This window comes from Pseudorca crassidens, chromosome 12 (assembly GCF_039906515.1).
Source record: "Pseudorca crassidens isolate mPseCra1 chromosome 12, mPseCra1.hap1, whole genome shotgun sequence".
Taxonomy (NCBI): Eukaryota; Metazoa; Chordata; class Mammalia; order Artiodactyla; family Delphinidae; genus Pseudorca; species Pseudorca crassidens.
The window spans coordinates 47135168-47423525 of record NC_090307.1 but is presented as its reverse complement, the minus strand read 5'-3'; the positions used below and the strand labels follow the sequence as shown (position 1 = coordinate 47423525).

Sequence of the window (288358 nt, the reverse complement as noted above, 5' to 3'; positions counted from 1 at the left end):
TTTTTTTTTTTCTTCCTCCTTTTGTATTGGACTTAGTCGCTGTCTGTCCTCTATGACACATCAGGATATGACTAGCTGGTACCACTCACAGTGGAAGCAATTTAATCTTTGTTACAAAAGTACCCTGTTTCTCAGAAGTCACATAAACATCTTAGGAAGAATGGTTGATTAAATTGTTTTGGCCAGCAGTTATACTTATCTGACCACATACTCTCTTTGTGTGGGATTTGGAATTTTTTTCCCTTTCACTTTGGAGGGTATAATCAGGCTCAATTTCTCCCTGTATGTGCATGCTTTGTTCTTTGAGCATTTTCCACTGAAAAAGTGAATTTCAGTTGTTCTGGACTTATCTTTCAGTAGGAAAACCTAGTTATTATTCAGCATTTTAAGAAGCAGAGATAATACCTTAGCTTTAAACTTCCAGTTGGGGCTTTGTCTTCTGGCCAGTGGGGAAAAAAAAAAGATTATATTTCATAAACGGCATTTCACCTCCTTGTAGACAGCATTTCTTCCATCAAGTAGAGACTGTATACATACTAATGCTGGGTGAATGATCTGGTAAGAGATTCGTAAGAACCAGCTGAAAAATGATGTACTCTCCTGCTAACAGCCTCGTCGAATTTACCTTACGTAACTGGAGAAAAAACTGACTACTGATGTTCTTTAGGACTGGGTTTAAAGATGATTAAGGGGATTGCAGTGACAATTCCCTTAATGTGTGTTCTACAAATACAAGTCAGGGATAGAATGAGAGGCATACAAAATACTTCATTTGTTGGGAAAATGAAAGGTTAAAGTGGGGAGAAAAATAAAAGAACCTTACATTATTATGAAGATTTGTGAAAATAGGTGTATTTTAGTAGATCCATGTGAATGGATAACTTGGAAAAAATTATCCTTCTCTGATTAAGCTCTAAATCCTTATATGTTTTTCTAGCTATTTTGAATACAATTTCATAGAATTCATAAATTAGATTTATGTACTAGTGTTTAGAGATTGTTCAGCAAAATATAATAGTATTTAAAAAATACATATGCAAAACTTGAACACTGAAGTGAAGATGCTGACTTATTTAAAAACCAAAGCTAAAAAAACCTGAAAAAGATATTATTTGAAAATGGAGAACATTTCAAACAGTTTTACAATATTAAAATTACTCTAGTAAAGGGAATAAAACTTTGTATAAAAATAAGAAAATAATGCATCATTATGAAAAATTTCTGAGTTTTCTTGTTGGTTGATCTCACAGGAAAGATTTTAAGAAAAATATATGATAAAATTTTGGAATAGAGATAATGAAAATGGGTCTTTGAAGGAAATGTTTGATTTATAACTGATATGCTGCTCATTTAAAATGATTTAAATATTTATGAAAATATTTGCCAATGATGCTACTGACAAGGGACTAATTTCCAAAATATACAAACAGCTTATACAGCTCAATATCAAAAAAAACAAACAACCCAATCAAAAAATGGGCAGAAGACCTAAATAGACATTTCTCCTATGAAGACATTTAGATGGCTAACAGGCACATGGAAAGATGCTCCACATAGCTAATTAGAAGATAAATGCAAATCAAAACTACAATGAGGTATCACCTCACACCAGTCAGAATGGCCATCATTAAAAAGTCTACAAATAATAAATGCTGGAGAGGGTGTGGAGAAAAAGGAACCCTCCTACACTGTTGGTGGGAATGTAAACTGGTACAGCCAGTACGGAGAACAGTATGGAGGTTCCTTAAAAAATTAAAAATAGAGATACCATATGATTCAGAAATCCTACTCCTGGGCATATACCCAGAGATAACCATAATTCGAAAAGGTACATGAACCCCAATATTCATTTCAGCACTATTTACAATAGCCAGGACTTGGAAGCAACCTAAATGTCCATCAACAGATGAACGGATAAAGAAGACGTGGTACATATATACAATGGAATATTACTCAGCCATAAAAATGAATGAAATAATGCCATTTGCAGCAACATGAATGGACCTAGAGATTATCATATTAAGTGCAGTAAGTCAGACAGAGAAAGACAAATATCACTTATATGTGGAATAAAAAAAATGATACAAATGAACTTATTTACAAAACAGAAATAGACTTGCAGACATAGAAAACAAACCTGGTTACCAAAGGGGATAGTGGGGTGGAGGGGGAGATAAATTAGGAGTTTGGGATTAACAGGTACACACTACTATGTATAAAATAGATAAACAACAAGGACCTACTGTACAGCACAGGGAACTCTACTCAGTACTCTGTAATGGCATACATGGGAAAAGAATCTGAAAAGAATATACATATATTCATTTTTTAAACATAGTTCTTTATAAATCCTGCTCTCTCACATGTCTTTCTGTACTGGATTAGTATTTGTTTTAATCCTGTACATTCACGGGGCACCAGTCATTTTGAGTAAATAAGTTTTAGGTAATGTTCTTTTGAAAACTAAAGAATACTATAGCTTTTTATTAACTTAGCTAAAAATTAGCTATAATTTATTAATTTTGTTAGCTATAGCTTATGTAGCTAATTTATAAGTCCCATGAGACAGCAATATCATTTTTTCATTAGTAATACTCTTAGACAAAGTCATGTTTTCTGTAATAGTAAATGAAACAGAACTGATGTCTAGCTTGCTGTAATAAACTAGAAATTTAAAAGAAGTTTTGAAACCTATACGAGAAAGAGAAGAATAAAACACTTAACAACCTTACCCTTATTCTCTCCCAAATACCAACTTACTGATTTGGGTTCTGCCACTTTGTTTTTGGAAAATCTACTGAAAGTTCAGACACAAAGCTACGAGGAATATTAAAAATACTGGGACAATGATTTTCTCTTCTCTGATTAAATATATATAGTATATAATCAGGTATAGATTTACATGGATGGTGTCACTGAATGTGTAGTAAAGAATTTTTCACCATAACCAAATTAGCAAAGTCAATTACTAGGGGCTATGATATAAATTTAGCTTATTATAGAGTAAACTACTAATAACACTCATTAGATTGGGAATTTTTAGACAATATATGAAATTGTGTTTTCACTAATCTGATGTAAATGATAAATATTTTTTATCTAACACTGAGTCTTTATCTAAGGCAGTTATCATTTTCATTATCATTTATATTCAGATTCTTTAAAGACCATCCCTATTTGTTAATTAAACTTTTTATTTTGAGGTAATTATAGATTCACAACCATCTGTGTGAAATAAGACAAATATTTCATGTATCCTTTATCAAGTTACCTCCAATGGTAATATCTTGCAAAACTTTAGTACAATATCATAAGCAGATATTGACATTGGTGCAGTCAAGATACACGTTTCCATCACTACAACAATCCCTCTTGTTGCCCTTTCATAGCCACAATTACCCCCTAGTCTTAAACACTGGCAATCACTAATCTGTTCTGCATCTCTATAAATCATCATTTCCAAAATGTTAATGGAATCCTACAGTGTGAGATACTTTTGGGAATGGCTTTTTTCACTCAGCATAATTTGTTACAGATTTATCAAGGTTGTTGCATTAACATAAGTTTTCATTTTTCTGGGATAAATGCCCAGCATTGTAATTGCTGGCTCATACAATAGTTGAATGCCTAATTTTTAAGCCACTGCCAAACTGTTTTTAGAGTGACTGTACCATTTTCCATCACCACCAGTAATGTATGAGCGGTACACTTTCTCTGTTCTCACCAGCGTTTGGTGTTGCTCATCTTAACCATTTGGATAGGTGTGTAGTCATGTCTCATTGTGGTTTTAATTTGCATTTCTCTAATGGCTAATGATGTTAAACATCTTTTCATGTGCTTACTTGCCATCCGTATATCCTCTTTAGTGGCATGTCGCTTCATGTTTTTTGTCCTTTATCTAATTGGATTATTTATTTGATTTTATTATTTATTCATTTATTTATTTGTCTGCTCCGTGCAGCTTGTGGGATCTTAGTTCTCCGACCAAGGCTTGAACCCGGGCCCTCGGCAGCAAGAGTGCAGAGTCCTAACCAATGGACCGCCAGGGAATTCCCTGGATTATCTTTTTAATGTTGAGTTTTGAGAATTCTTTATATATTCTAAATACTAGTCCTATGTTGGTTATGTGGTTTGCAGATATTTTCTCCCACTCTGTAGCTTTTGTCCTTTCATCGCCTTTACAGGGTGTTTTGTGGAACAAAAGGTTTTAATTTTTGTGAAGTCCAATTTATCATTTTTTCCTTTTATGGATCATGCTTTTGGTGTCAAGTTTGAGAATTCTTAGCCTAGCCCTAGATCTCAATCATTTTCCCCTATATTCTCTCTAGAAATTTTACAGCCTTATGAGTTACATCTTGAGTTAATTTTCATATGAGGTAAAGGTTGATTTTTTTTGTTTGTTTCTGTTTTTGTTTCTTAAGGAAATTCAATGTCTCAATACCATTTATTGAAAAGGTTATCCTTCCTCCATTGAATTAATTTTTTACTTTTGTTAAAAATAAATTGGGCATATTTCTGTGTCTTAAATCTGAGTTGTATTTTCTGTTCTATAGGTTTGTGTCTATCCCTCACCAATACCACGTAGTCTTGAATACTGCAGTTCCATAATAAGTTTTGAAATTAGGTAGGTTCCTCCCTGTATTATTCTTTCTCAAAATTGTTTTAGCTATCCTAGTTCATTTGCCTTTCCACATACATTTTAGAATAATCTTATCTATATCTACAAAAAGTATTGCTTGGATTTTGGTAGGAGTTTTGTGAAAATTTCCATTTATGGAGAATTGGCATCTTTACTGTGTTAGTGCCTAATCCTTGAAAACACAGTGTCTCTCTCCATTTATTTAGTTAATCTTTAATTTATTTCATCAATATTTTGCAGCAATTTTTAGCATACAAGTCCTGTATGTGTTTTGTTGGATCAACATTTATTTCTCTCTTTTTTTAAAGAAAGTATAAATGGCATCATATTTTAATTTTGGGGTTCCCATGTTTATTACTAGTATATAGACAACAAAATAGATTTTTATATTGATCTTATACCCTGCAACATTTCTGATAACAGTTATTAGCTCTAAGAATTTTTTTCTTAGGTTTCTTAGAAATTCCTACATAGAAAATCATGTTATATGAAATAAGGAATTCTGATCCATACTTCTTTCATTTACTTTTCTTGACTTTGCAAAATTGTCCATTATTATATTGAATAAGATTAGTGAGAGTAAACATCCTTGCAGTATTCTCATTCTTAGAGGAAAAGCATTCAGTCTTTCTTCCTTTAACATTTGGTAGTCTTCTCCATTGAAACCATCTCGGCTTGGTTGTTTCTTTTTTCTGGAGGTTTTAATTTATTAATTCAATTTCTTTAATAGTTACTGATCTATTCAAATCATCTATTTTATATTGGCTGGGTTTTTGTTTGTGTTTTCAATAAATAGATCTGTTTTGCCAAAGAATGTGTGTAGCATTGTTCAGCATATTGCCTTATTTCCTTATTGATGTCTGCAAAGGCTAGAAATGATGTGCCCTGTTTCCTGATGTTGGTAATAGTTTGATATCTTCCTTTGAGATCTTTTTGGTTCTTGGGGCCCAAACCCAGACTGAGAGGGGTTAGAGTGCCTCGTTGCTGCTCCCCACATGGCCTCCACTGACACCCTTGGGGGTGTAGCCCTATTACCACTGGCCAGTAGTGAATGTCTTACTCTCCACTATTAGAGGGCACCACATATAATGAAAAAATGAAACAATAATGGAACATGAACAACAATCTATCAGAAAAGAATGCATTAAGATAACAAAACATAAAGAAGATGTGGTACATATATACAATGGAATATTACTCAGCCATAAAAAGGAACAAAACTGGGTCATTTGTAGAGACATGGATGGATCTACAGACTGTCATACAGAGTGAAGTAAGTCAGAAAGAGAAAAACAAATATCGTATATTAACGCATATATGTGGAACCTAGAAAAATGGTACAGATGAACTGGTTTGCAGGGCAGAAATAGAGACATAGATGTAGAGAACAAACATATGGACACCAAGGGGGGAAAGTGGCAGGGGGGTGGTGGTGATGTGATGAATTGGGAGATTGGGATTGACATATATATACACTAATACATATAAAATGGATAACTAATAAGAACCTGCTGTATAAAAAAATAAATAAAATTAAATTAAAACATTTAAAAATATATAACACAGTTTTAAAAATAAAAATCTTATTCTAGTGGAGGATTCAACTGGACACTACACGAAACTCATTAGATTTGAAGATATACTTAAGAAAATTTAGAGCAAAGAGGAAATGGATTTAAAAAAACTTTAAAAAAAATGAACAACAAGAAAAAAAAAAACCCAAGAGGCAAAATGGGAAATGGGTTATACATTTAATATAATTTCCATGGAGGAGGGGGATGTTAAAGTATATGGGAAAGAAGCAATAATTAACAAAAAAAATAATCACAATTTAAAAGTTTAAAGATTTTAAGAAAAACTTGAAGTATTTGACATTAATTTAGATTTCACAAACTACTAAGCAAAAATAATTTTAAAAATTGGTAAAAGTTCTGAACTTTAAAATTATCAAAAAATACTTTAAGAAAAGAAAAATATAGGACACAAGAGAAAAGAAGAGAATTAAGTTACCATTAATTATAGACAGTATGATTTTCTATTTAGAAACTTCAAGAGAATTAAGTCTAAAAATACTTCAATTAATGATGGTTCAGTAAAAAGGCCAGTCTCAAAATACTTTAAAAATTATATATTATTCAGATAATAATGATAAAAATTGATTAGCTCTTACTGTATTGAGGACTTTTCAAAATACTTTACATGGACATCTCACAGCAGCATTATGAGGTTGTTATTATTCTCACTTTGTAGATGAGAAAAGTGAGGCATAAAGAAAATAAATTGACCTTTCCAAGGTCATACACCTGGTAAGTGGTACATAAACAGTAAATAAAAATGTTTTCTCCTAGAAACAAGATAAAAATCCACCAGGATTCTGACTCTTGTTAACATAAAAATATGTTTTATTGGGAAGATGGTATTAATCACAGAAATTAGGAATTGAGAGGAGGCACAAAACTCACTCATCATGACACAAGGGACTTGGCTCCCTAGGGAATGTCTTCAGATGCGTCCAGTTTTGCCCCATGAGTTTCATTCACAAAGTCTGTAGGGGCAGTGGATGGGTCTAGCTTGGGTCACATGCCTACTTCTGGGCTGGTGGTTGGGAGGGGGAAGAAGGGTGGAAGTCCGTTGATTTAAAGGCTCATTGCAAATACATAGAGTTGGAGGAGCAGAGCTCCTCAAGGGAAAGGATACGAGGACACAAACATCACATGTACATTTGAGACCTGGTCTCTTGGGAGGACGCAGCAGCAGGCAGTGTAAATTCACTCCTACAATAACGAAGGTATTGATTTCTTGCTGGAACCTGAACATATTATCTGCTTTAAAGATTACTTGAGGGCACAATGAAGGGTCTTATGTTGGTAACTTTATATCTAGGATTCATTTTAAGTGGATTTTACACTTTCTATCTTGAGTCAAATCAAAGAGATGACCCTGAATAGAAGTATACTCCAGAGAATTTGGGGGATCCAAATATTGTTTTTCACTCGGTCAAACAGGGACTTTCAAAGGTACACTTCTTAAAATACCATCGGTCATGGCACAGAAATTTAAGTCATGAAAAGAGTTGCATGTTAAATTAGTGTTAAATTAGTGCCATCTGTTTTAATAGTGTTGGCATGCCTTTTATTTGAATTACTTTGATGTTTATAATGCCTTAACAAAGACCTTGAATTTAACAATAAGCCTCTGAAGTAAATGTTTTGTGTAAATCAGGATTTCTCAACCTTGGCACAATTCATGTTTTGGGATGGATATTCTTTGCTCAGTGTACAGAGTCTGTCCTGTGCATTGTGGGATGTAAACTAGAATCCCCGGCCTCTACTCATTAAATTCTAGTAGTACCCTTCCAGTTGTGACAATAAAAATAATATCTGCAGACATTGTCAGATGTCCCAGGTGTGTGTGGCTGGGGGCAGGGGAGGAGCTGCACAGAAGGTCCCTGGTTGAGAACAAGTATTATAGACAAAAGAGGGAATCCTGGACAACGGAATTACCAGAACACAATGCAGAGTATCGCCAGATAAGTTAAAAGGATGAAGTTCTACCCACCTAAAAAGGGCTAACCTCACTGTTCTGTAAGAACTTGACCTGCACACATTTTGATTGGCATACCATCCTAGGAAGTGAATTTCAACTGCAGGTGCACAATTAGAATCATCTGTGGAATCTAAAAAAAAAAAAAAAAAATTACTGAAGCCTAAGCCACAATCTAGAAAAATTATATCAGAAATTTTGGTGGTGGACCCAGACATTTTTATTTTTGAGGCATTCCCCATGGGATTCTAAATAAATAACAATCTAAAATGTACTAATCTAAAGTAATTGTCCTTAAACATCCACCAGAATCAAGCCCCGGAAGATGTGCAGGGGTTTACCACACCTGGATTCCTGTCTGATTATTCACATGGCCACAGGAATTGTATGGTAGACAGAAGGTGCAGGGGATGAAGTGCTTCAGGGCACTGCTCCAGTGTTTACAGCACCTGGAATCTATATCCCAACTGGATGATTATTCAAACAAACTGAATAAAGGAAATTTACAGATTAACCAAGGTATTCTTTGATGAACAGGTAGTTAAAATTTTGATATAATTCTATATGGGTCCAGGCATTGTGCCAACTTACTAGAAAGCTAGTTAATCCACTTTTAGCATCAGAGAAGACTTCCTTGGACGATTTTCAGTCAATTGTTAGTATACAGTGCTACACTAACTGTCCTGGATTGATCAGCAGGCCTGATTCATTGCCCATCTGTATCTATCCTATAGATCTAACCCCAACAGGTACTTTGAATCCTTTCTGATCATAGTAGGACTTAATCAAGAGAACATAGAAACTTTAGACCAACATACAAGGGACTTAAAATCAGTCAAAAACATTGAGACTGGGGATGTTCGGCATCAGGTTCCTCAGAAGCAGGGTTTTCCACGTGATTCTTATTCCAGTGATTTATTTATTAGGGGCTACTCTTAGGAGAGAGGAGTTGCGGAAAGCATGACACAGCAGAGGAAAAATAACAGGCAAGAATGTGGTCTCAGCAGGAGACTAGCTTTAGTCTCATCCTATAAGGGACACTTTAGAGACCAAATTATAAGGCAGAGATAGACCCATCTTGAGGCAAGGGTGACCAACTTTTGGACTTGCGGGAGAGGGAAAGTCTCCTGAGATTCTGTTTGGCTGGGTGCCGTTCTCTGGAGGAGTGTCTGACTTGCTGTCAGCCAACATGCACAGCAGCTAAGGGACCAGTGCACCCACTGATAAGGGGCCGATCACCAACAGCATTCACTATAGTGTATACCACAATTACTTCTTTTGATAGTTTCAGATGCAGTATTGTATTTTAAGCATAATTGAATCAGGGAATGTAAACTGGCAAAATAATGTTAAGATATCTGCATTTTTCAACACTTTAGTCATTTGTAATCAAAACTTCCCTGTTATTTTCAGGGAGACTTTGAGATATAACCAGTCAATGCTGACGGTATATGGCTTATGAACATAAGATCACCTACTTCAAAAATAAAAGGTAAACTTTTATGTGGCTAATTCTTTGTTTTACTGAGAAACAAAAATCAAAAAATAAACAAATATTTCATAGAGCTTATGAGTTCATTTATTCAACAAATATTTATTGAGACAGATCTCATGGAGTGTTCATTCTAGTTGAGAAATAAAGGAGTAAACAAATACAACAAATAAAAAGATAATAGTTTGGGTTGTAACAAGTGTTATAAGAAAAAATAAAACAGGTAGGGGTATGGACACTAGTGGAGATGGGAACGAATGGATGCTATTTTAGATCAGATGCCAAGGAAGGTCTCTCTGAGAAGTTGACAACTAAGCCACGAGCTGAACGTAGTGAGGGAGAAAGCACTTCAGATGCAGAATTTCCTAGCCTAAAACTGTTAAAAACATGTAATGCAAAATACTTTAATAAATTCAGTGGCGGTTTTCCATCAGCAAAGCTTAAGGCATGGACAAATATTTTTGTAAATCTGGTGTTATAGCACCAATAGCCGCCCATCACTGGCAGTCACTAATGACAAGATGTCTCTGAGCTGTACAAAGGAGTGAGGACACCAACACAGATCTGCTGTTTGATTTGAAAAGGTTTATGAATCTATTGTAAGAAGCCAACAACAGTATGCGGTAGGGAATTAATGCATGCTTAATAAAATAAAGTCCCTTATTTCACTGTAAATTTGTAGGTGTAATTTTATTATAATTTAATGTTTGTAAAACTTAACTTTTTCTAAAAAATTTAGGAACAGAAAAGGGCCTATTGGTTCTAATCTGCTCACTTAGAAGGCCATTACAGGTTTGACCTTAGGAAAACAGAAAACAACATAACTACATTTTATGATTATCAAAGGGACGAAGGATGAAGTCAAACAAAACTGTTCACAGTATCTCATAAAGTGAATAACATTTTGGATTAAATTGTGAGCAGTGAACTGAATATCAATTTAATTTATTAAATTTTAACAATTTACAGTGCTTTTCCACTTATTGCCTTATTGACTGTTACAGCTCTTAGAGCATCCTGATGGAAAAAGAGGTTTTAGAATCTACTTATACACATCTTCAATATGAATAGCCTCAACTAGTTTAAAAAAGTTCAGCCACCTCTTAGGGAAAACTAGATTTTTATGTAAAAATCTGAATGATTTTTGTTTCTTTAGTCATTATTACACCTGCTGAAGACAAATCTAAAAATATGCCACATGCAAAAGAATAAGTTGCATATGGCAATGTTAAAGGATTGTTGGAAACTTTGGCTTTTTACTAAGCAACATAGTTTTGTTTTATTTCAAGAGTAATATTAGAATAGCCTAATCATTAATGAAAGCTCAAGTCATTTCTACTACAATTTCCTTTGTCAAAATTTTAGATTCTTTTTATCCGTACTAATTTATTTCTCAGTATGATAATGCCCTTGGGAATAAATGGAAATATTTAGTTTCTAATAATATCACTTTTGTGAGTCAATTATTTAGAATGTTATGAACAGATGGTTTAATGAGAGAATTGAATCGAATAGACTCATGCTAGTCCTATATCACTGACAATATATTGCTTCACAGATCTAAAGACTCCTGGCATTTTGACTTATGAACTAGAAATTACAGGCTGCTGAAGTAGTTATCTTATATTTGGAAGAGCCCAGATTGTGTGTGCTGCTGATGGTATGTGTGTCTCTCTTCAAGTTTTACTTCAGACACATCTGTGTTAAAATAGAATAAACAGAAATTGTGACACGTGAATTATTTTCAGAATCTAAAATATTCCTCTAGACATAAGCAAAATTTACTCATTCAAAAGTATTTTAAACTAATTATTCCAGAATAGATATTTCCACATTCAATGTTAATTATACCTTTATAAATGGCATTTTTAAAGTATTGGAATGAATAACTTTAGGACCTTGGTAAGAAACGCATCTCATGTTCACATCCTCAAGTCAAATATATGTGTCTACAAATACAAAACCTTCTCTAAGTCAGAGATGTTATCAATGAGGATTCTATTCTACTTATTAGAAGCATGAATCTGCCCCCCAAAAAGAATTTGTTGACAATTTTAACACTAGAAATAAGCAGTTAAAAGATGTACTTAAAAATCTTGAAAACAATAACAATTGATTCTTGGGTTATTAATTCTAGATATGTATGTTCTATTTCTCCCAAAATGTTCACATTCCTTAAATGTGGTATTGGTTATATAACATGAATTAGAATCCATTAAACCCATATGTGTGATTGGTAAGTATACATCATGGTATTTAGTAAATATTTGTAAATCAATTAATGAGATTCCCCAAAGCAGATTACAGGATATATTATATTGTGCAGAAAACATAAGCACATTTTTTGAGTCACTAAAGCATAATAAGGTTTTACTTTTCTTCCAAGTGGTGAAAATGGGAAACACTGATACTCACCTTTATTTTTTAAAGATGTTTTTGATGTGGACCATTTTTAAAGTCTTTATTGAATTTGTTACAATATTGCTTCTGTTTTATGTTTGGTTTTTTGGCTGTGAGGCATGTGGGAATCTTAGCTCCCTGACCAGGGATCGAACCCGCACCCCCTGCATTGGAAGGTGAAGTCTTAACCACTGTACTGCCAGGGAAGTCCCAGATACTCACCTTTAAAAGATATGGAAGTTTTAAAGATTTGTGGGCAGTTTTTATAAAATTAAGCCTATGACTTTATAGTTAATTTTAAATTATAGAGATTCAATCTGAATCTACTTAATACTTGAATATCTAAGTACTCAACACTGTGTCAGGTTATATGGATCTTTTTATGGGAAGAAAAATCCAAGTTTACTTAAGCAAAGATGTTCTGTAAGAGATACGTATTATTATATTATTGTAACATTATAAAAAGTAATATATATTATTTTATTATGCTCTATAACATATATATATTTATAACTTATATAATATACATTGTGTATTATATTATTATATTATAACGTATTATAAGGGGACCTCAGGAAAGTTTAGTTTAGCATCTAAATTGAGTGAAATATGACTGACATGAGCAGCAGGTAGAAGAAGGATAAGTGTTTGGGGAGAAGAGAGAATCATGTATCTAACATTCTGAGGATTCTGTATTCTTCAGTGTTTCTGAAAGAGAATATATAAAACCTGGAAATTTTCAGAAATACTAAGTGAATTATATTACGCACATTTTGAGTTTATTTTTGTATATGATTCAAGATAGTGGTCCAGATTTTTTATGCATGTAGCTGTCCAGTTTTCCCAGTACAGTTTATTAAGAAACTATATTTTTTCCCAGTATATGTTCCTACCTCTGTTATCGTAAATTAATTAACCATATGTGCATGGTTTTATTTTGGGGTTCTCTATTCTATTCTATTAATCTATGTATCTGTTTCTGTGTCAGTACCATACTGTTTTGATTACTATAGCTTTGTAGCACAGTGTGAAGTCAGGGAGTGTGATATTTCCATTTTTGTTCTTTCTCAAGGTTGCTTTAACTATTTGGGGTCTTTTGTAGTTTCATACCCAACAAAATAAAAACTCAGTCACTGAACAGACTATTCAGAGGTTAATTAATAGCAGCATCTCAGACCAGGTCTACAGCTTCACTCCATTTAGGATCACATAAGCAGTCATAAGAGATAGAGTAGCTTGCTCTTTTTCTAAGTAATTAGATGATATTCTCATATGCACTTTGTCGGGGAGCTAGATCTGCCCACTTTGAGAGGGCGGTGGGTTCAGCTGAGGCTGCCTGCTGGCTGTGGTGGGCTAGGAGCTGCTACTGACAGGAGCCAGAAGGGCCTGGTCCACAGGGGAATGCCACGGTGGAGTGAGCCCTGTTGGCAAAGTAGACAGTGAGTGTCAGAAATGAAACCCTCCAGCAGTGGGTCAGCTCTGTAGATGGAGAATTAAAAAAAAAAAAAAAATGGAGCCCACCAGTGTCAGTCCCTGGAGAATGCTTCAACAGATTCCCTACCCATTCAGCACTCATCCTAAAATTAGTCAATGAATCTCCTTCATGAATGACTCAGGCCCTTTGAATACTGCTGCTTCTGCAATGGGATTCAGAGAGAGTGAGTTTGTGTGCAACCCCTTTAAGAGCAGAGTCTTGGTTTCCTGCAGCTTTCCAGCTCTTCGGAATGAAAGACCCACTGGTTTTCAAAGCCAGATATTAAGGGAGCTCTTCCCCTTGGTGTAAGTCCCCAGAGCTTCAATGCCCGATGCAGGGCTCCAACTCCATTCTTAAAGAGGACTGCTGTTTTTGTGATATTTCCTCACACGTGTGAAGCACCATGCCAGGAGGGTGGGGTCTGCTCCATCTTCCAATGTCAATTTTTTTTTTTTTCTCATTATATCCTTAGTTATAAAAGAGCTGCTCTGGGGCTTCCCTGGTGGCGCAGTGGTTGAGAGTCCGCCTGCCGATGCAGGGGACACGGGTTCGTGCCCCGGTCCGGGAAGATCCCACATGCTGCAGAGCGGCTGGGCCTGTGAGCCATGGCCGCTGAGCCTGTGCGTCCGGAGCCTGTGCTCCGCAACGGGAGAGGCCACAACAGTGAGAGGCCCGCGTACCGCAAAAAAAAATAAAAATAAAAAATAAATAAAAGAGCTGTTCTGCTAGTCTTCAGGTAGTTCTCAGAGAAGGTTGTTCTATATTGTTGTAGTTTGGGGGTGTTTGTGGGAGGAGGTGAACTCAGGATCTTCCTACTCCACCATCTTGATCATGCCTTCCTTAATCATTGTTTAAAATGTGCAAAGCCATGAGTTATTTGAGCAAAGAATGATCACAGTACCCAATATTCGGTTAGAAAATTGAGGTTAAAATATTTTAAATATGGTAAATAGTGCTGCTGGGTTGATTGATAATTCTTCAAAAGTATCACCATGAAAACCTATTGATACGTAAAAGCTAAGTTGGTTAGGCTTAAGGGTGAAGGCTCCCTTAATAGCGTCTTTATAGTGTTTCAGAAGTGAGAACCCTGAGGAGGGTATTTATCATGATTATGGACTCGGCTGGATACTTTTATGGGGCTTAGGACCTGGGCTGGGTGATTTGCAAGATGGAATACTGGTTGGGATTCGCAGAGTTTGTGATATAGTAGCTTTGGACTGGTGGGCAGAGAGAGAAAAGGGTTTTCAAGTGTGTACTGATGCGTGAGCTATGTTAGTACTTCACTCTCATAGCTTCCAAAGCAAGTATTTCTTGGAGAAAGTAGCTAGATAATTTTTACCTGATTCCTGTGTTGTTTAGATTGTTTAGCACAAAATCAGGAGTGGATGCTTTGTCCCAGAATGGATCAGCATGGGACCAGGTAAGTATGGTGGTTTCAGTTCTTAGCTGAACCCCGATTTTTTTTTTTTCTTTCTAAAAAATCACCTTTGCAGGGAAGTTGCAAGTTATTTAGCTATTTATTATTTAGTTCATTTAATAAGAAAGGAAACAAGAGCCTAAGCCTCTTACCATTTATATGAAAACATAATGCCTACACAATTGAATAATGGAATTTTCTATTTCTACAAGCTATACTGAAATTTCATATTTCTATACATTGATTTTTTAAAACAATCTCTTTTTTTCTTAAATGTCTTGACTTCCAGAAAACCTACGTGTGAAGGAATAACATTTTCAATAATAAAGAAGATAATCTTGAGAACTCTGGGAGTTGTCAATTAACTTTGGTTTTCTGCTTTTGACCAGGTATGATCCTGCCTCAAGAATGACTTCCTGTAAATAAGGAATATAAAGATTTCAAGTTTCTTTGCCTCAGACTCTCAGCTTTAGAAAATTACCCAGAGGCTGCCCTGGAGCTGAAACTGCTGTCCCACGAACACCCTTTCCCTTCCTTTACTTAACACAAAACAAATCAGCACTAGGTACTCAAAGCTGATAAGCAAACTGGATCAACTCTAGTTGCCTTCCAACTCTAGTTGCCTTCCAACTCTTGTGGAAGCAGCTTCCCTTGGGATTCGGATACTTGTGTTACTCTAGGTGAGCAATTGTTGATATTAGGCTGGGTTACAAGAACTTTAAAAACAAAGAATTTAGGAAATTGAAGCTGATATTAATCTGGTAAGAGTGCTAAAACTTTTTACTTGATCTTATTTTGTCACTATTTTTCATGGACTGCACCATTTAATTGTATTTTTTCTTTTTTGCATATTTTCAGTAGTGTTGCTGATTTTTAGGTTTTGCTCTAAATCCTTTAATCAGAAATAACTTTTTGATAGTTTTATGCCCTGTCTATTCTAGTTTTAATCTGTTCTAATGGTTAGAAGAGACAATTGACATTCATTTTTAAAATGTGACTGCAAGTGTACTGCAATGCAATAAAACCACAGTAGGAGTCAGTTAATCTGAGCTCTAGTCTTGGTTCTCAAAGCATATAATTGTATAAATATAGGAAAGCCCTATGGGTCTAAAGTCTTTATTTGAACAAATGAAGGTATTGAGCTATTTTATTAATAAAACTTTCCCATGTCTCTGAAGGCTTAATTTAGTTTTAATTATAAAATATCCATAGTAAATTAGATTGCATGTGGAAAGGGATGTTAAGGAAACAGGTTCAAACACGATGTTTTTAGTGTATTGTTGGTTATAGGGTGTGGAATGGATTTACAGGTAACATATGAAAGTGAAATCAAAGGTCAAATTAAAATTAAATTTAAAAATCAAATTAAAGATTTAATAGACATCTAAATATTTACAAGAACACTTTTGAGAAAAAGCTTTAGTTTGTAAAACAGATGTAACTTTGAGCAAATTTAACATAGAGGAAAAAAGTAATGTTCCTAAATTGAAATCTGGGTATTTTTTAATGTCTTTTTTCTTGTCCTTCTGCTGACAATGTTGAATGTTACCTGAGCCTCATGCTCTGGAAAACTATCATGGTTAAGAGATCCTTCTAAGTTTTTGTTGTTGAAAATCCCCCTTTTGTACTATGGGAAATAGCTTACCTCAAAGAACCCTCCTTCTACACGATTTGGATAAGACCTGCTGTCCACACTTTCTCATGACTCCTGTAAGAGTCCCAGATGACTCCCTTGCTTCCCTGTAACAAGGCCAAACACAGACCTTTCCCCTTTTTGCCTGAACCTACAGAAAAAGCCAGACATAATGACTCTCCGACTTCCCATTCCTTGTTTCATGAACGATTAGCAGAGATTAGAAATGTTTTTCCCTCTTGAAACTAGCTAGACACAGGGATAAACATTTCCTTTTTAGGTAACTGAGCGAGATTTCCCTGATTGTGTAACGATCACCCCTGTAATCAGCCCACTTTTGTTTTAAACATCTTTATTGGAGTATAATTGCTTTACAGTTCCTGCTTTATAACAAAGTGAATCAGCTATATGTATACATACATCCCCATATCTCCTCCTTCTTGCGTCTCCCTCCCACCCTCCCTGTTCCACCCCTCTAGGTGGTCACAAAGCACTGAGCTGATCTCCCTGTGCTATGCAGCTGCTTCCCACTAGCTATCTATTTTACATTTGGTAGTGTACATATGTCCATGCCACTCTCTCCCTTTGTCCCAGCTTACCCTTCCCCCTCCCCGTGTCCTCAAGTCCATTCTCTACGTCTGTGTCTTTATTCCTGTCCTGCCCCTAGGTTCTTCAGAACCATTTTTTTTTCTAGATTCCATATATATGTGTTGGCATATGGTATTTGTTTTCCTCTTTCTGACTTACTTCACTCTGTATGACAGACTCTAGGTCCATCTACCTCATTGCAAATAACTTTCGTTTCTTTTTATGGCTGAGTAATATTCCATTGTATATACGAATCACTCTACTTTTAACTTGTCTTCTCTCCCTCTAAAAGTCTAAGGCAAAACTGTGCTGTTCAGACCCTGATGTTTGGATCTCCCTGTTGCAATAGCCTGAATAAAATCAATGTCCTTTCTTGTTTGGTCCCTGCCTTTGACCTTGCTTTCCTTTCTTCTTCCTCTTCTCTCTCCATTTCCCTTTATCCTTTCTCTTTACTTTTCACATGATCAGCAGGGTTTCTCAGGTTTTATCAAGGTGAAGCTTGAAACACCGAGAGGACACTTCCCTTGCCTTGCTAAATAGTAAGAATGATGAGTAGCAGATGGTCATGTGTATACCAAAATGAGAAAAGAAAAGATTAATTGCATACTAAAAAGATAATGCTTCTGAGCTGAATAGCATTTTAAGGAATACATAGCACTCAGTTATGATAGAAGAGTTAAATTTGGATTCATCATTAGGAAAACTTGGATTTGAGATTCCTGATTATAAGTCCCTCCAAATAACTGAGATTCAAAGTTGTCAACTTAAATAAAAAATATAATGTGAATGCGTGTGAGTGTGATACATATGTATTTCTGACTGTTAGGTCCCTCAGATTAAAGAGGCCAAAATAGTGCAACTTAATTAAAAGCTGTGTGTGTGTGTATGTGTTTGTGTGTATGAATTTTAATTTGTTTCCACTGAATTTGAAATATATAATTCCTCTTCTATCGGTCTATATGTGTGTGTGTGCAGAATGTACACAGTCATATATATATATATATATATATATATATATATATATATATATATATATATTACTCCGTTATCAAGTTGAGGGGCAAATCAATATATTAAAAATTTTAAGATGGTTTCAGTTTTAAAGAAGTTTCTCTAGAATTATTGTTTTATAGTCCTTTAGTCTATAAAAGAATCCATTGAAAAAGAAATGCTGATTCAAATAGTTACTAGAATTCGTGTTAGTTTTTATAAATTTATCCTTGTGCTACAGCTCTCCTGTATTTTTACCTCAAAAAGATTTACAGATAGGCAAATCTCAAAAGCGTTCATTTGGATTGGAAGCAGAAGACGTAAACATTTCTATACTTCTCATATTATAAAGGAATCCCGTGCCTTCTCCTCATGCAGGCACATTACTCAAGTGATGAGGTTCACAGTACTCCACAGCACGCTTTCTTGGATCAACACCAGAGCCTCAATTCCAACACATCTCAGAGTGTATTTTTGATGAATAAATTACCAAACTAATGAGACGCACTAAGAGGTTAAGGATTGATCAAGTACTTAATCTTTTTAATGAAGGACACAGCATGAGACACATTCCTCCAAATAGATACAATAAACAATCTTCTAAAACCTAATTAGAATAAAAATAGAAAGGTGCGAGGTCTTAGAATTTGCTTACCACATAACAGCATTTTCTGCAACAGTGGAAAAACTTTAAGTTATCAACGTTATTTATATTTGAATCAGGTGAGTCCCAGCAGTTTACCAAGATAAAATAATGGTATTTTAATATAGAATTTTAATATATCTTGATGGCATCTGAGTCTATAAAAAGTGCTTCAGAATATGGCTTTGGCTTTTTTACAGAACTTGCCAGACCTTGAGAAGATTCAGCAAACTTTTTTGGAAAACTTCTAAGAACACACTTACTGTGTGTATCTATGATGCGATTGTGATCTGGATTTAACTTTTTGGGTATCAAATTTTGGGGGTATAATTTAGGATTTAATTAAGTTTTTGAGTTCTTATTTACTTTAGTTCAGATATTAAAAATAGCTTATATAACTTTAGTAAGAGATTTAGTGAAAACTGCCAGTAACAAATCAAAAAATTTTCATGAGAAATTGTTATTTATTCTTGTCATTAATTTATATCATAAAAAAATGATAAGAACAAGGGAACGGGTGGCACATTGATCCAAGCAACCCACCTGGATTTAAAAATATAGCAAAAAGAGGTGGCACTTAGGAAGACTGAATCTAAATAAAGGCCTGGGCTTCCCTGGTGGCGCAGTGGTTGAGAGTCCGCCTGCCGATGCAGGAGACACGGGTTCGTGCCCAGGTCCGGGAAGATCCCACATGCAGCGGAGCGGCTGCTCCCGTGAGCCATGGCTGCTGAGCCTTGCGCGTCCGGAGCCTGTGCTCCGCAACTGGAGAGGCCACAACAGTGAGAGGCCCGCGTAGCGCAAAAAAATAAATAAATTTAAAAAATAATAATAAAATAAAAAATAAATAAAGGCCTAACATTTGAGTTGGTGACGTACACGCTATATAATGCTTCTCTTTTCAAGTAGTTGAAATGTAACAGATTAATTATTATTTATCATTATTGTTGAGTGATTATAACATAATACTTTTATACAGTATGCCCTGGAATAATATACTCTTTCAATCTCTAAACCTCACACCATCTGCTTGAGCTGAATGTTTAGAGGGTATTGCTTACTGCATGCATAAATACCCTCATGCTTGTTTCCATTGAATAGTATTTGCCTGTTTGTGACTAGGATTCTTTTATTCTAACCCAAGAGGCTTTCAGGCCCAGTGAACTATCACTGGTGTTTTAAGCAATTAGTTTCCTTAGAAACCTGAAAGAATTTAGAGAATTCGTAAACCTTTCTAAGGTGTTCAATTATCCTTCCCATATTACTCTACAAATTAAAAAACAAATTTGCTTCTTTATAATTTACAGTTTTGTTACGAAATTTTCAGTTGTCTCTGAAAAAGTTCATTGCACACATTTTATGGGAAACATGGAGTGTGTTTTCTTTTCTCAAAATACATGACTCTCCATATTTATTGCTTTGTGGATTTTTATGAATACAAAACTTAGCAATTTTTATTTCCTATTTTTCCTTTTAGAACTTTAGGTAGTAAAACTTGGTCATAAGTACGCTAAATTATTAAAACCATAAATTTAGTGTGATTTCCTTTTAAAGACTTGCAATGTTAATTTAGCAAAAATTTTTGGAAATATTTGGCTTTTGCTTTTTTCTCTCTTCCCTGTTCCTGAAAATGGCACAGATCACAAGTACACAGTTCTATGAATCTTCACATAGTGAATGCACTCCTATAACCATATCAGAAAATAGATTACCAGGACCTTAGAAAGCCCTGTCAGGGTTGCTCCCTGTCACAGTCCTCCTCCAAGGGTGATCTCCATCATGACAACAGATATCAGAGAAGTCTGCCTGATTTTAAACTATAAAAGCAAAATCATAGCACATGCCCTCTGTTGTGTCTCCAGCTCAACCATTTGTTTTTTAATTTGTCCGTGAGTTTGCAAATAAATGTTAATGCTATCTTTTGATAGTCAACAGTCAAAAATAGTAGTTGAACTGTTTAGGGAAAAAATGTTCTTACAGGTGTTGTACAAACATCTGTTCTTCATTATTACATATTATTCCATCTCATGCAGGATCTTCTATCCTAATTTAACAAAGTCTAGCTGAAAGTAAATGATGTATAATCGGAGAATAATCTAACCTCAACAAAATGCAACAAGGCTTCTCTTTCCCTGGCTTTCATTTTCAGGGTGCAAACTGTATCTTAGAGACTGCACAGAATAGAGTTTCTCTCCTGAAGTGAATAATAAGGCATACTGCATATGTGGGGCAGAAAATAAAAGAATTTCATATACGTGACTTTTGAATTGTAGAAGGAAAGTTAAATAGACTATATGTTATGCTAATTCCAGATTAGTATTTATTCATTCTCTTCCTTTTCTAACTTGCATTTTGAATGGATATCAATTTTATTTCTACTGCTGGACTGTGTCTCTGTGGGGAGACATCTGTGTTTGATTTATTTCTTTATTTCTCAAACTTAAAGTAACTTTCTAAGCCAAAGTAGGTGCTTGTTAAGTGTGGTCTAAATTAATAAAATGCCAACCTTTCCATTTTTCCAAATCAAGCAATAATATGTAGTCAGAATCTCTATTTTTGCATTTATTCTGTAAAATGATGCCATTAATATTGGTTTTTATCTTGAGTGCATTAAAAGTCTATCATTTCTGAGTACAGAAATAGTTTTTGTTCTATGTAATATAAGTACCCATGTTATTCTCTTTAGAGTAAGTAAACATTTTCAAAATATTCTTGAATTTTCAAACAATAACTAAAGCTAAAATGCTTTTCCAAAACCCATGAACTTTCCTTTTCCAATAGGAAAAAGTCTAAGAGAAAGTGGTAATTCTACCTTAATCTCTAAATCAATACATAATCATTGCCCCAAATTACTGGATTCCAATGGATTGATAGGTATTACTCTTGAATGCATCAACGGCTACCAACATTTGCAATGGAAACGATCAGCGACAGGTCAGTGGGCTAGAAAAATGTATTAAAAGGAGAAAAAGAAGATAATCAGCTAAATAATTCCTCCTCATGAGACAAAATGATGAGATATATTAAATTCAACCCTCAGGCATCATATTGCTAACCCTCAGAAAGTCAATATAACAAAGTAAACATATTTTCTAGTATTTTGGGGGGGAGTTCAGTCTACAAAATAAAAATAAGTTAGAGAAGAAAATAAAAGGAGTTATCTTTCTGTTTCTTCTACTCATAGTTGGTTTGAAACCGTTCCACAAGGCAGACATACATTTCATTAGTAGAACTGGACTTAAGTGACTCAGTAGTTTTTGTCCCACAAGAAGAATCTATTTTTTTCTTAAATTGCAGTATAGTTGCTTTACAATGTTGTGTTAGTTTCTACCGTACAATGAAGTGAATCAGCTATATGTATACATATATCCCCTCCCTCTTGGACCTCCCTTCCGCTCTCCTCCCCCCCATCGCCCCCATCTATGTCATCACAGGGCACTGAGCTAAGCTCCCTGTGGTATACAACAGGTTCAAACTAGCTATCTATTTTACACATGGTAGTGTATATACATCAGTCCTAATCTGCCAGTTCATCCCACCCTCCCCTATTTTAATTCCTAGACTAGTGTTTTTCTATGAGTATCATCTTGTTTAGATGTATTTAACGTCTTCCAAGCATTAGGGACCTAGAAAAGGATATCATGTGCAAATCTTTCCCTTTCAGCCCAGGAAGTTATTAGTTAAAATCATCCAGGAAATATGGTAGAGATTAATCTCCTGGTCTAATCATCCTTCTAAATGGCAGCCATGCTTGCGCTGTGCAGCAAAGCAGAGGAAGAAGCAGAGAAATCGGAGAAGCCAGCAAGCAGATGGCTTAATTGTCAAGTCCATCCTATCCATCACTGGGCCATGTGCTATTTTGGCAGTTGCAGTAAATGTTATTTCTGGGAACAGCATGAACTGCTGCTAAAGCCAGCTAATACACTTCAGTGGTAGCACCATTGGCCAGCAACATTAAATGCCACAGCCTGGGATAATAAGAATTTTATATTACACATAGTAGTGATATTAAATATTTAATACCACACACAGTGATATAGATGACTTTCCTTCTTACTCCATCCTAAAAAGCAGGGAAACTCCAAGGTAATCCTCACACTTTCAAAATGTAAGATACACTTGTGGGTTTGTTAAACATTAACTGTAACATTTACACACATATAAATTCCATCGGTACTTTTTATTTTTACCTTGAGAGCTTTAAGTCATTTCTATTTTTCCAGGATGATGAAAACTTATAACAGAGGACTATATTTTGTCATAATGATAACATAAAAATATTTATGGTACAAACCAATCTACACAAAACAATGCATAATAATCAGGCTGAAATGAAAGCTTCATTTCTGTCAATAATTGGATTGATATGAATAACAGTAAGCCAGTGTATTAAAGAGAAGAATATTATATCACATAAAAATTTATATTTAAAAGGTTTGTGGTGTTACACATGAAAAAAGGGAGAGAGAGGAAGGGGAAGGGAAGCGATATTTTAAGGATACTACTTTCAAGTTCAGCTTTGCAAAGTAGTTAATAGAAACACATTTGTAAAAAAAAAAGTAAGAATTACATATATAATTACTGCCTACATATATTCAAATATTATTAATACAAGAGCTAGTCATTTTATTGGCAGGAAGGGAGAAAATAAAATGTCTGTATTTAGTATAAGATGATATATAAACTGTTGCATCTATTTATTTGGCAAACATCATATTTGCTTTCCTTGAAATAACAAGAACTTCACGTCTACATGTTCAGATAGTCATCATGCAAAGAAAGCCCATTCTAATCAAAATTACAATGAAATACCATAAAAAGGGAGCTTTTGAATTTGTAATTTTTTTAATTTTGAAAAACATCCCCCCAAATTCTATTTCTGAAATATTAAGTCATACCTGAAATCTATTTGTATATGATTCAAATATTTGCATCTGTATATTTTTGTAGTTTTTAAAAAGTAGCACTTAAAAAAATGGCTTTTGCAGATAGTCTCTTTTTGTTCCTATAAAACAGTAAGTCAATCCAAAAATTATGACCATCTTATTGAGGGAGAACAAGAAATTAATTAATTTAAGGTTCCACATGGGAACTTGGAGGTGGGGGGAGTGTGAAAGGAGATGCCATTAGCAATTGTCAACTGTCTGTTAGGCATCTTTATGTTATTAAACCCAAGATCCTTAAGTTCTCTGGCTAATGGGGTCTAACTTCCCTTTGCTCTCCGGATGGGAATCAGGGATCACACCTAGCAGAGCCTGGTCTTCTGCTAGACCTCTCAGAAGCAGCCCCTGAGGCAAGGATTCAGCTGCAAGTGATTTGTTAAGTTTCCCCAGGAGAAAGCAGAAGCAGAGAGGGAAGAAGCAGACAAACAGCTGTGTGATTTCACTGGAAACCTAGACTCAGCCCAAGCCCTTAAGGACCTCTGTAGTATAACAACACGCTGGGATTGTCCAGACTAGAGGCAGAGGAGACAAGATTCTGTGCTTCTCATGCTAGTCAGTCATTGTTAGAGATCCTGGCTGGGCTGGGGGCATAAATTGCCCGCGCTTCTGGCACTTCCAGCTCTCCGTGATGGTGAGTGCCGGGCCTCTGGGAGCAGCGGGTACAAGCAGTCAGCTGGAAAGAGCACTGAAGCTGGGAAGTGGTTGTGGGAATTGTCCACCAGTCCCAGGTGGACAAGTTGTCACCTACAACTCCATCTTGCATGAGAACAGAAGGTCCAGCTCTTCTTCAGTTATTTCTGAAGAATCCCAACAAGGCTCTATCTTTTCTTTGCTGTTGCTTATTTCCTGTCCCTTCAAGGAGACTCCTTTGGTTCTGTCAGTCTGCTCCCCTGACCATCTGGGAGCTGCTCCTCCAAGCTGTAACCTTGCTTCCCTGGTCAGCTCTGCCCCGAGGGTCAGGCCTTTCTCTTTCATCACAATAACACAAAGTTGTGCAGTGAATAGACTTAAGTAAATCTTTAAGATAACATGATAGAACTACAAAGCAGAAAAGGAAAACTTAACTGGCCCCTAAGTGCTACGGTTCTGCCAGTCCTTAGAGTGACCCCTCAGCTTTCTCCCTGTTCTGCAAATCTGAGCGGCCCCTTGGCCCCAAATAACATAAGAATCTTCCTCTTCCTGGGCACATTCCACAAACTCTTTTTAAGGCACTAGAAGAAGCTAACAAAAAAATATTATAATTATTTTTTCAAAGGAAAAGAAAAATCATCTTACCTCTTATTAAATAGAATTCTTACAGTCCAGTCTCACATATATACAGGTGGGCCACCTTCTGTATGCATATTTTCTAAAAGAACAGTAGATAGGTCCTGGCCTTACCTCTGCACCTCTAAATGTTCACATGAAAGGCCTACCCAAGGCAGATTTCAGCTTAGACCCTAGAGTGCAGAAACTGTTGCCTTTTAAAAATCAGCACTATTTAACCACTGCCCCATCTGTATATCGCACCTAGTCCACATGTCATTGCATATAAATTATTTTACAGAAGAGGAACTTAAGTCATAAAACTTCAAGTGACTTTTAGAAGTCACATAGTTGGGCTTCCCTGGTGGCACAGTGGTTGGGAGTCCGCCTGCCGATGTAGGGGACACGGGTTCGTGTCCCGGTCCAGGAAGATCCCACGTGCCGCGGAGCGGCTGGGCCTGTGAGCCATGGCTGCTGAGCCTGCGTGTCCGGAGCCTGTGCCCCGCAACGGGAGAGGCCACAACAGTGAGAGGCCCGCGTACCGCAAAAAAAAAAAAAAAAAAAAGTCACATAGTTACTACATGGCAGAACTAGGATCTCACCTTGGATCTCTGATTCCAAATATACAGGTTTTTTTGTATTATTTCACTCTTTTATGAAAATAGCTTGAGAACAAGAATACAATCCAGGAATCGAAAACTCACATATGAGACTTTGCTGCAGAAGAGAACAATGTAAAGAAGCAGGCAGGCCCCACAGAAACCATCTTTGAGAGAATGGGGTGGTAAAGATGGCTGGCTTTTTTGGGAAGCATTGGTGAAGATTCTAACATTCAGTTCCAAGCATCAATTCTGTAAGCAATAGCCTCATTTCCAAATTACTAACTTGGGGATAAAATTCATCCTTGCCTCTGTGGGTGGTTAGAAAGATTAAATGAGATAATGCATATACAGTGCTTAGAAGTGAGCATGACACAGTATAAATCCTCAATATAAATTAAATTTTATGGAGATAATGGCGATGATGATGATGATAGGGTCATTCTTCTGAAATTCTTCAATTAATTCCCAGATTTTTCAAGATAGAGGTCAAACTCCATGGCTCATGCCACAAAGGCCTGCATTAACAGGGTTTTGCCTCCTTTCCTTCCAAAGTTTTCCTTCCCCCACACCATATAAAAGGATTTGGATGAGTTAAATCCACATACTTCCAGTTTCTGAATATACAATATATTCAGAATTCTCACTACCCTCATGCATACTATCTTTCTCCCAGAATTGCTGTATTCTTGGCTATAGAATTTACTTGTCTTTCAAAGGGAAGTATCTCTGGGAAGCTTTTTTGACCCAATTTGAATTGTTACTCTCTCCTCTCTGATCTCATGGTGTGATATCTATTTCTGTAACTCACCATTTAAAAAGTCATTTGGACTTAAGGATTTTTCTCCCCAATACTCTTCTTGAGAGTATGAATCTGTCTTATTGGAATGGTCCCCCTCCTACTCCCTTAATCTCAGAAAACATTATTAAATCAAAACAATTTAATCAAAGATTTTTGGTAGAATAAATAGGGAGACCCTGAATCAAAATGGCTAAATTGATGACAGCTGCATTCACTCCCTCCCAAAAGTATAAATATAAAAACCTATTATTTATTTTTTAAACATGTGCAAATCTTCCCTTATAGAAACAAACACAAAATGAAGTCATTAACCCATCCCCACATAGTCCTGCTCTTTCCCTCCCTTGCCCATGAGCTGCCTATACTCATTATGTCTACTTCTTCATCTCTTCCTTTACCTTCAAAACATTTCAGTCTGGATTCACTATCATTCCCATCACACCACCAGACAGTTCTCACCAAGGTCACTGATAATCTTTATGTCATTCAATCTAATGAGCGTTTTCCATTTCTCTACTTGCTAGACTTTTCAACTACATTTAAAAAATGTTAAAACATTCTCTTCCCTTTGTCTCTATGCCCCAACACTCCCCTGGTGTTCCTCTCACCTATCTGTACCCTCTTTTCCAAGCTCAGCCTCTTCTATCGCCTTTAAATCTTAGATTTCTTCATGGCATGATCTAAGACCTATATCTCTTGTTGTTTGATAGCCAAAAAAATTTCTTCTAAGACTATGGCTTTGATGTTTTAGATATTGGTGACACCCAGAGCCTAGAACAATGTCTGACATTCAGTAAACAGTCAATTCTATTTGTTCAATGTATGATTGAGTAAATGAGCAAAGCACCAGAAAGTGAGAATGAGTTCCATTTTTGTGGTGTACTAGACCTTAAGATGAGCAGGAAAGCCCAACAAGGCTTTGTACAATAGTGGAGGACCACTGTAACTATATTATATGACTAGAGTCTCTGATATGAGATTAGACTTTGTAGTCTCTGAAAAATATTTATCTATAAGAGGTATGTTATTTAATATCTCATCCCTTCAGGAAGCTCTGCTCATAGTTTGAAGCCCATGCTCCCCTTACAACCTACAAGTCTGGGCAGAATTGACCATATATACCTGTTCAACTTAAGTCCTGAATTCAACTTCAGGCCTAAGCTCAGGAAAGAAACAAAAAGAAAGGCTTCCTGTTGTTGGGAGGAGGTTGATCTTCCCCAGAGAAGCAGTAGGGCTTATGGAACACAAAGGCTCATAGACAGGTATGGCATTTTGTCTGGAATATGGTCAATGTGCAAACATGAGAAGGAAGGATTAGGAACAAAAAGGAACAAGGACACCTTGTTATAATGTCTGTTGTTTACTTTGACACATAGACACGATGGTATCCTTTGGCCTAACTAGCTCATACTTTAACTCTAAGGGCAGTGAATTGTCCTATATGGGAAAGTACACTTCAGGGGTCTTCACTGGCAAAATATCAGAAAGGCCACACTCCAAAAGTATACTGTATATAAGTACTATATAAATATTGTATATACTATGTGCAATATTATATATCAAAGAGACCGGACACATGCAGGAGATCAAATCTTCTGATTTCCCTAGAAATAATCAGAATCTATCATTTGTTGAGGAAACAGAGGTGGGTATGGGTATACCTAGGTTGCATGACCTTATCATTTAAAACACATCTAAGACCTAGAACACAGCCTGAAGCCTAGTAAGTACAGGACAAATGTTTTCAGATGAGGAAATTAATACATTTAGCCTTTAGTTTTTAAATGTCAGTATTATTTCTTTTGTGAATTACAACATAGAAGGGAGTTTTCATCAGTAGTTGACTCAGTCCTCAGAGCCTGGTATTCTGGTAAGTGCTTAAGTCTATTTCCTGGATGAATGAATGCTTACTGGGAAAAAAAAATCAATGAATGAATAAATAAAAATTGCCCCTAGATTCTAAATATTAAAGTGCATCATGATGGGACAAGAAAATTACATTCTGTATGAACATATGAAACATATTCTTTAAGAAGCACATTTTGTTTCTATTGCTAGATAAGTAAGATAATAATAAAATAATGCATCTCAAAACTTCCATATATATTACAGTAATGTTGCACAAATTAATATTAGAATAGATTATAAAATATAGGAAAATAGGTACTATCACATTTCTAAAGTAAAGGTAAGAGAGAAAAGGAGTTGTTACCTCTTGAAAAGGCTCATTTTATTATTAGTGGTTCCTTAGCATGGAGACTCATGTAAGAGTATTTTCACAGTGTTGTTTTGATCTTGTACTGTTAAAGGCTTTTACCAATAAAGCCCTTAACAATTTCTTGAACAACAGAAGAGGTAATGCATTTAAGAAGTGAAGAGTTAGTGATGTCATGATGTCATCTAGAGATAGTAAGTGAATATTGTAAATCATTTCTGAGCCCTATACTCCTTGGGTCATCAAATGGAGGTGATATTTTAGAAGTCTAGAAACATGATTATCATTCAGCTGTTGAAAGTTGTTTAACGTAATGGAATTCACACAAACTAATCTCACAGGAGACTCACATATAAAACAATACCAATGAATAGTTTACATTACTACACAGATTTGCCACATATCAAAGAATTTAGAAAAGTTGAATTTGTAACTATGGAGTTTTTTGGTATATATGAAATCAGAACAAAGAAAGTAGAACTTTTAGAGTTTTTTTTTCTACCTAGAATGAATTACCCACTGCTATAACAGAGCATGTAGCTCCAGTGACTATAAAGTTCTTGTCTGCCAGGTGTGGCAGGAAGGAGTAGAAGGATTATTAATGAATGGAGATAAGTATATATTTTCAGTTCTTATAGAAGATTGAAAAGGGAATGAGCTTAAATTACATGCACTGGTTATATCCTTGTAATTGATTAAGTAGTCATACTTTAACTGGCTTAAGTTCCTACGTAGAAATTTAGGAAACATATACTAAGCAGAGAGTTTATAAAGGTGTCTCTTATCTTGAAAAACTCAGGGAGCACTATATAATTTCATTCTCACTCTAATGTGAAGACTCATTCTTGGACTTATATAGTGTTTGCCCCTTTGGCTCTGACATGGTTATAATCACCTTAGGTTACAATTCCAATTACTCCTCTCTACAGAGATAATTTACCTGGAAACTTTGTCCCTAAATGCTTCCATTAAGTTGATTCATATATACAAGTACACTGATTCTCTAACTTTAGTGAATATAAAAATCATCCAGAATGTGTAGTAAAGTTTCCAATTCCCCAAAGAAACTCCATACTTTCTCATTCTAAAGGTCTCTCTGAAACTCAGGAATCTGCACATTTAAACAAATACCTCAAATGACTTTTAGGTGAGTAGTCCAGGAACCAGGATTTGTGAAAAACCCTCATGTAGTGGTTTCATTGTATCCCAGAGTGTCCATCTGTCCCACTTTCCTTCGATGTTGGGTGGGCTGGTGTTTGTTCCCATCCAGAGGACTGACTGCGTTATCCTGGAGCTAACCATCTAGCCTGAAAGTCAGCTGGTGCCCACTGGTAGACTCACATGTTCCAACAGGGACGCCATCTATATTGATCAGTGCTGCTCTGATGTAATGAGTACTTACAGTACTTCCATATTACCTCTGCTAACAGCAGCTCTTGGTTGCTTTATTCGTTGAAGGAGAATCCTTTCTGACTTGTTTCTGAAATAACCTTGTCTTTTTCCTTTCTCTGAGGAAATATTTCTACTCAGATTTCCAACAAACAAGGCTAATGTTTTTCCAACTCAATAACCAAGATACAGTGTTGCTGTGATTTCTTTTTTTTTTTAAACATCTTTATTGGAGTATAATTGCGTTACATTGGTGTGTTAGTTTCTGCTTTATGACAAAGTGAATCAGCTATACATATACATATATCCCCATATCTCCTCCCTCTTGCGTCTTCCTCAGACCCTCCCTATCCCAGTCCTCTAGGTGGTCACAAAGCACTGAGCTGATCTCCCTGTGCTATGCAGCTGCTTCCCACGAGCTATCTATTTTACATTTGGTAGTGTATATATGTCCATGCCACTCTCTCACTTCGTCCAAGCTTACCCTTCCCCCTCCCCGTGTCCTCAAGTCCATTCTCTACGTCTGCGTCTTTCTTCCTGTCTGCCCCTAGGTTCTTCAGAACCACTTTTTTTTTTTTTTAGATTCCATATATATGTGTTAGCATACGGTATTTGTTTTTCTCTTTCTGACTTACTTCACTCTGTAGGACAGACTCTAGGTCCATCCACCTCACTACAAATAACTGAATTTCGTTTCTTTGTATGGCTGAGTAATATTCCATTGTATATATGTGCCACAACTTTATCAGTTCATCTGTCGATTGACAATTAGGTTGCTTCCATGTCCTGGCTATTGTAAATAGAGCTGCAATGAACATTGTGGTACATGACTCTTTCTGAATTATAGTTTTCTCAGGGTATATGCCCAGTAGTGGGATTGCTGGGTTGTATGGTAGTTCTAGTTTTAGTTTTTTAAGGAAGTTTCATACTGTTCTCCATAGTGGCTGTATCAATCTACATTCCCACCAACATTGCAAGAGTGTTCCCTTTTCTCCACAGCATCTCCAGCATTTATTGTAGGTAGATATTTTGGATGATGGCCATTCTGACTGGTATAAGGTGATACCTCATTGTAGTTTTGATTTGCATTTCTCTAATGATTAGTGATGTTGAGCATACTTTCACGTGTTTGTTGGCAATCTGTATATCGTCTCTGGAGAAACGTCTGTGTAGGTCTTCTGCCCATTTTAGGATTGGGTTGTTTGTTTTCTTGATATTGAGCTGCATGAGCTGCTCGTGCATTTTGGATATGAATCCTTTGTCAGTTGCTTCATTTGCAAATGTTTTCTCCCATTCTGAGGGTTGTCTTTTCATCTTCTTTACGTTTTCCTTTGCTGTGCAAAAACTTGTAAGTTTTATTAGGTCCCATTTGTTTATTTTTGTTTTTATTTCCATTTCTCTAGGAGGTGGGTCAAAAAATATATTGCTATGATTTATATCATAGAGTGTTCTGCCTATGTTTTCCTCTAAGAGGTTTATACTGCCTGGCCTTAAATTTAGGTCTTTAATTCATTTTGAGTTTATTTTTGTGTATGGTGTTAGGGAGTGTTCTAATATCATTCTTTAACATGTAGCTGTCCAGTTTTCCCAGCACCACTTATTGAAGAGGATGTGCTTTCTCCATTGTATATTCTTGCCTCCTTAATCAAAGATATGGTGACCATATGAGCGTGGGTTAATCTCTGGACTTTTTATCCTGTTCCACTGTTCTATACTTTTGCATCTATGTTCATCAGTGATATTGGCCTGTAGTTTTCTTTCTTTGTGACATCTTTGTCTACTTTTGGTATCAAGGTGATGGTGGCCTCATAGAATGAGTATGGGACTGTTCTTCCCTCTGCTATATTTTGGAAGAGTTTGAGAAGGATAGGTGTTAGCTCTTCTTTAAACGTTTGATAGAATTCACCTGTGAAGCCATCTGGTCCTGGGCTTTGTTTGTTGGAAGATTTTTTTTTTTTTTGAAGATTTTTAATCACAGTCTCAATTTCAGTGCTTGTGATTGGTCAGTTTATATTTTCTATTTCTTCCTGCTTCAGGCTTTGAAGGTTGTGCTTTTTTAAGAATTTGTCCATTTCTTCCAGTTTGTCCATTTTATTGGCATATAGTTGCTGGTAGTAATCTCTCATGATCCTTTGTATTTCTGCAGTGTCAGTTGTTACTTCTCCTTTTTCATTTCTAATTCTGTTGATCTGAGTCTTCTCCCTTTTTTTCTTGATGAGTCTGGCTAATGGTTTATCAATTTTGTTTATCTTCTCAAAGAACCAGCTTTTCATTTTATTGATCTTTGCTATTGTTTCCTTCATTTCTTTTTCATTTATTTCTGATCTGATTTTTATGATTTCTTTCCTTCTGCTAACTTTGCATATTTTTTGTTCTTCTTTCTCTAATTGCTTAGGTGTGAGGTTATGTTGTTTATTTGAGATGTTTCTTGTTCCTTGAGGTAGGATTGTATTGCTCTTAACTTTCCTCTTAGAATTGCTTTTGCTGCATCCCATAGTTTTGGGATCATCGTGTTTTCATTGTCATTTGTTTCTAGGTATTTTTTGATTTCCTCTTTGATTTTTTCAGTGATCTCTTGGTTATTTAGTAGTGTATTATTTACCTCCATGTGTCTGTATTTTTTACAGGTTTTTTCCTGTAATTGATATCTAGTCTTATAGCGTTGTGGTCCAAAAAGATACTTGATACGATTTCAGTTTTCTTAAATTTACCAAGGCTTGATTTGTGACCCAGGAAATGATCTACCCTGGAGAATGTTCCATGAGCACTTGAAAAGAAAGTGTATTCTGTTGCTTTTGGATGGAATGTCCTACAAATATCAATTAAGTCCATCTTTTTAATGTATCATTTAAAGCTTGTGTTTCCTTATTTATTTTCATTTTGGATGATCTGTCCATTGCTGAAAGTGGGGTGTTAAAGTCCCCTACTACAACTGTGTTACTGTCAATTTCCCCTTTTATGGCTGTTAGCATTTGTCTTATGTATTGAGGTGCTCCTATGTTGGGTGCATAAATATTTACAATTGTTATATCTTCTGCTTGGATCGATCCCTTGATCATTATGTATTGTCCTTCTTTGTCTCTTGTAATAGTCTTTATTTTAAAGTCTATTCTGTATGATATGAGAATTGTTACTCCAGCTTACTGTTGATCTCCATTTGTATGGTATATCTATTTCCATCCCCTCATTTTCAGTCTGTACGTATCCCTAGGTCTGAAGTGGGTGTTTTGTAGGCAGAATATATACAGGTCTTGTTTTGTATCCATTCAGCCTTTCTATGTCTTTTGGTTGGAGGATTTAATCCATTTACATTTAAGGTAGATATCGATATGTATGTTCCTATTAACATTTTCTTATTTGTTTTGGGTTTGTTATTGTAGGTCTTTTCCTTCTCTTGTTTTTTTTCCCTAGAGAAGTTCCTATATCATTTGTTGTAAAGCTGGTTTGGTGGTGCTGAATTCCCTTAGCTTTTGCTTGTCTGTAAAGATTTTAATTTCTCTGTCAAATCTGAATGAGATCCTTGCTGGGTAGAGTAATCTTGGTTGTAGGTTTTCCACTTTCATCACTTTAAATATGTCCTGTCACACACTTCTGGCTTGCAGAGTTTCTGCTGAAAGATCAGCTGTTTACCTTATGGGGATTCCCTTGTATGTGATTTGTTGCTTTTCCCTTGCTGCTTTTCATATTTTTTCTTTATATTCATTTTTTGATAGTTTGATTAATATGTGTCTTGCTGTGTTTCTCCTTGGAGTTGTCCTGTATGGGACTCTGTGCTTCCTGGACTTGACTATTTCCTTTCCCATATTAGGGAAGTTTTCAACTATAATCTCTTCAAATATTTTCTAGTCTCTTTCTTTTTCTCTTCTTCTTCTGCGACCCCTATAATTCGAATGTTGATGCGTTTAATGTTGTCCCAGAGGTCTCTGAGACTGTCCTCAATTCTTTTCATTCTTTTTTCTTTATTCTGCTCTGCAGTAGTTATTTCCACTCTTTTACCTTCCAGGTCACTTATCCATTCTTCTGCCTCAGTTATTCTGCTATTGATTCCTTCTAGAGAATTTTAAATTTCATTTATTGTGTTGTTCATCATTGTTTGTTTGCTCTTTAGTTCTTCTAGGGCCTTGCTAAATGTTTCTTCTGTTTTCTCCATTCTATTTCCAAGATTTTTGATCATCCTTAATATCATTACTCTGAATTCTTTTTCAGGTAGACTGCCTATTTCCTCTTCATTTGTTTGGTTTGACGGACTTTTACCTTGCTCCTTCATCTGCTATGTGTTTCTCTGTCTTCTCATTTTTTTAACTTGCTGTGTTTGGGATCTCCTTTTCACCAGCTTCAGGTTCCTAGTTCCCGTTGTTTTTGGTGTCTTCCCCCAGTGATAAGGTTGGTTCAGCGGGTTGTGTAGGGTTCCTGGTGGAAGGGACTGGTGCCTGTGTTCTGGTGGATGAGGCTGGATATTGTCTTTCTGGTGGGCAGGACCATGTCCGGTGGTGTGTTTTGGGGTGTTTGTGAAGTTATTATGATTTTAGGCAGCCTCTCTGCTAATGGTTGGGATTGTGTTCCTGCCTTGCTAGTTGTATGGCATAGGGTGTCCAGCCCTGTAGCTTTCTGGTCATTGAGTGGAGCTGGGTCTTAGTGTTGCAATGGAGATCTCTTGAGAGCTTTCGCCATTTGAAATTACATGGAGCTGGGAGGTCTCTGGTGGTCCAATGTCCTGAACCTGGTTCTCCCACCTCAGAGGCACAGGCCTGGCACCAGGCCCGAGCACCAAGACCCTGTCAGTCACATTGCTCAGAAGAAAAAGGAGAAAAAAGACAATCACTTCAATAAGTGGTGCTGGCAAAACTGGACAGCTACATGTATAAGAATGAAATTAAAACACTCCCTAACACTGTACACAAAAATAAACTCAAAATGGAATAGAGATTTAAATGTAAGACCGGACACTATAAAACTCTTAGAGGAAAACATAGGAAGAACACTCTTTGTCATAAATCAAAAAAAAAAGATATTTTTTGATCCGCCTACTAGAGTAATGGAAATAAAAACAAACAAATGGGACCTAATGAAACTTCAAAGCTTTTGCACAGCAAAGTAAACTACAAACAAGATGAAATGACAACCCTCAAAACGGCAGAAAATATTTGCAAACGAATCAACGGACAAAGGATTAATCTCCAAAATATATAAACAGCTCATGCAGCTCAATATTAAAAAAACAAACAACCCAAACTAAAAATGGGCAGAAGACTTTAATAGACATTTCTCCGAAGAAGACTCACAGATGGCCAAGACGCACATGAAAAGCTGCTCAACATCACTAATTATTAGAGAAATGCAAATCAAAACTACAATGAGGTATCACCTCATACCAGTTAGAATGGGCATCATCAGAAAATCTACAAACAACAAATGCTAGAGAGGGTGTGGAGAAAATAGAACCTTCTTGCACTGTTGGTGGGAATGTAAATTGATACAATCAGTATGGAGAACAGTATGGAGGTTTCTTAAAATGCTAAAAATAGAATTACCATATGACCCAGCAATCCCACTACTGGGTATATACCCAGAGAAAACCATAATTCAAAAAGACACATGCACCCCAATGTTTGTTGCAGCACTATTCACAATAGCCAGGACATGGAAGCAACCTAAATGCCCATTGACAGATGAATGGCTAAAGAAGATGTGGTAGGTATATACAATGGAATATTACTCAACCGTAAAAAGGAAGAAAATTGGGTCATTTGTAGAGATGTGGATGGATCAAGACTGTCATACAGAGTGAAGTAAGTCAGAAAGAGAAAAACAAATATCATATATTAATGCATATATATGGAACCTAGAATAATTGTACAGATGAACTGGTTTGCAGGGCAGAAATTGAGACACAGATGTAGAGACCAAATGTATGGACACCAAGGGGGGAAAGTGGTGGGGTGGGGGCGGGGATTGGTGGTGTGATGAATTGGGGGATCGGGATTGACATATATACACTAATACGTATAAAATGGATAACTAATAAGAACCTGCTGTATAAAAAAATAAATAAAATAAAATTCAAACACAAAAAAAGAACGAAAGAAAAATAAATTAAATTTAAAAAGTTATTAAAATAAAAAATAATAAAAATTATTCAAAATAAAAAACTTAAAATATAATTAAAAGAAACAAAGCCAAGAAAAAAACCGGACAGACAGAGCCCTAGGACAAATGGTGAAAGCAAAGCTATACAGACAAAATCACACAAAAAAGCATACACATACACACTCACAAAAAGAGAAAAAGGAAAAAAATATATATGTCTATATATAAAAAAATGGAAAAGAGAAATCAAATCAATAAACCAATCTACCAATGATAATAAGCTCTAAATACTAAACTAAGATAAACATAAAAGCAAAAACAAATTAGATGCAGAAAGCACCCCCAAGTCTACATTGCTCCCAAAGTCCACCACCTCAATTTTTGGATGAATCGTTGTCTCTTCAGGTATTCCACAGATGCAGGGTATATCGAGTTGATTGTGGAGATTTAATCAGCTGCTCCTGAGGCTGCTGGAAGAGATTTCCCTTTTTCTTCTTTGTTCGCACAGCTCCTGGGGTTCAGCTTTGGATCTGGCCCCGCCTATGCATGTAGGTCACCTGAGGGCATCTATTCTTCCCTCAGACAGGATGGTGTTAAAGGAGCAGCTGATTAGGGGGCTCTGACTCACTCAGGCTGGGGCGGGCGGGGGCGGGTACGGAATGCGGGGCAAGCCTGCGGTGGCAGAGGCCGGCGTGACGTTGCAACAGTCTGAGGCGCGCCGTGTGTTCTCCTGGGGAAGTTGTCCCTGGGTCATGGGAACCTGGCAGTGGCAGGCTGCACAGGCTCCCGGGAGGGGAGGTGTGCTTGCACACAGGTTTCTTGGTGCCTGCAGGATCAGCCTTAGCATCTCATGCCCGTCTCTGGTGTCCACGTTGATAGCCTCGGCTCACACCTGTCTCTGGAGCTTGTTTAGTTGGTGCTCTGAATCCCCTCTCCTTGTGCACCCCGAAACAATGGTCTCTTGCCTCTTAGGCAGTCCCAGACTTTTTCCCAGACTCCCTCCTGGCTAACGATGGCACACTAGCCCCCTTCAGGCTGTGTTCATGCAGCCAATCCCAGTCCTCTCCCTGGGATCTGACCTCTGAAGCCCCCACCCGCCCTTGTGGGTGAGCAGACAAGCCTCTCAGGCTGGTGAGTGTTGATTGGCACTGATCCTCTGTGTGGGAATCTCTCTGCTTTGCCCTCTGTGCGCCTGTTGCTGCACTCTCCTCCATGGCTCCGAAGCTTCCCCCCTGCCACCCCACCGTCTCCACCAGTGGAGGGGCTTCCTGGTGTGTGGAATCTTTTCCTCCTTCACAGCTCCCTCCCAGAGATGCAGGTTCCATCCCTATTCTTTTGTCTCTATTTTTTCTTTTGCCCTACACAGGTACGTGGGGAGTTTCTTGCCTTTTGGGAAGTCTGATGTCTTCTGCCAGCATTCAGTAGGTGTTCTATAGGAGTTATTCCACATGTAGATGTATTTCTGATGTATTTGTGAGGAGGAAGGTGATCTCCACGTCTTACTCCTCTGTCATCTTGATGGTCTCCCCATGATTTCTCTAAAGGTAGGATTGACCTATCCATACATCTATGGCAATCAAATAACCTGGTTTATTTCAAAGGTCTCATGGTTATTTTTGGCATATTATGCAACCTTGAAACAAAAATTTCTCTACAATTAACATGGGTTGCATACAGAATATATGTGTGTGTGTGTGTGTACATATATATATATAATCTAGAATTTATTAAGAATTTTCCTAAATATGAGAAGTGAAAAGCCAGTAAGTAGTATTAGGAGAGGCAGTAGATTGCTTTGTTTTCTCAGGTCTTGTATTATAGATTTTAAAATTCATTTACTTCTCTGGCATTGTGACACTGCAGCTGGGTGAGGGTGAGGCATGGTAGGAGTACATGGGCTATCAAGACTCCATCCAGCCTAGTGAATCTATTATTTGTTTGTTTTCTATGTTCAGATGTGGCAGTGATGGGTGCTATTTCTGCACAGTATGATGCCTGTAGCCAGCACTGGCACCACATTTTTTAGTGAGCGAGGTGTAGCCCTTTATTTTTCACATCTTGGCTGCCAGTCTATTTAATATAGACTTTGAAAGTAATATATTTAGCTAATAAGTGTTTAATCATTTTTTATAAATACGGTTTTAGAAAGCTGTGCTTGGAAAAGTCTGATTTAGACTATCAATTATGTGTATTTAACCTGATTTCAACAGTCTATTGTGTTTTGTTTTATAATATCTGTTTCTTAAGACATAATGCTCTGTTCTTCTTCCCTTGCCTTTTAGACATTAGCCTTTAAATTATTACTTTAACTTATTCCATCTGCTAACTTGAAATAATTAATTTTATGATATATTTGGAAGTAGGTGTATATCCAAACACTAATGAGACATATTTATCTCTATATTTTGTTGTTTTAAATTCTATCTAATTAACAAAGGGGCACAATGTAGGGCTATATAGTGAGCACTCATATATTTGTATACTTTTTTCCTGGAGGCATATTACATTTTGAAAAAAGAACTATTAAAAAGGTGAAAAACAAAAACAAAACAAAACAAAAACCTACAACATTTTTAATGCACTTAAAAAAAATCAAACAATTAATAGTGCAAAAGATATAAACATAATAAAATTAAAACTTTTTTCAAGAAAAACATTTTTTTTCTGGAAGCTTCCTCCTTCCTTTATCTGCTATTTTAACAATCCTTTGGAGCACTGCAGTTTGTCTCTCCTCATTGGTTTGAAGCTGACAGCAATATTTGAACTCTTCCTTCAATGTGCTCTACACTTTTTCCCTTTTCGTATATTCATCACCATGATTTTGAAGTCTAGGTGTTGAAACTGTTTTGAGACATAACTGGATAAGTCTCTTAAAATTTCTCTGAAGGCTGTGTTGTTCTGATGTGGCTGATGGTGAACCTGGACTAATTGATATAATGATATCTGTGCCTGGCAGTAAATGGTGACTTTTTTAAAGATTCTAAATGTTCTTCAGAGTAAATTGTGCTCCAGAGTTTTCTGATTTTATAGAGTCAGAGTGGGTGTTTCTGTTTCTCTTTTATAATTTCATTCTCTCAGATGCTGATTTAAGTCTCAAAGCTGTAAAAGCAATGAAGACAAAAATCTTGCTATTTACCTAGTGATCACTTTGTGTTTCGCAATCTGAAGCACATAGATGTTGGTAACAATAGGAATAGGGGAATGAAAAGAACTGAGGACAGTCTCAGAGACCTCTGGAACAAAATTAAATGCACCAACATTCGAATTATAGGGGTCCCAGAAGAAGAAGAGAAAAAGAAAAGGACTGAGAAAATATTTGAAGAGATTATAGTTGAAAACTTCCCTAATATGGGGAAGGAAATAGTTAATCAAGTCCAGGAAGCACAGAGAGTCCCATACAGGATAAATCCAAGAAGAAACATGCCAAGACACACATTAATCAAACTATCAAAAATTAAATACAAAAAAACATATTAAAAGCAACAAGGGAAAAACAAGAAATAACACACTAGGGAATCCCCATAAGGTTAACAGCTGATCTTTCAGCAGAAACTCTGCAAGCCAGAAGGGAATGGCAGGACATATTTAAAGTGATGGGGAAAATCCTACAACCAAAAAAACCTACCCAGCAAGAATGTCGTTCAGATTTGATGGAGAAATTAAAACCTTTACAGACAAGCAAAAGCTGAAAGAGTTCGGCACCACCAAACCAGTTTTACAACAAATGCTAAAGGAACTTCTCTAGGCAAGAAACACAAGAGAAGGAAAAGACCTACAATAACAAACCCAAAACAATTAAGAAAATGGGAATAGGAACATACATATTCATAATTACCTTAAATGTAAATCGACTAAAGGCTCCCACCAAAAGACACAGACTGGCTGAATGGATACAAAAACAAGACCCGTTTATATGCGGTCTACAAGAGACCCACTTCAGACCTAGGGAAACATAAAGACTAAAAGTGAGGGGATGGAAAAAGATATTCCATGCAAATGGAAATCAAAAAAGCTGGAGTAGCAATCTTCATATCAGACAAAACAGACTTTAAAATAAAGACTATTACAAGAGACAAAGGACACTACATAATGATCAAGGGATCGATCCAAGAAGAAGATATAACAATTGTAAATATTTATGCACCCAACATAGGAGCACCTCAATACATAAGGCAAATACTAACAGCCATAAAAGGGGAAATTGACAGTAACACAATCATAGAAGGGGAATTTAACACCCCACTTTCACCAATGGACAGGTCATCCAAAATGAAAATAAACAAGGAAACACAACCTTTAAATGATACATTAAACAAGATGGACTTAATTGATATTTATAGGACATTCATCTAAAAACAACAGAATACATATTCTTCTCAAGTGCTCATGGAACATTCTCCAGGATAGATCATATCTTGGGTCAGAAATCAAACCTTGGTAAATTTAAGAAAATTGAAATCATATCAAGTATCTTTTTGGACCACAACACTATGAGACTAGATATCAATTACAGGAAAAGATATGTAAAAAATACAAACACATGGAGGCTAAATAATACACTACTTAATAACCAAGTGATCACTGAAGAAATCAAAGAGGAAATCAAAAAATACCTAGAAACAAATGACAATGGAGACATGACGACCCAAAACATATGGGATGCAGCAAAAGCAGTTCTAAGAGGCAAGTTTATAGCAATACAATTCTACCTTAAGCAACAGGAAATATCTCAAATAAACAACCTAATCTTGCACCTAAAGCAATTAGAGAAAGAAGAACAAAAAATCCCCAGAGTTAGCAGAAAGAAAGAAATCATAAAGATCAGACCAGAAATAAATGAAAAAGAAATGAAGGAAATGATAGCAAAGATCAATAAAACTAAAAACTGGTTCTTTGAGAAGATAAACAAAATTGATAAACCATTAGCCAGACTAATCAAGAAAAAAAGGGAAAAGATTCAAATCAATAGAATTAGAAATGAAAAAGGAGAAGTAACAACTGACACTGCAGAAATACAAAGGATCATGAGAGATTACTACAAGCAACTCTATGCCAATAAAATGGACAAATTGGAAGAAATGGACAAATTCTTAGAAAAGCACAACCTTCCAAGACTGAACCAGGAAGAAATAGAAAATATGAACAGACCAATCACAAGCACTGAAACTGAAGCTGTGATTAAAAATCTTCCAACAAACAAAAGCCCAGGACCTAATGGGTTCACAAGCAAATTCTATCAAACATTTAGACAAGAGCTAACACCTATCCTTCTCAAACTCTTCGAAAATATAGCAGAGGGAGGAACACTCCTAAACTCATTCTATGAGGCCACCATCACCCTAATACCAAAACCAGACAAAGATGTCACAAAGAAAGAAAACTACAAGCCAATACCACTGATGAACATAGATGCAAAAATCCTCAACAAAATACTAGCAAACAGAATCCAACAGCACATTAAAAGGATCATACACCATGTTCAAGGGGGGTTTATTCGAGGAATGCAAGCATTCTTCAATATATGCAAATCAATCAACATGATACACCATATTAACAAATTGAAGGAGAAAAACCATATGATCATCTCAATCGATGCAGTGAAAGCTTTCGAGAAAATTCAACACCCATTTATGATAAAAACCCTGCAGAAAGTAGGCATAGAGGGAACTTTCCTCAACATAATAAAGGCCATATATGACAAACCCACAACCATCATCATCCTCAATGGTGAAAAACTGAAACCATTTCCACTAAGATTAGGAAAAAGACAAGGTTGCCCACTCTCACCACTATCATTCAACATACTTTTGGAAGTTTTAGCCACAGCAATCAGAGAAGAAAAAGGAATCCAAATTGGAAAAGAAGAAGTAAAACTGTTACTGTTTGGAGATGACATGATACTCTATATAGAGAATCCTAAAGATGCTACCAGAAAACTACTAGAACTAATCAATGAATTTGGTAAATTAGCAGCATACAAAATTAATGAACAGAAATCTCTGGCATTCCTATATACTAATGATGAAAAATTTGAAAGTGAAATTAAGAAAACACCCCCATTTACCATTGCAACAAAAAGAATAAAATATCTAGGAATAAACCTACCTGAGGAGACAAAAGATCTGTATGCAGAAAAGTATAAGAGATTGATGAAAGAAATTATAGATAATACAAATAGATGGAGAGATATACCATGTTCTTGGATTGGAAGAATCAACATTGTGAAAATGACTAGAGTACCCAAAGCAATCTACACAGATTTAATGCAATCCCTATCAAACTACCACTGGCATTTTTCACAGAACTAAAACAAAAAATTTTCACAATTTGTATGGAAACACAAAAGACCCCGAATAGCCAAAGCAATCTTGAGAACGAAAAATGGAGCTGGAGGAATCATGCTCCTGACTTCTGACTATACTACAAGGCTACAGTAATCAAGACAGTATGGTACTGGCACAAAAACAGAAATATAGATCAATGGAACAGGATAGAAAGCCCAGAGATAAACCCACACATATATGGTCATGTTATCTTTGATAAAGGAGGCAAGAAGATACAGTGGAGAAAAGACAGCCTCTTCAATAAGTGGTGCTGGGAAAACTGGACAGGTAGATGTAAAAGTATGAAATTAGAACACTCCCTAACACCATACACAAAAATAAATTCAAAATGGATTAAAGACCTAAATGTAAGGTCAGACACTATCAAACTCTTAGAAGAAAACACAGGCAGAACACTGTATGGCATAAATCACAGCAAGATCCTTTTTGACCCACCTCCTAGAGAAATGGAAATAAAAACAAAAATAACCAAATGGGACCTAATGAAACTTCAAAGCTTTTGCACAGCAAAGGAAACCATAAACAAGACGAAAAGACAACCCTCAGAATGGGAGAAAATATTTGCAAATGAAGCAACTACAAAGCATTAATCTCCAAAATTTACAAGCAGCTCATGCAGCTCAATAACAAAAAAACAAACAACCCAATCCAAACATGGGCAGAAGACCTAAACAGACATTTCTCCAAAGAAGATATACAGATTTCCAACAAACACATGAAAGAATGCTCAACATCATTAATCATTAGAGAAATGCAAATCAAAACTACAATGAGATATCATCTCACACTGGTCAGAATGGTCATCATCAAAAAATCTAAAAACAATAAATGTTGGAGAGGGTGTGGAGAAAAGGGAACACTCTTGCACTGTTGGTGGGAATGTAAATTGATACAGCCACTATGGAGAACAGTATGGAGGTTCCTTAAAAAAGTACAAATAGAATTACCATACGACCCAGCAATCCCACTACTTGGCATATACCCTGTGAAAACCATAATTCAAAAAGAGTCATGTACCAAAATGTTCGTTGCAGCTCTATTTACAATAGCCAGGACATGGAAGCAACCTAAGTGTCCATCAACAGATGAATGGATAAAGAAGATGTGGCACATATATACAATGGAATATTACTCAGCCATAAAAAGAAATGAAATTGAGTTATTTGTAGTGAGGTGGATGAACCTAGAGTCTGTCATACAGAATGAAGTAAGTCAGAAAGAGAAAAACAAATTCCGTACGTTAACACATATATATGGAATCTAAAAACAAAAAAAGAAAGGTCATGAAGAACTTAGGGGCAAGACGGGAATAAAGACGGAGACCTACTAGAGAATGGACTTGAGGATATGGGGAGGGGGAAGGGTAAGTTGTGACAAAGTGAGAGAGTGGCATGGACATATATACACTACCAAACGTAAAATAGATAGGTAGTGGGAAGCAGCCGCATAGCAGAGGGAGATCAGCTTGGTGCTTTGTGACCACCTAGAGGGGTGGGATTGGGAGAGTGGGAGGGAGGGAGACGCAAGAGGGAAGAGATATGGGAACATATGTATATGTATAACTGATTCACTTTGTTATAAAGCAGAAACTAACACACCATTGTAAAGCAGTTACACTCCAATAAAGGTGTTAAAAAAAATAGAAATAAGCGAAAGAGATGTGCCCTATTTTTTCCTTTTCATGATCGTTTCCTGTGAACACATAGAAGGGATATTGTTCAAAAGGCAAGGTATGTTGCTCGTCACGTGAAAACTTAGCTAAACAAATTTGTTGGTTGCCAGAACTCTCTGTTTCTGTCTCTGTATATCTTTCTCTCTCTCATTTTCTCAAGTTGAATAGATGATAGGGAGCCTTTCTGGGGCAGAGGATCTTTGAAAGGGTTTTTGTAATATGTGCAAAATAAAAATCAATCAATCGAATGATAAGAAAACATTTTGTCACAATTAAATTGCCAGCCCTACTTCCTTCTTAGTGGTACCTACACTGATGTTATGTAATGGACAGCAGCTTGTATTTAATCAAATCAGCCGTGATGTGCTGAAGTCAGCTCCTCCCAGCTTGTGAAGCAGTGTGAGCATCTCTTCCCAACTCCATGCTCAGTCATGTCAAGTTGGTAACTTGAAGTTAGCCATGGTGGGAGTTTTAACACCACATAAATCAGCAAACATTAAAAATCGGCGCCCCCTCCCTGAGAGCTGGTTGTTAAATTGTTACCAGAACACCACTGATTTTATCTCTGAGTTACAAATTTTACTCTGGAAAAAACATTGTCTGTATGTGATTGGCCATATAATATACAAACTTGTAAAATTAAAACTTTTCAGAAATTTACACATATCATTATTTATTGGCATGAACCAGTCACTAGTAAGTGAGAAAAGACTAACACAGATTTATTTTAACCTTATTTGAGTTGATACTAAAATCATAGATAAAACTTTAATTAATTTCTCTCTCCTTATTGAACATTAAGCTTAAAGATTTTTAAAGAATGTTTTTAAGTAACCAAACACAGTTGAGTTTATCTGTTCATATAAAGAAGACCTACAATGAATTCTTTGGACCTTCCAACCTTATAGCAATTGGACATTCTTAGACTTCTTTAAAACATTTTCCAGATTTAGGTGGTAGTTAAAAGACTTTTTTTTTTTTTTTTTTTTTTTGCGGTACACGGGCCTCTCACTGTTGTGGCCTCTCCCGTTGCGGAGCACAGGCTCCGGACGTGCAGGCTCAGCGGCCATGGCTCACGGGCCCAGCCACTCCACGGCATGTGGGATCTTCCCGGACCAGGTCACGAACCTGTGTCCCCTGCATCGGCAGGCGGACTCTCAACCACTGCGCCACCAGGGAAAACCCAAGCAGCAAGTTTTTTTAGCTAATATTTTCTCTTTGACTATTATTACACCATGACCTTAGAAAGACCCGTTTCTTTTTCTTTTGAGCTCTAGCAATGAAGAAGCAATTCTCTGTTTATGGTATAAAAGAAACAACGTCCTCTAGAGAACAGTAGGTGAGGGACTATAATTTTTTTGTAGACTCCAGTACAGATGAATTATTAAGATGGAAGCTTTTATTATGGTATTTATACCTCTAACTGAAAGAGCAAGTAGAAATTAAATAATAAAAAAGTTATATACCTAAATCACTCCCTAACTCCGCATAGTGCTTTAAAATTTTTGTCTAGGTTAAGTGGATATCCTTGGAAGAGTTATCACTCATTTCCTCTTCATGTCTTCAGGTTTTTACTGTTCATCTATTTTAATTACTCAGTGATTTAATCTAATATATCTCCAGTGCTTAGGATAATGTCTCATGCATAATAGGAGCTCAAAATATATTGGTTAAGAGTATGAATATATATATATATATGTGTGTCTATCTAGCTAACTGGCTAGCTAACTAGCTAGCTGATCTACCTTAATAAATTGATGACAGTATTCAGATATATGATAGGAGGAGAGTTCCTAGAAATTAAAGGCCTTTAATCAGGACTAAATTAACCTCTGTCCCTGCTCAAGTTCAACTTTAATTTGCTTTCTTTCACTACGGGTCATTTCCAATCCTATTTCTTGAATCCTTTCCTTCTTCCTTTTGCTGTTTTATTCACTAGCTTCTTAAATTATATTTGTATTAATGCTGCCTTTTTCAAAGGAATTGCTGAATCATACAGGCATGTGAAATATTGACCCCAGTTCCTAACCTTCCTACATATTAAAATGTACTACTGCATTACAGGTCACAAAAATGATTGGTGAGTAGAAGCTGTTGTGTAGTTACATTTCTATGTGTCAAAAGATAAATACAGCACATAGTGCCAGAAAGCAGGAAAATATAATCAAGAATTTCATCCACTGCCATTACCATTCAAGTGGAAAACCATTTCTGAAATGTCTAAAATGCTACACTGGCTCTATCATTGATAAATAATAAATGAACACTTTCTTTCTCCAAATTGTTTACAAATCAACATTTTATAAAGTATAAATAGTACTTCCATAAATTACACATGGATATTTATTAAAATAACTAACAAATATTAAATTTCTAATTTTTAAGGGTGTATTTCTTTAGCCTATTGATTTAAATGATACTTGTAGAAAGGTTTTATTCTGTTTTAGTTAGTTTGTTAAGGTAAGATTATTCACTTTTTATATTTTAGGTGAGAAATAATGATTACTCGTGGTATACATTAGGAAAAATTATCTTCAAATGAGTAAGATAAAACATTTAACTATGTTGAAACTACAATATAATTAAGAATATGAAAACCTTATGTTAAAATAATTTGTTTAGGAAGAAAAATATTGAATGTTTAAAAAAAGAAATGATTTAAAATGTATAAAATATACCCATTGATAACGTAAGTTTTTGTAAGCAGACTCTAGTCTCTGCAAAAGAAAGTTATTATATAGAGACATTTATTAATTTGAAAGGCAAGTAGAATGAGATTTAAATTTAATTAATTACATATTATTAACAAATGTAGCAAGCTCAAAGTTCATGTAGCCTTCCAGTATAAGATTATGGAAACAATAAACATAATGGAAACAATAAACATAATAACAAACATAATGAAATATATAATGTCCATCTTACTTCTTTTTCTAGGGGTAAACTGAGCTTGGAGCTCCTTGACTAATTAGGAAATTCCACATCTGAGTGGGCACTAGAAAGTGGTTTTTAATGTGAGAACTGAACACATTTACTCCCTCCCTTCATTCTGTTTAAATTATATTGACCCAAGAGAGAAAGATGTAATTCGATTAGATTTTGACTATTTTTTTAAATATTCATTCTCAAATTATGTGGTTATTACCTGTGGAAAATATTAAGTGTTTACATCTGTTTTAGTACTTTGGAGATTAAACCTGAAGTTATTCTTCAGAGAATAGTCGTCAAGAGGCTTTAGAGGATTTTTTTTTTCTCTTAAATTTCTAACTCTTCACTAAGGAACTATTGGAAGACAGATTCTGAGACCATTTTTAAAACTCTGAGATAATTAGCAGAAATGCAAAGAAATAACCATAATTCAGCAATTGTTTTTGATCTGCTGTGATAAAGTTCATGGTGTATATTTTGAACATTTCTGTTTTGGGGTGTGGGGAGTGTAAGTGCGGCTATTCATCTCTTGATTAAATGAATGTAAGAAAAAAATAGAAAAGTTAGCTTAACTCAATGATGTTTGTTTACTCAAAACTGCAATATAATATATTGATTTATATGCAAAGTCTTTCCCTCACACACTAGATGATATTGCTTATATTCAAAATTCATAAACTCCTAGGGAGCTTTAAAACTTTGATATTCTGCTAACCTGAATAGACACTTTTCCCCCTTGACAGCCAGTTCTTCTGAGAGAGAAGGTCACATTTGCCCAATAAGGCTAATTTTCGTTTGTAAAAACCCATCTCAAAAAGTTCTTAAGATATAATTTTAAGCAGCAGCAAAAAACATTCGCCGGTAATGTTGAAGGACCCCTCTTTCTCTTTTAATCACCGAAATCAGCAGCCCTATTATAAAAAGGAATAGACCCTGGGGTGATTATGTTCAGAGTACTGGAAAAAAGAAAATGATTACTTTTTATCTTGCCCAAAATATGAATTCTAAATATAAAAGTAATCAGAGAGGGGCAGCTGGTTCCAACATTCTGAACTAACTACAAAATTAGTACAAATAAATTTGTCTTAAGATTTGTGCTTTGCTTACACGCAAATGAGAGGAGGACTTTTGCATTGAATCTGACCTATCTGTCCCTAGAGAAAGCAATCTTTCCATTTCTCAACAGCCTCCGTATAACTCTATCACTAAACATTGGTTTCAGGTTTCCAAATTTAATTATTTCTATTTTAATTATTTCAGAAACGTATGAACTCTATAAAGCTTAAACAATGATCAACTATGACAAGATATTGAGTCAAATCAAGTCCAATTAATTAGATCTAGAATACAATACACATAACAACCAAAAAAGATTCTTATTGTCTAGCTAATGATTGCTAGTTTAGGTCAACCTAGGAAAGAAAAAAAAGTGCACCACAAAAATCGGTTAATATGTTGAATATCAAACAAAATATTATAAGGTAGTCAGAATAGGTAAAGAGCATACACTTAGAAATCAAGAAAATCAAGTTTTAAATTCAAACCATTTCTCCTACTTATGAGGTGATTTTTGAAATGTTTCTTATTTTTTCAAAAGCTCACTTTCTTCATCTGTGAAATAGGATAATGTTGAATGTTTAATTTGCTAAAACTTATAGAAATGGCTTGGCTTATAAGAGTTACTCAGAAAAATAATTCTTATTATAAATTTTAAGATGAACTGTTTCAAATAAAGTACCATAGCTACAACTTTACAAAGATTTTATCATCGATTTAAGCTAGCAAATAATTCACATTCTTATTTGAGGGATACAAATAATAGCTACCTTTTATACCTTTAAATCTTTCCTTGGAATTGCAGAATATATATGCATACAGGTGTGTGTGCAAACATATACACGTACACACATGCATATTTCTTTCATAATGCAATTGTTCTTACAGTAACTTCAAGCAAAGACACATAACGACTTTATAGCAATTTTATAATGCTGTTTTGATAATTCAGAAATTATTCCTAATGAGAAAATGTGTTTAGATTCAAATCTAAAACATATCTGCTTCTCAATCAAATCACAAAATGACATTCTTGATGTTCATTTTTCCCATATTTTCTTTGACTTTTAAAAATTTCTGTAGGGGAAAATGTCAGCATTTTTCATCGTTACTTCCACATCACAATCTGAAAGATCTTATTGCTCCATCTACATTTTAACAAACCAATTTTAAAAAAAGGATGTATGCCTTTATAATAGATATTACTGTTTTTTCCACTTGTTTTTGGTGACTTTGCTGCTTACTTTTACTGCACATATGTTTAGATCTGGCTCACAGATGTATTTTGGTCAAAACAATTGATGTGTGTCTCTGCATTTATGTTTATATATATATAAATGTACAAATAAATAAATATTTGTAAACTGCTCTTAGGGCAGACAGTCTCCAGTTCACCACAGACCCTGCCACTCTCTATTGCCTTATTCTGAACTGCTTCACATTTTATCATCCAAGAAGACAGATGAGTTTTGACTGCATCTTAAGTGATCTCCAGAGCGATAGGGCCTTTTAATAAATTACTGCCATTGCCTAGTCGAGACACACTGGTTTTAGCGTTCTCAACAATCTTCCTGCTAGTTTTCACTGCTGAACTTATGGCTAAAATTTACGGCATTTATTTTTAAAACAATTCGGATTAAATACATGGGCTAATAGAGATCTTGGGTTCTATGCAACAGATGGCTAAATCTATGTAAAATATTCAGAAGGCTTTTATTGTTATATTACATTTGTCAGACAGATAGCAAAACAGTTAACTGTTCCTACTAATGCACTTTCAGAAGAGAAACTATGACATGTCCACATTTTTATGTGTATCTCATATAAAATGAACCGAATTCATTAATTTTTGCACTAACAATTTTACATGAATTTACCCTTTGTGAAAATGTGCCATTGTATTGTTTCCTTGCAAGGGTACATTCAATCAGTTCTAGTTATTTTTAAAATGACAGGCAGATAGCATTAGTTATTGCCCAGCCAAGTGTGGGCTTGTACTCAGTCCCTTTCCAAGAATAACTCTTCTAAGGGTCAGCAGATTTTTAAATATTTATTTTTAAATTTGGGTTTCTCTTAAATAGTAATTACAATACATTATATGATATCCTCTGAGTTCTAAGTGTGTAAGGAAAGAAAAGAATATATATATGCAAATATAAAATACAGGCATATATGTACATGTACATATTTTGTATATATGTATAGAATTAATGCATGTATAAATATGTATGAGTATATATACATATAGATGTGTGTATATCTATATCATTAGATTGGATGTAGTTATTATATCTAATGACTTGTAGAAGCATGGTCATTTGTCTGAAAAGTCTAGGAGGGTAGGTTGGAGGGGTTGGCATTAGATCTGCCAAGAGATTGCGGGAATTGAAACAGATGCTGACAGTACCGTTTCAAACAAGAGGACACAGGAATGAAGTCTAATTTTTAGGAAGTCTGCCCAATGTAAAAGAAAATATTAACTATGTAAGTCTAATGGAAAAACAGGGATTTTACATAGCATCAAAAATCTAGGTTGTGTTATCAGTTATTGCCTTCCAGGTAAACAGGCCCAAGAAGAAATCTGTACAAGGATAACAAGACTAAAGCTTAGGCTTTGATATAACATCTTAGTCCCTAGAGAGAGTGTTTGGCAACAAGGCAGGTTTTAGTCCTTGTCAGAGGTGAGGTAGAGAATGGGAAGCAAGTTGGCGGTTATTGAGAGCTTAGTACCATGTAAGTTGTGTTGGATGAAGATAATCAAGACAGCATTTCAAACACGGATTGAGAGAAAGCCCCAGCGAATGAGAGATGAGATCCTCAGGTCTGGAGAGCCAGGAGGAGGCCCCTGGGAGCACTGTGCTTAAAAAACACACAGAAGATGCTCCTGGCCAGCCAAGGAAGGAAGATGAGGGAATGCCAAGCCCTTGCCATGAGATATTTATGTACTGCAGCCCCTTCTTGACTTAGTCAGAAATAGTTCAGAAACTGAGTCCAAACTGACCTACAAGTAGAGTGTCCAATGGAGCCTAGCTCTGGGAGAGTTGGATACAGTAATATAATACTTGCAGCTAATATTTAGTATCTAATTTTAGTATCTAAAACAATAAAGTTTATACTAGGAATACTAGGACTGTGCTACACCCTGGTTTTAGATGGGCCCATAGATTTTCATTGCTAAGCTGCCCTGCTTGACTCAAGGACTTCCATGTTCAATAAGCACACTTCACGTATAGGCTCTATGGCTTAAAATATTTTTATACTATATGTAGTCACCAGCAAAGTGGACCTCCTTTCAATCTTTTCCTTCAATATTAGCCTTTGAGAGAAATAAAAGAATTACTAGTCCTTTTTGGCTTAGCTTATTCACTAAATTTGTAACTAGACAATTTTTTTTAAAGTCTTATTGTTGCTCATCGGAATTGTACAGTGTTTCATTTATAAAATAGGTTAAATGCAAATTGTGGGCTGATTTGCAGAATCAAGCTGCCACATACAAGAATGGTTCCTTTGGGAGGAATTCATATCAGATTCCAAACAAATAATTCAAACCTAAATATTAAAAAAATCAACTTATTTGCAGCTTCAAAGTTTCTTACATTTGGTTGTTTTGAAATGCAGCACACCTGCATGACTCAAATTACTAATACCATACTTGTGATTTCATCTGATGTTTACTGCTGAGTTTACAAATACTATCTGTTCTGTGGAAAGCATTTATAACTCTGGTATTGGTAAAGTGAAATACTATCACCTTAGATGCTTTTGTTGCTCAATCATGCTTTAGTTGACTTCACATATTGCATTTCAGAAAACAAGGTTTGCCCTGCAAAATACCAGAATTTCCATAATAACTAAGAATCATAACATACCTTGAAGAAGAATGTATTTGAAAAATAACTTGCCAGTCAATTGAAAGCTTTACATGTAAATGGAAAAGGAGAGAGGAAAGAAATAAATAGCATTAAATTCAAAACAAAAGACATATTGGAAAAATATGTATTTGACTAAAAATTTAAAGAAGGGCTGTAATGGAAAAGGAGACTAATAGTTTTCAGTAGAATATAGTAGAGAGAAGACTGCTAAGAAGTCTGAATACTGTTTAAAAAATCCAAGCAAGTAGAAGCAAGTAGAGAGAATTCCAGTGAGGGTGAAATGAATATGAATGTGGGAGCAAGTTACAAACTAATAGGCTAGAAGCAAGAACATGCATGCTGCTTCCCTAATAGAGAAGGAGCAGAGATAAGATATGACACTGATTGAGGAAATCCACTCTTCAGATATCTGCAGGAGTTCCATTTTTTGGAAACCAGATAATATGAAAATTTTTTTGCTTGTCAATTTTATCTCTCACAAGCAATGAGAAAATACATATGTACTGTCGGTGTTCAGATTGGAGAAGAGAAGATTCAGAGGTCCCATGATGGCTGTCTTTAAATAAAGGAAGATGTGTCAGGTGAGAAAGGGATTATTTAGCCTACTATGCAATTCCAGAGACTATAACTAGGACTAATACACAGAAATTCAAGGGGAGTTAAATTTAATTCAAAAACTGCATGAGTTTTAATTAATTTATTCATTATTAATGAGTAGTATAAGCTCATGGAATAGGGTTTTCAGTGAGGAAGTCATGGGTCTCTTTGTGATCTGCAAGTTCAAATAGGTCATCTCTGAGCCTATAGGACATTAACTTTTATTAGAATGGAAGAAAATACTGATAACTTATTTGAGAAGAGTTAGGGTCACAGAGGAGTTGACAGGAGTCAGGAGAAAACCAATATAAGTTGGTACTTGAGAAGATTATGTAGAACTCTCAGTGAGAGAAAAAAAAAGATAATTGTCAATATTGGTTGCTTGAACTCAATAAAGGAAGTGGAGTGAACACCTGGAACTTTAGCTAATGAGGTACTGTTAATTTAAAGAAGGCACTTTCAATACAATACTGAGAAGAGGGGTAGCATACAGTGAGGTTTCTCTGCCCGTTTCCAACCTTTATTGGGGTGGTAGGACCCACCTATGTAAGAATGAGAATTTGAAATGGTAGAGATTAAATGATCTGACTTTAAGCACAAATAAATCAATCTCTGTGAGACTTTGGCAAGGCATTTTCTGGAAATCCTATTCAAGTGGTTGTAACTTATCCTTAACAGATATGCCCTCTAGAGATATGCCGACTCCATTCCTTAAAACCAGTTAATGAGAGCTATAAGAATACTTTGCAATAATCTATTATTTAAAGTTAGTAACTATAGCAACTCTATGGTTTTTTTTTTTTTTTTCTCCTCTGGCAGAAACAGGATTGTTCATGATTCACTGGTCATTTTTATTTTTTTGGCTTCAATGTTACTTGAAAGAAATGTTTTACTATTTTGTTCTTTAATCTGATAAAGGTTATCCACATAAAATACAGTAAACACAATATTTTATAGTGAAATGCTGGAAGTATTCCCTTTAAAGTTTTTTGAACAAGAAAAGTTACTGTTATTACAACTTTTTTACAATTTGGGGTGTTCAGTGCAGATAGACAAAGAAAAAAATTATATGCAGTTTGGAAACAAAAAGTCAACAAACAAAAACCTGCCAATAGTTGCAAATCACATCCCTGTGAATGAAGGCAATTTGATAGAACATAAGTAATAAATTACTTGTTAACTTATTAATAATTTATCAAGTTATTAAGACTGTTGAATTTAAGTATAACAGTTAAAAAATGAAAGTATTATATATACATTTACATGAATGTTTAAAATATTAAAAAAATAAACCCCATTTTAAATTATAAAAATGAAAGCTGTCTAGGAATTTATCATACAAATTCCTATGCAAAATTTCTTTGAAAATTATTTTTAATCTGATTAAAAATTTTAGAAACTAAATGAGGGATATTTCATAGCTTGAAATATTCAATAATCAAAAATATAAAATCTCTCAAAATTGATCTATAGATGAAATGCAATTCTAATCAAAATCCATTTGTGTGTGTGTGTGTTTACACTGATTATTTTAGCCTAAAGTTTATACATAGTGAAAAGAACCAAGAGTAACTAAGGTAATTTTAAAGAACACATTGGGAAGACTTGCCCTACCAGGTATGAATTTTTATGATAAAGCTCTAGTAACCAAGAGAGTGTGATATTGGTGCAGAAATACACAAACAAATGGAGCATAAATCAGACCTCAGAGATAGACACACAAACACACACACATACACACACATTTTAGATAAGTGGGTCAATGTGGAAAAAAGACTGTTTATCCTGTTGTGCTGGAATGAGTGATTATCTCTATGTAATAAAGAAGAAGGTGATTAAATTTCTTCTTTATACCATACAGAAATAGAAACTCCATGTGGTTAAAAATCTAAATATGAAAGGAAAATGTATACAATTTTAAGAGACAATATAGGAGAACACTGTCACGACCTCACAAAATGAAATTTTTTTTAACTGGTAAACAAGAAATCAAAAAGACAAAAATTGCTAAATTCAACTTCTTTAAAGAATTTCTGTGTATTAAAATATACAATAAAAGCAATGTAAAGACATTCCACATTTGCAACACATATAAAGCATTTTCAGGGTATATAAAGAACTTCTATGAATCTATACATGAAAAAATAAAAAATCTAATAGTAATATGGTAAGCATTTTGTACAGGCAGTTTGTATTAGAGACTGTCCAGTTGGGCCACAAGTATGTGAGGTATTATTCAGGGAAATGCAGACATAATTATTTTCTTATACATACTTTTTTTTCATAAAGAGAATGTGAATGATACATTTTCTGAATCAATACATGTTTGAAATTGCCCCATTTCTTCTAGAATTTAATTTTGTAGATAACTAGTCTTCAAGTATTTTTTCTTCATGGATAACCCAATTCTTTAACATGGATGATTATATAATAATTCTTCTTACACTTATAATTTAGAAATGTTACAAGGTGATGACTTATTTGCCAGATACTTAGTGAATTATTTTATGAAAAGATTTGTGTCTTATACTTGGACATTAAAAGAAATATATTCTTCTCTGATTATTTCTTCTTTTTTCTATTCTTTCCATATGGATTCCTATATATAAGATTTCCCAAATTAGCCCTCCCCATCTCTTTCTTTTTTTTTCTTGTTAACTTCTATGTCTTTGCCTTATATTATTCCTCGGAGTTCGGAGAATTTCCTAGGATTCTCTTTTAGTTCAATAATTTGCTTTTCTGCCTTATTCAATGTATTATTCACTGCTTTAAAAAAAAAAGCCTTGCAATCATGATTTGCATTTGCAAGAACTCCCTCATTTTGATATTACTCCATTTTCATAAAAGCCTGCTTTAGATTTACCAATGCAACATGCTTTCTAATTTTCTGCAAAAGAATCCTCTTCTTGTAATGACTATTTTTACAAAGCATCGTTTGCTCTCAATTCTCATTTTGTCCTATTCTTTTTGATGCTAAGTGCTTTTATTTCTGGATTTTTTCCCCTTTTCTTCTTACACTTTTATAGAGAGACCTACACGTATTAGCTCTAGTAGAGAGTTGGGACCTTAAACAATATTGTTATTACTGATCAATTCATTTAGTTTTAAGGACAAGTATAAGTATTTAGATACATTGTAAAATCTCTTTTTTAATGTTAAACATTAAATTTGCTGGAAAATGTTTGGCTTTTGGCAGAGAGAAATAGTTTTGGAGCAGAGAGTTTTTCCTTTTTAGAAACAATCTCTTTAAGTGTACATTGGCAGCGCAAAGACAGATAAAATAGTGTTCCTCTCTCTAGGAGGCAACGTGGAATCTACGAATCTCCATGTTCTCCTCAGCTCCACCCAACAAGCTGTTTCTGTGAATCTCTTCCCTGACTCCTACAAATTAGGTGTGACTCGGTGGCTCACATAGGGTCAAATTTACTAGTATGCCCTGTTCTTCAGCCTTCTAAATGTCAGTCTCCACTTTAATAAATAAAATTCTTGTAATTGTAATTTTATCTGTGTGATTGGTTAAGCTTAGCAAGGTTAGAGGATACAAGATCAATAAATGAAAAGAACTGTATTTCTATATACTAGAAATGAATAAAATCAGAAGTTGAAATAAAAAATAATGCTTACTTCATCAATACATACAATAAAATTGGAACAATGCAGAGATGATTAGCATGGCCCCTGCACAAGGATGACATGTGAATTCCTGAAGCATCTTTATTTGTAAGGGCAAATACTCTGATTCCATTTATATGAGGTACCTAGAGGAGTCAAATCTATAGAGACAGAAGGTAAAATGGTGGTTTCTCGGGGCTGGAGGGAGGGAGAAGTTATTGTTTAATGGATACAGATTTTCAGTTTGGGAAGATAAAAAACATTCTATAGTTGGAGTGGTGATGGTTGCACCACAATGTGAATGTACTTTAATGACACTGACTTGCACACTTAAAAATGCTTAAAATGGTAAATTTTATGTTATGTATATTTTGTCACAATAAATAATATAAATAATACCCATGTACATTAGCATTAAGAAATATGAACTACTTGGGGATAAATAGCTAAACAACTTTGAAAAGAGAAATGTAAACTCCTAATTTCAAGACTTACTGTAAACCTTCAGTAATTAAGACATTGTGTCCAGATAGCCAAATAGATCAAAGAAATAGAATAGAGTTCAGAAATAGATCACCACACATATGGCCAACTGATTTTCAACAAATGTGCAAAGATAATTCAGTGAAGAAAGCATAGTCGTTTTAATTAGTAGTGTCGCAAAAACTTGTATATTCATGTGCAAAAATATGAGCCATACCTCTCAAGATAAACAAGAATAACTCAAAATGGATCACAGATATAAATGTAAAAACTAAAAGTATGAAATTTATAGAAGAAAATGTAAGATCTTTATGACTTAGAATTAGTCCAGAGTTTCTCCACTTTCTCACTACTGAAATGTATAATTCTTTGTGGGGAGGGAGAGGGGAGCTCTCCAGTGCATCATAGGATATTTAGTACCATCCTTGGGCTCTACCCAGTAAATGCCAGTAGTGTCTCACCTTACCCACCTCCTATTGTGACAATCAAGTTTCTCCAAACATTGCAAAATGTCCTGTGGGTAGAACATTGACCTTGGTTGAGAACCACTGGTTTAGACAAAGGTTTCTTAGCTATAACACCAAAAGCAGAATCAATGAAAAAAACTAATTGATGAATAGGACTTTATCATAATTAAGGATTTCTGTTCTTCCAAAGACACTTTTCAGAGAATAAGAAGACAAACTACAGACAGAGGAAATATATTCAAATGATAATATCTGACAAAGGACTTTCATCCAGGATATATAGAGAACGCTTAAAACTCAATAAGATAACAAAAAGTAAAATTAATAAACAGCAGAAGATTTGAGCATATACTTTATGAAATAAGATGTATAAATGGCAAGTGAGCACATAGAAAGATGCTGAATAGTACATCACTAGATACAGGCAAATTAAGATCACAGTGATATACCACTATACACTTACTGTAATGTCTAAAATTAAACAGACTGATGATACTGAGTATTTGCAAGGTTGTAGGACAATTAGAACTCTCACATTTTCCTCCTGTAAAAGGTTACAATTATTTTGGAAAATAGTTTGGCAGTTTCTTAGAATATTAAATATACACCTACTGTTACCTATTTCACTCTATTCAAGAGACATGAAAGTAAATGTCCATATAAAACTTATACACAAAACAGCTTTTTAAAAATAACCTAAAACTGGAAAGTACCCAAATGATCATCAACATGTGAGTAAATATTTGTGGTATATCCACACAATGAAATAATATACAGTAATAAACAGGAAGGGACTATTGATACACACATAAACATGGATGAGTCTCTAAACAATTATGCTGAGTGAAAGAAGCCAAACACAAAAGATTATCTACCATATGATTCTATTTTTACAAAATTTGAGAAAATCCATATTAATCAATAGTATCAGAAAGAAGAATCACAGGCAGAAGGGCTGGGAGGAATATATTATAAAGGGGTAAAAGGAAACTTTTGGGGGTAATGGATAGGTTAATTAAATTGATTGTGGCAATGATTTTATGGGTGTATACATATGTACATTTTATTATATGTCAATTATACCTCAATAAAGCTATGAAAAGACAAGGAAAAAGAGTCTGATTATTGAATAAGATATGTAAGTAAGGCTTAAATAAAGGCTAGCACTTTATCGAACATTTCCAATGAGCATTATTATATTAAATGTTTGAAATACCCTAACTCAAATAGCCTGTTTTACTTTGTTTAAACTATCATTTCTCAAATGCTTTGTATATTGGGATCATTTACCAACATTTTTTCTTTTCACATACTACCTACAATTAGCCTCAAGTACCAGCATTTCACAGATCCTGCTTTAGGAAATACTGGTCTTGAACTGTAAGCAACACAACAATGTCTGTGTTTAGTATTAAAATGTAGGAGTGAATAATGGGAGGATTTTGAATCTGGTGAGAAAAATCTGGAGGTAAGTAGGTATAATAACATACATTCCTATTGAAACTTCATTAATAAATCCTTGCCCTTTCCATGTAAGACCGAAGACTTTTCTAAGACTTCCTTGTTTACAATAAAACACCAAAATGTGTTTTTATTTATTGTGTTTACACTTGTAAAGTTTTCATTGTATTGTATTTCACTTGTTTTTTAATTTGTTGTTTTCCTCCTGGAAGGGTCATTAGTTGGAAGTGTGGTTAACATCGTGCCTTATGCTAGGTTCCCTAGACTCACACCCTAAGATGAAGAATCAGCTACATGTTATTTACTAAGAAAGTACTCCCAGAAGAAACCCACATGGGAGAGGGGAAAGTACAAAGTCCCAGCCTCAGCTTGATTCCTCAGAGAAACTCTGGGGTGTACATCAAGCCCCAGAATTTGTCCCAAATTCAGTCAAGGGAGCTGGAATTTCACAATTCCATACCAGTCAGTCATCGGCAAAGGGCTATAGTGGAGGGACATAAATTTCCAGTTACCTTTTTCCTCCCTGTGCTTGTGGGCAAAGCATCTTTGGCAGCCCAAGGACATTCCTACAAAGAAAGTTGAAGGTGTAGGCTGAAGAAAGCAAAGCAACCAGAAGTTGAATAGATAGGAATCCAGTCTGGGCACTAATACACATGGTTTTTGCGAATTACATGGGGCCATTCAAGATTCAGTGGGGTAGAGGACCTTCAAGATGGTGGAGGAGTAAGACGTGGAGATCACTTTCCTCCCCACAAATACATCAAAAATACATCTACATGTGGAACAACTCCTACAGAACACCTACTGAACGCTGGAAGAAGACCTCAGACTTTCCAAAAGGAAAGAAATTCCCCACATACCTAGGCAGGGCAAAAGAAAAAAGGAAAAACAGAGACAAAAGAATAGGGATGGGACCTGCATCTCTGGGAGGGAGCTGTGAAAGAGGAAGAGTTTCCACACATTAGGAAGCCCCTTCACTGGTGGGGATGGGGTTGGGCAGGGGAAAGCTTCTGAGTCATCGAGGAGAGCCCAGCAACAGGGATGCAGAGGGCAAAGCGGAGAGATTCCCACACAGAGGATAAGTGCCAATCAGCACTCACCAGCCTGAGAGGCTTGATAGATCACCCGTGGCGGCGGGTGGGGTCTGAGAGCTGAGGCTCGGGCTTCAGAGATCAGACCCCAGGGAGAGGACTGGGGTTGGCTGTGTGAACACAGCCTGAAGGGGGCTAGTGCACCACAGCTAGCTTGGAGGGAGTCCAGGAAAAAGTCTGGAACTGCCTAAGAGGCAAGTGACCATTGTTTTGGGGTGCATGAGGAGAGGGGGTTCAGAGCACCGCCTAAACGAGCTCCAGAGACGGGTGTGAGCCGCGGCTATCAGCTCGGACACCAGAGACAGGCATGAAACGCTAATGCTGCTACTGCAGCCACCAAGAAGCCTGTGTGCAAGCACAGGTCACTATCCACACCTCCCCTCCCAGGAGCTTGTGCAGCCCACAACTGCCAGGGTCCCGTGATCCAGGGAAAACTTCCCCAGGAGAACACACAGCACGACTCAGGCTGTTGCAACGTTACGCTGGCCTCTGTCGCTGCAGGCTCGCCCCGCATTCCATACCCCTTCCTTCCACTGGCCTGAGTGAGCCAGAGCCCCCTAAAAAGCTACTCCTTTAACCCCACTCTGCCTGAGCAAAGAACAGATGCCCTCAGGAAACCTAAACACAGAGGCTGGGCCAAATCCAAAGCTGAACCCCAGGAGCTGTGCGAACATAGAAGAGAAAGGGAAATCTCTTCCAGCAGCCTCAGGAGCAGTGGATTAATTCTCCACAATCAACTTGATGTACTCTGCATCTGTAGAATACCTGAATAGACAATGCACCATCCCAAAGTTGAGGTGGTGGACTTTGGGAGCAACTGTAGACTTGGGGTATGCTGTATGCGACTGACAAGTTTCTGATTTATATGTTTATCTTAGTTTAGTATTTAGAGCTTATTATCATTGGTAGATTTGTTTAATGATTTTGTTGCTCTCTACATTTAAAAAATATATATATATACATTTTTTCCCCCATTTTCTCTTTTTCTCAGTGTGTATGTGTATGCTTCTTTGCATGATTTTGTCTGTATAGCTTTGCTTTTACCACTTGTCCTAGGGTTCTGTCTGTCTGGGGTTTTTTTGTATAGTTTTTAGGGCTTATTATCATTGGTGGATTTGCTTATTGGTTTGGTTGCTCTCTTCCTTTTTTAAAATTATTTTTTATATTTATATTTTAATAATAATATTAATTTTAATAATTTTATTCATTTTATTTTCTTTCTCTCTTTCTTCCTTCCTTCCTTCTTTTCTTTCCTTCCTTCCTTCCTTCCTTCCTCCCTCCCTCCCTCCCTCCCTCCCTCCCTTCCTTCCTTCTTTCTTTCTTTCTTTCTTTCTCCTTCTTATTCTGAGCCATGTGGCTGACAGGGTCTTGGTGCCTCCATCAGGTGTCAGGCCCGGGTGTCTGAGGTAGCAGACCTGAGTTCAGGACATTGGTCCACCAGAGACCTCCTGGCTCCTCATTACATCAGTCAGCAAGAGATCTCCCAGAGATCTCCATCTCAATGCTAAGACTCAGCTCCACTCAACAACCAGCAAGCTCCAGTGCTGGACACTGCAAGCCAAACAACTAGCAAGACAGGAACACAACACAACCCAATAGCAGAAAGGCTGCCTAAAATCATAACTTCACAGACACCCCAAAACACACCACCAGACGTGGTCCTGCCCACCAGAAAGACAAGATCCAGCCACATCAATCAGAACACAGACACCTGTCCCCTCCAACAGGAAGCCTATATAACCCACTGAAATAACCTTACCCACTGGGGGCAGACACCAAAAACAATGGGAACTATGAAACCTACAGCCTGTGAAAAGGAGACCCCAAACACAGTAAGTTAAGTAAAATGAGAAGACACAGAAACACACAGCAGACGAAGGAGCAAGTTAAAAACCCATCAGATGAAACAAATGAAGAGGAAATAGGCAGTCTACCTGAAAAAGAATTCAGAGTAATGAGAGTAAAGATGATCCAAAATCTTGGAAATAGAATGGAGAAAATACAAGAAATGTTTAACAAGGACTTTGAAGAACTAACAAGCAAACAAACAATGATGAACAACACAGTAAATGAAACTAAAAATTCTCTAGAAAGAATCAATAGCAGAATAACTGAGGCAGAAGAAAGGATAAGTGACCTGGAAGATAAAATAGTGGAAATAACTACCACAGACCAGAATAAAGAAAAAAGAATGAAAAGAATTGAGGACAGTCTCAGAGACCTCTGGGCCAACATTAAATGCACCAACATTCGAATTATAGGGGTCCCAGAAGAAGAAGAGAAAAAGAAAGGGACTGAGAAAATATTTCAAGAGATTATAGTTGAAAACTTTGCTATTATGGGAAACGAAATAATCAATAAAGTCCAGGTAGCACAGAGAGTCTGGTACAGGATAAATCTAAGGAGAAACATGCCAAGACATATTAATCAAACTATCAAAAATTAAATACAAAGAAAAAATATTAAAAGCAGCAAGGGAAAAGCAACTAATAACATACAATGGAATCCCCATAAAGTTAACAGCTGATCTTTCAGCAGAAACACTGCAAGCCAGAAGGGTGTGGCAGACATATTTAAAGTGATGAAAGGGAAAAACCTACAACCAAGATTACTCTACACAGGAAGGATCTCATTCAGATGTGATAGAGAAATTAAAACCTTTACAGACAAGCAAAAGCTAAGAGAATTCAGCACCACCAAACCAGCTTTACAACAAATGCTAAAGGAACTTCTCTAGGCAGGAAACACAAGAGAAAGAAAAGACCTGCAAAAACAAACCCAAAAGAATTAAGAAAATGGTAATAGGAACATACATATCAATAATTACCTTAAATGTAAATGGTTTAAATGCTCCAACCAAAACATAGACTTGGCTGAATGAATACAAAAACAAGAGCTGTATATATGCTGCCTACAAGAGACCCACTTCAGACCTAGGGAAACGTACAGATTGAACGTGGTGGGATGGAAAAAGGTATTCCATGCAAATGGAAATCAAAAGAAAGCTGGAGTAACAATACTCATATCAGACAGAATAGCCTTTAAAATAAAGACTATTACAAAAGATAAAGAAGGACACTACATAATGATCAAGGGATCAATGCAAGAAGAAGATATAACAATTGTAAATATTTATGCACCCAACATAGGAGCACCTCAATACATAAGGCAACTGCTAACAGCCATAAAAGGGGAAATTGACAGTAACACAATCATAGTAGGGGACTTTAACACCTCACTTTCACCAATGGACAGATCATCCCGAATGAAAATAAATAAGGAAACACAAGCTTTAAATGACACATTAAACAAGATGGACTTTTTTATATTTATAGGACATTCCATCCAAAAACAACAGAATACACGATCTTCTCAAGTGCTCATGGAACATTCTCCAGGATAGATCTTATCTTGGGTCACAAAACAAGCCTTGATAAATTAAGAAAATTGAAGTCATCTCAACATCTCAAGTATTTTTTTCTGACCACAACACTACAGGATGAGATATCAATTACAGGAAAAAAACTGTAAAAAATGCAACTACATGGAGGCTAATCAATACACTATTAAACAACAAAGAGATCACTGAGGAAATCAAAAAATACCTAGAAACAAATGACAATGAAAACATGATGACCCAAAACCTATGGGATGCAGCAAAAGCAGTTGTAGGAGGGAAGTTTATAGCAATACAATCCTACTTCAAGAAACAAGAGAAATCTCAAATAAACAACCTAACCTTACACCGAAAGAAATTAGAGAAAGGAGGACAAAAAAATGCAAAGATAGCAGAAGGAAAGAAATCATAAAGATCAGATCAGAAATAAATGAAAAAGAAATGAAGGAAACAATAGCCAAGATCAATAGAAATAAAAGCTGGTTCTTTGAGAAGATAAACAAAATTGATAAACCATTAGCCAGACTCACCAAGAAAAAAAGGGAAAAGACTCAAATCAACAGAAGTAGAAATGAAAAAGGAAAAGTAACAACTGACACTGCAGAAATATAAAGGATCATAAGAGATTACTACAAACAACTATATGCCAATAAAATGGACAACCTGGTAGAAATGGAAAAATTCTTAGAAAACCACAACCTTCTGAGAGTGAAACAGGAAGAAATAAAAAATATAAACAGATCAATCACAAGAACTGAAATTGAGACTGTGATTAAAAATCTTCCAACAAACAAAAGCCCAGGATCAGACAGCTTCACAGTGAATTCTATGAAACATTTAGAGAAGACCTAACACCTATCCTTCTCAAATTCATTCAAAATATAGTAGAGAAAGGAACACTCCCAAATTCATTCTATGAGGCCACCATCACCCTGATACCAAAACCAGACAAAGATGTCACAAAAAAAGAAAACTACAGGCCAATAACACTGAGGAACATAGATGCAAAAATCCTCAACAAAACACTAGCAAACAGAATCTAAGAGCACATTAAAAGGATCATACACTGTGATCAAGTGGGATTTATCCCAGGGATGCAATAAGTCTTCAATATACTCAAATCAATCAATGTGATAAACCATATTAACAAATTGAAGAAGAAAAACCATATGATCATCTCAATAGATACAGAAAAAGCTTTTGACAAAATTCCACACCCATTCATGATAAAAACCCTCCAGAAAGTAGGCATAGAGGGAACTTACCTCAACATAATGAGGGCCATATATGACAAACCCACAGCCAACGTAATTCTCAATGGTGAAAAACTGAAACCATGTCCACTAAGATCAGGAACAAGACAAGGTTGCCCACTCTCACCACTCTTATTCAACATACTTTTGGAAGTTTTAGCCACAGCAGTCAGAGAAGAAAGAGAAATAAAAGGAATCCAAATTGGAAAAGAAGAAGTAAAGCTGTCACCGTTTGCAGATGACATGATACTATACATAGAGAGTCCTGAAGATGTTACCAGAAAACTACTAGAGTTAACCAATGGATTTGGTAAAGTAGAAGGATACAAATTAATGCACAGAAATCTCTTGCATTCCTATACACTAATGATGAAAAATATGAAAGAGAACTTAAGGAAATGCTCCCATTTACCACTGCAACAAAAAAATAAAACACCTAGGAATATACCTACCTAAGGAGACAAAAGACCTGTATGCAGAAGCTATAAGACACTGAAGAAAGAAACTAAAGGTGATAGAAATAGATGGAGAGATATACCACGTTCTTGGATTGGAAGAATCAACATTGTGAAAATGACTCTACTACACAAAGCAATCTACAGATTCAATGCAATCCCTATCAAACTACCAATGGCATTTTTCACAGAAGTAGAACAAAAAATTTTCACAATTTGTATGGAAACACAAAAGACCCTGAATAGCAAAAGCAATATTGAGAAAGAAAAACAGAGCTGGAGGTATCAGGCTCCCAGACCTCAGACTATACTAAAAAAGCTACAGTAATCAAGACAGTATGGTACTGGCACAAAAACATAAATATAGTTCAATGGAACAGGATAGAAAGCCCAGAGATAAACCCACGCACATATGGTCACCTTATCTTTGATAAAGGAGGCAAGAATATACAATGGAGAAAAGACAGCCTCTTCAATAAGTGGTTGTGTGAAAACTGGACAGTACATGTAAAAGAACAAAATTATAACACTTCCTAACACCATAAACGAAAATAAACTCAAAATAGATTAAACACCTAAATGTCAGGCCAGACACTATCAAACTCTTAGAGGAAAACATACGCAGAACACTGTATGACATAAATCAGAGCAAGATCCTTTTTGACCCACCTCCTAGAGAAATGGAAATAAAAACAAAAATAAACAAATGGGACCTAATGAAACTTCAAAGCTTTTGCACAACAAAGGAAACCATAAACAAGACGAAAAGACAACCCTCAGAATGGGAGAAAATATTTGCAAAAGAAGCAACTGACAAAGGATTAATCTCCATAATACACAAGCAGCTCAATATCAAAAAAACAAACAACCCAATCCAAAAATGGGCAGAAGACCGAAACAGACATTTCTCCTATGATGATATACAGACTGCCAACAAAAAACATGAAAGGATGCTCAACTTCACTAATCATTAGAGAAATGCAAATCAAAACTGCAATGAGGTATCACCTTATACCAGTCTGAATGGCCATCATCAAAAAATCTACAAACAATAAATGCTGGAGAGGGTGTGGAGAAAAGGGAACACTCTTGCACTGTTAGTGGGAATGTAAATTGATAGAGCCACTATGGAGAACAGTATCGAGGTTCCTTAAAAAACTAAAAATAGAGCTACCATACGACCTAGCAATCCCACTACTGCACATATACACTGAGAATACCCTAATTCAAAAAGAGTCATGTACCACAATATTCATTGCAGCACTATTTACAATAGCCAGGACATGGAAGCAACCTAAGTGTCCATTGATAGATGAATGGATAAAGAAGATGTGGCACTTATATACAGTGGAATATTACTCAGCCATAAAAAATGAAATTGAGTTATTTGTAGTGAGGTGGATGGACCTAGAGTCTGTCATGCAGAGTGAAGTAAGTCAGAAAAATAAAAACAAATACTGTATGCTATCACATATATATGGAAAAGAAAAAAAAGTTCTGAAGAACCTAGGGGCAGGACAGGAATAAAGATGCAGACGTAGAGAATGGACTTGAGGATAAGGGGAGGGGGAAAGGTAAGCTGGGATGAAGTAAGAGAGTGGCATGGACATATATACACTACCAAATGTATATTAGATAGTATGGTACTGGCACAAAAACATAAATATAGATCAATGGAACAGGATCGAAGTGGGAAGCAGCCACATAGCACAGGGAGATCAGCTCAGGGCTTTGTTACCACCTAGAGGGGTGGGATAGGCAAGGTGGGAGGGAGATGCAAGAGGGAGGGGATATGGGGATATATATATATATATATATATATATATATATATATATATATATAGCTGATTCACTCTGTGATACAGCAGAAACTAACACACCATTGCAAAGCAATTATACTCCAGTAAAAATGTTAAAATAAAAAAAAGATTCAATGGGGTACCAGGGACATTTCATGTTAGAATTGCCTTAAAATTAAGTACAAAAAGCATTCATTGGGGTTTTTTTGCCAAGCATACCCCATGTATTTACAACATACATCAAGGTTTTATGTTTTTCTATGCGTTCCTGATAGAAGAATTAAAAAAGAAAAGAAAGAAAAATTTTAAAAAAAGAGAAAAGAAAATCTGTTTTTCTATTTAGAACAAGCAAATTCTAAGTGGAATTTATATGTATATAAATGTTATATATACTGCCAAACCTTTGCAATTTATGCATATTTTCTTACTTGTTTATTATATGTAATGGTTGAGTTAACAATTTGTTCATATTAGCATAACTTCATGTTCCTTTAAAGTAGAGTAGATCTGAACTTCCATTATTGAGAACTTTTTGCAATTGGTTGTTTTTGGAAGGCTTCCTATATGGAAGAGGATGAACCGAGGAATTTGTTTGAAAACGCTTAGATTCTTTAAAGCACTATTTTTTCAGATTATGATCCCAGTGTCACCGACATCAAAATTGCTTGGGGAATTGTTGAAACCTCCATGAGTCCTAGCCTAGAATTCTTGATTCAAATTTCTGATGGAAAGATCCTGAATATGTCTTTTTCAAAAGATCCCAGGATGATCTCTATACACACTTAAGAGTGAGAACCTCCGGTGTAAATGTTATATTCAGGTGTTACTGTTTTTTAGAAATGGGAGCTCCTGGAAAGAGATTTGCTGAAGGTACAAGAGTTCAGAAGTAAAGCTCTGACCTACTACTTCTCATCTTGTGTTTTGTGGTAGCTGCCTAGATATTTTCCTATGTTTAGCACTGCTTCTGTTCCAACCTGACAAACCGCTCTTCTTAAGCCATAACTGTAAACATGCTTTAATATTTTCCTTAAATCCTGATCCCCATGCTTATGAAATCTAGGTCAAATGCCTTAACATGGCCCTCAAGGACTTTCAAATATGGATCCCACATGTATATTCAGTTTATCTTTCAATGCATTCCTTGGAATTCACCCAAGATTATCTGCTCACACCCACTCAGAGGATGAAGAAAATCAACACAATGTAAAAGTGAAAAGATAAGCTTCTGTTATAACATTGTTGATGATACTCCCTACCAATTTAGCAGTGGCTTGTGGTTACTGACAATACTTTGAATACAAAGATGTCTTCATAATCAAATCTCCTTTCCAGCAGAATACTGGGAGACCTCCCCTCTCCCTACCCCTGTGTCTTACCCTTATGTCCTCACCTCCAGGGATTAGGCAAAGGTGTTTTATTAGATGTCTTCCTTCCATGTTCTGCCCAATTATGAAGGAATTATAGTTGGTTCAAAAGGCTCTCTAAACTAAGATATCAACCAAAAGTAAAAAGTTAGAGTTAGCAGGAAAATCATTGTGAAATTTCACCATTGTGAAAATTTCCCACTAAAAGTCTACACTAGTACTAATTAAATGAGCAACCACTGATTGTTATGTGCCCGGTTGAGACATTTGCCAATTGAGGCTTTTGCAGAGGAAGGTAGGCAGCACTGTACTGTCACTTTTATTTATTTTTGGTTATTGTGACAAATTTTTGAAACACTAAACTTTGAAGCAGTAAGTCCCCTTCATATGAACCTTCAAGTTGAGAACTTTTAAAGAAGAGAAGCTACATTCCATCAGTTTCAGGCGTGAGTGAAATTGCAGCTTGTCCATCTCCTACTGTGACAATCCTTCATCTCTACCATCTCCCACCTCCTCTCTCTCCTCTAGTCAGTAACTCTTCTTGCCTGTTCACTCGATGCCAGCCCCTGTATGCCAGCTGTTGTACTGTACTACTCTACTTTTCAAGGTTCTGTACTGTAAGAGTAAAAATGTTTTCTTTATTTTTTGTGTTTGTTTTTTATTCATTATTTATGTGAGAAGTACTATAAACCTCTTACAGTACAGTACTATAAAGCTGCTTGTGTTAGTTGGGTACCTAGGCTAACTCTGCCAGACTTACGAACAAATTGGTCTTACGAACGCGCTCTCAGAACGGAACTCGTTTGTATGTAGGGGACTCACTGTATCTTGTTACCTCTACCAAAAAATTAGCCCCCAGGCTATATTTGAAGATGAGGTGGAAATAGCTTTATATCTATAAGGGTAAATCAGGCCACATTCCTCCTGATTTGTCAGGGGACTCATGATTAGAATCTGTGGACTGTGTTGAGCTGATAATGGTTTAACAGAAAAAATCTGAAGGAACCAGCAGATTGCCTAAGAACTAGAAAACAAGTCTTTCTTCCTCTTTTTTTTTTCTCATCCTTTTACAGGGTGCTGAAGCCAAACACTAAATGAAAACACATTCACTATCTGTTGAATGTGTTTTAAATTAACTATTTTAGATTAGATTTGCAATCAATTCACTTCTAAGGATTTCAAGGTTAATGTGCTTTCAAAGCAATTGGGATTGTCTCTGATAGAGTAAATTTGCTATCAATGTGAAACCCTGAGAAAGTTGATGTAATAATGTAAATCCTGAGACTTGTCATTGACTACTGCCAGAATCATCATCATTGGCTGTTTTGGGATTAGTCCAGGGAAAGGCAAAGATTAAAGAAATTTAGTTTTTGTTTTAACTTTAGTTCCCTAATATGGTAAGATTCTTCTGAGCAGGAAGGTCCATAAAACAGCTTGATGCTAAGTGTCCAAATGTAAGATGTAATAGAAAGGTAATAAAAAATGTCTAAGTTTTCTAATCCTTCTTTCATCTCTTTAGTCATTTCAAATATACATATTGTGCAATCTTTTTTAGAATGTCCTATATGAAATTGCTGGGAAACTAAACCTATACACTCTTACGTATGTTGCCTCTCACTTTGGATATTTTTCTTGTGTGATTTTAACTTTTTCCTTTTGGGTTAATTTTTAGCTTCATTAGATTTGTTTTGTTTTGTTTTGTTACAGAGTGATTTTTTTTTTTTATTCTTGTCATAATCCAGGGTTTTCACTGACCTGGAATCTGTTTAAAATGTAAGTTACCATTTCAGGATTTTAGTTCCATGCCCTTGTATAAATTTGGAACTTATTCCTGGGTCTGGCATAAGTTCAGTTTTGTTAAATTTCTTTTCCCCACATGGAGTCTGGGGCAGAGATAAGTTCCTAGAGAGAGTGAATGGAATTATTATTCTTTTTTTGTTATTTTAGGGATGGAATCTCTTTCTTGGATCTCAGCTTTAAACTTCTCTTATCGTGCTCAGATCAAAATTTACATATTCCCTTCCCAAATGGGAATCTCAGATTCTTAAAGAGTCTTTCAGCCTATATCTAGGTCTAATATGATCTTTACAAAACATGATGATCATCTTACTACACAGGTTTAAACCTGTGTTTAAACAGTTTTAACAAGCTTCCTGTTACTCCTCAGATAAAGCTAAACATTCTCAAGTTTGTTTAAGAGTTCTTGCTAGGTCTTGCTACTAATACTTCTCCCTTCTTCCCGATCCTTTAACTTCACCTTCACCTTCACGTTCTGTATTCCTCCTATACTGCCTTCTTTTAGTTTCTTGAATATGTCATGTTCTCTCTTGCTTCTTGGTCTTTAAATAGCTGTTACTACTTCATAGATCATTCCTTTTTCCTTCCGTTCTTAGATTGCTCTTGACTCCTTCTCAATCTTTAGCTTTCCTTCCTCCTTTCTTCCTTCCTTTCCTTCCTTTCTTTCTTCCTTTCTCTTTCTTTCTTTTTTTTTTTTTTTTTGCCGTACGCGGGCCTCTCACTGCTGTGGCCTCTCCCGTTGCGGAGCACAGGCTCCGGACGCGCAGGCCCAGCGGCCACGGCTCACGAGCCCAGCCGCTCCGCGGCATGTGGGATCTTCCCGGACCGGGGCACGAACCCGTGTCCCCTGCATTGGCAGGCGGACTCTCAGCCACTGCGCCACCAGGGAAGCCCGGAAAAAGACTTTCTTAGCGTAGGTACTACAGATTTAATCTTTTGGTTCTTTATAATCACGTGCACTAAGACAAGAGTTGCATGAAACAATGTGGGCTTTTCTGCATACTTCTGGTCTTGAATAGAAGGGAAAGAATCAGGAATTCACATTATTATAAATCATTTTCTTCCACTGAGTAATACTGGGAGGGTTTTTCATTGTTTAAACTATTTACACTGCAAATATCTGAAAAAGTGGCTTATATCATTTCAGTTGTACAGCTTGAGCCATTAGGATAAGAACCATTTTGACTTGGGGGTGGTAACCACCCTGGGTGCTCAGGATACATTTTAAGGCTTATCAGGAAGCTTATATTTGCTGCATCTCCTGGCATGTGTGAAAGTGGGTGGGGTACAGTAGAGGCTCCCCAAATCATCAGATGGTTTTCAGGGCCACACGTACCTACTATGTCTCTCTTCTTATGATGCAGCAGAGCTATTCCCAGTCCTGTTTCTATCACCAGCACTCCCAGACTGTCTTACTACATTTATAGTCACATGATGTGAGTCTCCTAATTAATATTTGGATAAATCTATTGCTCAGGGGAATAAGCTTATGAGGATAGAAATAAATGCAGTTTTGCTAACTTTGCACAATGTTTTGTGTCATCCTCTTCCATCTGCGCCTTGTAAAGTTAATGTAAGGACATTCTCAGCTGTTGTTACCATTGGTTTCTCCCTTGCCCATCTTCTCTTCAAGTAGGATGGATTTTACTTTGGAAATAGAATCCATCCTGTCAATATTAACCATTCTCTACTTTTTCTCCTTTTGCCTTACAAATGATCAATTCCTTAACGAGTCTCAACATACCACCAGAAACTTACCTAAGAATTGACAGAGCCAGAACTCTTCCTATAGTCTAGACTTCTTTTTCTTTTTTTGGTTTGTTTGTTTTTAACTAACACATTTTCCTTCCTTTAGCAAAAAGACATGTAAGTACACTTTGGTAGGTCAAGATTTAGTTCTAAGTTCAAGTCCTAAAAAATACATAGCTTCATCTCCAAAATTTAATGAACTTTCGAATGCTGCTAGTGAATGGTTGACAAGAAGACACTGAAAATTGGGATTTTTTTCTCAGATTAAATTGTCTGGAAACTATTGTACCCTCTTCATTCAGTGATCCCATTCCAGACTAAATCTATTGATTTGTCAGTAAAGTAGGTAATATTTGGCCTTGGGTCATCTTGCAATAAGTAAGGACAGATATTTTGGTAGGAAATTAATAAATGACGTGCTTACAGAAAGAACTTAGGCTTCCTGTGATGACCTTGTAGGTTGTCTGACGCTTAACTTATAAAGCACATTCAACTTTTTTGGAGAAAGCTTTCTCCATTCATGTTAAATGAAGAGCTGGGGACTTGAGAAAAATAGAGCTTCTCTAGATCCTACATCCTGAGCAATCCTTTGAGAATTTTGGAGGTTAGCCAAGGCACAGAGCTTAAATCCACAGATCCTTGAAGACAGTCCAATTAATAGTCCTTGTGTTTAAATTTTGCTTTGGAACTATTTTCAATTTCCCATTTTACCATGGAATACAATTATTTGTGCATTATTATACTGGGAACTCCTCAAGGGCAAGTTTTTAAAAATTAGTAGTATTATGCAGACTGTCTTCTAGTACACTATTTTTCAGCTTATAGTTTTGAGTTGAAATAGATTGAAGCTGGAAACTGTTAAAAGAATAAGATTTCATAATGAATTGCTCAAGTGGGAAAGAGAAAACCTACCTTTCTTGAATGGTTTATGTTTTTGTTGTTTGCATTAAATAAAGGCATATCTGACAAATCTGGGTTATTTTTCACTCTTCATTGCCAATAGGTGTTGACAAAGTGAATCGACTAACAGCTAAGGTAGATGCTACTAGCAGCACACTCAAAACTCTGGGGAAGTTCAAACTTATATTGGAGTATAATTGCTTTACACTGTTGTGTTAGTTTCTGCTGTACAACAAAGTCAATCAGCTACATGTATACATATATCCCCATATGCCCTCCCTCTTGAGCCTCCCTCCCACCTTCCCTATCCCACCCCTCTAGGTCATCACAAAGCATCCAGCTCATCTCCTTGTGCTATGCAGCAGCTTCCCACTAGCTATCCATTTTACATTTGGTAGTGTATATCTGTCAATGCTACTGTCTCACTTCCTCCCAGCTTCCCCTCCCCTCACTGGGTCCTCAAGTCTGTTCTCTAAGTCTGCATCTTTATTCCTGCCCTGCCACTAGGTTCATCAGTACCGTTTCCCACAGTTCTTGGTATGACTTTGAACTGTACTGTATCTACACTGATCAGTTTAGATTATTCCTCATTAATAAACTACTCAGTTTGTTCTTTTAAGTAACTGAATAAAAATTAAATATTCTTGCACTTTTTATTTTGCACTCTTTCTTGAATTCTAAATGGCCTTTTTGAGAAAAGCAGTTGAATAAAACTCTTTCGAAAGGTCCATGGTTCCTGTTTGTTTGTTTTTTTTTTTCTCCTTCTTCTACCTTAAAAAGCAGACTAACTGCGCCATTTTATTTGTGTCAAGTAGTTTGTGCTTCCCATTTCCATTTTTCTTCAGCTACTAATGCTATCTCACAGCAATGCTGTTCAGTCTGCCCAAGGGAGCCAAGTGTCAGTTTTTCCAGATGGCAAGCTGCCAGTCTACAGTACACTGTTGAAAGTCACTGAGGGAATTCATTTCATTGCAAAACCAAAGAGCATCATTTCATGCATACCTTGTGTACACGATCAGCTCACAACAGCTGATGAAGTAGCCAAGAAAAAGAGACAGATGGAGAGACAGACAGACAGGCAGACGAGAACACAGAAAGAGAGATTGACAGAGAGAGATGCTGTTTTAGTAAATTTAGTTCTTTTTCTAGGCTACTATACAGTGACATATTTTATTTTGCCAACAGAAAGTTTTTGGACATTACTGCCAGTTTACATGAATTTCTCTCCTAATAGTGGAACAAAATTCTCAATTTGCCCTAATTAAAATACTAGTTTTGGGGAATGAGTTTTTCCCCTTCACATTTAAACTGAACATTAAAAAAAGTTAAATCACTTTAAATGATCTTTAAATTGCGTTCTCTCTATCAGAACTGTTAACTCTTTTTGCCTGAGGAGAAAACCCTCAATGTATGAATATAATATCACAGTGGAGTGGAAAGTGGTTTTTCTTTTAATAATTATTTTGGCTATTACAGAGTTTGTATTTAAATGGGAAGCATTAGGAGTTCTACCAATGAGGAATGCTGAATGAAAAATATTACTTTTTAATAGCTATATAAATGGAAACCTGAAGCATGGGGGACTGTATGACCTAAAATATTTCAGGAGTTGAACAGATATATCTACAGGTAGAAAGTTTAAATGTAAAGGGCTATAAGTCAAAGGACAAAGCAAAATATACTACTTAGATTATGAAGCCGAGAGACAGGGATTCTAGTTCTAAGTCCACTAGTTACCAGGGGTCTTGGGCAGCCTCTCTGGGTTTGATCTGTAAAAGAAGCAGTTTGTTTAGGTTCTTTAAATGTCTCCCTTCTCTCAGGGGATATTTGGTTAAACTACAAGTCAAATACTCTTCTCAGCAAGGGTTACTCTGTGATAGTTTTGTTATTATAATGCATCTTCATTTTATGATAACAATTTTTTTTATAGAGGCGGAATTCAGAAATGTAATATTTTTCTGATGGTTTGATTTCTTAATATAAAACATTGATGATTCCTAGAGTCTGTGTATATTGAATAAGCACAGTGAGGTGCGAACATCTGAGAGCTCACACTAAAATTTTGTCCTTACATTTTTTCAGCAACTTCAAATGTCTTTAATCAAATAATTAATGAATTTTATTTATCTAAGAATTAAAGGAATAAATAATTATACTGCATAGAAGTTATTTTAATTCACAATTAAAGTACAGTTTTCTTTGTTATAATGGGGAATGGCAGAAACTAGATTTTTTTTAGATAACCTAAAATTAGATTATATTTTTAAACACATTCTAAATATATTCTAAAAATAAACTTTTATTTGTTGTATATGGTACCTTCTACCATGATAAAATTTAAATTACAATTTTGAATCTTCCTTAAGTTACTGTAATATCTCAACTTTTAATAGGAGATAAGAGCTTTAAGGCAGGATAAATAGAAAAAAAAAACACTGCAAAAAATGTTCTGAATTTTAAAAACCCTTCTAGATAGTTTCTAAAAATTTTGCTAATTTCCCCATTCCTTTATTTTTTAATTTTTTTTGCGGTATGCGGGCCTCCCACTGTTGTGGCCTCTCCCGTTGTGGAGCACAGGCTCCGGACGCACAGGCTCAGCGGCCACAGCTCACGGGCCCAGCCGCTCTGCGGCATGTGGGATCTTCCCAGACCAGGGCACGAACCCGTGTCCCCTGCATCGGCAGGCAGACTCTCAACCACTGTGCCACCAGGGAAGCCCTTCCCATTCCTTTATCAAAGACTGAATGCCAGTTCAAGTGCTATGAAATTCAAAGAAAAGCAATCATTTGCCCTGCTTTTCATAAGCTTAAAGTCTCAAAAAGTAATGTAGTATGTGGCATCCACAAATGCATAGCATTATCATACAGAGCCAGATATATACATTTAAAAAAAATTATGTCTAAATGAGAATTAATTTCATATTCTAATTATAGAATTTTTAGGTGTGGAATCTCTGGTCAGTAATCAGGGCACAAGTTTTTAAGGAAAAGTCAACTATTTTTCTGATAAGAGAAGCTGAGAGGAATTGACATTTGTTATTAATTTGAAAGATGAACATAGATAGCTTTATATGTGAGGTCTCTATGGCTTACATACTTGAAATAGCTTTCCTAAGATTCAGGTGCGATGTCACGAGGGCTGTCTCAAGAATCCTGAATCTAGCAGTGGAGCTCACTACACTATTTCCCAGTGAGGCCAGACTTCGTGCAATTGGGTGGGTTTGGTTCAATTAGTTCAATTCTTCACTGCTTTTGTCTTTGGTAATGTGAATACAGTGGCTGGCGCATGGTAAGAATTTGTTTAAAAGTGTTTGGGTTGAGAGGAGAAGTCAATGAAGCAACTTTTAGGCAAGAATTTATATTGGAATGTTTTATAAAACCGAGGACGAAACATGAAAATAGGAGAGCGGGAGTGGTAAGGGGTTCTGTGAGACTGAGTCCTCCTAGAGCAGTCCAGTGCCTTTCTTTCTCAATGTCTGGCTGCAGTTTGTCCAGATTTCCTCAGTACTGCTCCAGGCAGGTAAAAAAGGTAGGAAGATTTCCAGAGAGCCATACTTCTCCAAGACCTTTTATACACGTTTTAATTAGCATAATAATAAGTGCTTTGCGTGTAATTAATATAATGATCAGTGTTCATTGTAACAGGAACTGAGCTCAGGACCCCTTCTCAATCCAAGTGGATGCAACTTTTACCCTTTGAAATAAAAGGAAAAAAGCCTGAGAGTTTGACATTTTTTCAGATCAAACTACTAATAAGTGGCAGGTCTGGGATTTGACCACAAACCTTTGCCCCCAACAACTACAGGAGTCTTAAACTAGTCTTAAACTACAGAGTTTAAACTAGTCTTAAACTACAGAGTTTATGCTCTGCATAAATTAGTTTTATTGGTTGTAAATAGACAGAAAAAGGGGAAAACGATTCTGCTCTAAGTTTGAAAAACATGTTGGATCCAAGAAACTTACTGGTTTCTTTACTAAGATTTCTTGAGATTTTAATTTGGTATGCATTACTTTGCTAAAAGGATGGCAGAGCAATGTATGTTGCATTTTGTAAACTTGCTTGACCACGTAGTTTTTCGAATTCATTTGTTTGTTTGTTTTTCTAGGTTATCTTCTGTTTACTTTCTTCTCTCTGGTACATGTCTCAGCCTTACATCAGAGCCAGCCCCAAACCATTCTCTGTTCTGGTAAAACCTATACCAGGTAATTGAGAGAATTTTCTTCAAAAATAATTTCATATAGCACTGTAATATTTTGGTTGCTATTGCCTTATTTTGAAAGGCAACTGAAGAAGTCAAAATCTACTGCTTTTTTTCCTGGACATTTCCTTATAAAATTTTCATTATCTATTAGCTAAAATCATGTGTCACTTGATTTTCACTTTGGACCTTTTAAGAAATCTTTTTCAATTCAATAACTGCTTCTTGATGGTAGTAATGATACTTCATTTACTTTGATGTTCCTCTATGCAAATGGTAGAATCTCAATAAATATTTTCAGAATGTGACTTCTGTTTATTCCCTCTCTGATTCAGCATCCCTGTGAACACTTATGTATAGGCTATGTTTATTTCTATCCTTTCCATAATTAAGATTATTTACCAAGTCTTCATATATGAGGTTTTATTTTATCAGAGGTCTTCTCAAAGAGGACTTTCTAATGGTCCCAGGTCTCATATAATTCTTCAGCTGGCAAAGAAAAAGATCTGGAATTTATTTGCCCTTAGAAAAGTATACTTCATAGCTCTATTTTTTCTGATTGTAACAGATAACAATTTGAGATATCACAGCATCTGTTCACACTAGGTAGTCTAGGGGAGAGGAGATTACTGTTATCCAGTTTGGATATGACAGGCCCTGATGCTGGGAATGGAAAAGAAATATCAGCTTCAAGCAGTGGTGAAAATAGGGTGGTGTGGTCACACTGGTCACAAACACAGAAGGAGAGAACACAGGGCCAGAAATATTTGCTCTGGGTGCCTTCTGATAATTCGTCTCATTCTTTCTGCAGTGACGGCTGTTAGACTCCATTGCAAAGAGTGGACCTCCTTCATTTTGACCTTATCTTTTCATCTGGAGACCTCTGACACTTGCACATTTTTGTACTGATTAGCCTTGTGTTGACACATGTCTAACCTGTTACCTGCACAGGGTCATTTTTCCTTGAGTCCTTGAGAAATTATTTCTATTTCCACCCTGCTCTAAACTCCAGTCCGGACTAAGATTTTTTCTTAAGATTCTTAACCAGTCAAGGATTTAACAGATCTCATCATACGGATTCATCAGTTTCTGGCTCTCTGTATTTACTGGCTTAAGCTAAATTGACAAAATTTTCATTTTCTCTAATTTTTTTCTCTCAGTTCTATGTCTAGTTTTCTTATTTGTATAGTGCCTGAAAAAGTTCTAACCACTTCTGTCTATCCTGGTGGGACCAGCTATATTTATGAGGGTCAAGTGGTAAATAGATGTCCATGAACTAAAACTCATACAGTGATATGTCCCAAATCTATATCTTTTGAGAACAGTTTTGCTGCTGTTATTGTTGTTTCTTCATAGCCATGTTTTATCATCCAAGGTGGCTGAGTAAGGTTGAGAATGATGTATGACAATATTCATTAAGGAAAATAAATTAACTATGATAGTAGAGGAAGGAAACTGATTTGCTTATATGGTTGATAACAAAGAATGTGCTTGTTTTACTTTTGCTTTATGGCTCATAAACTGGTTCTAAAAGTAATTTTAGAAGAGGAGCTTTCAAAAGGTGGCATCATCAGAATAACCCATGGCCAGAGTTTCAGAGTCGTTATTTAGGGATATTTATTTGCATATGTAAGGCCTGTCCAAGAGTAAACAAATTACTAAAGACAAGCCCGGTAAAATAGTAAATTACCAGAGATCTCACCATGTGAGTGGGAGCTACTTACTCACATGCAATGGAGACATTCACCAGACTCCGGCCAGAAGTTGCAGTTTTAGCCATTCTAATGCTCTAGCTCTGCTATGTTTGCCTGGACAGGTAGTGTGGTGAAAAAAACGCCGGAAGTGGAAACCTCAGCTGAGAGAAAGCACTGTTTTCTCGACTCTCGGGGCTGCTCTCATTGTTACTGCTAATTCCAACTGGGCTCCTGCTGCCCTGGCAAAGGGATCTGATATTTTTCTTACTCTCAATTTGGGGAAATATTTTAGAATTTGCCTTAGTGCAGAAAGCTCAAGTTATAACTGGTTTCATGCCTACAAAATGAGAAGTTGTCAATACACGGTTGTTGAATTGAATTGATTTGAATAGAACACCATGGGATGCAATTAGTATTATGACAGGGAAGAGGAGATTTGTGGTAATTATTCAACATTTGTGGATCACCTACTATATATTAGTATGCTGTGAAAGAGAGAGCAAAGCTAACAACATCTGTGACCTCCCAAAACTTCCAATCTTGCAGTAGATGAGAGTGAGAAATGCTGCCTTTCTTCCAAAATGCACGGCTATAATGAATGACAGCAGAGCAAACTATCACCCTGCCCCAGACAACATAATAGACAAGTTTCAAAGCATGTTTCAAGCCAAGGCTGTTCTTAGCGAATTAGACCAATTATACCTCCCTGGCAGGGTTGTCATGTGTATAAATTCTTACCTATCACTTAGCATAATGCTTGGCATCTACTAAAAGCTCAACAATGGGCCATCTTGCCAACCAGGGTGGGGGCTTCCTGGCCCTTTGCTAGTACCAACGCTTCCTTATGAACACGAATTTGGAAAACAATCTTGGAAACCATTGTAGAATAAGTCTACTACTTCAGGAAATTCATGTAAGTTATAACTTATGAGGCAGTGGAACTAAGCATTGGGTATTTTCTAGGTCTTTAAAGGTTACATTTTCTTCATGTGGTTATTTCATAATAGAGAATTCAAGAAGCACCACTTCAAAATCCCAAATGAGAAAGAAAATATAATTGAATAGCATCTTTGGTATAAAAGAGGGAGGTGGGGAATTTCAGGTAAGGAAGTGGGAACAAAATAGCATCCAACTTTTTCTGTCAAAGTCAAAGTCAAAAACATCTTGTAGCCCCCCTCTCTGAGCATAAGGAACAGAATCAAATGTCTGTTCAGACCATGGGAAGAGTCCGGAAATTAAAGAAGAAACCTCTGCATCTAAGAACTATATAACTAGCTTGGGAAAATATGGTAATTATGTAGTGTTTTCTTGAATAAAAGTAGAAGCATTTGACTAAAAAACTTCTTCATTGATTTCAGTCTTTTAGAATTTTAAACTGTTTACTCACTGTTTTAAAAAATAACCTGTTGGGCTTCCCTGGTGGCGCAGTGGTTTAGAGTCCGCCTGCCGATGCAGGGGACACGGGTTCGTGCCCCGGTCCGGGAAGATCCCACATGCCGCGGAGCGGCTGGGCCCGTGAGCCATGGCCACTGAGCCTGCGCGTCCGGAGCCTGTGCTCCGCAACGGGAGAGGCCACAACAGTGAGAGGCCCGCGTACCGCAGAAAAAAAAAAAAAAAAAGAAAACCTGTTTTTTGTTTTATATCTTTTCATTGAGCTTGGGGAGGACAACTGATTCTCCATGGATCAGATTTTCCTTGAGTAAAGTAACAATATTATATATTTTTCTGTCTTCCTCTTCCCATTTCAACCACCACTTTGTAGGTAAGCAATTTCTTCAGGCTTGTAACCGAGCAGGACGCTATGGGGCCTTCCCAGGATGGACACCCCCTCGCCCCCACGTCCTCTGCTTGCCTCTTGTTCATAGAAGAGCATTAGGCTCGCAAGCTTCCCCTGAGTCATAAAAGCCTGGCTCAAGAATTAATGACTGAAAGAATGTGAATATATAACAGCAACAAAAAATAGCAGTTGGGCCAGGAGAACTCAGTAACAATTTAAACAACAGATCAGTCAGTTAGCAGTCACAGAATCTTTAGTTCTTCCCTGAAGGAAATAGATAACAGTGTCTGATGCACATTCCTGAGTTATTTTGCAGATACTAAAACCGGCACCAGAGGGAAAAAGCTAACTGCTTGTAGCCATGCCATAAGCTGCTCCATCTTGAGCAGTACTCAATGTATGGCTTGCACGATTCCAGGAACTGGTCTCAAGAAAATGGGAACAAATCCATTAAAACAAGCAAGATGGGAATTCCCTCGTGGTCCAATGATTAGGACTCCACGCTTTCACTGCCAGGGGCCTGAGTTCGATCTCTGGTCAGGGAACTAAGATCCTGCAAGCCTCTCAGCATGGCAAAAAAAACCCCAAAACAAAAAACTAGATGGATGATGCTGACCAGACCACCACACAAACAGTTTCAAGATGACTGTTGGAGCTGACTGTGCTGTTCTAAACATAGCCCCTGCCTGCACACCCCTGAAACTTCCCAGTTTTTTCCGATAAAATCCTTTTCCCTCTAACCGGCAACTGGGAGATGATTTTGGGGACACTAGTCCACCCTCTTTCCAGGGTCTCTTGTCTCTTGAAGATTGACTTTTGTGTCATAGATCTGATATTGCCCTCTCTACTTGTTGCTACATTTTCCCGCTGAAGGTCACCACCCTCCCCCTCCCCTGCTTTCAGGTATAGCTCTGATCTTATTGAAACATTCACAAAATTGCATTGTATCAGCCAGCCTCAGAGAGATGTTACACATTCATCTCTACTTCCCGATATTCTCACCTTTGTGTAGTTTCCTCCCAGATTGTACCAGTTTGTGTGATCAATGGAATATGGCAGAAGTGATGGTATATCATTACCTAGTTTTGATTCTAGAGACTATTGCTTCTATCTTGATTCTGTGTGTGTGTGTTCACTTGCTCTAAGGGAGGTGAGCTGTCATATATAAGGTCACTCAAGTGGCCTGTAGAGAGGACCACATGGCAAAGAATGGTGTCTTCTGGCCAACAGCCAGCAAATAATGGAAGCTTATCAACAACAATTTGAGGAAACTTGGAGGCTAATTCTCCAGCCTTAGTTGAGTCTTAAGACAATAAAAGCCTTTGCCTACAGTTTGACTGTACCCTTGTGAGAGGAGGTGAGCCAGAATCATCCAACTAAGCTGTTCCTGAATTCCTGACTCTCAGAAACTCTGTCAGATAATAAATGTTTGTTGCTATAAACTATAAAATAAAAATTATTTTAGCGTAATTTGTTAGATAGCAGTAGAGAACTAATACAAGCACAATGTGTACACATAGTATGACCTCATCAATCTGCCTTCCCTCTTCTTAGAGCCTTGAGTTAAAAGATACTTCCTACATCTTGGATTCAGTACTCCAGAGTTGACACTTGGGGTTTCACAAAACTGAGTGGTCACATTCTCTTCCTTTCATGTTTGCCCAAAATGTAGGGCTGAGCTTCTGCTTTCATCTCCATCTCAGAAGAAAAAATTCTGAATTATGTGGTTCCACACTACCCTCCAAAGCTGGGCCTCACACTTAAACAGCCTGCTTGATAGAGGGTTGGAGTGTTTGGGGAGAGCAGGGTATAGCTGTACAACCGAGTTAGCCTGTATCATTTGGGTCTGAAGCTATTTTTTTCCTCCCTTCCTATCTCTGCAAAGACTAATATTCCACAGATATAGTTGATTCTTATTTATGTTCTATAAAGTCACTGTAAAAACTGAATTAGCAAATACTGAACCATTGCTCCTAGGTCAAACAGAGGGCTAGGTTTCTGCAAGTTTCTGATCACATTCTCATTAACTGATCAATATATAACCTTGTTTTATGTGTGTTTCTGTTTAAGAATACTTTATTTGATATATACTATTGATTCATTAACATTGAACTCACAAGCAACACTGTAATTCAAGCTGGATAAAGCTCATCCAACATGTATTTTCCTTGTAAGGCACATCACAGCTTTCTTGCACTTATGAACACTAGTTAGCCCTTCAGCACTGCACTTGGGGGCTATATTAAACAGTGAAATCACCAACAAAAAAGCACAAATATGCAAAAGTGGCACTAAACAGACTGTGAAAAGGGCACTTGTTTATAGTATGAGAGCTGAAACAAGAAGGTAGAGTATTGCCTCATTCAACCTCAGCCAGGAATGAGCACATTGGGCAACTCAAATTTTTCACCACTCTGCACATGACCACAAATGACTGCAAAACTGCCTTGAGCATTGGTTTTGAGGTTAAAAATACATTTTACCAAGTAGGCAAATTTACAAATATCAAATCCACAAAAAATGAAGATCAACGATTTATTGCATTCCTCATATATTCCTAGTGGTAAATGTGTCAAGAGTCCTTGTCATAAAAGTACTTCCTGGATGGTCATGGATAAGAAAAATTGGAAGAGTCAACGTCTGCTCTACTGCACTGGCCCTTCCACACTTTCCATTAACCTGAATACCTACCGTCATACAGTGTCAAACTGATTTTGATGGTTGGGTATCAACAATTTTGAAGTTGGAACAGATGGGTCCCTTTACCCAGTGAGGCCGAACAGCCTGGATGCTCTGTTTTCTCAGATTCCTGCACCTGGATCTGATTACTGATAACCACCTTTCCCTGCCCAGCAGTTTCTCTTAGGTTTTCACACACTCCCCATTCCCAGTATCTGATGTCAATAGTCCTGGGGATGATATAACAATATAGATCTTTACTAAACTGTTTGCTTTTTTCACCCATCAAAATCTTTTCTGTTCCCCCGTCTCCATATCAACCTGGAAAATTATAAACAAATAAGATCAGACTTGCTTGATCATAAAATCACCCAGAGATGTTATTTGAAAAAAACAGATTTCTCCCAAAATATAGATCAGAATTTCTAGGGAAAGGTCCTGAAAATATATAGTCTTACCAAGTGTTCTATGATGGTTTTTATGATTAGACATGTTCTGGGCCTTAGTAGTTCTCCAAAAACTTCAAGAACTTGGAAAAGGATAAATAAAAGAAAATAATATACCTGACTCAAGATTTTCCTTAGGTCCATTTGGACCCAGATTTTTAATTGAAATGAATTATCAGGAAGTCTCAGCCTTTTCACATAAGTAATAGTTAAAATTATAACAATGGAATTATAATGGATACATTAGTTGGAGGTATGCCTTATGGTCCTGGCTTCCTACTAAGGAGGTGGCAATAATTTTTGTAAAATATTTAATATATCAAATTTGAGAGTCATTGATTCTACTGCTTTCTTGATCTTACCAGAAGGCATCAAAAGAAAGTTTTTATCAACTACATCAAAACTGCTACCCGGCCAATAGTAATTGTAAGACACCAAGACACAATTAGTGTTAGATGAATTTCCATTGTAGCTATACTAAAATGTAAAACAAACATCAAAAATGGTAGCAAACAATTGATGAATTCAGATTATGTTATTATATTATTATATTACATTGATTTATTTAATATAAATTGTAATTGCCCCAATCATACTAAAGACCATATTCCAACTAGGAGAGTCTTGAATACTTAGAAAATGGTACTCCATTTGTATAGGCTTATATGTTTGTTTGTTTGTTTTAAGCTCTAAAAAAATTACTCTTTTCTTAAAACTACATCATATTATTTACTTCTTGACAATATCTACTTTCCTTCATATCCATTGCCTGCCTCTGGTTGAATTTCGATTATTTATTTAAACTCTAACATTCGTTTAAACTCTAACATCCTCTTGTAATGGTTTGAAGTTTTACTGTTGCAGTTACTCCTGCGAAGCAGAGTGTAGAAAGGTGCTGTGTTAATAGCTCCATTTTTACTTGTTCTTAGTGTCCAGCCTTTCATGGATCACTTTCCTTTAGTTTGTTTGTGATAATTAGTCTAAATTAGAGGTTCTCAAACACCAGTGAATATCTAAAATTTTTTTGGAGCTTCTTAAAAACACAGCTGCTACAGACATTATCTTAGAGTCTCTGAGTCAGATTCTGAATGGGATCTAGTCATGAGAAGCCCAGGGTGCTTAATCAGGAGAATCCAGGGTGAGCTTTGGCACTTGTAGACTTATTCGTGTTCGTAAAAAGGGCATCTGCACACAAATTTTGTTTCCCCTGGTTGCGTCAACTTTAAATTTGGCTTCTTGAGAGACCTAACCCTGCCAGTCAAATTTTTACTCCTAATATCTAAATGTGCACATTGACATTAATTCATATTTTATTTGCTCCATTTTGGTAACATTAAATCACACAGAATTTCCAGTGAATGGATCTAATTTATGCATCCTGTTAGAACGATAGGTGTGAATTAGTTATAAATCACTTATAGATTAAGTGGATGTATTTTAATTTTTTCTGAGATAAATGCTTTTTTTTGAGATAAATGCTTTAAACAAAAGATTACATTAATAAGAGAATTCTAGATTGTGAACTAGACTGTTAAAGTTATACTTTTATCTTGATTAGAGTTTTTGGATCTGTCAAATCAGATCCAGAAATTGTCTCTGTGCCTGGTTAATCTATTATCACTTTCAGAGACCACATCCTTTAAGAAGTCTACCTCAATTTGGTATTATAATTCTCCTCTCCTCACGGTAATTTAATCTTTCCTTTAAAAATTAATACCAAGCAATACAAGAATCAAAATCTTATGTATGAATGAAAATAACTTCATAGTCTTTTTTTCCATTAAAAGAATTGCTAAAAAAATTGAATGCAAAAAATATATTCACATGTCTCAAAAGTTTACATAGCATAAATTGGATGCTTAATGTGATTGCCATTAAAACAAATCAATAATGAAACCCCTTAAACACTGAAGCAATCAAACACAGCTGAAAAACATTCATTGGAAATCATGATATATTTTATAAATCAGAGATGGCAAATCGATAACAAGGTTGAAGGTGCACCTGTGGTGATCGGTCTTGGCTGCATTTTCCTGACAGGTGGCCACATAATATTCATTGGGAAGAAGATTATATCGGATAGATGGGATAAGCTGATGTCTGGGCCATTCACTGCTTATAGCCACAATAAAGATTGAGACTTAATGGATTAGTCCTCTTATGTGTACATAATTACATAAACAAACAAGAAATACTCTAGTGAGAATAGCGGCATTGTTAAATTAAATGGTTAGTATATGTTGGATTATATGAAACTGAAAATACAAAGCTGTGCTATCAATCATAGAATCCTGGAAGCTAAAATTACCTTAGAGACCTTAATTCAACCTCTGATTTTACAGATGTGGAAACAAAGATGCAGAGCAGATAAATCATTTGTTCAAGCCAAAACAACAGGTAAAATCTAAATCTAGAAATCATACAATATTCTTCCGTTTCTGATGTATATACGTAACATCTAGGAATTAAACACGCACAGTTAATATTTCTATTGCAAAAGACATTTTATGAGTTGGTTTTCTGGAATTTGATTCTGTCTTACTAGAAATAGAATTTAACATTTGCAAGCTAGGTCTCCAGAGAAGTCCATAAAGGTTTTCATGCCAAAGCCCATCTTTCCTTCTGCAACAGAAAGAGGACTGGAAAAAACTTTTTGATTCATGGAACTTAAGGAAGAAAAAGTTGAAGTCTGAAATGTTTTATTATAAATTTAAATGGTCCCAATGAATAAAATTTCTAATATGTTTTCTAGGTTGACATTCTAAGTATGTGTCTATACTTTTCCACTACCCCAAAATTTCAAATTCAGTGAGTATGAGACAGGGACTGGAATTCTGTTTTAAGGAATACCAGGTGACCTGACTATATGTTGGTTTTATGAACAATTGGTCCCCAAAATATATATTTCATCCTTAGCACGGTCTATAGATTCCTTCATGCTCTTAAAAAGAAATGTCCTTTAGGGCTTCCCTGATGGCGCAGTGGTTGAGAGTCCTCCTGCCAATGCAGGGGACGCGGGTTCGTGCCCCGGTCCGGGAAGATTCCACATGCCACGGAGCGGCTGGGCCCGTGAGCCATGGCCGCTGAGCCTGCACATCCGGAGCCTGTGCTCCGCAACGGAAGAGGCCACAACAGTGAGCGGCCCGCGTACTGCAAAAAAACCCCAAAAACCAAAAAACGGAATGTCCTTTATTATTTCTGTTACAATCCAGATAAGCTAGTTTCCTTGATTTTCAAACCAATATAATGATTCATTGCCATCTCTTAATACATGCTGTAAATTATCAGGGAGAATTTTTACACTTTCAGTGTTTCCATTCACAAACTCTAATTAGTGTTTAATCAGGCCCAACCCTAATTCTCATCGACTCTATGTATCAGTACCCCATAGTTTCACAACCACCCCAGAGCCAGTGGCTTGAAACAACCATTTATTTAGCTCATGATTCTGTGGGTTAGCAGTTTGGGCTGGCCTCAGCTGGATTGTTTTTCTGTTGGTCTCAACGAAGATCACTTATGTAAATACAGTCACCTGCCAGTCAGTTGAAAGGCTTTGCTGCTGGGGATTGGCTGGCTGTAGGTTTTTTTTTTTTGTTTTTGCAGTACGCCGGCCTCTCACTGTTGTGGCCTCTCCCGTTGACGCGCAGGCTCAGTGGCCATGGCTCACGGGTCGGCAGGCGGACTCTCAACCACTGCGTCACCAGGGAAGCCCTGTAGGTTGTTTTGACAACAGTGACTGGACCACATGTTGCCCATCAAACAGCAAGCCAGCCAGGGCTTTGTCATATGGCGGTAGTGGCAAATATCCAAAGAGCCTAAGTAGCGGGAAAACCTCATTGTGCAACAGCTTTTAGGTCTCTGCTTGCACCATGATGCTAATGTTCTATTGGCCCATAAAAGTGACATGGCCAGCCCAGATTCAAACGTTCAATTAATAGGCTCTATTTCTTGCTAGGAAGACCTGTAAAATCACATCACAAGAGTATAGATGCAGGGATGAGAAGAATCTGCCATCAGTTTTACAGTCTATCATATGTTGATACTGCTCATGACTGCCTGAATAGAATGTCAGAAAATAATTTGATCAAAGTCTCACACCTAGTCAGTTTTAGAGAAGGATTCACGCAAGACATGTTTGATTCCAAGGTTATTGAATCCATCTTATGAAAGATCTTAAATACATCTTATACCTCTTCCTTCTTTCATCTCTATTGAATTATCTGAAGTCAAGCCATATCACCTCTGACCTGGATATAATCTCCTTCTAATTGATTTCCTGTTTCCAACTTCCTATCTGCAATATCTTTTCCATGAAGTAATTTAAGTGATATTTTAAAATGCAAATCAAATTATACTATTTCCTTAACTAAAACCTTCCAATGGCTTGTCACCTCATATTAGAAAACAAAAATCCAAACTTATCTTCATTTATAAGACCCTAAAATACCTTCCACTTTGCTTTGCTCCCCATACATACATCATTCTATCCTGTCCAGGATCCTTGAGCAACACTGCCCTGTTCATTGTTTCTCCGATACATTGAGTTTTTTCTCCTTAAAAGCCTTTGATTTGTTGTCCCTGGAGACAGGACTTCTGAAAGGAAGATTCTTCCCTCTTGGACTACTTGGCTCTCTGTCATGTAGACTCATTGACAATGTCAGCTTCACAGAAAAAATATATATATATGTTGATTGTTTTCTGTAAGGTAGCCATGATTTTCCCTGGGTCCTTCCTAAAGGCAATTTATTACATTAATATTGGGGTGGAAGCTGGTGCATGGTGTCAATATAAAACTCATCAGTATTTGAAATTATCTTGCATGTTCATTTACTTTTATAAGATCTATTTCCTTATTACCCTTGTAAACCAAATGACAGTAGAGAACTTGTCTATCATAATCACTGCTACATTCTTAATGAAGGACTGGTGCTTGAAAAACTATTTGTTGAATTAAGAAATGACATGCTTCAGATCTTGGAAAAAGCCACGAAAAATAACACAGGGCTCTTTCCATATCCTGGACAGCTTTTGGTGATGAGCAGAAGCCCAACTATTCCAAAGCTCATCCTCCTAAGGGTTTCTTCTTTGATGAGAGTCCCTACACAATTGTTGAACATTATGCTAAAAGGATTAAAGCATTCCTCTTCAGGGTATGTAGGCTAGGTATGGCTTCAGGGATGTCCGTGTGACCAAAAGGAAAACAATGGTCTTCATTTAAAATTAATTTTCTCTAACATCTAAATGACTGATGTTATATCCCTATCAAGTATGACAAAGGGGAAATGATAAAGGTTGAAGAAAACTAAAGACCTGAATGATGGGGAGAAGTAAATACTGAGAGGAGAAACATAAGAGGATTGTGGATTTAGTGACACAGAAGACAAATTTCATTGACTTGATCAACCCTATTTTCTTTTAACTTGGTAGAGACAAAACTATAAGCTAACTCTGGAGTATTTTTGTCAGTCCTGACTGAAAATACAGGCAGCTGTGTTTTAGATGATTTATGAATATTTTTAACACAGATTGTGTAAAGGATTTCAGTCTCAGGAATAAAGTATACTTGACAGCAGAGTTATAACTAGGAGGACTGGTAAGAACATTTATGGAGATTAAAGAATGTGTCCTAGATTTACAAGAGTGTATACCAAATCATTCAGTCATAATCACCTTAGAGAATGGGTAGAGAAAAGAAAACAACTTGTTAAACTGCAAAGTATGCTATCTTCTCTCAGTGTTGCTTATCGGGTATTCTTTTAATGTTGTGTGGGCATTGTAACAAAACGGCATTCTTGAGACTGTTTACATAAGAATATTGACATTTCCAGAAGATTTGTGACATATCAAAATGTCTACAAAGAGTTTATCTTAGACTCTGATTAGAAGGAGCTTATATTTTGCTTAACTGAATTCTCACGTGAGTAATGCAGAATGCTTTATATACCTATTATATACTATTTGTAGATGTATGCATATAATATTTATATTTCAGTGTTTTTAGTTTTGAATGTTTCGTTTTTATTGGAATGGTAATAGCCTGCTCCTAGACGCATTCAAATTTTTGTATATCACTCAACTTGGTAATTAAGGTTGTTTTTTTAAAATTGTTGTAGCTGTTCTGTTTTTATGTATTCAGACTCCTGAACATTGCAGTTATTGGAACATAAATATACACTCAAGTAGATAGGGGATATTTAAGAATCAACATTATTTACTCACTTATTCAATAAAGCTGTGTTTATTGAACACCTATTATGTGGGGGGACTAGGCAAGTGACTGTGGAAAATACAAGATAAGAAGACAAATATCTTTTTAAAAAGTAATTCAAATCATTTTTTGGTATAGATAATACACATTCACAAATCAGTAAAGCATAAAAAATGAAAAGACTGTGTATGATTAAATTGCACACTTTAAATGGGTGAATTTTATGGTATATGAATTGTTCTCAGTAAATCTGTTTAAAAATAATACGTGCATTTTTAAAACATTTTTATTGGAGTATAATTGCTTTACAGTGGTGTGTTAGTTTCTGCTTTATAACAAAGTGAATCAGCTATACATATACATATATCCCATATCTCCTCCCTCTTACATCACCCTCCTACCCTCCATATCTCACCCCTCTAGGTGGTCACAAAGCACTGAGCTGATCTCCCTGTGCTATGCGGCTGCTTCCCACTAGCTATCTATTTTACATTTGGTAGTGTATATATGTCCATGCCACTATCTATCTCACTTTGTCTCAGCTTACCCTTCCCCCTCCCTGTGTCCTCACATATACCCAGAGAAAACCATAGTTCAAAAAGACACATACACACCAATGTTCATTGCAGCACTATTTACAATAGCCAGGTCAATGGAAGCAACCTAAATGTCCATCGACAGACAAATGGATAAAGAAGATGTGGTATTTTTATACAATGGAATATTACTCAGCCATAAAAGGGAATAGAATTGGGTCATTTGTAGAGACGTGGATGGACCTAGAGACTGTCATACAGAGTGAAGTAAGTCAGAAAGACAAAGACAAATATTGTATATTAACGCATATATGTGGAATCTAGAAAAATGGTACAGGTGAACCAGTTTGCAAAGCAGAAACAGAGACACAGATGTAGAGAACAAACTTATGGACGCCAAGGGGCGCAAGTGGGTGTGGGGGAGCGATGGTGGTGGGATGAATTAGGAGATTGGGATTGACATATATACACTAATACGTATAAAATGGGTAGCTAATAAGAACCTGCTGTATAAAAAATAAATAAAATTCAAAAAACAAAACAAAAAATACTATGTGCAAACTGATATTTACAGAAATATAAGTGATCAAAATGGATTCTTTGAAGGCTGATATTGGCTGGTAGACATAGGCACAACTATAGTGTTCTTTAACGTTGACATCTATTCTGCTTGGGTTGGCCTCTGTTCTGATTGGTTAGTGAAGAGGACTCACCAATTATTAAGCATTTGATCATCACCCTACTTCCAAGTAGAGGGGTTGGAGTAGAAAAATATTCTTGAAAGAGGGACAAAATATGGAAAAAGAGATACGACACCAAGGAAAATCCAAATGGAAGAAATTCAAAAGCAGTAGCCTACTGGGACAAATGCTTAGGACAGAGATTCTCAGAGCATGGGAAAGGAACCACCTTGTATCAGAATATTGGAGAGGCTTATAAAAAATGCCAATTTCCTAGCTTCACCTCAAATCTAGGAAATCTGATTTCCTGTGGGTAAACTAAGCAAGTTTCCTTTTAATAAGCACCCCCAAATAATTTTTAAGGATTGAAATGAAAAGTTTAAGAGCTATGAGTTTAGAGGATGTATTTACTACACAGCAGAGTTTGAATGATGAAATTATTGAAACAGAAGAATATCTATGAAAACTAGACAGAGAAGTTAGTTTCAACTTTGTAGATGGTGATGAAATGGTTTACAGAGAGAGCTGGAGAAGCTGAGATTACTAGACTTTTGCTTAATTTAGTTAAATCATTTGGAATTTCCTAATCATCAGGAAATTGTTTGAAAATTAAATAGCTTTATATAAAAAAGATTGATGTGTACTTCTTTCTGGTTTCTCATGAGGATAAAGAGAACTGGAAATTGCATCACTTCCACATTTCACATGAAAAACAGTTGGACAGACTGCAACTTCATGAATTATTTTGGGCCTATCAGAGAGTTGGGTGTCACAGTGCAGTATAATAACCTGAAGTCTAAGGAAATACAGGCACCTGCAGAGAGTGAAAGGATGCTAGCACTTGGGGCACGTAAAGCCAAACAGCAGTAAGAAGAAGTAAGCTAGAATATTTAACAAACTGGTGGAGGCCAAGTGTAGGGGGGTGAAACAGAGTGGAACCTTGGGGGCTGCAGACCTAAGTGGAGTTCATATTCTTTTGCTGGATTCTTTTTCTCCATGAACCCCAATTGCCTAGATTTGTGATAATGTGTCTCTTCTTGTGAAGACCTGAGGGAGGGGAAAAGTAACTGCTATGGGAGGGTTGTGAAAAGCTACCCAAATCTTCTCCCCAGTCTTTTTCATGGAACAAAATCAATCTGGATCAAGGAAGGCTATCAAACGCCATCACATTTAGTTCATTTGTGAAAACCCATTGCAGCTGTGTGAAGGTAACAGGGGAAAAAAACCACAACACAACAACTCATCTTGGGGGTAAAGGGGAGGGAAAGGCAGGATACATTCTCAGAACAGAAATACAGCTAAGAGACGGTTAGAGGAACTGGAAGATCACAGTCGTGACAAGTAGGGACATACTTCCTACTTAATACTGATGCTTAATCAACACAACAAGAATTCCCCCTACCCCAACCCAACCACCATCACAGCCTAACAAGCATCAAGTAACAAATAACAGTGAATACTCCCAGAAGAGTTCAAGAGCACGAAAGCCTTAAAGGGAACATTTAAAGCTAAAGGTAGAACAAATATTAAGAAAAACCTTAATATTTTTTGCAAACCTCCTCCCACTTTAAACAAATGGTGGTGCTAGAGGAATATGAAGAGGCTGGTGCTAGGAGGTTGACTGTAGCAGCAAGAAACCACAAACCCAGACCATGTCTACATTAAGTCAAATTCCCATGCTAAAGGCCTAGCAGATGTCAAACTATACGTATTTCCAGGCATGCTAAAACAAACAAACAAAACAAAAAACTTTTATCTTTGTCTCTATTATTTTGTACTGGAAGCGTTTATTTCATCCAAAAATTACTAGATATAGAAAAGAGAAGAAAAATATGACACACTGCTAAGAGATGAACCAATCAACAAAAGTCAATTCAGATATGACACAGATGTTGGAAATATTTGGCAGGAAACTTAACATCACTAAATTTAATATATTAAACTCTCCAGCAAAATAGAGGTTAACATGAATAATAGATGGATTAACTGAGTACAGGGAAGAAAACTATAAGAAAGAATCAAATAGAAATGTGAGACATTTGTTAAAAAATGAACAAAATTAAGACTATGTTCTATGAACTCATAAATTGACACCATACAGCTGAATAAATAATCAGTGAACTTGAAGACAGAAACGTTAAATAAAAATAAAATCATAAAGAGAAATATAAGTAAACAAACAAAACAAAGCAGGGAATCCAAGAGCAGTGGGTCAGTATCAGTCTAATACATATAACTGGTAACCAAGAAAGAGGAGAGAAAGAGAGAGAGAGAGAACAAGAAAAAAGAAATATTAGAAGAAAAACTGGTTAAGAGTTTTCTATAATTTATGACAGATATCAAAAATGTGCTCTCATCAATCCCATCAACATTCTACTGGAAGTCCTAACCAGTGAAATTAGGCAAGGAAAAACATCAATGCATAATTCTTTACAGAACTAGAACAAATCATCTCACAATTTGTATGGAGACACAAAAGACCCCGAATAGCCAAAGCAGTTTTGAGGGAAGAAAACGGAGCTGGAGGAATCAGACTCCCTGACTTCAGACTATACTACAAAACTACAGTAATCAAGACAATGTGGTACTGGCACACAAAAAGAAACATAGATCAATGGAACAAGATAGAAAGCCCAGAGAAAAACCCATGCACCTATGGTCAACTAATCTATGACAAAGGAGGCAAAGATATACACTGGAGAAAAGACAGTCTCTTCAATAAGTGGTGTGAGGAAAAATGGACAGCTACATGTAAAAGAATGAAATTAGAACACTCCCTAACACCGTACACAAAAATAACCTCAAAATGGATTCGAGACCTAAATGTAAGACTGGACACTATAAAACTCTTAGAGGAAAACATAGGAAGAACACTCTTTGACATAAATCACAGCAAGATCTTTTTTGATCCACCTCCTAGAGTAATGGAACTAAAAACAAAAATAAACAAATGGGACCTAATGAAACTTAAAAGCTTTTGCACAGCAAAGGAAACCATAAACAAGATGAAAAGACAACCCTCAGAATGGGAGAAAATATTTGCAAACGAATCAACAGATAAAGGATTAATATCCAAAATATATAAACAGCTCATGCAGCTCAATATTAAGAAAACAAACCACCCAATCCAAAAATGGGCAGAAGACCTAAATAGACATTTCACCAAAGACATACAGATGGCCAAGAAGCACATGAAAAGCTGCTCAACATCACTAATGATTAGAGAAATGCAAATCAAAACTACAATGAGGTATCACCTCACACCAGTTAGAATGGGCATCATCAGAAAATGTACAAACAACAAATGCTGGAGAGGAGAAAAGGGAACCCTCTTGCACTGTTGGTGGGAATGTAAATTGATACAGCCAGTATGGAGAACAGTATGGAGGTTCCTTTAAAAATTAAAAATAGAATTACCATATGATCCAGCAATCCCACTACTAGGCATATACCCAGAGAAAACCATAATTCAAAAAGACACATGCACCTCAATGTTCATTGCAGCACTATTTACAATAGCCAGGTCATGGAAGCAACCTAAATGCCCACCGACAGACGAATGGATAATGAAGTTGTGGTACATATATACAATGGAATATTACTCAGCCATAAAAAGGAATGAAATTGGGTCATTTGTAGAAACGTGGATGGATCTAGAGTCTGTCATACTGAGTGAAGTAAGTCATAAAGAGAAAAACAAATATCGTATATTAATGCATGTATGTGGAACCTAGAAAAATGGTACAGATGAACCGGTTTGCAGGGCAGAAGTTGAGACACAGATTAGAGAACAAACATATGGACACCAAGGGGGGAAAACCACAGTGGGGTGGGGATGGTGATGTGCTGAATTGGGAAATTGGGACTGACATGTATACACTGATGTGTATAAAATTGATGATTAATAAGAACCTGCAGTATAAAAAAACAAACAAAAAAACCAAGTAATACTAAACTTTCTTTGGGTTATTTGTATGGAAATATGTTAATATAAATGTTTCAGACATTACATGAAATTTCTAAAAACCTTATATGTTCTGGTATAATGTTATAAGTCATAATTCTAGTTATTACTTTAAAATGTATGTCTCAGAAATAACTAAATTTCCTTGTCAATTGCATTATTATGAACTTTCATCAAATCTTTAACCATGGTCATTTTTAAGTCTTTTGTCATTTACAGACAGTTCTCGGTGTACTCTGATGCTTTTGCAAAAATGTTGCTATAAAAGGGTTTCATCTTCAAGGAATTCAAGGAAAAGACTGACAAGTACAGGTTTCTGGTAACTGACTATACTGCTGAACTGAATGAATAAGCATTTTCAGAACTCTAATGAAAAACTGATGAATTCATAAAAGTGCTAACAAAAGATCAAGATGAAAAAAATTAATTACATGGGACTGAGTGAACTGATGAGGATGATTATAATTTTTGTGACTTTCTGTTTGAATGAAAAAAAAAAAATCCCACAAGGACTCAGAGGCAAAAAATATACAAATCAATTTTCACTGCAAAGTAAAGGAGCTGTTACAGTGGAGGATTACTGGACTGAATGTCAATATTATGACATAGTATGAGTGTGTTTCGTGTTTGGTAATTGCAATCATTGTTGCTTTTGTTGTGGTCATCCATTTACAATGCTTGGTGTCAGTTTATTTATCTCTTGTAAAAATAAAATACAGTGTGTGTGTGAGAGTTGTGAAAAAAAATGAAATCAAGTTACATAAATGTAAAAAAAATGCATACAGAAAGTAAGAAAACAACCTTTTTTGGCAGACAACATGATTGACATTTGTAGAAAATCCCAATGTATAAGAAAGCCCCAATAAATAATTAATGAGTTTAGCAAGGTTGTAGGATATAAGGTCATAGGATACAAAGTCAACACACCAAAATCAATTTTGGAAAATAGTATTTTGGCTAGATACTGTATGGATAAAGACATAAATACTGTAACAGACAAATACTGTACTCCCTACTTAATAAATCTGTTTTAGCAATTCCAAAATTATTTTATATTTGTAAAAGGATTGAAAAAATAAGTAAACATATCATTGATATTGAGAGCCAAGTTTGTCATTGTCAGAGAAATAAGTTACAAATAAGGGAATCTTGAAGACTACAATAAACCCCGTGGTGTTCATTGGAGGTTTAACTGGAGGTATTAGTACTAATTCATTCTTTAAATATGTAAATATGTACATGGACAGAATACATATAGATAAAGAAGTAAATTGTAGTGCTGTACGGTGAGAAAGACAAGTAGAAATGACACCTCAGTAACAATGAAATGGTGCCCAGGTCTTGTTTTTAGATATCATTTTCCAATAGAAGAAACTAGGGGTCCTTAGAGAAGTCATTATTTCCAAGAAAAACAAAAGAGGAGCCTGCGGCTTCTTGCATTCTACAAAAGGAAGAGAGAATACTCTTTAAATGATGGGAACATATTGAAAAGGCGTAGGAACCAGCCTGAAAGGCACTGCCAATGGCTAAAGCTTTGATAATTTTAGCACCAAACTAAATAACGATATTATTGGATTATAAGTATAGAATAGTTATAATGAATGAATATCTATGCGTCGATAGTAATATGAATAAATAATTTAATAGATTAAATGGGAGAAGGGGCAGCTATTTCTTACAGAAGAATTCCAGTTAATAAATGTAAAAGGAATGAGATAAAAACAAAATCACCATTAGAGAATCACAGTAATAATTGTTGCAGGCATGATATATTGATGAATGCTAAATTTTGTGGATGAAAAACTTAATTAGAAACAGTATATTTGCATAGTCTAAAAGTATCTTCCTCCAAATAATTATTTATTTCAAAGGGAAACATGTTAACTTTACAGTGGAGAAACCTGGAAAACACCTTCTTAACCATTTGATCAAGGTTAACCTCACCATTGATAAGACATAGTTACATCACATAGCCCTTGATGATGCAATAAGAAGGGACTATCACTTCTGTGCTATTGTTGCCTATGTACAAACTGAATCAAATCATAAGGCAAATCAAAAAAACCCTATTTGAGGGACATTCTATAAAAATATTGATCGATAATCTTCAAAAGTGTCAAGGTCATGAAAGTCCAGGGAAGACAGAGGAACTGTCACAGATTGGAGAAAAGTTAGGAGACATGAAACCAAATGCAATGCAAACTAAATGCATAGGGTGCTGTAAAAACATATCAAAAGATATTAGTGGAAAAACTGGTGAAATAAAAATAAAATCTGTAGTTTAGTTAATAGTATTGTACTAATGTCACTTCCTTAGTTTGACACTCAGATTATGTAGTGGAAGCTATGTGAAGCATATGTAAGCGTTTTCTGTCTAATGTTTTTCAGCTTTTCTTTAAAATTATTTGAAAATAAAATGGTAAAGAAAGAAATCTAACAACACTGAAAGCAGATATTGTATGTTAAAGTGGTAATTATTATCTTACAAATAAAAGCATAAAATCAAACATAACCCAAAAAATGTGTAAAAAGCCACAGATTGAGAAAGTTGACTCTTTCTACATGTTCTTATCAGTGTGAGTATGTGTGTATATATGTGTATGTATGAAAGTCTGGTTTGTGTATATATGTTTGTGTGCATGTCAATTCTTGTGTGGTTGCTAATGACTCAGCTCAGAATTGAAAAAAATAGGAAGCCAGATTTACAACTAGAATAAGAGATTTGACACCAGCAGGATGTGCTTCTATCTTTTATTTCTGATTCATTCTGGGAAATGGTGAGATTTTAACAAATCAGCCAACATCACATCTATGCAAAGATGGCCTCTGATAGAACTTGACTCACACCACTTTAGAGCCATGTGATTAGAGTGGGAGAGGAACAATTCCCCAAAAGAAAGATGCAGTTTCCAGAAGAAGGATAGCATATGGGACGGACAAAATAGTTCATATCTTCACACTTAAACAAGATGTATTTTTCATACAGTACTCAAGAAAAATAAAAATAGAGGCAATGAAATAGCACAGAGCAATTTGAAGGATAATTTTTGTGACAGTTTAATAAGAGCATTTTATAAGTAATAAAACAAAAATGAAATTTAGTGTCACACCAAGTACTATCTGAAAGGAATATTGTTTTAAAAAAATAAATATTGCTTCACAATGTTCATGGAACAATATAGCTTGTTGAAATACTGATTTTAGTAACTATTTCTATATGATTCTTAGTTTCTAAGAATAGTTTCTAAGTAACTATTTCTAAATAGTTACTTAGAAATAGTAACTATTTCTATAAACAGATTCTTCATTCAAGTGCAAAAATTAAAGCATACTGAAACTAGCAAGTTATGATGGCAAGATTGCAGGATACAAGGTTAATATATCAAAATCAATTGCTTTCCGATATTTCTGCAATGAACAAATAGAATCTAAAATTTAAAATATAATTCCATTTACATTAGCACTCCAAAAAAATAAAATAGGTGTAAATCTAACAAAACATGTAAAGCCCTGTGAGGAAAACTACAAAATTCTGATGAATGAAATCAAAGAACTAAATAAATGGAGGCCTATTCCATGTTTGTGATAGGAAGATGATTGTCAAGATGCCAGTTCTTCCCAACTTGACCTATAGATTCAATGCAATCCCAATAAAAACCCCAGCAAGTTATTTTATGGATATTGACAAATTGAATCTAAGACTTATTCAGAGAGGCAAAAGACCTGGAAAAATCACCACAATATTGAAAGAGAAGAACAAATTTGGAGGACTGACACTACCTGAGTTCAAGACTTACTCTAAAACTATAGTAATCAAGACAGTGTGCCATTGGTTAAAGAACAGACAAATAGATCATTGGAATAGACCCACATAGAGCCCAGAAATAGACCCACATAAATATAGTCTACTGATATTTGACAAGGGTCAAAGCCAATTCAATGAAGTAAAAATAATCTTTTCAACAAATGGTTCTGAAAAAACTGGATATCCACATGCAAAAAAAAAAAAAAAAAAAAAATCCAGACACAGACCTTACACCCTTTACAAAAACCAACTCAAAATGGGTCATAGACCTAAAAGTAAAATGCAAAACTATAAAACTCCTAGAAGATAACATAAGAAAACCTAGATGCCCTTGGGTATGAGGATGACTTTTCAGATACAACACTGAAATATGATCCATGTAAGAAATAATGGATTAGCTAGACTTCATTAAAATTAAAAACTTATGCTCTGTGGAAGACATTGTCAAGAGAATGGAAATACAAGCCACAGACTGGTAGAAAATATTTGCAAAAGACACATCTGATAAAAGACTGGTATTTAAAATAGATGAAGAACTCTTAAAGCTCAACAGAAAGAAAGCAAACTCAATCAATGCGTCAAAGACCTCAACAGACTTCTCGCCAAAGATGTACATATTGCAAATAAGCAGATGAAAAGATGCTCCACATGATATGTCATCAGGGAAATGCAAAGTGAAACAACAATGAGATACCATTACTCACCACTTAGAAGGTCAACATGTAAAACAATGACAGCATCAAATGCTGGTTATTATGTTAAACAACAGGAACTCTCATTCATTGCTGGTAGGGATGCAAAATGCACTTTGGAAGACAGTTTGGCAGTTTCTTTCAAAACCAAACACACTCTAATCATGAAATTCAGAAATCACACTCCTTGGTACTTACACAAAGAAGTTCAACACATATGTCCACATAAAAAACTGCCCATGGGTGTTCATTATAGTTGCTTTATTTATAACTGCCCAAACTTGGAATCACCCAAGATGTCCTTCAGTAGGTGAATGTACAAGTGAACTGTGATACATACTATCAATGGAATATTATTCAGCATTAAAAAGAAGTAAGTGGGTTTCCCTGGTGGCACGGTGGTTGAGAGTCCGCCTGCCGATGCAGGGGACACGGGTTCGTGCCCCGGTCCGGGAAGATCCCACATGCCGAGGAGCGGCTGGACCCGTGAGCCATGGCCGCTGAGCCTGCGCGTCCGGAGCCTGTGCTCCGCAACGGGAGAGGCCACAACAGTGAGAGGCCCGCGTACCGCAAAAAAAAAAAAAAGTAAGTCGTTAAGCCGTGAAAAAACATGGAGGAATCTTAAATGCATTATTTTTAAGTGAAAGAAGACAACCTGAAGAGGCTCCATACTGTATGATTCCAACTATATGACATTCTGGAAAAGGGAACTATGGAGACAGTAAAAAGACCAGTGTTTGGGGGAAGGGAGGAATAGGCAGAGCACAGAGGATTTATAGGGAAGTGAAAATATTTTGTGTGATTCTCTAATGTGGATACATGTCACTATACATTTGTCCAAAACCAAAGAATGTACAACACCAAGAGTGAGCCCTAAAGCAAACTATGGACCTCGGATGATAATGATGAGTCAATGTAGCTTCATCCATTGTAACAAATGTAACACTCTGTTGGCTGAAGTTGATAATGGGGGTGCGGGGCATGGAAAGGGTGGCTATGCCTGTGTAGGGGCAGGGTGTAAATGGGAAGTCTCTGTTCTTTCCTCTCAACTTTGCAGTGAACCTAAAAACTGTCTAAAAAATAAAGTCTTAAAAAATTAAAGCAACATCAAAAATACCTACTTGCTGAAGTAAAATGCAAGCACAAGATTTGTCCTTATTTTAAAGCAATAATTTGTCCTTGTAGTTAATTATTCTTAACCCAAGATTGCAATACTGTACCTATTATGGTATTTTCTTTTTTATCTCCTGGATACATTTGGATAAGGATATGATGCTATTCTTATATCAGAGATTATTGTTAACCTCTCCCCTAATGTTTTCCTCTTTCAGAAACTTTGGGTTTTTCTTTTGAACTTGTTTTCTAAATTTTTTAAGATTTGTCCTGATAACTCAATGTTATTCTGATGTAAATAAAATAAAACCATCACAACAAATAAGAAAACTAAAGGAAAAGAAAAAAATTTCCAAATTTAATTTTTCTCTACCAATTACAAGCAGTGTGATCCTGAACACATTGATACTTGACCCTCAATTTTCTCAAATTTTAATTGGTAATAAGAAGGTCTGCTCTACTAATTTATTTTTATTCATGTTCATATCAAATGAGGCAATATAATATGAAAAGGGCAAACAATATAAAGAAAAAAACACATATTAATACCTTGTACAAGGCATCAAGCAAAATCCTTTTAAGCTCTCAAGCTGCAGCAGGAGGCGTTTGGTGGTAAAAGAGAAAAACTATTCCTGAAAAAAAAAGATTTCTGAATAGAGCGGGAGAACCTTACATGTAAAATTTATCCTAGAAAAGCACCTCCACTCCCACCTCCCATGGAAAGACAGAGGTTATATGTTTCAGTCAGCAATCCATCAGGACAGCTGCAGAAAGTAATTTACAGAAATGTTGTAGCAGTCATTTATTTATTGATTTTTTTAAAGCTTAAGCAAAGACCGTTCAAATATTTAGGTAACTCAGAATATCAGCTGTAGCCTAGCCTTCTCTGTTTAACCTTGTTCCAACTTGTGTGGTAACCTGGTCTCTTCTGCTTTTCAGTATGTCATGTATTTGTGGATTGTGGTGAATATTTTGCAGGGGAAACACATTGAGGAGGAGGTTGTAGGTGGAGATAGTGTCGGTGGTAATATTGCATATCTCCTACAAGATATTTCTTTTTTATACCACATGCAATACACACACACACTTTTTTTTTCTCTCTTTCAAGTTCAACCTGTAGGCCATATAGCCAAGAAGTGGTGTTTTCTTCCCTAAATCTTCTCTCCATCAACTGTTGAACGATGCTCCTGTATTCTACCTTTGTTTCACATATCCCTTTCGAAATATGAAATTTCTCTCCCCCACACCTTGAAGATTAGTTTCTGTTTTCCTTTGGAAAATGGGGTTCTCTCTTCAACCACTGCCACTTGACTCTTGCATTTATCTTGCATAGATATCAATCTCAAAAACAGAAGTTTTCTCCCATTAAGAGAATTATTTTACCAAGTGCTAAGAATATAAATTTTGTTCCCTAAATTATTATTATTATTATTTTGGCGGTACGCGGGCCTCTCACTGTTGTGGCCTCTCCCGTTGCGGAGCACAGGCTCCAGATGCGCAGGCTCAGTGGCCATGGCTCAGGGGCCCAGCCGCTCCGCGGCATGTGGGATCTTCCCGGACCGGGGCATGAACCCGCGTCCCCTGCCTTAGCAGGCGGACTCTCAACCACTGCGCCACCAGGGAAACCCTGTTCCCTAAATTATTACATTAACCATTTAATATATTGGCTTTTGACTACCCCACACCCTCCCAGCGTTCTCTTGGATGTTTGTAAGGAGTAGCTAGTCATTTGCTCCCTGTCTTCACTTCCAAATAACAAAGTTTATTAAACAATAGCCATAGTTCTCTTTCTAGCTAAAATAGGGTTCTGTTTTTGTTATATATGCATAATTGTCTGTTTTCAGAATTTTACCAACATTTTAGAAAGCAACTCCACAGACGCCTCTTATAAAGCAGGCAATGTGTGGGCCATGCTTCCTTTTCGTTGAACTGTTGGTTCACTGGGTTTCTGCTTTAGTGTGGCTGGTAACCAGTACAAAGCCTATATATACTTGTATATCACTACTAGTTTATTTATTTATCTCCAGTTAGGATCAGACGTGTTTCCTTGGGTTCAGACTTATTTTGGTTAGATTTACCTAAAGATGATTTTGCTTAGCATTTGACATTTTAACCTCTGCTCCTTTATCTCCTTTGAAATCCCATCCTCCCTTCATTTCACCTTGATGTAATTTGTTATTGTACGTTTTTTTTCAAAATTTACATGCAGTAAAATTCACTTTTTTTGGAATATAGTTCTACTATGAGTTCTTACATGTAAATAGATTTTTGTAACATCTGGCACATAGAGAATACAGAATAATTCCATTATACCAATGAATTCCTTCATGTTGTCCCTTTATATTCAGACCCTGCTCCACCACAACCCCTGGCAAACTCTGATCTGCTCTTTGTTCCTGTATTTTGAAACTGAATTTTTTCACTTAGTGTAATGTGTTTGAGTTACATGCATGTGTGAGCTGGGTGAATCAATAGTCCTTTTTCGTTTTAATGTTGAATAATATTCCATTTTGTGGATGTGTCCCAGTACATCCATATATCTATTGAAGGACACTTGGATTGTTTCCAGTGAATGCTTTTATATTGTTCTTAAATCTATGCTTGTCTAAATTTGGCATCTACCTTTCTGCTTTGGTTCTATGACCCACACTATTCTTGTATACCTGCCAGTATACTCTGAATAGTCATTCTCTAATTTGGGGATTCTTAGTACTAACTATTCTCATTTCCAATCTATCACTGCTCACAGTTTTACTATAAAGAGTTTTCATTGTTCTTCATCACTGCAGTTTGATTTTCTTTAATATACTCAGTGAAATAGGACTCATTAGTTACTTAATTTTTAAAAGTGTAATATGATTAAATTAACAAAGGCATGTGGCTAAGCTAATATTATTGTGCTAAGTCCCTTCTAACCTCTGTCCCCGGAGTCAGGATTATTAGCGTCTTAATTTTTTTCTTCTGATGTCTCAGAATTCTTATGTATTATGTTTCTACAGCTTTTTAAAATTGACTTGATATGATATTTCATATTAATTTCTTGTTTTAATAGGCAAAGATTTACCTTATGCCAACCTCTAACTTTCCTCCCCCATTCTAACAAGATAGGGTTGCCATACCTCACAAATAAAAATACAAAATGCCCAATTCAATTAAAATTCCTATAAACAAAGAATAGTATCTTCAAAAAAGTATGTCTCAAGTATTACATGTGCTATACACTGAATGTGTCTCCCCAAAATTCATGCCTTAGAATCTAATCTCCAATGTGAGGGTATTTGGAGGTGGGAGGTGATTAGGTCACAAAGGTGGAGACTTCATGAATGGGACTAGTGTCCTTATAAAAGAAGCCCAAGAATGCTTCACACCCCTTTCTGCTATGAGTGAACACTGTGAGAAGATGGCCATCTGTGGACCAAAAATCAGGCTCTCACCAGACACTCAATTTGCTGGCACTATGATTTTGAACTTCCTAGCCTCCAGAACTGTGAGAAATAAATTTCTGCTGTTTATAACCCACCATTCTATGATATTCTGTAATAATAACCCAAACAGCCTAAGATAACATGTACTTATACTAAAAAAATTATGCTTATCTGAAAATCCAATTTAACTAAGCAATCCGTATTTCATCTGGCAAACAAATCGCAACAGTTATGGTGCATTTTTTTTTTACTCTGTTGGTTACCTTTTATAACTATCTTTAATTCTTGTGCCAGCAAAAAAGTACATTTTATCCCCCATTTTGTAAGACGCATCCATTTGTACTTCTTTCCTTTAACTGTATTCCTGTTCTTGTTCATATATTTGTAATTTCTAGGTAGGTAGCATTCACATAAACAATGTTTACATTTTTAAAATTATTTTAAAAATGTTCACTACAAAGCCAAGTCATAAATGATGAGTACATTGGTCTTCATAAAATTTTTGTGGTTCCCCACTCTGAATATTTTCTATGGCTATTTTTCCCCTTGCTTTACTCTTCTAGTTTTATATGTCCTCAAATTTTGCAGACTGACTTCTTGGGATACTTCAGAACTGCAGTCATCCTGGGGATTGATCGCATTTAACGTTTTCCTGGACTCAAACCACTTTTTTTGTCTGGATCCTCATTCTTAGTTTATTTGTTTGTTTTGTCAGAGCAAAAGAGCTGCATTTTCAAGTAACTGTCTAAAGGATGTGTTGGAGGTGGTTTTTTTGAGATCTTACATGTTTGAAAATAGCTGAATTCTTTCTTCATACATGATTGATAGTTTGGGTATGAATAGAATTCTAAGGCAAAAAATAATTTCCCTTGGGAACATGGAGGGAATTGCTCTCTTGTCTTCCGGCATTCAGCATGGCTGCTGAGAGTTATGCTGTTCTGGTCTTATCTCCATGTCTGCATCTCCCCTTTCATTTTTCCAGGCCCAATTTATAAAATCTCTTCATATTTACAATTCTGAAACTTCCCTATGTTGTAAGTGTGTGCATAATTTCCCCACTCATGCTGGGTGGGCTCTTTCGATCTAGAGCAACATGTCTTGTTTTGGAGAATTTTCTTTTTACATATTTCTTTATTATTTACTCCAGTTTCTCTGGACTTTCTGAAGCACTTATTAGTTGCATATTGGGGATACAGAATTGTTTCTTCATGTTCCTTACTTTTTTCACAACTTTTAAATTTCTTTTTCTTTGTTTTCAGCTCTTTTGGGAAAACTTACCAAACTTTATTCTTGAATATTTCTATTGATTTTCCCCAACATTTTATTATAAAAATTTTCCAACATGAAGCACTTCAAAGAAATTTGTAGTGAAACCTGTTTACCCAGTACCTAAATTCTATTTATTGAATTTTAAAATTTTGATATTTATTGCATATATTTGTTTTAAAAACAAAGACAAAAATCATTGTCTTCTAATTGTTTCTTTTACAGTGTATCTTGTTTTAAGGATGTACAATTTTTTCACTCACATATCTTTTTAGGAGTAATTTTATCTGTTTATCTTTGTTTCTTTTACTTAAAAGAATCCCCCAAATATCTTATGTGTCTTGTCTTGTTAATTCACATTTACTATTGTGTGGAAAAAATAGTAACTTGGTGGGGCTTGTGAACAGGCAGGCTTTGCTCTTTTGGGTGTTTGAGCAGTGGGTGATCTTTACTTGTGAAGTCCTAAATACCAGATTGAGTGGCCCATTCACATTCCAGAGAAAACTCTTTATTATTTCCCTGTTTTAATAGGTGATAGACTTCTGCAGTGTTCTACACACAAGCTGAAGAATATGTATGAGAGTGTAGGTAAGTGTAGCTGTGTCTGTGTAAGAGGGAATGTGTATGGTTCTGGATGGGTTAGTTGTCTTTCACAGAATAGTCTAACCTTTCCTTTTCTCTGTCCATTGGATTTGCAAAACTGGAGCCTTTAGTATCAAGCAGAGTCACATTTGCTAATCACTCTTAGCTAGGTCTTACTAAATTTTGGACTACTTCCGCAGGCTTCTTCAGGTATTTTTCCCCTCTTTCTCTCTCTCTCCTAGTTTCTCTGTCATCATATTTATGCCTTTATATCCATCCCTTCACTACAAGTTTAGTGGGATTTATCTAGGGAGTGGGAGTAAATGTATGTGAATAATTATTATTTCCGGAATCAGTTACCCTCTCACAATCTCCTCAATAATGCAATTCTGGTCTATCTCTGTATCTGAGCACTCTGAGATCTGCTCTGCATTCTAGCTGTGAGTTGCATTTTAGAACCTGTTCAGGATTTTTGTAACAAAGTAAAAAATGAACAAATAAAACTATTTGCAAGTTAAATGTTTTGAACAAAATATATTTTTCCCAGACATGCAAAATTCCTATGTTGTATAACTGAGGCTTTTGCCTGGAAATAGTAACCTTGGGTTTTATACTTTTTGTCATGCCTTTGTAGAAGTCTTAAATATTCATTTCCAGAAGACATGTCAGGGATGTAAAGGCCAGAATTTCCTTGGTTCAAACCTTAATTATGCTATCTGCTGTCTCAGTGACTTGGGAAAATTATTTAATTTCTATAAAGATCACTTCCTAAACTTACTAACTGAAGAGTTACTTAGGACAGTAATTTGCACTTAACAGGTGATAGTAAATGACTGTGAAAACTTTACAATACACTATCCTACACATGAAACTTTGTAGACTACTTCACTTTGAATCTAGACACTTTAGAATTATTGCACATCAATCACATTACTAATTCATCTCAAAGTTGTCAAGATATAAAAGAAGAAACCAAACGCCTGGTTCTAGAGCAACTTACAGTAAGGCTAAGACCAGCCAACATATTGTGACTTGAGCAAGTATCATAGAATCCAGGGCTCCTGAATGGAGATAGTTATCTGTCTCATGGGGCTGTCTTTGGAATTAAATATAAAACACATAAAGAACTTAGAAATGTGCCTGGCAGAGAGAATTCCTCAAATGTGCATTATTGTTAAAATAGCTATTTTTATATTATTACTATTTGATTTCTGTTTGTATGTATTTTTCTAAGAATTTCACATGTATCATCTCTTCCTTCATATTATTATTCTCATTTTATAGATGAAGACATGAGACTCAGAGAAGTTAAGTAATTTGTTCAAGGTGGCGCACCCAATAGGTTGAGTACTCAAGATTGGAGCCTAATATTCAATCACCAAAGCAAACTATTTTGAACAATAAAAGTGTGATGATCATGTAACAAAAAAAATATTGCAGATTGGGGTTGGTAAAGAAGAGCTTTTTAGCGTTTTCAGGCAGCTTCTCTATAGTCCCTTGATAGGTTTCATACCGATACAGAAAGGAGAAAAAGGAAGATTGCCGCGTAGGGTTAGTGACACAAAGTTAGCCATTATGTTACATGAATTCATCTACTTGGAGATACAACCTTGAATTTATTTTTTTAATTTATATTTTTTATTTATTTTATTTTTGGCTGTGCTGGGTCTTCGTTGCTGTGTGCAGGCTTTTTCTCTGTTTGCGACGAGTGGGGGCTACTCTTCATTGCGGGGCGCGGGCTTCTTATTGCAGTGGCTTCTTTTGTCCTGGAGCACAGGCACTAGACATGGGCACTTCAGCAGTTGTGGCTTGAGGGCTCTAGAGCGCAGGCTCAGTAGTTGTGGCGCACGGGCTTAGTTGCTCCACGCCATGTGGGATCTCCCTGGACCAGGCTCGAACCTGTGTCTCCTGCATTGGCAGGCAGATTCTTAACCACTGCACCACCAGCGAAGCCCACAAGCTTGCATTTTTTAAAGGAAAGAAAGTGTTAATTCCTGGCAAAGAGGACTTTAGATATTAGTAACAAGAATACTTTGAAAGTAAATTGAAACTAAATGATGAACGTTAAACATTATTCTTCTTTTAGAGTTTTTAGGAATTGTGAAAAAGGGCTGCAAATACTGATAAAACATAAATTTTGTGAAATCAGCAATCTCACAAAAGGTTCCTTACTGCATTTTAACAGTTATATATAAAAACACAAAGAACGCTGCAATCATTTCAGAATAGCCTACATCTCCTTATCTTATGAGTGTTTCAGTTATGTTTTTTCAAGGTACTTGTAATTTCCCTCTTCCCCTCTGTATTTAGATATTTAATCTAAAAATCCACATGTTGTCCATTTTCTCAGTATAGTTAAATGCAAATTCATCACCATCCTCTGGTTTGATTTAGGGGAGCGAATTTAATTCTGCACTGCAAATAAAGATACTTTGAATATGTAATAGGAATGCTACTTCTCTTTCCTCAATCCTCATTCTACACATTTAAGTTATTCACAGCTGCTATTCCCATAACACTTAAAGAGATTATATCCGTTGCCAACATCTATAAATTATTAACATCAAAATTAGTGGTTCCCTGGCACACAATTTCAGCCTTCCACAGAAAGAGGAAAACTTGGGCAGGGTTAAATAGATTAAGAATTCAATTGGGAGCATGGTCACTAGAAATTTAATTTTGTTTATAAGTGCTTTCCCTTTCTTTCCTTACAGGTTCTTGTTCACAAGACTGTTGCAGAGAACACAGTTTTTGTGGAGATTCTGAAAATTCAAGTATGAGATAACTGAGTAACAATCATTCTATCCAATCTTTTCTTCACAGTTTTAAGAAATGAGGCAGTACAGCCATTTCTCAGTTAACAACATGGCACAATTATTATAGTTTATTCAGCCAGGACTTACAGACTAGATTCATAAAACAAGAATTTATTGAATTCAAAGAAAAGGATGATAAATTGAGAAATGTCTAAGTAGAAATTAAAAATTATTACTTTCTCAGAATTCAGAGAGTAGTACGCAATATCCAGTTAACAACGTTAGGAATTAAAGCTATGTAACTGATTAGATGGATGTCTTACTATTGTGGATACAACTTGGGCAGTTTAAAATAAATATTGTAATAATTGATCTTTCTGAAAGTGCAAGTGCTAAGTGACGCTTGATATATCATATCAACTTCCTGCCTCTGGCACTGATAGACGGTCCTTACATTTCTACTATTAAGAAGATGGCCAAGCCTTCCATTACATGTATTGCAGTGCTGTGAATAAACCTCAATGAAAATGAGTGGGAAACTCTACTCCTGCCATTTTTATATTAGCCTAGACCCAAACCATCTCTGCCATGCCTGCTGACAATCGAAGGTATCACTGCAGATTAATGAGACTCGAATTACACTGTCATAGTAAAGGAATGGGGAGAGGGAATATCTTGCTCCTCTTTTTCACAGGAGCTGCCTGGTTACCTCTGTAAGTATGAAGCAGCTTCTGAAAAATTATTAATAGCTCTACTGACATTCTGATTAAAGGTAATTTTTTTAGCAGGCTTGGGTGTCATTCAGTAGAGATTTTATTGGCTCTCGACCAGCAATTTCAAAGAAATACTTCAATTAGTAATGTAATAATATGTCTGTAGTCAGGGTGTTTATGGAAATTATGCCTCAGCTCAGCTCTGAATTTCCTCACAGATAAGAGTTTGTCTGTTTGTTTGGAACAGGGTCATTGTGACTCTTCAGGCTATAAGAGTAAAAAAATAACATTACATGCTTAAGTAAATCAGAGTGCATTGGCAAGATATACTCCTGTTGGTGCCCAGAGTTACTACAAGCCAGCTTTTAATTTTCTGGTGTCTTCTAGTGGACTTTTGTCTTTTGTTTGGTTCAAAATTTTAAAATGCATTACTCTTTGAGTTTCTGCCCTTTTAAAATTTTGTAATAATAAGTATTTATCTGTTCCTATCATGAAAGTGAGTCATCGACTGATAAAGCTTACAGATAGATATTTGATTAGAAAAACCATCCAGAGTTTTGGATACAGAAAGTCAAACTGAGATTCTATGAGAAATATAATCCCTAATTTCATTGTTTTCTGGAAAACAATACTGGTAATTAATTTAAGATTCTGCATATTAATTTGACTTTCATACCCTCTGTGCTCTACCTTATTAATAACAACTTCCCTAATGTGAGAAGGTGTTACATGAGTTTACATCCAATCTAATAAAGCACTGGGATAAAGGGACTTGGGTTGAATGGTATGAAAGTATCCCTACAATGGAACATCATTTATTTATTTCACTTATTCATTCAGTGGTTGATAGGGCATTTGGGAAATTTCAAGTTTGTGGTTGCTATAGATGGTACTGCTTTGAACATTTTAGGACATGCTTTTATGATAAACACGTGCACATATTTCTGACTGATATATTACCAGGAGTGGAGGGTTTGTGAACTGTACACATTCAGCTTTAGTAGACACTGTCTAAAAGTTCCCCAGAGTGGTTGTACTAGTATAGACTCATACCAGCAATGTTTGGGAATTCTGGTTCTTCTATATTTTCACCAACATCTGATATTTTTTGTCTTTTAGCCATTCTAGTAAGTGTGGAATCGTATTTCTGTCGTTTTAGTTTGTATTTCTCTGTGGTCTAGCACCTTATATAGATTTATTAGCCATTGGGTATCTTATTTAGTAGTGTCTTTCGTCTCTTGTTTTCCTTTTTTCTGTGTTGTCTTTTTTTATTGATTTATACTTCTACAAATATTCTGGATATAAAGTTTTGATGGATAGGTATATTATTTTCTTCCTGTTGGTGGTTTTCCTAGTCTCTCTTTTAATTCTTTCTCTTGATAAACAGAAATCCTCAAATTTAATATACCAGAGGTGGATAAGAAATAATTAACAGCAGATATAGAACTCATTCTCTCTCTACTAGCAACTACCCAGAAGAACAATGGTTACAATAAAATTACGTTGTGAACAAGTTAATGACCTTATATCAAAGCCTTCATGTTAGTATCATTCACTAGCAGAAAGATAAAGGTAAGTCCTATTCACAAAATGATTTTTAGTAGGCTATATCTGATCTCTCTGCACAATGAAAATAAACCTGGGAATTATGAATTTATGGTGCATTGTTGACTGGATACTTAGGACACAGGTAAAATGTGTAACTAACAGTGGATAACATGAAGAGAATCTAAAACCAAAATGATTTCCCACTGTGTAAGTAATGCTTCTGCATACATTGCAGAAGGGAAGGACGCTTTGGAGACTGTCTCAGACATCTCTAAGTAAATAAATTAAATTAAAACTACTAAATTTTCTTGGAAAAACTTATTATACCAATGGGTATTTGTTTCCCATATATATATTTTGGAATTTCCTCCTTGCTTTTTATGAATTCCTTGTCACTGTAGGGACACTGGGTCAATGTTTAATTGATATATCTAGGACATGGAATTCTTCCTGTAACAAACAGACTCACTGGAAAAAAAATTTTTTTTTAAATGTAATTTGAGATGATGTTTATTGTATAGATGGCTTTAAATGCAATAGGTGTTCAGGAAACAAAATATGCAACAGGACCAGAAAATTGGAAAAGGTTACAAGGAAAAAATGGACTTCATCCACTGTGTATTTGGGGACCTAAAGCTAATTAGATAGGGTGGGTTGGAATATGAACAGTTTAAAAAGCTAGGCAGGGGAGTTGACCTTTGTGAATATAATTTGTTTTGGTGCTTTCAATCATCAGGGCTTATCCAAAATCATAACAGAATGACAGTTACTCTGTCTTTTCTTCTTTCTTTCTTTTTTGAAAAATAATAAAGAGGAGAAAGGATTTGGAAATCTTATTAAGAGTAAAATAATTTATACTAACTCTCCCAATGTCTGAAACATGACCTAAAATTTTATGCCTTTAAAATTGACTTTATGGATAAGGTTTGTCTTAATTTGGGAAAATAACTTTGAAAAGAGTACATTGCATGTTATGTTATTTAAGCCTCATATATTTCATTTACCGAGGATATTAACTGTGAATCATAATGCTATGATTCTATAAAGTATTTTCTATCACAAATACATATACAAAAATATTACCAATGCACTTTGCTAGCAATTTGGTAAGACACAAAGCATGAACGTAGAGAAAACTGAGAAATAAATGTTCACTTTTTCTCATACTGTGCCCCCCCCCTTAATATCATTTGATTCAGTGGAGTTTTCTGATGAGAAATGAATTGACCACAATTAATGGTTAAGCCAGTGGTGGATGTCTAAACTAGAGAAATTCTGTATAATTTTTTAAAAGGGAAATTATTTTACATAAAAAACATATAGTTATGAAATTTAATACTTTGTTAAGATAATTTTTAAAAACTACTTTCAAGTCCACATGGGTCACCTCATTTTGTACAGAGGTTAAATGCAAGAATGCCTATAGGCATAGTCAGTATTTTCTGACTGTATTAAAAAGTATTTTGTGATACATATTTATTTTTTTTAAAGTACTTTGATAAAGGCCTAGAATTCTGTATCACAAACATATAAGACATTATCTTAGCCTGGGAGATATTTTAGGTGGGAGTAGCTAATTGCCTGCCTCTGTCATAAAGGAACCCTAATATTGTTCCTGAAGAACACTTATGTGCAAAACTGTAACCCAGCGAGTCCGCCAGGATGAATTAGCCACAAAATGCACCCTCTGATAATTAAATCTTCGAGTAGAATTGCTTACTATTATCAATTTTAATGCAGAAGAATGTGTACCAAATGTTGATTTTTCATTTCAGTTTATTGATTATGAGCTATGTTTTCTGATATTAAAGAAAAAGTTTAGCTGTCTTTAAAACTATTTACCAAATTATAAAATGTGTTATTAATTATATGTAAATAATACAACACATGCATAAGGAAAAATATTCAGGCAGTGCAGAGGTGATTCTCTCCTTTTCTCCAAGTTTGGACTAATTTCACAGAGATCTTGACTTCTAAGTATTTCAAATGTTATTTCTTTTGCGGGTCACTATTGTAACAATAAAAATAACATTCCCTTACCTTTATTTGCTGAGGAATTCACTTGACTTATATTACCTTCCTGCTTCCTTCTCTACCACCACCTGATTTTGATAGGTATATAATTTAAAACCATTCTTTGTTACCTTTATAACTTTAGATGCTATGCTTGACTCTGTATTTCTAATCACAGTTATGACTCCATATTATGTAAATGGGTAAACTGGTAGGCCCACATTCCCTCCCCCCACTTCTTCTTTTTGTCAGTTCTGCCATTGCTATTATAGGGTCACAATATTAAACATTTGCACTCTAATCCCTAAATCAAGTGTTCTATGTTTTGCCAATAGGATGAGTTCTGAGAAGTAAAAACCAATAAAAAGGCTTTTAATGTTTATGGTTATACTACTATCATTTACTGCAAATTTTTCATTTTATCATTTGAATACATCATCGCTTAAGTATCTTTTAATTCACAATCACAACATAAATCCTTTACCTTATCGTATGGGGACTTTTTATAACAGCAGGAATGAAACAAAACACTTAATATTTGAGGGCTGAACTCTAGTTAAGACAGAGTTTTGTTCATACTTAACATAAATAAAATTTACTTTGGAAATTGAACTCTATATAATGAAGAAAGGCTGGGACCATGTTTTTCAAAAGATGTGTTAGCAGTTGAGAAGGAACAACCTGCTGCCTTAAGGTGTGTATTTACACTTCCTGGAAATGAAAAAAACCAGATTGTTGTTTGCTGAGATAGGAACTTGAATAGGGTAAAGAAGGGTCTACTTTTGTGTGTCTGTGTGCATCTGTGTTTCAGGGGGTAGGCGGGGTGTTCGTAGGCATATTTAAAAACAACGTTGGCCAGGGATTAGCCTCTTTGTCAATGAGTAGATGGTGGGGACATAAGAATTATTGATTGCTGAGAAGTTTTTATAGCTAATAAGCTATATAAAATTTCCATTAAATAAATCAAAGGGAAGACTTTGTAGAGTATATGTCAAACTTTGCAAAGCATTTTATCCAATTGTAACCTTTTCAGTAGTGATATTTGAAAATGTCAGATGAATTGAAGGAGATGTGAAACTGTAGATACCTAACAAACACTCTATCAGAGCTATATCAGTTTACATCCAAACTTCAAGCAAAATAAAGCATTCCTGTGTGGTTTGTCTGCCAACACATAGACATTACAATACTGTTTTGTTTGTGTGCGTGCTTTTGTGTGTGTGTGTGTGTGTGTGTGTGTGTGATTTTAAAAAGACATTATTTGATAAAATTTAAAAGCTAGGATAGCTAAATATAAGAACAAATGGTATTACAATATTCATATGTTTAGAAGATATAATCACACAGTAGATACAGTATAGAAACAGACAAAAAAAGCAAGGTGCATATTTTCTTTGTATTTACCTACAATTATGTTTCTTACTTTTCACAGTTATATTTCTTATAATTATGAATTATGTCTCAATGAGAGTTTGTATTATATTAAAGAGAACAATGAAATTAATAAGTTGCATTTATCTAAAATGTGTGAACAGGTAATGGAAGTCAGAATTATTTATTTACCTTATTTACTTATATATTTTCTTATTTATTCCCAGATTCCTCCAAGAGGAATTAAGCTGTTACAGGGTATCATTTACTTGAAATACCAATTAGGGATAAATTTTACACATACTTCAAGGGACGTTTGCTATAATATTAATTGATAATTTTCTTAGGCTTCGTACTGTGAAACTTGAAGTAAAGATTTTTATAACCAATCATTAGACCTGAAGTTATTAAGAGATAGAACCCAGGCAATCATAATCAAAGGGAGTGTTCAATAGAATTATACAGAACCTGTAATGGTATGGAGCGTGAGTTACACAACCGCAGAGTATTCTGTGATATTCTGCATATCACAGAATATGAGTGATCAGAAGCAACAACACCACACTTGCAGTTGACCAGGCTGCAGTTAGCCATATTTCTGACTGTTTTGACTTTCTTCTCTAAGACAGCACTAAAATATCTATATCAAGGAGGGCTGGTGATTTATATTTTCTCAAAGTCAACGGTTAGTTGTCTGTTGGTCACCACTTCCTCTGAATCCTTAATTTTCTAGGATAGTGTACACTACCTTAGTCTGCAGCTCAATACCAGTCTGTCTCCATCCCTGGTTCCTGAGTCCTCTAAATGTTGCAGTGACCCAAAGTCCTTCCTCTTTCTTCTTCTCTGTCTATTCTGTCTTAGAAGCACTCATTTAAATCCCATTAAATCCTATCTAATAGGGATAGCATTTTACATGCTAATGAACCTCAGATCTATGCCTTTGCCTCTTATCTGTCATCTTGGAACAAACCATGATCATCTCTAAACTGAAACTCTTCAAACTGCTCTCTTTGGCTCTTTTGCTCCTCTATAATACATGCTCCACAAACCAACCAGATTGATATTTCTAAAGCTTTAAATAATTATTGCTCCCCTTCTAAAACCCTGTTATTCCTTTTGCAATGAGAATAAAATATATCTATCACAGATCAAATGTCTCCTTCAGAAAGACATACACCATTCACCGACCTGTACATACCATACCAACACATAGAGGTAAATAAGCATGTGTAAATACTTTCTGAACTGTAAATGACCATTATCATATTGGCAATGGTAACAGTACTAATGATGATGAAGATAGTGATGAAACAATATCCCAGTTAGACTTTTTGACCGGGGAACACTACCAAGCTAATCTGACTAAACAATAGAACTCACCAGCTAAACTAATCTCACTAAACAATAGGATGCACTAGCTTCTACCCAGCAAGTAAATAACACCATATTCTTTCAACACTCGGCTTGTGTCTATCAGAGATAATGTGCCTAAAAATTCCAGAGTCTATTAAGTACTGCATAACAGGTTTATAAATTTTAAATGCATGTGGGTTTATCACCAAGATATGATATATCAGGTGATTTTGGAAACTTCACTTAAATATGCAAAAAAGATATTCATTTCCTCTTTGCCATTCTCCCAGGCCCCTTTGTCCAGGATCTCATTCAGGTTGATTGCCAGAGGTAAATCCTTCTTGCCCAGATGTGTCCCCGTATTCCTTCCCTGTCACAGAGTCCTTTACCTTAGTTTTTTTTTATTATTATTATTTTTTATTTAAATGATGGCAAACTAATCTGAAATTTAATTATTATTGATTTAACAGAAGTTAAAATCTTAATTTGAGTTCCCATCCAGTTATGTGTTATGTACCTCTTAGAGGTACCATATCTAAATCACAGTAATGTTTCAAATAATAGGGAAATTTGGCAGTTCCCTCTGAGCAGGTACAGACTGGGCTTTGGGTCTCTTTTCACTGTAATACAGCTCCCATCCTAGGGGGTCCTGCCATGATTGTAATAACCCCATTTAACTCGGCAACATAAAATATGGTGTATGAAATCAGATATAGCTGGTTTTGAACTCAAGGCTCTTACACTTCATTGTTTGAAAAAAATAACTTTATTTGATATACTTTTATTTATATGAAAATTTTATATCCTTTCTGAATTTCTGTCTTTTTGTTTATGAAATGGGAATGATGCAATCTTCATCATTGAATTCCAGTTATGGGAATTGTGATATTTTATGTGCCTACTCTAAGAACAGGCACTGCAAATTGCTATAGTATTATTCCTGGGGAGTTATTGACCAAAGTAGATTACTGGGCTTTACCTCAATCTTGAACTATACTTAGTTCTAGGCATTATTGAAAATGCATCTGGGTTTACCATGATAGGCTTGTCTATCTATCAGAAAATACCCCTACCTCATAAGATACAAGTGAAATGAGAGAAATTCCTTGAGAAGTGATGAGTGTCCCAGCTTAATTCTTTCAATTCTATTCCATTCTATTTTTCTATTCCTAGCATAGTTGGTTTTTCTGACTTTTTCCTAAATTTTAATTGCTGTTATGATTTGGGCATCACTCTGCCCCCTTGTACTTTCTTAGAAAGTTAATACATGTACTTATGTGCATATACATACATAATGCATGCACACACACATACATAGAGATACAGATATAGACACTAATAATTTTTTCTTTGGAACATTTATTGTGAAAAAAAATTTTTTTTAAAAAGTGTAAAAAAGGGTATGGCATATCCTATAAAGGCTTCAGGAGATTTTTAAAATGCTGAAGTAAATGAAGTTGAATTTGAGCTTGAAAGCCTATGTTCCTTTTCCTTATCTCAGTCTTGTTTCATTTGTCTACCTAAAGGTCTCATAGCTTCAGTCATAAACAGATTCTAGACTTTGGTGATGGTCAGGTCCTACTATTATAATTCCACATTGCAGGATTTCACACTAGTTAGACTCCTGTTACTGAACAGATGAAGCTCTCACAAGATACTTTCTATACTCACAGCCCATTTAATATCAACATTTTCCTGGTTAGAAGATTACCATCTTTTCCATTTCACTTGAATGGCCTTCTGTGCTTGTGTATGTAGTTTGGCTGAATTTGATGACCATATAATATACTTATTTCTGTGAAAAACTTTAGACCTAAAAAATTTGAAAGAATAATCCCTTATACATTTGTCTTTCTCTCACCTATTTAAGAAATAAGTAAATAAATATTAAGTAATCACTATGATTAATTTGGTATTCTTATATTTTAGCAAATATTACATTTTATGGCATATATGTTTTATCCCTAAAGTACATATTATATTTATTTTATTGATGTCTACAGTGTTTTGCAAATTGCTTATTTTTGAGAATAATTCACTTTGGAACATATAATTCACATACATCCATCTCACAGCTACTGAATACTAAACTAAATACTAAATATAGATTTATTTAGTATTTATAAATACTAAATAAGTTATTTATTAGCTAAATTATTTATTTAGCTAATAAATACTATACATATACTATATATAGATGTATATATATCTGCTTTTTACTTTATGGAAATTCAGGTTATTGCTAACTTTTCTTTATTACAAGCATTTCTGTGTATATATCTCCTTGTGTACTTGTATGTGATTGCCTCTCTAGAGAAAACCACTAAGTCTTAAGAGTATGGACATCTTCAATTTTTCTATATATTGTCAAATTACCCTTCAAATTGGTTGTACCCATGTAAATTCCCACCAGTGGGTTATAAAATATATATATATTTGCTATGTATCCTTGTCAAAACATGCTATTTTCAGACTAAATGTTACCAGTTTCTGAATGTGAAATTTTTTTCTTATTGCAGTTTTAACTTACATTCCTTTTATTTCTACTGAGGTTAGACATTTTTAAACACTAGTCATATTTCCTCTCCTTTGAATTGCCTGTTGCTATATTTTGTCCATTTTGTAGGAATTTTATTTCCCTTCCTTTTTTCCTTCCTTCCTTCCTTTTTTCCTTCTTTCCTTTTTAAAAAAATTTTCCTACCAGATTTACCACAGTTTATTTCATATTCAGCATACTAGTTTTTTGCCTATCTTATGCCTTACCAGTGCTTCTCCCAGTCATTCGGTTGCCTTTTTATGTGTGCATATGTGTGTGTGTGTCTGTGTGTGTGTGTGTGTGTGTGTGTGTGATTTTATACAAATACTTTTACAAAGTATATTTCATGGTTTGTACTTTATGTGTCTTTTTGAAGAAGTTCACCCTGATCCAGGTGTCATAAATATATTCTGCTTAAATCAGAATTTTAAAGTTTTGATTTTCAGATTAAAGCCTTTGCATCGGACTTGATTTTTTTCTATGTTAAGTGACATTTTTTCAGTACCTTTAATTCAATATGCCATTGTTTCACCCCTCTCAGCAAAGCCACTCATTTAAAATAATGAATTTCTATACACTGATGGATACATTACTAAATGTTTTGCTATTAGATTCTATTCAATTCTATTCTATTCTTGTCTATCTTACCCCATTATATGCTATCCTTATCTATCCTAACTGATCTTATCCAATCTTGCCCTATTCATCATCTGCCCTATCCTATCCTATCCTATCCTACTCATCTCATTGGAGGGGCCAGTTCAACACTGTCTGAATTATTTCTAAATTATATATCTTTATATATAGTATATTTATAAGATATCTCATATCTTTATAATAATTAAAACCTCATCTGTTGTTTTCATCTATCAGAATCATCTTTGCTATTCTTGGTCTCTTTTTTTCCATAAACATGTTTTTAACCACCTTACTTAAAATACTGTATTCCTTAAAACTAGATTTAAAATTAATTAGAAAAGAAGCAGCATCCTTTAATATTTTGAGACTTACTATTTATAAACTCTTCATTTATATCTCTTTAATTAATTCTTCATTAAAGGCTTTCAGTACAAATTTTATGTATTTTCTCTAGAGTTTTCACCCACATTTGTTATGGTTATGTGAATCCTTTATATTGGGCTACAATTAAAATTATGTTTTAAAAATTGCATTTCTAATAGAAATGATTTCTAGAAATAACATACAGAAATCTTATTGTACAATCTTAATCTTATTAATCCCCATAATGTGTCTCTAGAGTTTATTAGATGTTCTATGTAATTGTACCACAGTCATTCTTTATTTCCAAACTTTTGTATTATTTTCTTTTCTTAGTTGATTATTACTTCCAGTATACATATTAGATATAAACCATGATGATTATGATTTTTGCTTACTTTCATACTTTAAAGGGTGGATTATGATTTTTACCACAAAGTGGTAAATACTATCACATAGTTGCTCTGTGGTTTTTTTGTTTGGTTTGGTTATTTTAGGTACCTTACATTAGATTAAGAAAGGTCCATCATTTTCTTATTTATTTTTCCTATTCATTTGTTATGTATTGGTGTCGAGTTTTAATAAAATTCCTGGGATAAACCTAACTTTGGCTTTTTTGTTTTAATTCCTTAATAAATTTAATTTGAGAATATCTTGGCTGGGCACCTTACCTCTACATTCAAAAATGTTTTTCAAATTTTTCCATTTTATCCTGTCCTCTCTTGGTTTCCAGAACAATGCTACTCAAAGTGTGATATATGAACTGGTGTTGGTTTTGTGATGCTGGTTTTGAACTGTTTTTTATTGGATCACAATGAAATAAGGACCTTGAGCCAGAATATAAACTAACTACATCACTAAGGATGACAATTTTAGTTCACCTGATATTTTTTGATGCAAAACTTTCTCAGTGAAGGAAGCAACACATTAATTTACATTCCAGTGCAGCAAACTCCTTAGCTCATTGCTGATCAATAGCAAACAGCTGACTGGCTACTTTGAGTAACACTATTCTAAAGTATACTAGCTGAGAAATGGGTTACGTAACAACTTTTTCCTACTTCCCATAAGAATTTTTTAAAGTAATTAGCAGTTTCTTGAAGGTTTAGTGATTAAATTTAAAATCAGTTTTTGAGGGTTGATTTGTAAGCGTGTATGTTTGCTGGAGATAGATTTTAAACTTCAGATGGAACATTCTAATAGTTATTATTATACTAAAATTTTTTCTTGCGTTAGTGCTGTTAAATTACCCTTTCTTGAAAATTTTCCAAATCATTTGAATTTTACATTCATTTGAACAAACATATTCATTGTTTTTTCATACCATTTTTAATCTTTTCTATATACCTTGCATTGCCTCCTCTTTCTAGACACAAAGATGTTCAATACCAACATTTTTTTTTTCTTTTCTTTATTAGTAGTTTTTATATAGAATCTACTTTTGGTTTGTTCTAATTTTTTTCTATTTAATTAACTTCTATTGTTATCTTATTTTCATTTTTCTTCTTTATTTCAACTTACCCTCTTCTTTTTCATTTCTTAAGTTGATCGTTTAAGTATTTAATTTTAAACATTTTGATTTCTAATGTGCATTTGACCCATACTTTTTTTTCATATGGCACCTAACATTTTACATACATATTTAACAAAATGTAGAGTAAATCAATACCTATGACCTCAAACAAAACTATACAATAATGGTAAAGCACTGAAAACATTTTATCCCCTTAATTTCTACATTTTATTGTTGCCCAGTCTTTTAGATTTCTTTTATATTTACTTCCAAATTAATTACCCTTGCTGTTATTTTTAAATCAATACTTTATATGTTTAGCTACTTTTTACTAATTTCCTTGATGATTATTCTTCTTTGTACCACTTTTTAATCCTTCTAAATTCAATTTCCTTTCTACTAAAAGATATGGTTAAGATTTATTTGAGATTTGGATTTTTCTCTTTGAAAGTCTTTTATTCAGCTTTTTTCTATAATAATGCCTTAGCTATGTATAAATGTATAGGTTGTCACTTACTGTTTTCTCATAGTTGGAAAGGTATTATTTCACTCTCTTCTAAAAATGACTGCTCAGAAGCCTGTTATTAGTCCTTGTTATCTTTCCTTTCTCTCTGACTGTTTAAGATCTCCCTGTTACCTTGTTTATAGTTTTAGGACCATGTCTTGAGGGGTAAGTAGGTTTTTCTCTTTGTCTTTGTTTCTTATCCTTTGGAATCTTGGCCGTTCCTCCCCAAATAGAACTATTCTAATGACTTATAGCGTCAGTTACACACTTAAAGTATGTTTAGTCTATGTTTTTCAGCTTATTTTGGTGTTTTTATTCAGAGTATTTTCAGGATATCTGATCTGTGTTATGGCAAGGAACTAAAGTTCCCATCACTAAATTTAGAAATTGTTTTTTTATAAAACATATATAAATTATAATGTAACAACAACAATTAAGGAAAGGTCATGCTCTACAAGTTAAAATAGAAGAGAAACAATGAATAGTTTTATAATCAAGCACATATAACTTCTCCAAAAAGGCAGTATCTTCAGTGGAACATTAAACACTGCAGAATGGCAATTTAGCAGTGGAGTTTCATCTTCATTTTGTGATGAATAAATAGAAACATATTTGCTTCTATCTTTTGCCACAAAGGGAAAACTATTGAATGGAATATGGCTATAGCGTGATCTTTAGTTATTAAAACTCTGCCATTAAGCTGAAAGAGAAAGCAAAATACCTCTCTCCAGATAGAGTTCCCTGAAGCTTCTCCAGAGCAGCAATCGTGGAAATTGGAAAAGGGAACAAAAACCTGTCACTACTATCTACCACTTAGCTGTCCAAAGATATTCTTAAGCCTTTTATCTATTATTCATTACCATAAAAATCAATGGATAAATATTTAAGCATGTTTCAAATATTTTTCTTCCTAACAAAAATGTGCTATTTTTTTCTTAACTTGACAATTACCTTTCTGATGGCATTTAGTGAACATTATGTCTTTATAGATTTCCTGTACTGAGACATCATGCTGATTCACAGAACTGGAGAATTGGTACCACACCAGGATGTGTCAGCCTCTGAGATTTGAGCAGACACAGCATTCTTAACAAGCCATATCAAGGAATTTTATTCAGTGTAAAATCCCTTTTATTGTTTCTTTCTATATATGACTCTTCTGAAGAACTTACACCTAGGGCTGAAAGGGAGCAGTCTGGATGAAATAGACATATTTGATCAGTACATTTTGGAAATTTTATGTCATAACATGTTTAGAATAATTTTAAATATATGTGAAAACTCTTTAACGTGTAAACTGACACATCTTAACAAAAATGATATAATATTATGTTGAATTATCAAAAGTGAGTTAATCGAGATTTGATTTTGTAAGTATTTCGTATTAAAAATGTAGTATTATTTGTGTAAAGGGTACAAAATTAAGAGTGCAGTTTGAATTTGAGCAGCAAAATTAAGGAATTAAGAAGAATTAGGAGAGAGAAAGGTGCCTAGAGTGGTATAAGGAAACTAAATCATTATCTCTCATGGTTGAATGTCAATGAAAAGTGTCAACAGAAAATATCTAAATTGTATCAGTACCAAATGTGTATGAATACGAAGTACCAGTACAAGCTTGATACTGAGGATTTGGAAAGAAACATAGGGAAATTTGACAAATGAAAAAATAAGTGTGATTGACTCTAAAAAGAACCACAGTTAAGGCAGCTGCCAGATTAATGCTTTTCATTAAATCTTCTTCTGGATGTGATGGTTTTCCTTTCCTTTTTTTAAAAACCATGTTTATGCATCACTATGGAAAATCATCAGTGGCGATTTATCAGTTGAGAATATCTACTTCAGTGTTCTGCCTAGTATACAAAAGTGAGCCTTTGTAAACTTGAGGTTTTTGAGAAAGAAATTAAGTAGGACTTTGTTAGTCAAGTTACCATTTTTGTTTATTTTCAGTATTTACCTGAATAAAGATGTGGGTTGTTTTTTTTCCCTTGGGTGGGGGAGATGAATAATTAATTCTGTGTTAAAGCATATGATACATAAAGAGTTACTAATCTTTTTAAAATAGAGTTCTTTCAGCGATGTTCTTTACCCAGTTTTATCTATTCTGGATATCAAAAACTTTACTGCAATACACATTGGTAGATTTCATTCAATCTATTTACCTACATAGAATAATAAATGCAGGTCTTTTTAAACTCAAAACTTCTATATATATTTGTTTGTAAACATATACATATATATAAGTATGCATGTAAATATAAACACACACACATATACATGCATTTCTATTTATTTTTATATTTTGTTCCATGATGACTCAAAGCAGAAATATAGAATTTCTGTAAAGTCATACCATATGCTTCCAATATGAAAATCCTTCAGTTTATTGATTCTTTTTCTTTATGATTTTCCTCTGGGTATCCAATGACACCCTTGTCCCATATAAACTGGGGCCTAAATTATCACTTTTAAATAATGTTGCAAAATATATTTTTCACTTTGAGACGACTATGCATTTGGTCGCATATTAAACACTTAGGTTAAAACTAGGTGAGTATGATGAAGTTTCCAGATAATGATTGCTGTATATCAAACTACCCTAAAATTAAGTGGCTTAAAATAACAATGATTTTACTACAGTTCATCAAGAATTAGGGGAGAATTCAGCGGGGTAATTCTTCCATTTTTTATGGTGGCAGGGTCCAAGTTAGCTAAACTCACAAGTCTAGTTACTGGTGGAAACAGCTAGAAGGCTGAACTGAGAGCTCACATCGTGGACCTATGGGTGGCCTCTCCAGGACGGTGGTCTAAGGTAGCTAGACTTCTTACATGGTTGTTGGTTTCGCCCAGAGCATGTATAATAACATTGTCAGAGTGACAGCTGAAAGGCTTCTTGCTTTGAAAGTCCCACAGCATCATTTCTGTCATGTTTTTTTTGTCAGGCAAGCTAATAAGTTCAGCCTTGATTCAAAGGGAGGTGAAGTTTTCCTCTACCTCTTAACAGAAAGAGCAGCAAAGAATTTGTAGCCATCTTTAATCTACTACTACAGTAACATTACAAAATTAATTTTTCATACCTATTCTACAGAGGAATCCTGGTCAGTGTGCATCTAAGTCATAAAAATCTTAGGACCAGAGCTTCTAAACTTTTGAATCTTAAAATACAAAAATCAAATAGACCAACTATTCCTAAGTCATCTCCCCACCCCGTTTCAGCTTTTCAACGTGTATATCTGTTAACATCATGTTCTTATTAAACTTGAAAATGTAAGGCTGTGAATGTGTATTTCACACTTTTATTTTTATTCTGACATTCTAAACATTTTCCTACAGAAAGTTTAAGAATTGATCTTAAAAGTATTTTTTAAAAAGTGAATCCAAAATAAATGACTATGAAAGATGCTGAAGCACTGAATTTTTTCTACCTGTCCTACCAAGACTTTAGCCCCAAACTGTTCCTATTTACCCCATCTGACAAACCCAAAATGACCAAGAAAGAGCTCAACTGGAAGTGCAGGCTTGCTCCCTGCATTCCATCCTGTGGCAAATATCTATTTGCTGAGCATTTTCACAGCGAACAGCACATGGAGCTAGGTACTTTTCCATGCATAATGTCATGTAATCTTCACAATTCTTATCTTCTATTTTGACATCAAGACTAAGTGTGAATTTAGTCGTAGGATTATGTAAATAAGATAAAATTTATATCTGGAAACAATAGCAGAGATATTCTTTCTCAGCATTCTCATTTTACAGACATGGAAACAAAGGATGGAGAGTAGGGGGCATTGGAACATCACAGCATGTAACCATTTTCTGTAATAGAACATTATTAGTGCCCTAAAGTAAAAATTATTTATATTAATTATTGTATTAATTATGTATTGCAGCACAACAAGCTATTCAGAATTTAGCAGCTTAAGACAGCACATGTGTATTAGTTCACAGATTCTGTGGATGAGGAATCTGGGCACAGCTTGTACGGGTCCTAAGGTTCAGGGTCTCCTACAAGGATGCAGCCAAGATTTTGGCCTGCCACAGTCATTTCAAGGTTCAATTCAGATAGACCGATTTAGCTCCAAGCTCTCTCAGTGGCTGTTGATAGGACTCAGTGTCTCTCAGGCTGTTGGACTAAGCATGAATTTCTTGACGGCTATTGCTGGAAGCTGCTCTCACTTCCTTGCCATTGGGTTTCTCCATAGAACAGCTCAAAACACCACAGATGACTTTATCAGAACAGCAAGAGAGAGCTCTGACAAGACAGAAGTCACAGTCTTTTATAATCCGAAGTGGCATCACATCACTTTTGCAGAATTTTATTCATTGGAAGGAAGTCACTAGGTCCAATCCACACTCAAGGCGAAGTTACTCAAGGGTATAAACACCCTGGGGCAGGGACCATGGGGAGCTATTTTAAAGCTGTCCACCACAATTATGTACATATTTAAAAATTTTAGTTTATTTTTTCTAAGGAAAATACATTGTCAACTTATTCAAGCTTAAGCTCAAATTCTTGTCAGCCATTTAGACTTATTTCAATTATGCTCTATCAAATATTTTAATAGATAGATGTAAAGCATTTTTGTTTTTGTTTTTTGTCATTCTTTACTTCAAAAACACCAAAGCTAACTGAAAAAAAATAAAGCTTCTGCGTTACGATCAGCTTAAAAAAATTGCAAAACCACCTGGAAAATATTTAGTTTATTCTAAATCAGATACAATGGAAACCATACCGTGCATTCTAAATTTGCTTGCATACATGTCTCAGAATACATAGCAGCTCTTTAGATTTATCAAGTGGTATTTAGGGAGTGAACAGGAAAACGTGTAAATACAGTTCTAGAGCAGGGTACACACATGAAGATTTAACTAAATTGAAGCAAATGAAAGGCAAATTCTATAATGATTGTTTCATTTACTAAAATTAGCATGAGTGAGGTTTAAAACATAACTTGAAATTTTTAGTAATTATTTGAAAGAAAGAAATGTTTGCTTTTTTTGGGACTTCCCTGGTGGTCCAGTGGTAAAGAATTCGCCTTCCAATGCAGGGGACGTGGGTTCGATCCCTGGTCGGGTAACTAAGATCCCACATGCCACAGGGCAACTAAGCCTGTGTGTCACAACTACTGAGCTTGTGGGCCGCAATGAGAGAGCCCGCATGCTGCAAACTACAGAGCCCACGCGCCCTGGAGCCCGTGCACCACAACTAGAGAGAGAAAACCCGCACGCCGCAACTAGAGAAAAGCCCCCACTCTGCAACAAAAGATCCCGCATGCCGCATCTAAGACCCGATGCAGACAAAAAAAAAAAAAAGAGAAACGTTTGCTTCTCTTAATACCATTTTATTAATTCCATGAGATAAACTGACAATAGTATATTGCACAGATTGGAAATTCTCTGGTTTCTCTAAGTATAGGTGATGGTTTTTGTAAAACAATTGACATGGTTGGCTGTCCTAGTAGCATTTTAAATGACATTTAATTTACTATGTTTTCTACCACTTTCATTTTATTTTTCAAAAATAAATTCTATGGTATTCTTTAATGACCACGTAGAAGATATTAGGATGCATAAAGCCTGATGGAAATTTTCAAAATTCAAATAATATGGAATATATTGTGTATACTTAATACTTTAAACATCTGAGTGGATTACACATGTATAAATCTCATGTACTTTATAAAAAGTTGAATATTTTATATAAAGTGTGATTTTTTTTTTTTTACTTTCTCTTTATTGACCTCATTTTCATTGACATTCATTCTTGGATTTCAGGGAGTGGCCTCCTTTCTGAAAAGTAGTCCTACATTTTCACACATCCCAGTGAAAGAATAGCTCTTCAAAGGATTCAACTGCTGATGAAACTGTGGTGATTGGGAATGGAAAGATTATATGGAGGAAAACAAAAATGCCAAGGGTCTACATGTAAACTCATTAGCTGATAAGAACATTGACATAAATCTTCTAAAGATGCTGTCTTTTATTACATGAGTCGATTATATTTCATAGTACATTGAACAGATAAATGCTGGGAAAAATTGTCTGTATTTAATCCTGTCTGTAATAAATAACAAGTAGGGTCTTTCTCTTGTTTAGAAACCCTGGGCTTTTATTATGTTTTTGTTAAGGTAAATGCTAAAACATTTTATTCGTGCATGACACTATCCCTAGTTAGAACCTATTTCTAGCTCAATGCAAATTAAGCATTTTAAAAACGCTTACATGTATTTTTTAAGTGCATTTATAAAAAACTTAATTCAAATCAAAATATCTGATTACTGCTCAAAGGATTCTATATGAACAGTCAAATGGGCTTATTTGTATCAATATTAGTCTAATTTCACTAATTTACAAAGTAGTAGTATTTAAATCTTTGTTTTCTTCTTATATATATGTTGGTACTATGATCTATACCACCAGCCTGCCATACAAATACGGCAATGTAACTTTGATTTCTCCAATTAACTGCTGTTGTCACAACTTCTCCAAGTGATTAAAAAATCCTATACTTCCATCTTCAAGTCTCCTTCCTGATCCATTAACTTACTTCCTGTCATATATTGATACTAAATGTTTGTATGTGCAACCCCTACCCTGCCACAAATTATTATGTTGAATCCCTGACACCTAATGTGACTGTATTTGGAGACAGGACTTTTATGGAGGTAATTAGGAGATTTATAAGAAGAAATTCTAGAGAGGTCACTGTTTGTCTCTGCCATGTGAGGACACAATGAGAAAGTGGCCGTCTGCAAGCCAGGAACAGAGCCCTCATAAGGAACAAAATTGGCTGCACCTTGATCTTGCTTTTAGCCTTTGGAACTGTGAGAAAATAAACTGTGAGTATGTGGTTGTTTAAGTCACTAAATATGGTATTTTGTTATGGCAGCCCAATCTGACAAGAGAGTCCCTATCATATCACTTAGCCTACAGGGGCGTCCCCAACTTCCAACATGTGGAGCAAGAAGTAGACAGGAGGATCAATTTCTTTTGCCTTTCCTCTTTGCTGCAAATTCTTCAGTGTAAGACAGCTACTTGTCCACTGCTGTCATAATAAACTGTTGACAGTGTCCCAAAGGTCACAGTGATGGTGGTTCACACTTAAACCCCAAGGGATAGCTCTTGTGTTTTGGAGTCACATATTCAGACATTTTTCTTAATCTTTATGATGTCCTGGGCGTCAGAGACAGGAAGGATTATTGAGGAAGGAATTAACACTCTTCAAAGAACAATGTGGTCTTGGTAGTATTGTTCCCAGATCCTAGTCCAGATACTCTCCCTTCCCTTATACTTAGTTCTTCATTGTATTTTCTCTGTGACAGTCATGAAAAGAATATAAAGCTTGACTTTTACTAAAAATAGAACTTGTAAGTATTTGCAATGACATAGATGACCTGTAACAAATGCTCAGATACTTTTTGAAATATATGATAGATATGTGTATAAATATATATGCATGTATATATGTATATATAGGTATAGAAAGAGAGAGGGTTAGAATATATATAAATTTTTTGAATAACCACTTATCATAGAATGGCTGGATATTTTGGGAGGTAAGGAAAAATATCATGACAGTCATTTAAATGTATTCGCTTCATACGTAGACTATTACGGAAGAATTTTATGGGTGTAGGTCTACCAAATTACTTAGGGAATGCATTTCAGAGAATCATCAATGAAGAAGTAAAACTATCAGGGAGATGAAATGTACTAAAGCAAAGAGCACAATAATTATTTCTTGAATGAAGTTGAATTTGACTTATACTATTCTGGGACTATCATATCACTACTAAGTTAGATAATATTTAATAGTGTGTTTGAAGAGCTAGGACTTAAATTTCAATTTTGGTCTCTCTGGCCTAGACTAAAACATAAATGTCAATCAGAAGATGAAGTGAGAAAATGATGTGGAAATACATATGTCAAATGATATCAGGGAGCCCAGAACTGCCACTGTGAGGAATTTGAATAAGCTGAGCCAGACATCTGAAGATTGAATGACCCTAGAAATCATATCCATATAAAAAGAAATCTTTCATTGAATTTGCATTTGATTTTAGAGGGTGAGTGAATTTTTACACAGACTATCTGCAATGCAGCTCTGCTTGTGGACTTTGGAGTCTTACAGATCTTTATAAAGATCCAACTTCTACCATTTCTAATTGTGGAATTTACCATCTACTCACTAAAATTTATTTGTAACCCCAAAATGAACACTCACAAGTGATTTCCTGGTCATTCACAAACAGTGCAGAACAGCAAAAAAATGAGGGTTGCCTGACACACATGTTCCCAGTTAAGGTCGAACGAGGTGATACTCTGCCTTCTGGTGTCAGCTCTCAAACTGCAAACAAGTGTCCTCTTTGTGGTAAATTTAGTTTTTCACATTTTGGTGTCTTTTGTGGGTGGTTTTGCTGTTTAATCTGGTTCTCAACTACAGTGTTCAAGTACTGTCTAGTGATCCTAAGTGCAAGAAAGCTGCCACGTGCCTTACAGAGAATATGCGTGTGATAGATAAGCTTCATTCAGGCTTGAGTTATAGTGGTATGTGTACATTCAGTGTTAAAAAACCAAGAGTAAAAAAGATACCTAAAGAAGGTATCTTCAAGAAGAAACACACATAAAACATGGATCAGTTGATGAAATGTGACCAGAGGCTTGCAGAATTCCCCTGTGTTTCTCCTAGTAATAAGCGCTCAGTATTTGCTAATTCAGTGTTTGCGTTGACTTTACACAACATAACTACTGTGAATGAGAATCAACTGTATATACATAGAAAACAAAACTTGAGGCAGCCTTCTATTTTTGCTTTCACAAGAACAATGATATGTATGAGAACTAGATTTCAAATTCAATGATGCTGCTTATCAGATGTTTCATTTTCGGAAGTTATCTCTTTCAGCTGTATTTCCATTATATTTTAAGAGAGGCAAATAATATCTCTTAAGTTTTGGGGGATGTGCTCAAGGTACTAAAATATATATATATATAAATCATTCTAGAACACCATATCTATGTCCTTTGGACCTTTGAGCAAGTAGAGAATCTTTATTCTTCAAAGATTGACCATGTGATGTTTCTATTGATTCTAAAGAATTCAAAACTAAATGGGAATATTTTCTAACTAAAAGACAAATAAAATTCAGTTTCCTCAAAAAGAGAAGGGAGGTACTAGTCCTGTGCAACCAACATAAGCCTAAGAACAAGAAATTTCAAAGAAACATAGACTCCCAGATGAATCTGATGCCCTTTTCCTTTCCTCTCTGGGATTGTGAAATCTAGCTCTTAGCTGATTAACTAAAATGAAAATATTTCCAAACTCCTTTTCCTTAAGTGAAAGAGAAGAAAAAATGGCTCAATTAAATCATAAAGGAAAACAAATAATAAGAATCTGACTTGTGTAAATCTGACAGGGGCAATTTACTCCCCTGTCATCTGGTTGGCTGTTGTAATCTTGCCAAGATTCTCTTTTTTTGCAGCTGCTGGGTCTGGTTTTCCTATCATTCACAAATACAGTCAGATAACAGCTAGAGAATAGGCAGAGCTCTTGGCAACGAGATAATGTGCCTGAGAATGGTTCACAAAAGAATGGCTATAGTTCAGGAAACTTACAAATGTGGTAGTAAGAGAATACTGAATAGATATGTGTCACTTTATGGAGGTCTAATTGACAGGATATACTAACTACTTATCTGTGAGAAATGATGAAAATATAGGGTGAGTGAATTTTCTGATATGGAGACCTAGATGGGTGGTACCAATGGAAACAAGAAAAGAGCTATAGGAGGCCGATCAGAGTTAGGGAGAATAAACGTAAGTCGGGCTATCTTTTATCTGCTTCCAGAAACTCCTTTTCTAGATCTTCAAATATTAAATTTGGTTTTATTAAATACTTATGACATCAGTGTATACTTGATATTATAAGTATCACAGTATTTGAGATTTGTGGCATCATAACTGTATAGATTATAAAATCGACAACTTTCCCAATTCTGAAATTGAATGTTTCAAAATATGATTTTATACAATGTTACTTAAGAAAGTTTTATAACCGTTGAAATAATGAAAAGCTTTACTACAAGAAATCTAGAAGTGTCCTTGGAAATGATCTAAGCAAGTACACTTGTTTTATAGCTGAGAAAACCAAGACACAAAGATTCAGGTGACATGCCCAAGACTGGACAGTTATTTGGTAGTAGAATTATATAATTTAAACTCTGATGAAGATTTTAAGTTAAAGTAAACTTACTAATATGTTCTTAATGTGGATTTAAGAAGAAAGTAGGGGCTTATGATACATCAAGAACATCATGACCCAATTTTGTTCCTTTTATGGCTGAGTAATATTCCATTGTTTATATGTACCACATCTTCTTCATCCATTCCTCTGTTGATGGATATTTAGGTTGCTTCCATGTCCTGGCTATTGTAAATAGTGCTGTAATGAACATTGGGGTTCATGTGTCTTTTTGAATTATGGTTTTTCTCTGGGTATATGCCCAGTAGTGGGATTGTTGGGTCATATGGTAGTTCTATTTTTAGTTTTTTAAGGAACCTCCTACTGTTCTCCATAGTGGCTATATCAATTTACATTCCCACCAACAGTGCAAGAGGGTTCCCTTTTCTCCACACCCTCTCCAGCATTTATTGTTTCTAGATTTTTTGATGATGGCCATTCTGACTGGTGTGAGGTAATATTTCATTGTGGTTTTGATTTGCATTTCTCTAATGATTAGTGATACTGAGAATCTTTTCATGTGTTTTCTGGCCATCTGTTTGTCTTCTTTGGAGAAATGTCTATTTAGGTCTTAGGTCATTTGTAGAGATATGGATGGACCTAGAGACTGTCATACAGAGTGAAGTAAGTCAGAAAGAGAAAAACAAATATCGTATATTAATGCATGTATGTGGAATCTAGAAAAATGGTATAGATGATCTTATCTGCAAAGCAGAAATAAAGACACAGATGTAGAGAACAAATGTATGGACAAGGGGGAAGGTGGGGTGGGATGTATTGGGAGATTTGAATTGACATATTTACACTATTGATAGATAGATAGTATGTTTAAAATACATAACTAATGAGAACCTGCTGTAAGCTCAGGGAACTCTACTCAATACTCTGTGGTGACCTAAATGGGAAGGAAATCCAAAAAAGAGGGGATATATGTATACATATAGCACTTTGCTGTACAGTAGAAACTAACACAACATTGTTAAACAACTATACTCTAATAAAAATTAATAAAAAAAAATTAATTAAAAAAAAGGAATGACCAGATATTTCCCATGGAGCATACTTTTTATATTCAACACGTTTGATAAAATATTTCCATTGCTTACACAGCTCTAAATGTAACTTTGCATGTTTGTTCGTATCATTGTTTGATATTATCAGATTCCAATGGGCCTAAAATTTGTCTCTTTAATTAATTTAGACAACACAGCACTGTTGCATGGTCTAAATTATAGAGGACTTGATGTTGACAATGATGGACATTACAGAAATAAGATGTAAGTTAGCTACACAATTTTAAAAAATTGTGGAAAAAATGTTGATTATAAACATTCTGTGTCATTTGATTGGACATCTGCTAAAGTGAGATGACTTTGCAACTGATCAGTGTGAAATAGATGATTCTTTTTCTCTTGTCAACGTGATGAATCTACTTCTACAGTACTCTTTTTTTTTTTCATGATAGACTGTTAATTCACATCCTGTAAATTTATGAAGACTATTCCACAGACAGTCATCTGGATTAACTTCTGTTAATTACCACTGAAATATTGGGCTTTCTGCATAAACTGTGAAATGATCCTTTAGAGAATAGGCTGAAAATGACTTTGAAGCCTCTGCTGCTGCTGAACCCTTTGGTTCTGTGGTGCAACATTTAGCCCCTCTGTAATTTAATTTCCTACTTTGAAATGTCACTCGCCAAATACCAGTTCGACTTCCCTTACTCTACATCCAAAAGTCCTATCATAAATGTCACATATGATAAAGAAATGGATTACGTGGATTTGAGAGTGGGAATTTCTCAGGAATGAATTCCCAGAGATACAATATTATTTTCACTCCATGAAAATGTTCACGTGGTTTGCACAATGATTCTATTTCCATAATGTGCACCTAAACCCATGGATTTCTATATTATTTCAATGTGGTTACGTGTGATTCAGGTTAGCCTTCATGTAAGCTGAGAATCCTATATTTAACTCTAGTTCAGTTGAAATTTGGCATAAGTCATATCCTATTTTTGACTATTGGCATAAACTACTGGAAAAATTATTGTTTCATTTTTCTATAAAAATTGATTGACTTTCTAAATCTTTCCAGTGCTCTTATTTCTTTTGGAAGTAAAGAACACTAAAGTAAGACCTATTCAGAGGTCAACCGCTATTCTTCAAAGAGTGACTTTAAGTTATTTAAACCTCCAAGGACTCTGAAATAGACTTTAGTATAAATATTTCAGTGGTGCAATTTTCCATCAATAAAAGGATACACTCGTACTAAATCAAACCAAAAAAAAAAAAAAAAAGAAAAGTGGAAAGCTTAGCATTTTGCTGAGCTTGTAGGTATTTCAGTCATGTTGCTGAATACATGCCATTCCAAAAAAATATCCCTTGATCTAGTTTTCTACAATTTTCGTATGGTTTGAGTCTATCTTCTCTTTTAGCGATGAGGTAGCAGTATAAAGAATGATTTGTATGTATGAAACGCTTTGTAAATCTCAAGAGTATACTTGAATTATGTTCTAATTTCAAGTAATTGTTTTTTAAGTGTATATATAGCTACATAAAAATATCTAAAAATTGGAACAATCTCCTTATTTTTTTCTTGATTAGCCCTTAAACTCTATATATTGGTAAGCTTTTTTTTGCTATACGCGGGCCTCTCACTGTTGTGGCCTCTCCCGTTGTGGAGCACAGGCTCCGGACGCACAGGCTCAGCGGCCATGGCCCACGGGCCCAGCCGCTCCGCGGCATGTGGGATCCTCCCGGACCGGGGCACGAACCCGCGTCCCCTGCATCGGCAGGCGGACCCCCAACCACTGCGCCACCAGGGAAGCCCTACTTGTAAGCTTTTATGTCTACAGTATCTTACATTGCTCTTTTGGTGATGGTATAGGTAAAGCTAGAAACAATTTATCATGTCTTCTGACTTCAAAATGTTGACCTCTTAGTGTAGCACTTGTTATTGGTTTGGTTCTACATTTCCAATAAACATCAAGTACAATGCATTATGTAAGGATAAAAATCTATTCAGCAGATTTTCTGTTTCAAAGAGACCTAGAAGGTAAAGATATATATCTCACCCACTGATTCTCATCTTGGACTGCAGGACTAGCATACCCTGGAAAAAAGTTGTTGCAACTGCTTTTCAAAGTCAGTGAACAATTAATCCAGTTGATACAACATGACATTAGAAGAGTAAGTAAATTGCATTTGCCAAAATCTCATAACACTCAGCTATGGTTATCTTGACTACCACCTTTATTTTTGTCCTAAAAGTCCCCACTTAAAATATAAATTCCAATGAAATCTTCTGGATTTGGAATCTGATTTTGAATAAGGAATAATTACTCCAAATACCTGTGTGAACTAAGAGAAATATCCTATTCATTTTCCTTACTTGAGAAATGGCGATAATGCAGTCCCTCACTTGATTCTATTTTTAGATCAAATAAACAAATAATTTGAAAGTATTTTCGAAACTGTCAAATACTACCTAAATATTCAATACAAGTGTTGTTATTATCATTAAAAAAACTTTCCCCACCAAATAAATCATGAAAAAACACTATGGCATTTGCTTTTTTATAGGATATTAATGAGGCTGCACTGAATGTTGATTTATTTGGCTTACAATGAATAGTTTGTGTTTCTTCCCTAATTTTTCCCAATAGATAATCTGTGGTTAGTATCTCTTGTGTTTGCATCAAAGGTTTTAAATCGGGATGCAAAACTTATGGTTGAACTTGAGTAATAGGACTCAAGGAAATTGAGAGGTACACTGCAATGGAAGGAATTATGATGGTGTGAGGATGGCCACAGACTGCAATAAGAGTGAAAGAAGAGGCCTGACATTATCTTGGTGAGGCCTCAGCGGACCTAAATATAATGGGCTTCCCAGAGTTTTTAGGTATTTGGTGCAATTTGGCAATTTTGGTTCTGGCCAGTGCTAGCTTTCAGCGAGGAGATGTGGTGAGTCCCATGTAACTTCTGGCATTTTTTTTGCTGCACCACACAGCATGTGGGATCTTAGTTCCCCAACCAGGGATAGAACCAGGGCCCCCTGCTGCACTGGAAGCGCAGAGTCTTAACCACTGGACACCGCCAAGGAAGTCCTGGCGTTTACTTTTAAAGATGAGGATGGAGTAGGTGTGAATATTGGGGCTTGGGTTTTAATACTAGTCAGTGTTATTGGTTTGATTCTACAGTGGGGATGAGAAAGTTGAATTCAGAAAGAAACATTTGGCTTTATTACCATATATATCAAGGAGTATATGTGAATATGTCTTATCCTTTTCCAGGCTAGTAGTCTCAAAAAAGTGTATGCTACATTTTCTGTATTTTTGTGATTTTTTATCACTTCATAATTTACTGTTGCAATTCAAACATTTTAAATTTTAAACATATATATATACACTCACACACATATATAAGAACACATATTTTTCCTCCCTTTCCCCATATGCCATCTCCTTCTCTTTACTCCTTTCCCTTTCTCTACACTATTTTTGTGATTTGAATGTCCTGATACTGCCTGGAGAGGAAGAACTAAGCCAAGGCAGTGCATCCTGAAAAGTAATGGTGGTTATCCATTCCTGCCTCTTTAAGCATCCAGTTTCAACCACTAGGATTTCGTTCAACCTTCTAACTGAGACTAAACTATGAATAAAGATAATGTTATTTTTATGTTCTCTGGGCCATACAGAGTCTCTATTCCAGGGGCTCTTAAATCTTTAGATGCGCAAAATTCACCTGTGATGTTTAAAATTGGCACCTGCCCAGACTCAACCGCTTTTGATTCTTATTCAGCAGATCTGGGATGGAACCTAAAAAGTTGCATTTCTAACAAACACCCAAAATGACGGGATGCAAGAATCCTGTGGGTTACATTTTTGTAACAATGTAAACTCTGAAAACGTTTACAATTTTTATTTCATACAGTAAAAAACAAAAAACAGATGTTGAGAAGCAGGGAAATAGCTCTACAAGACAGTTTACCAACGTGCACAGAACTGCTATGACTCGTTCTAATTATACGTGTTCTCCTTTAATTTGCCCATACATTCCTTTTAATTATAAAAATAACTTTTTCCAAACATTTTCCCGCATCAGATGTTATTAGCTTTTTCCCTAAGGTCTAAGAGTACTAAGATTTGTTTGCAATGTCCCTTTGCATCTCTAGCAGTTTGACACAACTACTGATGCTGCGAGATCTCTACCTGGAATTTGCCACCCCAGATTCCTAGGCCTCCTACATAGAACAGAATCACTGCCTGACATTTGAGTAACTTTTTTTTTTTTTTTTTTTTTATTGGTACGTGGGCCTCTCACCGCTGTGGCCTCTCCTGTTGCGGAGCACAGGCTCCGGACGCGCAGGCTCAGCGGCCATGGCTCACGGGCCCAGCCGCTCCGCGGCATGTGGGATCTTCCCAGACCGGGGCACGAACCCGTGTCCCCTGCATCGGCAGGCGGACTCTCAACCACTGCGCCACCAGGGAAGCCCTTGAGTAACTTTTTAAACATCTAAATAAACTTGCTTTTATTGCTGTTGTAATTCTATCTGTGTCACTCTGGTAAGATTTTATGGTATCATGCAATTCTAAAATATCAAATTTTGTTAAGTTCAAAAGTCTTTAAAGGATTGCCACTTCTATTTCACTAAAGTGCAAGTAGCCTGTACAAGAGTAGACATTAGATCCGGGGGCGAGAATCACCTGATTAAGAGCATTCAGAAATCAAAGGTGGGGGTGATTTTTGAAAGAACTTACAAATTAAAAAAACAAAGGCCATCTGCTCTACTATACATATACCAGATAAGGAATGTTATTTTTAATTTTATACTTGTAGCATTTTGATCTCTAAAGTGTGAGTTTTATTAATCAAATACTGCAAGCTAAAATATAAAATTTGAAAATGTTCACCAGTGAATTGTTAATTTGTTGTTTCACATTTTTTTTTGTTAGGGATTTTTAATAGCCTCTTAACATATTAAGTTTTCTGTGTATATGCCAGATGTGAATATACCAGATTCCCAAATTATACATCATAGTTTTCAATGTTGCTGGTCAAAGGGCATGAACACTGAAGCCAAATGTGTCTCAGTCATTCTCTGCTATAAATGCATGTTCTGTTAAAACGGTGACTTTTTCGTTCACTCACTAGATGGATAACCTCAGGTAAGCTACTTAAACTCTTTGCCTCAGTTTCCTCATCTTTAAAAGTGGTATGATATTAGAACCTAATTCATAGGGCATTGTATGGATGATAACATGTTTGTTTATTTAAAGCAGTTAGGACAGAGCTTGGCATGTGGTAAACCCATATGGTAAATAGCTAACTGTAGCTATTATTATTAGTATCACTTGGGACAGGGGATTCCAAGTAGTACTTGTGGAGAAGGTAGTGAAAAATATTCTACCTATCCCAGAATATGATAAATATTGCTGACGATTATTGCTGGACATTTCAGAAATATTCTCAGGTATCTTGTTTTAGTTTTCCTGAAAGAAGATTCTTCCATTTTTTGTGGGATTTCCTGCATAACTAGTAGCTTAGAAAATTTATTCTAAATAATGAGACAGATAAATTACTTAGCCAAATGTCTTAGTCAATGTGGGCTGACTAAGTATCATAGATAGGATGGCTTTTAAAAACAGAAATTTATTTCTCATAGTTCTGGAGGCTGGAAGTCTGAGGTGAGGGAGCCAGCATGGTCTGGTTAAGGTGAGGGCCGTCTTCCGGATTGCAGATGGTCATGTTCTCTTGTATCCTCACAAGGCAGAAGGGACAAGAAAGAAATCTCAGGGGGCTCTTTTATAAGGCCAATAATTCCATTCATGAGGGTTCTACCCTCATGACCTAATTACCTCCCAAAGGCCTACCTCCTAATACTATCTCATTGAGGATTAGGATTTCAACAGATGAATTAGCAGGGGGAGGGGGTGTAAAAACCTTCTGTCCATAACATAAAGTTATCAACTAATTATTTTTTTTTTCTTTTCTCTTTTGTTATTTCTATCTATCTGACAATTGTCTTTGAATTCCAGGATGCTGAATGGGGACTAACTTTCACACTTATTCATACATATTAAATTATAGATAAAGTATGAAATCTCAATAACAGATTCTGTGCCCCATATCTAAGGGAAATATTTTCAAATACCACTTTGCTTACTAATAGAAAAATATAAAATTCAAAAATACCAAACAACATAAAAACAAACTTAAGAAGCTTTAGATAAAATTCATATTAATAGCCTTATTATTAGCTAAATTCTAGAATAAAATTATTTTTAGTGAGCAATGCATAATTTTTAATTTCTAGATTTACAGTGGTATCTAAAAGAATATATAAAAATTTTTGGCATAACTATTAAATAAATTTTAAGGACTGGTATACTTTTGGCAAAAAGTCTGTTGATATTTCTTTCATTGCTTGAAGGAAGTTATTAAAAATGCACAAGGTAATCTCATACTGCTGCAACAGTTGGCAAATAACTCAGCAACAACTGTACATACAAAACTGAATCCACTTGGGTTTGAAAGAACTTCCCATGTAGTCTGCACCTTGCCCACTTCAAAGACTGAAATAGGACAGGAAATCCAGTGAGATTTACTGAAGAGTCTAAAACAAAAGCCATGAAAGTGAATGAATAACAAAAACTTATAAATAACTAGCTTTATTGTTTGTGATTCTTGTATCAATATATTCCTGATACAAGTTTTTTGCCTCTCCTACACTTTACTTGTCTTTCCTTAAAAATAAGAAATACAGATTTGATTTGTCTTTCCCTAATGATTACTGATGGTAAGCATCTTTTCATGTGCTATTAACTATCTGTATGTCTTCTCTGGAAAAATACCTATTCTGGTTCTCTGTCCATTTTTTAATTGGATTGTTTTTTTGATATTGAGTTGTATGCATTCTTTATATGTTTTAGAATTAATCTTTTATTGTATGTATCATTGGCAAATATCTTCTCCCTTTCAGTAGGTTGCTTTTTGTTTTGTTGGTAGTTTCCTTAGCTGTGCAAAAGCTTTTTAGTTTGATGTAGCCCTATTTGTTTATTTTTGCTTTTGTTGACCTTGCCTGAGGAGACAGAGCTAAAAAGATGTTGCTAAGACTGATGTCAAAGAGCATACTGCCTATGTTTTCATCTAGGAGCTTTATGGTTTCAGTTCTTACACTTAAGTCTTTAACTCATTTTGAATTTATTTTTGTACATGGTGTGAGGAAATGGTTTAGTTTCATTTTTTTACATGTAGCTGTCCAGTTTTCCCAGCAAAACTTATTAAAGAGACTGTCTTTTCTCCATTATATATCATTGACTCATTTGTCATATATTAACTGATCATATGTGCATGGGTTTATTTCTGGGCTCTCTATTCTGTGCCATTGGTCTAAGTGTTTTTGTGCCAGTACCATACTGTTTTGATTACTATAGCTTTGTAATATAGTTTGAAGTCAGAGCACATGATACTTCATGCCTGTCAGAATGGCTATCATCAAAAAGACGAGAAATAACAAGTGTTGGTAAGGATGTGGAGAAAAGGCAACCCAGGTACACTGTTGGTGGGAATGTTAATTGGTATAGCCACTATAAAAAACAGTATGGAATTTCCTCAAAAAATTAAAAATAAAACTAACATGTGACCCAGCAATTCCACCTCTGTATTTATCAGCAGAAACCAAAATACTAATTCAAAAAGTTATATGCACTCCAATGTTCACTGTAGCATTATTTACAATATCCAAGATAAGGAAACAACCTAAGTGTCCACTGATAGATAAATAGACAAACAAATTGTGATATACATAAACAATGGAATATCAGCCATAAAAAAGAATGTAAACTTGCCACTTGGACAACATGCATAGACCTAAAGGATATTATGCTATGTGAAATAAGTCAGACAGAGAAAGACAAATACTGTATGTTTTCATTTACACATGAAATCTAAAATATAAAGCAAAGACCAAATATAATAAAACAGAAAGAGACTCAAAGATATAGAGCACAAAGTAATGGTTACTTGGGTAAAGGGGAGAAGGGCGAAAGGCGAGTCAAAACAGGTGAAGGGGATAAGAGGTACAACTACTATTATACAATAATAAGTCACAAGAATGTACTACACAGCATAGAAAATATAGTCAATAATATGTTGATAACTTCGTATGATGCATAATGTATAAAAATATCAAATCACTATCTTGTACACCTGAAACTCATATAATATTGTATGCTAATGATTCTTCAATAAGAATAAAGAATATCACTATTTCCCTCAAACAGCTAGTATCTCAAGCATTACTCATAGTGTGTAGTATTTTTTTGACTAAAAACAAAATTTCCAAGTGCAAAATATATAAACTGGCAAAACATAGACATATAATTATACTTATTTTAAATACTTCCCTATTAAAATAGACCCACTCATACTTTCACATAACCATGGAAAATGTCAGCCACTTAAATCTACGTTGCCCCATAGTTAGTCCAAAAACAATGCAGAAAAACAAGACGACCAAAGAAAATTACACAAAAATAATGTGTTCAAAAGATAGAAATTTTCAAAATTACAAATTACCTTCTAGAATCAAGGAAAAAACCTACCACATCCCAGCAGGTGATCTCCACACTCCAGCCACAGCCTTAGCCATGAGCAAGAGCACACACAACCTTAACCATGGTTCGAGATGCACATGATCAGTGATGGGACAAAGCAATACCAGATGCCTCCTAATGTGATGTAATGAGAAGGACACAATACACATGCTGGATTCTTGCAAAAACTATACAACCTGCATCTAACAATATGGACTAATTAGTCAAATTCAAAATTTGAGACATTCTCGAAGGTAACTGGTCTGAACTTTTCAATAATATAATGCAATGTTAAGTCTGACAGATATGAAAATTAAAGGTAATGTGTCATCAGAGACTGGATCCTGGAATAGGAAAGGACATTAGTGGCACAATTGGCAAAATCTGAATAAGGTCCATAGATTAGATAATACTGCATTATCAATGTTATTTTCCTCCTTTTGATAATTGTATTGTGGCTATGTAAAGGAATGTTCTGTTTTAATAAATACACTGAATTTATAAATACACTGAAGTAGGGAGTTCCCTGGCGGTCCAGTGGTTAAGACTTTGCCTTCCAATGCAGTGGGTGCGGGTTTGATCCATGGTCGGGGAGCTAAGATCCCACTTGCCTCGTGGCTAAACAACCAAAACATAAAACGGAAGCAATACTGTAACAAATTCAATAAAGACTTTAAAAATGGTCCACATCAAAAAAATCTTTAAAAAAATATGCTGAAGTATTTAGAGGTAAAAGGTATTTAAATGTAAAATTTGAGTCTTGCAAAAATATAAAAACTATACACACACACAGATAAATGGACACACAGATAAAGAAAAGGGGACAGATAGAGATTGAAAAGAAAATGATGAATCATGTGTAAAAACATGTTAACATTCATGGAATGTGCATGAAATGTATATGAGAATTCTTTGCACTATTTTTATGCTCCTTTGTACTTTTTACTGAAGTAGTCTGAGATTATTTCAAAAGAAAAGTTAAAAACATATATCCCCAAACTCTTGATGAGTTCAGCCTTCACTGAAAGCATACAGATTCTGATCATGAAAGGTTGTGATATATTAGTTGTAAAGCATGTTTCCTATTTGTTTCCCTCTTTTACTACCCCGTCGTGATACAAAGCTTTATGTATCTCATTACATAATCATTAGACAATTATCATTTTTAAAAAATTGGCCAAACTAATAGTATAAACTAGAGCGAATCTGAAACTAGAGCTAATCTGAAACAAATAGTACAAACTAGAGCTAATCTGAAACTTGTCATAACCGTTACACATTCCATAGCCTGAAATAAGAAAAACTAGTATCTTCAACAATACTGAATTGTCAGAGGACAAAAAAATACTTTAATTAATTGCACTATTTTAGAGATAAACTTGAGAAATTGGGATCAAAGGATAGGCGAGAGGAGGTGGCTTCTAGTCCATCCAGGGGAGGCAACGTCTTTACAGATGATAGACATTGCATGCAAACAAAGGCTGCATTCGCAGGGGTGCTGCATGCAGGCATACAGTGCTTGTAATTGAGGATGATTATGGTTAATGACTCCAGTAATGTACACTTTCAAGTCGGCAGGACAATGTAATTTATATCAAACCTATTCAGTATCTCTTCAGGCATTTTGCCTGGTTTAATCTTAGTCCGGCTCTGGCTGCAGAGGGATGCTCTGGAAACTTCACAGCTGGCTCATATTAAAATGTTCATGGTCTCCCCCACCCCCCAATGCCTCCAGTATATTCAGAAGTAAATAAAGCTATTTGAGTCTTGATATCAGCTGGATGGCTCAGAGCTTGTCATAGTTTAATGTGACAGGACCAAGATCTTTAGTCCTAAAAACACTAGGTTTTAGTGTGCAGAAAGGAAACAAAACATGTCTGTGAAATTCACTGATGAGGTGTTAACCAACAACAGCTACACTTTTTGGTAAAAGGAAGCTGTTTTACATTTCAATACACTGTGAAACACAACATTCTGCGAGGGTTTTCAAAAGATAAAAATAATCAGTTAATACAAAATATGACCAGTCTCCATTTCTCCAAATACCAGGAGTAAATCCCTAGCAAGCAAAACTGTTTATGGAATCAATTCAGGAATAGATCCTAGTTAGAAGCTAGACTATTCATTTAAATCCAGTGCCAGATAAATCTCTAAAACAAGAACTATTTTTTAACTATGAAATTAAGCATAAACATGTCTTCTTTCTTTTAGTTTTTTGTTCGCTTTTTGGCTTACTGTCATTTTAGAGAGGGGTAAGGAGAAGTTTCTATATACTTGAACTTGTAATTTTCAGATTCTGATTACAAATACCAAAGCATGACAGAGTGTGTACACAAATGAGACGGAAAAATATATGAGGGGCCTAAGGCTCAAGACAATTACAGTTCTGAAAAAAAAAATGTTATTGTGTTACACGCCTCAGTTTTGTAAGTAGAGTTCTTCTTTCTATGCAAGCAAATGCAAATCACTACATTTGATCGGTTCCAGAAGCAACATTTTCAGTCTTAAACAATGATATCCATCAATGACAACAATAGGATGGGCTTGGAAAGTAAGGTTAAAACATCCTTGTCCTGGTCTCAGTGCTAGGTAAATGGCACAGAGAATGATTGGTATGTGAAAGGAACAATAAGGTTTGGATGGCAAAGTGGATATAAGCTTCAGGAAAATACAAATAACTCAGCTGATTATGGGACTGGGACATTTTTCATATACACAAGTATCTTAACAATTTATTTTATTTTATTTTTTAAACATCTTTCTTAGAGTATAATTGCTTCACAATGGTGTGATAGTTTCTGCTTTATAACAAAGTGAATAAGCTCTACATATACATATATCCCCATATGTCCTCCCTCTTGAGTCTCCCTCACACCCTCCCTATCCCACCCCTCTAGGTGGTCACAAAGCACCGAGCTCATCTCCCTGTGCTATGTGTCTGCTTCCCACTAGCTATCTATTTTACATTTGGTAGTGTATATATGTCCATGCCACTCTCTCACTTCGTCACAGCTTACCCTTCCCGCTCCCTGTTTTGGGGTGTCTGTGAGCTTATTATGATTTTAGGCAGCGTCTCTGCTAATGGGTGGGATTGTGTCCCTGTCTTGCTAGTTGTTTGACATAGGGTGTCTGGCATTGTCGCTTGCTGGTCGTTGAGTGGAGCTGGGTCTTAGTGTTGAGATGGAAATCTCTGGGAGAGCTTTTGCTGTTTGATATTATGTGGAGCTGGGAGGTCTCTGGTGGATTAATGTCCTGAACTCAGCTCTCCCACCTCAGAGGCACAGGCCTGAAACCCGGCCAGAGCACCCAGACCCTGTCAGTCAGTCACATGGCTCAGAAGACAAGGGAGAAAAAAGAAAGAAAGAATGAATGAATGATACACAAAAAAATAAAATTATTAAAATAAAATATTTTAAAAATTATTAAAAATAAAAAAATTTAAAAGCAATGAAAAAAGAAAGAAAGAAGAAAGCAACCAAACCAGAAAAGAAATCCACCAATGATAACAAGCACTAAAAACTATATTAAAAAAAAAAAGCAGCCAGAACCCTAGGACAAATGGTAAAAGCAAAGCTATTCAGAGAAAATCACACAAAGAAGCATATATATACACACTCACAAAAAGAGAAAAACATATATATATATATATATATATAAAGAAAAGGAACATAGCAACCAAATCAATAAACAAATCTACTAATGATAATAAAGTCCAAATACTAAACTAAGATAAACTTAAAATCAGAAACAAATTAGATACAGATAGCAAACCCCAAGTCTACAGTTGCTCCCAAAGTCCACCACCTCAATTTTGGGATGATTTATTGTCTATTCAGGTATTCCAGAGATACAGGGTACATCAAGTTGTTTGTGGAGATTTAATCCATTACTCCTGAGGCTGCTGGGAGAGATTTCCCTTTCTCTTCTTTGTTCACATAGCTCCTGGGGTTCAGCTTTGGATTTGGCCCCGCCTCTGTGTGTAGGTTGCCTGAGGGCATCTGTTCTTTGATCAGACAGAACGGGGTTAAAGGAGCAGCTGATTAGGGAGCTCTGGCTCTCTCAGGCTGGGAAGAAGGAGGGGTATGGAATGCAGGGAGAGTCTGCGGTGTCAGAGGCCGGTGTGACGTTGCAACAGCCTGGGGCATGCCGTGTGTTCTCCCAGGGAAGTTGTCCCTGGATCACAGGACCCTGGAAGTGGCGGGCTGCACAGGCTCCCAGGAGGGGAGGTGTGGAGAGTGACCTGTGCTTGCACACAGGCTTCTTGGTGGCTGCAGCAGCAGCCTTAGCGTTTCATGCCCATCTCTGGGATCCGACATGATAGCTGCGGCTCGTGCCCGTCTCTCGAGCTCGTTTAGGTGGTGCTCTAAATGCCCTCTCCTCGTGCACCCCGAAACAATGGTCCCTTGCCTCTTAGGCAGTTCCAGACTTTTTACCGGACTCCCTCCTGGGTAGCTGTGGTGCACTAGTCCCCTCAGGCTGTGTTCATGCAGCCAACCCCAGTCCTCTCCCTGGGATCTGAACTCTGAATCCCAAGTCTCAGCTCCCAGCCTGCACCCACTTTGGTGGGTGAGCAGACAAGCCTCTCAGGCAAGTGAGTGCTGGTTGGCACCGATCCTCTGTGCAGGAATCTCTGCACTTTGCCCTCTGCGTCCCTGTTGCAGCGCTCTCCTCCGTGGTTCCGAAGATTCCCCACCACCACCCCCCATCTCCACCAGTGAAGGGGCTTCTTAGTGTGTGGGAACTTTTCCTCCTTCACGGCTCCCTCCCAGTAGTGCAGGTCTCATCCTTATTCTTCTGTCTCTGTTTTTTCTTTTTTCTTTTGCCCTACCCAGGTACATGGGGAGTTTCTTGCCTTTTGGGAAGTCTGAGGTCTTCTGATGGCGTTCAATAGGTGTTCTGTAGGAGTTGTTCCATATGTTGATGTATTTCTGATGTATTTGTTGGGAGGAAGGTGATGTCCACGTCTTACTCATGCACCATCTGATTTTATTTTTAAAATGCTTATAAATCAAACTGGTTTGCTCTCACATCTATACTGATATGTTATAAAGTTTAAATTTTATGACCTATACCTCACATCAGAGTGTAGATATGTTGTTCAGTTTCTGTCATAAATAACACTGGATATGAAAGTGCAGTGGTTCGTATGATTATAGTAAATGGCATGAGCTAAATTGACTATAAATGACCTCCTGTTGTCCAGCATGGAAATGCTGTCATTTCTTACATGAGAAGTAATTTTAAAAAATCATTTGGTAAGAAGACTCAGGATTTAGCAGTGTTACCAACTGAGTAAAAGAAATCTCCAATACAAGCAGATAAAATATTAACATGGATGTTTTTCAGTGTTTTTCCTGTATCACATTCTTAAGAAAATTATTTTAAAGAGTAAAAGGACAGCTATTATAATGCACTGTAAAATACCTAATTGTTGGTCTGAGAGTAACACAATTCATTTACGTGATCTATGAGAGATCAAACCCTTAGAAACATTCAGAGAAAGTATGGCTATAATTCCCCTAGTTTCTTTTCTAACAACTTCCTAATCTCCTTCCAGCATTAGGTGGCCATTCCATCTTGATTTATCTTTTGGGTGTTGGTAGTCTATACTCTGGGTAAGCTCAAATACTTACCCAGAATGCTAAAGACTACGTATCCCAGGCTCTCTTGCAGCTAGGGTTCTGCATATCACCAGGGATTTCCTGGCAGATGCATCAATATACGAATTGGAAGTGAAATTTCTTTCTGACAAACATGGTCATGGAGGCATTTCATTTTTCTTTCCATCAGCATTGTGGAGTTTATACAAACACTAGCAGTAGTTTTCATTAGGAATAACAGACATGTAAAGTCTTTGACAATCTTCAGGATCAAAAATAATTGTAATAGGTCAGAGGAGAGTAGCCACTCCTTGATCTTTTCATGATATATGGCATACCAGTCCCTTGAAATAAGTAAACTGAAAGGTTAACTACATTAATAACAGTCCTAAGAGTGGACTTTTTGTTGATGTGTGGGGCTGAAGAGGCCAGCCCACATCTGTCAAGCTTCCAAGTGATACTAACAGGATGAAAGGCCAGGCTGGCTAACTGAAACGTCTCTTTCCCAAATTTGGTACTGGTACTATTTTCTCCCCCATTTACAGCATGTCATGTTTTATATGATGTGTTGGTGACACACAATGATAGTAAATAAAGCAACAAACACTTAACAGTAAGACTTACTTAGGAATGTCCAATCTGCTATTGGGAAGACTATAAAAATATCACCATTTTTTTTTCTTTCCCAGATGTTTTAGTCTAGAGGAGAAGAAGAAAGGTTTTAAACCATCTATAATTCCTTGGATATTTGCTTGCTATTACTTCTTCAGATAGCACTCTATTGAGATAATCTCATGAAATATAGAATAAGACTAAATTGCAAGACCATTTTTCTCTTAGATAATTCTTTTTCCCTAGTCTCAGCTGGTAACCTTTTACTGCTTGACACCACACACAGGGCATTCTGCAAAAAGGCACTTTTTAATTGACACTTTGAGGCCCTCATTCAGTATATTGCTTGAATGGCTAGGGAAGGGTAGAAAGCGGTTCTTTTAAAAAATAAGTTCATTTGTGGAAAAGAGTATGGCTTGGTCTCAGATTTAATTTACCCATGACATATTTATACTTTGAAATATATACTTTTTAAAGTTATGCATTCATATCAAATACATACAGTAAAAGTATTTTTTAAATATATATATACAGCTTTTTAACAATAGATTCCTCCACCTCCCCTGACTAAATCAGAATCAGTAATGAATTTTATACAGCAAGGACACTGTTGGTGGTAGTTTGTTTTTTTTCAATATTAAGGAGTTTTGTCAACTTTGGAATCTAAGGATACCTAGGAGGATCTGAATTAAGAACCAAATTTTAAGCTCTGCATATGGAACTGTTAGAAACATTACCTTTTTAAAAAATTTTTTTCCAAGAAAAAATGTACATATATTTTTTAAACCATCTTCGACATAAACTTTATGGGTAGCAATAAGTGAATCAGAAAAATATGGACTGTGTTTTCACTTACACAAGAAAGGCTGGTAGCTTAGTATCTGAAATGGTTGATGAAATGTTTTTTCCAATGTCAAGACTGATATAAGAAAAGTGACAAAAACTCTGGAATTCAAAATAGTTGCTGCTGAGGTGTGTTAGAGAAACAGAATCAACAGGGTATGTGTGTATGTGTAGTGTATGTGGGTAAATATGTACACACATTTGAGATATATGGAGAGGGAAATGGAGAGAGAGAGAGAGGCTTTAAAGAACTGGCTCACATGATCAGGATTGTTGGAACTTGCAAGTCCAAAATCTGCAGGACAGCCTGGTAGGTTGGAGATACAAAGAAGAGTTGACGTTACAGCTCAAGTCCAAAGGCAGCGTGGCTGCACAATTCCCTCTTTCTTGGGAGACCTCTGTCTTCTTCTCTGAAGGCCTTCAACTGATTGGATGAGGTTCATCCACACTCTGAAGAATAATCTGCTTTACTCAAAGACTACTGATTTAAATGTTAATCTAATTTAAGAATCACCATCACGATAATATCTAGACTGCTTTTTGACCACATATTTGGGTAACGTGGCCTAACCAAACTGACACATGAAATTAACCACCACATGTGACATTAGCAGTCTATGATCATCAAGAATTGGAATCATTTTACCCATCTCTTCAAAGTGCATATCACTATCTATCAAATTTGGAGTAACATGAATACCCCTCCATTTACTTTCCTAAATACTCTTAAAAATTGTATCACTTTAATTTCCTTTTATTTCCAGTACCTTCTCCCTCACATCTTCTTCATTTTTTGTCAGCTCTTACACTCACAACACACCGATGCATGCTGATTTTCTTGATTTAATTACTTTTCACAAGAGAGAAAAGATACAAGCCCATGACCCATTTAAAGATTTTGAATCTGTTGTACCAGTTCACTTCTACTCAGTGGCATGCACCTTAAGCTCCTGTTTCCAGCCTCTTTCAGGTAATTTTTATGTACATTCCTGTGTGTGTATGTGTGTGTGTGTGTGTGTGTGTGTGTTCTCTCCAAATGAAATGTAATGTAATGCTTCTAAAGTAGAAGACAAAATTTTTAGAGCTCTAGGAATGTAAAGTAATAATTACATATGTGAATATCAAAACATTACAGAGGTAACTATTAGTCTTCCAAAGACAACTGTAGGCAGAGGTAAAAACTCAGGAACCAGGATATAAGGCTCAAAATAGTTACATGTTATAGTCATCCAAATGACAGCTCCTATGTAAAATAACATAGATTGCTCTTTGTATCACTAATGTATGTCACTGTCTGAAACGAGATGCTGTGCTGGAAAGGACCTGTAGAGGTTATCCAGTGAATCCTAGGGCTTCCATTCTGTACTATGTCTACTGATGATGTGCCCCTTAAAACAAATATTTAGGAAGATATTAGCTTTCATATTTTAGGACAGTGTAATATGTTGCTTATTGAGTCTTAGAAAATGCTTTATAATGTCTGAACAGAATTCTCCTGTTGTATCAAATAACAGTCTTCTGCCTAAAAGTATTGCATATGGAAACCAATAGCACTATATCTTTTATTAATTATGTTACATTTTTCAGACTACTGTTTCAAATGTTTTTACAAGGCCACTAAAGCCTCACAGCAAAATGAATATGTGGTTGTCAAGGTACATTCCTGCAAGGAGCCAGAGGGGCAACCAGGTAACCCTAGCCAGATGTTTTGTGATGATACGTGACATCATCTAAACCATACATCTTCCCTTTCTTTGTGCTTTGCTCATTTGCTAGTCATCGCCTGACATTTATTACCTTTTTCTCCCTCACTTATCTATATTTAGTCCAAAGCCCTCTTGAGCAGGTCTTCTAGGCTCTAGTAAAAATAATTTTTCCTGTTCTCATGAGATGAACTCTGCCTCTGGCTATGAGCTCATATTTTTGACATGTAATTCCATTATCCAGGAATCAAGATCCTGCTTATTGATACCATCTGCACAGTCCATTGTTCATATCTTAGCTCTTTCTTTCTCAGGTCCTATCTCAGTGTGATGACAGCACCATCTGTGCTCCCAAGTCTTTTGTCTTCTGACCCAAGAAGGTATGGTCCTTTAAGTGTTTTCCATCTAGACATGGGTCAGTAGGAGTGTTAGGTGGATAGCAACATGGATGTGTCCTTGAGCAATATGACACACACCCTGACCAGCAATGACCCACATTCAGTTTTTTCAGTAACTCTAGATGTGAAATCACCAAACTTCTCTAGTTTCCTTTTCCAAGGCCCAAGTTGTTCTGATGTGCTTTGTTCCCTGGAATTCTTTATGGAAATTGTGGAAAATTATGTGCTGGTTCTTCTAGGATCTGGAGTCCAGTCTTTTAAAGCATAGGTCTACCTAAGCCAATATCTTTCAAATTGTTTCCTGCTTCCTCACTTTTCCCCCACATATGGGCATATGTCCTATGCAGTGTGTGATGTGTGGAATAGTATATTGAACTGGAATCCAGGTACCCTGATTTTTAGCTCTTACAATGGAAATAACTTTGTAGTATTGGATGCACATCAAAGTCCGTAGCACTCTATTTTCTCATCTGAAAAATTCATGTAATGAGGTGATAATTGTATAGCATCAGAGTGTCAGCTGACCTTTATGTAGGAATTTACCTTTTCTCTTTTGTGTAAGTAAGATAAGAAATGGCATTTTGGAAAATGTTCACTAAGTTTTAAAAAGAAAACAAAGTGTTTATGGGGTACTTTGTCTTTAAAAAAAAAGACAGCACTTCATTATGATGTTAAACTAAATTGTATGTTCTCCATAAATACTATAGAAGTTATAATAATGTTATCCATTAAAAACCTTGCAAGAGCTACTATGTGGGTGTAGCTCTTGGGTGATATTTAAAGATCACTCTTCAGAAGCAAAAATGTAGAATGAGCTACTGAGCTATCAACAGCCTGCATTGGTGACAAACATAATTGTACATAAATGTTTAATATTATACACAGACTGAGTATTTGATGAGTACATGCCATTAAATCCAAGTTTATTTATCACTGCTGTTCTGTGCAAGGATTTCATGTAAATTAAGTATTTCCCTTGGATGAGCTTCCCATTGCAAATATATTTCACTTATAAAAAGTCTTATTAATTTAACAGGCTCATGGTTTTACCATTTTCCTCAGTAAGGAAATTTACCATTTTTTCATTATTATAACATGTTAACTCAGAAATTTTCATAAGAAGGATTTGAAATGGTGGCACTCTTTCCAGGGACATTTTGCTTTACACAGCACAGCCTTGCTTTCTGGAAGAATTGTATAGTAGAAATGCAGCAGCATTTCGATGCCACACTTTGCCTAGGATATAATTTGCTTTGTTTTCTTTTATCACATACTTTTTGAATACCTAATACATTCCAGGCACTGTGATAGGCAATAGAAATATGTAGACAAAAAGATCCAATCACTATACTTAAGGGACTCACTGTTTAGTCTGGGAAACAGGTCTGCCAGGGCAAGATGGTAAACAGAGTATCTGCACTCACCTTTTCTCTTTGCAGGTCCCAACATGCAATTAAATGAAGGTAAAGAAGAAATAAATTCATAACTAAGAGAATGGGGAGACATCAGTGAAAGGCAGATTTCAACAAACTTCTGGTAGACAAAAAGAGATGGATGGTTGAGTGACTAATCAAAGAACAGAAAGACACAATCTAGAACGCTTGTAGAGGGAGTTGTAACTGATGAAAACCAGACTTTTCTGATAGAAACTCCAAAGGGACTGCAGACTAAGTGATGTCAGATGCTTTGATGGGTGGGAGGAAGAAATAGATGTAAAAACAAGATGATTAATGGGGGACATATATGGCAGAAGTAAACTACCCACACCTCTTCCCACAATTCCTTATGCGGGATGCTTTACTCCAGGGCACAAATACAAATTTTAAAAAAGCCGTCTGCAGAAAATAAAGGTAATTAGTTAAACCAATAGAGACCCAGAGTGAAATCTTTCTTATCTGGTCGTATATGAGTCCCCCAGTACAGGAGTCACTCACATGAATTCTCACTATAAAGCATTTCCTATTGAATTCAAAGTCTCTCAATTCAATATTCCTAGTCCCTTATTATTAAGTGTGAATTGGCCACCATGACTCACCAGAAGATTATGAAAACACTCCAACATGAAAAAGAATGAAGATATACTAAGTAAATACTAAAGTGATGAAATACGATTAATTTAGAGAACGAAAATGAGTTTTAAAAATCTCATGAGCATCCTCAGGTGAATTTGAGAAAGTTCTGCATGTACAAACTAACAGAATGCTAAAAATAATAATAATAATAATGAGAATGAAGAAAAGAATCTTGGAAATTAAGTCATTATTGGAATATATGTTCAATAGGAAGGTTGGAAGATAAATATGAAGTAATTTCTCATTTGATATAACTACAATACAAACAAAAGGAATATACAAGAGAAAAGAAATGATCAGTTCATGATGCCTAACGTTTGACTAATAACAGTTTTTGGTAAAGAGGATGAAGAGAGCAGTGGTAAAACGATCAAAGATAAAGTACCAAAAAGTCCTTCAAAGCTAATGGGAGAAGCAAATCTAATTCTAATTTAAGAAGATTTTCCAAGCACTGTCCCTTAACATACCTAGGTACATTACTGTGAAACATAAGAAAAACAAAGATCAAAGATCCTAAAATCAGGTATAAGTGACAGCTAGACAGTCATTACCTTAGCATCCTAGATGAAAATGGAGACATGCTTTCATAGTTCTGAGGGGAAACGATTTTCAATGTAGGTTTATATACACCACAAAGTTTCACTGAAATATGAGGAATAAATAAAATAATAATAAATAAAATAATAAAATATTCTAAAACCTGAAGGGATTCAGAGAGTATACTTGGCAAAAAAATCTTTCTTAGGAAATTAATTAAAGATATATTTCAGCAAGATAGTAAACTAAGAGATAGGAAGATGTGAGATTCAGGAAATAATAAGTATAAGAAAACAAGGTAGGGAAGTTTCAATTTTAACATTGTAGTAGCCTAAAGTCTAGTTTAGATGAGAAGGAAATATATATAATGTAAGAATATATATATCAGAAATATTAATATCCAAATATTCACATATATTCTCTTTATATAACCCAGTGACCATTACAGGGGAACAGGAGAGGAGAAAATGTAATTAACCAGTATTTGGTCCTACTCTGAACTCCAATTTATGTTTGCATTGTTCTTTTTAAAATAACCTATAGACAAATTATAAAAGACTTCATTTTGCTTTAAGAGAAGTGAGTGAATAAAGATGAGTTGGAGGGAAGGGGGCACCTGTGTCTTCATCTTAGAAAGTGGGTGTCAAGATATGATAATTAAGACTGATAGAACATGGTTATTTGAATTTGCACATGAGATGAGTGGAGGAAGGAACTGAGAATTATGGAATAACTCTTTGACAAATAAGAGCAAAAGTTTAAACTCCCTTTTTTAAAAAAACTGTTTACAATTCTGGGGGTATTTATCAGGCTAATTAAATCCAGAAATATTTTTAAATGATTGCTTCTGGGTAGGGGAACTGGGCATGAGGGATACTGAGGGAATATTAACGTTAACTTTATTGCACACTTTTTGGTAGTGTCTGATCTTTCAAACTTTTATGTGATACTTTGATAAAATAAATTAAGAGAAGTAATTGCAATATGAAAAGTGCTAGAGTACTGACATCTATACAAGTCAATATGGAAAGAGTGATGGTTAATTCCAACTACTCTCCCTCTGTATCCATTTTAATAAACCATTTAAAATGCAAGGTCATGGATTTGAGTTTTTAGGTTCGGAGAGGCTAATGTACTTGCTCAGATGCATTGTGTCTAGGTATACATTTACACGTTGATCAATGAAAGTTAATAAGGTTCAATGTTCATTTACTCCTCTTGTGGGACTGTCTCTGTTTATTCTACTATCTATTAATTATTATCGATTATCTATCATTGATTAACTCTTGTGTGATTTTAATTTCTCTCTGGCTTTAATTTTCCTTCTCCTAATAATTGTCTTCCATTTGATTACTCTCAATGATTTTACACAGAAAGATAACATTATTTTCCTGGATAAAATTAAGGAAAGATTCAGATCTTAATGCAATGCTCTGATCCTGCATACCATTTCAAACATGCTGGTCCATGCTCTGCCCAAATGTTCCTAAGATAATATTCTACTATTTTATTGCTCAAGTGTACTACTGCATTGTGAGTAATTAAGCTCTGCAGGAGCACTTTTTATAGGGGAACTGAAAACAGGATCTTCAAATATTATTTCTCTGACTACCAAATGTAGCAAGCGATACTTAGTCACACCTTGGCAACCCACCTCTTAAACACTTTGTCTATATGTGTAATACCGGCCTTCTATCGATATTGTAAGCACTAATAACAACTTATAGGAATCATGTATTTTATAATTGGTTAAGTTGACAGTCATAGATGTAAGCTTTATTTCTGTGTCATGGTAAGCTAAAATTTAAAGATGGAGAGGTCCCTATAGAATACCTGCATATAATGGCTTCTTCTAGGGCTTGGCCTGGGTCTGGTGTCTAAGACAATTACTTGCTATGTCTGTTTTAAAATGATCATTAATTATACTATCTAATGCTATGTGTTTTAAATTTAGGGCACTTGTTTTTTATGATTCATTATAAGCTGGTAAAACCCTGCAAAAGAGATCTAATTTGAAATACGGTTTATTTTTAGATTCGAAGGCATGAGAATAAAGATGTTGTAAGATCGTTGGCAGATTTGGCATCCTCACTGGTGAAATGTGTTTTTATTTCTATATAATTACAAAAATATGTAATTTATCCTTTCAAGCAGAGACTACAGCTAGAGATTGGAGTGTAGCCAAAGTGTTGAACATCTTGCAGAGGGAGTTAAGGGTAATCCAAAAATTATACACTGTCAACTCTCACCTCTGCACCTGGAAAACTAGTTTAAAAGATCTGGGAAGGTGGAACACAAATCGTCTGGGTGAGCAAAATTTGTTAGGAATAAATCAGCCTGGGCTTTGCAAATGTAAATCATTCCCTCTTTGCCTTGAAAGGATACTTTATGATGCTTAACAGAGAGTAAATAAAGAAGGGTTGCCAGATGTACTCAGTTTAGATTTTCAATGCCTCTTAAGAGAGATATTTTTATCCTAAGTATCACCTGACAGTGAGAATCTGTCTGCATTTAGAGAACACACAAGAAGCCTTCTTGCCATCTGGCCAATCTAAGGTCCAGCTTTACCAAAGCCCACCCCCAGACAAATACATTTCTTGTTGCAGGTCGATTCTCAAGAACCTATAAATTCTTCACAATGGAGGGATGAGAGGGAAAGTTCTGTCAGTGATTAAAAACTGGATAGAGGACAAAAAGGCAGGATTCTGAATAATGTCTCGCTGCTATCAGGAAAGAACTGTCTGCTTATTGGAAGAGAGTCATGCATTTAATTCATTATTTAGAATAGGAAAAAGTGAGCTGATTGCGTTGAACTTCTGAGGACAAACACTTAGAGGAAGTGAAGAATCCTGAGAAAGCAGTGGAAAAGAAGTTCAGGCACGCACACACACACAAATTCTTGTCTAAGGAATAAAAAAATTTTTTGAGAATTATTTCCTTTCTTTAACCAATTTATGATCTAATTAAGAAGATACTACACATAAAATGGTAATTAGCCTTATATTCAAAGGCTGGAGGCAAATGATTGACACAGGAAGTGTAAGCAGATTGCAAAGCAATGAATAAACACTGGTGTTTTAGGTGGTCTGTGAGGGTATCATGGAGCAGATGTGATTTGATCCTAAAAAGGGGTGTGAGTCAGTAACTGGAGTAGACTTTTGGCCAAGGTAGAAAATGGGAGCAAAGAAGACGGAAAGTTTTATTTGTTTTGTGCAGCATTTAACTGCCCATTTAGTGAGTGAAGAAGTACTGGGATAAGCTAAATGTGTCCACTGATGACTGTTGAACAGAGGAACGGCCATGATCAAAGCAATCTTTTGAATATATTTACTATATGTGATACAATACATAAAGAATGGGTCACATCTGTGGGTGAGAGACCAGAGATGCTATGGATTTGGAGTTGGACAGGTTTTCAACCCTGACTCTATTGCCTAAAGTCAAGTTTTTTCTAAGTTAATTTATATGAATATTAAATATGAATCAAATGCAAATACAATGAGGTCTTTTTGAGGAGAGGGCACTAGACAAGCTGGGTCAACCTACACTTTTATGAAAAAATAAACAAGGAAGAACAACAAGAAAACTTACAGAGAAAAGCACAGAAGAAAATCCTGCCCTTCAAGTTGCTAAAATCTGTCAATAATTAAAACAGTGAGTTACTGGCTCATGAAGGAAAAAGATAGTCCAACGCGACATAATAGAAAACCCAGGAATAGACCCAATTTATAGACGAGATGAGGTGAGTTAGGCAATAAATGATGTGGGAACCAGTAGATAATGGCCTGATAAGAATGTTAAGTAGAATCCATACATCACATCACATATCAGAATACATTGCAACTAGCTACAACATTCAAATGTATAAAATAAAAGCATAAATGTATCTGAAGAAAATGTGGAATTTTTTTTTCACCTTAGATTGGAGAAGACTTTTCTTCCCCTATTTCAAATTCCAGTAGATATATTATTAAAATTGTTAAATTTAAAATTGTTAAATTCCATTAAAATAAAAATAATTCTATACATCAAAGTCACAATAATCTAGTAAAATGTCTACTACTCATATGGTAAACAAATGGCTAATATTCCTAATACATAAAGAGCTCCCACAAATAGATAAGAAAAAGACCTACACTTAAATATAGAAATGGGCAAAACAAGGGAGGAGGAGGGGAGAAGGAGTAGCAGAGGGAGAATAGAACAGAATAGAAAATAAAATGGCTGCTAAACGTTCACAAAACATTCAACTTCGCTCATAATTAGAAAAAAAACACAAAAAACTAAAACTTCACTGATGTACCATTCTTTTAGCTTCCTATCTGACAAAAATTCAAGTTTCCTAACCTGCTGAAGTGTGGGTGGGGGTGTACGAACACTCCATCCCTATGGATGGTATTTAGCAACATATTAAAATTATAATTGCATATACTCTTCAATCCAGTGATTCTCCTTATGGGGCTTTATCCAACAGATATACATTCCCATTTGAAATGCTATATGTGAAAGGGAATTCACGCAGCATTTGTAATAGCAAAATAAAAGTAACTTTTCTGTTACTGTCATTGATAAATGACAAACTTCAAAATGCATCCTAATTTTTAAAAAGCTTTCCAAGTAAAGGAAGGACAGAAGAGCTTTATCAAATATTTTAACCAATTTATTCATCAAATAAGATTCAATGGCATCATTTTCCCATGAACTCTAAATAAGAAAGGGAGGAAAAAACATTAGTGGGCATATAGAATTGTTCAGGAAATCAAGACAACTTTCAGGTTGATATGTGTTAACCATTTTGTAATTTTAGGAAATACTAAAATAATAATAATAATAACTAACAACCTGTAATATTACAACATACATTTTTCTTTCTCTCTGTGAACACTGATTGTAATGTTGTTAGGCCCAGCATGTGTAGCTGTCAGACAAAAAAGAACCCTATTCATTGTGAATCAAATAAAATGCTTTCTGCTACAGAAAGAAAGTGGCTTCCCCACTCTTAAGAATGCTATTCAATTTTAAGTATGTGTGAGACTTCTTTTTTAAAACTAGAATATGACTACATTTCAATTAATTGAAGGGATGTTCATGAAACAATCATTCTCAGTGACTTGATTTTCATTAAGCAGCAGCAGCACTGGAAAAAAATAAATGGAAAAATTGGGACTGTTGGAAGGTAAGGGCAAAAATCCTCAGTGTTTTAAATATTTACCTCCCACATAGATATCTTCAGCTTAAATTCCTTTCAGAAACAGTGTAAGCAATGGTGAAAAGAAGAGAAAGAGTAGCGACCTTCAAAGCTGGAATCACTGGTGACTGACAAAAAAAACCATACCATCTATGTCTGCTTTTCACCCTGGGAGTCAGAAACTCAGCTATATTATTGGAAGGATGGTGGATGCCCAACTTCTGATATATCTTTCCTAGCAGTTATACTTTTTCTATTCCTGAATTGTCATCAATTCTTCTATCATGATATAGTCATCTTACAACATTTAAGGTTTTGTTTTGTTTTTGTTTTCTTTCCTAGATTATCATGTGCCCAGAAAACCATAGAAGGCTCTCTCATAAACTCAAAGAAATAGGTTGTTTGAGAAACATAAACCAGTCATTTGGGTGATGATCTTATCTTTTCCCTCTCCATAACTGAGAAATAAGCACAGGGGTCAGAGAACCAAAATAATCCATTTTTAAAAACTGGATTGGAAAATGTAGCTTAGCCTTAAACTGGAACCATGCTTCTACTCTGTCCTGATCCCTCATCCCCAATTATCCTTCTGCATCTGGAACGTCAGGGTTGACTCCTGGAGGATACAGTGTGCCTGTAAGATGACCTTATGATGGAGTGGGTAAATGGGTGATTAAGAAGCCCAGAAGAAGAAGAGGTGCCTACAACACAATTTCACTCATCAGATAAGTGAGTCTTCCTTTGGGAAAAAAATGAGTCAGAGAAGCTGGCGTGGGAGTGGAGAATCCTGGATCCTCAGTCACTCTTTCCAGTGCCTTAAGCCAACAACAAAACGTTAGAAAAATGCAAATATGCTCTTTCTTAAGACTAAGTCAGCAACCACTTTTTATTCATCAGCACTTTCTCTTAGGTAACATCAGATAATCTAGCTGATACAAAGAACTCCTATCAAAACTATAATACCTGGAATTAGATACTTGAGATGAAACAATTAAAATATACATTGTATGTTGAGATACAGGAGAAGCAGATTCAGGTGAAGGTCATAGTTCAGGGTTTTGGGTGCCCAGGCTGCCAGTGATGATGATTCTGGATGTGAGCACAAATTTCAGCTACAATTTTGCTTTTAGCTGGCCAATTTTCTAAAATAAAGGTAGCAACATCTAACATCTACTTTATGCTATTTATTATCTAGAATTAGCTAGGACATATGATTTCTCTTCTATTTTTATTTTCTTCTGGACTCACTCTAACTACTGAGCTGCTATTGCAAACTGAACAGAATATTTTGATTTTTATCCTCAGTGGTGTTATAAGCAAACTCACCTCAAGAGTGTTCATAATAATGAAAATGAACATTTGTTGAACACTCCTAATTGTACTAGACATCATGCCTTAGCCACTTGCATGCATTATTCCATATAATATTCGTAACTTTAACAGGTATTATTAAACCATTTTGCAATTAGACTCTATTTTTATCTGAGAGCAAAGTTCTTTCCCTAGGGTGTAAACCTTTAAAGAGCTACATAGCCACTCAGGAAACTAGATAAATAAATTTATTCAAAGCCTCTTATTATTGAGTATTGTATTTATCAAAGATGTACCACACTTTTTTTCCTAATCAAGTGGCATTTTTTAAATTAATCCTGCTACCACTCATGTCCCCAGCACATTGTACTCATTTCAGGAGAATAGTAATGAACAAGGCAGACACTGGATTTCCTACTGAGTCATCATCTAGGTGGCAGTGGGTTGATTTGATACAGCTGATGCTCGTTTATCTTTTCCCAGAAGGTTAATAGTCCTAGCAAGAAATCATGGAGTGTTAGGAATCTAAGAAGCTGTAGTTGAATAGAGCAAGTGGTCTCTTCTAGGAAAGTATTATTTTCTCACATTGATATTACACTGAAGTGACAGATAAAAATGCTTGGGAAGATTGCTATGGATTATAATCTGCTAAATATTCTCTGTGAATGAACTTTATTCTTGAGTGAATTACCATGGACCTTACTGAATAATCTGAATTCCAAGGCTCTGAGCTACAATTCAGATGTTCCTAAAACAGTGGAATACTGGCAGACACATATGAAATTATTAGTTAGAACATGAGAAACTAAAACAAACGAAAAGAAAGGTCTGTACATCTTGTGTTAAGGCCCCAACATAGCTGAATTGGCCTTGACTTGAATGTAATAAAAAAAATAAAGCACTACAGGTAGAATTGCTGTGGCCCTTTAAAGTTATTTATTACCTTGACCTCAACCAGTAAATGCAGTGTACAGGTGGATAATCTGGTCAAACTTAGACAATGAGACAATTCGAAGCTACAAGAACAAAAGTACTAGGCATAATCACAAACAGGTGACGTTTGAGAAAATGTTTTACACTGACCTGGAAAATGTTTTTACTAGAATAACATATATTGATTAAGGCCAAAATATTTCACTTGTCTCAGCTCCCTGTTTAAGATGGCAAAAATGGGAGAACTTGCCTTATTTCTCTTTTGCCAGTTGAACTCTCATTAATGTGTTCGCCTGGCCAGTTCTTGGACAGGCCATGGGAAAGTAGGAAGTGAGACCAGTAACAGCTTCGTTTATCCTTGAAATTCAAGCCATGCGTGCCTCAAATACTATTGCTTATAAAATTGTGTACCTCTTGCACTGGGTGTCTTAGAAGTTACTGCTGTGTCTTCCCTGCCTCTTCACTATCAATGAACCGGGGGTGTGGACTAAATACATAATATTGTAGACTTTAAAAATTAAGTCAAACTTTGAGGACAAACCTGCAATCAAGTATTGTAGAAACAAATATAAAAGTCATATTCAATACAATATGTAAGATATTCCTAGGCTACCACATATCTTATAGATATTTTGACTTAGTATGTATATTTATTATGTATGTTTAGACAGACGCCAAATCATAAACTTTCAAAGGCTTGGCCTTTCACAATCTGGGGTTGAGAAGATGAATGGATGTTATCGTAGGCAGAGCTCTCTACTGGGTACCATGAGTGGGGTGGAGAAGTTAGTGAAAGCAAGTAGCTGACACAAGATGTTGTGATGTCATAAATGTAACATATGCTTTCTTTAGTCAATACTACATTTTAGTGCTTGTGTTAAGTGCCAGAAAACTTATAATGTAACTTGTCTTTCATAGTTAGTGTTTTTTTTGGTTCTAAATTACATGGTGACAGAAAATTTAATTCCTACACTTACCCATTTATCTTTGTATAATGCAGGGATCCCCAACCCCCGGGCTGCGGACCACGGCCGGTCCACGGCCTGTTAGGAACCAGGCCGCACAGCAGGAGGTGAGTGGCGGGTGAGCAAGCGAAGCTTCATCTACCGCCGCTCCCCACCACTCCCCATCTCTCACATTACCGCCTGAACCGTGCCCCCCAAGCCCCCAACCCCCGTCCGTGGAAAAATTGTCTTCCACAAAACTGGTTCCTGGTGCCAAAAATGTTGGGGGTTGCTGGTATAATGAATTTAAATATTAGTGTCTTAATATTAAACTTAAAACAAAGGATGATGTAGGTCATTAATTTTTTTTTTTTTTTTTTTTTGCGGTACGCGGGCCTCTCACTGTTGTGGCCTCTCCCGTTGCGGAGCACAGGCTCTGGACGCGCAGGCTGCGCAGCACGTGGGATCTTCCCGGACCGGGGCACGAACCCGTGTCCCCTGCATCGGCAGGCGGACTCTCAACCACTGCGCCACCAGGGAAGCCCTAGGTCATTAATTTTTGATAAAATGATTCAAGTTATGGTCTAATGTATCATGTTCGTGTCTAGTGATTTTTTTTTTTTTTTTTTTTTGCCTCACCACATGGTCTATGGAGCCCCCTGTAGTGGAAGCGCAAAGTCTTAACCACTGCACTGCCAGGAATCCCTGTGTCTACTGATTTTAAAAACGTCAACGACATAAGGCAATAATGCAACACCATCTGCAAAACATTTTAAAATAAATTTTCATTTTATCAACATTCTGGGACATACCAGAGCTGAAGTGAAATCTCTATCTCACAAAAGTATTACATAAGGCCTCAACTATTATGGATCAAAACCTTTTGTCAGAAAGCTTTCAATATGCTTTAAAAAGCTGTCCTATTTTCTTTAAGTAACAGAAGAAAATGACTTTTTTTACTTGGTTAAGAGAAGTAATGTTTCTCGACTGATATCATGTAAAAATTCTAACATATCGGACTTTTCTAAATTAGAATAGCTAAACAAAATGTTTTGGTCATAAGCAAGAGTGTTGCAGGCAAAAATTTGTATTTATAATGCAACTGGATTTATGTTGCTGTGCCTGACACTGTAAGTGACTCATTCTCACATGAAAGGCTATTATCTGCAAACAGAATACTGTTAACCTCAGAGTTCCACTGTTTTTCCATTTATGATTAAATATTTGTATTCCATCTTTATCTCTCAGTTTTCATTTTTATTGCTCTATCTGGTGATCAATCATGTCTTGTGTTTTTAAATAGTGGTTTGTAGAGGGTTTAAAATACTTCCATTTTTTACACTGTCAGTAATCAAAAAAAAGTATTGCTAATAGTGTCTCCTGGGGTGCATATTGATGTCATGCACATGGGAGCCATGGAAAGATTTCTGAAAAGGAAAAGGTTAAAGGGCAGACATTTTTAATGCCAAAATTCTGATCGATATAATAAGGAATTGCATTGCTAAGTCTATTTATATTTTTCTTGCTTCACAGAAAAGAAAAAGAGGAATGCAATCTCACAGGATGGAAATAACTTGTGGTGAACTGCTCCCGTCCAAACGGTTTATGTCCAAATGGTTCATTCATCTTAGACTAGAACCTGGTGAAGCCCAGGGAACTGATGTTCTTGAAATCAGGCACAGAAATTCTGAAGCAAAGCTTCACATTTGCATCTACGTTTTGCTTAAAATATTCCACTTAGCCTTTCCTCCCAGGAAACAAGGCCAGCCGTACTTGATTACTGAATAGCCCTTTTCAGATGCTTAGTTTGAGGAGATTTTGAGTATGGGAAACTTGAATTTTACAGAATGAATCTTGGGTTATATTTCAGTTTTGATTTGTCTCCAAGGGTTGAAAAAGATAGGAGACTAGGATACATTATATATTAGCTCTATTTCAGCATGCTCTTATTGTAATCTCAAGCAAAGTCAAATGCTTTGGAGAAAAAGATTAAATTGGTAGAATAACAGTTATAAGAAAGGACAAATCCATATATGCAAAAGTGGACTTGGAGTAATAACATACGATATTTTCTATGTAGGTACGTATATTTTAATTGTATATTTCTATGGTTAAGTTCACAATAATCAGTTTAAAGGACAGTTTGGAAATATCTAATCATTACTTTCAGGAGGAGGAATCCAGCTAACTCCTCAATGTGGAAAATAAAGTTTACAGGAAGTACATACACACACACACACACACACACACACACACACACACACATTTCTAATCAACTGACATTTAAGGAATACCAATTGTGTACAGAAAAGCACCACTATGGAGCATACAAAGAGATAAGAATACATTTTTTTTTTCCCTAAAAGAAGAGCAAGAAGCAACGGAATAAACCCTTTTCTTGGATTCTACGAAGTCTGAATTGCCTTCTTGTAGCCTTCAGAACAAGCTCAGCATTTCCACATTTCCTCCTGTCTCTGTCCTGTGTTGCTAGGATGCTGAGGTAGAAAATGTATACATCGCCTCCCACTCACCCCTACACAGGGCTTAAGCCCAACCTCAGCCCCATGCCCTCTTGTATTCCTCTTATTCTTCTGTGAGAAAGTATCTTCCCAGGCCCTATCAGAGTGTCCGATACATGTTAAGTTCTTATAAAGTCTTATACTAACCTCATTCTCAGTATTGAAATATAAGAACAAATAACACTTTGGGGAAGGATGGTTTTTGTTCCTATTCAATGGTCATTTCTGAGACAAGCTTTATCTCACCTATTTATCTAAAATAGTATTTTTTGTCCTTCACTATCCCCTCCCTAAATTACTCTGGTTCATTTTTTTGTCATAGCATCTTTACCATGATTTTAATACAAATTGTGTTATAGACCTAGTCATTTATTTATTTTCTTACTATTCCCAATAAAATATAAGGTGCATAGATTGGGAGTTTGTTTTGTTCACCTCTGCCTAATGTTAGGCAGTTAGGAGATGTTAAATAAATATTTGTTGAATTAATGAAAAATTAATTCGTTGGGTTTCTTACATTGGCTTCTTTCAGAAGCAGACGCTATGCTAAGGATTGGGTTGCAGTAGTTTCTTAAGGACATTGTTCCCATGAGGAACAGGATAGGAAGGAGATAAGCGAGGATGGGATTTCAGCTGAAGTCCACACACCAGTGGTTCCCACAGAGAGCTCTGGAATGTAAATTTCAACTCCCCGCTTATTGACCTGGAAGCAAAGGAACTGGGCTCTTATCCTTCCCACCAGCCAGTCTAGTGGCTACTGGTAGCCCCAGGGGTGGGGTATGAAAACTCCTCTCCTGGTTTGTAGTCACAGATTTTACCTGTCTTGAATCACTTCCCTCTTTCAGATGGTGACAATTTATAAATTTGAACAAATAACTGTATAGCAAAATAAGGCTAGGGAGCCCTGTACTTTTCTATTGGATAAAATATATTTTTAAAGTGGCTTAATTTTCATGAAATGTCATTAGGTTTGTAAAGCATATCAATATGTAGTATTTATTATATCATTTGATCCTCAAAGCCACCCTTTAAGCTACAGGTAAAGGATAATCTCTCTCTCTCTTTCTCTCTTCTCATTTTGGGAAAATGAGGTACAGATAGGTTAAATTTTAGGAGTTGAGTTAAGCTTCAAAAAGGAGCTTGATTGCAGAAATTATTTATGTTCTTACTGCTGCATCAAGCTGTCACATAAAGAAATTATTCTGCCTGTATTTTCTTAAGCACTAAGAATCTAAAAATAAAAATTTTCAGGCCAAGGCAGTGGGGAAGAAGGAATCAAAACAGATTAAGGCGGGAAATGTTAATGACAGAAAGAGCTTAGAGGCTGTTGAGTCCAGCTGCCTTTTCCACCCGTGCCAGAGAACAGTGTGACACTGCATCACCCCCACTCCACCTCCCTTCTGCTGAGCCCCTTGTACTTGCCGTTAAAGTCTTTATTCAGCTGGAGCCCACTCTAGACTCTGCATTGTAAGATTTTTAAGGTTTCCTTGATGGAAAACAATTTAAAAATTACATTTGAAGAATGGTAGAGGGCTTTAATGGCCAATGATGAGTGAAAAGAAGTATGTGTTTGGAAAAAAACAGAACCAGAAAACAACTGATGACCTATATACCAGCTGGAATGACTTTGCCTTCAGGTTATAAAAGCACTTTGTGTCTGTTACTTGTTTGGATAGTGTGGAAATAAAACACTTCTATGCAATCAAAATCTGAGCTTCTAGAAAAAAGTTTTTTAACACCTAATTGTATTGCTACTTCATAATGTAAATGTTGGTGTCTTTCTGAACTCCTCTTCCATATCTCAATATTAGAGGCCAGTGTAAAAATTTAACCTTTTCCTTATGAATAAACCAAGCATGAAGACTTTGATATTTAACTTAGCTGTACATTTAAATGGCTTTGTACTAAATTTCACAAAATATAAGAAAATTAATTTGATTAGATAGTCAGAAAAGAAAAATGGTTTTAGATTATTCCTTCAACAAAGGATATTATAAATAGTAATACTATATTGTTTATAAAGTAATTCGTAGCTTTTATTTCAAATGTTTTTCCTGCGCTGTTGCTATTTCTCTTCTGCACTAGATCCTAAACTTAGACTGGGCTTATTGATATAAGCCTGTATTAACTCCTTTAGCTTCTACTGTGGCAGGTGATATGTGTTACAAAATCCTCAACACACATTTGCTGACTGATTTGGTGAAGGGACAGATCTAATCCCTGTATGCTGGAAAACACAGTCCCCTTCATCATCTGGGGGTCATGAGAACAGAGTAGTTACATTGGGTTCACAAAGATTTAAATATCATGTATACTGCCAGAGGCCACAAGGATTTTCTCTGGAAACAAAGCAAAGCATACAGCAAGGGGAGCACACGTGCATAAAGGCAGGCACATGAGCCCACCTTGACTGATATTATCCCATTTGCTTTCTGGAAGAGGACACCTCCATCTCTCTAATGCCGATCTTCCTCTGACCTGATCCCATCAAGCCTACCCAATTGTAGTGTTTATGCCACTCTTTGTCTTTCCTTCATCTGGACCCCTTTAGCTTTTTAACCCTGGTTACTGCTCTATGCTCTTTTTCGGAGTTTAAATGTGTAACTGCTTCTATATTAAAGCTGTCTAGCACAGACCCATTTCCAGCCATTTATTTTTACTATGAGATTTCACCCTTGCAAGCATTATTCTTCCCACTGCTGAAACTACCTGTGACTGGAGTGTCACCCCTCTTTGTTCCAGCTTTTCAGCATGGTTTCAGCTCTTGGTAATGATGTGCCTAAGATACTATGACAGCTACAGTTTAGCATATAGCTTCTTCACCTGGTGCGGATCGCGACCTCAGTCTGCCTTTAGCAGGCACTTGACGTACTTTACATAATATTGTGAGAACAGAAATAACTTGGCACTGACTTTTAAGATAAAAAAGAATCATGCAGGTCAGAAACCCTGCATTTTTATTTGCATTTGCTACAATGTATTAAATTGTGAATATTCTGCCTCTCTCTACCTCTCTGGCACTCCCTGCATATTACTTAGGATCCAGCACAAGTCAGTAGCTGGCCACCAGAAGTGAGACTCCACAGGGAGAGCCCTAAAGGGGTAAAGTTGGGGATGGTTCGATGCATAAAATAATCATTCCAGTTCTCTCTTTGGCTAAATCTACCGTGAACCTCATTGCTTCCTGATCAGAGTGATTAAATTTTTCTCTCTCCAAAAGCTTTCTGGAATAGGCAAGCACTGGAATAATGAGATATTTTCAGGCTTTCAAAGTTTTCTTGTATTCATTTGATTTGTGTTTGTGTGTGCATGCATGTGTATGTTTTTGAAAAGCTACCATTGTCTATAAGTCTCTTAAACCAACGTAATAATTTTTCATGATTTGACCCTTTTCTACTTCCTAAGTTTTATCTTCCAATTTTTGCCCATCAGTTTTTGTTCTAGTGAATATAAAATTCCTATTGTTATCTGAATACATTGTGTTGTCTTCCTGCTTAATACCCTGAAAACATATTTCACTTTCTTCTTCTGGAGAGTTCCTACAAGTCTGGCAAAGCTAAGGATAATCATCCTCTTCTTTAATTAGTGTTTCTCCAGCCTCGCAACTAGGCTAAATGTCTCTTTTCTATGCCCGCCTTGTCCTATGAATATCAGCATGATGATGCTTATCACACCGTGTATAAATTATTTATATTTCACATGAATGTTTACCCCACAAGCAACGTCTCGATGAAAGGGCTTATATCTTATTTACCTTTGCATCTGCAGTGTTCTGAATAGTGCCTGGCATACAATACATGTCTGCTACATGGAATTTGAGCCTTTGAAATAGATATTATTATTACTCACATTTTTACTCCCCCTACTCATGGGAATTAGGTTTAGAACAATTGCTGAGGTTTACTCACGCAGTAAGCAATGGAGCCAAAATATTTATCTAGACCTCTCCCCAAAGCTATTAGAGTTCTAACACACCACAATGCCTCTAGAACACAGGTTTGTTGTACCAGTCTGAAGCCTCCTATGTCTCTAAATTCATGCATAGACACAAAAAAATTATTTTCCCTATGCCACCTGCTTAGTCACCAGAAGAAGGAAGTCCTTTCCAATCACGTTTTATTCCATGCCCAAAGACTAGTAAAATTTACCTAGATTGGTCAGATTCAAGGCCACTTTTTGGATTGTGTTTTATAGATGGTGTTAATACGTCTCTATAAATCTAAACATATGGCAGCATCTTTTTGGACTTGGGAGTTGTGGTCCCTCAAACATTTGTCCCATTAAAGGGTAAACCCACAGACCAGAATTTGGCTCTAGGGATCAGAAAGCAGATCTCATACTTCTTTGATTGTAAATATCGCAATCAAACTTGTCTATCTTTAAAATAAAATAGTCTTTCATATGCTTTAGCTTAGTTTCTTGAAATTTCACTTCAGAGTTTATGGCCAAAGCAAAGTATAAAATGCTTTTTTGTTATGTTTTGCTTATATGTACATATCCTTTGGGAACGCTGCAGAAAAGAATTATAGGCTGTAGATAAAGATTGGATTTTCACAAGTTTCTTGGACGAAATATTACTGTAATATTACCCCTCCATAGAACCCCACTATTTTTATTATCCAGACAGTATTGTTCTTCTAGGGGATCCAGAGATATCCACTTATCTATTGTGGAGGAGGGATGTACCAGTGGTTAATGATGACCTTGTCATGGAGCCTGCATATTCCCTGAGTCACAGAGAAGGGGAGAGTAAAGCTTCCCCCATTTCTTATCAGGACTCCCAGGTCCAGCCAAAGAACAAGAGCAGCATGCGAGCATAGGTCTGACCTTGTAGAATCTACAGCTTAAGTGAAATAGAGCAACTTTGGCCAAAATTGGCTTTCACCAAAAATATGCAGGAGTTCTTTTTTACTTTTGTGGACATTCAGGAAAATTTCTCATTGTTTAACCCACATTCAGATAGCTACTAACATAGCAAAGTGAAAAATGGAGCTGTTTTCCATCAAACGTGCAGCTTATGTTGCCCATGCCTTACTCTTAATTAGTTTTGGTCAATATGAATCAAGAGTTGGCAAGCCATTTTAAGCACTAAGTCGTTGCCTTGCCTGAGCATCCATTTATCTGGAGACAACTCGGTTTGTTTCAAAGGCAACTAACACTAGGAAAAGACTCCAAGCAGGATTTAATGTATTAGCCTCAGGCACACAGTGAAAAGAATTGAGATCATCACAGACCCTTGGCTCAGCACTAACTCCTTCAAGACCTTCTTTGCAAGGAATTTGGCTGGGAATCTATTCTTGACACTTGCCTGAAGTCTAGTAAAAAAGTGAAAAATAAATCAACCTTTCTATAAAAACTATTCATTTCCTCTTCTATAGTTCAAACTAAAATCTCTCAAGAAAAAGAAAGAAAGAAAAGGAAAGAAAGAAAGAAAGAAAGAAAAAGAAAGGATGAAAGAAAGGAAGAAAGAAAGAAAAAGAAAGGAAGAAAGAAAGTAAAAAAGGAAGAAAGCAAAGAAAGATGAAAAAAGAAAACCGTTACAATAAAAGCATCAATGGTTACATACAGGAAACCATTTATCCAGCCTTTATTCTGTATAAACCTTATAGTCCTCCTTTTCTTACGTAGATAAGTTAGGTATGCTTCTTCTATATTCAACTAGTGGGATAAGATTTATGTCATTGGATTAAGGACATTTCAGATTTTGTTTAGACACTTTTTTAGACAGCTACCATTGCATGATTTCAAGTACATTTAAGAAAACCTTTTTATTTAGAAGTAACGTTAAAGTTATGAAAAGTTACAGGAATAAGAATAGCAAATAGTACCAGGTTCAACTATCATTAACATTTCCCCCATTTGCTTCCTCATTTGTTCTACCTCTCCCTTTCTCTCTGTATATGTATCCACAAACACATGTATAATATTTTTGTGACTCATTAGAGAGTACATGCCCCTTTCCACTATTTATTAAATAAATAAATTCCGATTTTAACAAATAGGAATATTCCCGTACATATTTATAATCATAATTAAAATTATAAAATACCCTAAATTTAAAATTGAAATAGCACTTTTAGCTAATCTACTACTCATAGTCCCATTTTGCCAATTGACTCAATAATGCCCTGAATGGCAATCCCTCCCCGCTCCTCCCCACCTTCCAGTATAAGATCTAGTCTAGGCTCAAATACTACGTTTAGATGTCAGAGGTAGTCTCTTTAGTTCCCATTTATCTGGAACATTTCCAGTAGGTCTTTCCTTGTCTTTTGATATTGACATTTTGAAGAATACTTTTTAAAATATGAAAACATTCATTTTGGATTTGTTTGAAGTGTATTCATATTCGGTTCAGGTTATGCATTCCCAGACACAATACTATGTGATATTGTGTCCATCTTAGAAGGTATCCACATGCCTGCCCCTCACTGGTGATTTTAATTTGAATCATACTGTCAAACTGTTGTTAGTTTATCCACTAATAGTTAATTTATTTTTTTTCCTTGCAATTAGTAAATAGTCTGGTATTGACACTTTAAGGCAATACAAATATCCTGCTCCTCATTGAAATGCATAAACAATTGATTCTTGCTTGAATCAGTCCACTGTGATGGTTGTAAAATGCTGGGTTTTTTCCCCCTCCAAAACTCTCACCACATTCACCACTTGACACTCTATTGTAAGCAAGAACCCTTTGTTCGCCCCCATTTATTTACCTATTTATTATCAGTATGGACATATGGAATTTTTTTCCCAATGGTTAATAATTCATCATAATACTTAATTATTTTAGTATTCGAATTGCTCTACAAGCTGGCTCTTGAATGCTTGTGACATGCTTATTAGTTTGGGGGGCACTTTCTTACTTTCTGGCATAGCAACATATTACAGAATCTTTTCCTACCTACTCTTTCCCAGCACTGGAATCAACTAGTTATTTATCTTAACAGTATTGGTTCCATTTAGTGGGCAATGGTGCTGGAGACTAAGGTCTGGGTTCTAGTTGTGTTCATTTAGATTTTTTCCCCAGGCTCTTTCAAGCATACACAGTAGACACATGCATATACACATACCTCAGCATTCATATATATGAGCATATACATACATAACACAAGTACATGTTTTAGAAATCGCAAGTTTATACCAATATCTCCAATTGCGTTATATCTCAACAGAGTTTTTTCTTGCCTTCCTCTTTTCCATATTTTTATGTCTCTCCTTCCATGTGAAAATTTCAACCCCTAGCACTTGTCAATGCTATAAAACATCTAAAATATATTCATAATTGATTTGTCCATATTTCCTCTTCAAAAAACAAATCTACTAAAAGAGTTCTCTCCTACGTAGCCAAAGACTGAGAATGTACAAATTCTGTGTTCATAAGTCACTTGGATTATTGCTTTATTTTTCTTCCCTGTCAGTTTAATTATAACTTTAATTTGAAATACAATTAGCTATATTTGCTTCAGGTTGCTTTCCATTTTAGTTTCACTTCCCCTCTTCACATTCTCGTTGATTTAACTTTTCAACTACGTGGAGTATCTACATGCTTCCATTATGAAAGCTGTACAAAATGATGTACTGAGAGAAGTGTCACTCCTTCCTAAATCCCTTCCACCCCATTCACCTAAATCTCATCCAGGTAACTCTGTATATCAGATCAGAGAAGCAGAACCACTGTATTTTTAGGGATTGGAGCTTGTGTGATTGTAAGAGCTGGTTAAGCAGTCTATAATAGCCTATTTCTGAATGATGCTCCAGGTTGACATCCACAGGGTGGGCTGTAAGAAAGGCAAAATGGATATAAAGTGGGAGAAGCAAGGAAAAGGTAAAATCTGTGAGGCTGAGGTGGAATCCACATGGGTGGAATAGAACCTGCGTGAGTCTCCCACTGCCTCCTAGTCTCCAGCTTCAATGATGGGGATGTTCTGAGTTAGTGCCCTTCAGAACAGAGCTGAGCTCTGACTGGACCAGAAGGTGGAGATGTTACAGCAGAAGATCTTCAGGAAGTGGAGGAGTTTGTTGGGCTAGTTATTGCTCCCAAGTCAATCTGGAGCAGCAGACAAGTGACAACATGCATGATGTGCAACAGGAGGTCCGAAACATAAAAAGAATATGGCTACTCCTTTACTTCTGCCTTCCCAATCTGGTGGGGAAATCTCTTACAATCCATGTTATTTCAGATTTAATTGTGTAAGGGAATTCTAAGAAATATAGTTCCAGCTTAGCTACACTGACACAATATAAATCACCATAATCCATCCCTTGTCAAGTTAGAATCCACATTTACCTCTTTGAACCATACTTACCTTCCAAAAAAAAAAAATTCTTCTGCCCACGTTAATACTATTATCTCTTGTACAGCAAAATTATTTTAGTCCTCTCTACAGAATAGGGTTTCTCCATGTTTGAGTTATTTTCATTTCTTTTTCAGATGAGACATTCTCCTTTGATATCCTGGGACTTTAATACTGAGATATAAGGTGAACTGCTTTTAATGCATAGAATGTTAGATGGTAGGGAAATGAAAGAAAAGGAATTAATGTATGCCCAAACACATTATATCAAAGTATGGAATAAATACGCATAATTATTACAGTCCTCTTCTGCTGCTGGTCAGGTGGTGGTAGCTGGTATTTATATCTATCTTTTCCCAGAACCCACTGCATGTTCTCTCTGTGCTCAGCAAGCTATTTTGTGGGTCACGGTTTTTGACAGCTGGCGTTAGCCAAATCTTCTTTCCTAAAAAATCTGGAGTGTTAGCAGTCCTATCGGTATTGGGTTGTTCTATTTTTCCACTAACTTTAATCACAGGATACAGAAATAGTAAATGACTGCAGGGTCATGTGCATTCCAGATATATACCTTCTTATCCCCGTGGGGTAAAATCAATCCAGCTTCCATTTAATATTCAGGCTCAACTCCTCTAGCCAGAATGAGCAACCCCCTTCTTTGCCTGTTCTTTAACTAGCATATGGACCCCAAAGTAGCCCTGTGGCAGTCTCAGATTCCAGTCTAATGCGCAATTGTTGGGTCCCCTAACAAAGCGTTTTTCCTTGGGAACCAAAACTTCAAGACTAACAGTTACCCAATGGGAAGCCAAACTTGCAATAGTGGATAAATAGTGAGAAAAGACACACCAATTTCCACCCTTTGATTTTTCAGACCTTAAACCTTAGTTATGGAAAAAACAGCACAACATTTTGGTCACTGATTTAGAGATTCCCGGAGGACACAGTAAGGCACAGAACTGACCTCTCAAGTATAAAAATGTGTTACCAAGAGGTGTTGCCACCTAGCCAGTAGGTGTTGCTGAAAGGCATTGCCAGTACTATAAAGAGTCTTCAAGAGGCCATAATTCTATTTTTTGAGTAAATACAATGTTAACATGTTTCAAAAATCAACAGAACACAAAAAATCCTACTCAAAGACACATCCCTTCCTCCCACTTCCTTTCTACCTCATCGCCCTCACTCCATCTATTGAAGTAACCCATTTTATTATTTACTGATATATTTTTTGCATTTCGTTTTGAAAAGATAAGTAGATACATATTGTTCTCCCTATATAAGAGGCAAAACATGAATTGTTTTCTTTGTACTTTGCTTTTGGCAGTTAATATCACCTAGAAATCACTTCATATCAATGCATAGAGATTTTCCCCTTCTTTATTTTTCTTTCATTTTTTTTTAGCAGTAGCATAGTGTGACATTGTGTGTGGGTACAATTGTTTACTTAACCAATTTCTTACACTTAGACATTCAGGTAGTTTCCAATATTTTGCAGTTATGAAAACAAAAAGTGTTACAATGAATAACCTTAACACATATGAATTTTAATGTTGTTGGAGGTGTATTTTCAAGGTCAGTTCCTAGAAGCAGGGGTGCTGGGTTGAAGGGTAAATGCACATGTAACTTTCTTAGATATTGTCAAATTTCTTTCTATTGGGGTTGAATCATTTTGCATTTTCTAAATTCTCACTAGCATTGCATGTATAAGAGTGGCTGTTCCTCCACAGACTTGCCAAAATGTGTATTGTTAAGCTTTTGAATTTTTTCCAGATAGGTGAGAAATTGTAATTCTGTGTGATTTATTCTGCATTTTTCTCACTATGAGTGAAGATGAACATCTTTCTATGTTAATCTTTTATGCTTAAACTTTATGTTAAGTAATCTCTGTGTGTGTGAATTGTTTATGTATTTTATTGATTTTTTTCTATAACATTGTTGGGATCTTCCCCCGGATTGTTAAAAGTTCTTTGTATCTTAGGGATACTAGCTGTTTACCTATGATATATGACTTTCCTTACATCATTTTATTTTTACGGTAAAGAAAGATAACATTTTTTAGATATCTGATCTAAAATATATCTGATATACTTGATATCTGATATATTTAGATATCTGATCTGCCTGGAGTTTAGTGTAAGGGATTGTTATCTTTTTCAAAATAGTCAAGCTGTTGAGCTAACATTATTTATTAAAAACAAACACACAAACCAAAAGCTTTACTCCGTTGATTCTTAATTCCACCTTTCTCATCTACCAGATTTCTTGAATAGTTTTGTCTCTTCTGGGGTTTCCAATCTGTTTCATTAGTTGCTCTCTCTTTTCATCTGCCTGTACACCCTCTTTTAATTATAACAGGTTTATAGTTTGTTTTTGTTTTTTGTAGAACTCATTCCCATCTCTCCCTATAGCTTTTCTTTTCCACTGTTTTCTTGGCTATTATTGTAATGGCAGCTGTTCCACCTCCATAAAAAAAAGCTCCATGCTATATTAATTGGAATAGTTTCACATTTATACATTAACTTAGGGAGAGCTACGATCTTAATGATATTGAGATGTCCCAACCAAAACACAAAGGATGTCTTTCTATTTACTTAAATCTACGTTTATATCTTTCAGGAGTGTTTTAAAGGTTTCTTTATAAAAATTTTGCTCATTTTTGTTAAGCTTATTCTGGAGGAGTTACCTTTTTTGTTGCTATTTCAAATACATCTTTTAATTGAACAAATGATGGTTATCTAACTACCAGTGGGACATAAAGAAATTAGCTATATTATTTTTTTTACCCCAATTAGGTCTTTTTGTAAATAGAACAATATTGGTATGGCACTAGGCTCAGTATGGAAAAAATAAAGGAATAGTTCTACTGCTTAGAAAATAAGTTTCCTCAAAAATCATAATGCATTAGATGTCTGGTAATATAGAGCATGATTGATACCATCTACATCTATAATGGGACTGAGCACTTTCTAAAACTCATTGTCCTCAGATGTAAAGTGGACAAAACAATATATTTCCAGGACATTTTAAGAATTAGAGTTAGGACTTCTCTGGTGGCGCAGTGGTTGAGAGTCCGCCTGCCGATGCAGGGGATGCGGGTTCGTGTCCCGGTCCGGGAAGATCCCACATGCCGCGGAGCGGCTGGGCCCGTGAGCCATGGCCGCTGAGCCTGCGCGTCCGGAGCCTGTGCTCCGCAGCGGAAGAGGCCACAACAGTGAGAGGTCCGCGTACCGCAAAAAAAAAAAAAGTTAGAGTTACTCTAAGCAAAGGACTAAACTGTAGGAGGCACTTAGGTAAATGTCTGTGATTCTGATTATTCAGGTGTGTATGTTTGATAGGAGAGAGAAAATTGCTTTCCAACAAATACCTATTTTACCTACGCGTCAGGCAAAACCATACCTTCTTTAGAAAAGGGATTACCTGTAGAGATATTGGAAGATGCATATCTGGTGTTTTTTTTCTCCTGGCACCTCTTCCTTATGGGAGAGATAATGCAGCAAAAGGAGCTGACATAGAGTGAGGTAGCTCATATACCTCTTCTCTTGGGAGAGATTTCCTCACGTAAAAACCGTAATCTTGAGGTGACAAAGACAGCCCTAAAATTCCCCTCAGCTTCACTACATTTTAGACAGATTTCTTTTTGACAGACCCCTGACCTCTCTTTGCTCAGAGCAATTACTTTAGGAAACTTGCAATTGTAAATTTTTTTCTCTGCCCTTTTGAGATGTAAATATCTCAACCTCCTGCCAGTTTTAATACACAAGAGTGTCTTTCTCAAGGACCAGGGAGCCATCCTTTTGAAATGTAATCATCAAGAAAGATAGCACCCCTATCTACCAGTCTTTGTGGGAGGATAGAAACCTAGCTTTGATGAGTGCCTATTAGCAAACACAGAGGGCCTAATAACATTGACCAACCCCACCCCTAATGACTTCCATTAATTTTCCAACCGGTTGCCTTAGTTTAGAAACTCTCCTGCCTTTTGTTTCCAAGGAGTTGGGTTTAATCTCTCTCCCCCACCATTGTAATAGTCCTGAATAAAGCCTTCCTTCTCTATTTAATTCTGTCTAGCGCAATTTTTCTTTGACAGAGATCTTTAAAAATAATCTTACAATGCAATTTACTATTTAACTCTATTGATTCTTGGATAAGGTATATAATCTCCTCTGAGAACAATAAGGCATTTATGAATAGCCAATGGGGTAGTTTAAATATGTGGGCATGAAGAAAGTATCCATTTTAAATTGATACGGAATAACTGATTTGGTGTCCATACCCATAAACACAACAGTCACTGACTATTTGGACATAAATATTCTTTTACGTTCTCTAATAAAAGAGAAGAGCTTGACAGAAATATTAACTTATACTTAGTAGGACTCTATCTTTCATTCATAACTTCATTTCTTGAGAATTTATTATAATTTGCTCCTCAACTGTCATCCTAAATTTAAACAATTTGTTGAGTTGTACTAACACATCTTTGTGCCTAAGAAATAGCTCTTAGCTTGGCTTCTATATAAATTTCCCTTTTGCTTTTATCTTGGAAATTCTTCTTTGGTTTGTTTACTTAATCTGGCCAATTTTCATATTTACTACCAATGATTTTACTTTTCTTGTCAATACCTAGTTTTTCATATGTTAATATCTCATTTATTTGCCAAATATTAAAGATATAAGGGTGTTAAAGACACAATTTCTGTCTTGAAATGTCATAAAGTCTAGTGCGGAGAGAGGTTAAGTAAACAGACAGTAATAATGCATTATAGTAGGTTTAATAGAGTTATTTTATACTGACTATAGAGAAGCATGCTATGGACAAATAATTCCAATCCAGACTTGATATTGATAATGAGAGGATGCATGTGGGTTTGTGGGAGAAAACATGTCTCAAATAGGTTTCATATGACAAGAATGTGAACAATGAGGATGTTGGCAGAAGGTATTAGAGAGAGAGCTGGAAACATAAGCAAAAATTATCATGTTAGAGAGTTCGAATTTTATTTTGAACGTGAAAGAGCTGTTGAGGCCTTTTGTAGTTGGAAACTACTAACATGTTCCTATTTGGGATCTAGAAGAAAAATTTGGTGTTAGTATGGAGAATGGTTTGGAGGTACGTTCAGCTTACCTCTTCAATAATCATAAAATAATTTTATTATTGAGCAAATTTATAACTGTGGCTACATAACACTAACATAACCAAACTAGAAAATGAATGTATTCGACCAAACTAATATTTATATTATTATCATCTTGTCATTTTTATATTATTACACTATTATTTTTAGGGACTATCCTCAAAATTATAATGATCTTTTAGCTAGCTCATTTTTATAGATGAAGTCATTCAGAGGTAAATATTTTAATGACATGCCCAAAGTTACACAGTATTTTATAATAAAAATGCTCCATATTTGTGTTGCTAGGGTAAACTTATCCTTCAAATTGAAAGTCAGGACTATTTCACTCACAAATCTTTTTCCAAGTGGGATTTTATTTTTTAAATGAAAATTCAGAAATATATTTTCATTCATATTATAACACAGAGAAAGTGAATGTTGATCAATAAGCTTGGGTCAAGGGGGGATGTGGATATGAGAACATAGCCCTCTGTATATTTTCAGCAACCTGGGGGAGAGCTTTGGAATTTTCAGGGTTTAGATCAAGCATTAGACTATTTCCTTTCTAATCTTAAGGACCAATACCCCAAACTAATAGCTGTCTTACACTGTATAGTACTTTTTAGTTTTACCCCTTTGAAGTAGTGAAACGTTGACCCTGACAACAATCCTGTTATATAGTTGAGGCAGTATTTTTGCTGCCTTATAAAATTAATCTTTAACACTGGCAAAAAAAAAAAGATTTTATTGAACTGTGGATCTGAATCCAAAATGTATATATTATTTTTCAGTCTAGTGCTTTAAACTATTGTCACATTGTATTTCTTGCCTCTTCCTTAAAAAATATTAGTTCCATTTGAGTGTACACACAGTTTAGATTCAGTAACATTTCTGATTGTCTTCTGCTGCATTGAAAGTTCATCTATCTATTCTAGGAGCTTATATAGAAATAAGCTCATAATCCACTTATGGATCACCCTGTTCCGACTCATGTGTGGTCTGTGAAGCTGATCCACAGGGTTTGCTTAATGGTGCCCTTGTCCTCTGGCTTCCTGTTGTCTCTCATCCATGGGAGACACCAGCAGATCAGAGAACAGGAGAAGAAGGAAGTCTGAATTTATATTCTCCCGGAACACTTTTTACTGAGGAACTATGAATGAGCCTCAACCCTCCGTGTAACTTCTCTAGGTTCTGGAAACTACTCTGCCCTTTGAGCACTAGGTGGAGTTCGGCTCCCTGATGCTGCTAATCTAAGGGTATTACAGTTTTCCTTACTCATTTTCCTAAACTCTGTCCTTTGTTTAAGTCTTTTCAACGGATCCATTTTAATATGCCTTTTTTTTTTTTTTTTTTTTTTTGCGGTACATACGGGCCTCTCACTGTTGTGGCCTCTCCCGTTGCGAAGCACAGGCTCCGGACACGCAGGCTGCATGTGGGATCCTCCCGGACCGGGACACAAACCCGCGTCCCCTGCATCGGCAGGCGGACTCTCAACCACTGCGCCACCAGGGAAGCCCTAACGTGTCTTTTTTAAATTGTCATTTTATTGGAGGAACATATAAAAAAACTGTTTTACTAATGTCAAGAATGTGTTAATAGCAGGCAGCATGAGTGGTGCTGAAAAGGACAGCCTCTGGGACCAGCAGCCTCATTTCTAGCTTGGCTCTCCGCTTCCTGCTGTGTGCGACATTGAGCACATTTTTAAAATACATTTGTTCTTCAGGTTTTTTTTTTATTCATAAGTGAAATATACATACTTATGTGTATATGTGTGTATGTATGTACGTATATACACATACAGATGCTTTAGAACAGCACTGAACAATAGAAATATAATACACTGAGGACCATAAATGTGAGCCATGTGTACCTTATGACTTTTAGTAATCACTTTAAAAAGAACAAAAGGAACAGGTAAAATTAAAGATATGATTACTTAACCCAATATATTAAAAATAGTATTTCAACATGTTTTCAGTATAAAAATAATTAATGAGGTATTTTATATTTTTATGTACAAAATATACCAAAAAATATAGTGTATATTTTACATTTACTGCACATCTCAATTTGGACAAGCCACATTTGAAAAGCTCAAGGGCCAGACATTGGTGGTGGCTCCCTTATTGCACAGCACAGCATTAGGTGTTCTCTAACCTACACCTATTTAAACAGCTTACTTGATGAACTACCATTCTCTATTCTTTTTTGTTAACTAAAATGTGCTTATAGGATGCTGAATGCCCGGCACATGCAGGCAATGTTCTTAGACATTCGTGAACATCTGCTTCCACCAACTGAATTAAATGTTTATGAAGAATTAATTGTATTTTTCCCAGACCAGTTCATATCAGTAAATTTTTTCATTATAATAATTATTTATTTGTTTATAAACCAATAAAACATTAATGTGAAAAGAAATAGAGTTGTTTCTATGAAAATTAGGTTAAATACTTTGAAAAGGATTCATAAAGGAGAGACACCAGAAGTATTTTTTTGAATTAGTTGTAGTCGAAACAACTGAAAGACTGAGGAAAAATTATCAAAAGCTAGAGGGTTTTGTATGCAGGCTACAATGCAAGTGTTGGTAAGTTCCTGCTGTACTTAAAGAAAATGAACCTGGATCTCATAGAATGATCTTATGGTTGTAGTTAATGAAAAAAATAAAATGCAGAACTCCAATATAAGGATATATAATAAGAGAAAACATCTTAATATTGTATTCACTAATTGTTAAACTATGTTTTACTATGTATAAAGCATAAAATTAAAAAAATACTTAGATTTTTGTCTGTATCTCTTTAAGCAGCCTTCGTTTCAACGACTATTTTCGATTAACTGGCCGTGGTCCTTCTACTGCAGGCCCCAAGAGGGCAGGTGTCATGTTTGTTTTGTTTGCCACTATATTCTCAGGGCTAGAATGGCTCAAAGTAGATGCTCAACAAATATTTGTTGACAGATTGGCTGACTCATTCTTTCCATATGGCACCTCCTACCAGGCAAGCCTGTTGGTTTTTCAGTTTATGGTTTGCTGTCATATTTTTTTAAAACATGAAATTGTTTTATTTACAACAGACATAATTTTATGGTCCTTTTTTCCTAAGCGAAATGTTATTCTAGTCATCTAGCAGAAGAAAACTCATACAAAATTTAACTCAGTAAATTTAGACTTGATGTTCCTCAGCAATGCTTTGCTGAGGAAAATGGGAGAGAGTAAATAAAATTAAGACTCTCTTATCCTGAGAAGGTCAAAAAAACTTTGTTTTCATATGCTTCTGGGGAGCTGTGAATAAATATCCAACGAGCCTCATCTGGATTCACAATCTGTTCATCAAAACACCTAAATTTATCTTCTTTCCAAGTATCCCTATTAACAGACATTGACTGTGGTTATACGCATACACAGTTGGAATTCCCTGAAATTTGGAAAATTCCCTGAAATTAGGCATACAAATGGTATGTCGATAGTTGTAGAGTGTACTTCCCCTACCCCAAGCTGAAGGTGAAGATTTAGTCACAGTGTAGCTAAACAGGCAGAAAATATTTAAGTTAGAACTGGAATCCTTCCTGAGGGACTTGCCAATATAATTATCTTTTTCATAGTTTCCAAAACATATCATTTTAATGGAAACTTTTAAAGTATTACATATATAAAAATGAATACACTGGAAGTGTATAGCTTGATAAATATTAACAAAGTGACACACTGTAAATAGCACTCAGATCAAGATAAATATTACCAGTAGCCTGGAAACCCTTCTTGTATTTTCTTCCAGTCATCACCCTCCCTAATAGTATTTAATATGCTGACTTGATCACTGTAGATTACTTTTACCAATATATAAACTTCATATAAACAAATCATTCAATATGTTCTGTGTTTTGCTTAGCTTCTTTTATTCAGTAAATGTTTTTTAGATTCATTCGTGTGTGTTGTTGTAGTTTGTTTATTCTCATTGACTTATGGTATTCCATTGTATAATTATACTACAAATTTTATTCCATTCTTCTATTGATGGATATAGAGATTGTTCTCAGGTTTTGGCTCTTATGAATAGTGCTGGTCTGAACATTACAGTACATGTCTTTTGGTGAACATAGGAACATATATCTGCCAAGTATAAACCCAGGAGTGGAAATTCTGGATCATAAGGTGTGCTGATGTTAGGTTGTAATAGATACAACCATACAACATCTTCTGGATTGAGTTACTTTACAAAAAACAGAAAGCAAAGGAGATTTTGGTCTTAGAAACATCAACTGGTGGGTTATATTAGAAGATACTATATATACATGTATTTCTTAATCTCTAAGTAGATTTTTTTTTTTTTTTTTTTTTTGCGGTACGTGGGCCTCTCACTGTTGTGGCCTCTCCTGTTGCGGAGCACAGGCTCTGAACACGCAGGCTCAGCGGCCATGGCTCACAAGCCCAGCCGCTCTGCGGCATGTGGGATCTTCCCAGACTGGGGCATGAACCCGTGTCCCCTGCATCGGCAGGCAGACTCTCAACCACTGCGCCACCAGGGAAGCCCTAACTAGAATTTTTAGAATACATTTTCTCTTGAAATGGAAAAAAAAATCTGTTAGCTAATATACAGTTAACATCCATATGCAGGTTTTTTGTTTGTTTGTTTTTCTGTAGTTTAAATGTTATATACTTACTAGTAAAAATTCTGGTTAGTATTAGGAAAATATTATACTCATAAATGATTTATTTTTAACTGTATCAGGACTTACCATGCCTGTGGAAGTAAAATTAGAAATGACATTTTCATTTGCATATATGAAGTCAAAGGAACCATTTTGTAAAATTCATATTATACTGTTTAGAAATGAACTTTCTCATTTCAGAAAACCCCGTGAAATATTTTTTCAGCTTTGTTCTTTGCATACACAGTAATTTACTCTCAATAATGTTCAAAAATATATTGTATAGATTGTTGTATAAATAGAAGAGGAGGGAACGCTTCCAAACTCACTTTACCGGGTCAACATTACCCTAATACCAAACCCAGACAAAGATACTACAAGAAAAGAAAATTTCCCTGATGAACATAGATGCAAAAATCCACAATGAAAATATTACCAAACTGAATTCAACAATATATTAAAAAGATTATACACCATGATCAAAGGAGATTTATTCCAGAAATGCAAGGATGGTTCAACATCCTCAAATCAAGCAATGTGATATACCACATTAACAAAATAACAAAATAAAAGATAAAAATCATATGGTCACTTTAACCTTTTTCTCACTCTTTATATTTTGCTGTGTCAACAACTATCATGTCCCCAAACCGTATATTAACTCACTCTTCTTTCCTCAGAAATACACTTAGCCCTCATTTTTCCAACTGCCTACATGTGTAATGGTTGCATATCCCATTCTTGCTTCAAATTCAATTTAATGCCATATTTTTTGCTGCAAACTGGAATTTCATTTTTGTATTTCCTATTTTGGCTAATGGTATCCATGTTGCCTAGGTTCAAAATTATAAATTGTCTTAAATATTTATTAATGCACTCTCCTTTATTTATTTACCTTTAATCAAACACCAAAATCATCGCAAACTATTTCCTTCCTTCTCCTTTTCCCCTTTTTATGGCTAATATATTTCACACACACAATGTTTTCTATGTACGGTTGTAATTGTTTTTATTGCTCTAAGAGACTCCAATCTTCAATTTCTCAAATCCATCCTCTGTATGCCAGGCATTGTATGTATGCTTTCCTAAAAAGCATGTAGGACTGTGCACTTAACAAATATTAGTAATTGGAACATGCTGTTTGTGTCCTCAAGAAACTCACACTTATGGAAGAGACAAAGTTTTAAATAATTTCTGGAAAATCACAAGCTGATATAAGTACCATGGGGAGTTAAAAGGAGTTTTCATTCTCTCAACCAACTATTTATTGAGGAACTCTTTTGGGTATTGCACACTGAGGATAGAGAACTGAACTGGACAAAAAGACTTCTGATCTCATGAATTGTATTTTCAATGACAGAGAATGGAGGGGTCAAGGAAGGCTTCATGAAGAGATGACACTGGGGTAAGTTTTAAAATCACTATTTCTGATGGTGAGGCTGAAGTATTTGTATTTTGATAAAAGATTCACAGATGACTGTGATGTGTATGGTTAGAAATCATTAACATTATTCCCTGCTGTTTAGTTAAACTTCCAGTACAACAAAGAGTTTCACTTCCATGCAGCGCATATGCTGATCCCAATGAATGTAATGAGAGTCCCCATTCTAAAGTCGTTATCAAAACATTTCTAAATTCTCCTCAAGTCACCTTCATTTGTTATTTCAATGAATCACTCAAGTCATCAACAAATATTTATTCCTTCCTATGACCTAGAACAGAAAATAAAGAAAGGCTTCTCTTAGAAAGTGGTATTTTAGGTTTTCAAGGATAAGTAGGTATTACTTGGGTGAGAGGAAGTGGGAGTGGGGTGACTAGCACATGCTGTTCATCAGGGAGTGTGGCTTTAGGGAGATGGCTGCTTAAGGAATTGAAGCAAGGGCAGGAGTGGAGTGTAAAGAACAGTCTGTATGCTCAACAGACTTAAGCTTTTTAAGTTCAGACTCCAGAGGTAAAATTATTTTCATTTATGTGGCCCCAGAACATGCCAGAATGCCTGATATAGAGTAGAATCTTAATGAATATTTGTGAAATAGACTAATATACATAATAACAAATTGAAATCTACCCCTAAATGATAGTGGCTTGGGCTTATGATTTAATATATCAAATCATAGAGTTTCTCAAAAATATTTTGCCAAATTTTGTTTTCAGAGCCACTAATAAGAAGTACATGCACTTGATAATGTTTAAACTTTATAAAAGCTGTAGCTGTAGCAAATGAACAACTATCTCCAGGAATCAATGGAAATAGATGGAACAGTTCTCTAGGTCTTTTTCTCAGCTATTCCCTCAAGCTACCTGGGTTTCTAAGGCACTCAGTTCTTGAGGGATTGATTATTGTGATGGCTATTTCATTTGAAAATATTTACACTGAGGCCCTCAACTCTAAATACAGACACGAACAGTAGGAATGTCAAGAACATGTTAGAGCCATCAAAGGAATATTTTGTGTTTCAGAAGTGACTGCCTTCCTGACCCTTACAATAAGGTCAACCATGCAAAGTCCACTACGTTTGCTCGTTCCTTGGGTTCTAGGGATTGAGTACCAAGTAGTAGAAGGGGAAAGGTATCTCTCAAACAGGTATGTTTTCAACTTTTTACTCAGCACTTAACATTAACTAACCTCTAGCAATTTACTTTATCTTTGTGGGCCTGAATCTGAATGCATGTAACCTTGTGGGAAATAAATCATATACCTATGTGAAATAATAGAAAATGTATATATGGGTCTCTGCCCTGGGTTCTTGGCACAAAGCTCCTAAAACCCTTGTAATTTCCTAAGTTATAAGAACACTACGGGCATCTCTTGTTTTAATATTTGTCTTTGACCCCATTCCTGACACAGGGCTAAATTCCTAAGTGCTAAGGGCACTGTGAGCCATGTTTTGTTCTACTGAGGCAACTCTGGGTGGGCTTCTGCATGGCTTCTGCATGGGGGCTAGTCACCAGAAAGACCAAGCCTGATTAGAAGCTTGGAAGTTTCAGCCCCACTCATCCTCTAGAGAGGGAAGATAAGCTGAAAATGGATTTAATAACTGATCATGCCTACATGAGGAAGTCTCTATAAATTCCCAGTAGTAGGGGTTTACGGAGCTTCCAGGTTGACAAACATACCCATCCTGGGAGGACAGAAGCTTCTGCACTCAGGAACCTCCCCCAGACCTTGCCCTACATATCTCTTCATCTGGCTGTTCACTGGTATCCTTTAGCATAGCCTTTAAAAAACTGTCAAAGATAAATAAGTGTTTTCCTGAGCTCTATGAGCTGCTCTAGCAAGTTAATTGAGCCCAAGGAGGGGGGTCATGGGGACCGCCAGTCTACAGGGTGTTGGTCAGAAGCACAGGTGACAACCTGGGCTTGTGACGGGCATCTGAAGTGGGAAAGGGCAGTTTTGTGGACTAAGCTCTTCACCTGTGGGATGTGAAGGTATCTCCAGGTAGATAGTGTCAGAATTGAGTTAAATTGAAGGACACTGGGCTAGTGTCATTGAGAATTGCCTGTTGTGGGGAAAAACCTACACACATTTGGTGACTAGAAGTGTCAGAAATAAAGCGTTCTGTGTGAATAGTAAAGGAGACTCAGAAGGAAGAAACTCATGGGAAGGAAGAACTGGGTTTTTCCCTACACAGAAGGAAAAAAAACCTGCATTTTTCTAATTCAACCTTATATAAGCACTGTTCTTTGTACATATTACACACTCGGAAAGTCATTTCCATTCCCTCACTCTAATTTTCCTATTGTGTGCTTATTTTTGGACTTATAACATTGTAATTCTAGGGAGTAGTGGAAAACTAATATTCTTAAAATTCCTATCATGCTAATTTGATTTCACAATATCAAATAAACAATATCCTTACTTGGGATCTTTAAAGGATCATAAGAAAAATAACCTCACATTTGTTGAGAAGCTTCATTTTTTTGGCTCCCAGCTGTCACTTAAGATCTCTGTGTTTGTTCATTTTGACCATAGATTGAGGGTTATAGTGAAAATTCACCCTGTTTGTACTTATTTTTCTCTCAGGAAAAATAAGGGACTCTAAAAATAATATTCACACAAGGTGATCAGGCAACAGACTAGAATTTTCTTTTCTGAAAATTATAGTGTAAGTTATATCCCATTATATTTCTATTTTGATAGAAATCTCTCTCAACGGTGCCTGGTATTCCCCACTTTGTCCTACATGTTTTTACTATCCATCTCTCATGACATTATTTCCTGTGGATCTCCTTGTAGAAACTGCTTTGCTTCCCTTTTATTAGCTCCTATAGGACCCTTTGGTATTTGACTGTCCTGAAAATATAGCTCTATTTCTTTAAAGTAGCAATTAAATAATTAACATGTTTTCTAGAGCCTGCCTCTTGCTAAATATATCCATTTCCTCAATTTATGAATAATGACTTGGTTTGACCATGCCTTCCCCACATTGTTGTTTGTTTGTTTAATTACGTTGGAGTTCTTGAAGCCTGAACTATTACTGATTCTGCCAAATACATTGCTTGAAATTTATTAATCTTGTTTTTCAGATGGCTCCCATCTTTCTTCTTGAAGGACATGTGCCTGGTTGCTAAGGCAAACATGTTCTAGAAGCCACTGTTTGATATCAACTCTAAAGTATTTCATTACCAGTGCAGTTGTGTCACAGTTATGCTTTTTTCCTACTTTTTTTTTGTATTTAGGAATATTTTCTTTAGGCAGAAGTAATCCTCATCTTTGCTTCTCTTTTATAGCTTTTAATGTATCTACTTAGTTATCAATAATTCATTCAAGATTTCGTAAAAGGAAGATCTTTCCTCCTTCTTTAACAGATACAAAGTTGAGTTTATCTCTTAACCATTTCAAATGTACAGAACAAATGCTAATTCAAGTGAAATCTCACTACTTTTTAAGTTAAAGTGATTCAATTGGTAACTTTATCAGTATGAATATCTATTCTATAGATAGTAAAAGCCATTCTATCATTGCTGTAATTATATTAATAATTTGTTGCAAGTTATTTATAAAATTACTGTATTAGGTCAATCAAATAAGTGTTAGATGTTTATATATTTTCAAGAGTGGGAAGTAAAATAATACCTCTGCTGAACTGTGATAAAATTGCAGCTGTCACTAGTATGCATTATTTTCCAGTGAATTAATGGAAAAAGGTATTTTTTTTACTATATAGATTATATCTTATCATTGAAACCTTCCCCCTTTTCCAAAAAGAAATATAACACATACACACAAAAGTGCATGAAACATAAATATAGAACTCAATGATCTATTACAAAATAGAAACCCAAGTAAACACCACCAGGTCCAGAAAGAGAACATTACCAGCATATCAAAAGCCATGCTCATTCTTCTCACAATCACTATCCACTTCTTTTCTTAAGGTGACTACTATCCTGGCTGAAAACAATATGGTACAGTTTTTGCTTGTCTTTGTTCTTTATATAAATGTAACAACTTTCTAAGTGCCCTTACACATCTTACTTATTTTTCCTCAGGGCTGTTTCACAGATCCTGTAGCAGCATTTATTGTCATGTACCAGCAATTTATTGTAATTGCCTTGTAGAACTTTATTATATAAATACAGCATAATGTAATTACCTTGTCTGTGGTTGATGGTCATTTTGATTGTTTCCAATATTGGCAATTACAGACAAAGCTGCCATGAACATTCCTGTGCATATCCTTGGGTACAAAACAGAACAGCGTTTATAAGTAGCGATGATATTATCGGTCCAGATCAATAAATTTGATAGATAATTCCAAAGACTTTTCTAGAGTGATTATCCAATTTAAACTCTGACCAACGGGGTTTGAGAGTTCCTGTCACCCCACATCATTGCCAACAATTTTAGCCATGTAAGCCAATCTGTGGATTGCTCTTTGAACTCTTATTTAATCAATAAAACCTGATTTTAATATAATCCAATTTATTGATATTTTCCTTTAAGATGATTACTTTTTGAATATATTTTATTTAAGAAATCATATAGGCATTTTTATATTTTATAAATCAAAAATTCCCAAAAGAGAAGTCAAATAGAAAGAGAGATGCCCTGTTCATATACATGTACACATGTACAAACTAAGGAGCAGTAGAAATCAGAATCTGTATTTTGGATTTAGCTTTAATTCTCATTTGTTCAAAGTAATTTGACATTGGCCTACTTACCGTCTAGTAAAAGTCTTTGAAATTTACCTATTTTAAACAATTACATTTCAGTTTACTGAAAACAGACTGGGTAGCTGTAGGGAATTTTTCAATCTGAGAAGTTAATAATGATTCTACGCTGAAAATGTTCTATGGATTGAAGCTCAAGAGAAGAAATAAAAGTAGGATTCAGTCCTAAGAAACAGGAGTACAAAAATTAGGTGACAGTACTGGACTGGATGACAATTTCAGTAGGCGATAGCATAGTTGAAAAATTAATTAAGGAAATTATTAAAATAATCTCTGATAAACCTACATATGAGGTTAAAAAGATACATTTCCATCTCTACTATCAATGAGGTCTTGAAGTGCTAATAGGGAAGTTCATTTTCTCCTTGGCTATGTGTTTCATATGAAAAAAAGTGAAATGTGACTCTATTCGCTTTATTAAAACCAGATACAGTACTTTCCACAGTCATATTTAGTCTCGTTATTCCTGGATAAAAGCCCTAAAAGCCATATAATGTTCCTTTTTTTTTGAGAGTTTCAACATTATTTCTTAAATATGCCTTTCTGTCACATATCTGTGAGGATTCCAACCACTATCTTAATTATTGTTGCGGTATAATAGGATATAATGTCTAATCAATCTCCCCCTTTACCTCTACCTAAACAATCCTCCATTCATATACAAAAGGGAAGAAATAATTGACCCAATTTGCATAATGCTTTAATGTAGTCATGCTGAGAAACATGATTCACAGATAATCAACTTTGTTAAAGATAATGCTGTACCGAATTTATAATAGAGTGCTGTTATATTGTTTGAGGGAGGGGGAGGGAGGGAAGAAAAGCAGATGGTTCCAGGGGATTTAGAGTGGTTTAAGCAACAAAACAATAAGAGTTAGTAATTATTAAAGCAGTGTTTAAAAACAATTTCAAATGAAATACTTCTTCAAACTAAATGTAACACAGAGGTCCTCTATGGAATATCAGTAAAGTATCCTGGACCTGCTTGTCTACCCTCTGAAACTTATCCATTTTCGACTGCCTCTGAACTATCTCTAAGAGTCCCTAGTGCTATGTGGAATGCAGTTTGATAACCAGTAAATTACAGTATAAAAATGATGTTCTTGCGTCAAAAGACTAGAAGTAGTTATAGCTTTTGCTTAGCAAAAAAATGCTCTGAGACTATCAGAGAGAAACAGAGCATGTGAATAAGGTGTGAGAAAGTGGGAAGAGCCTGGTCTCTTTAGCAGGCTATTATATGATCCTGGACAAGTGTGTGAAGCTCTCTGAACCCCAGTGTTTAACATATACAGTTAAGAATATAACATCTACCTCAAGGGGTGTTATGAGAGAAATTGAGTTAAATATGTTAAAAATGCTGTGTTTAAAAAAAAATGTAAGCCAATTATTCTAAAGTATTAGAAAACTATTTGTTTAATATGCTATTCCTGATCCTATAGCCTCTATTATCAACTACTAGGCCAGGGGTCAGAAAACTTTCTGTAAAGGACCAGACAGTAAATATTTTAGGTTTTGACAGCCCTCTCTTCTGTAAGTCACAGCTACTCAACTCATGTTGTAGCTCAAAAACAGCCATATGCAACATATAAGTAAATGAGTGTGGCTATGTTTCAATAAAACTTTACAAAAACAGGCAGCTGGCTAAATCTGCCCAGTGAACCATAGTTTGCAAACTCCTGCACTAGAAATTTTCAACTCCAAGTGTGGTTCACAGCCCACCAGCAGCAGCATTCCCTGGGAGCAAGCTACATGATGGTGAGGCCCAAAGCAAAATAAAAGTGCGGGGCCCTTTGCTCATAAATTACTAAGAAACTTAAAATGCTGACAGCAGAGCATTAAATTAAGTGTGAAGACTTTGTGTAACTGCACAGGTCACAAATCTGAGAATCCAGCCCGGCCCAGGAGCTGGTTAAAAATGCAGAACCCAGGGCTTCCCTGGTGGCACAATGGTTGAGAGTCCGCCTGCCGGCCGATGCAGGGGACACAGGTTCGTGCCCCGGTCCGGGAAGATCCCACATGCCGCGGAGCGGCTGGGCCCGTAAGCCATGGCCGCTGAGCCTGCGCGTCCGGAGCCTGTGCTCCGCAACGGGAGAGGCCACAACAGTGAGACACCCGCGTACAGCAAAAAAAAAAAAAAAAATGCAGAACCTCAGCCCCTACCCCTGACCTACTGAATGATAATCTGATAATCAATAAGATCCCAAGATGATTCATTTGTATATGTGTTTTGAGAAGCACTGATAGACTAAAATGATCTTAAGATAGTATTTCTGGCTAGGAACTCTCTAACAAGGCCTAAGTAATTACTTCTGTCTATGAGAAACCTACTTTGAAATTCATACAAAACTGTTTATAAAATAATTGAAACTAAATAGACATTTCTCCAAAGAAGATATACAGACTGCCAACAAACACATGAAAGAATGCTCAACATCACTAATCATTAGAGAAATGCAAATCAAAACTACAATGAGATATCATCTCACACCAGTCAGAATGGCCATCATCAAAAAATCTAGAAACGATAAATGCTGGAGAGAGTGTGGAGAAAAGGGAACACTCTTGCACTGTTGGTGGGAATGTAAATTGATACAGCCACTGCGGAGAACAGTATGGAGGTTCCTTAAAAAACTACAAATAGAACTACCATATGACCCAGAAATCCCACTACTGGGCACATATCCTGAGAAAACCATAATTCAAAAAGAGTCATGTACCAAAATGTTCGTTGCAGCTCTATTTACCATAGCCCGGAGATGGAAACAACCTAAGTGTCCATCATCGGATGAATGGATAAAGAAGATGTGGCACATATATACAATGGAATATTACTCAACCATAAAAAGAAACGAAATTGAGCTATTTGTAATGAGGTGGATAGACCTAGAGTCTGTCATACAGAGTGAAGTAAGTCAGAAAGAGAGAGACAAATACTGTATGCTAACACATATATATGGAATTTAAGAAAAAAAAATGTCATGAAGAACCTAGGGGTAAAACAGGAAAAAAGACACAGACCTACTAGAGAATGGACTTGAGGATATGGGGAGGGGGAAGGGTAAGCTGTGACAAAGCGAGAGAGAGGCATGGACATATATACACTACCAAACTTAAGGTAGATAGCTAGTGGGAAGCAGCCGCATGGCACAGGGAGATCAGCTCGGTGCTTTGTGACCGCCTGGAGGGGTGGGATAGGGAGGGTGGGAGGGAGGGAGATGCAAGAGGGAAGAGATGTGGGAACATATGTGTATATATGACTGATTCATTTTGTTGTAAAGCAGAAACTAACACACCATTGTAAAGCAATTATACTCCAGTAAAAAATAAATTAAAAAAATAATTGAAAAATTAACATAGTCAACAAATATTCTCCTGTATTCTTTAATCTCCCAATTAAATGGATTTGCAATTTATCCCAGTATTTCTTCTGCTTCTCTCACTGCATCTAATTGGTTGCTGAGCACTGATCATTCCCACTCAGAGAATTTTCTCTCTTGTTCTGCAGCACCTCTCAGAAGAGTGTAGTGGTTAAGAATGTTGGTTCTGGAGCTGGACTGCCTGAGTTTGTATGCTGGCTCCACCTCTTAGCAGCTGTTTGGTCTTGGGCAGGTTACTTAATTAATCTGTTTCAGTTCTGTCTTCTTTTAAATAGAGAGGATCACTCAAAGCATCATTGTGAGGATTAAATGTTTTTATTTATAAACACTTAATTAGTGTCTGACACATAGTAAACACTTACAAAGTATTAGATACTATTATTAACTATTAATTCCCATCACCTTTATGATTCTTCTGGCCTTCATAATTAGTTTCCTGAGCTCTTGCAACATTAACTGTTCTCAGTGCCACATGATAATTAGGATTAACTGCACAGAGTCTGGGAAGCAAAGTTAGCCATGCTGCTTCAGTACAGAAATAATAAGAAATATTTTTTGAACACAACATAATGGGAGCTAGGTGATGGTCTAAGGATGAAATCAACATGTAATAAATTCAGCTGAGTTCAAGCAGGCCTTGAGAATAAAGGTGAGGAAGGTCTAGAACAGGAGATAAAAATTACAGCCATTTGGCTACATCTAGCCTACTGCCTCTTTTATCAAGAAAGTTTTAATGGAACACAGTCATGCCTATTCTTTTCCTATTATCAGTGGCTGCTTTTGCACCACAATCGCAGAGTTGAGTAGTTGTGACAGAGACCTATGGCCCACAAAACCTAAAATATTTACTATCTGGCCCTTTACAGAAACAAACAACAACGAAAAAGTACAGGTCCTGGAGTATTACAGAATGCAGGGCAGAGTTAGTGGGATCTTCAGACAGAACCTGATCATTGAAAGAATCCTTCCAAATAGGACTGAGAAGAATAAAGTTGGAAAGAAATCCAAGTCATCTGGCTGAGAACCAGGCCCCAGAGTGTGAGTGGGCACTGAGCCAGAAACAGAATATTCAGAGAGGTTACTGTTTACCTTCATCGCTGAATCACTTGCGGACTCAACCTTCTTTACAGAAGGAGCTAAAACTACTTCTAAAACACAACTCCTAGTGTTTTGATCAGTCTGAGTGGATTCTGTTGATCGTGGGGAGATATAGAGAAGTTGACAGAAAGCTTGCTGATTAATCCCATGACTAGTATACCACAATTATCACCCCCCAAAATCCAATCATGTAAACTTATTTTGACACTGCCATACTATGATATAAAAAGTTTTTGAAAAGGCATGTAAATTCTTCTTTGGAAAGTCATAGAAATTCAGCATCCCAGAGGTACCATTGCATATGCTTTGAATATGGAAATATCTAGTTCTGAATCCAGCTTTTGCAGATGTTTTCCCTATAACCTGAAAATACTTCCCTTGCCCTTCTCCATATAGCAGATTGCAATTCATTCTGCAAAAAGCCAGTTCAAATACCATCTGTTCTGGAAATCCTTTCACTAGTCTTGCAGGCATAATTAGTTATATTTTTCACTGTAAGTGGAGAAGATCATGTTATAACCCAGGGGTTAGTGGACACATGAAGCAGAAATCCAACATAGCAGCAGGGCTTTGTCTAGGTGTGATGTCTTCCACATGGAAAAAGCCAAACAGAGACTCCTCCCAGCGTTGGTAGGAACAAAAAGCAGAAACCCACCACTCTTGGGCTGATGATCCCAAGAGTAACACTGTAATAGGATAAGCTCGTATAGTAGCTGTTCTTCCCTGAGTGGAAATGTTCAACAAGCAAGTACCTTCCAAAATGTGTTAACAGATGAAGCCACCTGGCATTCTTTGCAGTGGTTTTGTGAGTGAGTAGATAGTGCCCTCTGAGAATAATATGGAGAAATGCCACTCTGTGAAATAGACATTTAGCAAGAAAGAGGAAGGTGAAAGAACTAAATAATTTTTCTATCACAGTAAAACATATGGAAGGGGTTCAAAGGTTTCTGTCCTCCATGATCACCATTAAGGCCATCATTCCACTCTTGTGAATGGGGATTCAGATCAAGGGCAGACTTCTGGGTCATGGCCCTGGATGATGTAATCTTCACTGGAAAAAGCAAATGGTGACTTTTTTCTCACATGGAGAACACATGTCATAATCTGTGGTTGTTTCTGTTTTGCTCCAGCTCTTTGATTAATTTTGCCTTATTTTCTCTTGGATCTTATTCTGTTGTGTCGTAACAGGAAGGAGATTCTTTCTTTCTTTTTCTAATTGGAAAGAGGTTTCTATTTGTTTGGAAGAATTGTTTCCCATTCCTCCAAGGCCTTTCTCCACATGTTAAAGCCAAAATAAATCCAGGATGGAGACCCAGGAAATAATGAGCATGGAAGAGAGATCTTAAGGGTTTTTTTCTAGTAAGTAAGAAAGGACTTCTCACAGATAACATGAGTAATAGGGAATTTTTCCAGCTGGGAGATGACAAATTTGAGTTCAAAATAAGCAGGACTCATTTGCCTGGAATGACCCTTCTAGCTGTTAACTTATAAGCCTAAAGCAGCAATTAATATTTGATGCAAAATTAGAGTTCATATATTTTAACACTGAACTTAGATCACTATGGCTAACAGAGTGTTTGGAAAATAAAATAGACAAGACAGACAGAAAGGATATACCTATGAAACTATACAGACCACATCTCTGAATTTTCAGTACAACCAGTTAATAAGAAAATTATAAAACAACATAACTACTAGAGATTTTTAAACATTATTCCTGATAAATGGACCAATGAGGAAATCAAAATAAAATTACACATGCCTTAGAAAGAAGAGATGGCCTGAAAACTGTATGAGAACATATTTTTAATTTATCTGAAAATATAATAATTGCAAATCCATAGCTTTACAGATGTATACTTGTGTTTGCACATCCACATCCACGTGGACACACACATATGACAATGAATGAATGAGAAAAACATCCAAATCAAAAAGTATACACAAACAAATAAATATGGAACCAAAAGTAAATGTGAACAAAAAGATGCCTCCACAAAAGCCACTGTGTGCCAATGATTTTACAAGTGATTTCTTTAAAATTCCCCCATGATATACCTATCCCCTTCTAGGGGAATATTTTAAGGATAGGGGATATCTCCAAGGGATATAGACAATTATGCACAAGGCATCCACTGAGGTGTAACTTATTATAGATAATTTGGAAATCTTATTGTGTATTACAAGCCACAAAAGGGCTAGGGATCAGCCTTAACTCTTTCTCTCATACCTGACATATAATCTACCAGGAAATCATACTGATTTTACCTTCAAAGTACATCCCAAATGATCAAATCATCTACATCTTACCACCTAAACCACTACCACTCTGCTTTGAGCCACACTCCTCTCTTGCCTGAACCCTGCAATAGCCTCTAACTGCTCTCCCTGCTTACACTTTTGATTCCTCCACCTCAGAGAGTGTCTATAAAGCAACCAGAGAAATCCTGTTAAAATATATACCTAGGGCTTCCCTGGTGGCGCAGTGGTTGAGAGTCTGCCTGCCGATGCAGGGGACACGGGTTCGTGCCCCGGTCGAGGAAGATCCCACAATGCCGTGGAGCGGCTGGGCCCGTGAGCCACGGCCGCTGAGCCTGCGCGTCCAGAGCCTGTGTTCCACACGGGAGAGGCCACAACAGTGAAAGGCCTGCATACCGAAAAAAAAAAAAAAAAAAAAAAAAAAAAAAAAAAATATATATATATATATATATATATATATAAAATCATAACATTTTTATGATCAAAATAACTTAATTACTTCCCTATAAACACAAAGTAAAATTCAGAAACCACCGTGGCTAATAAGATCTGGGCCCCTGATGCCTCCTCCTTGATCTGATCCCTAATGATCGCTTCCTTATTCACTGGATTCCTCAAGCCGTCCTGTCTCCTTGGTGCCTCTTGAGGTGCCCAGCACTTGCATCAGGACTTTACTTTGCATTTGCTGTTCCATCTGCCTGGAACTCTCTTCCCTCAAATAACCAGATGGTTTTACCCCTCGCTTCATTCCATCCTTGCCCGAAACATTATCACCTCATCAAAAAGCATCCCTGACCAAACTTTCTAAAATATAGAATTATCCATCATTCTCTTTCATTTTACCCCACTTTATTTCTTCTCAGTGATTATATTAGGTTATATATTTATTGACCTTTTATCTATTTCCTGCCACTAGAAAACAAGTACCATGAGAGCAGGGATTTTTTTGTTTTTGCCCTGTGTCCAATGTCTGGAAAAGTACATGGAATATAAGAGAAGCTCAATAAATATTTTTTAATTAAAGAATGGATGAAATTAATAATATCACAGGAAATGTGAAGTAAATTGTGGATTTACCCATATGATTGCATTTTATTTAGTCATTAATATAGATGTCAAGAGCATGGAATGCTTAATATTTGTATTTAAACATGAAATTCAATCTACAAATGTGCACACAGAATATTCTGACAACAATCTACAAATTTTACATGCATAGAAAAAGTATAAAGAAATAAACCAAATCCCTTTTAAGACCTTCTCAGAGGGGTAAACGTAACCATATTTGTTATATTATCAATTATATTTTCTTTCATCTTTAAATTTTCAGTGTTTTTTTTTTTTTTCTTTGTGGTACGCGGGCCTCTCACTGCCGCGGCCTCTCCCGTTGCAGAGCACAGGCTCGGGACGCGCAGGCCCAGCGGCCATGGCTCACGGGCCCAGAGGCCCCGCAGCATGTGGGATCCTCCCGGACCGTGGCACGAACCCGTGTCCCCTGCATCGGCAGGCGGACTCTCAACCACTGCGGCACCAGGGAAGCCCTTCAGTGTATTTTTTTAATTAGAAAAAAAAAAAATTAAGAATTGAGCACCTCCTGTATGCATCCCATGGGGCTGGGACTGGTGGTTATGAAGTTAATAGATGTTCTAATTTTAACTGGGATAATACATGAATAAACCAATAACTGTAATCTCGGTAAAAATTATGACAGAGATCACATGAGCAATATGCGTGTTCCTCAATTTCTTAAAGCCTTATATTTCTCACTTGTAAAATAGGGATAATATACATCTTCACAATTCTGTGGTGATATTACGGGAGTTAATGTGAAAGTCTTAACACAGCAACTTGCTAATAGTAAACAATTAGTCATTTTTATTGTTATTTTTATCAGTATAGTACAGAGCTAGGAGTGACTATTTTTTGAGAAACATCAGGGAAGTCACCATGAAGCAGTAGGTACTGGATTGAGCTAAAAAGGTAATGGTATTTGACTGTAGAGCCAACAGTATGGCTAAAATATGCTATGGTAACAAAAACTTCCCCAAACCTCAGTGGCTCAAGACAATGAAACAGGGCTTCCCTGGTGATACAGCCTGCATTTCTAATGCAGGTCCACATGGGGAGGGACTGTCCCTGGTCATCATAATCCCTCAGGGACCCATCCAGAAAAAGGCTTTATCTAGACCTGCACTCGACCTGAGGAGCAGGAGTGGGATGTGCAGAATCACTCACTGTCTCTGAAATTTTCTGGGCAGAAGTTACACATTTCACTTTCACTCACATTTCAATGGCCAAATAAAGCTACGTGGCTAACTCTAACTTCAAACTGATGGCAGGCAATCCAACCCTGTACATGAAAGTTAAAGAACTGGAAATACTTGGTGAAAGCACTAATGATCACACAGATAGACTGACAAGGAGAATTGGTGGATTCATTTATCATTAGGATAATTTGGACAGTGATACAGTGCTAGGCCCTGACAAAAACTAGATGAGACTATATCATATCTAGCAATATGTCAGAAGAGATACCCAAAACATCCTACTCCAAAAATGCCAGAAAATGTTGAATATATTTTTTAAAGAAGAGTTTAAAATGCATGTCTGAGCTAGCAATAAAATCAGAGTAATCCTTAGAGGCAGAAAGCAAATAGAAAGCATAAATCCACAGTAATAAGTGAAGTCAAGTCCATGGCTTCCCTGGGAAAAGGTGTACATCCCTTAATATAGAGCTTTGATTTTAATAACACTTGTTTGCCCAGAGCCTGCACAAAGTGAAAGATCAAATCAGGGATCACACATAAAGCTGGGAGTGAACCTGGAAAAATAAGTAAAGCAGAAAAGTAGTCATTTGCGAAGATAGAATGATTGAAGCTCATCTATCTCAGCTTTGGATTTCAGAATTCTTAACCGCAAGTTGGTGCTCATGTGGTTTTGTGGTTCAAATTCACATTACCTATGTGGGCTGACAACCCCAGGAGAATAAGGTTTAAAGTATCCCATGAGGCGATCATGCGTTGCCACTGTTGCAGGGACAAATGCAAATGCCCTCTGAAGAAACTAAACTTCAGTCTTGGTCACAAGGATTTCCCACAAATACAGTGAATTCCCAATAAAAGTAATCACAAAGCAAATGAGGCAATAAAGCAATATAAATGATAGTTAATATAATATGCAGCCAGATCAAATAAAAGTGCCTTAGATATTGGAATTATCATCTATAGAATGGAAAATACGGGTATTTGCATTAAAAATAAAATGCATTAAAAATAAAAGAGGGAATCTAAAATATGGAAAGGAAAAAGAGAGCATAAAAATCAATTATTTACAGTTTAAAATGTCCAAATATTAACCTCAGAAATGAAAATAATATAATAATTAAAATGTAAAGCTCTAAGGCTTTTGTGTTTGTATATGTGTGTGTAATAAAATGCACTTAACATAAACTTTACCATTTCAACCAATTTAAAGTACCACCGGTGACATTAAGTACATTTACAATGTTGTACAACCATCACCAATAGGTAGTTCCAGATATCTTGTTTGTCATCCCCAAAGGAAACCCTGTATCCATTAAGCAGGGAAGTGTTCCTTCCTCTTTTATTTTACTTTTTAAAAGAATTTGAGAAGTGTTTATTCTTCTTTAGATGTTCAGTAGAATTGACTATCACAGGTCATCTGGTCGTGAATTTTCTTTTGTTAAAAGGTGTTTGATTACTGGTTCAGTGTCTTTACTTGTTAAGAGTTCTATTCAGATTTTTTATTCCTTCTTGAGCCAGCTTTATGAGTTTGTGTACTTCTAAAAATTTGGCATTTTATCGAGGTTATCCTATGTATTGGCATCCCGGTGTTCATAGTATTCTCTTATAATACTTAATATTTTGTAAGGTTTGTAGCAATGTCTCAACTTTCATTTCTGATTAAGTAATTTTAGTCTTCTTTCTCTTTTTCTTAATCTGGAAAATAATTTTCAATTTTGGTAATCTTTTCAAAGAACCCATTTTTGCTTTCATTGATTTTTCTCCATAATTTTTCTATTCTCTTAATTCATTTATCTTCACACTAATCTTCATTATTTTCTTCCTTCTTCTAGCTTTGCATTTAGCTTGAACTTCTTTTTTATTTGCTTCATGTTATTTTCTAATTTCCCTTGAAATTTATTTTTACCTCTTGGTTGTTTAAGAGATTTTGTTTAATTTCCACATATTTGGGGATTGTCCAATTTTCCTCAGCTATTAATTTCTAGTTTCATTCCACTGCAATAAGAAAAGATATTTTGCATAGTTTGTCTTCTTTACTGAGACTTATTTTCTGGCCTAACATGTGGCCTATCCTGGAGAATGTTCCATGTGCACTTAGGAAAAATGTGTATTCTGCTGTTGTCAGGTGGAATGTTCTGTATATGTCCATTAGTGTTGTCATACAGTGTTGTTCCTTAGTGATTTTTTGTCTGCCTGTTCTATTACTGAAAGTGGGGAATTGTCTCATTATTATTGTGCTGCTGTCTACTTCTTTCTGCTATTCTATAAATATTTGCTCTATATATTAGGTAGGTCTGATGATATATAGATATATATTTCTGTTGAATTGACCCTGTCATCATTATATAATGTTTTCTTTGTCTCTTGTGATGATTTTTATCTTAAAATCTATTTTTTTCTGTTATTAAGTATGGCCACCTCTGCTTTCTTTCAGTTGCTATTTTCATGGAAAATCTTTTGCCATCTTTTCACTTTCGATTTATGTGTCTTCGGATCTAAAGTGAGTGTCTTGTAAACAGCATATGGTTGAATCATTTTTTAAAATACATTTTGCTAATATCTGCTCTTAAATTGGAGAGTTTAACCAATTTACTCCCCAAACAATTACTGATTTAGAATAAATTACTTCTGTCATCCTGCTATATGTTTTCTCTGTCTTATATCTCTTTTGTTCTCAAATCTCCCATTACAGATTTATTATTTCATTTATTTTTTGTAATATGTGCCATTTTAATTCCCTTCTCATTTCCTTTTATGGGTATATTCTATTTATTTTATTAGTAGCTATCCTGGAGATTACATTTAACATCTTAAGTTCATAACAATATTTTGAATTAATAACAAAATTTCAATGGTATACAAAAACTGCTCCTATACTGGTCTTTCCCTCCTACTTTAAGTTGTTATTTTTGTTATACATCATGTACCCATTAATGTAAATGTATAATTATACTTTTATGCATTTGTTATTTAAAACATATAGGGAAAAAAGAGGATACAAAACAAAAATATAAAAATACTGGATTTTATATTTATCTGTGTAGTCACCTTGACTAGAATTATTTGTTTCATTATATAGCTTCAAGTTACTCTCTAGTATCATTTTATTTCAGTGTGAAAGACTAACATTTGTTGTAGCACTGATCTACTATTGACAGTATCCCTCAGCTTTTGTTTATCTGGGAATATCTTAATTTCTCCCCATTCTTATGAATGGCTCTCCCAAATATAGAATTCTCAGTTGATATCTTTTGTTTCTTTCAGCACTTTAAATATGTCATTCCCTTCCTTCTAGTCTTCATGGTTTCTGATGACAAATCAGCTTTGAGGTGTACAACATGTTGATCTGATACATTTATATACTGCAATATGATTGCCATTGTAGCGTTACTAACACCTCTATTATGTTACATAATTATCATTATTTTGTTTGTGTTTGTGCTGGGACTAATTAAGATTTAATCTCTTAGCAAGTTAGATGTTTATAATACAGTATTGTTGTCTACAATCACTATACTGTGCATTAGATCTCCAGGGCTTATTTATTATTTACTTATTACTTGCATGCTTGTACACTTAACCATCGTCTTCCTTACTCCCCCCACCCTCTAGTCCCTGGTAACCCCCATATTACTTTGTTTTTATGAATTCAGCTTTCTTAGATTCCACATATAAGTGATGCCATCAACTATTTGTCTTTCTCTGTCTGACGTCTCACTTAACATCATGTCCTCAAGTCCCATCCATGTTGCTCCAAATGGCAGGATATCCGTTTTTCTCATGGCTGAATAATATTCCTATGTATGTGTGTGTGTATATATATATATATATATACACATACCCACACATACCATATTTTCTTTATTCATTCATTCACTGATTGACTGGTACATAGGTTGTTTCCATATCTTGGTTACTGTGAGTAATGCTGCACTAAACATGGGAGTGCATATAATTTTTCAATATCTTGTTTTCATTTCCTTTGGGTATATAACCAGAAATGGCATTGCTGGATCATATAATAGTTCTATTTTTTTATTTTTTGAGGAACCTACATACTGTTTCACATAGTGGCAGAACCAATCTACAGTCCCAGCAACAATGTACAAGCGTTCCCTTTTCTACACATTTTTGCCAATACTTGTTATCTCTTGTCTTCTTGATGACAGCTGTTCTAGCAAATGTGAAGTGATGTCTCATTATAGTTTTGATTTGCATTTCCCTGATGATTAGTGATGTTGAACATTCTTTTATGTACCTGTTGGACGTTTGGATGACATGATCTTATAGGTGGAAAAACAAAACTGTTAGAACTAATAAACAAATTCAGTAAAGTAGCAGGACACAAAATCAACATGAAAAAATCAATTGCATTTTATATACTAACAATGAACAATCTGATAAGCAAATTATGAAAACAATTCCATAATAATGCATTAAAAAGAATAAAATACTTAGCAATGAAATTAACCAGGGGGGAAAAGACTTGCACACTGAAAACTACAAAACATTGCTAAAAGAAACTTTAAAAGACACACAAAAAAATGGAAAGATAACTCATGTTCTTGAATTGGAAGACTATATTTTTAAGGTGTCAGTACTACTCAAAGCAACCTACAGATTCAATGCAATCCCTATAAAAATCCTAATGGCATTTTTCCATAAATAGGAAAACCTATCCTAAAATTATATAGAATTTCAAGAGACCCTGAATAGCCAGAACAATCATGAAAAAGAAGAATAAGTTGGAGAACTCACTTGTCCTGATTTCATAACATACTCCAAAGCTACAGTAATCAAAACAGTGTGGTACTGTCATAAAGACAGACATATAGACCAATGGAACAGAATGGAGAGCCCAGAAATAAACCTTCTCTATGGTCAAATAATTTTCAAAAACATATCAACAACACTCAATGGAGAAAGGACTATCTCTTTAACAAATGATGCTGGGAAAACTGTAATTTTTTTTAAAGGAATAAAGTTAGAATGTTATCTTCCATCCAAATCAAAATTTAAATCAAAATTAATTAGAGACAAATATTAGACCTAAAATTATAAAACTCCTAGAAGAAAACATAAGGAGTTGACTACGAGTTTTTGGTTATAACACCAAAAGCACAGGCAACAAAAGCAAAAATAGACAAATGGGACTACACAGTTTTAAACTTCTGTGCATCAAAGGGCCAAAATCAACAGACTAAAAAGGCAATCTATGGAATGGGAGAAAATATTTGAAAATCACATATTGGATAGGAGATTAATATCCAGAATATACAAAGAACTTCTACAACTCAACTACAAAATAAATAATGCAATTTAAAAACGGACAAAGGACTTGAATAATGATTTCTCCAAAGGTGATACATAAATGGCTCACAGCATATAAAAAGATGGTCATATCACTAGTCATTTGAGACAATGCAAACCAAAGCCACAGTGAACTATCACTTCACACCCATCAAGATGGCTATTATAAAAAATAAATAAATAATAAGTATCAGTAAGCACTGGAAAAATTTTCACTCCTGTGCACTGTAAAATGGTGTAGCTGCCATGGAAAACAGTATAATCATTCTTCAAATAACTAAAACTAGGGTTAACAAATGATTCAGGATTCAGCAATTCCACTTCTGGGTATATTTATGAAAGAATTGAAAGCAGGATTTCAGAGAGATATTTGCATACTCATGTTCATAGCAGTATTATTCACAATATACAAAAGGTAGAAGCAACCAAATATCAACACACAGATAAAGAAAATGTGATATATACATACAATGGAATATTATTCAACCTTAAAAAAGAAGGAAGTTCTGACATATGCTACAACATAATCTTTAGGACATTTTGGTAAGTGAAATAAGCCAGTCCCAAAATACAAATGCTGTATGATTACACTTATATGAGGTATTAAAGTATTCAGTTTCATAGAAACAATGCAGAATGGTGGTTACCAGTGGCTTGGAGGTAGAAGAAATGGTGAGTTGTTGTTTAATGGGCATAGAGTTTCAGTTTTCCAAGAAGAATAGTGTTCTGAAGACTGGTGGCAAAACACTGTGAATGCGCTTAACTATATTGAACTACACTCTTAAAAATGGTAAAGACAGTTTAAAAAAAGTCAGCCAGAGATTAATGATTAGCATTTTCTGAGCATGTGTCCTGCATTTGGTCTGAATGTAAATCTATACTCCTCAGCATGCATGGGAGCTTTTCAAAACTCTTATTCTCTAAAGTATCACACTCCCCAGCTTTTCTTCCCAGACTTTCAGTATGTTTATTGTTTGACTCAACCATTATCTTTTGCCCAAGGTGGCAATGCCTTATTCCTTTGCCTTTCAATGTTTTCATGGAATGTCCTCAGAATTGCTGATTTTCCACCCTGATTGATTCAGAGTTAGTGAAAATAAAGGCAATCTTTTTGAGTTAGTCCTCTGGGCTAGCCAAAAAAAGACAACCAGAATTTCTTGAGGACAAAGTCAGCTCTGTTACTTCTACAACCAGGAACCCACAGACCACCAATGAACTGGGGAGGGTAGATAAGACAAGGGTAAGTTAAAATGCCACACATCTCTCCTATGTGTTTCAGTTGCCTTTTTGTTGATTGAGAGTTCACTTGGTTGCTGTCAACCTTTGAGTTCTAATAAAACTGATTGTGACCATTTTTGCCAGGTTTTCCTTGTTTCTGTGGAGGAAGAGACCCTTAGAGTTCCCTACTCTGCCATTTCCAAGAATTCTATGGGTATTTTAAAAAGAAGTTTGGAAATAGCTGAGGGAAAAAATAAAATGAAAAGCAGATATGAAGAAATTTCAGTACAGGGGAACAAAGAGATGGAAAATACAAAAGAAGGGTAAGATTCATGGGGGATGGAATGAGAACATCTATCATATATGCAAACTAAGTTTCAGAAAGAAACAGAGAAGTTGTAAGATGAGGGCAATATTTATAGATGCAATGGCTGGTATTTTCTCCAGAACTTATAAGAGATATAAAGCTTCATAATTGGGAAACCCAATTATCATAAATAAATTCATGCCTGAAAAACAGGGAAACCTACTAATATAAAAGACGATTAGAAAATATTTTAAATTAACTATTATTTTTTAAATTTCAGAGCATTACATATATGTATATTAGAGATCCATTGCCTGTCTTTCATGTTTTCTCTCAGCCATTTTTTAGATCTCTTCTCAATTTCTGTTGATTTCTCCTGTATTTTTCTCTTATCTGTTGTCTATTTCTCTTAATGCACTTTTTTTTTTTTTTTTTTTGCATTACACGGGCCTCTCACCGCTGCGGCCTCTCCCGTTGCGGAGCACAGGTTCCGGACGCGCAGGCTCAGCGGCCATGGCTCACGAGTCCAGCCGCTCCATGGCACGTGGGATCCTCCCGGACCAGGGCACGAACCTGCGTCCCCTGCATCGGCAGGCGGACTCTCAACCACTGCACCACCAGGGAAGCCCTTAATGCACTTTTGATCATATACAATCTCTTCTATACATCTCATAATTATGTGTTCATTTATGAAAAGATTGTTGTCATTTTTTCCAATTTATTTTCTGCCTTTCCATTTCACATCTTCTTGTTTCATATCCTCTTTTCTCAGTTTCTGCACTTCTTTTTCATGGTGCTAATAGCAGTTATTTATTGCAACAATTATACAGTATAGCAAACCATTCCAAAGCTTAGCAGTTTAAAACAAATCTATGGGCCAACAGTTCAGTTCTACTTTTTGGGCCAGGTTGAGATCATCTTAACTAGGTTCACATTTTTGTCTTTGTCATGCTGGCAGGTAGACTGGGGTTAGCAGGTCTGTTATGGCTCAGCTAAGATGACTTAATATCTGCTTATGTGGTTTCTCATTATTCAGTAGGCTATCACGAGCTTGTTCTTATAGCAAGGGCAAAAGGATAACGAGCAATCAGAAGGGCACAAGAGTTTTGTCAAGCCTCTGCTGACACCATATTTTTAATATCTCATTGGTTAAAGCAAGTCACATGACAAGGCTTAGAGCCAGAATGGGAGGGGACATTATTTAGGGCCATTAATGCAATGTATATACACCACACTGAATAACACTGTTTTGTTATATTTCTTCTGCTTTGAGGTAATATTTTTCTGAAGTTATTTTGTCTGCCAAATGTTTCATTTCTCATTTTACATTTCTAGGCTGTTTTCCTTACATAGTTGTGTTCACAAGCCTGTGGTTTTATTACTCAAGTTCATATTTAAATATCCTGAGTTTCTTCTAACCAGCTATTAACATAAGGATCCTATGGGGGGTGGTTGTTTGGGTGGCTTTTTCAATTTCTTAATTTCTGCTACTTTTGATACAATGAAAAGCAGGTTTTGAAATATAAACCCCTCAAATATAGAATATAGAAAGTGACTTCCATTTTCCTGACCAAATTTGGATAGAACAACATTGATGTTTATAAAGGCTGAAATATGAAGACAAACAAATCATGAGATAATCTTGCTATGAAATACTATTTCACAATGAATAAAACACAGTGAAAGGCAATAACTTGAAAAAAATCTCAAAGATATAATTTTGAATGAAAGAAGCAAGACACAGCCATACGTGAGTTCAAAAATAGTATTAGATTATATTGTTTAGATAATCATAATTTAAAAAACAAAGGTGTGAATGCCATTAAAGTCAGAGTATTATTTACTCCTGGAGAAGGGAGAGATTAACGATTGGGAATACTTGTCAGACACGTGGGAGGCTTTTGGAGTGCTCATCATGGTCTATGTTATTGCCCTGGTTTGAGGTTATATGAGAGTTTATTTTACAAGACTGCTATGTTTGAGATGCCTGTTATATATCAAAGCAGAAATATTGAAAATATATTTGGATATATGAGTATGGAATTCAGAGAAGTCTAGCCTAGGGTATAGAGAGTCTTTAGTGCATAGACACAATGTAAATTATAAATCTAGATGAGCTGTGTAAAATATGTGTTCAAGAAATCATTTCTCTTGGGTTGAATTATGTCCCCTCAAAACATTTATATGTTGAAATATCTAAGATTGTGATGTTATTTGGAAATATGGTCAGTGCAGATGTAATTAATTAAGGTGGGGTCATACTAGAGTAGGGTGGGCCCCAATCCAATATGACCTGTGTCCCTATAAAAAGGAGACATTTGGACATAAACATGACACAGGAAGAATGCCATATGAAGATGAAAGCAGAGATGAGGTGATAGGTCCACAAACCAAGGAACGCCAGATTGCCAGCAAACCATCAGAAGCTAGGACAGAGACATAAGACAGATTCTCCTTCATAGCCCTTGGAAGGAACCAACGCACTGGTAACCTGATCTCAAACCTCCAAAACTGTTAGGAAATATATTTCTTGTTTAAGCCACCCAGTTCCTGGTGCTTCGTTACAGCTGCCCTATTAAACTCATACATCGTCCAAGGCCAAGACCCAATATTAAGAGGTTGAAAAAATGAGAAGGAACCAAAAAAGGAGGTGAGTGTGATTGAATGAAAACCTACAGAAGATGAAGCCTTGGAATCCAAGTGATGAGTTGTGGAAGTGAGGACTTAGTCAAGTGTATTGAAATTGTAGGGGGATTGAGAATTAATCCTTGGATTTAACAAATTTAAGGCATCAGGGTCATGACAACATACGTTTTGATGGCATGGCTGCAGGCAAAGACTCCTTAAAGGACATTTAGGATAGAATAAGAAGAGAGGACCAGAAGATAGCTAGCATTGCCAGTTCTCATGAGGAGTTTACAGAGGAGCAGAGAAATGGTACAGTAACTTCAGACTGAATTGGGATTGGAAATGTTTTCTGAACATGGAAGAAAAAAAGAGCATGTTTGTACAGTCTTATGAATGATCCAACAGAGAAAGATACATTGCAATTTTAGAGAGTTACTGGGCTCCAGCCATTAAAAGGGCCAAAAGAGATAGTATCTAGTACAGAAATTGGGGAGGCTTCCCTTAGGGATACGGACAGTCAATTTCATAAAAGGAAAAGGGACAGCAGAAAGCAGGTATTCAAAGCATATGAGTGTAGATATGGTGCGAGTTGATGGAAATTATTTTTAGATTTAGAAAAACTTTTTACACTAAATAGGATCTGAGCTTTCTAGAATGAATGAGATGGTGTCAAAATTTCAAGAGAGAGGGAAAGGTATGAAAAGCCAACGAAGAGAATAAATAGCTTAGAGAAATGTAAAGTGAAAGTTCAGCAACGTCAGGGGCCCATTTGAGATTAGTGGTCATCAATGTATTGTGAGGACATTTAGCATAATTATTAGTTTTCTCACCAGCCATAATCAGTTGGTTTATTCAGTTGGCCTTTACACGAGGGCCAGGTGGAGGGAATAAGAGACCAAAGTGGCAGTCATTTGCATCTTGTAGTGGCTGTGGTGATGTGAACAGCTGAGAAACCAATTTAGAATACATTTTCAGAAACCTCCTATTTGCCAGCAGTGGTATTAGTAGAATTCCTTTAATGCTAAATAAATTTAGCAGAAAGAATGTTAAATAAATCTTCTTTATTTTCCCAGAAAGAATGCTAAATAAATCTTCTTTATTTTTCTTTTAATTATGGCAGATTTATCATGAAGAAATCACCACATAATAAGGCACATCTGTTTAAATAATGATTAAAATGTTAGAAAGATATTATAAATCCACATTATAGTAGTAACAAAAACAGTAACTATCAATTGTACTGCAAATTACTGTTAACAATGAGATTTGCTCATATTTTATTTCATTTATTTCTTATACATTTTATGAGGTGTTATTATCTTCATGTTACTTATAAGAAAACTGAGTTTCAGAAAATTATTTTGAATGATTTGGGACAATCTCTTCATATCTCTTAATTGCTGCCTGACCATTAAAATTTTAGCATTTACAGCAGTTGCTCAAAAATAGTTTGTTTCTTACTTGATTACAGTACTTGCCTTAGTAACATTTTATTTAATCCCAGAAAATCCCAAATGTGGAGTTAGCTAGTCATATATATATATATATATATATATATATATATATATATATATATATAAAGAAATTATATATATATAGCAAATTATATATATATATATATATATATATATATGGAAAAGAAAAAAGGTATTTGGAGACATCTTCCTTGAGAGAATGATCATAAAGAATAACAAAAATGTGTATACATGATACACTTGGAGGGATGAGGTCAGAACCAAATATCACAATTGTTAGGTTAAACTTTACTCTTTTTTTTTCTTTCTTCATTAAAATTGATTAAAGTTCACTTTTTTTTTCCATTTTGCTATATTACATAAGTCAGAGTTTAGTCAGGAATGTAGATATTTTGGTAGACAGGACTTAATATAGGGAATTCGATTCTTAACAAAACTATTGAAAGGGCTGGGTGACTAAAGGTCAGAAAGAACCACTGCTGGCTTTGGGGAAACCAGAAAGTGTGAACTGTCTATGAACTCTTCTGACTGCTGAACTGAGGAAAATGATTTGAAGATGGTCAGGATCCCTCTGAAGGTTACACTTACTGCCTAGGTACATACATATTAGCCTCTACTGGAAGAGAAAAATGACTTCTGCTTTCTACCTACCCAATTTCACACAAATGCTTATTAAAATCTAAGCTGGAATTCTGCTGACAAGAACCTGGAAAGTGTAGTTTGTGGATTCTAAAGCCTTTAGAATAATGGGAGTAGTGTTAAATATCAACAACCATATGTGATTCAGTCCTCCCCCTTGGATTCCTGGTATCTAAGAAATACTTCTATTGACATTTAAACTCTTAAAAATAATATAAAAGCAAAAAAATAAAAAGTAAAAGCAACAGCATGTATCCCTCTAACATGATGATGGATGTTTTGCTATATTCTTTCCTCCCTGGTTGAGGGAGGAAAGAGGTTGTTTGTCCTACAAACAAATGAGGTTGTTTGTCCCTACACCTCACCCTGGGGTGGGTGCGGGGAGGGACAGACACAAAATCCCATGAGTTATTGTATCCATCTCTGTGTAATGATTGTTGTACTTCCTGTTCAGTTACAAACTATCTTTACATTCTATAACTTAAAAGAAAAAATAGAAATATAAATAAAAACACTATACACATACCACATATAAAGTAATGTGGGAAGACAAGAAGAATAAAACGTAAAATGAGTTACTATGTACAAATATAATAGCAATCCAGCAGTTGGTGTTCAGAGTGAAAACGGTTGTTTGTGGAAGAGGCCATTGCTTTGATTCAAATGACTAGTGACTGCATATTGCATCCCGATTGGCAATAGACACTTTGAGCATCTTTGCACCTTCTGCTTCACAAGGTCTAATTGGCTGAGCATCTTGTTCTCAAGTCTCTACTGCCTGCAGAGCATTTGCTTCCTCTCATCCTCATTCGAATCCTGAGGCTTTGGGCTACTTGCTAAATGGTTGGGGGCAGCATGCTCAAATGTAGTATCTGGTTGCAGAATCCCAAGAGAACAAAAAAAATCTTGTCTATTTTTAGTGGTATGGGGAGTAAAGAAGAGCAATTTTTCTTTGATTTTGGAGGACACTTTGGCAAGGCTTTGAAATTTAAAAACTTTGTCAAAGTGGCATGGCTCTGCATTCAGAATTTTTGTGAGGCCAAGCTTGATTTTTACCAAGTCTGTTATGGTATTTGCTACTTCTCCTTCCCACTCTGATATGGTGGACCAGAGACATGTTCTGTTTATCAACATCCCTGCATTTTATTATGTTTCTTCTTCTCTGGTATGCACCCTCAAAATCCATTCCTACAAATACTCTCCAATTTTCTTTTGATATAAATTGACAAAACAACTAGAATTATTTTGGTTTATATGTTCCCTCCTTCTAGGGTAAGCTGGAAGGAAACCATTTCTTTAGAATGAACTGGGATTTAACTTTTGTTATCAGTGTGTAGGCACCAAAATTTGGTGGGGATAGGTCTTGAAGAGAATTAGTAACCCTTTGAAATAAGCAAATTGCCTCATTATAGGGTCTTCCAATATGAGGAGACTGATCTCAGGCAGATGAGAAGGAAATGGTTCTGTTGCCAGGGGAGACACAGTGAAATTCTGAGGTTCAGACTATTCATAATCACCAGAATTTATTAAATATCATCATTCTAAATTATTGTGTCACATTTTTTCTTTCATTCAGTGCTTTGAGTTTCATATAAGGGCCCTACAGAGTTTGTGAATGACTCTCTGAATATCCATGAACTGTAATTTTGGACCCTGAAAGGTTTACTTTGGTCTTATTTTTAACATTGACCCTGAGATTCTAGGGGATTAGAGAGCTTTTTTTTTTTTTTAACATCTTTATTGGAGTATAATTGCTTTACAATGGTGTGTTAGTTTCTGCTTTATAACAAAGTGAATCAGCTATACATATACATATATCCCCATATCTCCTCCCTCTTGAGTATCCCTCTCACCTTCCCTATCTCACCCCTCTGGGTGGTCACAAAGCACACAGCTGATCTTCCTGTGCTATGCGGTTGCTTCCCACTAGCTATTTTACATTTGGTAGTATATTTAAGTCCATGCCGCACTCTCACTTCATCCCAGCTTACCCTTCCCCCTCCCTGTGTCCTCAAATCATTCTATACGTCTGCCTCTGCATCTTTATTCCTTTCCTGTCCCTAGGTTCTTCAGAACCTTTTTTTTTTTTAGATTCCATATATATGTGTTAGCATATGGTATTTATTTTTCTCTTTCTGAATTACTTCACTCTGTATGACAGTCCCTAGGTCCATCCACCTCACTAGATTAGTTCTTAAAAGCAGTAATATTGATAGAATCTTGTTTTTAATTTTGTTTGTTTGTTTTTGGTCTTGACTTAAGCCAAAAATTTAAAGCCCTGAATTTGTAAAATTTTTTGTAAGCTAACCACACAGTCAGAAGTAGCCATCTCAAAGTACACAGAGGCTTTATTTCCTCTATTAGGTTCTACTGCAATAATCACTGTGGTCTCTCAAAGCCATACAATGAAGAAACATTTCCTTTCAGGCAACTACAGGCATGCTGGAGCCTACTAATATTTCATTTATTTTAGTAATTATTTCATTATTATTTTCAAATAAGACTGAGTCAGTTAACCAATTCAAGTTTCCCATCACTGAGCCATTTATTTTACAAAATTCTGAATCAGTTAAGGGTTTGATTAGGGAAAAAACAGAAATGACTCTAACTCAGAGGGCACAGAGGGAATTAGATGCTTACATCTGAAGAGCTAGCAGAACTTGGACCAGGGAGAAGCATTGCTGTATTTAATGCAAGTAGGAAGTGCAAGTGCTGCAGGAAATCATTGTTAATGATTTCAGACTCCTGGAGCACTGAAGCTCCAGAACCAAAGGAATTTTCCAGGAAACCAATGAGAGCTTCGTATATGTAGTCTGTTCACCCACTTCCTTGAAGCTTCTAAAGGAAGGAAAATATATTTCCTTCTGATTTTTGAATCTCAAAACTTTACTTTCCTGTTGCAGTATAAAATAAGACCCTGCTGGCAAAGGATTCTGGGGAATACAGTTTTTAGGTTTCCAGACTCTGTGTGACAAGGGGGATAGTTTGGTGGCTCAGAACATCAATGCATATATAAAACCTACAAAACTAGTACTCTTAACGAAACTTTCCATCACTGTCACTTACATCAGTATTTTTCACATATCATCTGACAACTTTTCCGTGAGTTTGACATGACAATCCTGTCAAGTAATCCTGAAGTATCTCTTATAGTGACCCACTTTTCCCCATCCCACTCAGTAATTCTAAATCTGTCCATCATCATCTTTCTTTTGGTTTGCTACATGAGCCTCTTAATTGTTCTCCCTACTTCAAGCATTATTTGCCCCCAATCTAGTCTCTCTGAAGTCAGAACAATATTTCAAATCAAGAATCGGACTATGACATTTTGTTGCCCCAAATGTTCAATTTCTCCCTGACGTTCTTAGGTTAAAGTAAAAACTTATAAACACAGTCTATTAAATTTCATTATTTGGACTTTGCTACTTTTTCCAGCCTCGTCATTGTCACACTTTGAATAATGCTCTTCATACTTCATAATTTTCCATTCACAGCTATGTGTAGAATTCAAGTTTCTTGATCAACTTTCCTCTTCTCTAATATCATCCCTAATTTACTCTGCATTTCCCTCCCCCTGATTACTTTTCAATGTCTGACCAACCCTTTAAACATGCATAAATTCTCATCCAAATATTTTTTTAACATTTGGACTCCACCACAGTCTGACTCTTCCTGTGCCTGCCAGTTTCTCCCGCAGGGACATGCTTCATTCATTCCCACTCCATTTAGTCATAGACGGAATCTGCACTTCCTTAACTCTCATTGCTACTTCCCAAGCAATGCTGTTTGGCTCATGCAAAATCTTTCCTATCTTTGAAGCTTCACCTCTATTTATCATCCTTTGATATTGTCATCTGTTGAGGCCCTTGGGCACACGGCTCACAGTATTTCTTTTCTATTTCAAATCATCACAGCCTCTATAATAACTTCAAAGTGTATGTGCCTAGACCACTAGACACCTTATTCTCATGGATGTTTGACATCCTGGATCCCAGTTCTCTCAACTTCCACCTTCCTTTAGACAACCATTCCCCTGGCCTCAGTTAGATTTTATCATCACTTATATTTTTATTACCTCCAATATAATATTTCAAAATACTAATCTCTGATCGGAGCCTCCATTTATTTCAGCCTCTCACTTCATTACTTTCACTATACAGTATTTTTTTTTTTTTTTAGCGGTATGCGGCCCTCTCACTGTTGTGGCTTCTCCCGTTGCGGAGCACAGGCTCCGGAGGCGCAGGCTCAGCGGCCACGGCTCACGGGCTCAGCCACTCCGTGACCGGGGCACGAACCCGTGTCCCCTGCATTGGCAGGTGGACTCCCAACCACTGTGCCACCAGGGAAGCCCACTATACAGTATTTATCTTCATCAAGTCTTTGGATTTTCAACTCCTCCCTCATTTTTCTCCCATTCCTATTGCTTCAGTTTATTTCCTATAAATCCCAGGCTCAGTGGTGAGTCATATCAACACTTTACTTGAAGTTTGCAAAGTGTTTGAATTGGTTGTTTGGATTGCTTTTCTGGCTTATATGATTTTTTGACATAAGCGCCATAAAAATTTTTGTAAGTTGCTCAATAAAGCCATCTACCTCCTCTCCTCAGGATGCTGAGACTTGCTAGAGGAAGTCATACATCGATATAGATTGACTCTTCTACATTTTTTTCATACTCACTGGACACTCAGTTCTATTAGCAATCGTTTTACTTGTTTACCTTGTTGTCGTTTCTCATAATACCTCTTCCAAATAGTCATTTTCATACTCAAACATCTTAGCTAATCTCTTCCCATTTCTCAGTTATCAAAATATCTTGCCTCCTTTTCTACAGAGAACTTTTAGGCTACGAGGTGTGAAAACACTTGGGCGCCTCACATCCTGTCCCCAATAAATCTAACTGTTTCAGTGTATATCTATAGTCATTTTTAACCCTTTATGAGTGGAAGAGATGTTTCCTTTGCCTCTAAAGGTTAATTCCCCAACCTGGTTCTAAATACCATTTTATTCATCTTTCCTAAATAATTTGCTCCCCAAAGGATCTCTTTCTCATCTCTTACCACACTGCCTACTTTCACTTTGCCAGTCATGCCCTGGGAATTATATGCTCTTTGTGTGACTGGGGGATTCTGCACATGTAGAGTCATATGTCTAGACCTTGCGTTTTTATCTCTCATAGCACACTTTATTATAATCATCTATTTATTTGCATGTTTTTCCATCAAATTGTAAAACTTTTAACACTATTTTTTAAACTATTTTTTCGAACATTTTTCACTGTGCTTAGAACATAGTATTCCAACAATACAAATTTATTGAATAAATGAATTTAATGAAAAATTAAATGAACAAACCCAAGATACAAGATTTTACTCTAGTCTTATTAACAAGAGCCCCCTCCAGTCTTTGTTTTTTCGGTAACATGTTGCTACCTCTGTTGAAACCCTCATATCACAGTGGAATATCTTTCTATAGGACCATGTTTTATTTTGGGCATGCATTCAGTTACACCAAAATGTAAGCTGAATGTTCAATACCGTAAGTGAGTTCCACTGTATTAACTTGCACATATTACATAATTTATTGTCTTTGATATAGATGAATTAATAAAACTGAATTATTCATAGGGTGCCAGCTGACCCTATGCTCAACTTACAATGTATAATTAGGTGGTAGTGAGTTTTCTGAAGGAAGTGGGAATTTACCAGTTTATGTGATATTGCCTGCTCACAGTAAGATTAAAGGTGGTTACACAAAAAAATCCATTTGAACTCCCTGACATTAAGTGAAAAAGAGGATATAGCAGAAATAGAAAGTGTTTCCTATGCTTCCCATCCTCTTTTGTCTGCTGATTTATGGATGACCAGGAATCATGACATATTTCCTCTCAATGGCTCTGGATCTGTATCCTAGAAGATTTACTATGGTTTAAGATGCTGCTTGCTTAAAATTTCTATTTCACTATAGCATCCAATTAATTATATTGACTTAATTTGAATTATTTGTTTGAGAATCTATCACTCCGTCCCTGTGACATAACAAATATCACGTACCCACTTGCTTTCGTGGCGGTTACAGATTTACTTTTCCAAATGTTAATGCACATGAGCTGTTCTATGTCAGTTTTTATGCCATAAATCAAATTTATGTGAGTGTTTGTTTATAAGATTTCATATTTGATTACACTTTATTAAGTATTTTAGACAAAATTACCATAAAAAGAGAAGGAAGGCTGAAGAACACTGCAAAAACTCAGCTGCTCCATTGTCTCTTCCCAAGAACCGCAGATAAGTTTAATCTTGGAAACTCTAAAATACTCTCACTGATAGCGTGCCATTTATCACACTTAAACAAAAGTCCTGGGTCCCACCATGTAACCGAATCTCATTTTACTAACACAACACAGAGATGTTTTCTCCCTTAGTACACACACCAAATTTGTTATTGATTTTTTTTCTTGCTGATTCTATGGGCGCTGTTCCCACTTGTATCTCCTTTTGTTTCTCTAGCCTTCTACAAACCACATGGGTGATGTATTCACAATAGAGATTAGGTCAATCTCTTGTTAAGTTATTCTTTCTTTTGGTCACTAGAATATTTTTGCACTTTATAAATTCAGCAGCTTTTAATGTTTATCCCAAACAACCAGAAACCCTATCTTCCTTACTTGCCTCAGTGTCAAACCCATATGGTACCAACTATGTTTCCATTCCAGGTGCTTCTGCTTATGTAGAGAACTTTTACTAAGAGTGTTTTCATTGTTTTTAGCTTACTTATTTAGATAAATTAAATAATTCTCATTTTACATTTTTATTAAATAGATAGGAAAACTGTTTTAATAACATAGGGACTCAAAAGATACTTCATTCATAAGGTTCCTAAAGATGTCTTTTTATATCAACTTAATCATGTAGTTGTCCAATTTATGATTTAAAAACTGTCATGATAAGGGGACAGAAAACTCCTAATATAGGTTTTTTTTTTTTTTTTTTTCCCAGTACGCAGGCCTATCACTGTTGTGGCCTCTCCCATTGCGGAGCACAGGCTCCGGACGCATAGGCTCAGCGGCCATGGCTCACGGGCCCAGCCGCTCCGCGGCATGTGGGATCTTCCCGGACCGGGGCATGAACCCGTGTCCCCTGCATCGGCAGGCGAACTCTCAACCACTGCGCCACCAGGGAAGCCCTAATATAGCTTTTATTTTCCATCTTCAGACATCGGTAACTGTGGAACAACCCTTTTTTATAGTCAGTTGAATTCTTCCCTTCTCATAGCTGGGAAGTATGCAGCTCTAAAAGTCTGCAATAGTTTGGGTCAATTTTCAGCACTGAGATTATGTTTATGTCAAAGTTTTATACAATTCTGACAGCTGGGGTCTCAAATACATGAGACATTATAGAAGGCCCTGTGCATAAGAGTTTGCATTTACCTCTTCATTAAAATGGACAAGACCTAGCAGTGCCAGCAGTGAAAGAAAACACAATTCCAAGACCAGGAGGACTGAAAATCCCATATCTAGCACAGCTCCATTTCTGGGGTAACTTGACTTCACACTACAAGCAGGAAGGTCAGGATTTATAGGCAAACACTTTGAAGAAAAATATATAATAGGTGGAGGTGGGAGAAGGCACTGTGGAAAGCATTTCAATTGCATTTTCTTTTTTCCCGCCGTAGGATTTCTCAGACTGAATGACGTATGATCTGGAAAGTACTACCATAGTCACCTTCACTTCTTGAGTGATTATTACTGATTCTGTTTGCACTTACCAGGGACCCCTAAAGTTGCTTCTCGAAAAGTGTTGAAGCTCCTCCTCCAGCACTTCACCCTTTGCTCCAATTTGTACACTCAGACAGGCTACACTGCAATTGTCTAAGAGAGAGAGAGACCTAGACAACTGGGGTGTAGAAGTGACCCGAATATCATACAGGCAGAATCTACAGTCTTTATATTATTAGATAGAGTTGCCACTGTCAGCACAAAAATGAATAAAATATAATGTCAATCCGAGATGCATTCAAAAACCCCAAGCTGTGCCATTTGAGGAGAGGTCACTCCAGGTCTAGTCTGAGTGTATTTTGCATAAAACACAGCACGGACAAAGAATGAAGCCACTGTCACCTTTAATAGCTTTTAGTGTCATATAGTTATCTGGACATATACTTTCGCAGTTTATTCTCTGCTCTCTTGAATTTACATTTCTGTCAATCACTCTTTTTCATTTTCTTTGTGTTCATTTGCTGAGAAAGACTGTCACATGCATTATGCCCATTAAATCTTAGTGCTAGCAAATTTCAGGTAAGAATAATTTTCTTAGAAAATTGAAGAAAGTGCAGGCACAATAGACTAAATTCCTTGAAAAATTCTCTTGCATTTTTCTGAGTTATATATTTCATACTTTGAATCAGTTCTTTCTAAGACCCCCAACTTAAAATTTTAGCTAAAGAAACAGAAATTCTTCCTGAAAAAATATTTTAAACACTAGACAGTGTTGTCAAGTCAGTAGTAAGGCACCAGACCGTATAAGACTTTGATGGCTATGCTAAAGATTTCTGTCAAATAAGATATTTGAAACTACTGATGGGGTTTAATGGGAGAAATGTCTTTGTCACATTTATGTTTTGAAATAATCATCATCATTATAGAGTGGATACTAAATTGCAGCATGGAAAAAGTGAAAGAAGGGAAATCCATTTTGAGGCTATTTCTTTCCAGATAGGAAAAAAGCTTGATCTAGGGTCATGTGATATGAGATGGAGATAAGTGGATATATTTGAGAATTAGAAAGTAAAAACCTGTAGGATATTGTAATGGAGTGAAAGAGAGGCTTGGAAGGTAGGGTGACTTCTAGGTTTCTGACATGCAAAATGGGTGTATAAAGATGCCATTTACTGAAGCAGGGGACGCTGAAGATCACTTATTGCATGGTACCAAGAGTTAAGAACTGAAGTTATAAATTTGGAGTTATTGCCACATTAATGATAACGGAAGCCCTGGGAAAGGGTAATATTTCCTAGAAAAAGATTGTATTGAAACAACAATAACAACAACAACAAATCCTGGTATAAGACATTAATGTAGTCCTATACTTATTATTGTTTGTTGTAAGACAGGAGACTTGAGTATATTTAAATGTTAATGTGAAGAATGGAGTTAAGAGAGAAGTTTTATGTGGAAGAAACAAAAAATGATTAACAAAGTCCTTCAGAAGGTGGAAGGAGCTAGGATAAAAAGCACAGAGGACCAATAAGTATTATTTCTGCCAATGTATAAACATAGTAATTAGTGATTTGTCTGAAGTGTAAAAAAGGTGGTATTTTCCCCACCTTTTAGTTTTGTGACATTTGGCCAATTACTTAAATTTGCCTTGTAACTTTTTTCCATGGTGATCGTATATAGGATTAAATGAGTTAGTGCATGAAGACTGCTCGGAACAGTCCCAGGCACAAAGTGAGAAACCAATAAATACCTGTTGTTTTTATAGCACTTTTAACATTGTATGGAAATTTTCTGCATAATCGTTCTGTCTAGGGTACAGATGGCTCTAGGAGAAAAGACAAATTTACTCATGTACCTGTGGAGATGAACTCAGTGCTTGGAAGTGTGTCCTTGATTTATATCTGGTGATCGGAATTTAAATGAATTTTGCAATTGGCAGGTAAGAAGTTTGCTTTTCAGACACTAGTGAAGGGACGTATATGACAAATGTACAACCATTTCTAGGCAGTGGGTTATTATACTTTAAAATAAAGGAGGAAAATTTGCCCAATTAAGAGCCGTGGAGGATATAATCAAACATCTTTTTTTAAATTGGTTTTCAATACTGAAAATAGAAGGATAAGAGTATCATCATGTATTCAACAGAATTATGTGCATTTGTTCCCAACTGATGTATGCAAAACTGCTAACCCAACAAAGAGGAGGTTTTCTGTAGTCATTTTAATCACTGTTAGGATTGAATCATATTGGAAACAGGGCTTCAGCTGACTGTTTAATTGATAAGAGACCACAAAAGTTGCAAACAGTCTCCATCTAAGGGAAGGTCTTACTGGTACAATAGAGATATGATTATGTTTGATTAAATTAGATTAAATTGTCACCTTGTTTTTCTAAGATTGTCTCATATGGACTTGCTTGTTTGTGACAGAGGATTATTTATTAAATTCCCTCTTTCCTCTCTGGGCTCCTAGGATATTCCATGGAAGCTATTCATAGAAAGCAGTCAACCATATTATCAGAAAGTAGACATGTTTCCACATGGGACAATCTTACTCAGATATTTTGACTTATTTTTAATAGCATCAATTAACCTTAATGTTATGGTCACTGAGATTTTTCACTTCAGTCGTCTGTTGTTTAAGGAACAAGCTTGTAGAGACTCTTGTCTAAACAAGATGAAAAGACAACCCTCAGAACGGGAGAAAATATTTGCAAAGGATTAATCTCCAAACTATACAAACAGCTCATAGAGCTCAATATCAAAAAAACAAACAACCCAATTTAAAAATAGGCAGAACACCGAAATAGACATTTCACCAAAGATGACATACAGATGGCCAAGAGGCACATGAAAAGATGCTCAACACCATTAATTATTAGAGAAATGCAAATTAAAACTACAATGAGGTATCACCTCACACCAGTCATAATGCTCATCAGCAAAAAATCTAGAAACAATAAATGCTGGAGAGGGTGCGGAGAAGAGGGAACCCTCCGGTACTGTTGGTGGAAATGTAAACTGATACAGCCACTATGGAGAACAGTATGGAGGTTCCTTTAAAAACTAAAAATAGAACTACCATATGACCCAGCAATCCCACTACTGGGCATACACCCTGAGAAAACCATAATTCAAAAGGACTCATGTACCCCAATGTTCATTGCAGCACTATTTACAATAGCCAGGACATGGAAACAACCTAAATGTCCAACAACAGATGAATGGATAAAGAAGAGTGGTACATATATACAATGGAATATTACTCAGCCATAAAAAGGAATGAAATTGGGTCATTTGTAGAGATGTGCATGGACCTAGAGTCTGTCATGCAGAGTGAAGTAAGTCAGAAAGAGAAAAACAAATATCGTATATTAACACATATTTGTAGAATCTAGAAAAATGGTACAGATGAATCTATTTGCAGAGCAGGAATAGAGATGTAGACGTAGAGAACGGACATGTGGACACAGTAGGGATGGGGAGGGTGGAACGAATTGGGAGATTAGGTTTGACATAAATACACTACCATGTGTAAAATAGATAGCTAGTGGGAACCTGCTGTATAGCACATGCAGCTCAGCTCAGTGCTCTGTGACCACCTACATGGGTAGGATGAGGGGAGTGGGAGGGAGGTCCAAGAGGGAGGGGATATATGTATACATATAGCTAATTCACTTCATTGTAGAGCAGAAACTAACACAACATTGTAAAGTAATTATACTCCAATTAAATAAAAAAAATAAAGTGATATGAACAAGTAAAAAAAGAAATCCCCATTTTCCCAGAATTACCAAGGAAATGGAAAAATATACAGAAGCAGTAATCTCCTAGGAGTCCTACAGTACATGATAGATAGTAAAAGCCTGGATGGATTAATATATATATGTACATATATATATATTAATTGTACATATGTATATATTAAAACATACATATACATATGTATATATACACATATATATATCTTCATCAGCAGGTCCATTTATGCATAATAGATGAAAGAAATGATGTTAGGATAAATACAGTACTTACAAGCTTTTCCCTGCAAATGAGAGTTCTCTGAAATCTACCAAGGACTATAGTTTTGTGTTAAATTGGATGAGTTCTACCTATAATTATACTGTTATAAAACAAGATTTTTCAGAAGAGTTTAGAGGTCAAATTAGGGTTTTTTGACTCTTGAAGTTTTCCTACTGTTTCTGTCCAACTGCATCTAAATGCGAAAAGTTTATGTAAAAGTGAGGTTATGGGGCTTCCCTGGTGGCGCAGTGGTTGAGAGTCCGCCTGCCGACGCGGGGAACGCCGGTTCGTGTCCCGGTCTGGGAGGATCCCGCGTGCCGCGGAGTGGCTGGGCCGGTGAGCCATGGCCGCTGAGCCTGCACATCCGGAGCCTGTGCTCCGCAACGGGAGAGGCCACAGCGGTGAGAGGCCCACGTACCGCAGGAAAAAAAAAAAAAAAAAAAAAAGTGAGGTTATGTTGCCTACTCACAGGGCAATTCATTGGTTTCTCTTTGGGGGATATTAGGTCATACTATAAGAGTGAATAAACAAAAGGAGTGTTAACTAACACATTCCTCAGAAAATTGGAATAACTGATTTTATACTAGAGATTGTTCAGAATCAATGAAAGCATAGATAGTGGAAGCATAGATAAATTCTCTTTAATTAGTTAATTCTTAGTCTTCTTATAATCTCAATTTAGACATTACTTCCTCAAGGAATCCAATTTCCAAGATTTGGTCAAATCTATCTGATATAAGTATTCAGAATACTTGTTCATTTGCCTTATTCTACACATCCCATATATAACTAAATGATTTTTTTGTAATTAGTTGTTATATGCTTGGATTCTTTACTAGATTGTGAGACTATAAATTTGGGACTCCATGCATACCTATCACATATAGTAATAGACATGCAGAATAAATTTCAAGGCATATTTTACTTAAAGACAAATTTTGTATTATATATGCCCTAGAAAATTATATATTGTATTATATATGCCCTAGAAAATTAATAAATTGCATTAATTTAATAAAAGAATATATATTGCTGCATTTTTGATACAAAATTTCTGCTATAATAATTTACAGATTATAAATTGTGTGGGTAGCACAGTGTCCCTCAAAACTCACATCCACCTGGAACCTCAGAATGTGACCTTATTTGGAAATAGAGTCTTTGCAGATGTGTTAGTAAGAACATCGAGATGATATGCTTAATTTAGAGTAGACAATAAATCTAATGACTAGTGTTTTAATAAGAAAAGGAGAGCACACAGAGGCAAAGAAGAGTCACAAACTGGAGTTAAGCTACCACGAGCCAAGGAATGCTTGAGGCCACCAGAAGTTAGAAGAAGCAAATAAAGATTCCTCTGTAGAGCTGACACCTTGATTTCAGACTTCTAACATCCAGAAGTGTGAGAGAATAAACATATTGTTTAAAGAAAAATTTAAAGAAATAAAACCCATTTGTTTTTCTCTTCTAAAATCAATATGCATTTGAAAAATAAATGGCAAAAAAGTAGATATTTGTCATTAAGCAAATTAATTATTGCTCTTGTCTTCCTGTATCAAAATGTGCTTCCTATTTCCATAGTAGTATGTTGTACCAATCGAGAACTTGGGTTTAAAGGTCAGAATATAATAGAGGTTCAAATCCTGACTTTGAGAACAGTTTTCATTAAACATATATTTTAATATATGTTTAATGTATGTTTCATGAAACATATATTTCATTAAAATATAATGTTTTAAAAGTGTTTAATGCAATTCTTTTTATATGACTTTTTTCAATAAATAAGAACTATTATGGTTCTAATAATACTGTAAATTTCTTGAGGCAAAAGTTTTGCTTTACTAATATCTATATCCCTAGTTCTGTAGTGACACATGATAAGTGTTCAATAAATGTTTATTAAATGAGTGAATGATTAAAAAATACAGTCTGTCAAAGAGAATAATTACCTAATTGTTTAATACATTTGGACACTGTAAACAAGTGATCCAGATACTTCCATGTAAGAAGAATATGCAAATAGCTACTACATCGTGTGCATTTATTATATTCTATGAACTGTTAAAAGTTTTGAACACACCCTAAGAAATCTATGAAATACGTGAGGTATGTTTTTCTATTTTAAAGAATAAGTAAGCTTGAGAGAGTTCAAATGGTTTTCTTGCAATTAAACAGCTAAGTATGGCAGAAATGGTATCTCAAGTCAAGTCAATGTGATGGAAATACCATCCCTTTCCTCATACACTATATTAATAAAAACTACTTAAATGTTCTAGGTATTCTGCTCAATTGTAACCAAAATTTTGGGGGGAAAAATAACTGGCCTAATAAGATGAATGTATGTGAAAGAATATTGGTATCTCCCTCCCCCATATAGAGAATAATGGTTTTCCAAAAATTCAACAAAAACAAAGGAAACAAAACAAATACAAAATTTTTTAAAGACACATTTTTGAAAGATAGGAAACATTGACTGATTCTTGTTCCTGTGCTAGTACCAGTCTTTTGTTTGGCCTTGTGCTAATCTTACTTGAGATATTTAATTACTGTTCAAAATAATAATGGTTATCATTTGAAATTCCTCTTGGAATAAGTTCATGATTATTCTAAATTGAAGATGGGCTTGCTCTTAAAAACTATTGATCATCTAGAATAATCTTACAGTCAAGAATATTTGAAATACTATGCCAAAATACAAGTCTCTGAATGTTATTTAAGCTAGAGTAATTTGCTTTGTATTTGGTTAAGAATTAAATGTCCCATAGTGGCAAAATATTGTTTCCCAAAACAGGTTTCGCCTCTCAGAAAACCTGAGAACATTCATGCCTCATGTTTATATTACTGTCAAATCAACAGTTTTATGGATGTTTTATTTTTGGATGGCATTAATGATTCACAGACACATTTAATTACATAGAAAAACATTGCAAAAATCATTGCTGGTTAAATGATGTAGAAAAACAGAACAATTATTTTGCAGTCCAGTGATTTCATTGAAAAAGCATTTTGATGCGTCAAGGTATATGTGTTGACTTAATAAAACACGGCAAGAGACTACAATAAATAATATTAGTATGTCCTTATTTGGGGATTTCATAAAGGTTTTTAAAGGAAGTGTGAGTTCAAGAGCCTTTACCTCAGATCTAGTGCAAACAAGAAAAAAAGTAAGCAACATTATTCAAAAGTTCATACCTTTGGCACTATTAATATAACTGTTACCTACACAGAAGTAAAAGTCAAATATCTATATAGAATACTGTGCCAGGGATGATATTAAATTTTAATGAAAAAATCAATTTCTAAACTTATACTCGTTATTCTGAAAGAGAAAAAAAGTGGTGGAGTGTTTCAGTCTTCTCTAGGATTACACAGCTCCTGAAGGTTCAAACTCATCTGGATCTCTCTGGGACGACGGTACTATAAAAAATTTTTAAAAATATTTTTGTAGGATGTATAAGTGCAGAGAAAATAATTACACATATTATATAATATATAACGTAAGGGGGTCTTGATTGGGTCCTGTATCAAACACCTATTGACGCAGTATCATCAGCTAGGTGATATCTTTGCACTTCAGAGTTGTCAGATGCCAAATAAGGATGCTAATCAACTATGCTTCACAGGGGTAGTGGGAGGATCAAAAGAGAACACAGACAACGGAGACTTTTAATGAACTGTGAATGCTGTATACATGCTGATGGTTTGTGGGGTTACAATCCAACATCCATTGCTAAGAGTTTTGCTTTCTCTTCTGTTTGTCTGTTTGCTTCTTTTATAACAGAGTACCGTGATGAGAAAGAAAGATAGAAGACTTACCCCACGATCTGAAATTTGGCCACTGATTGAACAACTGAATATGAAAAAACATTCTGTATCTTAGTTAGGAAGAAAGAGTAATGACCAAGCTATGTTCCTAGTGGTTGTATGCAGCTTTCAGGACCTCTCAAGAGCAAGACAGGAGATGTCTGAGGCACACACCGGTGGAGGCTGCACCCACCATTTGTGCAGCCCAGTGCTCTTCCTGCAGGCTACCAGGAGTACTGCAAATAATGTTGCTAGTCTGTGGGCTAAAAATGCAATTTAAAGTCGTTTAAATCCGTCTTTCTTTAGAAAAGCCACTTTCATTAAGCTTTACCGATATTAAATATACATTTTACTTGGAATGAAAGGAGTCAAGGTGTTTTATGTACTAAAATATAAAGATTACAGAAAGGAAAAACCGCTTTTCATCTCTGAACAAATTTGCCACATGGTGTTTTCTGGAATCTCACAGTTCTACATAATATCACTTGGTCCATTACTTTCATAAAAAGGGTCCTTAGAACAGCTACAATTGTGCTCTTTAGATCTAATGCTTTCCCTTTGCACATCTCCCTTATGAGGCTGTTCTGACCTTGACAGCTTCTATCCCATTACTGAAATATTACAGCAATAATTGAGAAACACCATGGTTAATATAAAGTATATAAAGTGACATTTAGATGCCTAGAGATTTGAATGTTGGGACATTCTACATTACCTTTCTTTATGGTTTTTCAATGAATCTCAATTCTGAAATCAATTGGATTCAAATTTTAAAACAAAAAATTTTGTTTGATTTTTCCTGGAAGAGAGCAGGCTCTTTGTTTCTGTGGAGTCAGTGTGTGTAGTGTGGAGAACACAAAACAGAAAACCATACTTGGCTTCAATTTAAATTGACTCAATAAAATAAAAATAAGGTTATATCCATAGTAAACCCACACGGCATTTAGTGGGACTGTTCTGAGCCAATGTTCTTCCTTTTTTGTTTTTGTTTTTTCCTGAGATAGGGAAAGGTATAAGAAGCTACAGATCCAAGTCTGGGTTAAGACCCTAAGTCTCCTGATGATGCCTGTTTTGGTAGACTAACAAGGTCTGGCTGTTTTTACAGGCCTCAACCATTAAACTACTTTTAGTATTTATATTATGCTTGTACAGTGCAAACAAGTTTATAGGTGTTACTCAACTCACAATAATCTCTCTCTTTATGAATGTCTAACTCAATCTTACTCCCAGGATGGGTTTCAGATTTTTCATGACTCTGTGTTATCTCTAGAAAATGAAATTGGTCCTTAAGTACTCCTCAGTACTATTTAATGACACCTAACAGAAGCCTAATGAAACTCATACTCAGATTTATGGTAATTTAATTATACTCTTACTTCTGTTTCTCCTGCCCATTCTCTTCCTTCCTTCTTTGTCTCAATCTTTTATTCTAAAAGACCATCTCCCTCAACTATACCACCATTAGAATGTAGAACCTATGAGGCAGGTAGTTTGGTCTAGCTTTCTCATTGCAGTGTTCCCTGTGGGCGCCACCTAATAGTAGCAAGTACACAATAAATATTTGCAAAATGTAAGAATAAGCCTTTCCACATATCAATGGAGGAAGGTATTTTGCACACTTTTTTTCTCCTGCACAGTGCCTGACCCATAACAGACACTAAACAGGTGTTTACTGAATAATATACATGTGTTTACTGAAAAATACAAATGGATATAAGCAATGGATTTTATACCCTGTCTTAACTTTGAGTACTATAGGTGTTCCATCACACTCTACCTAATTATTCTCATATTGCTTTATTGATTCATGCAAGTTCCTTTGCCTAAATCTTACTCTCTATGTGTTTCTATGCTCTAAGCGTGTCCTGACCACTTTCTCTTCTCATCAGTCAACAATCCTGGTATGCCTTTTTTTCTCATATGATACTTAGGGATGAACATGTCCATAAAGTGGGATTATACTTTACACTTTTCTCCTCATTGCACTCATTAAGCAATCAGTTATTTACTTATTTTATTTATCCGTCTCTATTCAAAAAAGCAATAATCTCTTTTTACATTTACCTATCCATTCATTCATTTTAATAATAAGTTATTAAGTGCTTACTACCATTTATTAGCAATGTACTTGATTTAAAATGTAGATTATTTATCACCATTATAAATCAATTTTCAAAGTGCATTATTTCTTAAATCTTTAGAAATCTTGTCAATATTCTTATCCTGTTGGATGCTTATCTTGTTTCACCAGCAGAATTTGCAAAAGTCACACTTTCCTTTTCATTCTAGCCTGGATTATCAATTCATTGTAATGTAGAAAGAAACAAACAGCCATCATTCTCAAATATACCAGAATTATCACTGGAATTATTTCAGATAGCAATTTTAAACATGTAAATTAATGTATACTCTCAATTCACATCATCCTACATTTGTCCATAAGCAGCACAAAAATTTCAAGAAATTTAATTTGAAAAAATTGTATGATTGAGTCATGTCAGGCCCTCTTACCTATTCATTTTACTACCCCTAGTACATAACATGATGCTGAGAGACAGTCAGTACTTAGTAATAGTTGCTTTAAGGAGTAAATACATGGATCAATGTATGAATATATTGCCTAAATGGACCAGAATTATTTGTGTCTTATATAGTCACATCTACACAGTCTTGTTTATTTGAAGGGTATAAGGTATATACCATTGTATGAAGAGGGAATGAAGAAAGAAATTTCTATTATATATTTATAAATATATGATATATAATCTTTCTATATTATGTATATATGATCCTTCTGTATTATAGATTTATATAATTATATTATTGAATTATTTATTGTTACATTATGTATATTATGTACGTTACATGTAATACATTGTTATATATTGTTACATTATACATAATGATATTATATAATAATAACGTTAAGTGTCTATCAATAGATGAATGGATAAAGAATTTGTGGTGTGTATATACAATGGAATATTATTCTGTCATAAAAGTAGAATGAGCTCTTGCCATTTGTGACATGGATGGACCTTGAGGGCATTATGCTAAGTGAAATAAGTCAGACAGAGAAAGATAAATACCATATGATCTGTCTTATATGTGGAATCTAAAAATTATATGCAGTAGTTCCCCCTGATCTGCAGTTTCACTTTCCATGGTTCTGTTACTCACAGGCAACATTCATCCAAAAATATTAAATGGAAAATTCCACAAATAAACAATTCAGAAGTTTTAAATTTCATACTGTCATTCTAAGAAGCATGATGAAATCTCATGCTATTCCGCTCCATCCTACCTGAGATCCCCTCATCATCAACATCATCCGCTCTTGATACCCAACCATCAACAAGTCATGGCTGGATGATCCAGGGTCACCCCAAGCAGATGATCCTCCTTCTGAGGTATGGTCAGATAACAATGTCTCTGTAATTCACCTTGTTTCATCTCATCACATAGGTATTTTTTTTTTTTTTTTTTTTTTTTGTCGGTACGCGGGCCTCTCACTTTTGTGGCCTCTCTCGTTGCGGAGCACAGGCTCCGGACGCGCAGGCTCAGCGGCCATGGCTCACGGGCCCAGCCGCTCCGCGGCATGTGGGATCCTCCCGGACCGCAGCACGAACCCGTGTCCCCTGCATCGGCGGGCGGACTCTCAACCACTGCGCCACCAGGGAAGCCCCACATAGGCATTTTTATCATTTGACATTGTCGCAGGAAGAAGGAGGTGAGTACAGTATGATAGATATTTTGAGAGAGGTCACATTCACGTAACTTTTATTACAGTATATTGTTATAATTGTTCTATTTTGTTATTTTTTACTGTTGTTAATCTTTTACTGTACCTAAATTATAAATTAAACTTTATCATAGGTCTGTATGTATACCAAAATGCTTAGTACATATAGAGTCCAGTGCTATCCACGGTTTCAAGCATCTACTGGGGGTCTTGGAACATATTTCTTGTAAATAAGGGGGGAACTACTACTGTATATTTTTTTAGCAATCTCATAGATGCAGAGGGCTGATTGGTGGTTGGTAGAGGCAGGGGATGGGGGATGAGAGAAATGGGTAAATTGCCTTTTTGGTTTTCTTTTTTTTTTAAATTTAAATAAATTAATAATAATATAAATCTGTATGATATATATTGTTCTATAAAATCCTATCTAGTCAAAATTAAAGAAAGAAACCATTTCTCCACTGTGGATATTATAGGTAACTGGTCTTTATGAAAACTCATAAACCGAGAAGATTTTGTGTTATAATATGGAAACCAACAAACCAAATCAGAACAATAAAACCTTTTATTATGAAGATTCCATAAACATTATGATAGATAAATTGCAATGTACTTAGGCAAAATTAAATGGAAGCAGAATTTTTCCCAATAATCTTTACGTAAAGTGTAATCTGGAATAGAATTCCTTACATCATTACATTTTTACCATATACATAAATGGGGACAGCTACATAGAGGTGTTTCCCCCTTTTCAACTGGAGAAGAGTTTGTTGAGGGAGTTATCATCACGAACATCAGGGAAAACTCCTCATACTAGTAATATTTTGGTCCTCATATTGTTGATGGGATGAATAAATTCCAACTGTTGTTTATTCCTTCCTCCTCAGTTTGAGAGTGTGAGTCTGATTGGTCTAACCTAGGTCTCTTACCTTCCCCTAGGTCAGGGAACATAATTAACAATCCCATCAGACTACATCTAATAGAAAATGGGTAATTTCCCAAAAGGTAATTGAAATGTGATGAAAGTTTATGGAGTCTCTGTGGTCAAAAATCAACAAATGTCCATTATATTGGCTAGATGGAAAGGTAAAAAAAAATCAAGAGTCCTTTGTATCATGTCATATTTACTTCATAACCAACATTTTTTTGCAGAAAGTACAGATTTAAGTTGACATTTATGACTTTGTGGGTAGCAATCATAGATTTCTAATTTATGCTAATGTTGTAAGAAAGCCTGGGTGATAGAGCATATACAAATTAATGTAAGTCCAGGCACTATTGAAGAGCCCCGATTGCCTGCCTTAATGAAGAGGAGTTATCAGTGTCACATTATATATCAAGAATGACACTGAATTTCATAGTATATTAAAACTCATGGTATAGCTATAAATGCGGATTTAGGTGACATGTGATTCATTTCTGTCTTCCTATTCTCCCCATTCTGTTCACTTCAGCTACTGGATGTGGAGAAGAGGGCAAAGTCAGGTGGAGAAAGAACAGAAAAATGTAACAGAAAGCAGAGAATTCACTCACCTCCAGAATTATCTTAGCCCAATATCCTTCTATTTCTCAAAAAATTAGAAATATAATTACCATATGTGATCTAGCAATTCCATTTCTTGGTATATACCCAAAACAATTGAAAGCAGGGTTTCTGAGGTGACATTTGTAGACCCATGTTCATAGCAGCATTATCCACAGTAGTGAAAAGGTGGAAGTAACCCAAATGTCTGTTGACAGATGAATGGATAAACAAATGTGGTATCTCCATTCAATGGAATATTATTAGGCCTTAAAAAGGAAGGGAATTATGACACATGCTACAACATGAATGAAACTTGAAGGCATTATGCTAAATGAAATAAGCCTGTCACAAAAAGACAAAATACTCCATGATTCCGTATATATAAAGTGCCTGGAGTAGTCAAATTCATAGCAACAGAAAGTAGAATGGTGGTTTACAGGGGCTGGGGGAAGAGTGAAATGTGGAGTTTTACTTGAGTATAGAGTTTCAGTTTGTAAGGTAAAAAGAGTTCTGAAAATTGGCTGAACAATAATGTGAATGTGAATGTACTTAACACTACTGAACAGTACACTTAATAGAAGTTCAGCTAGTAAATTTAGAGAGCAAATTTTTATTACCACAATTAGAAATTATACATACGGAAACAAATGCCAATGAAATGGAAATGGAAACTCCTTGAATTCCTTCCATGTTCTAGAAATCCTCTGAAACCAGAATATTATTTCCCTTTGACATATAAGCCTTAATGAACAATTATCGTGAGGAGGCCCTAAATTGCAGCTGGGATCAGCTCCCTGAACTTGCAGTAATGTGACCATGGATTTTGGTAGAACTTTGTGATTTTATTTATCATGTTATGAAGAGGATATTTCCTGTAATTCACTTCAAAATACACATATTTGACACAATGATGCTCATTATGAATTAACCTTTTCCATTCTGAATCAAATTGGTGAGTTCTCTATCTATCTCATTACACTGTCCCTGATTGTTGTTCCCTGGGACACTTAGGGATATCCATTCTGAAAGGAAATCAAGAGTTCTTTCCTTTGAGTTCTAAATGGAAAAGTCATTTTGAAGATCTATTGTTATACTCAGCTTGCTCCCTAGTGCTTACATAAACTCTTGTTTTTTCTGATTAGAAAAAGTAGGGGATGGGCTTCCCTGGTGGCGCGGTGGTTGAGAGTCCGCCTGCCGATGCAGGGGACACGGGTTCGTGCCCCAGTCCGGGAAGATCCCACATGCCGTGGAGCGGCTGGGCCCGTGAGCCATAGCCGCTGAGCCTGCGCTCCGGAGCCTGTGCTCCACGATGGGAGAGGCCACATCAGTGAGAGGCCCATGTACCACAAAAAAAAAAAAAAAAAAAAAAGTAGGGTTTACTTGCCAGCAATGGTCAAATTTTTACAACTTAGGAATACACTTGTTGAATCATTTTGAAACAATTTGAAATACTCATTTTCTTGCATCTTCATTTGTGTTTTTTTAATAATCTTTTTTCAGTTATTATGTTTTCATGGACTTCAGATATAATGTGTTAAAATTTTTATTTTCTATACTCTCCTAACTTATTTTGACCTACAAATATTCCATCTATTTACCTAAATTATGGGATACCAAGGCTGAATCAGGAAAGCCAATCACGTTTAAGGGTAAAGCTATTTATTATTTGTGTCATCACAATTGTAGACAAATAGTTTAAAGGACAGAGAGATGGTTCCCATGGAATTAACAACATATCAACATTTTCATGTTCAAATTGGCCTAAGGAAAAACAGATTTTTGCTATGTCAAATAATAACAATTGTATAAATTCAAGAAAATTGTTGTGAGAGATTTCAAAACAATTTCAAACTTTAAAATCTGTATCTTGCTGGCAATGGCTATATAAGTAGCTTCAAATAAATGTAGAATATGTATATATGTCAGAGGCTAGAGTCTATTTCAATTTATGTGTGTGCTTTGGAATATGTATCTCTATATTTTTTTCTGTGTGTGCTGTGTATATGTGTGTGTACAAGGACATGTGAGAACAACAATAGGGCATTGAGTGCAGGGATTATGGAGTATTTACGTGCTGCATAAAATTACAATAAGTATGTTTTCTAAATAGCATTCAAAATAGTTAGAATGTTTCAAAATCAGGATATAGTGTTTTTTGTAACTTTAACAAATCTAATACAAATTGGTTATTCCCTTCAAGCATACACGAAATTGAACTTCACTATTTAGTGTAGATAGGAAATGAGCTGCTTGTCCTGCTCTTTGTCATACATATTCTGCTCTAATTTCATATTCAAGTAGCTTCTTATATCAAGAGGAACTATAGAAGCACTATTTGATTTTTATTTCCTACCATGATTTTTTTTTTGAGGCTTACAACTTTTTTCTCATTATCAAACTATCACTTATATGCAAGCTCCAAAACTGTCTTGAACTTGTATAATGAGGGAATAGCGTCTATTTCCATACATGTCATTTTTCATGATTCCATGACACTTTATTCGAGTCTTGAAATTACCTTAATTACATTTAACAGACAACGTTTGTCCTAGTAGTCCAAAATATTATTTTAATATTGTTTTTATCCAACAATGCTTATTGCATAAAGGTTTTCTAGATGTACTGGGGCATGCAGATTCTTCAGGCAATTAATCTCTTCAGATAAAGACAGATATTTCTAGAAGGGGAGTTAAATTATGCATAAAATTATACTTTATAATTCAATATTTTTTTTTCCTTAAGGACAGCCTAATGCTTTAACTCTTGGTAAGTAAAATGAGCAGCTTCCAAATCGCCCTGATTGCCCTTCAGAAGGGCTAAGAAAGTGTCCACTACCTTCAAATTTTGGGTGCTTTAGTTATTGGTTTGGCAAATTCTATATGCTTGCCTATTTTTAGATGAAAGAGTACCTCTGATATTAGAAAAAGTTAAGCTGGTCTTCTACCATTTGCTGGCTACACAGTGTATTTTAGAATCATTTGTTATAAAGCACCTAAGAGAGAAGACAGAATTTTGGAAATACATTTTACCTGAATTTTTTCGTATTCAGAAAAAGTACACACACAATACATTACAGTCTATCATTTGCATCAATGATTAAACTAGTGGAATAGGGAAAGTGTAAGTGATAATAGGCAGAGCTTTATAGTAGAAAAGGATTTTAGAAATCTCATCATGGAAAGAACACAGCAAATAAGACTATAAACATACAAGGAACTATGAATTCACTCATATAGCAAAGTATATTACTCATATATCAAGAAAAATATAAGAAATTTTGTTTTGCAAAGACATTCCTAAGTAATACACCAGTGTCTTCAAAGTGCTTCAATGTTTAAAGCTCAGTATGCTATGGTTGACCATATAAAGCTTATAAATTTGTTTCAGAAGGACAGTGAATCAAGGTCATGCTTCCTTAGTTCCATATAGTCCAAACTTCTTCCCCCTTCATTGACTCCAAAGTAAGAACGAAATAGTAAAAAATTATATTACCACAATACCTATAAAAACCGTGAATGCAATAAGATTTTGCTGGAAGAATATAAAGTATGTCACAATTGCAAGCAGCATTGTCTGGCATGGGATTTCCAGCCGTATGGATGGGTGTTGTTACTTTTGGATTTTTATTCCATACCCTTTTAGGGGCATTTCTGAGGTATCATAAACTTCTCTCAATGAGGAAATACATATAGGGCATACTTGAAGTCTCTCTATCTACCCGTGTGTAAAGTAATAAAATCAGGCATCCTAAGGAATACAGTTATAGTGGGCATACAACTTATCTTTTAAATTGTGGAAATCCTGAACAGCAATTTTCACTCTGCTGTTCTTCTCATGTTAATGTGTGAGGATTTTTCACACTCGCTATGCTCATTACTGTCTCTAAAGTTTCATGGTGATAACATGCAAGATTAACTCTTATAGTCATTTCCTTTGCAATCTAAGTGCTTTAAAAATAAATAATTTCACTGACCATACTGTTATCTTTCTTTACTGCAGCTATACAGTAGATTAAGTGCAGGCTTTAAGGGATTCTTTTTAAGGAAGTTCGAAATCTCTTTTCATGATCAGTATGCTGCTGCACTTCCCTTAGGTAGAAATATTCTGTCAATCCGTTTCTGAAAAACATCACGGCACTGCTTTATTGGTATTAAATTGAATTCAGTTTAAAGTATCTCAGAAGAATGTTAACTCTTTTATTTTTGGTCTGCACATAGAGGTACACAGCACATTAATTCAAATCACAAACGATACTAAATTGGGTGATGATATGAACACCCAGAGAACACAAACAGACAATAAAAAGAGATCCACAATGGAGTAACCAAATAATGTTCACACTTCTTAATGCTATTTTGGATATATATATATGGAGAAACATTCAAACACTGATTTCTAATAGCTGGAAAATATTTTCTGCATGACTACCTTACAAAGAAACTTGTGGCTGATAGAAATAAAAACAAAGTAGGTACAAATTTATAATAAAAAATGGTATCAAAGAAATTTTAACAAATGTGATTAGCATATACTGAAGTATCCCATCAGAGCCTAAAGAATTGAATGTTCCTTTTAAAATAATAGTATTTTCTAAACTCAACCTATCTGTTAAATCAAGCTGTTGTATTGATGCAGAAAAATCATCAATGTGGGGAGATATAGTCAACTGGTAAACAGAACTTTTAGTTCTGTTGTAAGTAGAAATAGAAGAATTACGTGGATAGAGTATAACAAAATTTAAGTTCATAAATGTCAAAAACGGAAATGTAATCCAAGGCAAGGGAGGGATGCTTCATCACCAAACTGTTATAAAAGTGGAAACCAGTATGTTATAAAGAGAACCTAAGAGAATGCATGTCTCTGTCATTGATTTCTCTAATCTATATTTCAGTTTGGATACATTTTATTAGTTTGTTATATTGCCATTTACAACTTTGAAATGAAATTATTACAGGCCCTGGTTAGAATTTGTGCATTAATATTATTTTGAAATACAAAAGGATGCCACATAATTTCTGTATTGACCAATTCTTCTTGCTTCCGACTTCTTTATACAATGCAAAAAAAATTGAATGTGAATCACCATACTTATAGTCAGGTTCTAAGAGTTAGATAAAAGCCTCTTGGAGTGGATCAGAAAGTGAAGCAGGCTCTAAAAATCAGGAGCTCAGATGAGTCATTTAAACTATTCTCCAGTTAAAGTTTAATGCTCTCCACACTCACTGAAAGTCCATAAATTCAACCCATGATTATGAAATGCAAACTCTTCTTCCTAGCAACAAACAACACATCAACAAAAAACCAGAACAAACCACATCCTTAAAGGTTATTAACAAGCCATTTAGCATGCTTCAAGATCAAGGCACAAATAAGGGGGTGTGGTTATTCCTTAGTTTGGGAGGTAGGACTGAACCTCAAACACAGCCACTCACGTGCTTCCTTGTACTTATAGTCATACACACATAAGACCAACCAATCCATCATCAACTAAATACAAGTCAAGTGTTTATCAAAGTAATATTAAATTTTAATTAATATAAAGTCATATTAAAAACATTAGACCCAGGCTTCCCTGGTGGCGCAGTGGTTGAGAGTCTGCCTGCCGATGCAGGGGACACGGGTTCATGCCCCGGTCCGGGAAGATCCCACGTGCCGCGGAGCGGCTGGGCCCGTGAGCCATGGCCGCTGAGCCTGCGCGTCCGGAGCCTGTGCTCCGCAACGGGAGAGGCCACAGCAGGGAGAGGCCCGCGTACCGCAAAAAACAAACAAACAAAAACATCAGACCCTTTTCACCTCAAATTTTATTTACCGTTTCCTAACCTGTGCATATTTGCACCCTTGTTGGTTTTTTTCTTCTCCTTTTCCCTATCTTCTCGCTCTTCACCGTCCTCCTTCTCCTCCGCCTCCCCCTCACCTTCCCTCCCCCTTCTCCCCCCTCTTCTTCCTCCTCCTCCTCTTCTCTCTCACTCTCCCCCAACCCCTCTCCTCTCTCCCTGTATATACCTTTTCAGAAATGCTTGTGCTGTTAAGGGGGACTCAAAGACAGCACTCAGAATCAGAACTGCGAAAGCTACACTGAAGTTCCAATTAAGCAGCAAGGACGTGAAGGCAGGGCTTGGAGTCCCATTGTTTCCCCTTTGTTCTTCAGAATTAGACTCAGTTACAAATTTCTATGATTCTGAAATTCCATTATTCAGGACCAGCTGGGGCTAACTTTTGTTCCTTTAAATCTTAAAACATATTGCCTTCCCCTTTTTTCTTATGGTTATAAAAGATCAAAATAATTTTTGGTATTCAAATGACCTTATTTCTGTCTATGTAGGGTAATCTGAATCACACTATGAAATCAAGACTTTGAAATCGTTGATGTAGTAAATGTGGGTTTTTCTCAGATCTTATGGGTTACAAAATTCCAATAGGTTTTCGAAAGAAAAAAACGAAAAGAAAAGAAGAGAAAGGAAAAGAAAAATGATTACTGTATATGTAATGTATAATGTATAAAATGTAATGTATAAAACCCTTTAATACAAACAGTTCCAAACTGAGGACTTGGGAAGTTTGGGCAGGGTAGCTCAGTTTACCTCTCCTGATAAGGAATTCAGTACATGTAATGGAACAGAAGTTGCTGTGGAAGGGAGCAGTGGGAAGGAAAGCAGTTCACTAGGAAGGATTTGAGAAAATATTAAAATCAATGTTTTTATTCTAATATATAAGCTCTGGTTAAAATGAGGCTTATTTATGTTAGATTGGAGTCATTACATTATTCCAATCCTATTCATTCCATCTCCAACATGTATCTTGGATTCATTCACTTCAATCCAATATAAAAGTTTCTTAAATGAGCTTCCCACTTCCAGGCTCTTTCATCTCCTATCAGTGCTCTAAGCAGTTTTCAGATCTTCTTAAAATGTAAATTGGATCATACACTCCTCTGTTCAGCATTTTTCAAGGTCCTTCCATGACCCAAGCATAAACTTAGAATCCTAACAAGGATAGAAATACCCTGTCTTATCTATCCTCTAGAGCCTCTAGCCCCATGTCATGGATCTAACCATCCTTACTTCTGGTATAATGGTCTTCCATTCCACTCTATTTCTGACCGGTTCCTTTCGGCTTCTTCCCATTCAGATCCTACACTAAAGTCATTCCACTGAGATGCCTCATGACTCCCTGCATTTTTCTTTGATAGCACTTGCTGTGGTTGGTAACTATGTACTTATTCCTGTTAATATGTATATCATATTTTTCTCTTCTACTATGTTTGAATTCTATAAATGGAGGGGCTCCCTTCTCCTTACTAATTGTCTAAAACCTGTGCTTGATGCATAGTTAGGTGTTCATGTCGTTGCTGGACATCACAAGTTCAAAAAAACTAAGTCTGGGAGGGGGGAGGTAGCAGATTGAAATCTATCTCTTCTACCTTACCGAGAGACAATAGAAATCCATAGCGGTGAAGTAATACTATCCTGGTTGTAATTAAAACTGATGGACTTTGTTTTTTATGGAAAATAAATCTTTCAGGAACTACAATTTTTAATTATTGAAAATATTTTTTAAAACATTAATAAAACTGGTAAGTACATTTCAACATTTTCCCCATCATAGTTCACATAGGGGAGGATCACAGTTCTGCAGAGAAGCAGAGTAAACAGTCAAGGGAGCTTGGATGTCCTGAGGATGAAGGAATCTTGGGTACTTGAAACCCATAAATATAGAAGAATTAGGATCACGAAGTCCTATTAACTCTGTCCCTTAAATATTTATCTCCTCTTTTCCTAGTCTATTACCATTGTTCAAGTTAAAGCTTTTATAATTTCTCACCTGTAATGTTTCAATTATCTTTTTAATAATGTCTCTGCATTTAATATTTCCATATCTCATTCTTTCTTCATATTTCCATCAAGTCATCTTTTTATAGCAAATTTGATTAAGTCACTCTCTGACTCAAAATCACCCAGCTCCTCCACTTCACCTCTGGCATAGAGTCTGGAACTCCTTCTCAGGCACGTGAGATGACTGTTGATCATCTTGTTTGCCTTCTTGTTTCTGGTCACCAGAATCACCAATGCCTTCTATAGTACTACAGTACTAAGCCAGAGTTCTTGAAGGTCCTTAGGCCACCTCAGAATCTGTTCCCTTTGATCAGATTTCATCTCACCTTATTTTATAAATGCTTATTTAACTTTCTAGTCTCAGAATAAATCCTCTGTTGTCTTTTTAGCCAACTTATACCCTCTTTTCCTATGTTCTCACACTGTACATTGTACATACTTTCAGAAAGCAACTATGCTATTATAACTGTTTTTTTCCTTGAGCAAACATATCTTATTTTTGCAGTCAAAGCCTACCATCATGCCTGAACAGAGTAGGTACGTAATATTTGTAGAAAACATAAATTTAAGTACTATTCTCTTAAAATTTCCCTGTGTTTATTTTATTCCCTAAAAAAAAGGTATTTCCCTAAAAATTTTCTCCTTATAAAATTGAAGAATCTCAAATTACTTCTTAGTTTTCTTTTGTTATTCGTTTTTTTGTAGGATTAGATTGCCTTCATCTTTCTAAATTTCCTTTTATAATCTCATTCACTTGGCTCGAGAGCCTTCCTTTTTTTTTTTTTTTTTCTCATTCTTTGTTTACTCCAACTTTCCTCTTGTTGGTTTTTGTGTTCTCGTATCTTGACTGTGCTACCTCACTCCTACCACCACTTTCTGCCCTCCAACTTCTCTTTTCTCCTTGGTCATGAGAAAGAGTTTGCTTTCTCCTTTCTTCCACTCATTTTAACTTTAATAAAGTTATAAGAAATACTCTCAGAGAGCAACTGTTTATAGGAGAGAGCTTTCTTATTTTGACTTAGGTGCTTTCAACTTCCCTCTTCAGTTTCTACCTTTTTTTGGTGATAAAATCATGTTTTTAATTTTTCCTGGAGTATGGTTGCTTTACAATGTTGTGTTAGCCTCCATTGCACAACAAAACGAATCAGCTATTCACATACAGATATCTCCTCCCTTTTGGACTTTCCTCCCATTTAGGTTACCACAGTGCAATAAGTAGAGCTCCCTGTGCTGTACAGTATGTTCCCATCAGTTGTCTATTTTATACATAGTATCAATAATGTGTATGTGTCAATCCCAGTCTCCCAGTTCCTCCCACCCCACTCCTTTCCCCCTTGGTATCCATACATTTGTTCTCTATGTCTGTGTCTCTACTTCTGCTTTGTAAATAAGATCATCTATACCATTTTTAGATGCCACATATATGCGTTTATTATATGATATTTGCTTTTCTCTTTCTTACTTCACTCTGTATGACATTCTCTAGGTCATTCAGTTTCTACTTTAGAAAAATATGTTCTGAGAATTTCACAGGAACTGGAATAAGCTCTGTCTTATAACTGAATAATTTAAAATTTATAACTTATAAAACTATAAAAATTACAAACATTATAATTATAAAATTAAAATTATAACAATTATAACAATAATTTAAAATATTGTTCTGATAGTATATATATATAGGTATGTATACCAATGTGAAACAGTTTGAAGGTAACAAAATAGTTTACTTCATTTGAATAACCAATGAATATTTAAATGTCTTTTAAAAAATTTGGTTAGGAAATGGCTGCCAAATAAAACTGGTAGATATTAAAGATGACATATCAATATACTGAAGCCAACAATTGTTCACCTCTTAAAAGCATCAAGTCATCCTTGGGCTTCCCTGGTGGTGCAGTGGTTAAGAATCCACCTGCCAATGCAGAGGACACGTGTTCAAGCCCTGTTCCAGGAAGATCCCACATGCTGCAGAGCAACTAAGCCCATGCACCACAGTTAATGAGCCTGCGCTCTAGAGCCTGTGAACCACAACTACTGAGCCCACGTGCCACAACTACTGAAGCCCACATGCCTAGAGCCTGTGCTCTGCAACAAGAGAAGCCACTGTAATGAGAAGTCCGCGCACTGCAACAAAGAGTAGCCCCCACTCACTGCAACTAGAGAAAGCCTGCACACAGCAATGAAGACCCAACACAGCCAAAAATAAATAAATCAGTTAATTAATTACAAAAAGCATCGAGTCATCCTTTATTTTAGCTACAACAAACTATCACATAATCAAACATTTCACTTGAATTTTTTAAGTAATTTGAATTATGCAGATGTTTGCAATCATGTAAAAAAATAAAGGCCTTCTGATAGTCTGTATTTTGTTTTATGTAGGCATCATTTCAAAGTAGCATCCATGGTAAGGAAAATTATTCTATAAGGCAATAATTTGGTGGGTGGTGACTTGAGGCTGGCCAATTCATTTGATCAGACTTCATCACTAATGAATAAGACCAAGGCAATGTTTTGTCCTTCTACTGAACCATTTGATTTAGTTAATTTTAATTAAGATTCCCATTTAACCTCAGCCAATTTTCTTGCAAATACATGTTTTTGGTTACAAAATGGACTGTGCCAAATGATCAGTTGAACCTACTTTGATTATTAGAAAACATACTGCAGATCGGTGCCAAACGGTCTGCATATAAATGATAATGCTTTAACATTAGGTAATTTTTTCACACCAGTCATTTTTCAAAAAGGAAGTACTAGATCTCTAATCATTCAATTATAATCCATTTCATATACTGCAAATAGACCAACAGATGGAATGAATGCTTTATCCACATGAGTAGTGATTAAAAATTGGGTTAAGTCACTAGATCTTTATTTAGCATCAATATTAATTGCAATAATTTGTTTTTCCTTTACATTAATGTATATTGTCATATATTTCTAATATATCATCAGAGACATTTTTGTTATGTTTCTCCAGCGTTCTTTTCTGCATTTATATTAGCAACATCAATAGTAGAAACAGAATGAGTACCCACTACATGTGTTAGACCCTAGGTCACTGGCCTGTGGTAACAGTTATCTCAGATATTTTTAAAGATTAAGCTTTGTAAAATATGACATGTTGATCAGATATTAGCAGGTACAATGCACTTTAACGTGCTTTTTAAGCTTCAAGGAGCAATAATAACATCATCTAGTTTGGACCAAAAAACCAGGCAAAAATACTATTTTGTCCAACTGGGAACTAGGAAATTGATGAGATACAGTAAGTGGCCTGCTGAAGGCCACACAGAGGGGTTGGTAACTGACAGTTGAACCCTGAACCCAGGTCATTTGACTTCAAAATATTTAATGCCTATGCCACAGACTCTATTCTGGGTACCCTATGAGTCATAAATGGAGAAAGAATATAAGACATTATACATTCTGAGTTAAACAACAGGTATAAAAGTTATCGTTCTTTCATTGAGCAGTGACATTTGCTAATTATACTTGAAGTCACTAGATATTTTTTCTTGTAGGAGAAATTTAAACTGATTTTGAGAAATATTGCCAACATTTTAATATAAATAAAATACAGTTCAGGAAAAACACAATATTATGGAAATGTATATTTCATTGCAGTCTACTATTTAGTGCGTCACATGGAAAATTAATCATATTAAAATGTTCGACTTTCTGCTATACCAACAGTTGCAGATGAATAATCTATGTACGTTTCAAATGATTCTTCCAACAAAATAACAGCCACAGAGATTCCAAAAAGTTTTGAACATTATCAAACAGGTAGATCATATGAGCAGAAAAATGAACTTTTTGTAAATGAGAGTTGATCTTCCTTTTGAAGACAACAAAATTCTGTTTTCAGATATTAAGAGTGACAAAGATAGAATTCTCTTTTTTTTTTTTTTTTGCGTTATGCGGGCCTCTCACTGTTGTGGCCTCTCCCATTGCGGAGCACAGGCTCCGGACGCGCAGGCTCAGCGGCCATGGCTCACGGGCCTAGCCGCTCTGCGGCATGTGGGATCTTCCTGGACCAGGGCACGAACCCATGTCCCCTGCATCGGCAGGCAGACTCTCAACCACTGCGCCACCAGGGAAGCCCTCTTTTTTTCTTAATACTATCATTGTCATTGCTCAATTTTTTGGCTTCTAGTGTTCATGGCTTTCTTAAATTTAAGTAGACCCCTATTCATTCAAAAGCCACTCATTCCTATTATATGCTATTGTATACCCAGAAGTTGGATATACAAAGATAAAGGATACAGTTCCTACCTCAAAGAATTTACAACCTACTTGGTGAGACACCCACAAGTAACAATATTACAATCCAGTGTAATACATGCCATGATAGATATAAGCCCTGGGTGTTAACACAGTACAAAGTAGAAGAACCCTATGCAGAATTGTGGGGTACTGTAAAGTCATTAGTGATGACACTTACTCTGAATCTTGAAGTGCACTTAACACATCTAAAAAGACAACTGGGGACAGATAATGGATGGTATTTTACATTGGGCTAGATGGTATCCTCTTCAGGAATGATTCTTAAAGTGCAACGACATGATGACATTGATAGATAGACAATTTTTATTAAAAATATTTCAAGATGAAATTATATTAATAATTAAACATACATCCATATATCTACCACCTAGTTTTCTCAAATTGTAAAATTTTATGGTATTTGTTTTAGATTATTTTCAATTTTAGTAACAAAATATTATAAATAATTTTGAAACTGCGTTACCATCTGCAGTATCATTTTCTTCTCTCCCTTGCAGTAATTCATAATCCTAAATTTGATGGATGGACTGTTACAATTCCCGTGCATATTATACTTATGTATTTATAACAAATATAGTCTCAAACATATATGATTTTATAACGTATGTAAAGCATTAATTATATTTTTGTTTCTTCCTTTCTCCATGTGCCTTTTATTTGTTTATCTTGTCATACTTCCCTGACTAGGATTTCTATTGTTATGGTACATAGAAGTGATAATAACTTTCATTTATAAAACCATCCTGAATCTTAAAAAAATGCTTCTAAGGTACCTCCATTAAGAAATATTACTAACTGCAAGATTTTTATCCTATATGAGATAAAGAAAATTTTCCTTCTATTTCTAGTCTGCTGAACACATATTTTAAAAATTATGAATCATTTTTCTGCCTCTGTGAGACGGTTTTTTTTTTTCCTTTAATCTATTAATGTGTTGATGTTATCCTTCCTGCTGTGGCTTCTTGCAACCAAAATGATGATAATGACGATACTCACCAGCGGGCATGTACATGGGGTGCTCAGAGCACTGCAGTATCCTGACAACATGCCCCTCCTCTCACCCCAGTATCATCATTGGCAGGAATAAAGAGGATGCCAAGAAAACTTCAGGTGCTCCTGGCAAGCCTCTGCCATGCACTTATTCCCTTCTTATGACCACAGTCTGCCGAAGAGTCCAGTTCTCAAAGGGAAGCTATAATTCAAACTAATTATCTACTTCCCCTCCAGGAAGTGACCACCTACTTGAATCCATTGATTTCTTATTTTCCTATTTATCTCAGTTACCACCAAGCCCAAGATTTCAAGGCCATCACACATCTCTTAAACTCTTATTCATACAGTTACCTGAGGGACATTTTCCCAGCACTTTTGCATCCTTCAACACCTCCACTCTGGAACACAGTATGTGTCATCATCAAAATCTCATATCCTAGCCTTTTCTCTGGAGGATCCTTTCCCCGTTCTCTACATGAAATCTGGCTCTCCCCTGAGGATACAGCTTCCACTGCAACTCTCTCAAGCATGTTTGTCTCTCAGTCACTGATCTTGGAGGTTAGGGTAGTATCCTCCTTACTCCCCTTACTACTTCTAGTGCATTGTTTCTTATCCATTCCCTAAATCCTCACTCCAATTATCTGAAAACTTATGACATCAAACTTTACCACCAACACCCTTCCTTGCTTTGTTCCTATACCAATATTCAAGTCACTAGCTCTAGAATTGAAGATGTTACTATTTCTCTCAACATTACTTCTTTTATAATTCAGAGTTATTTAAACATTCATGATGACCATTATTCATTCAGTCATTGATTCCCAGTTCCTTAACTTTCTCACCCCTAATGATTTTCTTCTTCCTTGTGTTATGGCCATTGCACTTGCCCATTTACTATCAAAATTGGGTAGAGATTTACCCACAGATGTCCAGTAGGTTCCCTGAATACTAAATATATTCTTTGCTGCCTCCCATTATATAATCGCATCCTACCTTCTGATAATGAACATGGCCAATTACCTCTGCCAGAACGTTGACTACTTTCCTCAGCCATAGGGTTCAATACTCCAAGAACTTGAAGTGATCAGATGGCATTTGTGGCATTGCCTTTTGAGAACCAGAACTTCTGGACCTCCATGGTTTCTTACCTATTGCAGACACAGGGCCATATAAGGATCACTAACTTAAGGTGTATACTATTATGGATAATAATTCCCTATCCTTGCAGGTATCTGCTCAAAGGAAGCTGTGTTTTTAAAATGTTTTCCAACACTCAATCAGGACACAATGTACCTGGACTACTGAGTCCTGTGGTTATGTACACTTCTTTGGCTGTAACGTGAGTCCCTTGTTGCAATGCAGTGTTGTGTGGGATCCTGTATCAGTGGGTTAAACACTCTGTAGGCCTTTGGATAGTAGTGCTGTCAGAGTCCCTGTGGTCAGAGAAGGAAAACCACAGGCACAATATTTATATACTCTAGTCAAGATAAATTGTTGTGCTTTCCATGGTGATAGGGGTCTAAAGTAATTAAAGTAGCACTCTGTGCTTATTGGATGTCCTTGAGAGATAGTTCCATATATAGGCCTCAATATTAGTCTCTGTTACCAGTAGTCTGAGAATTTGATGGCAGCAGTATAGGCTCATGTATAACCTCCATCCTTCTCATATGATTACTCCCTTTGTGTGTCCACGGTGCTAACACTGGCAAGAGTGGGAGTGGGTGAAGAGCAGGGAATGGTGACAATAACAGAGATTGGCTGATGTCAACTAGTTGGTTGTTTAGTGACTTCCACAGTGACTACTCTGGGTGTCCTTAACATGTCATACAAAAATCTTCATATTTCATAGCCACTCCCATCAGTCTATCCACATGCTTTTTCCTCTGATCTCCTTGTCCCTATCTTCTAATTTTTCTCCTTACAGACCTGTAACTAATTAGCCAGGCCATTTGCCCCTGCCCAAGAGCTTTATACTTGTTTCTCTTTCCATACAGAGTAGATGACTTAGTGGGAGACTTTTTCTTTCTGCTGTCTTTGGAGACCACCCTTGAAGGTATTACAGCCATAGTCCACTTTTGGCTGGCGCTCACATACTCAGCTGAATTATCCATGAATTAAGCTCAACATTTTTACCTCTAGTAGCTGGCTATAAAGAATCTCATCATATGGCCAGAGGTATGACCTGAGGTAGGAGCAATAGCACAAATATGGTGGATATCACAGGAGTCTAGACCAGCTGCTCTTGAAACTTAATTGTGCCTCTCGGCCCTGATCATACCCAATTTTGGATATACCACTTCCATCAGAGTGGATTGCTTGTTGTCATTTCATGTCCTCCAGACAAGCAATCCATATCTACTAGGGCCTAATAATATTGTGTCTAATTATCTGCTGCAGATGGCAATGCCTTGCTCCCCATCAGAAAGGATCGACTTTGTGGTTCTCCTATTGGAGCTTACAATGACTCCACATGATATTTTTCTACCATAGAGATCTCTAATATATAAGGTCTGCCAGGCTGTATGGCCAAAGTAGCAGAGTTACTTGCACCACAGTCTAGACTCACTAGACCCCACTCAGGTCTGGCGAACTTCCATGTCCCTCAGAGAACTAATCCCAAGCACAGAATATGCTTCGTCTAGAACCCAAAAAGGTTTACTCAACTTTGTGATTTCCTTTTATCAAGCACAAGTATGAACTACAGTAATTTGTTTTTTTACTTTGGAGGAGATGTCCTCCCATACCTCTGGATCCTTAAGAACTTCACTGATGTGATATATCCTTAAATAATCATACAGTTTACACCGCCCCCCTTTTAAAATTCATGTGTCTTAATGAAGCTTCTAATGTGCATACTACTTCTTGCTCATATGGCTTGCTTAATATTATGCCATCAAAGTGAAGAACAAATATGATATTCTACAGAATGTGTGGATAGTCTAAGTCTCTTTGAACCATATTACGGCAGTGACTGAAATGTTAACATAGCCCATGAACAAAACCATAAATGCATTAGTTACTCATTCCAGTGGATGTGAGCTATTACTGTTCTGTTTCTCAGATAGGAATAGAAATACGAGATCAGTTATCACATATCATGTACCTGAGGCTATATTAACCTGCTCAGCAAACACACCACAGTTGGCACAGCAGCTACCTACAATTTTGAAGTACTAATTAGTTATGTTTTCAGTAGTCCACTGCTGTTCTCTAGAATCCACCCAGTATTTCCAGGGGCCAGACTAGTGAATGAAATGGAGATGTGATGAGTATCACCAGCCAGGTATCATCTAGGTCTCTGAGAGAGGTTCTCATTCTTATCTTTGTCCCCAGAGTGAAATATTGTTTTAAAATTACTCCTTGCTTTGGTGTTAGTACAGTTTCTGACGTTTCTACTTGGTTTTCCTCAACCACAGTTTTTAGTCCAAGGCCAAGGAATAAATGTGGGAGTTTTGCCAACCAACAAGTATGTCCAATTCAGTTGTAGATTCGGATTGGGGAAATGACCACTGGATGGTTTCATGGATTCAGTAAACACACTGTGGAGTACACAAGTGTCAAGACCTCGTTTATTACCTGGCTTACATATGCTTCCACTCTGACAAAAGCCCCATGATGTTGCTTTGATTCTCTCACTAGCAATACCAACTCAAACACATAGTGGAACAGTCCTGGGTGTCCCTTTTCCCCCAGTATATAGTTACCTGAATAAATAGCCATAGTTCCCTTTAAGGGATCATCACCATATTCACTTACTGTAGCATCACCAGGTCCTTCCTCTTAACAATGTTGAACTTTACCAGAGCCCCATAATCCTAGAAAAAACTGATGGTTAATAACCCCCCCACACCCTTTGTGTTCAAGAAAACTGCTTACTCTAAAGAAACATTCTTTCTCAGATGACTTAGATAAGCCTCCTGGAAAACTCTCATATTTACCTATGAAAAAGCCAGACAGAGACCCTCAAAATTCCCATTCTTTGTCTCATAAATGATTACTGAGGTGTCTGTCCTCGTTGATTAATCAGAACCGAATGCTTGTTAACTTGACCGAATTCTCTCCTTTCCACAGGGCCCTGAATTTTCACTAACCCCTAAGCCTTACTGAGCATCGGAACATGGGAAAAACCTCTCCTTAACATGCCTCCAGCTCCCCAGGAGAAGAAACTGAAATCAGGGACAAAAAGTAACTATTTGATCATGACACCCATTCATTCCACTCCCCCACACCCAGTTCCTTCCAGCCTATTTATTCCTCCCTATAAAAGAAAAGCTCTTTTTTGCCTGAATTTTGGGATGCTTGCTATGTTTGGAGCTCTCTCCCTATGGTAAGGTCCTTTGCCCCGAATGCAATAATACACCTCCCCTTATTGCAATACTCTTCTTGAATAAAGCCTCATTTGACCTGTGCCTCAATCTTTTTACTTGATACTAATGTTTTATAAAGGGTTCCAGGTCAGAAAACTGGGTCCAGACACTGGATGAAAGTTTATATCTCTTCATTGGGGAACCTTGTTCTGATAACATCTCCATAGCTCTCGTTGGGTCATTCTAGGTAGAATGCCTTGCCACTTGTTATATAATTGCATCCGCCTTACTTGTGATGATTAATGCTGCCACCTGGCTTCTCTAATTTTGAGATCCTGTCATTCCCATTACATTCAGAGAGATACGTTCTCGACAGCATCTCTCATCATTACCCCTGGCTTACAGATGATGGGCACTACTGAGCTTCTCAATAATTCTTATGCCCCTTTCATGAGAACATTCCTTACTGCTTTGGTAAACAGTATCCTTCAGGCCTTCCCCCTAGACGTTGTTTATATACTCTAGCATGCCCACTTCTCTGAGATTTTTTTTTAAATCTCTTCTCCCACCATATTTCACACAGTTCTGGCATTTCTACTTCATTTAGTCTGGAGCTATTGCTTCCAAGAGCAATTCACAGCCCTATTAGTGGGGTCATTGCCAAGGCATAAAATTCTGTATCATAGCACAATACTGACATATTGACTGGCTTTTTTACATCCAATTTTATATTCCAACCTCTTTGATCCAAGAGGATTGGATTCAATCCTATACACATATTCTTCTGGCTCCTGCTGGTGCCTATTGGCTAGATTCTGATGATCCTTTGAGTTATAAATCCTTTCTGGCAGAGTTATAACTCTGGCGGAGTTATAAATCCGCCCATCCCTATCACTTCCTTGGCTGGATTATGTGAAGTTTTGTGAACGAGAGGAGGATGAGGACAGGAAGGAGGCATGAGTTGGTCTTTCAAGGCAATCTTTGCATCAGGTTTCAGCAAAGGGGAACATTATCCGTTAACAGAGAGGAGTAGGCCAGTTAGGTAGGCACAGCGAGTTCAGGGAAATTTGAGCACTCAAGAATTCCCAGTGCATCTATCCAGATGTTACTATTCCAAATGTTAGCACCCCACTCCTTCCTAATTAGTGGAGCAGCCTTGTCTGGGTTGAGAGTTTAATCTTCTCTGGAACTCTGCTACTCTTTGGTTAATTTCTGAGACAGACCCTCCCTGAAACTAACACAAGATTGTAAATTCACTATATTTCAGTAAAAAAATACATAAGCAACAATAATATATTGTATGGTACATGGAGTTATAGCCATTATCTTGTATTAACTTTAAATGGAGTATAATATAATCTGCAAAAATACTGAATCAATGCTGTACACCTGAAATTAATATAATAATGTAAATCAATTATACTTCAATTTTTTAAAATGTAGTGCAAAAGATAAAAAATGTTTGATTTTCTCCTGCTTAAAAATAAACAAATAAGTAACCAATTAAGTAATAAAACAGCACTTCAAAAAAAGAAGAAAGAAAGAAAGAAAAAAAGGGATAAGAAGAAAACATAAACAAATTGGGAAAAAAATTGTCTTTATTCACAGATAACATGATTGTCCATGTGAAAATCCCAAAGAATAAATAAATTCCTGGAACTAATAAATGTATTCCTTAGTAAAATGTCTTCGTATGCAATGTCCAAGTACTAAAATTTATTGCTTTCCAGTACACTAGCGATTAACAATTGGAATTTGAAGTTTAAAAAAAATAGCACCTAAAGTGAAATATGTATATGTATAAATCTAACAAAATAAGTACAAGCTCTGTATACAGAAGTGTAAAAAACATTGATGAATAAAATCAAAGAAGATCTAAATAAGTTGAGAGATATTGTGTGATTATGGATAGGAAGATTCAATATTGTTAAGATGTCAATCCTCACTATCAATTAAATGCAATTCCATCAAAATCTCAGCAAACTATTTTGCAGATATTGACAAATACACAAAGGCAATCCAATGGAGAAAGAAAAGACTTTCAACAAGTGATGCATGAACAATTGGATGTGCATAAATGTTCATAATTTATAAAAATAAATGAATAAACAAACAAACCTAGACACACACCTTACCTCTCATAAAACTAAGTTACAATGGATAAGAGATCTAAATATAAACTGCAAAACTATAAAAACTTCTAAAAGAGAACATATGAGGAAGTCTTTGTGACCTTTGAAATGGATATGTGTTTTGAGATACAACACAAAAAGTATGATCCAAGAAAGAAGAAATAGATAATTTGGACTTCAATAAAGCTATTAAATTAGTAACTTGAATTTATTAAAATTAAAAACTTCTGTATTATGAAAAATACTGTTAAGAAAAAAAAGCAACAAGCCACAGACTGGGAGAACATATTTACAAAACACACATCTATGAATAAAGTTGTATCCAAACATAGAAAGAACACTTAACAAGTCAAAAATCAGACAGAGAAACAAAAAATGGACCCAATTAAACGTATGAGTAAAATATCTGAAGGTACACCTCTCCAAGGAAGATGCACAGACGGCAAATAACATATGAATCATATTGAAATCACTTGGTGAACTTGTAAAACTACCAATCTTCCATGGCATCCCATTAATACAGAATCTCTGGGGGTGGGGCTCAGTCATTAGAATTATTTAATTTTGATTTGTAAAAAGAGACATGTACTATTGCAGTTTTTTGATAATACTTTTAAAAAGTGGAAAACAGATGAAAGTCTACAAATATAAGCAATAATAAATATATTTGTGGTTTATTCATTCATAAGACTATGATATCAATTAAAATAAGTGAATGAAAGCTACATGCATCAATCTGCATAAATATCAAAAATATATTGAGTAAATCAAGTCAAAAAATGTAATGTTTATTGAACATAAGTGATAGAACTATTATTTTTTGGATACTTACCTACACAGCAAAATAATAAAAAGTAGTCAGTAAATTTTAAATGGTCAGAATAATAGTTATCTCTGAATAACAACTATCAGGGAGGTCTAAGAATGGTAGTAGATGTGGCACACAGGTGATATAACATATTTGTAATATTTTACTAGTTCTAAAAACTTTAATGTAAATTTGGATGAATAGTAAGGTTCAATAAATCTAGGTGCTAAATACAAGAGTATTCTTTATATCTATTATAAAGGTCACTAATAAACACAAGGAAATTCTTTTATTTAGCACCCTTGAACATTTCTATGCACACATTAAAAAGCAAAAACAAAACAACAAAAAAAAAACAGATTCCATGCAAAGATCTTGAAGAACTGGATAATAAGACAAATATATTTACTGGGGGAATGGTGGCCGATAGAGAAGGGACTACAAAATGGTAAACCAATAGGGGAGGCATAAAGTATACAGTAAAGCGAAGAAATATTCAGTCTCCCATAGAAATGAGGGATTTTACCATTTTCTAATAACCCAAATAGCAATCTTCTCTCAAACCAGAAGAGATGACAATACATATACACAGTGAAATCAAGGAGAAGGATTGTATTATGCGAACAATACTATTCAGTGATTTCCTATTAACAACTACAAAGAACACAGCACAGGGTGTCTGAGACAGCTGGATGTTTCAAACAAAGATGAAATCAATTACTGTTTGTTCTAACCAGAAAATGAAAGACAGAGCTGAAGAAATCTGAATTCCTAAAGTCACAGGTACATTTTCTTTCTCAGAATAGCTCAACAATCCTATGGTTAATGTTAATAGACCACAAAAATTGAATAATTTTAAACAAAAACATGCATTTCCTATAGTTGAACTCTTTGTGAATGATTTATTTCCTGGTTTCATGGCTATACTCTATTTATTAACAATATTGCCCATATTGCTGAAATAAGAAAATGGTAGGATTGAAACAGATGAATACATAAGAGAGAAGCAAAAATTAGGGGCTAGAACGCGTATCTCTAATAGACTAACAGGAAAAAAGTAGAGTTTTAGACAAGAGCATTCGAGGACTTTAAATAAAATACCTGAAAGAAATGATTAGTAGAGAGAACACAAACCTAAGACAAAAGCGTCAGTGACTTACTTACCTGGAAAAAGCCCAAGCACAGGTTGCAACTTGAGATATTGTACATTAATATATAATTTTAATATGCAGTCTTATGGGAGCTAATTTGCATGTTATAATTACCTTTCTAACTGTCTTTCATGAGATAAATACACAGCCATTAACAAAACTTTAATGTATCACATTTTTTTACTAAACAAATTTGCTTTGTGATATTGCTTAATCTTTCTAAGGAAATGGCAAGACCCCCTTATGCTTCATTAAGCACAAAGAATTGGGAATATTTGAAGTTTTGATTTTTAGTGTTAAAGAATACTTCATAGCAGTAGCTAAATTAATGACATTGTTTTTCAAATAGCTGCTAAACAATAACTCTCATTAAAATTATTAATTTTAGTTAAATTAAGTCTTGGTTTATATAAAGCTAGCTTTGTGGCAATCAAGATGAGAAATGATAAGAGCACAGGAAGTGGAGAGGGAGAGGGAGATTAATGTTTATACTCAATTCATCTTCTGATATGTTAGTCCCTATTCATTTCTGGGAAAAGTGGGAAATTAATCCACTTATATGCAAATAGGAATGCTAAATAATTATGTTCCTCACCCTCTAAGATTAGTACATAAATGTCCAGATACACACACACACATACAGGAGAAAAAAGAAAAACACATGTTTGAATCAAAAGTTATTTTCAAAAGGCACAAATCAGGGATAATAGAGCTTTTAGATGTGACTATAAATAACAAGCAACTTATATAAAATATAAAAGTCATGTTATTTTGACAAATTCCTTCCTCCTTGATATGTGATCTGCTATACAAACTGCCCCCTTTGCATTACCACTCTAATCTGCACTACTGAGGTGCAAGTGATCTGTGCTCTAGCTCAACTGGTGGGGTCCCTACTGCCAGTTAAAATGAACCAAAATGCAGCATTATATACAATAGCCAAGATATGGAGCTAACCTAAATGCCCATCAATGGATGAACGGATAAAGAAGATGTGGCATACACACACACACACACACACACACACACACACACACACACACACAATGGAATACTACTTAGCCATAAAAATATGAAATCTTGCCATTTTTGACAACATGGATGGACCTTGAGGGTATTATGCTAAGTGAAATAAGTCAGATGGAGAAAGACAAATACCATATGATTTCACTCATATGTGGACTCTAAAAAACTAACAAGCAAGCAAAATAAATGAACAAACCAAACAAAAAGATACAAAGGATAGAGTAGTGGTTACCAGAGGGGAAGAGGTGGTGCTGGGCGAAACTGGTAAAGGGGATCAACTGTACCGTGATAGATGGAAACTAAATTTTGATGGTGAGCATGCTGTAGTGTATAGAGAAGTAGAAATATAATGTTGTATACATGAAACTTACATAATATTGTAAACAAATGTTACCTCAATAAAAAATAAGTCTAAAAAAAAACACCCACTAACATGGATTCCCACCTCCATTTTCACCTTCATGCCCATGTGAAATGATCTCTCTGCTTCTTTCACAGGCTGAAATTCTCCTGTCGTCTGAGGTTGAACTCAAATACTAATTACTCCAAAGGCCTTTCCAAACTACTCCCACATAGAAGAAATCTTATTCTGCTGTTATTATAAGAATTTGGTCTTATTTACTTTATTATTCCTGTTATCAACCAGGCCATTGTCAAGTATATGAAAGTGTTTAATAAATAAACTTGTAATAGAACGGAATAGTTTAATTAGATGAAAGATATTTTTCCCTGAGATTCAAAACACAGAAATAGGACATAAAATCACTTTCAGTATACCCCAAAGTTATAACTGTTTTAATTTTGTGTAAATATGTTACATAGAAGTTTATATCTTTTCCACTGGCATAAATTACTAAGAAGTATTTGCTCTCTCACCTTAGTTATAGTTTATTAAATGAGTAGGAAGAAGCAGAGAAACTGAAGGCAACTTGCAGTAAATATGACTTTAAGTTTTATACTTAAGAAGTTATTTTGCTAAGAAAAAAAAAAAAAACCTGTGTTTTAGGTCAATCATTTGAAGACAGTCATGAATGGTGAGGTCTTTTTTCTCTATTTATGTTTATTTTTGCCAGCTTGTCTATATTTACATTTTACATTAAAAGGTCATTGGAATCTTCAGTGAACCTAAGATTACTGATTATAGTTTTAGTGGAACTATTTTCTGTTTGCATGAATATGTATTCAAAAAAATCTATTAGAGCAAAAAAATCAGAGAAAACAAGGAATTTAGGGATAAGTTCAGCACCACTTCTCTTCAGAAAAAGAAAGAACAAAGAAAGATGAAGAGACTTCACAAAAGTCACACCCAGCTGAACTCTGGCTCAACTCAACCTATGATCTCCGACTCTGATTGTTGTTACAGATTGTTTGTATGTTTTTCTTATTTGTTCTTATCCATTTTTATGATTTTTTTCCCTTCAGTCTTGAAGGGAAAATTTAATCAGACTCATAGCTATCTCATCTCATAAATTTCTTTTCTACACTACAGATCAATATAATATTGAGGTTAATAGTGAAGGTCTTAGAAACACAGGACCTAGCTGGGTGTGTCCACTCCAGCTCTGTGAAATTACTCAAGAACATGCTTTGTAGGATTGTCTTATATTTAATGTTTAAATACTTATATTCAGTGTTTATTATATTAATATAATATTGTAATATAATATCTATTATATTAATATTTACATTTATATTTAATGTCTTATATCCAATGACTCAGACATATGAACACAGTAAGCACTCAATAAAGGTTATGTAAGTCTAGATTTTTTCCTAGACTTCTACATCCAATTTTACAATGATTCAATTGTTCTGCCTCTTTAGAATATCTCTTGAATCAATCTCCATTTTTCTATTGCCATAGATAATTCATTGACTTAGGGGCTCTTTATTTTCATGCCCAAGTTATTGCAAAAACCTTCTAACTGGTCTCCCTCCTCCTTCAAGAATGTTTTTTTAAATTGTATATTTGACATTCAGTGAAGATATGACAGACAGTTCACACTTTGATAACATACTCTGCTTCAAACACTTAGAAGTGAGATATAAAATGCAAAAGAGAACACTAAAGGGGCACAGCTCATCTCAAAAAACTAAAAACTAATAAATAATTACATAAGTAAATAATGTAAATAACTTCAGGGACAAGAAACACAAAGCACTGAGAGGGGCTGATATGGATCTCTTGAGTTTCAGTTATAAAAGCTGGCAGTGAGTTTGAGACTATTGTTGAAGGCCATAATGAGAGAAGGGCTTTATGGCCTTCACAGGCAGTTGTGGCAATGACACTGATGCTTCTTTACAAATGTGTATTAAATAACACTATTAACTAGTTTCTTATCTGTCGTTTAGATATCTTCAATGTAAGCACAAGGCAGGAGACTCCAGACACTACTATAGGACCTGGCTCTATATTGAAATTGGAGATGTGAGATGAGGACAAACAAGATCTTCTGAAAAATCCTCTCACTTTAACAATACTCAGAAGCACTAGATACTAGATAACAAATATCCTTCAAAACACATAGTACTTGCTCTCTTGCTTTCTCCCTCTCTCTTTCTCATATACACACATACATACACACCCATACACATGTGAAAATCCCCAGAAATCAAATAGAAACATAAAGGTGGAAATCAGGGGAGTGGTAGAATTATTTCACAAGTGATGCTGTGCTTCTTTTGTAGTGCTTAACAGCTACATGACCTATATTCTTAGTTTCAGTGACCACAGAAAGGGTAGAGAGTAAGGCATGCACCTTCTTAAAAGAGAGAGAATTAAACTGCCATATAAAACTGTAACCCTTAAATGTTTGAAACTTATCTTAGTGTAGGCCTTGCATGAGGAAAAAGTCTATCTTAAGAATTAATAAATACAAACTTAACTTCAAACAGGTTTGTAATATGAAGTTGCATACATGCATGGTCCAGAAAAATCCAAAGCTGAAAAATAGCTTGACAGGTCCAAAATTTATAGAAGCAACTTCCTTCTGGAGGAATATGTGTTCAAGTCGGGTCTAACAGACTTCACACAGATGAATTTCAAAAGAACATAAGCCTGAAGTCCTTCACAAGTCAATATAGGCAAGTTTCAGCAGAGACAAATAACAGAATTAAAATATTAAGGAATTTTAGAGTAGTGATTAGATATAATATAAAAAGTAGGTAAAAATAATATTTAAGGTTAATTCGGGATGGAAAAATCATAGAAATGAAAAGATACAGATATTTTCAATTAAGAGATTTTAAAAATAACCAAATAGAATTTTTAGAAATAATTAAAAACCGAAAACCTGGTAGATGGGCTTATTAGCAGATTAGCTATTATTAATAAGAGAATTAGTGAACTCAAAGAATAAAATATAAACAGAATGCTACAAAAAAAGACAAAGAAATTGAAAACAGGGAAGAAAGGTTAACAGACATGGAAGACAGAGTAAAACAGTACAAAATGGGTCTAATTGGATTAGCAAACAAAACGGATACATTTAAAGTATTACTAGGGAAGGATTTACTACCATTTTGTTAATCATTTCCTTTTCTTCTTGTGGTTATTTGTCCCTCTTTTCCCATCTTGCTAACTTCCTTTTGTGTTGTTTTTTGTTTTTGTTTTTTGGGGGTTTTTTTGTATTTATATGCTTTAAATCATTTCTCTCTCTCTCTCTCTCTCTCTGTCTTTGTTTTTAACTTCTCTCCTTCTCTCCCTCACTTTACACACACACACAGACACACGTGTCTGTGTGTGCTTGTGTGTGTCTTTTTATTCAGCCATAAAAAGAAGGAAATCCTGCTATTTGAGAAAACATGGATGGACCCTGAGGACATTATGCTAAGTGAAATAAGCCAGACAGAGAAAGACAAATACTGTATGAGTCTCTCTTAGTGTAAAGTCAAGATTGGCTTGGATCATTGCAGTGGTTTATGTCACTAAAGCTGGGTGCTTTCTCAAAGAAGACAATTCTAATCCCTATAAAAATCCCAAAGGTATTTTCCACAGAAACAGAAAGGACAATTCTAAAATTCATTTGGAACTCCAAAAGACCTACAACAGTAAAAACAATCTTGAAACAAAAGAACAAAGCTAGAGGCATCACACTTCCTGAGGTCAATAGATATCATAAACTACAATAATTTAAACAGAATTATACCAGAATAAAACAGACATGTAAACCAATGGAACAGAATAGAGATACCCAAAATAAAGTCATGCATATAAGGTCAGCTGATTTTCAACAAGGGTGCCAAGAATATATGCAGGGAAATGAAAGTCTCTTCCACAAATGTTGTTGGGAAAACTGGATAACCACAGGTAGAAGAATGAAGTTGAACCCCTATCTTAAATTGTGCACAAAAATTAACTCAACACTGATTAAATTTTTAAACCTAAGATTGAAACTGTAAAACTTCTGGGAGAAAACATAGAGGAAAATCTTCATTACATTGGTCTTGACAATAATCTTATGGATATGAGACCAAAGGCACAGGCAACAAAAGCTAACCAGACAATGGGACTATAACAAACTAAAATGCTTCTGCATAGCAAACAATCAATAGAGTATACAGGCAACCTACAGAATGGAAAAATTCTAGCAAACCATATGTCTAATAAGACGTTAATTTACAAAATATATAAGGAACTCAATATTGTATTGCTATAACTCAATAGCAATAAAATAAACTCAATTAAAAAAATGGGCAAATGACCTGAATAGACATTTCTCCAGAGAAGACATACAACTGGCCAATAGGTATATGAAAAGATGCTCATCATCACTAATCATCTTGAAAATAAAAATCAAAACCACAATTAGATATTACCTCATATCTGTTAGGACAGCTATTATCAAAATAAAAAAGACTATAAGTGTTGGTGAGGATGTAGAAAAATTGAAAGCCTTGTGCATTGCTGGGGTAAATGCAAAATGGTGCAGCCAGGATGGAAAACAGCATAGAGATTCTTCAAAATATTAAAAGTAAAACTACCATATAATCCCACAATTTCACCTCTAGGCAGTTATCCAAATTAATTGAAATAGGGATCTCAAAGAGATATTAGCACTCCCATGTTAACTGCAGCACTATTCACAATAGCCAAGATGTGGAAACACCCTAAATATCTATAAACAGATGAATGGATTTTTAAAATGTGGTATTTATATACAATGGAATATTAATCAGTTTTTAAAAAGAAGGAAATCCTGCCATATATGACAACATGGATGAACATGGAGGCCATTAAACGAAGTGAAAGAAACCAGCCACAGAAGGACAAATATTGCATGAGGTCACTTATATGAGAAATCTAAAACAATTCAATTTGTAGACTCAAAGAATACAATAGTGATTATCAGGGGATGGGGAGGGAGAAATGGAGAGATGCTAATCAACAGCTATAAAATTTCAGTTATGCAAGATGTTCTAGAGATCTGTTGTACAACACTGTGCCTATAGACAATAACAGGGTGTTGTGCAATTCAAAATCTGTGGGGAGGGTGGATCTCATATCATGTGTTCTTACCACAGTAATAAAAAAAAATAACCTTGCTATGAATATTGGTGTACTAGATTCTGCCTGAAAATAAGTCATCAATTCAGAGTGCAATTGCTGGGATTTCTAGTTTTGAAAGGAACTAACAAACTATTTTCCAGAGTAGTTGTACCCTTTTACATCCCGCCAGTAATATATGAGTGATATTTCTCTGCATCTTCTCCAGCATTTGGTATTATCACTATTTTTTACTTTAGAATGAGGATTAGTGGGTAGTGATCCGTCACTGCAGTTTTAGTTTGCATTTCTGAAACGGCTGATGATGTTCAACATTAATTCATGTGCTTATTTGATGTCTGTATATCCTACTCAGTGTAAGTGTGTATGGGTTCTGCCCACTTTCTAGTTGGATAATTTGTTTTTTAGTGTTAGGTTTTGAGGGCTCGAAAAACATTAATTCTGGATACTAGTCCTCTGTTGAATATATCATTTGCAATTAATTTCACTCAGTCTTTCTATCCTTTTTTCTTTCATTGTACTTTGATCAAACAGTCTTGCTACAGACTATGCCTGTTCAATGCCTGTCCTCCAGTTGGTGCTCAAATGCTAACTGAATAAATGAATGAAAACAGTAATGTCACATATCATTATTAGCATATCAGGAAGTTCATAAGGATCCTGATGACAACATGACTGATTAGAAGAGGGGGTTGGTTATATTCTATTTGCTGAATTACTGAAGGATAGAAGAGGAGTGAAAGAAACAAACAAATAAAAAACAAAACAGGGAAAGAACTTTGCTGATTTAAAACAACATTTAATTAGCACTCAGTTTAGGAAGTTTTTCATACCTCACTCACACATTCAAAAAAAATTCCTAAATAACACAATATAAACTGTTTATTCATTTGTACAACAGTCACATTACAAATACCTACTGAGTATGTATTCTGTACCAGGCACCATGCTGGGTGGGGCTTGAGGTTACACAGATAAGAAAGACACAAAGGGTTCACTGACAAGGGTGGCAATGTAGGAAGGGAAAATCAGCCCATTATTTTATACTATGATTGTGGTTTTGAGTGAGATATGCGCTGATACAAGCAGAGGGTTGCTTGTCTGATCTTTCTATTAAAAACCATCATCACGATAACAGCACCAATAGTAATAGCTAAATTTATCAAACACTTACTAAAAATAAAGTACTGTTCTAAGTATTCTACAATTAATCCTAACAACATAATATAAATTGAGTGCTATAAGGGTTACATCACAGGTGGGGATAATAGCAGAATCAAGACTGATTTTGATAGCTGTGGGGAGAGGACGGCACACCTCTCTATCTACCTTTATCTATCTATCTATCTATCATGATTATTATTATCTATTTATCTAAACTCTCGGGCTAGTTGCAGATGCATAAATGACCACATATTGAATGATATGATTTGTTTAATACAATAATTCAAAGTCTGTTTTATTCAAGAGAATAAATTTTACAGCCTATTCTTTAGCTATGCCTCTAATGCCATACTCATAAAATCTTGAACTAAATGGTACCCCTGAGTCTCAGGACATAAAACCGGCTTATTGCCCTATCTCATTTCTAAAGGATGAACTTGGTATGTTCCCTGGGTAGATAAGCAACTATTGAAAAATCAAATGCTACATGTCAGACAAATTGCCTCTGTGTAGTGTTCTACTGGATTAATTAATTGCCTTTTATGCAGTTCTGCATGAACTGTCAGTCCACTGTGGCATATTATTGGGAAGAGAGAGAATAATGGTTTCATAAATCTTTCAGGAAAAGTTTCCACTTGTTGCTTAACTTGAATGTCTAAGAGTGAGTCTCATTTGCTCTGACTAGAGGGACTATAATCAGAGTATTTTTAGATAGAAATGACTATTAATACTATCATCAAAATTATTATTTTTTATATTTCCTACAATAGGAGTCTTTCCTCTAGTATACCATTGTTCTCTCTCAAGAAATAAAAATTCTTCTGATGTCCTGTTAATATTAATTTTTCTGAAATGTTTTCATCCATTTCATTTATTAACATAATAAAAGACAATTAGAAGTTGCCAGACTGTCTCTTTCTAATGCCATAGTACGCAGTGAAACACTTTTCCATATCTGGATAAAGTACGGAAGGTTTGACTGATTTCCCCTGTCACAGTCGCAGGCAGAGCTGAAGAGTGGAAGATGGATGAGATATGGAGTTAGAAAGGTTGATTTGGATCCTAAATCCACTGCTTGCAGTCTATGTGATATTGAGGCATTTCTAAATTTCTGTTATTCAGTTGAAGGCTGAACTGAGAGGTGAGGTCATGCTTATGAAATCAACAGGCACCTCTTTAGTTCCTTGTTATATGACAAATACATTTTTCTTCACTGTTAGCTGAGACTTGTTTTCACAAAAGTAATACTTTTTAAAGTTCAGTTTTTTATTATAAAAGAGTGTGTTTATGATGGATAAAATATGAATAGTTCATATTGTTTCACAAGTAATATGTGACTCACATAAAAACTTTACATTCCCTATACTGGAAATCAATACAAATATCTTCAAGAAATAGTTGTTCAATTATTTAACAAATGAATGAATGAAGGTTGAAGCAATCTGGAAATTTAATCAATGAAAATATAGGCTTGCCAAAAATATACTTTGTTTCTCATTTCATTAATCGTTGATATTGTAAATATAGAATCTTAAAATATATGGAGAGAACATTTTATTCTCACAATTATTTGTGTGTATTTGGAGATGAGGTGCTTCTGTGTAAACGATGGCTTATAAATCTTTCATGTATAATGAACATTAGAGAAAATTTGGCTTACTTCCATTATATGGTTAGGAAACTGAGTCTCAGGGCAATTAATCTCAGGTAACTTAATTGATAAAAGAGATCATGAGACTTCAGGTACATAATCGGAGGATTTCAAACATTTTCTTTCAGCAGAGTACTTACTTCAATTAAAATCCTTAGGAATCCTATACACACACGCACATGCATATGCGCACATAAACATTTACACACATATACAGAACTGTTCTGATGAAGAGTGATGGGGACTTCCCCTCCCCATTTAAGTTTCTTTTCCACTCTCACCCTCCTCATTTCCTCTGCCCAATGTTCCCTAAAAGATTCTAAACAACCCTAGATGATTCATGAAAATGTTTGAAAATTATTTATTTGTCTCTTCCAGTCATAAAATTGATTATTCAATTTTTTCTTCCAATTTCATTGAGATATAATTGACTAACAGTGCTATATATGTTTAAGCTGTACAGCATTAATGATTTGACCTTCATACATCATGAAATGATTACCACAGTAAGTTTAGGGAACCTCCATTATCTCATATAGATACAAAATAAAAGAAAAAGGAAAAAAAAGTTTTCCTTGTCATGACAACTATAACATAGAGCAGTGTTAATTATATTAATCATGTACATTATGTCACTATTACCTTATAACTGGACATTTGTACATTTTGACTACCTTCATCCATTAATTAGTTATTCAATTCTATAAAATGATATATGATAAAAATGTTAGGTTAATTCTATATTTCAAAATAATATAAAGAAAAAACTACATAATACAATAAAATTACAACTCAAAATTACGTAAATTGCCTTCCTGGCTACTTTCATTAGTAGTTATGATAAGATCTGTGATGAGAACTTCATCATAAAAACACCTGCAGGATATACAAGAAATCAAACTATCCAAAGATGAGAATACTACTATATTTTAAGCATGAAAGATTACTTCTAAGCTTATTAAAATTGATGGAATTTTAACTCAGCAATAAAAATTTATCTCAATTTTAAGGTATCTTGAAGAAAACAGTTAAGAATTAATATTTAACAGAATTTTATATTTTTTTACAACTTGACCAATCTTTATTCTACTACAGCAAAACTTGTTGCATAAGCATACTTTTACAGTAGACTTACGTGAACAAACTTACTAAAAGAAAGAATTAAAACTGTTGAAGCATTTCTTTGTGAGAATTTGTGAACCTCCATGATTCATATGAACATGGGTTCATTTTCCAGTCTTTTCCTGGCATCTTTCTTTACAAGTGCACCATAACTTACTTAACCACTTAAAAGGGAAATGGAGCCAATGAGATAATTTCTGGCCTTTATTTTCTGCATTAAGCATAAAGTTAGTAGTGTGTTTTACTGAATAATCTTTAAACAATAGCTCAATTAAAACTATGAATATGACAGATGTCCTATTAAATATACTTGTACTATTTAAGAACACAAATGTTTGCACTAATCTAGGAACGTTACTAACAGCTTTTCAAAATAATATATCTAAACCTGAGCAGATAGGTGAGTTAAATCTTATATATCAATTCTAATTAATCAATAGAAAGTGGAGCTCTGTTTTGAGAGGTTCTTAGAGGCCCAGGCTAAGGAAATAATATGGCTGCCTAAGGCATATAAAGAAGAAATATTGGCAGAAATGCAGTGTACCTGTTTTAAAACAATTACTGATAATGAAAGACGTTAATCTGAGTGTTTGGAAATATATACATATATATGCTATATGTGGGAACAATGTGTATTATTATTATATTTTCCTTTGGATACATATATGTATATATGTGTATATACATATATACTATATGTGGGAACAATGTTGTCTATTATTATTATATTTTCCTCAAGGATGCAAAAATTTTTTTAACACTTAGTTAAAACAGTAGCTATATTTCAGCTATGGCTGAGACTGAGCTCTTAAAATTCCATAGCCTTTTCCAATCAAAATTCTTAATTTGAGATTCAGAGTTTCTTTCCTGGTAGGAGGAGTAATTATTTCTTATTTGTTGTGGGCTTCTCTGTGTACACAATAAGCAGGGTTTTTTTTGTTGTGCGTGTATGTGTGCGCGCACGCTTTGTTTGAATATGATGCAACTATGTTTGCCCTAGTGCATCAATAATTCTGCCACTGCAAGTGGAATGTGTGGTTATTCAAGCCATAAAGGTCTACTAAATACATTATTTTGCTTTTTTAACCCTTTAAGAAAAATTTATTGTATTTTTTCTATTTGATGTCAACCATTCTGTATAGATGTCATAATATCCCCATGGATCTTACAGTTGATATTATTTTGATAATATCATGAGTTATTATAAAATTTTATTTCTTCATTTTCCCAATGTTAGCAAAGTTAAATTTATAGGAAATATGCTCAAGGCTCCTGTAAAATTCATTTCTGCTGAACCAATTACAGTTTGCTTTAAGTTTGTCTACTTTGTATGATCAGCTGTGTCCCTACAGAGGTTTTCTTCCATTTTCAGAGCAGTCTGTATTCAAATTCCTGATCTGCCAGACTCAAACAATATTAATTTGGGTAAACTACTTAAACCTGAATTACTTCATCCGTAAAACGTGCATGATAACAGTAAATGTTCCCAACTCATAAACAATTATGAAGATTAAATCAGATGGCCAACATAAACTGGTAATCAAAGAACCTGGCATATAGTAAGTAAATATTGATACACATTTGCAATCATAAAGCCAACCTTTCTCCCTAACTCAAAAGGAAGGCAATGAATTTTTTCAATGTGAAACTTTTGAGTTGTAGTTTTTTGTTGTTGTTGTTGGTTTTTTGTAGTTTTCTATATATATTAAACTATTGAGAACTATAGCTGATGGTTTAGCTCCGGACCTCAATTTCACCATCACATTTATTTATCTCCTATGTTTTGTGGGATGAATTTCCCCTATCATGGTTCAAAATTACTATATTTCCCCCATATCATGCCACATAAGAACATAACAGTAATATGCATCATTATTTACAAAATTATATGTGGCAGAAAATACTGCCTATAGTGTATGTTGTTTTACAGAGAGTTTTTGAAATACGCTAAAGTTAATTGGTTTCAATGATAAAAAAGTTGTAAGCTAATGTAAATTGTTTCCTTTGGTTTTAATGAACAATTTCCCAAACCACCCTTGATTTCATAACTCCCAGAAACCTTTGTTTAATGATTTCCCAGTCTTATCTACTTATAAACACACCTTCAGGTTACCTTTTGACTTATCTGTCCTTCTAAAGGAAGACAATAAAGTACTCCTAGTGGCTTGCTATGGCTATAAAGAGGTCCTAAATCCTTTAAACAAATGGTTACAATCTCATTGTCTCATCTACTTATTGGTGCTAGAGCCTTCTGTCATTGAGTGCTGTTGAACTTGTAGTGTCTCAGAGTCACAGATAAGCTTTAAAGAGTGGAGATAACTTTTATTTGTTATGGGCAATAAAACCAACATCTCCACTGACTACCTGAAAAGGAGGTATCTGATGATGCAGATCCAGTCAAGCAGAACACAAATCAAAATAGTGTCTAAAGGGCAAGGTGGAGGCATATGTGGTGTAAAACATACACAGTAAAATTATATGGCAATGAGACAAAATTAGAGAACAGGGAACAAAGGCTAACACAGATCCTGTCATGGTAAGCTGCAGTAGGAAGCATAAATCTTCCCATCAAGACCCTTGGATAATGTCTGTTTAATAAATTTTTAATGAAAACAGAAACTGTTCAGTTTTATATTTCTCAGGCATCTCCCTTATGTATATGTCATAGTGTGTGTGGTTACATATGCAATTTTTATGAGTCTAACATGTAAGTGAACTCTGAATTTTCCCTCATAAAATGTTAAATTCTGTATTTGGGTTTTGGAGATACAGATATTTATATATATTTCACTTCATACGATTTAATGAATATTAATTTTTAAAAATTTGCTGTTTTTTCATTGATGATGGGTTCCATTTTGTCCTTGTAACCGTTTGTTGAGGCCTGGAAGGGATCAGGAGTGTTGAAACACAGTTAAATCTCCTATGAGACCATCACAACATATACAAGATATCACCTGATAACCAATTAGAGCAATTAGCAACTTTCACCTTCAGGCACATCTTCCTGTAACTCCCCAAATGCTCTCAAATTAGTCCAGCCATAATGTGTATTTGTTTAATGTAGTTGTTAATGTTTTAAAGTTTTTTTTCTGGGAGATATAACTGAAGACATGCCAAGGAGAATTAACTATGGTTGCTTGAGAACAAAACAGTCAAAAGCACTTATAAATATGTTAAATATATGTCATATCGATGGTCGTAAGTTTATTTCAAAAAACCTGGTTCTTCTACAAGAAGATATATAAAAGATAATATAAATGTATAATTATTAAATTTATATATTAAGTCTACATACAAAGAATGTAATTATAACAATTTAATACTTACATATAAATATTAATTCTTAAACTTCTTTAAAAATATTGAATGTTGCCAATGTACATTGTCTAAAGAGGTAAGGTGAAATGGATCTTTGATTACTTCCTAAATCTTTCTTACTAAAATCTAAGCAAGTAAAGGGAGGGTATTTTTATTTGCTTGAAATTATTCACATAATCACTTAAGTTCTCAAATTTACCCTATAAAACTTGACACAGAGTCACTAAGTCCCTTTATTATGCAGTTTTCCCTCAGTTTCTTCTCTACAACATCCCTAGCTTTCTAGACATCATTATGGTACAGCAATACCTGGGAGGGGACAATAGCAACAAAATTTTCTGGAGGAGTTACTATCAGATCCCTGTCACTGGCCCCTGTTCAGACCTGCTTCCTAGCTCCATTACAAACAGTATTGGCCAACTGGCCAATGACTTTAATTCTTATCTCCTTACCCTGATCCTTGGGACATCTTCTATGTATAAACTCTATGAAGAATACAGAACTCCAAATAACCCACATCTATTTCCCCTACTGCAGGTGCAAATTAGATCCAAAAGATCACTGAAATCTAATTTCAAGCATTAAGTCCTAAATCCTTGGCTAGAAATTAGCTCATGTCCTTTATTCCTTTCTTGTCTACAGCTAAGCCACTCAATATTTCAACAGTGTAAGCTCTTTTCTTTTTCTCTGTTTTATTCTTCTTTTTTTAAATCTGATTTTCAAAAAGGGGAAATTCTGTTTTAGTTCTTAGATGCTCAACTCTTCAATATCAAGCCCACCGCTCCTTGCACTCCCTGTTCAAGCTTAATCTCTCTGAAATCTCTGGACATGTCATTTTTGGTAATGAGAATTTCTTTCTACAAACCTCCTTCAAGCTGATCCCCTTAGGAGAGCAAGTATTTTAATTCAGAAGAAGTTTTTGTTGAAGTACTGGTCTTCTCTTTGATGATACATTACCCTAGTTTTGTTCATTTTTTCCCCCTTTTTCTTATTCTCTCTCTCTTTTTGGAAATACTTGCATATGTATATAAATTATATATTTTATATATTTATAAAATTACAGTTATTACATAAAATGTTCCTGAAACCATAGTGCCTTTTTAAAATCTGTCTTCTATGTGAATTGTTTTTACAGTGAGAAAGCAAGCCAGAAACTGTTTTGAACTGGCATATTCTACCCCATGAGTGTAACAACAGCGATCATCTCCTAAGAAGAGGATTCACATTGCCTGGGAGCCTATCTAACTAGATTTTGCAGCCTCTGATTCACTGCTTTCTCTATGGATTCTATGCCTCAGACATACTGAGCTGCTCAAGCATATCACACATTGTCATGTTTCCATAATTTTGTTCATGCATTGCTTCCATTGGGCGCATCATTTCCTGATAACTTACTTGTTTTGTAGATCTCAACTCAAAAATCACTTCTCTGAAGCAAGTGAAAATGATGAACTTCCTCTGCATTGAATTCATAACAATTGGATTTTTACTCCCATTATGATACATATAGATTTGCTCTTGAATTAGAGTTGGCTCTTTCCTTGTATGTCTCTACTACTATGTCACAAATTCTAATCAGAGCTAACCAACAGGCCTAGAATTGGGATTTACAGTTAGTAAATTATTTAATTCAATGAAAAAAATGTTCATATTGGAAAGAGAAATAAACTGGTAGGTAATGTACTCTTATCTTGTTGACACAATTTTAAACATATAATAATTATCTCATTCATTAACAATTATTTATTTAGTGATTATTTTGTCCAGCCACTGTATAAGTTATTGTGGATAAGACTAATAAGAGAGTTTCTATTCCTCAGAAACACAATATTTAGTGTAAATGATAGTAAATAGAAAGATAATTACAATTCAATGTGAAAAGTATGAGGATAGAAATGCGGATTGGATATTTCAGAAAAAAAAAACACAATGTGGAGGCAACTCTTGTACCAGGGATGAGTTAGGAAATGTTTCCTGGAAGAACTTTGATAAGATTTAGTTTTTAATGTTGAATCTTAGTTGATGAGGAAAAGAGGAAATAAAGGGCATTTCAGGAAGGGGCAGAAAGCCCAAGAAATAGCAAAGTACTAAAAATAGCACCATGTAGAATGGACAGATACGTTCTCTCTTCATCCCTTTTGCTGCAAAGCTAGTTTTGTCCCTCATACCACTTTAGACTTCCACAATAAAAATCCCATTCCTCTTACCCCTCTACCTCATTTGTACTCTCCAAAACACCATCAACGCAATATATTTATAATTGAAATCCCTTCCTTCATGATTCCTCATTGTCTATATCAGTGTGGTCTCCCCTAGTCACACCATACTAAAGTTCTAGAAATTGTTGCACAATACTAAAGCTCTGAAAGTTGTTCACTGGTGCTCATTAAAGAGCACCTATGTGTGTAGAAACAAACGTGTTTGTAAAATGCTCAATATTATATCTCTTTTTTGGATGGTCACAATACATATTAGTTTATAACAACTTTGAGAAGTCTGGCAGTAAGAATACCTGTTTAATTTTGTTTTCTCTGGCCTGAGAATTTGCTAAACATTTACGGTTAGAGAGCCCCCTTTTAAGATTTACTATCATCATCTTACAGTGCTGTATAGAGAACATTTTTGAAATCTCTGACCTGAATGATCAAATTCAAGTTTCTTAACAACACATAAAAGACTCCCCATGTTATGGTGCAGCATATCTCTCTCTAAAACCATCCCTTGCCATTGACTACTTCAAGCAAGTTGGTAATTTGGGGGGGGTAGTGTTGTAGCCTGGCTGGGATGAGGACCCTACAATAACAAGCACAGGTAGGTGCACAGCCCTGAGTATTTCCTCCAGTTACATAGTAAAAATATTTAATAATTGTTAAGGCATAGTCACTAATCTGTCAGAACAAACAGTGGCTGTAGTGGTAACCCCTGAAGAAGTGTGCTACACCATATTCCTGACTGATACAAGTGGCATCGTGGAATGGTGCTCATGGAGATTACGTCTGTGCCAGCCAATATCTCTTACTGGATAGTGGAGAGGTTTCTGAGTGAAAGGTGCAAATGGGGGACTTCCCTAGTGGGCCAGGGTTTAAGACTCCACACTTCCACTGCAGGGGGCACGGGTTCAATCCCTGGTTGGGGAACTAAGATCCTGCATGTGGTGAGGTGTGGCCAAAAAAAATAATATAAATAAATAAATAAATGAATGAATGTATGTTTTAAAAACAAAATGTAAAATGGGGTCTCGAAACAGCAGTTATTTCAAACATTTTCCCAGTTGGTATAGTTGTCATGGTGTACAATAGCTGAATATGAGCTTACGTTGTGTCAAGCCAACCTCCCCTCAAGTCCCAATCAGTAGGGGAACTATATAAAAGACCAGTTTTTAGGAGGAGTTTCTGGGAGGTTTTCTGCAGGGTAATTTTGCCTTGTCAGGTATCAGGGAGGCAGGGAGTGATTGAGCTCAGTTTGCAACCTAAAAGGCTCTCTGCTCTGAGACATGCTCTCCACTTCCCTCTCTCCTTCCCCCTCTAAGGAACGCTCTAAGTCCCTTCCCTGAAGGAGTACAAGTTAAGATATAGATTTTCTATTTCTCCTTTCGGGTACAAATACTTATGTGGCTGATAAATCTCAGAAAGAAAACTAAACCTTTTATGGAAGAAGAAGACAAATTGATGGACTAGACACAACAGGAATTTAAAATAAAAGTTCTTAGAATTAAATGCTTATATTGGAAATAGGAGGATGAAACAAGAAGTTAAAGAAACAAGTCATCTTTAACTACAGAATGCTCCAGTATTTTTTCCATAAGAAAAATAATGCTATGTATTGATCTATAACACTTGTTTTTTAGAGTTTTTATTATATACTCATGGATAAATCTCTTTTAGATATATTTAGATATAAATTGCCCATAACCCATGGTCATGTATTGATCTGAGAATCTTTACCATGCACAGTGCTGTCTCAAGGCCATATGTAAGAACACCAAGATTTCATCAGCAATTTAAAAAATTTTACTAAACACAGTTACTTTTTTTCCCTCTACTGAAATATATCACTGGAAATTAAATAGCTTTTGTTCAAAGTCAGCAGAAAGTTTCTTTAAAAATGACCTTCAACACTTAGTCCCGAATGTGTGACCACACCAACTTCTCATTACTTTGAAATTTCTTTGATGAATTCTTAGGGATTTGGTAATTTATTCTCCCTTCATTTACCTTACTTGGCCTGTGTGATGGTTAATGTGTCAACTTGGCTAGACTGTAATACCCATCTGATTGATCAAATACCAGCCCAGATATTGCTCTAAAGGTATTTATTTTCTAGATGTGACTAAGGGTTAAATCAGTAGACTTAGAGCAAAGCAGATTGGTCTCCCTAATGTGGAGCCTCATCCAATCATTCGAAAGCTTTAAGAGAAAAGACCAAGGTCCCATGAAGACGTAGGATTTCTGCCTCCAGATTTCAACATAAAAGTTCCACCTGAGTTTCCAGCCTTCCAGCTCAAACAGCAACATGAACACTTGCTGGAATTTCCATCCTACCAGCCTTCCCTGTAAACTTGCAATCTCTACAATTGTACAAGCCAATCCTTTAAAATAAATCTCTTTCTCTTTCTTTATATACATCTAATTGGTTAAGTTTCTTTGGAGAACCTTAGTAAAACATGTTTTTTTACAAGCTTTTTGTATACATATCAGTTACAACATGTAGCATAGCTTCATTTACTGGAAGCCATCTTCTTTTCTTAGGTCTCATAAAGTACTTGGTTATTGTGTTGCAAGCACTATGAAATTGTGCACATTCCTTCAAAGACAAATATCTAATTCACTACCATCAACCTGACCCTGATGTCATTCTTCCTATGCCTTGTTGTGTATACAGTAAATTTTCATTTTAAGGTCAAATTATGGTTTAATAGTTTTGAAGTTTACAAAGAAATTAAACTATAAATGTGCAGTGTTAACAGTACAAAGGAAAAACTCACAATCATATGAATGGCTTTAACCTAGTTCATGCATGCATAGGCAGTAGCAACTACTGACAGCTACCTGACAGTAGGATATTTGAGATATCATCAATTGTTAGATATATCTCAGTTTTAAAGAACTGAATGAAAATATGTGCATACTGAAATCAATGGCATATAGTATGTGTTATGTAAATACATATGTATGTATGTGCATAGTCAAAGTATATAATGGTTGTACCTCAATTTACTGAAGAGGAAGATCAACTCCAGCACTCTCTTGGAAAATATCTAAAAAAAACAGATTTTTTAGAGTGAGATAAGAGGTAAAAAATGCAGAGAAAAAAAAGCAGACATCAATATATTTATAATGGGAGTCTCAAAGGAGAAAAAAAGTAATAAACAAGGGAAAATATTTAAAGAATTAATTATTTCCTTGAATTAAAGAGAGATACCGGGTCTCAACTAAAATTTATTTAGAGTCTCAAATGATATTAGAAAAAAATAAAAAGAAAAAATACATTATAAAAGTATTATAGGGAAATTTAAGAAGATTAAAAAGAAGGATACATTCTAAAAACTTAAAAAAATGCAACTACCTATGAAGGAAGAATATTGTTTGTTCTCAGAGTTTTCAACAGTTTCCTAGATGCAAGGTGACTATTAATATTTTCAAATTGATAGAGAAAAGGAACTTTGCACAAGTAATTTTATAGCTTGATAAACTATCATCTAAATCTGCAAACTAAATAAAGGTATCCTTAATCTAGATTTAACTATCCCACTGGTGCAAGTTGGTTTTGGGAACCCAGCAAAATCGAGAATGTGCTCAAGTTCTTGCAGTGTTTCAGTGAAGCATATAGATATTGAGAAATTAATTGGTAGATTAATTGTATTAATTAACTGTATCTTAATTGGTAGATACAATTAAGCAAATGGTAGATACAATTAAGGGTAGATTTTAATAATACATTTTTTAATTCTGCATAAAAAATTTGATTTATATAGTGGAAAGTAGGAAAAGATACAACAGTAAGCACAAAATAAGATGGCAGAATTTCTTATATAATGGAAATATAAGAAAAGTTATAAGTAAAACTCAGCCAGAGAGAGACAGAGGCAGAGATAGAGAGAGGGAGAGAAAGAGAGGGAGAGACCTCCTCATGTTGGATACAAATATATAATCTAATACTATTTAGCTAAGGAAATCCTATTTAAACAAGCAAATAATATGCTTAAATTGAAAGACACTAAAACCTGTACAAAAAAACACTTTAGGTCTAAAAGTGAAGTTAAGATATAAACATCACAAGAGATAAAGAGAAGCATTACACCTTGATAAAAGGAAAAATAAATCATGGTCTTTTGTGTATATCTCTAAATGTATAGCCCAGAATTAAAAAAGCAAAAATTCTAGAACTTAGAAGAGAAGCCAGAACTATATCAAAGTGTACAGTGGGAGATTTCAACACCCCTTTCAGACACTAAGAGATTACCATCATATTTAATATGTAAAGGTACCACAGATTTGAATAAGAAATTAATCTTGGGCTAACATATAACAATACACACACACATATTAAACCCAAGAAGAGCTATTCTTTTGGGGATCACATGGAATATTCACACACATATCCAAGCACATACACAGAAACACACACACAGAGTTGACTCTGTGCCAGGCTATCTGCAAAGGAAGCCTAGAATGTTACAATATCATAGAGACAATGTTACAATATCATAGAGACAATGTTTTTAGAACATACTGCAAATAACTAGCACATTTATATAGAAGTTCATCACACTTTCCACTAAAAACTTTACATTACATGTTAAATATTTCTTCCTCCGTCCTTCTCTCTCTGTATACAGTCTACTCACTACCAAGCTCTTCCCTTGGCTGCACTTTCTGATCATGTTCCTGCCCCTTCTCAGAGTCAGTGCTCTAGACTGCGGGCTGGCACCACTCTCAGGGGCAATTGCCCCGGTGTTCCGGTGAATGTGATTTTTCATCCTATTACAGGTGCAATTAGAAGCAAAGGAAGAGAGAGGGAGGGGGCAAGGGGAGAAGGAGAGAGAAGGGGGGAGCGATGGGAGAGAGGGAGGGAGGGACCTTTTCCCTAGCCCCTATTTATGTACGCTGCTTGCACACGTAGCTTTTTCTTTCTTTTTTAAGAGGCCTGTTTTATTGGCAGCAAATTCTACATCTTTTAGCAAGGAGGAGAAAGATTTGGGGTCTTGCAGCTTTCCCCTCTACTTTGCACAGACGAGAGACTTTCCGATTGCTGTGGGGTTTTTCTACGATGCGGTGACACCTGTGTAGTTTAGGAAGCATTCCCAAGGATAACGTAGGTAGGATATCAGGATAGTGTATCTGACTGCAAATCAACTACCCGATTCCTAGGACGGAAGAAAAATTGGCCGGGGATTTTATCTGTTCGTATGGCCGATGCCAATAAATGAGTGTGTTTATTAACAATTTATTTACAGCACACAGATTGATTTCACTAGGGCTGCATGGCCAGCTACTGCAATGAGGAAGTAAATGATTTCTCCCAGAGCTTTTAGGAATCCACTACTGTAATGGAGTCAGTATATATTGGAAGTGACTATCAGGATATAATGGTAAAGTGATGAGCATTGCCGTAAAGAACACAAATGAAACCTATCTGGAAAACAAACTAGTGTAGATTTTGATTTACATATATACAATATAACCTGCAGCATCCCAAATTAAAGGAGAGAGGGCACAGATCAAATAGAGTCAACAACCTAATCATGCAAATGATGTTGAGGATAATTATAATGGGGTAGTGCAGTGGTACAAAAGTATTTCATATTTCTTAATTAGTGAGAGTGATATTCGTAAAAATGAAAGGGAGAAATTAGGAGAAAACATTATCTGAGTTTGTAATCTATACCATCTGAGTAAAGCAAAAAATGATAGGATCAGGATCCAAAGATATAGTATTTTAACGTCTGATTAGTCTTAATCAAGTGTATATCTGAAGCTCATTGCAGGAAATCTACATTTAAATACATGAGTACACAAGTAAATCATTTTATCATCTGCAACATCATACTTTCAAAATATAAATTATTATCTAATCTTCAAAACAAAATAAAAATATAATCTTATATTTGGGGAGTATTCCAAATACTGGAAGTAGTAGAATGTATATAAAAATAAATGGAAAGTGATAGTAGGTAGTATATAAAAATATGGCTGTGAGTATCTAGGCACTATTTTTTCCTCTTGTGAATACATTTATACTCATTCTGAGGAATATGGAAAAGGAAGGTATCCAAAAAATATTGAAAATTTATTTGGCCTGAATTTTATTTTATTGCTAAAATAACTTGTTGGTTTCTATGGTTCCTTTCAATTAAAAAATATATATATGATTTTAGAAATAATTATGGCATAAAAATATAAGATTTTGGTTACATCAGGCAATTACTAGGAAAAGACTATTGTTATAGCAGTTTAAAAGTTATGAAAATATTATTCACTTTTGCTTCACATTTATAAAGATTTGAGCTTGGAAAACAATGCCATGGTATTTACTGTAATTTACTACTGGTTAAATTGTAACTATTAAATCTTATGCTGTTGACATAAAAATCTTTTAAATCCTGATCCATAGATGTTTTGATATTATGAGTCAGCAAAAACACTGCATATGAAGAGCATGTAATTTTCTCACAGCTTAGCCAAGTTAAATTCCCTTTCCTTCAGTTTCACAATATTTAATAAATATGAAAATGCATATAACTTATGAGATTTCATCTGCAGTTATTTACTTGAGAGAAACTTATGTGCATATGCATAAGGACACAAATTTATTGCAATATTATTTATCATAAAGAAAAATCAGAAACAACTCCAACTTCTATTGTGGTAATTGCTTATGGAGGAGCTGCATACAATTACAATGAATGATCTAGATCAATGAATTTGAACTGTATTTATCACCATGGCTAGGTCTAAAAAACAATGCTGAGTGAAAACAAAAGTTGTAATATGTCACTTAAGTCATTTATGACAAGAAAAGAAAACGTTCTTCAAACAATGTGGAGATACACACACACACACACACACACACACACACACACACCACACACACACTGGGGGATACACACCAATTTATGATAACAGCCTCTTGTGAGGAGGAGGGAAGTTAGAAAGTAGGATGATAAAGGGAATAACTTCATATGTAAAACATTTTACATCTTTAATTTGAAAAATTTGAAGGGACAATGATAAATCAACTCTGGTCAATTACAAGCTGTAGGAACATGAAAATCATGGACTTATTCTCTGAAATTATCAGATCTATTTAAATATTTTTAAAATTGCTGTCCTAATCACCACTCACAAATGAAGGAGCCTATGGCTATACTATATTATGAGTCATAGTACACAATATTTTTAAATAGCACTGATATTACAATGAAGATGACAGTATGATGGAAGCACCAAAGTAAATATTTATTTATAAATATTGTAATTACAGTGGTAATAGAAATATATAAAAACAAGCTGAAAATGGGTAATGTATAATTTCTGGAGTTAAATTTTATGGAAATGGCAAGTCAAGCTTGACATTCTGAAGGAGGTTAAAGAAATAAAATGTGTTAGATTAGCTGATATCCTGGCATCTCTTATTATTTCCTAGAATTCCAGTCTGCATTGGGCTGTTGCATGTAGAATTGGACTTTCCCCCATTAGAGAGCTGAAATGGAAATCCTTGTTAGAAACATAAATAATGCAGTGTTATGATTTGTTGTGCAACACAAAGCTGATGAATGTTTGTCAACAAGAATGATTGAGAAAGATTTTTAAGGCTGTTGTTGCTTGTGACCCGGCATTCTTCTCACCTGCATGACTCTCAGAACACTTAAGGAAATTTTATGTGTCAATTCCCTAAGGAAAAAATAGCGTTTATAATGGAATATTCCAGGATTCTATTAGAGCAAAAACTGTATGTAACACATACAATCCTTGGATCTGTTTCTCTCCACTTATGAAATTCTAAAGCAAAATAATAGAGAGGGTGAATATTAAGGGGAAAAAAGGGTGTGTGTGTGAGTATGTATGTATTTGGGAAGGAGATAAATGATGTCATCTTCAATAAGGAATGAAAATGCTTAATAAATAGTCTCTTCTAGAACAAGTGGGCACTGCTGCTAATTATACCAAACAGACCTTAGAGCTTTCTTGCCATACATTTGAGATGGAATGGAAAAATTAATCATGAAGCTGAATTTAAAAGCCATAAATGACGGGATAGAAATTCTGACAGGCATAGTAGTTAATGACATAACAATTATGCATTGTTTCTGTGTTCCTTGGAAAATCTGATCCTGAACCACCTGCTGAAGACAGTATCACCCAGACAAAGGTTGATGATTAAAAACATTTATTTTAATCTGACAGCATACGCTTAAATTTATGGGGAGTTGAGCTGTCAGGAATGATTACTCTTGCCTGAAACCCTGTTCTTTCTTGGCAGCAGCTATTATGGTTAACAGTTCAAACAAAATGTTCTTCTACTACTAAGTTATGTGGAAATTTCTACCAAAAAAAGAAAACAATTTTCCCTTGACTAATTCCAATATTTTCCAGAATTCAGTTTTGGGATAAAATTATGTCAAATTGATAATGGAAAGACTACACATGAAATAAATGATTTATCTCTTTTTTAAATGTCCACATGACCTTTTTGAATTTTCAAAATTCATCAGAAAGCATATGAAAAATACAACAGTTTATTGCTTTACTTTTTTTTTTGGCGGTATGCGGGTCCCTCACTGTTGTGGCCTCTCCCGTTGCGGAGCACAGGCCCCGGACGCGCAGGCTCAGCGGCCATGGCTCACAGGCCCAGCCGCTCGGCGGCATGTGGGATCTTCGCGGACCGGGGCACGAACCCGTGTCCCCTGCAACGGCAGGCGGACTCTCAACCACTGCACCACCAGGGAAGCCCCAACAGTTTATTCTTAATTGAATTAGTACATTGAGAAAATAAATGCTATTTTTCCTCCAAGGCACAATTTGGCAAAGCACCAAATAAGCAAGTAGAGATGTCTGGGATGGGTGGCTTTCTATATTTTCCATTCTGATGTTTAATATTGATTAATTTTTTCCAAAAATAATTGTACTTTAAGGACCTAATATCTGATCTAATTCCTCACTTCACTGTGTTTTATTTACTTCTTTCAAAAAATGCACTATGTTTGGCTTATTACTCTGTTACTTTTTGCTGTATTTCTTCATCTGTATTAAGCTTATTCAAATAAGAGTAAGTATGAACAGGGAGTGAAGACCCACGGAGTACTCCAAGCACAGCTGTAAAGGAGAAAGTGGTTGCTATTCCTTTCCTACCTGGGTACCTCCTCCATAGAACCTAAGCTTAAAATTTTTTTCTTGTGCTTCCAAGCCAATTAGGAAATCTGGCAAACTCATTCATTAGATCTATCTGTAGATAATGGTAGGTTGGAGAGACTGGGTTTCCCCTTCATCTTTTCATGCCCTTCTGGAGACAGCCTTATATTTGTACCAGAATGTCATGCTAGGCACAAAGAAAGGGTGAGATCATGGCAGATGAACACAAAAATATACTTATGGGCAGCTGAAACCTTGTAGTTCTCAGTTCCTAAGGCTACATTACACTAAGCCTGACTCCTTGAGAGGAATTGCCTATCTCAGCAAAATGATCTCAGCTTTCTTGGAAAAAAAAAGTGATGCTCATTGTTTAGGAAGAATCTGAAGGGCACTTATTTTGTCAGACTTAAAGTTAACTTTGTCACAGGAATCTGTTGAGTATTAAATAATTTTAATCCAATTTTTACTTTAGATAAGGAAGATTGACTATATTTCTGTGGTAGCATAATAGAGCTTTTAATCTTCTTTCAAATAAATTATTTATTGGTACATTAATAGCTTAAGTAATATTGAATATTGTACAACACTTGTGCATCCAGGTGTTTTCCCCTATATTCTATATTTTAGATTATTTCAAGAGCATGTGGAAGCATCTAGAGGTAGAGATGACTTTCAATGAAATACTGTATGTATAGTTCATAGAACCTGAGCTTAAAAAATTTTTTTTTTTACAAAAAGATAAGTTCATATAATGCTCTTTTAAATACTGGGCATTATTTTAACCAAATCACCCTAGTATTCGCCCTTTGTCTCTCCGCACCAGGAAATATTAATGAAAGAGTGGTTGTTCAAGTGTGTGTGTGTGCGTGTGTGTGTGTGCGTGCGTGCACAAGTGTATGCAAATAAGTCTATGTATGTTTTATATATATACGCATACATGGGGTTAGAGCTTTGTGAATTGGTGTACTCTAACCTTTGTGCCTTAACCCTGTTCTCACCAGCCACTTTAGTTCTTTCAAATTTGGCACTGACATTTACACAGTACATAGTTGCTGTGAACCTGTCCACAGGCCCTTCCTTACCCTGGCCTGAGAGACCACCAATGCTGTTACAGGAAATAGGTAACATCTGGTTCTTACTACAGCTTTCATCATGAGGTTCTCTCTAGATAGGGTAAAACATTGCCTACTAACTCCAACCTCTGATTCACCTCCTGGCATCTGCCTTCACCCATCTTCCCTCTGGCTCTCCTACCCAATCCAGGCCACTTTATTTCCAAAGAGGCATATGACCCATTTATATGCTACCTCACCAAATGCTGCCACTGAGCAGCCCTCAGGGGTCTAAAGGGAGGGCAGAAGTATAAAAATAAGACTTTCTTCAACCTTTCCTTAAAATGCTTAGGAACTTTGAGGGTAAAATTAAGGACTGCTAGAGAAGAACAGATGTCTTATCAACTTGCTTCATTCTCTCATGTCGTGAAGTGTTTTTGTTTTCAATAAAATAAGTTATTTTATTTTTTCAAAAAACTTTTATTCAATAAAAGTGAATACTTTTAAAAATGTGTACTCCTCTGACTATAAACACCCCATATTCTCCATTGTGTTCTCCACTTAGTGGTGCAAGGTGGAAAATACTAATGTGGGGGAAATAGGAATGATTGGAAAATAAATTCTTGATTTAATTTCCCCTCTGCATCTAAGAAACAGTCAACTTAGTGTAAAACACATGAAATCTGAGCATAGTCAAAATCACAAGTCAAGTGGAAAATATACAATCTTTAAACTTGGAGTGTTGTAGAGAAACAGAAGTAAGAATAAAGCAAATAAAAAAATGATTAAACAAAAAATAAAAATTCTAAGAAATTGAAGAAGAGCCATCAGGTTAATTCCAAGTCTGACTGTTGTTCTTTTGTTCAGTGGTAGTAAGACTACGAAATATCCCCAAGTAGAGCAGCAATTGCCATTCTGTAGTACTAATATTTTTTGAGAAGATACCATGTAGCACCCATGTGTTACAGAGTGGTATGCATATTTTTTCATTATGTGATAAGAACTAAATAGATTCTCAGAACCACATTAAAGAATGAATTTTGAGCAATTAGAAAAACTAAAAGAAAATCATAAAAAGGGTTTTCTATGTTTCCTTTCCCCATTTTTTACATTTTCATTCACCTTTCAACCCACTCCAATCTGCCCTTAATTCCAGTTTTCATTAGGATCAGTAATGACCTATCTCCTTGTCTCTCAATTTGATAGGAACGTTCTAGATCTCATTGTATTTGGTCTCTTAGTAACATTCGACACTTTTGAAGTCTCTCTCCTTGAAATATTCTCTCCCATACACATCACTTTCTTGAATTTCCTCTGACATCTATGGTCACTCTTTAGCCTTTCTTTTGGAGATGTTCCCTTTACCTGGTCATTAAATGTTGGAATTACTCAAAGTTTATTCCTGGATTCTCTTCTTTTCTCATTCTATATTCTCCCTCTAATGAATGGTATCTATACTGCTTCAATTTCCACCAGCATTTGGTTGACTCATACACTGCCACCAGCGGCCTTGAACTTGTTAAATAACATTTCATCTTGGATTTTTTCAAAGGTGCTCCAAACTTAATGTATTGGACACTAAATTCACTCCTTATCCCTGTGAAAGGCATCCCCATAGGAGTAATCCTTAACACATCCATCTCCCACATTCCATATCCTATGCATCATTTTTATTTAATATTAATTTTTAAATGCTTCCAAGTCTATCTACTTGTCTGGATCTTGTTCTCACCATCTTCCTTTCTAAACTAAATTAAGGCACTACCTTCCTACATGGTGTGTCCCTATTAATTCTTTTCTCACTTTTCAAACTCTATTACCTACCACAGCTTAGTGCCACTTCAAAAACTTTCCAAAGCTATTAGGATAAATACCAATTTCCTTAAAACGTTGCTCAAGGCAGTCATTTCACATAAGTTTTTCATTCACATGCTGTACTGTTCGCTATCCTTGATTATTTCATATATTCGCATGCTTTTGATTGGAAATCTCTACTTCTAGTACTCATTTTGCCTGGTTGAATGCCAACTCCTCCTACAGCTCTCATCTCATTTCTTAATTCTTTAGGTCAGCTTTCTTCTGACCTCCCTGACTGGCTCAAACTTCTCTGGTATGTGGTTTCACTGAACCCTGCAACTCTACTCCATAGCATTTATTATGGGTACACTTATATATATGTATTTGTGTAATAATAGTATTTAATATTTGTATTTAAGTCATAAGCTGTTACCAAATCTGATACTACTTGCTAGCATTTTTTTTAGTGTCTATAACAGACCTGGCACCTGATAGGCATTCAAATATTTATTGATTAAATGAACGACTGTAAGAAAGCACAGTTAAGATGCAATGTGGAGAGATATGAAATGCTGTGGAGAATGGAATGGCAAGGACAGCAGGGGCGGATTAGCAAATGAAAAAGAGGAAAAGGATATGCGTCCCAATGAGTGGAGATTATGGGTTAATATCAGGTCTATTTATATATTACTTTTACTTATACTTGTGGTATTTATATAGCTTCATTATGTTAGTTGTGGTAAAGGATATATGTACTTACTATAACATTAGTAGAAAGGACTTAAGAAAATTGTTCAATAAAATACAGATAGAGTATAATTCATACACAATGATTAATTCATTTTTAAAATAGTTCATTGTCTTTTTAAAGATATGAGTGATACGTCCTTTTAGGATTCTTAGGAAGATGTGGCATTTATGATAGCAATTTGGGCCTTAGAGTGAATAGAATTTGCAAGAAATATCTACTCCCAAATGATGTACAAACAAATCTCTGTTCTCAGTTTGGGAACTCAGTTTAGATGAGCCACCATTATTGGTTTTCAGGTAGAAATTGTAAAGTTCTGTCTCAGACTAAATTGTATTCTAAGTAAGCTTCAGTAAGAGCACTGTGTTATTGCTGAGCAGCAAGAAAATACTGAAGATATGTTCTACACTTACATTGTATATAAGTGTCAGGGCAACCACTGATCGAAACCACCTGCCCTGGCCAGGCACCATAGTAACCACTTGCATGAGTTATCTTACAACAGGAGGTCCTGGTAAGGAACGTGGAACTAACAAGCTACCACCAACCAGAAGATTTCAGGAAAGGTCAAAAGGAGAGAGGAGACTCCAGCCCATATGTCTTACCAACCTCCCAGAATCCTTCTCGCTTGATTCCATCTAGGCTGAGTGATGCGTGTGCCACCAGGAAGGGCCCTGAGTCAGAATGATTGACCAGAGACAGCCCAGAAACTAACCCCATCACCATAAAACCTGAGACTGCGAGCCACATGTCAGAGCAGTTCTCCTGGGTTCCCTTACCCCCTGCTCTCCACCCGGGTGCCCCTTTCCAATAAAGTCTCTTGCTTTGTCAGCACGTGTGTCTCCTCGGACAATTCATTTCTGAGTGTTAGACAAGAGCCCACTCTCGGGCCCTGGAAGGGGTCCCCTTCCTGCAACCTACGCACATATTATTTCTTTCTTGGAACTGCTTACTATTCTGTTATCTCATAGGCAGAAACAAAATGTATGCTATATTTCCACCTGTAAAGCTGCATTTTCCTTCCTTCTCTTACTATTAAGTTTTAGCAACAATAATAATTTGAAAAAACAAAAAAAAGCCTGAAGACAAAAGGGAAAATGGTGAAAGAGGAATACTGCTTCTGTTTAATTTAATGAGATTAAAAAATCATTTAAAATCTATTTGTTCTTCTTTGTATTACCACAGTGCATAATGACAGTACTTGGAATTAATGTACATCCACCAGCATTACAATGGGTATTCACTGTAACTTAGCAACAGCTAAGTGTGGCTTCTTCAGCTTGTTGATTTCCATTGCTAGACCTGGGAGGCCACAGAAAATTCAATTTACTCTAAATTTCTTATGTTGGCAGTTAAATGTTAAGCTCCTGTTTACTGAAAGCTCTTTTGTGGATTGCCAGTTAGAATTCAGCAAGCTCTGTTCTACACAGCAGGAGGTATTGGCCATTTTCTTTTTGCAGGGAGGGTAGTAGAAAACAAGTTTCCTCTATAGCAAGTTTCCTCTCTCTTGTGTCCATATGTTTTAATGAGGATGGTTCCAAATAAGCAAAGCAAGAGAGGTATATCACCTCACAAAACTTAGAACAGACCTTAAACTCATGTAAAGTTCATAATTCTCCATGAAATAATTAAAAAGAAATGCCCTTTTACTCTGTCGCAATTTCTATTCTAACAAGTGAGTGCATTTAAAAAAATAACTACTTATATCAGCGCCTTGTAAAAGCAAAATAAATGTTTACACAAAAAACTGAGGAGAGAATTTAAATAGAAATTTAATAAGGTCCCTTAAATTCAACACTTTAGTTTAAAAACAAACCCCATACTTTGTCCTTGTTTTACTCAAACAGTATTGATAGGTGACTCTGAATTGAGAAAGACTTAATTCAAAAGTCATTTAGAGCTTTTTACCTACATTTTAAGACACTTTCTATCTTTAAGACATTAAGCTGCATCTTTACTTTTTTTCTCCAGCAAAGTATCAAAAAGAGAATAAATTTTACTTTCTAAGTGTATGTATCTCAGTGCTACGCAGTTTATCTTAATATATTGTTGTTATATATGATGTCAACAGGTCTGTGTTAGCTTAGTTTATCACTGACTTCCACAAATTAAATAGGATACTTGTTTTGGAAGACTGAAAAAGTAAATTCTTGAAAAGTTATTATGGAAATAATTTCTGACTTAAGAAAACTACTGATTAATCAAAAAGTTACATCTTATAGCGCTCTAAGTTTTACATTCATGTTTGGACGTATGAGACTGAAAGTAAATGGAATATATCATTTGAATGACCCAGTTTATTATACATTATTTTTAATATCAGCTTATGATACACTGAGAAATGTGTCTCTTTCTCTTTCTGTGAAAATAAGAAATTCCCACAAGTAAAGGCTTTAATATAGTCACAGTTTGCCTGTGAATGTGTGTTCTATTTTTGAAATGACTGTATTATGAAATCTGGAATTTTTTCTATTTGAAAATTTCTTTTACATCAACAGCTCTTATTATCAAGATCTCTGCCACAGAGAAAAATTTTATATCCTTTTTTTCTATTCACAAACTGTTTAAAGATCTCAGAGGAAAGCTGTCCCAGAGTATTTTCCCATCATTTCCTGAGGCAAATAAATTAAATTTGGTTATTCCCCCCAATTTTTTGGACCTCTGTCTTAATTCACTTTAAAATATGGCAAAGAAAGATAACAGGAAAAAGAGTAAGATGGAAGTCAATAAGATGGCTAATGATGAGGTAACAAGTGAGATAATGCTACAACAAGAGAAATCTCATTGACAGGGTAGCAAAGGTTTAAAAATGGCCTCAAACATTTGCAAAAAAGTGAAAAGCATACAAATACTATCTGATTACTATGTAATAAATTGGAAATGAACAATGAAAGGGGACACCAAAATATACCCTTCATATGGAAAGTATAAACCACTTGACCAACCAATCAACAAAAATAGCAAAACCCAACAGACAAAAAAAGGAAACAGACACTTCTAAACAATAAAAAAGATAGTCATAATGGGAATTATTTAGAAATCAACACAATAAAATCTCTGCAAAGACAACTGTGTGGGACAGTTCCTTGGAGGAAAATTTATTAGGGGGAAAAAAATCAATAAACTAGGCATTCAATTCAAGAAGCTAAGAAAACAAGTTAAAAAAAAAAATAGTGTAAAGCCATACTAAGTAAATAGATTTAATTTAAAGTACAGGTAAGGGCTTCCCTGGTGGTGCAGTGGTTGAGAGTCTGCCTGCCGTTGCAGGGGACACGGGTTCGTGCCCCGGTCTGGGAAGATCCCACATGCCGCTGAGCGGCTGGGCCCATGAGCCATGGCCGCTGAGCCTACGCATTCCGGAGCCTGTGCTCCGCAATGGGAGAGGGCACAACAGTGAGAGGCCCACGTACCGCAAAGAAAAATAAATAAATAAATAAAGTACAAGTAAATGTTGAAAAGACCAGTAAAATAGGCAAAACTGAAAAACTGATGATAAAGAAAGAAAAACAAGAATACTATAAAAATCAATAAAGAGAAGCCTCAATTAAATAGAGTCAGGAAACCAGAAGGGGAAACTCTCATGCCCTATGACAATAGCAGAGCCCAACAGGAAGAAGAAAGTCTTCCTCTTCTTGCCTGGCAAGAGCTCTGCCAATGAAAGACTTGGTGGCCAGGATGGCAGACTAGGAAGACCTTGAACTCACCTCCTCCCACAGGCACACCCAAATTACAACTATTTACCGAGCAATGATTGATGAAAAAGACCTCTTCTACAACTAAAAATATAAAGAAGGAAAACAATGAGATGGGTTGGAGGGGCAGAGACTTGGTATAGTCAAGACCCATACACCCTGGTGGGTGGGCCACAAATGAGAGGACATAGTTGCAGAGGCTCTCCCCAAGGAGCGAGGTATCCAAGTCCTACATCAAGCTCCCCATTTCCAGGGTTCTGCACCAAGAAGTTAAGCCCCCAGGACATTTGGCTTTGAAAGCAACCGAGCCTTACTTTCAGGAGACTCAGAGGGCTGTGGGAAACAAAACTCCACTCTTAAAGGGTGCACACAAAATTTCACATGCTCTGGGACCCAGGATAGAAGTAATTTGAAAGAGGCCTGGGTCAGACCTACCTGCTGATCCTGGAGAACCTCTCAGAGAGGGAGGAGGAACACAGCCCCACCCACCAGCAGGCCTGCTGCCGTAAGACCCTCTGAGCCCACAGCCACCTCAGGACTCAGCCTTGTCCACCGGAGAGCCCAGGACCAGACCTCGCACACCAGTGCACCTGCACCAGCTTGGGGAAACTCATGGCTCTGCAGCCAGAGACCCATGGACCCAGTTCTACCTACTAGGGGACAGCACTAGCTTTACCCACCAGTGGGCAGACTGACCAACTCTGGGACTGCTAGGACCCTATAGCCAGAGATCCTCTGACCTGACACCGGTGAGCTGGCACTAGTCCCCAGACTGTCTGCCTTGGCCCTGCCCACCACGGGCTGACACCAGCTCCAGGACCCCCAAAGCCCTACAGGTAGGGGCCCAGGGTCCTTGCTCTTGAGTGTGAGTTTGGAAATTTGGGATGGAAGAAAGACTCATATTTTTCAATGCAAATGTATTTATTGATAGGAATTGTCTTTACCAAGTACATGCATGCTATTTTTCATAATAGACTTTAATAAGTCAAAAACACTCTCACTACATACTCTTAGTAGACAGATAGATAGATGCCTCAAAATTATGAGAAAGGCAGTGATGACATTTAACTAAGAGGGCTTTTGGGAAAAAATTACAAACTTCCTTGAACTTAACTCATAATATATCTATGCTCTGCCCATAGCCTCCCATCTTTCCACCTCTCTCATGCTTTCATTTCCTATAAACGTCTTTTGAAAAATCATAGTTCCTCTTTTGAATTTCTCTACTCCTGGTAGTGTTTCTCATTCTGAAAACCATGGGGACATTTCAAATAAAATATTGTCTTTTTTTTCTCAAGTCATTTTTCTTCTCTCCTACTGGCTAAACTATAAGATTCTACTGTTTAGTATATTAAAATGTAGAACTACACTTCAATTTAGAACTTTCACTACTGCTGGTCCATTATTATACTTAGCCCCGGATGGAGTCTTTGCAATTGATTTTACACTTAACAGTCCCGTCAACTTTCCTAACATCATCCTCTACTTTTCACCTCTAGAAAATGCTCTTTTTTCTTGTTTAACAAAGATATAGATACTATGCTTTGAGTTAATTTCTTGCCTTCACTCATTTATTCATTCAACATAAGGATTTACTCTGTCCTCTGCAAAATATCAATATTTTATATTGGAGAAACAAGAAAAAATATGTCCTTCCTCCTTTAAGGGTTCAGAGACTGGGGGAAGCAGTAATATGTGCATCATGGTAAGTGTCTTGAGGAGCTATGTAGCCTATACTCTGCAGATACAAAATTGAACACAACATAATTCTACAAGGGAAGGCTACCTATTGGCATGCATATTGAAGAGAATATTGCTAGGAAAGATACCAGCATGTGAAAATTTTGCAAGTGTTAGAAGACATATACAGTTCAAGAAACCACAAGTAGTCATTCATGACTAAATCAGGAAATAACATTTTTTTTTCACACACACACACTGTGTTTTATTTTTACAAGAGATAAATAGACTGACACCAAGCATTGTAAATGGATGACCACAACAAAAGCAACAATGACTGCAATTACCAAACACGAAACACACTCATACTATGTCATAATATTGACATTCAGTCCAGGAATCCTCCACTGTAACAGCTCCTATACTTTGCAGTGAAAATTGATTTGTATATTTTTTGCCTCTGAGTCCTTTTGGGTTTTTTTTTTTTTAATTCAAACAGAAAGTCACAAAAATTATAATCATCCTCATCAGTTCACTCAGTCCCATGTAATTAATTGTTTTTTATCTTGATCTTTTGTTAGCACTTTTATGAGTTCATCAGTTTTTCATTAGAGTTCTGAAAATGCTTATTCATTCAGTTCAGCAGTATAGTCAGTTACCAGAAACCTGTACTTGACAGAGTCTTTTCCATGAATTCCTTGAAGATGAAACCCTTTTATAGGAACATATTTGCAAAAGCATCAGAGTACACCCAGAACTGTCTGTAAATGACAAAAGACTTAAAAATGACCATGGTTAAAAATTTGATGAAAGTTCATAATAATGCAATTGACAAGGAAATTTAGTTATTTCTGAGATATACATTTTAAAGTAATAACTAGAATTATGACTTATAACATTATACCAGAACATATAAGATTTTTAGAAATTTCATGTAACATCTGAAACATTTATATTAACATATTTCCATACAAATAATGCAATGAAAGTTTAGTATTAGTTGTTTTGTTTGTTTGTTTTTTTATACTGCAGGTTCTTATTAGTCATCAATTTTATACACATCAGTGTATACATGTGAATCCCAATCTCCCAGTTCAGGAAATAACATTTTCAACTGCACATTTTAAAAAGTTAACCAGAACAATAGTATGATGTCCCTGAGATTGTGAAAAATTAGGACAGGGATAGCAGTTTGAGGATTTTTACAATAGTTCAGGGACTAAATGATGATGTCTAAAATGAATCAGGGGCATTGGAAAGAGAAAGGAGACAAAATAGATACTGAAGAGCTAGAAATGGAGGAATTTGGGGACTGATAAGATATACACAATAAGGAAGAGATATTGATCAGTATTGTTGCTATTCTTTGAGAATTGGAATATAGGAAGGAAAGCCAATTTATGAAGAAAAGATGTTGAGTTTATTTTGGCCATATTGAATTTGGGGTGCATTTTAAACATTCAGAAGGAGAATTGTAAGCTTTTGAATACTTTATACCCCTAAATATACCAAGATTTTTTCCCTTCACTCTTTTCCCAAAAATTCTCTAAGAACTATTGTGTTTGAATCCCTCCCACATCTCTCATGTTATGTTTTTTTTTTGTTTATTTCTTTTCAATTCCTTTATTTGGAGCATCAAAGTAATGTTGAGAGAGGACACATTAGCCTGAATGACTTCAATCAATGCTAATCTGGGAAACTTATAGAGGTCACCAATAGAAATGTGAAAAAGGAAGCAAAGAAAATTAACACCAATTAGTCATTATTCCTGGGAGTGTGACCTCACAGATTTAAAGGCCACATGTCATTACAAACAAGCTCGTTAAATACTTTAAAGGAGCAATAGAGAAAATGGTTCTGTAGCAGAGATAACAAAGCTTTTCCAAGAGGAAGAGAAATTTTAAAATGTTCTGTTATACAAACGGCTTATTGTGGCTTTGGATAAAATTCACTGTGACAGCATAATACATGGATTGATCATTACCCACCTCTCAGACAACATACATGCTCAAAAAAGATGATATTTTATAGACATCTGTGTTACATAAATCCAAAAGAAATCACTCTGATAAAGTAAGAGTCTCTGATGTTGAAAATTAAAAACCAAATAAAACAGTTTCATTATTTTATGTTATGTGTAATTTTAAATATGTATAGTAAATTAAATATTATACTTTTGAATATTTAATCTACAATCTGAAAGTAGAGTAACTATATAAAATTCCCAAAGGGAACTGTATTTACCTTATCTTTCAGCACACACATTAAATGGATCTGGAGCTCCCAATAGTGGCAAGTACCATACATATGCCAAATAAGGATCTGAATGGCATACCCTGTGCATTGAATTATCAGCCCCTATCTTCCCATTATACAACTTTTACCTTACCAACTGTGTTCAGTCCATGCATTTTAATCATTTCAAGCCTTTATTTTCCCTTCAGTTTCCTATTAGAACTCAAGCCTAGCTTTAAAGTCAGATAGAGTCCATAGTTCCTAGCACTTTATAACATCATGATCAGAGTATTAAACTATATATTTCCAGCTGCTAATTGACATTCTGTTTTAAATTAGATACTTCCTCTCCGGATTCAAAACACATCTGCCCTCTTAATGCAAATGTAGGCAATAGCCAGAAATTACTGCTGCTGGGCTTCATCCACAAATTGAAATCCCCCAGGTGCTCTGGCAATCATTAGAATTGCATAATGAAGAATGAAACTTAAGGTGGTGTTGACAAACATCCTGCAGCCACAATGGGGAGCCTACTGACACCATGCAAGTAAGAGCAAAGAGACAGAAAGAAACCAGATCCATGAACAATATTCAAAAACCTTTAATCCAATTCCTGAAGTCTGTTTAAGTTCTTGCTATGTAAGCCAATGAAACTCCTTTATTATTTAAGGTATTTTGAGTTTACTTTTATATGCAACTCAATTCAACTTTATCAATATTTACTATAGTCTACATTCTTCCTTAAACACAGTCGTATTTTTTCCCACTGTAAAGGTATCCTCCCTGGTCTTAGTTACCCCACAGTCAGCATACCTCTCAGCTGAGTTTGTATAGGTATTAGTATAACATCTATTGATTCTACCCCCTTTTAGTAGTGGGTGTAAACTTCTTCTTGTGACATTCGAGGACTTTATAATCTAGTTCCATTTAAATTCCCAGACACATCCCCAGCCACTCCTCCTAATACTGTCTATGCCCCAGACATTGTTCCCTGAGTGCATTTCTTTCACAATGTGTGGTTTATATATGATGGTCTCTGTATCAGATATGTCTTTTACCCACTTCTCTAACAAGTAAACTTCTACTCGTCTTTCAACACCCAGCTCATTATTTCCATTCTGCTAGGAACATGATTTTCCCATGCAGAGTAAATTATTCCCCTCACTGTGTTTTTCTCCACTGCACTCTTGGACACTTCACTCCTGAAATTATTCATCATTGTCTCCCTCTCTCCCTCTCTCTCCCTCTCTCCCTCTCTCCCTCTCTCCCTCTCTTTCTCTCTCTCTCTCTCTCTCTCTCTCTCTCTCTCTCTCTCTATATATATATATATATATATATTTACTGGATTATAAGATCTTTGATGGCAGATACTGTATTTTTTCGTCATTTTTTTTTGGAACCTGCCACAGTACTTTGCAGATATCCATGTGTAGCAGACAAAATAAATGCTAAATGGAAGAAAAGGAGGACAAGAAGGAAGGGAAAAAAGAGAAAGCGTAAAATTGCTCTCACAGAAGAAGGAAACTCTGAGCACAGGAGACAGCTTTTACAGACGAGGAGTATAGCCATACTAGTCACAGATGACTGCTTCCTAAGAGGTGATCCATGAAATACATAA

At 35.6% G+C, this 288358-nt stretch overlaps 1 non-coding gene across 1 annotated transcript; it reads left to right on the top strand.

Moving 5' to 3' along the window:
* The first annotated feature begins 56183 nt into the window (after positions 1 to 56183).
* On the top strand, positions 56184 to 56288 carry LOC137204252 (U6 spliceosomal RNA). The gene has a single exon (XR_010933489.1). It is a non-coding gene; the product is annotated as a U6 spliceosomal RNA (small nuclear RNA).
* Positions 56289 to 288358: the final 232070 nt, after the last annotated feature.